Source organism: Thamnophis elegans, chromosome 11, assembly GCF_009769535.1.
Source record: "Thamnophis elegans isolate rThaEle1 chromosome 11, rThaEle1.pri, whole genome shotgun sequence".
Lineage (NCBI taxonomy): Eukaryota > Metazoa > Chordata > Lepidosauria > Squamata > Colubridae > Thamnophis > Thamnophis elegans.
This window is the reverse complement of record NC_045551.1, coordinates 38,477,291-38,736,923: the sequence shown is the minus strand read 5'-3', so window position 1 is coordinate 38,736,923 and position 259,633 is coordinate 38,477,291. Positions and strand designations below refer to the sequence as shown.

At 37.7% G+C, this 259,633-nt stretch overlaps 6 protein-coding genes across 6 annotated transcripts; 4 read left to right on the top strand and 2 right to left on the bottom strand.

Moving 5' to 3' along the window:
* Nucleotides 1–37,142: 37,142 nt before the first annotated feature.
* On the bottom strand, nt 37,143–170,648 carry RASA3 (RAS p21 protein activator 3). Its single transcript, XM_032226728.1, has 24 exons — nt 170,407–170,648; nt 129,178–129,295; nt 121,182–121,285; nt 115,143–115,237; nt 102,312–102,388; nt 83,879–83,959; nt 82,736–82,808; nt 63,983–64,062; nt 61,898–62,002; nt 61,427–61,583; nt 59,064–59,212; nt 56,444–56,558; nt 55,417–55,491; nt 54,542–54,665; nt 49,611–49,717; nt 48,500–48,577; nt 46,583–46,660; nt 45,070–45,143; nt 43,916–44,022; nt 43,631–43,713; nt 42,628–42,836; nt 41,747–41,850; nt 39,784–39,967; nt 37,143–38,602 (listed from the first exon to the last, which is right to left on the bottom strand). The coding sequence occupies exons 1-24, from the start codon at nt 170,459–170,461 to the stop codon at nt 38,554–38,556; spliced, it is 2,481 nt and encodes an 826-aa protein (XP_032082619.1). The 5' UTR covers nt 170,462–170,648; the 3' UTR covers nt 37,143–38,553.
* An 8,875-nt stretch (nt 170,649–179,523) lies between these two features.
* CFAP97D2 (CFAP97 domain containing 2) lies at nt 179,524–187,905 on the top strand. Its single transcript, XM_032226329.1, has 5 exons — nt 179,524–179,616; nt 181,643–181,723; nt 183,468–183,586; nt 185,387–185,579; nt 187,750–187,905. The coding sequence occupies exons 1-5, from the start codon at nt 179,524–179,526 to the stop codon at nt 187,903–187,905; spliced, it is 642 nt and encodes a 213-aa protein (XP_032082220.1).
* Nucleotides 187,906–194,106: 6,201 nt separating this feature from the next.
* Nucleotides 194,107–216,433, top strand: CDC16 (cell division cycle 16). Its single transcript, XM_032226639.1, is given in 19 exon segments — nt 194,107–194,297; nt 198,882–198,936; nt 200,116–200,213; nt 200,713–200,751; nt 201,385–201,525; nt 201,895–202,054; nt 202,344–202,438; nt 203,451–203,584; nt 204,909–204,988; nt 206,800–206,849; nt 209,199–209,272; nt 209,447–209,572; nt 210,407–210,563; nt 211,441–211,481; nt 211,483–211,501; nt 212,770–212,831; nt 214,517–214,652; nt 215,054–215,144; nt 215,707–216,433. Coding segments are annotated over 19 exon segments (1,866 nt in total). The 5' UTR covers nt 194,107–194,249; the 3' UTR covers nt 215,967–216,433.
* Nucleotides 216,434–217,538: 1,105 nt separating this feature from the next.
* On the top strand, nt 217,539–233,857 carry UPF3A (UPF3A regulator of nonsense mediated mRNA decay). Its single transcript, XM_032226249.1, has 10 exons — nt 217,539–217,686; nt 219,327–219,429; nt 222,460–222,566; nt 223,801–223,899; nt 223,992–224,102; nt 226,971–227,026; nt 227,119–227,277; nt 229,085–229,242; nt 232,041–232,279; nt 233,722–233,857. The coding sequence occupies exons 1-10, from the start codon at nt 217,539–217,541 to the stop codon at nt 233,787–233,789; spliced, it is 1,248 nt and encodes a 415-aa protein (XP_032082140.1). The 3' UTR covers nt 233,790–233,857.
* A 2,749-nt stretch (nt 233,858–236,606) lies between these two features.
* Nucleotides 236,607–243,149, bottom strand: LOC116514826 (F-box only protein 36-like). The gene is made up of 4 exons (XM_032226598.1): nt 242,993–243,149; nt 242,471–242,579; nt 237,125–237,297; nt 236,607–236,857 (listed from the first exon to the last, which is right to left on the bottom strand). The coding sequence occupies exons 1-4, from the start codon at nt 243,086–243,088 to the stop codon at nt 236,693–236,695; spliced, it is 543 nt and encodes a 180-aa protein (XP_032082489.1). The 5' UTR covers nt 243,089–243,149; the 3' UTR covers nt 236,607–236,692.
* A 5,108-nt stretch (nt 243,150–248,257) lies between these two features.
* CHAMP1 (chromosome alignment maintaining phosphoprotein 1) lies at nt 248,258–255,002 on the top strand. The gene is made up of 2 exons (XM_032226597.1): nt 248,258–248,447; nt 251,250–255,002. Exon 2 carries the CDS (start codon nt 251,276–251,278, stop codon nt 254,357–254,359), a length of 3,084 nt encoding a protein of 1,027 aa, XP_032082488.1. The 5' UTR covers nt 248,258–248,447; nt 251,250–251,275; the 3' UTR covers nt 254,360–255,002.
* The last annotated feature ends 4,631 nt before the right edge of the window (nt 255,003–259,633 follow it).

Here is a 259,633-nt window from a genome sequence, read left to right as displayed (position 1 = left end):
AAAACCTGTATCTTGATTCTAACCTTTTGGTGCATAGTGGAATCACGTCTTACTAATTAAGTTGATGTTTTTGAAGCCAGTGGTTATAGCACTGAAGCATAGAATTTAGAAATTGTACAAAGCTGCTACTAAAGAGCTTGAGCCAAGTGTGATGATGAGCCAATTTTAAATCTCTCCTGAAATCAAATTGTTGTGGCTCCATGCAGTCTTTCCATAAGAACTTGCTGTACAACGATTAATGTTCTGGTTTTTCCTGTACAACATAGTACTTGAATATGCCTAAATTACTTTGAGGCATTTGGCCTTTTTTATTTACTGACTATCGGAATTCTAGAAGATACTTGTGCCCAGAATATTTTGCTTACTAACTGTACCCAATGTATAAGTCTTTTGGAATTCTCCCTTGCATTAATAGGTAGTTAAAACTGTTTCTGTATTCCTTCAACTTTTTTTTTCTGTGCCACTTCTGGAATTCACTAATCTAAGAGTCCCTGCTGTGTGAAAGCGGGAACAGATTTGATGTTCTCCAGATGTTTTACTCTATACATACACAGTCCTTTATCATTAACTTGGATGGCTCTTAAGGCAAAGGTTCCCCTCACACATATGTGCTAGTTGTTCCCCACTCTAGGGGGCGGGGCTCATCTCCATTACAAAGCCGAGGAGCCAGCGCTGTCCAAAGAAATCTCTGTGGTGATATAGCTGGCATGACTAAATGCCGAAGGTGCGCGGAATGCTGTTAACTTCCCACCAAAGGTGGTTCCTATTTTTCTACTTGTATTTTTACATGCTTTTGAACTGCTAGGTTGGCAGAAGCTGGGACAAGTAACAGGAGCTCACTCCATTATGCAGAGCTAAGGATTCAAACTGCTAACCTTTCTGATCAACATGTTTAGTGTCTTAGCTGCTGATCCAGTTTAAAAAAAGTTTGAACAGGGGTGTCCAAACCTGGCAACTTTAATACTTGTGGATTTTAGCTCCTAGAATTCCCCTGCCAGTCTTAAAGTTGCCAAGTTTGGACACCCCTGGTATAAAACATCTAGAGATGTTCCTAACTCCAGCTATAAAATAACTTTTCAGTTAGTGTCTGTTCACTGTTTTCAAATTGGAACTATTAAAATATTAGGCCATGCACTCTTTTGTAATATAAACATTTTCTTCTATCTATGTCTATGAAGATATTATTTTAAAAACTTCACTGATTGAACTAAATATTTCCATTCTTTTGAAGTACATGTCTAGCTCTATTATATATGTAGCATATCTCTTAAATTTTTAATCAGCTATCTGTATATTTGAACATGTGATCACACATATAATAAATAGACGAAGCCCAACCAAACATAGAATAATTTCTGAAGTGCCAACAAAACTGGAAGATTGTGGAAAAAAACATTACAAGGCATATAAACCATTATATTATATCAGACTAACATTAGCATTGCAAGAGGTCCAAGTAAAGCAGAGTTCCTTATTTTATGCCATACTCTAAATCTTCTGTTTGCAAACAATTCATTAAACCAAAATGTGAATCCATTTAACCGGAATGAAAAAAGTGAGAAAAGAATACAGTTTTGAGCAACATTCCATTTATTTTTCTCCTCGTCCAAGAGCTTCATTATCAGGAAAAACAGCATTGCTCAACATCCACATTATTTCAACAATGATTGTTCCCAGAGGAAATACTTCCAGGCATTTAAATTATATCTGATGTATTACAATCAGATGCTATCAGTTCAGAAATAGGTCCACAAATGCTTGCAAAACAAAAATCCAACAGCTATAAAAAAGGATTTACTGGAAATCTACTTACCATGCTAGTCAGTCAAATAAATAACTATTTGTATGAGAATTTCAATCTACTATAGATATGTGAAATTTAAAGATACAAGATTACTAATACTAGAGCTTGTCTTCTTCACTGAGAAACACACAAAGAAGAGAACAGCAACTGATAGGATCATATTGATCTACCATCAATCCAAGACTCTTCTCTTTATTATGCAAGTTATCATAGCAGCAAAGTTGTCCCAAAGTTGCTTTTTCAAGGGGCAACTGGACTTTCTGGTTTTTCTTTGAAGACGTTTTGCTTCTCATCCAAGAAGCTTCTTCAGCTTTGACTGGATGGTGGGGAATAGAAGGATTTATATTCCTAGCAGACAGCTGGTCATTTGCATTCTTATAGAGCAGTGGTAGTCAACCTGGTCCCTACCGCCCACTAGTGGGCGTTCCAGCTTTCATGCTGGGTGGTAGGGGTTTGCTGTAACTCTGCTTTATAAATTTTATAAAGTAAAGTTACTTCCCTACTTTATAAATCACCATTATTGTGGAACCAGTGGGCAGTTAGAAAATTTTACTACTAACAGAGATACAAAAGTGGGTGGTAGGTATAAAAAGGTTGACTACCTCTGTTATAGAGAGTCATTAAGGCCACTTGGAGGTTTATCTTTAAAGCTTTATTAGCATTTTTCTTTTATGCTTATTGGACAAAGAACCTGAGAAAAAATGGAACTTTGTTGTTGTATGTTGACAGCAACAAAAATGCCTTATACACAAAAATGGAAATATGTTTTAATTCCCACAATGGATGACTGGTTGGAAAATTTGATGGAATTAGCAAAGATATACCGTGTTTCTCTAAAAATATGACCTACCCTGAAAAGAAGCTCTAGCTTGATTTTCATGCCTGTGCCTAATATAAGCCCTACTCCAAAATAAGCCATAGTTAAGCCCCACCCTCCATCTGGTTGTATGAGGTGGGGTGAGGCGCAGGCGTAAGAATGAAGCTAGGGTGGGAATGGGAGGGTGGAGCTGCCCCATGCCCCTCACACCTGCTTTCCTTAGGACCTGTCAGGCCACTGTCCAATTTTTGCAGTCCTCGTGACTAGATGTCACATGGTGCATTACACCAATGCTGCCCCTGGACGTTTCCCCCCTTTGCTAAACTGGGTGTGGGCAGGGCCAGTGCATGACATATCCAGCCCGTGGTTCGGGAGTTTGACAGCCCTGTTGTATCGTGTTAAATAAAATGGTTGACCTAATTCTGACACTCTTCCATAACACTTTGTTCTCCTACTCTAGGTTCCAGATTTTTAGTTCCTAGAGGTAGAGTTCTGTAGAAAAGAACACTGCGGTCTTGGCAATAACTCTGTTTGGCACTAAGTTCTTTCTAAGACAAGCTCTCCAGATATTCTACTCCCCTTTGTACCCCTTTGGAAGAATCACCATTCTAAGATGTGAGAGGAGCAGCAAAAAGGAGTGCTAATTGCGCCAGTGGCATCACTCATGGCAGAATGCCTCAAGCCTTGATATGACAGGGCTGCTGCTTGCAGCAGGATGCCACGAGGCTCATCACACTGGTGCTGCCACTCATGCATTCAATGGCACAATGCGCCATGCAGCCTCCTGCCATGAGCAGCGGCACTGGCGCAATGAGCCTCATGGTATCCTTCCACAAGTGACGGCACTGGTCGGTCGAGCCATGTGTTGTCTGGCTGCGAGCTGCCATGAAAGGCTGCAGAAGTTGGGCAGCAGTATAACAAGTGTCAGGGTATGGGAGGTGTGGCTACAGTGGTCCTAAGGCAGTGATGGCAAACATTTAATGCCCCTCCCAAGCCCTGCCCATGTGCACTTGACACCCCTGCTGCCCAGCACGTGCACGCACTGCTTTTTTGGAGCCTGGGGAAAACAGCTTACCCCATCCCCCCAGAAGCCCTCCAGAGGTGGAAACGGCCCATTTTCCGACTTCTGGTAGGCCTGGTAGGTCTGTTTTTTGCCCTCCCCAGGCTCCAGGGGTTTCTAGGAGCCTGCGGAGGGCAAAAAAGGTCCAACATGCAAACCAGAGTTCAGGAATATTGGACTGTTTTTCTCCCTCCGGAAGCTTCAGGAGGCTTCCCTGAAGTTCCCAAACTTCCGGTTTGTGCGTTGAGTGGTTTTTTTGCACTCTGGAGGCTTCAGGGAAGCCTCCAGGGGGGTGAAAAATGGCTGAAAATCAAGGCTGAAAATCAGCTGCCATGCATGCTGGAGCTGTCAGAGCAATGCCTCGTGTACCCTCAGAAATGGCTCTGTGTGCCACCTCACGGTCCTAAAGTAAGCATGTAAGACATCCTACCACTAAGACCTGGTCTTTATTTTGGGGCTGAAAATAAAATAAAACCGGATCTTATTTTCGGGGAAACACTGTAGCTAAATTACTGCTTTAATGAAAGAAAATAACATGTCCAACTTTACTTCCACTTGGAAACTGCTTATGGATTTTGTGGCTGAGATGAAAAATATATATGAAATTTTGATTTTGGGTTTTGCTGATCAGACAGTTTTCTTGTTATAGAGATGACTAGTCTATATTGCTATGTAAAAGTAAGACACTGATGCTGTAATAACTTAATTCTACTGCACAAAAAAATTGGAAGTCAATGCTTTTCTTTCTTTTTTTCTCCCTTTCTTTTTTCTTCTTCCCTTTTTCCTTCCCTGTTTTCCCTCCATTATCCTTTTCCTTTGTATTTTATATCATGATAAACTTAATTAAAAATGAAAACATAATATTGCTTTATTTACAGTTTTGAAACTGAGTTCAAAAAAAATGCATTGTTCAATTTTTTCCAAAACTAAGAATAATAAATAGTCATAAATAGACATTTCCCAGATAGTAAATCATTTCCCCAATCTGCATTCCATTTCTTAGCTTATAAGAATATTCTTATATATTGTTTTTATACTGATATGGTGGAATATATGCACACAGGTTTGATAGCATATAGAAATCAAGGGCTATTGCCTTTACAGAAAGGAAAGTGGTTTACAATTTATCATGTGGTTTGAAGAGAGAGGGAGAGGAAGAAAAGAAGAGAAGAATTTTTTCATATCTGGGAAAGAAATATTACTAATGTTTGAATTGAATTAAAAATAAGGAGAAATTTCCTGACAGTTAGAACAATTAATCCTTGGAATAATTTACTTCCAGAAGTTGTGGGTGCTCCAACATTGGAGGTTTTTAAAAGAAGAGATTGGGCAACCATTCGTCTGAAATGGTATAATGTTTCCTGCTTGAGCTCAAAGACTTCCAATATTGTTCTGTTGATGAAAGTACAATGACCAATAAAAAGTGTTCATATGATGTGTGTGTGGGGGTGTGGGGGTGTGTGTATGTACACATGTACAAATATATTAATGTTTCCTGAAATCTACTTGGAAACCTCATGAAAAAAACTCATCACCGGCTGCCAAGGAGAAGGGGGAAAAAGATTACAAACTGTTTCTTTTGCTTTCTATGCCAAGTTAATTCTAGAACTTGCAGCGAATTCCAAACATATCCAGAGATAGTGTTGCTATAATTTGGCTTAATGGGAAAGCCAGCTGGAATATTTTTCTTTGGAGAAAATATCAAACAGTTTCAAGAAAAGTTTAAGGCTAAAAACACATCTCTGCTTCTCTGGGAATAATTCGTCATTTGTTTCTAATTAGGCATTCTAAAGTGCCGAAGATTTACATTTAATACAAATTCATTGTTGTTCATTATAGCTTAACTTAATCTAAATATTACTCAGCAATGGATTTGGGGGATTTGCTCCACAGGGCAGTATTTATTTGTGGGATTATACCCCCTTCTTTTTTATAGGAAGTTAATACCTAATGTTCCTGCCATCCATTTTGCTCCACCACAGTCCTGTGAGGGAGACTGGCCTGAGAAAGAATTATTGTTGTAATAACTGTCTATAGAGATTCTGAATCATGCAGGTCATGGTTGTTTTAAAGGTTTTTTTTTCAAAAGGCAACTGAATTTTCTTGGTTCTTGAAGATGTTTCACTTCTCATCCAAGAAGCTTCTTCTGCTGTCTCAATGATTGCTTTGTCCAAAAACTGAGATTCTGGTCTCAACTTATGACCACAGTTGAAACCAGAATCTTTGTTATTGAACAAAATAATCTTAGACTGAGAGAGCTAAAGAAGCTTCTTGGATGAGATATAAAAGAGTTTTCAAAAGAAAAGCCAAGAAAGTCCAGTTGCCTTTTGAAAAAGGACAGTTGGAACAATGATTGTTGCAACGTTAACAAAATGTATGAAATTTTTTAAGGTGCACTGAACATTTATCAATACTTGTCAATCCTCTATTGCAGAGGTGGGATTCAGCCAGTTCTGACAGGTTCTGGAGAACCGGTAGTGGAAATTTTGAGTAGCTCTGAGAACCGGCAAGTAGGCTAGTCCCGCCCGCTGCCTCCCAGCCTCCCAGCCTCCCTTCTTTTGTTGCCCTGAACAGGAGAACGGAGCTGGAAAGCAGGTTAGTGGAGTGGGGAGGGAATGCGGCAGAGGTGGGCTTCAAAGCATCCAGGCGGGTGGGTGGAGCCTCCCGCCACTGCCACTACTGGTTCAGCCAATCCGGGCCGAACTGGGAGCAACCCACCTCTGGCATGGGAATTTTGCAGTCTCCTTCCCCTGCTATGCCAACAAAGCTACCTCCACAAAGCCACGCCCACAGAACCGGTAGTAAAAAAAATTGAATCCCACCACTGCTTTATTGTCTAGCAAATCCTTTCTGAATGACAGTGATATTTCTAAGCCGGGGTAGTTACAGAAGGTTTCAGTGGATAGATTTTGATCTTAGGTAGGATTAAACTATCCTTGCTGAATCCAACAGAAGCTTTGGATTTATTTCCATTTTTCATGTGCAGAACCACAATGTCTTCCCGATTGCTTTCTCACCCAAAAATATTTTCTTTCAGTTGTGTCCAGTTCAAACATTGAATGGTTAATCCTAATTCCTTGGAAACTTCAAATCATCTACTCGGCTATTCTTAAATATTTGTAACTTTATCTTTTTCAGCAATGTGGGTAAATCTGGCAGGAATTCCAGGACAAGACTCTGCTTTAAGGGCCCAAGAATAATGGTACACCAACAGTGTGCAATCCACAAGAAGTCTGCTCAGAAAAAAAAAGTCCAATTCAATTCCCGTAAATTGGAATAAATGTGGTTATTAAGTAAAAAGCTCTATTGGAAAATCACTGGATAAGCCAACACCACTTGGCATGTACTACACAGCTTCACTCCTTTCTAAATGACAGCAAGAAAGAATTCCGTTAAATGTAACTAGGCTTACTTTCAGATTGTTATGCATTGGACGGTGCAGTTACTAATTAACCTTTTTAAAACTAATAAGCCATTTTAAAATTTAAAGCCAATTTCAATGTCATTCACCAACGTAATCCCCCACTACAACAAGGCAATTGAGATAGTTTGTTGTTGATGCAGCAATATCATGTTATGAAGTTGGCAACCTGTATAACTTCTCTCTGACTGCAATAAAGAGAAAAGAATATGCTCTCAGTTGCGAAAGGTTGTCACAGCCAATTTGGCCAGGTTCTTCAGTTCCTGAAAATTGCTTATAAAACCAGATTCTTCAGTTCCTGAAATCAGCTTATAAAACCAGATTCTTCAATTCCTGAAATCATCTTATAAAACCAGATTCTTCAGTTTCTGAAATTAGCTTATAAAGGTGCAGTTAAATATTACCGCATGTTCTACCTAACTTTTAAAGAAGAATATTTAATTACTGTTTTACACATTTTTTTTCCAGTTTATCTTGGATTGTGAAAACGTTACTGTTTTCCAGCCAGTTTGTCCATAATCAACAAAGTCTTAAGATATTCTTTCATTTTTTAAAAGACTTACTAAATTATCAACTGCAGTAATTCACTTAATAATTGTGGGACAAAATTCACTTAACAACTATATTACTTAGCAACAGAAATTTTGGGCTTCAAGGACTATCTGTATTTTTGCTAGTTAATTCTAATGGGTCCATGATTTGTGAATGTATCTTAGAAGAGTGTTTAAGCAGACTAAATGGGAGTTTATTTTAATCCATAGGTGTTACTAATTTATTTCCTAGTTATGCTATTTACATGATAGCTTCCCATACTATATAATATTTGGATTGTTGATGATTAATACATTGCTAGTGTAATTTCTTCAGTGTAATTTCTTATTTAAATTGGTCAGTTGAATTTTGCTTACTTTGGATTCCCAATCCATTAGTTTCCATAATTTCAAAATCTTAGTAGGAAACTGCCAATGCTTATATTTCCATGCTGATTTGAATACATTTCAGACTATTAAAATATTTCAGCCTCTAAAGCCAATTTCCATTTCTTTTTTCTTTGACTCTTAAAAAAACTCATCTACAGAAGTTTAATGTTGTGGTTGGTTGCACCATGAATCCATTTTTCAAATAGTCAGTTCTTTATCATATGAAGTTATTCTGGGGTCATTCTTGTGATACAGTTCCAGTAAGGATTTTTGAGTTTGCCTCAAAACCGGTACAGTGCAACGGGGCTGTGCGTCCACCACATGAATGCACGCAGAAAGCGCATGCGTACTTACTGACTGTGATGCTCCAGCTGCTTGGCGGAGTGTCATGCAGGTGCTGTACACTCCATATGCGTGCTCGGAAGCCCCAAAAACTTCAAGTACAGGTAACGAGCGCAGGCTGGTGGGTGGGCCCTCTGGAGCACCATATTGGAATGGTACCTGGTGCTCCTGACAGGCACTGGTACGCATGTACCGGGGCGTACTGGTCGTAAGGTTCCACCACAAAACTGCGTTCGACTAAACTGCGCTCGACGAAACCGTGTAGCTGACGTCATCAACAGTGCGACAACAGTGCGGAGACAGAAGCACGCTGTAAACGCTAAACCTAAAATTAACCCCTAAACCTAAACCTAAACCTAACCCCCTAAACCTAATCCTAATCCTAAACCTAACCCTAAACCTAACCCTTAACTTAACCCTAAACCTAACCCTAATCCTAACCCTTAACCTAACCCTAAACCTAATCCTAACCCTTAACCTAACCCTAAACCTAACCCTAACCCTTAACCTAACCCTAAAGCTAACCCTAAACCTAACCCTTACCTTAAGTTGAATTGGCTTGCTTTCAAAGCACTATTTAAAGCGCTCTTCTTTCTCCACGCTCACTGTTGTCACCCTGTTGATGACGTCAGCGATGCGGTTTAATTGGGCGCGGCTTAGTCGAGCGCGGTTTTGTCGTGCCACGGGTCGTAATCCACCACTGGTTTGCCACATGATAATCCCTTGCAAGCACCTCTCCTCAAGTGGTTTTAAAATCCTTTCACTTAATTTACAAAATTAAATAGGTTGCTTCATGCTAAATAAATTTAAATGCTTAGATTGCTCCATTGTCAAACTGGTTATTTTTATCTTCTCTTTGCCTAGAGTTTGTATGTCTGTTTTTTAAAAAAATAATAGTTACTTTTAAAAGTGATTTTTATATTTTTTTTATATTGGTCATTTTTTATGTGTGATTTTATCCATTTCTTAGGTCCTGGCCAGAGTTGTCTTTGGTGAGATGGGCAGCTATTTAAATTTCATAAATAAATAAATGAATGAAGATCTAATGCAACGTGACAGCTTTTCCAAATCGCTTACATTATTAATGACTCTGTCTTTTGCTTCTGATGCACAGGATCACAACAACCTGTCTAAATATGAGACATATGGCAACTGTACATAATCTGATGAAGTACACTTGAATGACTACCCTAACCACCACAATCTGGAGTTTGACATTCGGGTCTGAGAAGTGTGAGATGCCCCTGTAAAGAGAAAGGCAGGGTTCCATTGGGATGCTATACAATATACCTAGAATGAAAATAATTCACGCTGTTCTCTCTCTCCAGCTGTTGGTCAATATATGAACAATGTTGTCCATTAAAAGACAGTCTGTACATACATGCCCATTGTTGTATTCCATTTCAGGGTAAGCAGTGCCAAGCAGAATACAAAAAAATGAGTAAGAACTAGCAAGCCAATAAAATTAAAGCATGAGAAATGGGAAAAGAAATACAAATATAAATCTAGGTTACACCAATGCCTTCGAGGTGTCTTTCCATACCCCTCTATTCATGCAAATTGTTAGATCGGGTAAAGGAGGCACAAAAGGCTTCAGTAAACAACAGCTCTTTATTGCAAGTCAAGTAAACATCTGGCTGAGGAATGGTCAGACAGCATCCCCTTTTAAAGGGATCTGTCAGACCTCTTAGCCAATGAGATTCAACCTCTGTTCCCGCCGGAACAGAGGACCTTGGTGGAAACCTCTTGCAGTCTGTCAGCGGTGGGGAATATCTAACACAAATCATCATTACTTCAACCATGACTACATATTGTTGCATTGCTTTTAATTCTTTAAACTTCTCGCTTCTTTTGAGGATCTTATCAGCGTTACTCAACTAGGAGTTTCTTTGTCTACTTTCTTCTCTATCTATGCACTTTCTCATTCTTCTTAAAGGAAAGAAAAGTCTTAGATCTGAACTATTATGCCTAACTCAATGATATTAAGTCTAAAGGAGCCATCCTAAAGATGAAGCAGCAAATCTTGGTCTTAAACTTACAAAGAGAGGGGAGCACAGCCATTATTATGCAATGGCACTCTTTATAATGGATATTTTTCTTACCTAAATAGCGTCTTTATTCTCTTATGCACAACAATGTTTCAGTTAGTGAAACCCAATGCTCTGGTATCTACTGGCTTGGAAGGAAGATTGTCCACATTCAGACTGGACAACTGAAACAGATTTGCACATCTAGCTGAGTTTTCCTTTTTGGCTATTAACTTAGGTTGGGCTGATGAATTTTGTTAGAATTACCTTTTGTTGCGTTTACAGAAAAATCTAGAAGATGTCTAAGTTTTAGTCAATTGTAACTGTCATAAAGTTGTGGATTTAACTCCAGGAACACCCAGCACTTGATCCACCTCTGCACAAATGATTGTAATTTATTCTACTAATTCTTTTGTCTTTCTCCTGCTTTTACTAATTGTGTTGTATTTTTAAGGCTCACCCTTGACTGAAATAAAATAAGATAGACTTATTGAGAAATTCATCAACTCCATTCAATGATAGGTATCTTGATTTTCCCCTCCTTAATCTATTTGGTCTTCCTTCACTTGCTTGTTTTTAATTCAGGAGGAATTTGATGCTACTTTCTCAGGCGGTTTAAGAAAAACTAATTGGTATTTGTGTCATGGCACTGCATAAAGATGTAGCTGACATGTTCTGAAGCACATGTATAACACTAGAAGACTTCAGGTTTCCATCTGCTATTGGACAAAACCTTTTTCTATCCGAGCAATTCAGTTCAGTTCAGTCAGGGTTAATAATTGTCAAGAAATAGCATTTGAGTTGGGGAAAGGGTGTGTGTCTAATGGATATAAATATCATGAAAGACTCCTTAAAACTGTTAATATTCAGATTCTAGGATAATTTGACTTTGAAAGATTCTGCATAATGTAGAACTTGTAAGGTAAGTGGTATACTCTTTCTAGTTCCTACCATTCGACATTTATCTTTAAACATTTAAACATTGTTTTCATATAAAAAGGTGCAATTAGGTCATAAAAAGCTTTATTACAGGTTGGTATTGTTTAACTCTATCTAATAATTAGTTTCTACTTGCAAATTTGCCATCTATTTCAGTTGTAAGCAAAACATCATATAAGTATATTATACCTCCCTGAATGAAAATTGTGTCAGCAAAGGCTGGCTTGATTCCAATTGCTTTGAACATATATTTTAAAAAGTGTTATTTGGATAATTAAACAAATCAGGCCAAAATCATTAGAGCAAAAATTATCATCATATTTGAGAAACATATTAAATTTGTTGACTTGCTGTGATTAAAACTACTTTGGTGCCCAATAACTGACAAATTGGATGATATGTCGATTTATTTCTATGATTTTTTTTGTTCCAAATTCTATTTCTGGGATTTAAATGAATCTCTATATAGTAAAAAATGTGCCAGAATAGGCAAAAAACTGAGAACACATATTTGATAATGTTATGTATATGTGAGAGAAGCAGAATCAGATGAATGGATGCTTCTATACAAGAAGAGTGCGTGCTCTCTCTCTGTCTGTCTGTATCTCTGTCTGTCTGTCTGTCTGTCTGTCTCTCTCTCTCTCTCTCATACACACACACAAACGATACTTCAAGAATTGCAGTCCAGTATCTTATGGAAGCAATGCATGCTATAAACACCTTCTTTTAAGCAGCTCTTGATAGTCAGATTAAATAGAAATAAACAGAGACAACGACGCCTAAATTTATATATCAGACTTCAGATAACTGCAGTTTCCCCCCCTTCTCGCTTTAGTAGAATGAGTATGCAGGCACTTCTTTCTGAGAAACATTATTTTGGACTGTTTAAGATTTATTGCATTTGGGAGGAATTTGCAACATTTGAAGAAAGAATGCCACAATTTGGCATTCATCATGACCCTCCAGAAGATCGCAGGTGCCATCTCAGGATATTATGAAGTCACCAGAGTGTATGGGGATAAATTTTCAACCCATTTTGGAGAAGAAGGATGGTAAAGAGCCTTTGAAAAGTAAACTGCTCCCATGATTCCATTCCTACATCACCAAATACCCCACCAAGCTTAAAATTGTCCCACTAAAATGAAACTGTTTTGCTTCAGAATTCTTGCTGCACAGTCAATGTGTGGTGGATGTGGGCAGAGCATTTATGAGATACAAGTTGCCTCTGCCTGCAAAAAGGGAGGAGGAGATGCGATCAGATTGGAGAATCTGTGGACTTTCAGATGTTGCTATAATTCCCAGGATAATAAAGATGGATTCAGAGATAGAACATGAAAGAACATCATGGGTTAGATCTGGAATGAACCTTATAGAACACTTCGCAAATTGATTGGGATGTCAAAAGGGATAGCCAGGATGAGAACCACAGACACACAATTGAAGTTCAAATTATTTGTTATTTACAAATATTATATATTTGATACCCTTAAAAAAGGGCAGGGCTTTGATCATGTGGCCATGGGTGCAATCTTGACACTTTTAACTCCTCTCTGGTAGATATCCCTGGGAGTTACGGTAAACAGTTCCAAATATATGCAACCATTATAAAAAAACTATTTTCACATATTGAAAACATCTTTTATCAGGTCACTCATATCACATTAATTACAGAAATTAGAAAGGAGGCCATTGATGACGTATGTATAACCTTAATGTTATATGTAAATCCTGAATATATGTAAGCCCCAAATTCGAAAGGAAGAATAAATTACTATTTTCCTCTATTTGTGCTAATAGTGAACTGCTGTGGCCCAGTAGGAGCTGTTGGAGCTGCCACCAGACTCCGACAGCGAGGGGCCCTATGAGTCAGCTCTGGAGGATGTAGAGGACCCTGGACAGGGTTCCGACTCCGAGCGGGGCACAGAGAGTCTGGTTGGCCACCAGGAGGCGCCAGTGGGGAGGAGACAAGGGAGACTGATCTGGACGCTAGCAGTGAGTTGTTCCTGGATGCCTGGCACCGAAGAGCTAATAGGCGTCAGGAACAGTTGCGCAAGTACAGGAGGTAATTGCACTCAGCTGGTGGTCATTAGGCTCCTCTCCAGATTATAAAAAGGACTGCTTGTGCACACACCCCTCTTGTAGAAGTCAACGCAGGAATTAATATTGGAGAACATTATTGTGAGCTTGATAGGCTGGATTGCTGCCAAGCCTTATCTGTGCTGGATTGCTGCCCAAGCTTGTCTGTGCCGGTTTGCTGCCAAGGACCTGTCTGTCTGTTAATTAAATGCTGTAACTTATCTTTGGTTCGGAGTGTGTGTTGGTGTGGGACAAGGGGGGTCAGAACAGTGAACTATATTTTCATTGTGCAAAGATCAAATGCAAGTTTAAATCAGCTTGCGAAAGCTGAAGCCAAGAAAAATACTCCTGTTAATAGATTTCATCAAGTATCAAATTACCTGAAAACTGTTTGGAACGCTTGAGTTCTCCAAAAATATCTATGGATTTTTCTCTTCAGTCCTGACAAAAATGTAAAGTGTGTCACAGATATTAAAGATATTTTTGGTTTGTTACCCAGCTTGAGATCGATCCTACTCAAACCTTAATATAACACTAGCAAACTTGCATCAGCTGTGCCTGACCTTGTGATGCAAATTGTAGAACCAAGGCCAACTTACAATTGTTAAGTTTTTGATTAATTGTGTATCCTTTGGTTGATGTTGACCATTAACAACAACGTTGTAGATGGATTAGCTTCAAGAAGATCCCAATTGGGTCATACAGTCTTCCAAATGTCCCCAACCACAGCTGTATATTTCAGCCCATCCATTTGTAGGGTTGACTTCTTCTCTTTCCTTCCACCCTTCCAGCACTATTTATTTATTATTTATTCAATCTCTATAGCCACCCATCTCAGTTAATTGGTCTGGGCAGCTTACAATTCTATAGACCAATGGTGTCCAACCCCAGTCCATTCCAGCACTGGTCTGTGGCATGCCAGAAACCAGGCCACGCAAACAAGTGAAGCTCCATTTACATGATGAATGCAGCATGTGAAACCATGCCCCCTCCAGTCCGCTGAAAAGCCTCTCTCCACGGAACCAATCCCTGGTGCCCAAAGGTTTGGGGGCCGCTGCTAAAGACTTCTTTAGAGAGCTATTTTTTTATATAATGCGGAGGTGGTATTCAGCAGGTTCTGACCAGTTCTGGAGAACTGATAGTGGAAATTTGGAGAAACGGTAAATACCATCTCTGACTGGCCCCGCCCACATCTATTCTCTGCCTCTCAAGTCCCAGCTGATCGGGAGGAAATGGGGATTTTACAGTATCCTTCCCCTGTCATGCCCACCAAGCCACACTCACCAAGCCATGCCATGCCCACCAAGCCACATTCACAGAACCGGTAATAATTTTTTTTGAATCCCACCACTGGTATAATGTATCCTACTACCATTAGCAAACAGGGATTATCTCCACCCCCAATTTTATCTTCTACCACAAGATGTCTCTGTTGTTTCATTTATAGCGTTGCTAAAGGATTAACAGCAAGCTTTCCCATGAATTATAAAATGATTATAATACATAGAAGCTTGGATAAGTAGTCAATCATTCTGCTCCTCTACTTTTATAATGTCAGCAACAAAAAAATTAATTAATTTTCTGTCAGAAGAAGAAAAAACAGCGTTAACAGTAATTGTGCTATTGAAATGAGGTTGTGAGCTGTGTATGAGATTATAATAGTTTTAACATCCTGCCATTCTTTTCTAAACATCCTGTTAATCACATAGTAAAAATGAGGTTGCTGAAACTTGATTTACCTCATGTCACGAGTTCCTTCCAAACTTCACCAAATTTGTTGAGGATCTATTTAAATCTTCCCCCAATATGGCACTTTAAAAATCAGCATATGGGCAGCATTGGAAGGCAAGCCATAATTTTTCTTTCTCTTTCAGATATTTGACCATTATTTAAACCTTCAAGACTATTCCCAGGCACATGCTTTGTTAGCAAGCATTAAAAAAAACGGCAGTAGCTAAACACAAGCTCTGTGAGTGGCACGGCTGACAACACCCATTATGCGCCACCCAGGTTGAAATAGCAATAGAGTGAAAACCTCTCTTTTATCTCTCACCTGTATCTCAGTCTTTCTCCAAGAATTGCAAGGTGGATCAATGGATTTATCCAAACTCATTTTCACATTTGCTTTGAAAAGGAGGGCAGGTGGGGTATGTTTAAGGCAATGCAGTTGCCTTTTTGATTGGGCAGAAATGTACATCAGTATCTAATTTTCAGCTCTTTCTGCTTGCAAGTACAATGCTCAGATCTGAATCTTGCCTTTGTCTCATCTTTTATTCATTTTAGTGAATAAACTCAGCTGCCTGTTTGGAGAGGGGGCAGTGAAATTAATTGAATTAACATAAATAATATTGTTAATAAAATTAACAATTGTTAATAAAATTGTTAATAAAATTAACAATAGGCTTGAATAGACAAGCCCTCACTGGAAAAAGAATCATGATATTCTACATATCGTAATTCTGAAATGTATATTCAATGAGTTCTCTAGAACTTCTAATATAGTATCATTATAAAGCCTAGACAATAGAATAGTCATACAATCAGGCCTGCTGTCTTAGCCTCTACAGGAAAATGAGAATTTTCTATTATATCTGTAACTATTTCGATACTGGTGCCAAATGAAAGGGCAAAGGCATATGAGCAAATTAATAACAAACATTTTAATATTTTTACTGGAGAGGATTCAAATTCAAATTCAAACCTTTATCATCAGAGTACAACATGTATACAATAAGATTGGCTGAGCCTCCCATCATGCACCCACCACCACCACCCTCCAGCATAATACAACTCACAGTGAAAGACAAAACATCCCTATCCCAGTGAATCTACTAATAAACACCCAGTCCTATTGCGCCATGTGAAATTATTGCATGTCGCGGCAGCCCCGGAAGTCAATCGTACTGAAGGAGTATATTAGTGGTGGGTACTCCCCGGTATGGGCGTACCAGTGCCTGCTGTGAACACTGGGTACTGTTCCAGTACAGTGCTCCGGAGGGCCCACCCACCCACTCACCTTCCTTACCTGTATTTGAGCTCTTTGGCGCTTCCATGCATGGAGCCTACGGTGCCTCCTCGATGCTCCACCGAGCAGCTGGAGCATCACAGTGGTGTCGCAGGCAGTAAGGACGCATGCGCATGCTGAGGGTGTGTGCATGCGTGCTGTGCACGTTCATGTGATGGATACCGGGCCCCAGTGCACCGTACCGGTTGCACTGGAATCCGGAACCCACCACTGGAGTATATGAATCAATATTGGCTATTTGCTTTTGTTATGAATTGCCTATGTTGCTATATAATTGTTACTGATTAAACCAATATTTGCTGTTCGCTTCTGATATGATATACTGCTAGAAATCATTTATTAAGAATTAAGCTTTGTTATTGGCCTCTGATTATATTATTGTATACTGTCAGAAATTAGTTGTTTTCTAGCCTAGCAAATAGTAACCTTAATACTGGATGGCATTACTGCAAATGTTATCTCACTGCTGCCTCTTGCTTCTATTCTTGGCTTTCAAAGCTAGGGACATTTTTGAAAACATAGAAGAAATTGTTACATGGGAATATCAGGCCCCATAGATAAAGGAACCAAAGTAGGGAGTTTTCCTGGCTCATAAATCCTTAACGCATGTTTTGGATATAGTTTTTGTCACCCAGCTTTTGCTATGGCCATAAATAAAAGCTGGTATTTTTGCAAGCCTCGTCTTGAGTCTCACTCTCTTTCGCATTTCAGTGGCTCGGGGAAACTGTTGGAACCTTGCAGTTGTTATTTTTCATTCAGGAGTCTGACAGCCCACAGATAAAAACTGTTCTTCAGCCTGTTTGTGTGGCTGCCTATGCTTCTATATCTCCTTCCAGATGGTAGGAGAATAAAGAAGGGCTGACCAGGGTGTGAGTTGTCCCTGAGGATTTTCCTCACTGTCCTAAGGAAGCAAACCCTAGTGATGTTGTCAGCCCACAATGTTTTTTGCTGTGCTCACTGCCTTCTATAATGTCTTTCTATCCGCAGCTGTCAAGCCAGCATACCACACCGTAATGCAATGAGTGAGGACGCTTTCTATTGTGGACCGCTAAAAGGGGGCCATCAGTTGTTGTTCCTGTTTATTTTTTTTGCAAGGCCCTAAGTGGAGTCTCTGTTGGGCCTTTCTGGGCAATTGCAAAATCTTTCCGCAAAAACCACAATTTTTTTTCGGGCACCGAACCAGTAGAACCCATCCCTATCCAAGATCCCTTCCAATTCTGTAACTCTGTTATTCTATGCTGAAGTTGTCTCTCCAGCTTGAAAATAGATTTTTTTTAATGGTGAGAAATGCTAAGAAAGGATTCCTTGCTTTCTGCTTTCCTCGCAGAAAATGGGACAATTGTAGCTTATTTTACCTTAGGAACAAGAATTTTGAATCACATTTAGCACAATCTGAATTCAAAGATATGCCTTTGGCAATAAATAACCCAATGAAGACTTGCCTGGGGTTTAATTTTTTAAAAATCACAGGGTTTTTTATTTTTGAACTATGGGATACAGTCTTAAAATATGACCTTATACGGGTAGTCCTTGACTAAATAGTTCATTTAGTGACTGTTCAAGGTTACAACAGCACTGAAAAAAGTGACTTAGGACAATGTTTCATACTTATCACTGTTGCAGCATCCCTATGGGCAACATGACCAAAATTTGGATACTTCGCAGCTGGTTCATATTTATGACAATTGCAGTGTCCCAGAATCATGCGATCACCTTATGTGACCTTTTAGCAAGCAAAGTCAACGGTGAGGCCAGATCTATCTAACAACTATGTTACTAACTTAACAACTTCAGTGATTCACTTAACAAGTATGGCAAGAAAGATCATAAAATGGGGCAAAACTCACTTAGCCAATGTCTCACTCAACAACATAAATGTTGGGCTCAATTGTGGTCGTAGGTTGAGGACTACCTGTTCTTTTTCTCTTCCTATTTACCTGCTTTTGTTTCATTGCAGTATTTATTTATTTTTATTTATCTGTTAAATTTATTTGCCACCCACCTATCTTGCCATAGGACTGTTCTGGGTGGTTAAAAAAAAAATCAAAAGCTTTTAAAAAAAGATTTAAAAGCTTTTTTTTTTACACTAATCCAAATCAATCCAGACTATTAAAAAAATATGCAGTATCTTTCAAACAGAGAAATGACCAAATGTCTCCTTGCTTGGGAGAAGAGGCATGTTTCAATCCTGGCATCTCCTTTTTAGCTGAGCGCTGGGCTTTGTGTCTGCTTGGGCCAACATGCTTTTCCACTTCACTATTTGGGGCAAATAATGAGTCTGATTCAACCTAATGGGAACAAGCAAACACACATGCTTCCCCATTACACACCTAGTGTACCTGTGCACAGAATCAATCTTCATAGCTGCTTCCTTGGTTTGCTGCTTTATTAAAAATGCAGCACTTTTTGACAATTCCCCATTGTCATGCTGCCTTTGTTTTTTTTTGGGGGGGGGAATCCATGGATTTGCTCCCCACAATGCAACTTAGCCCCCTCAACAAAGTGGAGAAAACATTGGCCTAGCTCTGTTTTTTGAGTTTTATTCAATGTTCATTCTTCAGCGACCACTTTGTATCCATATTTCCTTTCCAAACCAGTCCTTATATTCTAAAGAGATGGATCATTCTGTTGGGGTAGAGATACGCGGAATAATCAGCAGAGTAGATGACGTATATCACAGCATGCAGGAAACATTAAAAAAACAACAACCAGTGAGACTTCAATTGCATAGTCATAGACACCATCTTGATTTTTGGACCCATCTCCTCACAGATGCCCTACCTGCTTTGGCTCAGCCCCATAGATGAATGAACTGACATTTGAAGCAAGCCCAATACAGATAGTCATTGACTTACAACAATTCATTTAGTGACCATTTGACAGCACTCCAAAAAAAAGCGGCTTATATGACCATTTTTCACACAAAAAATTGCAGCCTGTGATAAAAATTCAGACACTTGACAACTGACTAGTATTTAAGACGATTGCAATCTCCTGGGGTCATACGATCACCTATTGAGTACTTCTGAACAAGCAAAATCAATAGGGAAGCCCGTTTAACTTAACAACTGTGGTAAGAAAGATTGTAAAATCAGTCAAAACTCACTTAATGCTTCTGTTTCACTTAGCAACAGAAAGTTTCTGCTCAATTGTGGACATCGGTTGAGGACTACCTATAATGGGCAAATATATTTGGTGACATAGATAATGTTGCTAAGTGTAATCACCATGTCCTTCTTCCATCCAATATAATCATGTGCTTTTTATTAACCTGTGAAAGGTGGGTAGTGAATGTTAGTGATGGTCTGACACACTTTCCTTTGTCATTGATCTCACACCTGCTATCCTATCCCAGGTTAGACACAAGTGACACACCAATTTAAAAGAAAATATTGCCATGATCAAGCCATCAATGCCCAAAGTACTATGAGACAATCAGCCTCGGGTTGAGCATCCCAAAACAGGAAGTCTGGTGTTATTTAGCAATTAGCAATTTAGCAATTTAATGGGTTTATATGCCGCCCAATCCCAAGGGGGGGGGGACTCAGGACGGCTTACAAGTATGAATAAAATAAAATAACATACAGGGGAAGAACATAAAACAGTACAAACATTTTAAAAACACAACATACATCCGGATTAATTGGGGGTTGACCTGGTTTGAGTCAGCAACCCCAGGCCTGTCGAAACAGCCAGGTTTTGGTGGCTTTTTGGAAGGCCACGAGAGTGAGAAGGGTCCGGATCTCTGTTGGTAACTCGTTCCACAGAGCCGGACCAGCAACAGAAAAGGCTCTCCCCCGAGTGGTCGCCAGTCGGCATTGTCCGGCAGACGGCACCCGGAGGAGGCCTAACCTGTGAGTTCTTATCAGACGTTAGGAGGTGTGTAGCAGGAGACGGTCTCTCAGATATCCAGGTCCAGTGCCATGTAGGGCTTTAAAGGTAATCACCAGCACTTTGTAGCACATCCGGAGACTAATAGGGAGCCAGTGCAGCTCGCAGAGGATAAGTGTAACACGGGTGTACCTAGGTACCCCTGATATCGCTCGTGCGGCTGCATTCTGGACCAGCTGCAGTCTCTGAACATTCTTCAAGGGCAGCCCCATGTAGAGTGCGTTACAGTAGTCGAGCCTTGAGGTGACGAGGGCATGAGTGACCATTTGAAGTGCCTCCCGGTCCAGATAGGGTCGCAACTGGTGCACCAGGCGAACCTGGGCAAAGGCCCCCCTGGTCACAGCTGACAAATGATGTTCTAAAGTCAGCTATGGATCCAGGAGGACACCCAAGTTGCGAGCCCTCTCTGAGGGGTGTAAACTTTCACCCCCCCAGGCTAATAGATGGAAAATCCGGATTATCCTTGGGAGGAAACATCAAAAGCCACTCGGTCTTGTTTGGATTGAGTGCCAACTTGTTCACTCCCATCCAGACCCTAACAGCCTCCAGACACTGGCACATCACTTCCACTGCTTTGCTGAGTTGGCACGGGGTGGACAGATACAGTTGAGTATCATCCGCGTATTGGTGGTACTTGATCCTGTGCCGGCGAATGATCTCACCCAGTGGCTTCATGTAGATGTTAAATAGGAGGGGGGACAGGACCGAACCCTGCGGCACCCCATATTTGAGGGCCTCAGGGTCGACCTCTGCCCACCAACCAACACCGACTGCGACCTGTCAGAGAGGTAAGAGGAGAACCACCGTAAAACGGTGCCTCCCACTCCCACCTCACCCAGTCTTCGCAGAAGGATACCACGGTTGATGGTATCGAAGGCCGCTGAGAGGTCAAGAAGCACCAGGATAGAGGACAATCCTCTATCCTGGGCCCACCAAAGATCATCGGTCAGCGGAACCAAAGCAGTTTTGGTGGAGTAACCAGGTCTGAAACCCGACTGGAAGGGATCGAGATAGTCAGCTTCATCCAAGGACCGTCGGAGTTGAAAGGCCACCACCTTCTCAACAACCTTCCCAACGAAGGGTAGGTTGGAGACTGAATCTAGAGAAGGTTTCTTAAGGAGGGGTCTCACCACCGCATTTAGGTCATTGTCCGCACTTGACAAATTCGGATACTTGTGACTTACTTATTCGTACATTAAATGATGATTTGATGTTACAGTTGAGGATCGCTGTTTGAGGTCTGTGACCAGAAATAAGCATGAATGTTGATGAAAACCTTTTTTGTCTTTCCCCGTCCCACCTCCCATAGCCCCATCCATTCAAGAAAGAATATTAACCGATTTGTAGCTACTCTTGTTTTTCCCTTTTTTTCTTCTGCTTCATCCAGAAAGGAAAACAGCACAGCCAGCTGCTTTGAGGCCTGCAAAAGATAAATATTACCACATTAGACCCTGTGACTACCATGTTTTCCCCAAAATAAGACAAGGTCTTATTTTCTTTGACCCCTGAAATAAGCATTTGGCCTTATTTTCAGGGAGGTCTTATTATTTTTGAGGTGCAGGAGGCAGTGAGCATGGTCACCTCATGGCTGCTGCTGTATTACAATATTTTGGCGGAAAGTATTATTTGGGGGGAGGGATTATTTTAGTCCATGCACTCAAAGGCTCACTTGGGCTTATTATCCGGGGAAGTCTTATTTTCAGGGAAACAGGGTAATTTTGAGGCACAGGCTCTACAGAAATTTCTTTAAATGAAGTTACCATTTTTTTATGTGCATATTATATAAAAGTCCAATGCCTGAGTGGAAAGCTCAAAGGAAATCAAATAAATCAGGACTGCCAGGATTATTATGACATCATTCCAATATTGCCCAATATTATCCTTTGATGTCTATCCACTTTCTCCTCCCCTTTTATGCAATTTATCTACCCCCATCAATGCTAACAGATTCTAATCTATATATGTAAAAACGGCTTTGTGTGTGTATGTTCCAGCATAACTCTGGAATGCCTCAAGCAATTTCAACCAAACTTGGTACACAAATGAGTACTGTGGGGGTAAGACACCCCTAATACCCCTCGGGGTGTGTGTTCTGTTAAGACACAGCCTGTTGTGTCTTAAATGGCTTCTACTGGACTGCTGTAAAATGGCTTCTACCATTTAGCACAATGGAGTTGCCATGGTAACGGATTCATAGTACTCCACAAGGGGCTCCCTCTGGTAAGGGGAAAAATCCAACATTGGAAATTAAGGTTGGTCTGGACATTTTCCTCCTATAAATAAATACCTAGGAAATGCCAGGTTATTGGCTAGTTAAAAATAAAAGTATCAACAGTACACTTTCCACCATAGCTGTAGAAAAGACATCATTGTGAAGAAGGATTTCATTTTAAAAGATTAATGGTTACCTTTTTTTTGCTAATGTTCCTTGTGTTGTAATGTGCCCAGAATTCTATGGAATGAGTCGGGCAGCGTTATAAGTGTGCCAAGAAAATGAATCAAGAAGAAAATAAGGCTGATGACATGGGAGCTCTCCTACTTCTACCCATGAAATATCTTCCAGGAGTTCTCATACCAGAAAATCAGATAAGGCCAATATGCAGGTTTCAGGAAAATAAGGCTACCGTGTCTGCATTGGAAAATCTTGGGAACCATTAGATGGGAGCAAAGAGTGATCGTTTGGAGTTCTGAAATCACCTTCTCGTGACTCCTCAGGAGAGAGAAAGCCGTTTATGTGTTTAGATCTTACCCTTTGAGATGTTATAGTCTGCCTGACTTTAATTTCATCGGGCCTGCCTCTGTTTCTGCACAGCAATTAATTTTTGTAGTGGCTTTTCATAAAATGTTTTTCACACAGAGACAGAGGAAAAAATAGAGAAATGCATACATAGTTTTGGAAGGTTCTTCTTCCTTTTCACGTTGCTTGTCCTCTGCCAAAATATCTTCTGTTTTCTAAGTTAGAGAAATGAGAACAAATAGTCATTTCTTTGTTAAAGACTTCAGGCTACGGCAGTCAAGTTTTTTTCTGGGAACTTCAAAATATTTGCGTCAGGTCATACACAGTGCAGGTGACTTCAGTAAAAAATATTCCTGTTTAAAAATATAAAACATGCTTCATTGCATTGCTAGTTTGGTACAAACAGGGTGTTTAAGATAGACCTTGGTGTAGCTTATGGAAAAGTGCTTTCAGTTCTGCCTGACAGCATTGCAATATTTTTACCTGTAGGACCTGTACACTGCACAAGTCAAAAAGAGGGGTGTGAAAATATTTACAGACCCCTCGCATCCTGGACATAAATTGTTTCAACTCCTACCCTCAAAATAACACTATAGAGCACTGCACACCAAGACAACTAGACACAAGGACAGTTTTTCCCTGAACGCCATTACTTTGTTAAACAAACAATTCCCTCATCACTGTCAAACTATTCACTAAGACTGCATTACTATTAGTCTTCTCATCGTTCCTATCACCCATCTCCTCCCACTTATGACTGCAGGACTGTAACTTTGTTGCTTGTATCCTTATGATTTATATCGATATTGATGGTTTCCTGATTGCTTATTTGTACCCTATGACTATCATTAAGTGTTGTACCTTATGATTCTTGGCGAATATATCTTGCCTTTTTATGTACCCTGGGAGCACATGCACCAAAGACAAATCCTTTTGTGTCCAATCACACTTGGCCAATAAAGAATTCAATTCTATTCTGTATGTGCAGAGACGTTGATGACATTAAAGGCAAAGAGAATGCAATTTGATTTTTAGCTTTAAGATTCACTTTATCAAAAAAAAAAAAAAAGCCATTAGAGCATGTTATACTGTTAATGTGTATAAAGGTATCTGAAGCTGGGTGACTGTAGTTAAAGAAGGTCAAGATGATGGTTATAACCATATAATTGAGCCCTTTTTTCATGTGCAACTTCCCTTTAGACATGGGGCTCTGGCTACCATCTTGACTTTTTATTATTATTTTCCTCCTCTGGATACCCCAAAACTTTTCAGGAAGAAAAGGGAACTTAACTAACCTAGTAAGCAGATTTGATCAGTAAATAATAGAGCTGGGCAGTTTTCACTTAATGGTCATTTTGGGGCAGGCAATTCAGTTACTAAGTGGTGTGGGGCAGTGGTGGGATTCAATTTTTTTTACTACCATTTCTGTGGGCATGGCTTGGTGGGCGTGGCTTGGTGGGCATGGCAAGGGAAGGATATTGTAAAATCTCCATTTCCTCCCCATTCCAGGGGAAGGTTACTGCAAAATCCCCATTTCCTCCCAATCAGCTGGGACTTGGGAGGCAGAGAATAGATGGTGGAGGGCCAGTCAGAGGTGGTATTTACCGTTTTTCTGAACTACTCAAAAATTCTGCTACCTGTTCTCCAGAACTGGTCAGAACCTGCTGAATACCACCTCTGGTGTGGGGTCATTATTATATAAGTGTGACAGGTTTACAACCTCACTTCTGCTACAGTTGTTAAGGCAATATCCAAAACTCTCTCAAAGTGGAAGAACCCCCCCCCCCCAGTGATGCGAATTCAGTTATATATCTTCTATAGGATAAATGTGATGAAAAAGTATTCCCCTTTTAACTTTTACATGAGAAGAAGCAAATGTTCTTCCTAAAGGTAGATCTTCTAATTATTCCTCAATCAAAAAGAAAAAAACAACATGCAGTACAGAACTCAAGCTGTTTATTATATATCTATATATAAATGCCAGTGGGGCTGTGATTTAATAAACTTCCTATGATCTACATGACTAAAAATAAATTTGGTCTAAAAATGGAGACTCATACTGCTCACATTGCCTGTTGTAAAACACAAGGAAATAACTATACCTTTAGCCTAACATTTTATAATGGTTATTTTAGAAAGGATTTTAAAAACTCTTCAACTTTATTTATTGGGTATTAATGTTTTTTCTACTGCAAAGAGAGATTGGGAATAAATATTTAAAAATGTGAATTCTAATTCTAAAATTCTAATTCCATTCAAAATACGTGTGTAGTTCCAGCCCCGCTTCCTTTTGGACTAGGTTCCTAGAAGAGAGGTCTATGAGGTGGAAGGTGATTTTCCATCTTGACTCTTGGCTTCAATACCACAATCAGATGCCCGAAGGTGTGTATCACTTTTTAAAATAAATATCTAATGACTTTAATAAATATTTGGTAGAAGTACTAGAAATGTACCAGCAAATGCTGGCTGGGGAATTCTGAGAGTTGAAGTCCAGACATATTCAAGTTGCCAAGGTTGAGAAACACTGTACTAGAATATGTCTTTCCATGTCTTTGTAGCAAGATCATATGTATAACAAGTTAAAAATCTGTTTCTCTGACTTACTTCTTCAATTCTATCTCTCAGGTCAATTTCCACAAATGATGACAAGTCTTTCTGTAATAGCTAAGATAAAAGAAAATGAAATATAGTTGAAAAGCATCTATGGGTGGAATTACATCTTAAATATAGAGGGGTCTAATGAAAAAGTGGATGCGGTAGCTCAGTGACTAAGATGATGAGCTTGTCGATCAGAAAAGTCAGCAATTCAACGGTTTAAATCCCTAGCATCACGTAACAGAGTGATCTCTTGTTACTTGTCCCAACTTCTGCCAACCTAGCAGTTTGAAAGCATGTAAAAATGCAAGTAGAAAAATAGGGACCACTTGGTGGGAAGGTAACAGTGTTCCATGCACCTTCGGCGTTTAGTCATGCTGGCCACATGACCACGGAGACATCTTCAGACAGCACTGGCTCTTTGGCTTTGAAATGGAGATGAGCACCACTCCTAGAGTCAGGAACGACTATACATGTGTGCAAGGGGAATCTTTACCTTAATGAAAAAGTAAGAGATACTTTTCATAAGGAAAAGCAGTTGTTTTGTTTATAATGTCATTGTTTCATTGTAAAGCAAAGCAATATCAAAGAATTATGTACAACTCAGGTATCTACATAGTTTTTGTTGACCATGTTAAGACTAAGAGAAAAGACTGGAATACACTTTTTAAACCTATTGCCATATGGCTGTACAATTAGGCTGTTCGATACTGGGAGGGAATTAGAAATAGGTTAATCTATTTCAAGTTATCTTTTCAATAAATCCTTGTAATCTCTGTCATTGATGCTCGGAGCAAACTAAAAACAATGTGATTATTCCATGGTGTATCTCAGCTCTGCAAATTCAGAGAAAGCTGTCTTAACAACGACTTCCAGTGCATCTTGCAAATGATTTATGATAAAATGAAGAAATTACTACTGCAGACTGTTGAAGTAGTAATGATTACTTAGAATGTATGAACAAATAAAAGCAGCATGGGAGCAAATGTACACCCTTGATGAGAATAAGGTGTTTTTGCAGCATTGGACCTGAACATCACTGGACGGACGGCATCACTTTGAGCTTATTATACCAGAAAAAAATTCCCACCACCAAATTTTTAAAGAAAAAAAAAACATTCATCACCAGATGTGTTTTAGGTGACTTACTGTGGTCAATATTAGTAAATACAGGTAGTCCTTGACTTATGACCACATTTCAGCCCAAAACGCCTGTTGCTAAGCAAAACAGTTGTTAAGTGAGTTCTACCCCATTTTATGAACTTTCTTGCAACTGTTGTCAAGTAAATTACTGTGGTTGTTAAGTTAGCCACACATTTGTGCAGTAAGTATGGCTTACCCATTGACTTTGCTTGCCAGAATGTTGCAAAACACAACCTTGGGACACTGCAAACATTATAAATACGAGTTAGTTGCCAAACACCTGGACTTTGATTGTGTGACCAACGAATGAGTGAGGATTACTTGTAATTCAACTCAAGAAATCACTCCTGCTCTAAAAATTCATTGCTGTTTTACATCTTTAGAGGTAACTTACATCAATTAGAATAATATAACTTATATTGCCATTTAAACAGCAGGCAGAAACAGGGGCCTGGGGGTTCATGAGAGTTGTTGCTAGCAGTTCACTCTCTTATTTAAATCAGTTCAGATCAGTTAAATGTTATTGAAAATACTGAGTAAAAATGGCTTCCTCTTTTACAGGCCATTATCTATACCAAATCTATCTAATTAAAAGGAGAAAACAATTTATCTTTATTTTATTTTACCACAAGTTGATTTAAAAACCAGAAGGAAACAGATGGCTTCCCTTAATTTGGTGCCCTTCAGAGGAGCCGCCTGTCCCCGGCCAACATGTGCAATAGTGTAATTTAGGGGTGTCCAATCTTAGTATCTTTAAGACTTGTGGACTTCAACTCCCAGAATTCTCCAGCCATGCCATTAGATTGAGGGAGTTTTTCTATAAATTTACTAATTTGAGAAGATTTGGTTTTGCCCATCTCAATCTCCTATCTTTCAAAACAATGAATTTGCTCTGTGTGTGTGTGTGTGTGTGTGTGTGTGTAGAGAATATTGTGAAATTCATTGCTAGGGCAAAATTTTGCTTTTATCTTCCAGAATACAGTACATCTTCTGTTTCAGTTTCTGCCTTCACATTTAAACATAGATTTTCTGAAAAAGCTGCTCAGATATTAGCACTGTTTTCTCTAAAACTACCACAAGCTTGTGACACTGCTTTTTCCTTCTCTGCTTGGTTGTTATTATTTTGTTTGCTTGATTAGTATTTCTAGCTAGCTTTGCCAAAAGACAAGAAGTCTATAATTTGCTTCTGCCACCCTGGGGATGTCAGAGTCCCTGCTTGTCCTGCCACCATGGTGTGTTGCTAGGATAGGCATAGGAAGTGTTGGCAGGAAGTATGGAACTTTGGAATGGGTAGTTATTAAGAGAGTGTCATTGTTTAGAATGTTCTAATTATTGTCTACACTATTTGTGATTAAATTTAGCAAATCTTCTCAACATCTGAGTCCTCCAGGACTGGGAATGCTGGAGGGGGAAGAGAGAAACAAGTATTGTAATGTGCACCCAGATGTTCTCACAAAAGTAATCTATGTCCCTTACTCTTTTTACATAAACATTTTCCAATTTAGCAATTTATTTCATTTCAGTGATGAGGTTATGCTCCACTGGACTCTATTTTCAGATCCTCTCTTTCCCACAGCACTTGATTCTTGAACAGAAACCACATTGGGTAGCCAAAAATCTAACGGTGTAGCCATAGTCTAATTAAAAATAGAACAAAACAAAAAGTCTGAAGTGAGGTACAGCTGAAACCACCCTTATATCTTTTTTTCCTGTGAAACAGTGGGGACCGTACTGCACTCATTATATCAAATCCAGCTGTACTACATCTGCATCAGCATGGATTTGTCCACTCTTTCACTAGCATGAGGAGATGGATTGACAATGCCATTTATTTAGGAGCTGCAGTGGTTTTGCTAGCTCTACTCCCAGCTGCAAAACTCCAGTCACTTTAGAAATCTAACACAGATGAACAACTAATGAGCCACACAATGCATTTAAGGGATATACCATTCCTAGTACAATATATTGCTTAACACAGAAGTGATTTTTAAAAATCCCTGATGTCCAACCTTTTGTTTACTGCTGTCCACTCTAGCAGATGTGGCTTGTCCGTGGCTGATCTCTTTATCTTTGTTAATTTCATACACTTTCTTCTTTATCACTCTCAGACTGAGTGGGAGAAGAAAAAGCAACATTTAATCCCCTTGCATAGGGATTCAACTGAACAACTAAAAATAAATTGGAATTAGATTATTAGATTAGATTAGATTGCTTTTATTTATAGGCCGCCCTTTTCCCTGAGGGGACTCAGGGCGGCTTACAACCTATAGGGAGGGGATATACGTAATGACATATACAGACAATACATAATTAAAAATAGAAGCAACATTCATTCATCATTGATGAATGGGTGGGGACGGATCCCAATCTTTAACCCCAGGCCTGGCGGGATAGCCAGATCTTAAGGGCTGTGCGGAAGGTCTGGAGGGTGGTGAGGGTACGAATCTCCATGGAGAGGTCGTTCCAAAGGGTCAGAGCTACTACTGAAAAGGCTCTCCTCCGCGTAGTTGCCAGTCGGCACTGGCTGGCAGATGGAACTTGGAGGAGGCCTAATCTGTGTGATCTAATCGGTCGTGAGGAGGTAATTGGCAGGAGGCGGTCTCTCAAGTACCCAGATCCACTACCATGAAGGGCTTTATGGGTGGTAAGTAGCACCTTGAAGCGCACCCGGAGATCAACAGGTAGCCAGCGCAGCTCGCGGAGGATAGGTGTTATGTGGGCGAATCGAGGAGCACCCACAATCACTCACGCGGCCGCATTCTGGACTAGCTGAAGTCGCCGGATGCTCTTCAAGGGCAGCCCCATGTAGAGCACGTTGCAGTATTCCAGCCTAGAGGTCACAAGGGCACGAGTGACTGTTGTGAGAGCCTCCCTGTTCAGGTAGGGTCGCAACTGGCGCACCAGGCGAACCTGGGCAAATGCCCCCCTGGTCACAGCCGACAGATGGTGATCAAAGGTCAGCTGTGGGTCCAGGAGGACTCCCAAGTTGCGAACCCTGTCTGAGGGGTATAATATTTGGCCCCCCAGCCTGAGTGATGGAACACTAGCCAAATTATTGGGAGGGAAACACAACAGCCACTCGGTCTTCTCCGGGTTGAGTACAAGCTTGTTAGTCCTCATCCAGTCCCTAACGGCTTCAAGACCCCGGTTCATCATGTCCACCGCTTCATTGAGTTGGCACGGGGCGGACAAATACAACTGCGTATTGTCCGCGTATTGGTGGTATCTTATCCCGTGCCTCCGAATGATCTCGCCCAGCGGTTTCATGTAGATGTTAAATAGTAGGGGGGACAGGACCGACCCCTGCGGCACCCCATATGTTAGGGGCCTAGGGGTCGATCTCTGCCCCCCAATCAACACCGACTGCGACCTGTCCGAGAGGTAGGAGGAGAACCACTGCAAAACAGTGCCTCCCACCCCCACCTCCCGCAGTCGTCGCAGAAGGATACCATGGTCGATGGTATCGAAAGCCGCCGAGAGGTCAAGGAGAACCAAGATGGAGGCATGGCCTCCATCCCTGGCTCTCCAGAGATCATCGGTCAATGCGACCAAAGCGGTTTCTGTGCTGTAACCAGGCCTGAAGCCGGACTGGAATGGGTCAAGGTAACTTGCTTCCTCCAAGGACCGCTGAAGCTGGGAGGCCACCACCTTCTCAACAACCTTCAGAATCCTTCAGAATTCAGAGCAATAGCTTATATTTCATCTTTCTTAATATGTCATTACTAAAGAGTAAATAAATTTTATATAAGGGGATGATGGCAAAAAATTTAAATGGGAATTGCAGCTCTGCGCATATTTAGTTCTGCATGATGGACATAAAAAGGGATCAGCGCTATACCTGTGTTGCTGTGACTGCCATCTTGGCTATTATTATCCTTTGGTGAATGATTATGATTCTATACAGTTCAAGCTAAAACAGAATTGAACCAGGAGAACAGGAGAACAATGCAATAAGATTCAGCAAAACCACCAACATTAAAAGTTCTACCAGGTAAGAGTTGGCGACTGGGGAACTGTGTCATAGCAATTGCTCTTATGGCAGGGAACCTTAGGGAGTAACATTGAAGGACTTCCCACCTGATAGCTATGCTGTTGGGTGCCATGTTCTATCCTCCTATTTCTCCATTTCTATGAAATCACTCAGGATGGTCATCACGGGTTTTAAAGTTGATTGTCACTCATATGCAGAAGATACTCAGATGTGATAATGTCTCAGTAGGGGAAACTGTTCACGTCCCTGAACCAATGTCTGACTTCAGTGATAGAATGGATGGGAACTATTAAACAGAGGCTGGATCTCACTAAATATAATATATTGCAAATATAATGGGGAGATTATCTATAAAAATATGTGTGTGTGTGTGTGTGTGTGTGAGTGAGTGAGTGAGTGTGTGTGTGTGTTCCAGCATAACTCTGGAACGGCTCGAGCAATTTCAACCAAACTTGGTACATAGATGACTTATTCTCTGGAAACAAATACTGTGGGGGTAAGACACCCCTAACATTCCTCAGTGTGTGTATTCTGTTAAGATACAGCCTGTTGTGTCTTAAATGGCTTCTATTGTACTGCTGTAAAATGGCTTCTATTGTGCAGCGCAGTGGAGTTGCCATGATAACAGCTTCACAGCACTCCACAAGGGGGTTCCCTCTGGTAAGGAGGAAAATCCAACATTAGAAACTATTTTTTGTCCGGACATTTTCCCCCTATAAATAAATACCCTGGCAATGCCGGGTTCTGCTTATACTAGTTTGTTATAAATAGGATTGTGTGCTCTCTGAAAAAAATAGTACTGCATTTACAGGTACTCTTATCTCTTACTTTACAATTTTCTTTTTTGTTATAAAAAGTACCTTGTATCTAAAAATAGGTTACATGACCTTCAAGTAAGGTCCTTCAATTGCCCCTGGTATATCTTGGACACGTTCATCACATTTTCTTGGCAAGAGTATGGAAACTGTGTGTGCCATTGCATTCCAGAATGTTTTTGGCTTCTTCACTTTAATTTCTACTTAAGGTCATTTCTATATTTTTACATAAGGTCATTTACATAAAGTATTTGTGGCATTTCCTTGCAGAGATACCTTCTGGTGGAATACAATTGCATTAGGACTCACAATAAAAGCAGACAATAGTTTGGTGCAAAAGAATGTAGGACGCGGTGATTACGGTGGCTGATTCTACAAAAGAGTTCCAATGAGTTCAACTTGCCCTTCAGTAATTCTATTATTGGAACAAAATTGAAAGGTTTGAGCCCCTGTTAGAAAGCCATTCTATTTATCCATGAGTGTATTTGAAATGCAGATCAAAGTCTCTTCTCTGCCCATTTCCTCCCTGTCATGTAAATTTTATCTATCATTATCACATGCCTTTCATTGACATCCTTTTTCTTAAGTTAAAAGTTCCCAAAGATTCCCAATTTTTTTCTTCAAAAGGTCCTTTGAGTGCTTCCCCAATCATTTTGGTTGTCCTCTAATCTTTTTTCCCCTCCTGTAATCAAATACTTCTTTTTCAATTATTGGGAAAAGGTTGGATCACATTTAATACTGAATGCTTTCAAATTTCAAGAGTTCAGGAATCAGTAGTGGTGTTATCAGTAGATAATGAATTATATTTCAATAGCACATTTAGAACAGCTGGTTTGGCACCTGAAAATACAGACCAAATTCTATGTGCATAATAAAGGTTTTTAAATCCACTTGTGGGCTGTCAGCAGCTGACCTCTCCAGCAGCTGAATCAGAATCTGCGGCATGAGAGTCATTTTGCATGATTGTGCTATAATAACCATAGCTTGTTAAACAACACACAAAGCTCAATCGACATGCCAAATTGAACCAAACCAAAGAAATATGCTGCAGCTTAGCCAGTTGATTAGATCCAATCACTGCTGTTTGCAAATTGTGGATTAGGGCTTTATGTGTTTCAAATGCTGTATTAGTCCAGATTGGTTTTTTTCCATATATGTTTTTTTTTAATTGGTATTAGATTTTGTATGCTATCCAGAGTTTGCTGGAGTGGACAGATGTATTTAATGAAAAAATATTATGCAATCTCAGGTGGCGATGATTTGGTAACCCTGGCTAAACAAATTGAGCCTTAACATGAAAGCAAACAATTATAGGCATTGTACAAATCAATAAACTGAAATTAAGCAAACAACATTACTGTAAATCTCATTAGATAACCAATGGAGCTGGCTGAGCTTAGGCTGGGTTATAAGTATATTATTCTTACGCCATTAGATTGATAACATCACTTTTACAGAATTGTGACAATAATATATTGTATGTACAGAATTGTGACAATAATATATTGTATGTAAGGTAGATTAGACAAATTTATTCTAGGTAAACATATTCATAGCTACAGTAGATAGTAGCAGCTAAAAAAGAACTCCCCGATACTTGAGCAACATGACAATTAGAGAAAGAATGAAAGAGAGTTGAAGGCTGTTCTCTTCGAACCCTGCTTCATTGGAACATCTGGAAAATCACAATGAAGAACAGAATGTTGGACCACACATTCAGACTTCTTATATTATTACCAAATTACACTTGCATCTGACTGTTACATAGAAATGCTTTTTACCAGCGAAGATCTTCTTCTGTACTCAGTACTTCTTCTTTACCTGAAATTTCTAGAAAAAGGAAAAGTTACATTAGATTTGTAAACAGAGTCCTGGAATCTCATTTTGTTCCAAAGACTGTCTTTCTCCCCTTGAATTGTAGGGCGGATATCAGAATATGTAAATTAATAATGTCTGCAATGAGTAAGAAGTTATGGCTCTTGTAGCAAAAGGCAGGGAACTACAGTACCTTGCAACCCAAAGGTGCTTTCTTTCAGCACCTTTGGGACAAACATGGCCTGGATGATGAAGAATCTTCATAGACACTTGTTGCAACTAATCTTTCAATTAATTATACTAATGGTAGCACAATGTAGGGTTTTTTCTCCTCTCCAAGCTATCTAGCTGGGTAAGGAAGTCTTTTTCCCCCCATTAAGACTAAAGCTTAATAGAGGCGAGGTTTAAATAACTGTGACAAACTGTTACAAATGTTCTTTCTCAAATATTATTTAATAATGTGATTTCTAAGTTTCTTACCTGCTTTTTGCAAAGTCTTTTCAATTAGACCAGCTAGTTCAGGCTTCAGTGCATGACCACCGAGTCTGACATTCTTACATCTGTGAAGATCAGGGGTTTCTGCAACTCGGTGGGTGCCTGGGGATAGCTTAGTTGCAAAAGTCACACCTTGGAGTCGTTTCCTGTGTGCTACAGCTATAGCCTTTGGCATCTTTTGATTCTTCATGTTAACTGATCATGGAAAATAATGAAGTCCTGTTTAAGTTATGTATTTCCTTAATCTGCCTTGAAAACATGTGGCTTTTTATTCACACTGAATTGTTGCAGTTTCTATGACATCACAAAAGAGACTAAAACAATTGCCACAGTCACCAACATTGCTCAGCTTGAAGATTCTTCTAAATCCGGTATGTACTCAATTTAGGATTTTACTTTAGATTTCAAAATTTGAGGCAGCTTTTAAAAATATAGTTGGTATGATATAGTGATTCAGGAAGTGAGTATTACTCATTTTTAATGACAAAGAACTTTTAGCATTCAATTAAATACGTATCATTGCTAACCAGAGGTGGGTTGCTGCCGTTTCAGCCCGGATCATCCGAACTGGTAGTAGTGGCAGTGGGAGGCTCCGCCCACCCACCTGGACATTTCTGCACATGCACAGAAGCGTTGCGCACAGGAGAGCGTGCCCAAACCGGTAGTAAAAATTGGCAACCCACCACTGTTGATAACTATCTCCAATACCATTACTGATTTTTAAAAATACAATGTAAACTATCTACATAATTTGGGGCTTTGTCATTCAATTCCTTGACTTTTCCATTACTCTACAAAATACATCGTTCCGAATTCAGCTGCTGATACAGAAAACTGTATTCCTTTTCTTTTTTTTAAAGGAGGAAATACTAGGAAAAAATGGAGAAAAAGGAAACAAAAGAAAACAAAAGATGCAAATAAACCCATTTCAGAAGATAAGTCAACTGGAAATAATGCAACAGAAAGGTTGAGAAGGAAACACACACTTTCCCATTTCCAAAAAATTCTTCACATAACTACTTCTGTGATGTTAAGCTATGAACATGTGTAGGTGAAATAGCGCTTTATTTTTGTATTCCTTTCTTATTTTTCAGGCACTTAACATTCTCACAATGGTAAGGTCAAACCTTTTAATTAGGTAGATTTACCTAAGTAATTTTATACTGTACTCTTTTTATCCAATGCAAAAATGGACTATCAAATAATTTAGTTGATTGTATGCCTACAACTGTTTCACAGATTAAATTTAGTTAATCTTTTATTGCATTAATCCTTCGCAGGGGGTGGGTGGGTTAAGATACTGGAAGCTGAACACTTAATTATTTACTTGATTACAGATATTCCTTGACCCAGGACTACAACTGGGACCAGAATTTCTGTTGCTAAGCAAAGCAGTTAAATGAATCTGGCAGTTATTAAGCGAATTCAGTTGCCCTCTTTGACTTTGCTTGTCGGGAGCCATCAGGGAAAGTTGCAAATGGTGATCGTTTGACCCAGGATGTTGTAACTGTTGTAAATACATGCCAGTTGCCAAGTGCCTCAATTTTTTTCATGTGGCGGTGGTGATGCTGTGAAGGCCAAAAGTGCGAGGACCAGTCATAAGTCACTTTTTTTAGTATCTTGTAACTTTGCTAAATTGGTTGCAAGTTGAGAAGTACCTATATTTACAAGCATGACCCCTGATTCTTAAAATATATTATTTCATATTTTCTTCCTTATATTATTAAAGAATTAGAGTGGTGCAATGGCCTAGAGGTGGAGCTCTCGCCTCAGAATCAGGAGACTGAGTTCAATCCTAGGTAAGAGGCAGATATTTCTCTCTTTGGGCACAATGAGACTATATCAGCTGTGAACTCCGCATTGGCAACAGGAAGGGCATTCAGCCAGTAAACAGCTCCATTCAGTTGCCCTGACTCCACCCCGATTCAAGGGATTACGAGGTCATTAAAAGACAAAAAAATATTTTATTAAATAATTACTTCTGAACATTTTTTTTTAAAAAAATGGGATTGTTTTGTTTATAACTGGGCCAATTAACACTAGATTTCATTGATAGCCAAAGCAATACTGCTTCTCTGCTGCTCTATATGGTTTGAAAACAAAAGGAGGCTTTCTCCAAAGTGAATCAGAATTGATGGCTGTTAGTTGATTAATTGATTGGTCAAACAGATAAAGCCAATATCCCTTTGCAGTGCAAACTCTTTGATGAAATGTTGCTGTAGCCACTGTGTATACCTAGCTGAAGAGTCAGCTTCTACCTTTTAAAGAGGTTGTCAATATTGAGTTTGTAATGAATACACATACGCTTTTCAGAAATAAAACACTTTTTAATTGGCAAATAGAACACACATTGCAGGTCATTAGTATTTTGTCAAAAGACTATTAAGTTACAAATAATTTTTTTTAAAAAAAACTGGCAGTTTTGAGCACACGGTGCTGTTTTTCCCTAGCACTTCTGTTGGCAATTGGTAGGTTATAAATTTTCACCTTGTATTTCCTAATGTAGCCCAATGCTAAGAACAAGAACCCTTCAAAATAGACGCTCCAAGAAAGATTTGTCCTTCTCTCCTTTGTATGGATTTGTCTTTGTGGGGGTGGTTTTGCAGACATCACTTTTAATATTAGAATCTAAAGAAGCTTTGCGTCAACTTGAATGTTCATTTATTGTGGTCCAAGAGTAGTCTCAGGTAGCCTGTAACATACGTCACATTACTTTGACTTTTGTCAAAGCCCAACATGCAGTGAATCAGACTCTTAGAAAAGCTATGACATAACCAATCAGCTATATTGGGTTGGATCCAGAGAGTTAGGCATATCTAGGTTAACTGAAATATACAAGGCTTATGATGGTCATAACAAACGTCCTAGCTATCAGAGGAGCTTAAAGTGCAACTAACTTGATCTGGGTCCAAACCATTTTATAATTTTATAGCGCACATACACACACCCACATCAAACACCCCCCTCCCAACAATATTTATTTGCATTCATGAGGTATGCTGCACATTCCCATTTCAACTATTCAGGGGAATCTGTGGAGAGGGGATGTTAAAAGGTCAATATTGTGATTGTGTGGTTGTCATCTTGATTTTTTTTAAAAAAAATATCTTATGCTCTGCATCTACTCATAACATATTAACGAAGTACAACTGTATGATAATGTGATGAAAACAACCCGAACTAAACATATCTTTCATTCTTGAAGCTCTTGAAATACTTCTTGTTTATATGCTTATACATAACAATCAGGTTGTGCGAGGAGAACAGGAAATTCAGCCTCATGCAACATTCAGTATAAAACTTCTATAACTTTCTGTTAAGATCTCTTTACTGATATCTTGCTGCTAACACCTTATCTTGCAACTTTAAGGGAGCATGAAGAGTTAATATTACATTATAGCTTTGCCTTCTTGTCTGTTTCATATGGAATGTTTTCCTACATCAATAATACTTCTATGTAGGTTGTGCAAACCATCTTGTAAAAAATCTTTGTCTCTATTCCTTGCTGAAATGTTTTAGTATGTTGCCGTCAACCTCGCTAGAAAAGAAATAGGTTTTTGTATCAGAGACTATAGCCATTTTTCGCTTTCCAAATTCCCTGAGGAAAAACCTGATGAGGTCACCTACAGTACTACTTATTAAGTCAACTTTTTACTGATTAATTTTATCTCCAATTTTATTGACATCATCATCATCAAATGTCATCAAAAAAGAAGTGTGTGCTCACTTCACTCATTGAGAAATTGCTTACAGTTGATTTTATTTCTTACATGGAAATATTACAGATGTAAGAAATGTATTGCATTTGAAATGGCCCTTAAATAGTAGAAAATCATTAATTCTGATAATCAAACCATTGTTTTTGCAACTACTCTATGAGCATTCCTTTAGTATACATAAGTTGTTTGAATACGTATTTATTCAGGTTTATAACATTTTAAGTTTATAGGAAAAAAATAGAAATTGATTGCCTTTGTGGAAACAATTTTGTATCAAAAAATTCCAGGGAGTACCATTAAATAGTAGACTTTCTTTTTAGAAGCCAGTTCTTCTTAAACCAATAATATGCTGCTAATGCTAATAAAATACCCTGTTGTTCAGTCTTCTTAGGGTCAAGGCAAGCTCCAGTGAGGGGAAATTACATCTATAACCAACTGGGCTTTGCTTCATTAAAAAGCAAATGCTGCAAAGCTTTTCCTAATTGCTCTGTGGCATAATGCAAAGTAGCCCCTAGTCAGCCATCAAAAATTAGAAATCTAGAAAAAGGCTCTCGGCCATGTAAAAGGAGTGTGGAAGTTGTCAATATGAAGTCCACAGGCTTTGATCATTGAACTGATCGGTAGATTCCAAGAAACCAGAGCAACACTTTTAAAAATGCAGAACACATATGATGAAAACCACCTAGAAGGCAGAGTTCCTTCATTAAGGAACACCAGATCTGGTTAACACCAGATGAATAAAGTGCATAGCAACAATTGTAATAGTTCTTGGAGAGAGAGAAAATACTGAGCAAGCCTCAACAAGCTTGTCATTTGATATGTACATCTTGCTACAGGTGGCTTTTCTCTTTCTTCAGTCCTTCAGCTACACCATCTAATAACTTTCTTCAAACTTCAAATGGAATGAGCTGAGATTTCTGACTATTGCCTTATGTAACTTTGAAAGCTCTTATCACCAATGGGATGTTCCCTAGAAAGTGAAAAGGAAGAGGAAAAAGATGAAAGAAAGACCGGCACGTTTATTCTTCATTTTCAGATTAAAAAGAAAAATCCTCCACAAAAATATATTACTTGAAAATTTTGGTACAAATGGTAGGATATTATTGTGAGATGGACATGCCTATACAGTGCATAATTTTATATGATGATTTAAAGATATAAAAATGCATAATGGAAACCCATGGAATATATATAGACATCTTTGTAACCAACATAGATTGTATAGGTTGAAAATGCAGAGATTTAGGGAATAATTACATGATTATCTGAATTAAGATTAGGCAAAATTAGGCTGTAAAGGAAGAACGAGAAAAGACACAGAGTATGTGATTTGCCTGCATAGGAGATGCCTTATTACATTAAAGAAATATGTTGATAGGAAGACTATGTTAGAAAATGACAGTGGCTGTTCTTGTAGTGAATGAGTGAAATGAATAGCTTTGGTTTGAAATTACAATTTACTTTTCTCGGTTAATGTGGCAGAAGAAACAGGCCATTAATCCATCTAACTGAATATGCTGTAAATAAAATACCAGCATCTTCTGGTATTTGGCAACCTTCTCCAGAACAAAATAGCCTGCTATTTCACTGTTTGTCTAGTTTCCTCTGTAAATATCATGAAGTATTGCAAGAGAAAGGGGGGGGGATTGCCCAAGAGTGTGATTTTTATTGCAATATTGCTATGGATATTTACTTTGACAGAATTACTGCTGGGCATAAGAGTAAATTTATACCTTGTAACTTTCAAGGATTTCAGGTAGGAATCTTTGCCAGCCATGCCTGGAACTACCAATAGAAGTGAATACTTTGTTTCCCCGAAAATATGACCACCCAGAAAGTAAATCCTAGCAATGTAATGTAATTAATGTAATGTAATGTAATGCTAGGGAGTTTCAGAAAAACATATTTCTGCTTCATCGACTATGCAAAAGCCTTTGTGTGGATCACAACAAATTGTGGCAAGTTCTTAAAGAGATGGGCATACCAGACCACCTTATTTCTCTCTTGTTGCATTTTATGAGCAACAACTCAACAAAGGCAACAAATCTATCTATTGCAGGCCATTAGCAAACTGAAACTTAACCAACATTCCTTGTTTCAATAGGGAGCCAACTGCTGTTTCAATAGTGCTTGAGAGCATCCCATACTTACTGGCTTCCGTATTTTGTCTTCTTGAACTTATCCCTCTTATACTGGGCGTGTTCCTGTTCTAAGGTTTTAATATTTGCTATAATCTGTTTTAGTGTCTTATAGGTCTCTTGAGGATCATCAATGACAAAAGTTGAATATTCTTCTTGCTCTGGCCCATCATACACTGATTTGCTGCCACAAGCCTCTGTCAAAAGAGATTTCAAAAAAGAAAGATTGATAACTTGTGAGGCTAATAAGGATTACACATGATCAGGATTCAGTTAATGCTGTATCCTGGGAATGACAAGACAATCTTAAGAATAAAATTGAATAAGAGATAATACATCAGAGTAGTTTGACCATACAAAGAAACCCTGTAAGATCAGGTTTTCATTTGACAATCCAGAGGGAGTCAACTTTAAAAGCTTCCAAGCTGGGCATGGAGATAACAGTATTCATAAAGAGACTGCTAATGAGTTTTTATTGACAGTAGCAAGTTGCCTTCCATTACTGATATTAGCTAAAGATTTATTTTACAAGGTATTTGTCCTTTTTATGATCTTCTTATAACACATACACAATACAGTATATATTTCTCTGCTTTTAAAGCTACCTAAGCTGATGGCCATTAATATGAATTCCTGCAGTCTATATCAGCCTTCCTCAACCTGCTGCCCTCTTGTAGGTATTCTGGGAGTTCAAGTCCCACACATTTTGAGGCCATCAGATAGGAGAAAACTGTTTTGTAGGTGGCTTAGATGGAAAACTATGTGTTGCAAAAGCATATATTAGTGTAAAATGTGCAACATGCAATCTAGAACACTGTAGCATCCTATATGTACTTTTGCAGAGCTGAATTATGGCTTACTTGGGGAAGGAAGGTCTTTATCCCACTATTATACTAGAGTTTTTGTTATTCACCTTGTGTGACCTCACCAATACCTCCATTTGGCTAAATTAAAATCTCATAATTTACATTTATAACCTCTTTACCAAATTATAATCTCTTTATCAAATAAGAGATGTGAAGATTCTTTGTTTTAGAACGGGACTGCAAAATGAAAAGCTGTGAGGTTTCATTCTTTCGATAATGGACCTGATCTGCACTGAGGGTAAAACTTCTACCAATTGGAATGGGACAACTTGCCGCAGCCAACTTGCCACTGCCAACTCACCATGGCCAACTTGCCGCAGGACAACTCATTGTGGCACAATTCAATTTAATTATTTAAAATAATTAAAAATTATTTTAATTTTTGTCATTCATATTTCAATTGGTCTCTCTTTTCTTTAATGATTCTATTCCATCATTTCTTCATTATTAGTGTAATTGTTGTGAGTTGGCCACGGCAAGTTGTCTGTGGTGAGTTGGCTATAGTGAGTAGTTGTAGACCCTCCACCGATAGTAGTAGAAGTTATCTTCCCAGTATAAATGGTAGCCACTGTGAAAGGAATGGGTGCAGTCAGAGTGGGGGATCCTGGGCTATTATTTCAAAAATTCTGTCTTGAAGAACCTGATTGATAGCCCCACTCTCTCTGCAACTGTAATTTAAAAATAAGAAAACATTTGGGCAAAAGCTACTCAGATGATTAACTTCCAATCTAATATTGCCATAAGAAAAAAAATACAAGTCCCTAAACACAAAGATCTAAAAGTGTCTTTAGAGGTGGCCCCAGGATCCAGTGTGATCATTAAAATAATGGGGGGGGGGGGGGACTTTGTGTGCAATGTCACAATGCCTGTACAAAAGCAGCAGAGCTTGTGTCATTTTGGTACAAAACTATTTTCCTCATTTGCTCTCCTTGCCCTCCTTTCCCCATTTTGTAAAGAAAGCGACTTACTCAGAATTGGAGAGTAAAGAGAAAGAGAGAAAAGGCTCAGAAATGGAAGAAAAGTCCACTGTTTTTCAAGAAGTCTCTTAAAATTAAATTTTTATTTAAAACGAGTTCTATAAACAAAACAACAACTCATTTCCATACCCACCTTGCATTTTCTCCAGTTTGGTCATATATAGATTGAATAGGGAGTAGATGCGTTCTGTTTCTCTATCCCCATCGATGTCTAATTGTATATTTGCTGGTAGACCCCTACACAATCATTTAAATATTGTCAGGAACTTTTTGAAACACTGTATTTCATTCATGGGTTGAAATGGGTTTTGATGAAGAGAACAAGATTCCACAATAAAATCATTTTCATTACAGATTGATAACACATTTTAATAAACTGTTAATATAGTGATGTATGAGACAAACAAATTCTAAGGAACAAAATAATGGAAGGAGGAGACATTGCAAACAAGAACCATAACATTTGCATAAAGGAAAGAAAGCATTCTACTGCCTGCAGTGCATTTCAGCCAATCAGGCTGAGGTTATTAAATGCGTGAGTAAAAAGCAAAATCTTCACCTGGCACCTGGCTATCTATCTATCTACCTATCTATCTATCCGTATCCGTATCCGTATCCATCCATCCATCATCATGCATCCATCCTTCATCATCCATCAAATTTTTGAAACTGCCCATCTCCCTCACAGAGGGATTCTGGACAGTATACAAGTAAAAAATATATTAAAACATAAAAACAGTTTGTGAAATTTACAATTTAAAAAGGGAAGAACGGATTAAAAATTAATATTAAAATATTAAAAGAATGCATCTTCTAAGCCTGTCTCATATTGAAAAAGTTACTAGGCTTCTAGAAGGAAAACCAGATAGAGAAGAAAAACTAGGGAGTGTTTAATTCATGTTATCAGACCTGCCTGTTTATCCAGAGCATCAGATCTCATTCTTTCATCATCCACAGGGATACGTCTTATCATCAAATATTTAAAGCAAAATTTAAAGCAGGCAGAGTCCTTACCCAGTACAAGGAGTACAACCAGGAGCATTATCTGCTATAGATTTGCAGCACAACCAGTGCCCATTTAGATACGCAGAAGGATGGTAGACAGTGAGCCGTTTCTTGTTACACTGGCTAACTTTGGTGAGGATATCAATCCAGTCCTTGGCCTCAACACAATTATTGGCCTGAATATAGAGCACTCTTTCAGGCTGAATCACTTGGAACATCTTAAAGGGAGAGAGACAAAAACAACTGATTATTAACAGGGAACAATACTTAAAATGTAATGTTTTAGAAAAAAACTTTTAGGAATATGTATGTTTATCATTGGGTTGCTTAGTGGCTAGTTCTCACTCACACGGTGGCCTTGCATCCTTTGATATGAATTGTGTAGCAATTGGCAGACTATAAATTATATTACAAGATACACCTACACATACATGCAATAGACTGGTCTGAGAAACAGTGACCGACCAAAGTCATTCATGGCTAAGATGGGATTTGAACTCACAGTCTCCCAATTTCTACCATGGTGCCTTGACCACTAGACCAAACTGGTTCCTCCAAGAAACAAGTGTATGGTAGGGGGTTGTACTCTGGGGTGGGCTTCAAAATTTTTAGCAACAGGTTCTCTGCCTGGTTGCTGGGTGGGCATGGCCATGGTGGGCATGGCCTAGTCAGCCTCCTGTACCATGGTGTGTGTGGGGGTGTTTTCTCTCTCTGCGCTCTGGAGGCTTTCCTTGAGCCTTCGGGGGGGGGGGGGGATGACCTTCCCAGGCTCCAGAGGCCCTTCCTAAACTTCTTTTGCCTTCCCCAAGCCTCCACACCTGCCCTGCACTTACTTGCATCCAAAACGGTTCGTGTGGGGACTCCTGGAAAGAGCAGAGTGGGCAGGGCCAGCCAGGAGTGGGATTTGGGTGTTCTCTGAACTGCCCAGAATCTTAGCTAGAGGCTCTCCTGAACTCCTGTGAGCCCCCACCAGCCCACCTCTGGTGCTTAATAGTTAAGGAGAAGTACTTACATTTTTCATTTTGAAGGATTCTTCCTCCAACTTTTCTACAGCCAGAATGTTTTCAATTGGAATGCTACATAATGGATGATCACCTAAATGGGGCATAATTACAAGAAAAAATGTTTCAAAACTCCCTGTATATACAAATATATGTATGTGTTCAGGTTAAAAGTGCATTATTCTGTAGCACTTAAATTATTAATCACCGTTTGTGGGTTTGGGTTTTTTGACGAACTTTCTCCTGGAAAATAGTGTATTGATGTTTAAATTAAAAGGGAAACAAAACCTTTGTACCTTTGTTTTTCTGATAGGTAAATTCATGGTTGCTGAGCCGAAACCACCTCTTCTTGAAGTTCTTCATGCCAAATCTTTTCCTGCCTTGTGCCCTTTTGATCATAAACCTATTGTAAGAAAGTCCACAGCAGTTTTACATAAATATGTACTCAGCCTTGTCAGAAATTGTGCTCTTCTTATAAAGCGAGCAATCTTGACAAATCTCTAAAGGCCAGGAAGCTCTGTACTACAGAAATCATGTTCAAACCATAATATAGCTGCATCCTCATCAAAAACTGCACATTTCAGTTAAGGAGGCACTAGAGAGATAACATGTTGATATTTCTTAAACTCAAATATGGATTTTTCTGAACTGCACATCTACCAGGAAAAGGCTTTTCTTTAAGGGAGCACCAACAAGTACAGCAAGTAGACCAACATCTGGTCTACTTTTTCTATACTCATACACATTGATACATTCAGGAACTTGTAGCTGAATAGTCAAAGCCCTTAACCGAGATGCTTAATAAAAGAGGAAATATATTCTATGACAGAAAGCTGCAGCTAAGTGCCATCTGTCTTTACCATCTTATCTCCATGAAATATTATTATTAACTTTCCTTAAAGTTATTTAGCATCTTTAACACAGCAGGCCAAGCAAAGACCAAAATAAAAAATAAAATAAAATAAATCAGAGAACGAAAATACAGTTGCAGAAGTTCATTTTTTGTTAAAAAGGGAAGGTTAGAAAGTCAAATATGTGTCCTTTTTTACAGGCAATGGAAATAATTTTTAAAAGAAAGCAATGAAGTTTGAGATGGCAGGTATATGTCATGGACCTAATTAAAATTAATTGCATTTAGAAGAAGGCATTCTTTTTAACCCCTAGCAAATTATATTTCATGTTTTTGGTATTTGGGAAATATTTCTGATGGGGAAAAAAGATAGTGTTTTCAACAATAATCCAATCTTCTAAAAACTTACAGTAATTATTTGCACTTCTTTTCATTCAATTTTTTTTTTTTTAATTTCCGCACCCAAGCCTTTAACACATATTAGACAGCACAACACTTACACAGAACTTTATAGAACCCTGCTGGACCCATTATAAACAGAAGATGAAACATTTAATCTTACACACTTGGAAAAAAAAAACACTGATGTAATAAGCTCACCCTTCTTTAAGTAGTATTGGTTGTTCTATAATTTTGTGATCTCTCCTTCCGGAGGATGAAATCAAATCTAAGAACTTGGAGCAAACAATGAATAGACATGAAATAAACATTTAACATGGATGTCATCTAATTCTTACTTGTTGGAGCAAGTAAGTTCAAGTTTTAAAACACCGATATATTGGCTAATAAGAAACAGAAAGGAATTAATTCATTCCTCATGTACAAATAACATATGTTAAATATCTTATGCTCAATCATATCATTCGTATGAGTACATTATGTCTATTTCTTCTCCTGAGGCTTAATTTTGATATTTTATTGCAGTTGCGATTGATGTTGGTCTAATGCTTGCTTCTACATTCATTGGAGGATACCTAAATCAGTTTATTTTGACCTGTGCCCCTCAAAACATGTGGGAATCCACCTGTTATAAATTCCAGCCTATATAATAGTTTTTAATCTACATTGGTTTAGAATTAAAAGACCTGCAGTCCAACAGATATGGAGGGCAAAAATTAATTAAAAGTGAATGAAAAGCTTGAGCTTCTTGTCAATGAATTCTGTATAGGTGATGCAGACATTTTGATAAAGAGTATTGTCAAATATATTGTTCACAAATGTTTTACTAATCCAGTCATGGGTTGTAGGCAGTACGCCCCAGTACGGGCATACCGGAGCCTGCCCGGAGCATCGGATACTGTTCCGTTACGGTGCTCCGGAGGGCCCACCTATATGCCCAAGCTCCTTACCTGTCTTTTAAGCCTGCGCGACACACCGCTGAGCAGCTGGAGTGTTGCGGAGGCTTGCAGAAGCGTCGCAGGCAAGTACGACGCAAGTGCGCACCGCACACGGCCATGTGGGTGACGTCGGGCCCGTTCCAACCGTACCGGTTGGAATGGGATCCGGAACCCACCATTGTACTAATCCATATAGCAGATGGCTGATCAGCACGGGAAGGAAAAGGGAAAAAAAAAACATCTAGACAACCTTCCCTATTCCAATGTTCCCCAGAGATATTGGGAGCATAATCTTTAATATATTTCAATGGTGGATAGATGGTTGTTAATTCTGTATTTTATAGCCCCAGTAAATCTAGAAGTAACAGAAAGTTGGTATATAGTCTATAAAGGTTTTTTTTTTATAGCTAAGCTACTGAAATATGAAAAAACCATCCTACCCTTCCTGAACTATCTGAGAATGGTCAAAATGATGACTCTATGGCACTATTTCATACGGTTTATTACAAATCGAAAAATATCTATTGAAGAAAACTTTAAATCAATATTCAGTGGCCAAAAGATTTATTTCCAATATTTTCCCATATTTCCCATTATTATTTTTGCTTCTAATTAATTATTTAAAATAGACATGCATGTAATTCAGTGTTCATAAAATATTGTCATTCATAAATTCAAAAAACATTGATTTTAAAATTAATTAAATAATAAATAATAATTTATGGAACTGGCTGGTATTCCCCCAAAGTGCAGAAAATATTGTTTTTAATACTTACATTTTTTACTGCATCTGCATATTTTTGCTCATTAAAGTAGTCATAAAATATAGCCATATATGATTCCTTGAAACTGGCCTGAAATAAAATCACCATTTTGATTGTGAAACTTGATATCAAAATACAGGGAAAAAATCAGATTCATTAACTCATGGATAAATAATTTTCAATGGTAAAAAAGATTTTAAAAATTCTTCCTGATGGCCTAGATTTTGATTTAATGCTAGAAACAAGTCAGGATTATTAGTTCATAGGACATGTGTCTCACAAACAAACTTTAAGCTCTAGGTGGAAAATGGCTGGCCATACCAATGAATAATCTCTCAGGGTTTTTTGCTGGTTTAGAGAAACTCCTGGATCACAATTCATATATTCTCAAGACCTGCATTATTTTTGCATCCCACTCATTCTTCCCTCCCCACACTGGTAAAAACATGGATTTATACAGATTATACTACAATCAAATAAACATATTCCATATTAGCTTATTCTTATTACTATCTGTTCACAGTTAGCCTTTGTACACATCAGGTTTCTCCCAAGAACTTAGGACGACTTATTGTATCAGTGTAGTACTAGGTGCAGACCCAAACAGTGTGGCTTTTTGCAATTAACAGAGCAGTGGTGGGTTTCGGCCTGGCATCCACCACATGAACGTGCACATGCACACAGCGCGTGCTTGTATCCTTACCTCTTGCGACACCTCCGCGACGCTCCAGCTGCTGGCGGAGCGTTGCGCAGGTGCTGTGTGCTCCGTGCATGAGCGGGGAAGCGCCAAAGAGCTCAAATACAGGAAAGGAGCTCAGCAGGCGGGTCAGCCCTCCGGAGCACTGTACCAGAATGGTACCTGACGCCCCGGGCAGGCACCAGTATGCTCTGCAACCCACCACTGTAACGGAGGGAAAATTTGTCAATGAACCAATTTTCTAAGTAGCATCCAAGATGTTTTGGTACAGCACCCAGTATGGTAATATCCGTGGGACATCACAGCCAGTTTATGCCAGAATCTTTCAATTTTAATTTCAATTTTCAAATCTTGATATTTTGTGATCTTCTCCAATTTTTGGCTCCTATTCTACTATCCCCTGGTATTGCCGCCTCAATTATCCATACTTTCGTTGCAACCAGTTATATCTGGCATATTTTGAGTCAAGATTTTATCAGTCTGTTTTTGGAAACCTCACAATATTTTAACCTGCTAATTTTTTACTTTTGATATTCTATGTTCATTACTGGTACATGATAATTTTTACAGATGTTCCAGTAAGTCATTTTGGTAATTGTATTATGTCATTATTTATTAACAGTTTGTGTGATCTCTTTGCATGAACTGAGTATATGATCTACTGTTTCTTTTGCTTTTTTGCACAATATGCACTTTCAATCATTTGATGGGTTTCAACTGATATTATTTTTCGCCCTTTAAAAACATATATTTTGGTCAATTCAAGATGGTCAACATAGCTAGAAATATTCCTGTTTTGTCTCATGTAGTGCCACTTTAAAGAAGGCTTTAACTAAAAGGTAAAGGTTCCCCTTGCACATATATGCTAGTCGTTCCTGACTCTAGGGGGTGGTGCTCATCTCTGTTTTAAAGCCGAAGAGCCAGCATTGTCCGAAGATGTCTCCGTGGTCATATGGCTGGCATGACTAAACGGTGAAGGCGCATGGAACGCTGTTAACTTCCCACCAAAGATTGTCCCTATTTTTCTAATTGCGTTCTTTACGTGTTTTCGAACTGCTAGGGTTGGCAGAAGCTAGTATAAGTAACGGGAGCTCATTCCGTTATGCAGCGCTAGGGATTCGAACCACTGACCTTTCTGATTGACAAGCTCAGCATCTTATCCACTGAGCCACTGCGTCCCTATAGGCTTTAATTACAGAAATGCAAAAATACTCATAATTCCGGATACTTACAGACTTAGATTTTGATAAACTTCCTAATGTTTGTATGGTTTTAGAGATCAGTGTCAAAGTTCTTGAAGTTTGTGGATCCTATACAAAAGAGAAAACCACCATGTTATAATTTGCTGTGGGAAATCAGAAAAGTTAGCTTCTGGTTTACGTTCATTAAAATGCATTTTCTTATTCTGTATGTAAAGTTTAAGTGAGTAAGTGAGAAGAAAGTTTAAGGACTTTTGTATCTGGCAGGATTCTCCGGCTACTCTGCTTAGTTTAGTAGCTAGTTGTTAAGGACATTTTATTATTTTCCAGTTTGACCAATAAAAATTTAATTTTTTGTTAGGCAGAAAAAACGTAAAGAACAGGATTCTCTTAGTGGCTGCCCCAACATTCCTATTTAGTTTCCTTTGTGAGATCCAACATTGCAGAATTAAGTAAATATGCTATTTACAGGACCAGGGTGAAAATAATTTTGTGTTGAAAAGAATTCAGCCTGGAGAAAAATGCTAATTGCCAATTTGGAAAAATATTTTTTTAAACTAAGAATACAATGGAATATGCACATTTACAAAATTCCATAACTGAATAATTTTTCAAACATTTTTTTTCAGCAGCAACTTGCTGCTGAAAAAATAAGATAAGATATATTTGAATTTTAAAACTAAATTGTTGCATATAAAGAAACAAAATAAATCTTCACATATGCAGATGAACAAGTTAATTCTCCTCATGTGTTAGTTTTCCACCATTTACTTACTTTTCTAAATTTTCACCACTAACCCTTTTTATTTCTACTGCTGGAACAGTGCCTGCCCTTAAGAGTTGTCAATGTCGTGGTAAACATTTCTTGTTCACATTTTATCACCCTTTAGGAATAGCCATATATGAGATTTGATATGAAGTTTCAACACTCATATTAATATCTTGTGTAAGGTACTGCACATTTAAGTATTGCCCATTTCAGCATTTGAATTGTAAAAAAGTGATACAAACTATAACTTGTAACTAGTCAGATAAAGTCTAAAACCCAAACAATGAAAAAGAGCCAACAGTAAATAAGATATAGTGCCTCAAAGGGAAGGACACAATGGGCTCATCATTGACCTCCTGAAACTGAAGTACTTACTGGGTGATGCGGTGTAAGATGAAAAAGGTTTGGAGAAAGAATTGCAGGAGCAAAGAATCTCAGAAAAATAAAGCTGCTTACTGCTGTGTACCTCACATCTGGGTCATCTATGATTTTAAAACAGAATACAAATGATCATGTTGCGATTCTACTCTGAAAAATGTTTCAGACCACCCCAAAAAGGAGAGAGTGATAGATGAAAACACCTCAATCAACCCAAAAATGTTAAGATGCACAATTGTGGGTAAAAACATGGAGGACTATCTTGCAAGTTGCTATCCAAATTCCATTCTGTCAAAATAAAGGGAAAGGTCTGTATATAAGAGATGCTTTTGTTCATGAAACAAGAGTTGAGTATGACAAGAGTAATCTAAAATAAATTTAATACAGTGGGAATGGATAGTTAAGAATTTAGTGGTAAAATAAGAAGTGTCAGGGTCAACAACATGCTTAATGACCATTATTTGAACATATATTCTGATCACATCTGTGGAAATAACTGCAATTCATAATCATCCTCTGCAGCCAAGGATATATAGCTATCATAAGTGAATGCATAATTTAATCTCCAAAATGAAAATATTTAACAGTCTGGATAAAAATAAGGATAATAACAAAACCCAAAACATAAGGGGAAGAACATAATCTTCCTTCTTCAACAGGAGCTTAAAGACATATCAGGTATATTTCAGTTTCAGTGTGATTATGAGATGATTTCTGAATTCCCCGTAATAATCTGGAAACAATTATAAAGCAATTACACATGTATCTACTGACTTCCCACAATCTTTCAGCTGACTTAATTTTTTCAGCTACATTCAGTTTAGAATTTACAATGCTAGTAATATCTTTGAGGGCTTTTATATTCTCTTGAACTTAGTCATCACCTCTCTCTCAATAGCTGCCAAATTGCCTAAGTGGAAGGCAATTGTTGTTAATGTTTATTTATTTGGGTCACTGATGAGCATAAGAACTATAAAACTATTAAACTTTTAAAACTATAAAATTTTATAAGCCTTCCATTCAAAGTGCCATCCTGACAACTATTAAGCTTCTGTCACCAAATTTTATTTCATTTCATTTCATTTTCATTTTATTTGGGTTTATAGGCCGCCCTTTTCCCTGAGGGGACTCAGGGCGGCTTACAATCACCAGGGAGGGGGTGCAAATCAGAATAAACAATATACAAACAAAATAAAGTAATAAAAACACAACTTGCATTCAACATTCAACACTCGGGTGGGGCAAATTAGAGACTCATCCCCAGGCCTGTTGGGAGAGCCAGGTCTTGAGGGCTGCGCGGAAGGCCTGGACGGTGGTGAGGGTGCGTATCTCGACGGGGAGATCGTTCCACAGGGTCGGAGCTGCAACAGAAAAGGCTCTCCTCCGTGTAGTTGCCAGTCGACATTGACTGGCGGATGGGATTCGGAGGAGGCCCAGTCTGTGCGATCTTATCGGTCGGAGGGAGGTAATCGGCAGGAGGCGGTCTCTCAAGTACTCAGATCCACTACCATGAAGGGCTTTAAAGGTGGTCAACAGCACTCTGAAGCGCACCCGGAGATCAACAGGTAGCCAGTGCAGCTCGCGGAGGATGGGTGTTATGTGGGCGAACCGCGGTGCGCCCACTATCACTCGCGCGGCTGCATTCTGAACTAACTGCAGTCGCCGGATGCACTTCAAGGGCAGCCCCATGTAGAGCAGAAATATCCAGCAATAACGTAGTTCAATACTAACATGTCCAACCTTTGGACAAATTTATTCCTCCTTGATTGGTTCCTAATAAAACTCCTTCCAGGGATATCTTTAATATTGTTCACTTACCTTATTTGTTCACTGAACTTTTTTTTACTTCCCTAAGTGCACAGTTATCAGGATGAAAATGAGGAGAACACCAATAGTCATCTACCAATAGTGTTATATTTATTCGAAGTTCAGTATGCTCCCTGAATTTCTTTTTCCAGACCTTTTTTCACCTTTCCCTTTTTCATTATGGAGACCTGGTGGTGCAGTGGTTAGAATGCAGTATTGCAGGCTAACTCTGCCCACAGTCTGGAGTTCCACCCTAATGGGACTCAAAGTTCACTCAGTCTTCTTCATCCTTCCAAGATTGGTAAGATGAGGACCCAGAATGTTGGGGGCAATATGCAGATATTTTAAACAGCCAAGAGTGTAAAGCACTATGGAGCGGTATATAAGTGTAAGTGCTATTGCTATTGCTAATATTATGAATACTAATTCTAATATTAAATATGTAATAAAGTTGAGATTCTACTGTATGAATATGAATATTAATTTTGACCCTGATGGTACTGTTCTGCTAATTAATTTCTAAGCTTTCAAATATAAAATAGACCATAAATCTCATTAAATTTTATACAAAACGTACTATCTAAATAAGGATGTATAAACACACTAGTATAGCTCACAAGTAAGATGTCTATACAAATGAACACATATATCATGAACATAAAAGAGTTGTGGTGGGAGGGAAAAGGAGCTGACGTGACGGTACGACATGCAATCTCGGAGCTCCAAGATCGCAGTTGACACTGGACGGTCCATTTGGACTTAAACCGTCCCGAAGAGACGGTGACAGGGAAGAGTACGTCTTGCTGATCTCAGGGACACCACAAAGTCCCTGATTGATCCAAGAGAATCTCTTCTTGCCGGCGACAATAAGCACAGCCTCAAGCTGCTGAAGTCGGGACAGCTCCGCAATGGGAGGAAAGCGGAAAGAAAAAGTGTGTCCATCTGGTGAGGAAATCTTATTTTTATAAAAGACTGCCCAAAAAAGATTGAAGTTAAATTAAACTGGTAAAGAAAAGGAAATAAGCAGCGAAATTAAGCATTATTGGACAGTGTGTTATCTTTTTTTACTTTATTTTTTTTTTCTATGGATGGAAGTTTTGTAAACATTTTATATTTTTTAAAGTGAAAGTACTGGATTTTCTTCTTCTATTTCTTTTTTACCTATGGATTAAATCTTTTCCTTTATTTCTACAATACTGGTTGGGATGGATTTTTTCTTTTTATTTTGTTTCATTTAATAATTTTGTTTCTTCTAAGCCTGAAACATAAAGATGATATAAAAGGAATACAAAGAGGGTAGTAATCTTAGAGGGAAAAGAAGTTACACTGCTACTTGGAGGTTGGAGTTTGAGACCTGAAAACATTGCTTTTTCTTTTTTCCCTTTGATAATTTTGTCCTTGCACTTCAAAGGCTTCAGCTTGTTTATAGAGAAGAGCATGGGTTGTTTACACAGATGCTCTTTGGATGCTTGTTGGTAGCTGGAAAGAAGTGAAAACAAAGATTTGTTTTTAAACTAGAGTGGCAGTGTTTACTCATTGGAAGGATGGCATGACATCAAAAAGAAACCATAACATTACAACAGATTATGTTTGGAATTCAAAAATTATTAGAAACCACAGAGAGAATTGAGAAGAGAAGGGAAAATATTGAAAATATCAATTGTAATGTGGTAAAACCTGATGGAAAAATGGAAGATATCCAGCAAATGGAAAAAGTGGAGGCTAGAGTCCTAAAAACCTAAGGGAAAAATGAACAAAGAGGCAAGATAATATGGATATTGACAGTGAACTAAGTGTGGTTGGAGATAGAAAGAGTGGAACAAGGAAAGGGAAGATAGATGGAAAGGTGCTTTATTCCAAATTTTAAAGTACAGAAGAAGAAGAAAGAGAAGAATTGATGCACTTAAGGAGAGAAACTTTGATAAAAACACTACTGATAACCAAAGATAAACTGATTAAAGAAGCTGATGGAGGGTTTCGAGATTTTACAAGATATGTAAGAAGCAACCAGTTGCGAAGAGAAGTCCAAAAAAATTTAATTAAGGAAATAACCAGAAGACTAATTCCACAAATGGCAAAAGAAATAGGACTACACTATTACTGGAAAGACACAGGTTGAGATATGAAAATTAATAATAAAACACTAGTTAAATTTAGTTAAAATTAGAGCATTATGTTAAAAATGTAGTGATAATGGATAAAGTTAGATAAATAATTGATAATGATAACAATGTATACATATGAATTGGTTTGATAAGAGGAAATTTGGTATAAATTTTAAATGGTGAAAAAAGGGGGGAAAGTAAGTTAAACTTAGACAAACTATTGTTAAATAAATGACTGAGAATGATAATGATGTAATAATTTGTATTGACATGATAAAAGGAAAATTGGATATAAATTGTAAACAATGATTAAGAAAAGAGGTCTAAAATTTTTGTTATTAAACATAATTAATTTTTATTTTGAATGTGTTATATAAATATAATGTAGCTGGATTGAAAATAGATAAGGGAATGCCATTATGTGGTTTTCTTTTAAATTTTGGAATGTTTGTTATAAAAGGACGTTAAAACAACTATAGTCATATGAAGGATGAGGTATGATGATAGCAATATATATAAATATATTTGATGTAAAATATATAACTTGACATGAATCATAGGTGATGACTGTGGAAGAGATGCACGAAAGTTCTTTGTAACCAATTGACACACTTTCTACAATTTGTAATGGAAGATGATTTTAAGGTGTTTGTGTTTATTCAAAAAAAAAAATAATATAAAAAAAAGAGTTGTGGTGGCACAGTGGTTAGAATGAAGCATTGCAGGCTACTTCTGCTGACTGCCAGCTGCTTGCAATTTGGCAGTTGGAATTTCACCAGGCTCAAAGTTGACTCAGCATTTCATCCTTCCGAGGTCAGTAAAATGAGGACCCAAATTGTTGGGAGCAATATGCTACCTCAGTAAACTGTTTAGAGATGGCTTTAAAAACACTGTGGAGTGGTATATAACTCTAAATGCTATTGCTATGTAGTAAAATGGCTTCACAAGAATGTACAATAGAGAATGTTCCAATTAGTTTAAATGGGGGAGCAAAAAAGATTTTAAGTTCTATATTACCTTGGAAACGTATAGCTGCTGATTCCCTCAATGAAAAAAAGATGTCACACATCACTGTAGGGCAACTGACCCCAGATTTTGTAATAACTGTGAAAATTCGATCTACATACTGCCTAAGATTTTCCTAAAATGAAAATAAAGAACATAAAACATTAATTGCAAAATAATTTCAGACCTTTAAAACATTGAACAAGGTACATTTTAATTAATTTTCATATTAATAGAATTTGATTATTATAAGCAATGCCATTATATTAGTAATTATATTGTATTAAACCATCTTACACTAATACAGGTAGCGGCCCTCCCAAACTCTGTTTTTACTGGCAGAGGGTTGCAGGAGGCCATCCCAGTCGAAAACGGAGCTCGGGAGCCCATTTTCTCTAGAAGAGGTACCACGGGCCACCACAGGTGCCCCTGGCACAAATGACGCCAAACTGGCCACGCCTGCCCCAGCCATGCTCACCCCCCCTCTGAGGTCAAACACAACCCTGATGCGGCCCGCAATGAAATTGAGTTTGACACCCTTGTTCTAGAAGATGAAATAAATGGAGGCTCTGATGGGATTCCATGCCAGGAAAAATGCCTACCTGACATCAAAAACTACTTTTTTCTCTTTTTTTCTTTTTGTGTTGAAATCTGGTAATATAACAAACAATCTTTATGAAACGTGCTAGTTTTCAACATCTGGAAATTGGAATCAGTATCATCCTTAATCTTAATCTGTTGCAGAGAGGAGTAGCAAACTCACATCATAATTACATTTCTATTGAAAACAATGGTTTAAGACCCACCTAGTTTACAGTTGGTAACACATTTCAAGGAGTAATTATTTTCATAGGTAAAAAACTGATTTTCTCGCTTGAACTACCTACCCTATTATTTTCCAAATTTTCAGCATCTTTCAACTTTACAGGATCAATTTCACAAGGTTTATGGAGCTGGCAGATCTGTGAAAAATAACAAAGAAAATACATAATAGATATCAGTGTAATGGATTATTTACCAATAGGATTTGACATGTCTCCATTTCCGAATAGAATTTGCCCTACTCAGTTGTTTTATAGAAATAAATGATCTGAAAACAATATTCTTTCTTGGGTTCAATTTCTTCTTCTTATTTTTTTTCCTTTGCCAATGAGACTAACCATTTTTCCCCTGAGTGAGAAGTTTATAAACCCATTGCAAATCTAATTTCCAATACTGGCTAAAATGTAAATTCCAGTCTTAACTGCGTTTATTGACATTGCTAATGTGGTGCACATGATCATTAAGGAAAATGAAGGAGACAAATATTTAGGCTGTAGAGAAAAAGTTATCATTTGGAAATAAATGGTCTACAAAAAGAAATGCAGTTGTAGTTTTTAAATTTTCTCAAGCATTTTGAAATAATATTTAGTTAGTTAGTTATTCTATATATTTAAATTTATTAGCCACTTAATTCCAATGGACTCCAATGTTATGAATATGCTATCAAAAGAATATTTAATTGCTTTGAATAAGACAAAATATGACTATGACATGGTCTTGCAAACTTTACTGTTTTTTAAAAATAGAATAGATTACTGGCTAGCCATGACATTATCAACTCGGGAAAATGCTGAATCAACTAAAGGAAATATGTGGTTTGCTTATTTCTGTCATTGGAAAAAAGACAAGACAACTGCAATATGGAGATAACAAGTATCTCCATAAATTTAAGAAAAAAACATTTTTTTGTGGATCTAAAAATAGTTATTTACACCAATTGCTTCTTTTGTATGTAGATTGCATTCTTTTTTAGAAACAAATGTTTACTTCTGTAACATACTATTTATATGTTCTTGACTTGGTACATTGTTGATGATCAAACACACAACCATAAAAAGATATTGCACATTCTGTTAATAAAGTTGAGCTCACCTCATCAATAATAGGCTTCAGTGTGACTTGAAGATAATGCTTCCCTGCTAGTTTCATGGTTTCATCAATGCACTTGGAGGTTAATGAGTTTCCTCTGAAAATGGTGTTTGGATCTCTGAAAGCAAACATCTTGTTAATCATTTATTCTTCTTATAATAAACTTTTAATAAAAGAATTGCAGGAGATACAGGAATATAAGGTATATTTAAAGCAGTGGTGAGTTTCAACATTTTTTAGAACCTCTTCTGTAGGTGTGGCCTGCTTTGTGGGAATGGCTTGCCGGCCATGTGACCGGGTGGGAGTGGCTTGCCAGCCATGTGACTGGGTGGGAGTGGCTTGCTGACCATGTGACTGGGTGGGAGTGGCTTGCCAGCCATGTGATTGCGTGGGTGTGGCCAACTTGTAAAATGGGGTGAAACTCACTTAACAACGCTCTTGCTTAGCAACAAAAATGTTGGCTCAGAAACTCTGAGCACACAAGTCTTAAAGCTGTCAAGTTACAAGACCCTTGCACCCCTAACCCTTTAGGGAAAAAAACCCAGGGATGTCCAAACTTGACAGCTTTAAGACTTGTGGTCTTCAACTCCCAGAATTCCTCCTCTCGCTCTTCATCTTGATGATGTGCGGACGGGCGGGGGGAGGGAGCTTGAACAGGTTCTAAACAGCACTGTAGATTTGTGGAACCTCTTCTATAGAAGAGGTTAGAACTGGCAGGAATCCACCCCTGATCTAGAGGCCCATTAAAAAGGACTAATCATAGTGTGAAGACCAATAATGGCTATCAGCCTCAGACTGCTGCAAAGGAAGGATACCATAACTTGCTGGGCACAGATTGCTCCTAGGTAGCCAACCCATTGGCATCTCCATAAAAAGTTTAAAGTTGGTATTGCAAGGCATGAGAAAAACCGATCAGCAACAAACATTTCAGAGATGTCTGGAACATTCCATTTCTTCTCTATGCCATCCTATATTCCTGTACTAGTGGACTTGTTTGAACTAGTACCAGTGTGTGGTGTTCCAGATAAAATTGGAACCAAATAACATCTGGGGTATCACAAAACATCCAACTGAAACAAACATCTTTTCTGGAATAGCTGAATTGGCATGGTCCTAAAAAAAACCGGAATAGTAGTTTGCACATATCTCTAGCACAACACCCATCAGAGCATCAGAGAATCGTGTGGTGCAGAACTCCTCTCCTTGCTGCTCTCTCTGGCATTAAGATCTGCGGGAGAGACCCTCTTGAAATGTCCCCATTGTCAGTGGCTTGCTCAGACTCAAGGAATGGAAGGCACCTTGCAATCTGAGTGTTCTCCAGGCCCTCAGCATTGAAGAAATCCATAAGGAAAAGCTCCTTTGCCAGGCTTACAATGATTACATTACAGTACAGATGGTCTTCAACTTACAACCATTCATTTAGAGACCGTTACAAGGGAACTGAAAAATGTGACTTACAACCATACTTCACACTTACAATCGTTGCAGCATTCCCACAGTCACCTGATCAGAATTTGAGGGCTTGGCAACCAGCATGTATTTAGAAAAGTTGCCGTCTCCTGGGGTCATGTGACTTCCATTTACAACGTTCCCAACTGGCTTCCAATAAGCAAAGTCATTGGGGGAAACTGGATTTGCTTAACAGCCACATGATTCATTTAATTGCCATGATTCACTTAACAACCTTCATAAAAGAATCATAAAACTCTAGACCCAATTGTGGTAGTAAGTCGGGGATTACCTATATTCATTATGTTTTTAATCAGCTGTATCATGTTTTTAAAATTAGCAATTGTAAGGGCTTATTGGAATAGAAAGGCAGGGCAAACAATAAATAAGTAAAATAAACTAGAGTAGCTGTTTTTCTGTTAAGTCTGGTCAGCAAACTCCAGGATTCTTCTAGAAAAGCAGGCAATTGAACAGGTTAATTATTTTAGTGCAGTAGCTGTCTATAAGCTGATAAGTCTATAATTCATAGCAGTAAGACTGAATCTGTAGTGAAGTAAGTGTAGAAGATAAATGAGCTATCCAGGCTTCAAATCTGGCTGCAGAACAAAGAAATACGCAGTGCTGCAGCTTGGTCCAATCCTTCTCTACCAGATTTGCATTCTTTCCTTAATCCATGGATATTGTATATGGTATCAGAATTTCTTCTTATAATAAACATGTGAGGCAAGTTACAAGGTATTTAATGAAATGGGATCTATCCTACTATTGTTCTGTGTGCTCTCTTAGCTAAGTTTTAGGAGAAAATAGTTCCCAGGATATCTTTGTACTACTACTCTCCTTATAAAACTATTCTACTGGTTGGTAAAAATAGCATAAGGAATTTAGCTATGGAGCTTCAGGGGAAAATATTGACCTTGCTTTAAAAAAACATCCTCATCTTTAAACCATTCATCAGCCAAATGTTTAGATGACGCAATTCTGTTCCTGTCTTTATTAACCTCAATCACAACTTTTTGATGCTGAAAATACTTGCTGTGGAGTCCTTATCAATAAATGAATGTGGAAAATCAAAGGCCCATTTGTCCTTATGTATGACACCCCCCCACCCCCCCACCCCAAATCATCATTTGCTACTCGGTACCTCTTTTTACAATACAGGCTTTATTGTACTTACTGAGTCCTTTTTATTTCTGCATTTGCAATTGCACTAATGAAAGGCACAATTTTGCCATAGTGGAGGAAGAGTCGAACCAGAGGTATGGCTGCCTCCTGTTTTTCCCTGCAGACTTCACCCAGTATATGGGCAGTTGATGCTGAAACAGGCTAAACAGAGAAAAGCAAAAAAGTTTAAATGGAGGCATCCCTGAAATAATTTTTAAATGAACTGCCAATTTCTTAAGAGCAGTGTCCATTTACATAGAAACCTATGACACAATGTATTGAGGTCGAATTGTATGTATGTATATCTATCATATTTCTTTCATTAAATGTCAGCTTTTAGTTAAGTGGAATTACAAAAGAAAACTTGTATTTTGGGCACTTATCAATTTAAGACATGCTATCTATAACTACATTTTTTTCCTTATTTTATCCCTGTTTGGATTTGTGAGAGGAAAAGACTTTGAGTTGTTGAGATGCTATATTAAGCCATAATGCACAAATTAACATTATGTGTAACCATTGGTTTTGCAATAAACTGATAAAAATAAATGTTTAATGGAATAAGTTATCCCAGTCTCTGGTATTTTTTGACAAAGTTGCTACAATATGTCAATATGATATTTACACTGCACTCTTCTGGAGGAAAGGAAATTAATATTTCATGAAAGAAAGCTGAGAGCTAGAAGAGATTTTATAGAGATTTAGAGATCATGGGGACAAGTCACTCAAAAGATTACAGGAGAAACCTGGCTCCTTAAGAAGAATACAAAGGAAGCATTGACCCTTGACCTCCCGAAGAAATGGCCAAATCAGGAGAAGCTATGCAGTTGTATTTTCTCAAAGTATAGCAAGAATGCTAAGTAGACTTGACAAAAGGCTACTTGAATGTTAAAACAAAAAACTAGTTTCTGATACAGAAATACAACTCTACCTAACAGGCCGCATGTAGCTTGTATGTTACGCAGTGCTGCACTAAGTCAATTTTTCTCAAAGTTTCTGCAATTGTCAGTCACTAAATTAATGTTCATAAAAATGTGGAGTCCGCCCACTGAAAACAGGAGAAAAACTCCTAATGCTTTTTCTACAATGGGAATTATGTTTTTTGACAAATAAGTTAATGACCATAGTTGTATTTTGGTCTTTTCTATTTCCTCTTAATTTTTCTAAAGATATTTCAGCTATTTTTTTTAACCAAAAGTTTAATCCACAATTCAGTATTTATTTACCCCTTGAATTATTTTTGTTCACATGCAATAATAACAAATCATAACATGAATTTGATCAAGAATGTTCTTGGGTAAAAGTCTCTTAGTCCTAAGAACTTGCTTGAAAATAAATGAAATCCCAGTTTTAGATATCGATTAGCATTTTTTTTAGTTGCTTGTGTTGAGATCACAGATTTACATAGCAAAGAAAAGGAGGAGTAGCAGTCTACCCTGTTTATTTTGCCACTGATGTATTTTGTCATACCAGCTGACTTACAATACATGTGGGTAGATTTCAGCTGACTACCTGAGAGATCTCTGCAAACAGCCAGTATTCTATAACCACTGTTTGAAAATTGCTGCATTAAGTCAAGGATTACCAATTTATCAAGACAGTAGCTCAAGGGTGTCAAATGTGCGATGTCGCATTGTCGTCATATGATGTATTGTGACTTTTCCCTCTTCGCTAAAATGGGGGTGGGAGTGGCCAGTGCATGATGCATCCGGCCCACGGGCCGTGAGTTTGACACCCCTGCAGTAGCTGATCCTAATCCAGTTGTAGCCAACCAGCTATCTTTAGAAGTTATCTGTATGATGTGCTTCCTTCCTCCCATAGTTTCTACTAGCTTACTAATCAGTTGATTAATAGACTAGCAACAAAAAAATTACTGCAGTGAAGTCCTTCATGCAGGATATCAATGGCCTACTGATGAGCCAATGGATAAGCTATTGGAGAAAGTTGGGGAGATTATTATTTTCCCACAGTTTACAGACGGAATACAGAAGCAGGTGGAATAGAGATGAGATACTAACAGGAAAGGGAAAATAGAAAGTTATCGGATGTTCCCTTCTAGGCCCTACTCAAGGAACAATTACAATGCAGAGATAAAATCACTAACTTCTTATTGCTACTAAGTATAGGAATCCAGAGATTAAAAATGATCCTGGTCAAAACTGTTGGCTTCCCACAGCCAAATTATTTTGGGGACACAGTCATCATAAACAAGATCATTTCCTGGACATTTGCTCCAGGGGAGGCAGAAAATGCATATTTCAGCATCTAATTTATCTTATAATTTGTTAATTAGCAAGGAGCCATGTTTGCAGAGAGCTTGAGGACACCAGACCGTTTATTGTAAAATGATAAATATGAGAAGAATGGAAAAATTACCTCAACATCTGCAGACTTTAATAAGAGGTCTCTAAGGGGGTTGTAATGCTCTGGAAGAAAAACATGGTCTTCTGTGTAAACCACATTTAACCGCAAAGAACCTAGGTCATCAGGTTTCAGTGTTTTGTTGCCATTAACTCTGGGCTGCAGGAAATACCTAACAAAGGAGAGAAACATGAAACAGCTTCTAAAATTATATATAGATTGTATTGCATATAGGTGGCCTTTCTTCCCAGTATTATGAAAGAGTCTATAAATCTTTCTTCATGTCTTTTCATTTTTATGTGGCTAAACACATTATGGTTGTGATGACATGTATTTCTGCCTTAAACTAGATTGGGCAGGTAGGAGAAGGATTTTTTTTAAAATACATTAGATAAGAAATCAATTATGACAGGTAGCAAAATTGTTCTGAAACAACTTATAAAGAAATAAAAATAAAGAGCAAAATAGTTTAATAAAATAAAGTACCATGCTTCATAACAGCTAGACTGTCGAAGAAATTTGAGTGGCAGCCTCAACTCTCCCAGAAATTCATCTCCAAACTTCAAGTTGCTTGCATTCCAAAGATCAACTCTGTAAGAGTAAAAGACAGAATGAAGGACAGAAGAAAAAGCCCTTTCTCTTCCTCTTTAATACTTTCATTTCCGTCCTCTCCAAAAAATATAAACTAAAAGTTAACTAATTAACTAACCAACTCCAAGGCAAAAGAGGATGTTTTTAAAGCCCAGATGTCATACCTGGAAGCCATCTTTTACATTTGGGCCTTCAGGCCTGCCACATTTTCCACTGTGGGAAAATGGGAGTGGGGATTATATGGAATATGGGTGATATATAGTCAAAATAACATTCTCTTCTCAGAGAGTCAAGGCCATCTTGCCCTGCACCTGTGATGAGGTGATTGGGAGGAATCTCCAGTTTTGGATGGTGCCTGATTGGATCATGTGATGGACCATGTAGGTGCTGGGCAGGGATGTGAACACTCCTTTGGGTGGGGAAAACCTGGAAACTTTCAGATTCGGGTTTTCCCAGATGTGCCAATATGACATCTCTAATAAAATGGAACTTTGAGGAAACTCAAGCTTTGGGGTCTTCTTTTGTTGGGGGTGTTACTTGGAACCCTGACACCAAGCTGAAGCAAACAGAAGAGTACTGCTATGTTAACTCATTTTAGGTTGACACAGTAGAAAGACTTGAAGCTGGTTTCTATCAACCGAGAAGATCGTTAAAGAAATAATAATCTGATTCCACCATGTGATAAACATATAGAAATTGATTCAGGTATTCCATGTTCCCAACACAATGTTTTGTCTGTGTGTATTTGTTCCCATTTCTTCCTGTTGTTTAAATCTAGAAGCTCAGGTTGTAAGATCGTGTTTCTTGCAGCAATGAGTTCATATTAAATTGATGTGACACACTAGTGAGCTTTAAAAGGAGGGTCATCCTGTTTTCAAAGTATCCAAATGTAGCATTGCTCAACTGATAATCTTGAAGCTGGTCTAATGTTACTTGCAGCAAGCCTATAGCAGGGTTAGGTTTAGAGTTAGACAAACCTTTTGAGCTACCACCATCATTGCAGTAACAAAACCTCACCAGTCCTATTCTTATGCAAAAAGAAAAGAAAGTGCTAGTGTCCTCTGACCATATTTTTCTGTACATGGTGTTTGCTTGAATTTATTTGGTTGTTTGGAAAAAAATGCAGACATTTCTATGATTCAAAGAAACTTTGATTTAATTTTTTTTTTCAAAAGGCACTGAAATCCTTCCAAAATTTCTTCTCAGCCTCTTTGTGATCACTTTTCTGTTATATTTAAAAGTTTCTGTAAATTGTTAAGGTGAAATTACACTGGCAGTAATCAGGCAACTTCCTAATAGCGACTGAGGTTAAATATTACAACAGGGAATGGATTAGATGTGGTAAGTTCTAAATGCGTGCAGGAAAAGAGAATAATTACTGGCATCAGGAGATGGAAGGTGGTATGCAAGAAGCTATCTTCAGAATTGCATGATTCGAAGAAAAATACCAATACTGAATTATTTCAAATAAACTGGAACAGAGCCAGAAGCAAACTCAACTTCCCCAACAGATGGTACTGTAAAAAAAGAGGGGGAACCAGTTTCAAAGGGGAATAAAACACTGGTGTAGAAATGCCCCAACTGTTCAAGGAGGAAAAGCAAAGGTCACGAATAGAAAGGCACTGCTACTTCCATTCATTGCTGATTTTACCAATAATGCAGAAGGTCCCTAACCTTTGCCGCTCGGTGAACCTGCTCCAAAAGGGGAGAGGGGAACTGGGCCATGCGAGTGGCGGGCTGGCATGTGCCCACATCCCTTGCATGAGTGATGGACCGGTGAGCATGCACGCAGCTCAACTTGTGCAAGAGGTAGGCCACTGTGCAAAAGTGCAAGTGTTCATCAGCCTGCTGCTTGTGCAAATTGAGTTGTGGGTGTGTACATTCTGGCCAGCCACTTACACAGCCCAATTCTGAAAAGGCCACAGCTCGGTAGTGGGCCACAACTCAGGGGTTGGAGACTCCTGATATAAAGTATTTTACCTGATTTCCATCTTGTCAACTTCATCAGCATCTTCAATTTCAAAGTGAGATTTCTTGCTATAGCTGCTTGGCCTAGTAATCTAGTGCAAATAAGAATTTTAAAAAATGATCTTATTATTAAGAAAAATCCATTGAACCCTTTATATAAGGAACCTCAGTGCAATTGCACATTCTATTTGATTCGGTTTCGTAACTTTAATTGTATTGAACTGCAACCTCTTTAGATAATGCTTTTATAAGCATACATATGAAGCTGCATCACATATTGCAATGTAACTGATCTATAACTGTTTTAATAAAGATACAGTATATGCAAGCAATTGAAAGAGTCTGTATTTGTATACCACTGACTCATTTAAAATACTAAAAGGATCATTCCTGTAAGCTGATTTGGCAAGTGAGTTTATTTTACTGTACTTTTGTTTATCATTATTCACTTACAAAAAGTACACTATTTTTCAGATGTTTAAAATATTGCAGAAAAAAATCAATTTCATTTAATGGAGAAAAACAAAGAGCATGTTTAGAAAATGAAACAAAAACAAATGTTAGTTATTGCAGAGCATTATGCAACATCCAGCAGATTAATTGCAATTTTCTTAGCTTTTATGTACCCATAATTCTGACATTGCATTTTACTCAGTTTGTGTACAAAGCATATTGATCACTCACACAATCACTTCGAGGCAAGAGTGACCAGAATTTACTTCTGGTAAAGTAAAAAACCAGAACATGACAATGTAAGATTTCTGTTCATGCCTGGTTCATCCATTCCATTCCTCTTTTGTTTCTAATAGGTAGTAAGCATTGCAGGCAGGTCTCAGCAGGATTATTTACAGAGGGAATCTTAACTGGAATATTCCTTCCCTCTCTAACCAATGGCTTATTTAAAACTTGGTGTTTTCTTAAGTCCAATGTGTGTGATATACCATTCTGTCTATTGTATGACTAGTATTTGAAGACAGCAATTGGTATGATAAGAGTATGGATGCCAACCCTCCTCACATTTATCAATTTTGCAGAATTCATTCATTCACCTTGACAATCCCCAAGGTAGGACTGGTATAGCTCCATGTACATCTACTTGTATTACAAATCCTGGTCTTGTACGTTAAATCCTATATTCCAAATCCTTTTCTGTGTTAAATCAAGAATGACATATTTTCAAGTGGCCTGAGGTCAAAATTCTGAAGAACAATGGCAAGAGATATGAGCAAGATTCATGGAAGCATGCAAGCCAAACACCTAAGACATTCGAATGTAAAACAAATATTTCTCTTACATCCTGGATAACATAATGACTGAGAAATCATTATAAGCGATTCCCCCAGCCTTTCCACCCCAAAGATTTATGATTCATGGCTACACAAGATCTGGACCTATGGGAATATGATTCAGATAGCCTAGGGAACATACATCAAATCACCTGATACTGTTTGTTATAACAATGTGGTCCTTTCGTCTGATGTGAAAAACAACCTCCCTCATGGACTCGATCAATTACAAATACTTGAAGATTTTTCTTGGTTAAGAAAAACAGCAGGTAATCAATATCCAAATGGGAACAGGAGGAAACCAACCAAAATTAGTGATTAGAAAGAAATTCAGAAACAAAGTCTTCTAGTGAAGTCATTCCTCCAAATTTTAGTTTCATTTTTAAGGGTTAGGGTTAGCAAGCTTTCTTGATTTGTCCCTCTTCCTCTCATCTAGCTCTCTTCAATTTTATAAGTTACAAAGAGAAGGAAGGAAAACAGTGTTGGTAAATATAGAACAGTGTTTTCTACAAGACTAAATTTTATTCTCTTTGACCTATGACTAGAAGCTTTATAACAAATAAATATACCCAGCATGTTAGCAATGCAAACATCAAGTATATGTGGAAAATTTTGTGCAGAAAGCAAAAAACCTATCTATAAACAGATATTGTGGAGGACTGTTGCTTCACTTGCAAGGACTGTTGCTTCACTTGCAATGTCTTCTATATTCTAACAGTAGCTGATAAACTGGAGCATTTATTTATAGGGGGAAATGTCCAGACCAAATGTAATTTCTAATGTTGGATTTTCCCCTTACCGGAGGGAGCCCCCTTGTGGAATATTGTGAAGCTGTTACTGAGGCAACTCCACTGCGCTGCACAGTAGAAGCCATTTTACAGCAGTACAGTAGAAGCCATTTTAAGCATCACAACTGGCTTTATCTTAACAAAACACACACCTTGAGGGGTTTTAGGGGTGTCTTACCCTCCACAATATTTTTTTCCAGAGAGTAAGTCATCTGTGTACCAAGTTTGGTTGAAATTGCTTGAGGCATTCCAAAGTTATGCTAGAAAACACACACACACACACACACACACACACACAATATAGATATGATGATGATATGGGAATGTGGAACTTGAAAGAAAAGTGTTTGCTGATAATGGAATGTCATGGGACTGGATATTTCTCAATTTCCCAGAGCTCCCAGTAAAAACTTCTCTTTTTAAAAAAGTTCCTGGAAAGATTTGAAAAGACCCAGACCCATTGGAATCAAAATAACTTGGCTTCATCTACTACTAATTTATTATTATCCTCACTATTCAGATCATAGGGTAATATGTTATATTTCTATGTCCAAGGGGAAACCGCTATCGGTCTGCCAATGCTCCAGACAAATTGTAGAGTTGAAGGCAGGAAAACCAACTGCCCTAAGCAACAACTGAAAGGCTTAGATAGAAGGTGAAATGAAGGGAGGAAATAAAGAAAGGGAAGAATTTAGTCTGGCATCCTTCACAGCAAAATAGCCCGAAGGCTCAGTTTCACAGGCTGGCTTTATTGTTTTGGAGAAATGATGACAGGACTGAAGTCAGATGATGGGGCTTATGCTGATGCTTAATTAGCCCCCTGAGAAATCTGGCTCAGTCCTGCAGGAAGTCAAGGGCCAAAGGAGCTCCAGTTTGAGACTCATCCCTCCTTCTGCAATTCTTCTCCTGTATGGCAGATGGCAATTTAAGAAGAAGAAAAAGAACTCACATTATAATGACCACGGCTTAGGTTAATCTGTAATTATGAGTCAGTTTGAACTCATCCTTTTGTGGGCAGATCTAAAATGTAATAACCTTTGGAAGTGATTGCAGGAAGGCTAGAAACACTTTATTTATTCAATAGAGTTACGGACTGGTATAATACATGAATATAATATCCTGCAATGGAACATAAGTATATAGTTTGTGAAACAAAATGGGGTAAACATGTCCCCAAGATACCTTGTCTCACAGTCTTAAAATCTGAGGAAAGAGAAGCAGGTCCACTCTGTATAAATTATATAAATACTCATTTCCCCCTGAAAACTGATATTGAATACATCTTGCCAGACATCTCCAGGGATGGGATTCTACCAGTTCGGCCCAGTTCGGGCAAACTGGTAGCTCCGAAGATCAGCTGAGAGCGAACCTGTTCGCTCTGACCTTCAGGTGAGCCTGCCTGCCCGCCCCTGGGTTATATTCACCTTTATTTCCTTGTTTTTTAGTCCAGCTGATAGGCGAGGCAGAGCTGATTGCTGCACCTCAGCTGTTTCTGCAGCTTTGTTTTAAACCACTATGCGCACACGAAAGGTGTGCAAAGCGCACGCTCGGTGAATTGGTTGTTAGACTGCTTGAGTCACACCACTGGACATATCTGACCTTTCCCATCTGAGTCCAGATACTTTTTTCTGTAAGTGCAGATAGTCCTTGACTTAAAGCCATTCTTTCAGCGATAGGTCAAAGTTAGGACAGTGATAAATGGTCATAGCACCCATGCCCAAAGTTACAGCTGTTGCAATTGCCCTCATGGCAATGGGATCAACATTTGGAAGCTTGGCAGCCCCACTCATTCTCACAACTCCAGGGGTGTTGCAACTACCGCCACCCACTTATCTCCCCACCACCACCTTGATGTCATTTTGACCCTGCTTTCCGTGCCTGAGTTCGCCTTCACTGTCTTCTTGCTCTGTTTGCTGGCAAGGAGTATCTGCCCTGGCTGCTATATTGGCCTGGCTTTGTATTGTGAAAAACAGGGGGAAAGGGCTGCTTTCAGCCTGTTTCTCCTCCTTTTTTGCAACACAAAAAGCCAGCCCAATAAGATTCAAGAGTGTGGTGAAAAAAAGGATGTTTTGGCACACACTGTCCTCATTAAATTACTTTGGTTTGTTTGTTTGTTTGTTTGTTTTCTTTTTGCCATATGAGCCAGCCTCATATGATCCAGAAGCCAGACCTGGCACGCGTCACCATCAGCTGGAGCAAGAAGACAGTAGCAAAGATGAGCTGTGATGGCAGTGTACAGGGCAGCAGGGTGGTGAAGCTGGAGCTTGGAAAGCAGCCCCAGAGCTACACACTGTTTGCCGTCCTGCAAGGCAGGGTGCCGGGTTGTCAGAAGAGCAAAGATGGGAGTAAGATATTGGACAGGGTCCCTCCTGGTATCTTTGTTGTGGCCCGCCAGCGGCCAGCAGAGCTGGCAGCAGATTTGGACAGTGAGGAGGTTGGGGAGGAATATGGGCCAGTCCTGGAGTCTGGGGAAGGCTCTTATGAGGGCTCTGCATCGGAGGCAGAGAGGGTGCCAGAGCCGCATGCCAGTTATCAGCTACTTTCGGAATCAGACAGCAATGAGGCAGACGAATAGCTGGAGCCTGTTCCCAGTGTGTGCATGCGCAGTTATCAGACGGAGGGAACAGCTAAAGAACAGGGGTTGACTTGGGAGTAAGGCCACAGGTGGATGATGAATGGCCCCTCCCAGAAGGAATAAAAGAGAAGCAAAAAGGGAGTGGAGTTGCAGAAGACAATCAGTTCGCTTAATTGGTTCGTGATTCTCTGGGACTCCTTGCCAAGTTTTGCAGATATTGGCCTGTCAGCTCTCCAAACCAGATAAGGTCTGGGACTGTACATCCTCCCTTGAAAGACTTTGCTGGATGTGAATAAGCAGAATTCACAGTAAATTAATAAAAGGGTTTTTTGTTGGAACCAGGAGTTTACTTCATGTTCTTGGGAAGCCCAGATCAGAACATCCTTATCTTGTTGAGGCTCAGGGTCAGGAGGAACCAAGCTTGGAATGGCTTTGGATTTGGGTGCATCCTTGGTTAATGACTGCTAAAATTCATTTAATAACAGCATGAAGACTGCCAGAATTGCAGTCATGTGAAGCAGTCATGTGATATCTCTCCTTATGACATTCTAAATTGAGGATTACCTGAACTTCAAGGACGGAAAAGCAAAAGGATAATATAAAATAGTATCCAGACAGATTAGAAAGCAATCAAATATAACAGGTGTATGTGTACATGTGAATATATATATATACTAACAGATTTGAATCCTTACTTGAAACATTTATGTTTCTAATAATTCCTAACAATTTCCTATCTGCTAAATGAACAACACCATTCAGCTAAAGCCATGACTGTCAGTCTCTATGAAAAAATTAAGGACTGTAGATTGTATTTATCCATTTTGTTTGCCTGTGTTTTTTTACATGCATGTTATTGATTTTGGGAATAAATTGAAAAATGATTTGTTTTCTGAAAATCTCCACTTTGACTTTATTCAGTACATGAAAGTTGGTTTTGATACCCAGAAATGTCACCTTCCTTCCTTCCTTCCTCCAGCCTCGAATATACTTCAGGATGCTTTTCAAACACCTCAGAAGCAGCTGCATATGTAAAGCATAGGAGGAGACCAATTTATCTTTATCAAAATTATCTATAAATCTTTCACCTAACCCAACGAAGACAACAAAAACGTTGAGGTTTTTTTAATTTCTAACCAGGCCATGACACGATATGAAAGTACTCCACCCAGCAATAACCACAATATAATCTCCTCCCGTTAAAAAATCAGAAACTTCTTCCATAGTCAGGTAGCATTATTACTAAATATTTTTAAAATGTATTAGCAGACTGATTAAACTGCATTTTAAAACTGAGTCAGACAAAGAAAATTCAGTTCTGAATACAAACCCAAATAAACAGACATCTATGAGATACATGCATATTCAAACACAGTGCATGGCAAACAATGGAATTAAAACACCAAACCTAGAAACTTTAGTTATGTATTTAACTTAAATGTATCTTGGAATAAGAGTACAGTGACTCAGTGTGCATTACCATGTATGTTGCAATATTGTGTAAAATCTCTCCACCACTTCTAATAGAAATAATTTCACTTTTGAATCTTATGAAGTATAGAGACACCATAGATTCAATTCAATTAGCACTTTAAAATTGTTTATGCCTTCCACATTTTGTTAAAATTTTATCATTTGGAGTCTTTGAAGTGGAAATATAGCCACTGATATACCTGGAGATTGAGTGTCCTAGAGGACGAAGGGGCCTTATTAGATTTGATACATATGTATCCTTCGATGGTCATGATTCATACTGTACCTGTGCATACAGAGCTGATTAAAATTCAACTCAGATGATAGCTGTGTCTGCCCCCATGACTTTTTTATCTTGTTCTCCCATTACCCAACCATAGACATTTGTTTTTTCAGAAAGCTGCATGAAAATGACCATTGACTTACCTGAAGGATCCTTTTGTGGGACTTCTGCGAAGGAGAGTCCAAGCATGGGCTAAATACAGCCAATCTGCCCAGGACTGAATTGAAACTTGAAGCCACACCTCTAGTGCCGGCTATTCTTCAGATTTTCTTCAATGAAGGCATGGACAATGCGTGCTGAGAAGTTCAGGAACAAAGTCAAGGAAGTCAAAACAAGTATCCATAGTTCCACAGAACCATATGACAACTGGCGGAGCAGACCGCCAGGGTGGGGTTGGACTCTCCTTCGCAGCACCCAGAAAAGGACCCTTCAGGTAAGCCAATGGTCATTTTCCTGGGTGCTGCTCTGGAGAGTCCAGGCATGGGACATACCCAAGCTAAATGTCACTAGGGCAGGGAGCGGAAGCGGTATGAATGCCCTGGAGAAACTGCCTCCCAAATGCCTCCTCCACAGAGGTGAATTTGTCCAGTCTGTAGTGTCAAACAAAGGGAGATAAGAAAGTCCACATTGCAGCCTTGCAAATCTCCTCTATCGGTGCCTGGATAGCCCAGGCCGCCATGGTGGCGGCGCTTCTCGTAGAATGAGCGGTGATATGGCATGGCACCGGGATAGATTGAAGAATGTGGGTCGAGCTGATGCAGGCCCGTAGGCAGCGACCGATGGTCTGAGAAGAAACTTTGCGGCCTTGGGAGGCCAGTTGAAACCCAACAAAAAGTGATTCAGAGTGACAGAAGGCAGCCGTGAGTTTGATGTACTTACATATCGCTCTACGATCATCAAGCATATGCCACTTTTTCTCCTTGGGATGTTTGGGGTGTGGACAAAAATCCGGAAGTATGACCTCCTGAGCCCGGTGAGAACAAGAGTTGATTTTGGGTATAAATGCCAGGTCCAAACGGAGGATCACTCTGTCAGGTTGAATCAAACACAAGTCCTCGCAAATTGTCAGAGCTGCAAATTCGGAAATTCGCTGTGCAGACGTGATGGCAATCAAAAAGGCTGTCTTAAATGTCAGATGTTTGAGGCTGGCCGAATGGAGGGACTCAAAGGGCAGGGCAATGAGAGCCCGTAACACTACATTGAGATCCCATGAGGGGTACCTGTGAACAAATGGAGACCTCAGGTTGGTTGCGCCCCATAGGAAACTGCGGATGATGGGAAGAGTGGTCATCTACCATCAAAATCGTGGACAAGGCTGCCACCTGCCGTCTAAGAGTGCTGTGGGCTAGGTCCTGGTCAAGTCCATCTTGTAAGAAGTCCAAGATCTGGGAAATCGTAGCCGTAGTAGCTTCAGCCTTGGGCTCTCTGCACCAGTTGTCGAAGGCCTTCCATGTCACGTCGCATATTCTGGTTGTGGAAGGCCGCTTGGATGCCTGAATGATGTGAATGACCTTGGTGGAAAGGCTACCCCTACTTAGGAGGTCCCTCTCAAGTGCCAGATGGCTAGTTGTAGCCACTGGGGCTCTGGATGTTGAAGCGCCCCCTGGCTGAGAGAGACCTCGTGCTGGGGAATCTGCCAAGGAGGGTTGACAGAGAGTCTCACCAGGTCCTTCTGGACCAGTAGGGAGCCACGAGCAGAATTTCCGCCTCCTCTAACAAAATTTTCCGAATCTTCCTGGGAAGAAGAGGCAACGGGGAGAAGGCCAGGGGTGGGTTTCAACCGGTTCGTGGCGGTCTCCGCGAACCGGTTGTCGGCGAACCCGGAAGTAAGTATCTTCCAGGAATGGCGAAAGGCCCGCCCGCGCTCCTTACCCGGTTTTGACGAGTTCTGCGCTTCCACGCATGCGCAGGACGCATACAGCGCCTGCGCGATCCTCCAGGAACCTGGGGAGATTGTGTTCTCTGGGGAGGTGAACAAGTTGACCAGAGGACAGCCAAACCTCTGAGACAACTGGTGGAACAGGTCCGGGTGCAGGCGCCACTTAGAGTGATTGACCGTGGCCCTGATCAGAAAGTCCGCCTGGATGTTGTGCACCCCGGAGATGTGCTCCGCTTGGATCGAGCACAGGTGTTTTTCTGCCCACCTTCCCAGGTGCTCTGATTCCTCCATCAGGGACCTAGAGCGGGTGCACCCTTGGCGGTTTATGTCACCTTTGTAGCCACATTGTCTGTTAGGATTCTCACGTGACGCCCCTTGATGTGGTCTCGAAAGTGAATGAGTGCGAGCTGCACTGCTCTCAGTTCTAACTAGTTGATGCTGTGGGAATCTGCCCTGCACAATCTGTTTGTGGAGATGAGCACCCCAGCCGAATAGACTGGCATCCGTTATGATGGTGAGACGCTCTTTGAAGAGGGTGCCCTTTGCCAGCACGGGGGACAACCACCACTGGAGAGACTGACGTACCTTCAGAGAGACTCGAACCAGCTGTTGAGAGTTGCTCATATTGGCTCTCTGGTAGGGCAGGAGGAGCCATTGTAGGTGTCACGAATGAAGGCGTGCCCAAGGAACTAATGACAGGCACGAAATCATCTTGCCGAGGAGTTAGCTGCACCACCGATGCCTGTGACGAGTGTAATACCTGCAACACCTGGCTTCTGATGCTTGCCAAGCGCTCTGGAGACAGGGAGACCTGGCAGCTGGTGGTGTCGATGATGGCGTCCAGGTGCTGCAGTCTGGTGGTTGCATGCAGGTGACTCTTTTTTCTGTTGACGGAGAACCCGTGATGTTGGAGGGTTTGCAGAGTGTGCTGCAGATCTTGTACCGCTTGGTGACAATGATTGGATGAGGACATCATCCAGGGAGCAATGCAGGCGCACTGGGTAAGATCTCAGGAAAGCCGCTACTGCAGCAGGGATCTTCATAAAGGTTCCAGGTGCCGAGGACAGGCCGAATGGTAGAGCCCTGTACTGGTAGTGGCGGCCTGCATAAAAGATTCTCAGGAATCTGCAGTGAGCTTTGCGAATGGTGATGTGGAGGTAGGCCTCCTTAAGATCTATGGATGTTAAGAGATCTCCCGGCCTGATGCAATCCAGAATTGACTGAAGGGACTGCATCTTGAACCTCCAGTATGCTATGTGATGATTTAACTTTTTTAGGTCGAGAATCCCCCTCCACCCACAGAGTTCTTTGGGACAAGGAAGAGTATTGAATAAAACCCTGTCCCTTCCTGACCTGGTGGAACCGGTTCTATGGCGTCTATGTCTCTGAGGTGAAGGATCTCCTGTTCCATGAGAGCCTTCTTGACCTGACAGGAGGGGGTTGGACACCGAATGAAGTGTCGGGGAGGTGGAGAAATGAATTCTAATGTTAGACCTATGCGTATCATCTGAAGGACCCACTGGTCCGATGTGATCTGCTCCCATTGGGCGTAGAACAGCTGTAGATGCTCTCCTATGGGAGCCGTCCGCTGGTGGTCACTTTTCCCCACTCACCACCTCAGACAAACAGCCTTAGCACTCTGGTGCAGAGGCACTGAGTGCAAGGGCAAGCAAATCTCAGCAGTCCTTTGATTCTGAAGGAGAATGGTGCAAGCTCCAAGCTCCCAGCACCCACGCAGGCCAATTAATGTGGGGCACGACCACATGGGCCACCAATCTCCGCTACCGCCCTCAGTGTGATAGAGGAGCTCTGAGTAGGCAAACCTGCCAGAAGTCCGGACAGGAAGGCTTCTAGCGGCGACCTGCAAGAGACAGGCAATCAGGCTGCTGTAGGTCAACAAAATGGCGGTCGGAACTTTTACCCTCTCAAAATGGCTGCCACCATGTGTGACCCTCTCAAAATGACTCACCAAGCCTGCTCCAATAATCAGGAAGTAGAAAAGAATCTTTTTGAAGTAAATAGGCAATTAGAGGGTCCAAGCAGTCAATTAGGAATGAAGAGAAACTGGAAGCGTGTCCACTGGGCTTAGCTGAATTGAAAAAATCTGAAGAATAGCCGGCACCAGAGGCGTGGCTTAAAGTTTCAATTCAGTCTGGGGCAGATTGGCTGTATTTAACCCATGCTTGGACTCTCCAGAGCAGCACCCAGGAAAATATACCATACAGCTTCAGTATATTCCAAAATATATTTTTAATTCAGTACTCCTCCATACATCATAAGTATCATATAGATTCATAGTGCGCTGTGCAGGATGAAAAATAAACCCAAGGACTTCTGGCTTAACTACAGTTTTCATATCCTGGTATTTTCCAGGTACATTTCAAACATTTTCATATCCTGGTCTTTTGCTGTTCTGTAATCTATTAGCACTCTCTGACAGTACTTTCTTGACTTGTTCTACAAAATCTTCCTTTTTAATTGCTGTCCAGCATTTTCAGGAAGTATTCCTGCATAACTACTTCCTATTTTTCTCATGTATATATTTCAAGACATTAACTGAGTAGGAGAGGAGTTGAGGATCCAACCCTATTAAGTATTTCTTGCTTCTTCAAGATATTGAAGAAGCAAGTATACCTTCAACACTTCTTCAAGTGTTATCAAGTGTAGATAACACTTTCCTAACACACATCTTTAAAAAACTAATTCTAGCTTTACCAGGACTTCTTTGCTCCTTTTGTCTCTTCTTAGTCATTTGATGTTCCATAAGAAACTAAAAATCTTGGTTTTATTTACAGATTAATTTTACAGGGGAAGGGAGAGTCCAATGTAACTATGGTGAAAAATTTAATATGATTCTTGGGAGGAAACGTATTGCTCTTCTGGAAACTGGATAAAGTCATGTAAGATCTGGAGCATTTACTGCATAGTACACTCTTTTCGACAATAGCATTTATTGTATACTGCTTCACAATGCTTTACAGCCCTCTCTAAGTGGTTCTACAGAGTCAGCATATTGCCCCCAACAATCTGAGATCTTCATTTTACTGACCTCAGAAAGATGGAAGGCCGAATCAATCTTGAGCCTGTGAGAATCGAACTACTGAACTACAATCAGCCAGCAGTCAGCAGAAGTAGCCTGCAATACTACATTCTAACCACTGGCAACCACAGCTCATCAACCATCTCATTAATGACTCTTTTTCCAGAAAGAGGATTTGCAAGATGGTTCTACTCTATGCAATGCTGAAAGTAACTAGAATTGGTCTCAGGACATTTTAATTTGCAGTTTCTTCTGATCATAATTTACATCTTAATATGGCAGAATATGGATTTCTAGTCACATCTCAAAAATGGTAACAGAGAGAATAGAACAAACCAGGTCCCTTGAGCTTCCAAAGGAGGCAGTCTCTTCATATTCTCACTATCAGGCACCCTTGAAGAAAACAGATGAAGGCAATAAAAGTCTGCAGGAATCATTAGGAAAACTTGTTGGATGAGCTCCTGTGGAAACAATCTGGTCCCTTTGTAGTATATCAATGTGCCCCAGGTGACTAAGTCATCAGAAATCATTTTGGGGTGATATATAGCAAAGTTGGAAGGGACCTTGGAGGTCTTCTAGTCCAACCCCCTGCCTAGGCAGGAAACCCTATACCGTTTCAGACAAATGGCTATCCAACATCTTCTTAAAGACTTCCATTGTTGGGGCATTCACAACTTCTGGAGGCAAGCTGTTCCACTGATTAATTGTTCTAACTGTCAGGAAATTTCTCCTCAGTTCTAAGTTGCTTCTCTCCTTGATTAGTTTCCACCCATTGCTTCTTGTTCTACTCTCAGGTGCCTTGGAAAATAGTTTGACTCCCTCTTCTTTGTGGCAACCTCTGGGATATTGGAACACAGGAGGATCATCTGCCACATCAACTCTGGGTTGAGTTCCAGGAAGTTGCCTCTGGGGATGTGGACAAGGCCATCCGAGCTGTAAGTGCCTCCACTTGTATTCTGGACCCGTGTCCCTCCTGGCTGGTGGCTAACAGCAGGGAGGTGACACATGGCTGGATCCAGGCGGTTGTCACCGCCTCCCTTCGGGAGGGGCACTTCCCCGCCGTACTCAAAACGGCGGTGGTGAGACCCCTCCTAAAGAAACCATCGTTAGATCCAGCCATCTTAAACAACTTTCGTCCTGTCTCCAACCTTCCCTTTATCGGGAAGGTTGTTGAGAAGGTGGTGGCCTTTCAGCTTCGACGGGCCTTGGAGGAAGCTAGCTATCTTGACCCCTTCCAGTCCGGCTTCAGACCTGGTTACAGCACAGAAACCGCTTTGGTCGCATTGACCGATGATCTCTGGAGGGCCAGAGATGGAGGCTATGCGTCCATCCTGGTTCTCCTTGACCTCTCAGCGGCTTTCGATACCATCGACCATGGTATCCTTCTGCGACGACTGCGAGAGGTGGGAGTGGGAGGCACTGTTCTGCGGTGGTTCTCCTCCTACCTCTCGGACAGGTCGCAGTCGGTGTTAGTCGGGGGGCAGAGATCGTCCCTGAGGCCCCTAACATGTGGGGTACCCCAGGGTTCGGTCTTATCCCCCCTACTATTTAACATATACATGAAACCGCTGGGCGAGATCATTCGGAGGCACGGGATAAAATACCATCAATATGCGGACGATACGCAATTGTATCTGTCCGCCCCGTGCCAACTCAATGAAGCGGTGGACGTGATGAACCAGGGTCTGGAGGCCGTTAAGGACTGGATGAGTGCTAACAAACTGGTGCTCAACCCGGATAAAACCGAGTGGCTGTTGTGTTTCCCCCCCAATAATTTGGCTAATACACCAACGCTTAGGCTGGGGGGTCAAATTTTATACCCCTCAGATAGGGTCCGCAACTTAGGAGTCCTCCTGGACCCACAGCTGACTTTTGACCACCAGCTGTCAGCTGTGACCAGGGGGGCATTTGCCCAGGTTCGCCTGGTCCGCCAGTTGCGGCCCTACCTAGATCGGGGGGCCCTCACAACAGTCACTCGAGCCCTTGTGATCTCTAGACTGGAATACTGCAATGGGCTCTACATGGGGCTGCCCCTGAAGTGCATCCGGCGACTACAGCTAGTCCAAAATGCAGCCGCGCGAGTGATAGTGGGCGCACCTCGGTTCGCCCACGTTACACCTGTCCTCCGCGAGCTGCACTGGCTGCCTGTTGGTCTCCGGGTGCGCTTCAGGATACTAATGACCACCTTTAAAGCACTCCATGGTAGTGGATCTGGGTACTTGAGAGACCGCCTTCTGCCGATTACCTCCCTAAACCGACCAATTAGATCGCACAGACTAGGCCTCCTCCGAATTCCATCAGCTGGTCAATGCCGACTGGCGACCACACGGAGGAGAGCCTTCTCTGCTGCTGCCCCGACCCTATGGAACGAGCTCCCCATGGAGATCCGCACCCTCACCACGATCCAGACCTTCCGCGCAGCCCTCAAGATCTGGCTCTCCCAGCAGGCCTGGGGATAGGTTCCCAATTACCCGCCCGAGTGTTTGATTGCTGAATGAAAGTTGTGTTTTATCATTTTTCTTTTGTTCACTAATTGTTTGTTCTGACCTTGCACTTCCCCTCCCCTGTGGTTGTAAGCCGCCCTGAGTCCCCTCAGGGAAAAGGGCGGCATATAAATCCCAATAAACCTCAAACCTCAAACCTCAAACACTGCTATCATGTCTCCCCTAGTCCTTCTTTTCATTAAACTAGACATACCCAGTTCCTGCAACCGTTCTTCATATATTTTAGTCTTCAGTCCCCAAATCATCTTTGTTGCTCTTCTCTGCACTCTTTCTAGAGTCTCCACATCTTTTCTACATCGTGGTGACCAAAATAGCAATAGCAGTAATAGCAGTAGACTTATATACCGCTTCATAGGCCTTTCAGGCCTGTCTAAGCGGTTTACAGAGAGTCAGCATATTGCCCCCAACAATCTGGGTCCTCATTTTACCCACCTCGGAAGGATGGAAGGCTGAGTCAACCCTGAGCCGGTGAGATTTGAACCGCTGACCTGCTGATCTAGCAGTAGCCTGCAGTGCTGCATTTAACCACTGCGCCACCTTGGCTCTTGGCTCGTACTCCACTGAATGCAGTACTCCAAGTGTGGCCTTACCAAGGCATTATAAAGTGGTATCAACACTTCACGTGATCTTTATCCATTTATCCCCTCATCCAAATCATTGATGAAGATGTTGAAGAGTACTGGGCCTAAAACAGAGCCTTGGGGTATATTGGGAAACAAAATGTTGGGCAGCCATTAAAAAGGAAGAAGATTTTGTAGAACAAGTCAAGTATGGGAATCAAGATTGTTTTACTTATTATATATTGTGTTTCTTTTCAGTTTGTACCACCAAACGTTTCATGCTCAAAATATTCTGCTGCATTCATACAGGTTTCCTCTGTGATATTATCATTGCCACCTGCATTCATCACCAGCTGCTTCCTTTGTTTCACCTCCTTTCAGTTCTCCTCACTGATACCCAACCACAATGATCCAGAGCCTGTTTCCTTTTTCACCCAGACCTCTTATTGTCTCATTTTTTTCTGCACCCAAAAAGTATACACGCTTCATTTTCTTTTCCAACAGATGAAGAAAATTTAACCACCTTATGAAGGGCTTTTGCTTCTTTCCTCCTCACTGAGAAAGCAAGTCATAGGAAACCCCACCCTGGATTGCTTGTGTCAATGACGTTATTCAATGAAGCTTTTGCAGCACCCCACACAAAGGCACCATAACAGGGCCATAAGGCTAGATGCAGAAATACCACATCACTTGCAGAACTCAACTGTTCTGCCTCTTCCTTCTCTTTATCTCCTGCCTCATTCAAGGAACCATCTCCACCCAATTGTCTTGTGCAGAAGTTCTGACAACTTTCTTCACCCATGCTCAGATCTCCTCTACTTCAGATTGTTGTGTGATGTTCCAGATTTCCAAGCCTCCTATTCCCCACCAATTTACCAGGCCCAATTTTATAGATATGTACAAAGCCAGGTGAAGATCCTCACTACTCAGCAAAGGTGTAGCATAAGTTGTCCTGTATTCAACCCAGGGGCTCTGCCTCCAGATAAAATTTCTTGAGCCCTTTGTTTGAGTATCAGTGAACTTATTTCTTCTTAAACCATTATCCTATCCCATTGTTCACAATAGCAAAGCATTATTAAAATTAATTTATACCTAAAAATATATCTGCAAATTTTATTGCACTATGATTCCACAAAAAAATTGGACAATATCTGCATAGGCAAATGCAAGATTTTAGTTCAATGAGTATGGTTCAGACAAGTTATGTTTGTGTAAGATGGATAGACATTTATTGGTATGCCCTTGAACTCTTTCTTCAGGGTTAAAAAATACTCTAAACTGGCCCTACTCAGAAGTTTTGGTCTGAAACATGACTAAGTATTTAAATAATAGGTGGGATATTTTTTTTTTTGTTAAAGGTCTCATTCTTAAGGTCACACATTGTGGGCACAAGCAATTGCCAGCAAGAGTAAGGCAAGTGATGAGTAAAACCTGAATTCAAGGTGGCATTTATTGTTTCTTTATATACCCTTTTCTCCCTCATTCTTTCATTTTCCAACATCTTTTCCTCCTTTCTCTCCCAAAGAGCTGCCAGTTACAAAAAAGACTGACAGCTCTTAACAGAGAGTCAGTCTTTTGTGGTATGGAAATCTGACCAAAGCTTTAATCCGAGGATGCCAGCTTTAAATTGTGTCTTTGATGGTCTAAGTAACTGTTTATCATTCAACAAGGAGAATCTCATGCAGAAGAGTTTAGACAGAATTGCAATTAAACTCACATTTCAGAATTGAGGCAGCATGAGATCTGGAAAAATCTCATTATAAAACAGGATTTTAACCATGTCATCTAGAAGTCATACTTTTGTTTAAAGTTTCTCAATTATGTTTCATATTTCTACCATACTAATTTTAAATTTTTCATGAAGCAGAGTATTCAGGACACTAATTACACTAATTAATTACATTAAATAATTAATTCTACAGTGAGTAGATACTTCTAGATTCCAAATCAGTAGAGCTCCACTATCTGTTGTCTGGCGCAAGCAAAGTGTAAAATTAGTTGTGTGATTCAATTTTCACAGTGAATACATCACTTTATTCATGAAATCACTGGATAATATTAAGTAGACAATCTGTCTAAACGATGGCATTACTAGGGACCTACACTGCAGGATAATGGTTAGGAAAGTTGAGATGAGTCATACATGGGCAATGTGTTAAAAGTACAGGTAGTTCTCAACTTATGACTGTAATGGAGCCTGCCCATTAGTCATAAACTGTGGGAGTCATAAAATGGGTCCTCATGTGACCAACTCAATTTTACGCCTTTTTTGTAGCATTAAATGAATCATCAGGTTGTTACGTGAATCGGCAATTGTTAAGCAAACCCATTTATCACTATGGGGCATTTTTGCTGGAAACCAGAAATAAATATCTGTTTTCAGCAAACATGTTGCAAGTTATAGTTATGTGATTGTGGGGCACTGCAAAGAGCTATAAACGCAGGCTGGTTGCTGAGTGCCCATGAGACTGGGAGGGGGCAACCATCAGAACTGGGTTGTAAGTACCCAAGGGGAGGCAATCCATCAGCACTTTGAACTGAGACTAAACAAGAAACGGTAAGTCACGGACTACCTTTACTTATTTCCATGAGCTAATATTTAGGCCTGGTGCCTGCAATCATACTGTAACTAGCCTGTCAAACTGGAATTAATCACATGCACAATTTCCATGCATCCTATCATTTCCTAAATATATCCAATACTGGATAGGAACAGCTGAGCCCGTCAGAGGATCTGAGGAGCTGTTGTAATTATTGGCATCCTATTCAATACTGCAGTAAAGTAGAAAAAGCAGCACAGTGTGAGCCCACACTATATCGAACATTAACACGATTGAGCGGGTCCAGAGGTATTTCACGAGAAGAATCCTCCACTTCTCTACTCACAATAGAATCCCCTATGCCACCAGGCTTGAAATTTTGGGCTTGGACAATCTGGAACTGCTCCCCCTGCGGTTCGATCTAAACATAGTACCCAAAATGTCTGCCACAACGTCTTGCCTGTCAACGACTACTTCAGCTTCAACCACAATAATACACGGCCAAACAATCGATACAAACTCAAGGTAAACTACTTCAAACTCGACTGCAGAAAATACGACTTCAGCAACAGAGTGGTCAATGCCTGGAATGCTCTACCCGACTCCATTGTTACAGGCTCAAACCCTGACAGCTTCAAGCTCAAACTGTCTACTGTGAACCTCACTCCATTCTTAAATGGTCTGTAAAGGGGGACGTGCATAAGCGCACCAGTGTGCCTACTGTTCCTGTCTTACTGTACCCATTTATCTGTATTCACTTCCTTTGTTCATGTTTTTGTTCATATCTATACTTGCTATCTTGTACATGTTTGACAAACAAAACAATAAATAAATAACTATCAGTGGCCACGCAGGCATTGAAGATGACAAAGTACTGATACAGGGCTTCATGTCACACACATCAAACTCTTTGCTTCACTACTGCACAGAATACAGCACCAACTGCTGGTGCCGCATAGAAAAAAGAAAAGCACTCAGAGCATTTCCTCCTTTTTTGCTCTAACAATCTGGGCAGGAGCTGGACCAAGGTGGAGGAGAAACAGTGTTTTCCTCAAATCTGGTTGCTGGTACTGACATTTTGGAGAATGATGGCCTGTCAACATGACAATGCTGATGTGGCTGGATCAGTGGTCTGATCCAATATGAAGAATCTCTATATTCAGCAATTTTACTTAGCTACTTACTGCACGCTGCTCCCTGTGAGGATGTCCTTGAGGATCTAGTAAGTTATTTTAGTACGCAAAAATAATGAGACAAAAGAACCTAGAGTGACCAGCATTCAGAACTGAAATAAACTTCTGTTCAAAGTTTGCATTTATCCCTCTCGCGATTGCTATCAAGACAAAAGAAAGTAGAGGGGGAGGGGAGCGAATGTCTTTGGCATTCTCAGGGGAAAGGAAGTTCTTTCTATCCGAAGCAAAGAGACCTTTTGTGTGATAGCATGTTGGCAATCAACCAATGAACTCCAGTTTTGAATCGGTTGCCACTACTGTTTTTAAAGCTTTTTCTATTTCATTTGAGACAACCATCCCATTATTGATTAAAAAAAATAATAGCAGAGGAGCCGTAAAACGCCAGAGTCAAAAAGGAGTCAGCACCAATTCAAAATTGGGTGACTGGTTCAGAAGCCCCAAATGCGGAGTTCAGAAATTCTCTGCAGAAGAACAATATTGCATTCAGCTGGAAAGTACATTTCTGCTCCACCAAAGAGCTGGCTGGCTCCACGATACTTCAGGCTCTATCTTGAGCACTCTCTAAAATCCAGCAGCTGGCACAGCATGGACCTATGGCAGTCAACTACAGCAGAACATTCCTCCCCCACCCCCCCAATACTAACCTCAAAAAAAAATATTTCATCAAACTGTGGATTGTTTGTCTTCTTTTTAACTTTAGTCTTTTTGACTTCAGATCTGCAAGGAAAAAAAGGGCAAGGCAGAAATGTTACCCAAAATAGGACAAGCTGAAAGGGTCAGGCCTGGTGTTAAGAGTTATCTTAGAAGTATGTTTAACAGTGGCTTTTTTGGTTATTTCATTTCCCTAAGCTTCTTGCAGGATGAGACAGGAAGCAGACATTTAGTTTGTCTATATCTCTTAGTGCATTAAAAAAAACAATTAATTGAGGACATACGTACATTCTGCCTTTCCTTTAGAGGTTCAAAGAAACCCTATGAGTTTCTTTTGCTGAGAGTGGATTTGAATTTGCATCTTTCTGGTTCTAGTGATCCAACACTTTCTAAGCTCTCATCAACAGAAAGCGAGCATTTTAATTATCACGTGTTGAGTTTATTTCTCATTTTTGTAAAACCTTATAAAGTGATTTATAAAGAAGATAACTAATTCCATGCTCTTAAAAAGTGTTATAGGTCTTAATCATCCCTTTGAACTATACCCACCCAATAGTGAGTGGACTTCTTAAAATAGAATCACATGATCTGGGGCAACAGCAACAGTTTGATCAATAGATGTTACCCAGTGGTGGGTTGCTCTTACCATCGCTACTGGTATGCTGATAGCAGTCTGTTCGTGCACGCGCCGGGCGTGCGCTGTGCACGCGCCGGACATGCGCTGTGCATGCACCGGACATGCGCTGTGCATGCACCGGACATGCGCTGTGCATGCATGCACAATCCACCGCCCTTGTAACAACCAGCTGCTTTTGGGGGCTCGCACAGACACTGCATGTTGTGCGCGCATGCGCACTTTGCCGTTTCCCATAAAAACAGCTATAGAGTGCAGGCGGGCGGGTGGGCCAAATGAGCCACCGTATCGGTACGCTCTCGGCTGCTCCCGGCCACTACCAGTACAACCGTACCTGCAGCAACCCACCTCTGATGTTACCACACTAAAATTGGATTCTCCATAAATGAAGTAGGAATTTAATATTAAGTCACAAATTCTTAATTTTTACTTATTTCATAGGATTCTTCACTTAACTTTAACCAGATTGGGAAAAAATGAATAAGTAATAAATGTTACTAACCTGTATGGTCCTGCTAATGTAACTGTTGCGTAAGGATCACACTGGCCATTCACAATCGGGAGTCCTTGGCATTCTAGAACTCTAAACAAAAAGACAACTATCACATAAAATATCACAAAAGGTGCTCTTCCAAATTTTTGTTTCACTTCAAAAAAGCAGAATACCACAATACAATAGCAGAGTTGGAAGGGACCTTGGAGGTCGTCTAGTCCAACCCCGTCTAGGCAGGAAACCCTATACCAGTATTGGTGAACCTTTTTTGGCTCATGTGCCATAAATGAGGGGAGTGCAGGGGGAGGTCATGCGTGGGTGTGCCGCACCCATAATGCGCACATGAGATGCCAGCTGACAGGGCAATACCTTGTGTGCCCTGACAAATGGCTCTGCATGCCACCTGTGGCACATGTGCCATAGGTTCGCCATCTCAGCCCTATACCGTTTCAGACAAATGGCTATCCAACATCTTCCAGTGTTGGGGCATTCACAACTTCTGGAGGCAAGCTGTTCCACTGATTAATTGTTCTGTCAGGAAATTTCTAAGTTGCTTCTCTCCTTGATTAGTTTCCACCCATTGCTTCTTGTTCTATCCTCAGGAAATTGCCATATGGATTGACCTTTTGTTATGGAGATGTCTGCAGGTTAAAAAAAATCTCAAAATGGCAGCTTCAATGGTATTGATTGAAGCTCTGCCATGTTTTATGTATGTTCCACATTGACATATATTAAAAACAAAAAGATAGTTGCAGTAATTTGATATGTCTAGTCAGGGGTGGGTTTCTATACTGGTCAGTACCGATTCGCTGTGCTCGCGCACGCACTGGCCATGCATTGCTGGTGCATGCGCAGTTGACTAAATATGGTTCTGCACATGCGTAGAAACATGGCGGCAACAGCATAAGAGATTAGGGAACTGGTTCAGAGGCATGGCCAGCCTGGGTTACTGCTGGTTCTGCGACCCAGGCCACAATTCCACTACTGGTTTGGCTGAACTGGGCCAAACCAAGAGCAATCCACCTCTGGTCTAGTCTAGTAAAAAAGGATTAGGGACAACATGATAGCAGTGTTCCAATATTTTAAGGGCTGCCAAAAAGAAGAGGGGGTGATCTCATTTTTCAAAGCAGATAGAAGATAAGACAAGAAACAAAGGATGGAAATTAATCGAGGAGAAAACCAGCCTAGCACTAAGGAGAAATTTCCTGACAGTGAGAACAATTAACCAATGGAAGGGCTTGCCTTCAGAATTTGTGGATGCTCCAACAATGGAAATTTTAAAGAAGAGATTGGATAGCCACTTTGTCTGGAATGGTATAGGATCTCCTGCTTGAGCAGGAGGTTGGGCTAGAGATCCTCCAAAGTCCCTTCCAACTCTGTTATTCTGTAGCTCTGTAAGCACTGTCAAGACTGACATCTTGTCTTTTTTTACTGTACTTTGCAGATGCCTCTATTTTGTTAAAACTGATTTTTGGTGGGATTATCTAGTTGGATCACAAATGTAACAGAGGTAGAATAATAATCAGATAAAATAAACTTTTATAACCATACTTTAAAAAAAGAGGGAGGGGTTAAGATGTTCTTCAAGATATATGTATTGCAGAATAAAAGACATTAGAGACTTTTTGCACTGTAGTCTTCAGTCAAATGTCACGCGAACAGAGAACCAAATTCAACATGCATTTGGATAGAAAGCCAAAAGAGAATCTCTCTGCACAACCATACAATTATTCATTCATGTGGAAATCTATAAATGGTCACGTAATTAATGTCAACTGTATGGCCCTTAAAAGGGGACAACAATCTATTGGCTTTGAGCTCAAGAAAGGCAAGTTATGAGCTCATTCTTCCCTACCCTAACAATTATGAGGCCCTGGTATTTAATTAAGAAAAGGTTTGTTTGTTTTTCTCTTTCTGTTTTCATGTTTTACTAATCTCTAAAATGTAACTAACATGAAAATCTGATTAAATTAATTTCATCATTTCTTCCTCTCATTAAAGGAACTTTAAAGCTGCACATGGGTTCTTATATTCCACCAAAGATTTAAAATGCAATACACCCAGACAACTATAATATGGATTTCTTTCTTAAGCGTTTTACTTTTTCTGATGCACTTCCTGACTCACTGCATTCCGGGCTCACTCTCTCTGAATAGAGTGGCATTTAAGAAAAACTATTAGGAGGAAGTAAGGGAGGGAGGGAACAGGAGAGAGAGCGTGGGTATCATTCTGTCTTTATTCATGGTGTGGAATTTTCTTTGCAACAGCACTCTGCTCCCATCTCACCTACATGTGAAGCAGCACCACAACTGTAGCATCCTTGCTGGTAGGGAGATGAGAAGATCACTCATGTGCCTCATGGGCGCTACATCAACGCAGAATGAAATCAATAGATTACAGAATCTGGGGAATCAAATAATGGTCTCTCCAGAGACTATCTGGCCACTGTATAATAGGCTCTTCAGCAAATCTCTAATGTTTCCTCACATTAGCAAAAAGAATTCCATCGAAGAAACCAGTTCTGCTTCCCAATCGGACTCGTTTTCTATTAACCCCAAATGTGTTGCAGAACCATCGGGAACTAACGATATTTTATTTGCAAGTTTGTAATAATAAGTAGAACTTGGTGGTCTTTCTTGACTAAACTCTATTAAGTTACAACTGCTACCTCCTAACCCTGATGCAGCCTAAGGTTGATGGCAGTTGAGGTCATTCTCAAAACCATGTTCTTACGTTCTCCTTCTGTCCTTCAATTAAGAGGAAAGTGTATTATCAGTTTTACTGGCCTCACAGCCTGCCTTTATTGTGCTTCAGTAACTAGCCTGGTGATGTTGCTATGCTCATACAATGTTGAGTAGTTTTAGATCAGCAATGATGGGCTTCCAGTCATTCTTTCAACCAGCATCATAGATGAGTGACAAAAGAAACACCAATATCCCCACTATATATCATTGAATGGAATTGGGGGTTGAGGCACTAATTTTTGGAAGGAAAGGGGATTGTTTGACAGGTATATTAACCTTCCATTTCACTGACCATTTTATTCTCCAATTAAACTGCAAGCGACTGGAAGAGCGGATTTGAAATTCAAAGCTGAGACGCCTGAATCAGAGACTTGTCAGTGTTATTAAATCACCAGATCTTTATTTTCTTTCTTACTCCTGAACACAATTTCTCCCAAGAAAATGAGTGGTTTTTGTGTGCTTGTATGTCTCAGGTGCTTTCTCTTTTTTGTTATCTCCCAAATAGCAGGACTCCTGGGTGACAGAGCTATCAATCTCCTGGATAGCAATGTAAAAAGAAAAAGACTAGTTGTCCACTCTCTTTTACAGCCAAATCCAAAATGGCCCTGCAGGCACAACATCCAGAAGCCAGATGAGGAGGAGGCATTTCCTCCATAGTCTAGTTGGGCCAACTGGAATTGTACAGATTCCTTCCCCAATCAGGTCATCTCTGAGCTTTCCCCTGTAATCACCTAGAGGCAAAAGTTGACAACTTTTCTGTTGGAAGAAGATCAAAAATATAATTTCCAAACCAGAACAATAAAGGTTGGTTCTAAGTTGACACTATGGGGATATGTCCCTCAAAAACAGCTAGTCTTCATGCCAAGGTAAGCAAAATGTGAGAATAACAAACTGGAGGAAGCTGTTTTAATGCCTGGCTTTGGCATTAGTCAACTGAGACTACTATTTGACTGCTAGAAACTGAACAGCTGCAGGAAAAGGAAGTATTGCTTCACAGGTAGTTTAGCTCTGACAGAAATCATCATAGGCTGTCCCAAACAGATCCTACCTGGAGAGAAAGAAATCTATTATAAGTTCTGTAGTAATGCTTTTTTATTCCAGTCTTTCCCACCTCCTCTGGAAATACCAGTTTGGAGAACAATATTCTCAAATTTCTTGTGAATCAAGAAAGTCTAGTTCTCCCTCTTTCATCCAATTTCTCAGGCTCTTCTGACCATCTCAGCATTTAAACACAGACTTTACATAGCTCAATTAATTTTTTAGGTTAGGACTTCCAAAAGTCTCTCAGTCACAGTTTCATTAGTTAAAAATCTTCATTACCAACAAGCATGAAACTAAACAAAACAGGTGACTGAACACTGCCAGTGTGAAGGTGCAAGTGGCTCTGATATCCATAGTAGTTCAAACTCATAGCAATTTCCTTCTGCCCTTTCCACAACTTATAGGAACCGGTAATCCTCAAGTTACAAATGTAATGGAGCATGTCAATTACATTTGTAACCCAAGGATTTGTAGGAGTGAATCACATAACTTGAACATGATCACTCCCTGCTTTTGTCCAAGCATTCACTAATCAAATGTGTGGGTCGTTAAGTGCACATGAGGTATCTCAAGGTAGTGAAGGCCAGGGGGGAGCTAGCGGAGGGGCATCACTGCATTCAGCCACCAAACGCCTCCCCCCACCCTTGAGAGACCTTATTTTCTTTTTTCCACCCCTTTGGGTTCCAAGCTGCTTTGGCCTTGCCTTCCCACCCCATCATCAACCACTAATTTACCTTTGGTGCCACATTTGAGAGCCCCACACTTCCCAAACTCACATCTTATGTGGCCTTGGGTGCCGGAGTCCTTGTCTAGCCAGGCAGAGAAGCGCCAAACTGGTCTCTCCCCTTCCCTGCTGAGTGTAGCCCTGCTCAGCCACTTGCTGAAGTGCTGAACCTGCCTGGGTTTCACAAATTGTGCCACCGAGGAGCTGGAGAAGATGCCTGCAATCACCCCACTCCCCTCACTTGCCAAAAGCACTCCTCCAAATTGTAAGCGGGGTCCTAAACAATCCTACTCTCCAGCTCAGTCGTGTTTCACTGCCATCGCGGAGCTGGAGAGCTTGGTGTACCACCCATCTCCCTTTGCTGGCCAAAAGCATTCCTTTGCTAAATTGCAAGAGGGGCTCCTAAACAAACCTGCTTTCCAGCTGTGTTGCATTTCTCTGCCGCCACGGAGATGGAGAGCTTGGTACTCCACCACCCAGCTCCCCTTGCTTTGTTGCACTTGCTCCTGTTTGGACATGAACGGAAAGAAACCACCCAGAGGAAGCTAGCTGCCCAGTCTAGCTTCTAGATCAGAAGGAATGAGGCTTGGCTGGCCCAATTCTTTGTCTCCTCCCTATGGCCTTGCTGCAAGAGCTCCTAAATGGAGTTTTTGCACAGGTGCAGAGAGCAGCAATGCCTTGCAGCTTTATTCCCAGCCCCTCCCTGTAATCTGGAACCAGAGGCAGCCCAGGGAGGGTGGGACGCTGACCTCAAATGTATGGGTGAAGCTGCTCTTTGTGCTTCGTTGCCTTGTGACTATTAGGCAAGCAAATACCAGGTAATCCTGGTTCCTCTCCAAGCAAGAATGGAACAGGGAATACCTTCCTTTGCCTGACCGCTGCTCTTGGCCATGCCACTTAAATAATGGAGCCATCCTTCCTGACAACCAAGCACTTGAAAAGACCATTGTTATGTCTGAAAGCTTCACTGGCTCATTGGAACGATTAACTGATTAATCTTACAGCATCGAATCAAAGTGCTCATACCAGGCATTTTAATCAGGGACTGGAGCTTTTATCTGGGAAATAGTATTAAAGCCCATGACAAATTATAGTAGCCCAAACAACTCTGTCCCCACTTTGGGACAGATTAAAAAGCTTTCCCAGAAGATAAACCTTGGCTTTCTGAAAGTCTACAGAAGTTAGCTCCTAAACAAACCTACTTTCCAGCTCCATCACATTTTTCCTTGCAGCTTAAAATGCTCTTCTTTTGCTGGAGGAATGGAAAAGCCATGTTGCAAACAGAAGAAACGTGCAGAGAAACCAAAAAAAGTTTGTGGAACGGAAAAAAAAAGTCAGACCTTCCAACTGCATACAAAAAACAATAAGATCTTGCGAAGTTGGAAGGTCTGACTGAACTTTTTTTCAATCAATCAGGAAAGGGGAGAGGCCAGCCAGGCATGTCTCCACCTGGCTGGGCAAGGATTCTGCCTGGCTGGGCAACAGCTCCGGCACCCAAGAGAATGGGGCAAGCGTGGGCAGAGCAAAATTCTCAGGCACAGCACCAAAGTAACATATTGCAGCATCTCTGCGGTCAGTTTGTAAGTGCGAACAATCGCCATGATGTTGCAACATATGTAAATTTGGGACCTGGTCGTAAGTACTTTTGCCAGGGATGTCATAACTTTCAACATTCGCTAAGTGAATGTTCATAACTTGAGGACTACCTGTAATTGTCTTGTGCTAGGGGACCTTGAAACTGAGTGGTTGTTGACTGTTTATGTAAGTGAAAACTATGATCTGAGAATCACCGGATATTAGCTTACAAGCCATGATTTATGCCTTTTTCCCATTCAGGAAATAATAATCCTCTATTGTAGCTATTTTATTATCTGAAGCAATATTTGAAGGACACATCCATTATGCTTGAAAAACATGAAGAAATTGTGTCCCTGAAATTTGCATTTGCTGGACAAGTGTTCCTTCACATATGCTTTGAGACAGATACAGGAATGCCTTTCAAATAATCATTGACAAGAAGCAATTCATCCCTAATGGCTTCACAGGAACCAATCTTGTGTTATAAATCATGAAGCGTCTCTCAGAATGATGCTTTGAGTTTGTAAAACACCAGCTGGGATACTTAGTAGAGGAAGCAGAGGGGAAAAACCTGTCAGTTATAATGCTGTCTTAAGACAGAGAGTCAATTCATTAGTAGCTGAATTGTTTTATGAGTCGATTGTGAAAGTGCTCCAAGCTTTTCTTTTCTTTTCTTTAAGAAAAAGACCATTCAGAAAATCCTTCCATTCATATTTGTTACTATAAAAACCCAGATTCCATTTTCTCCAGCGAAGACGTGATCAGAATTTTAATGAATGCTAATGTATAAAGAGATGTCAAAAGAATGACTTTTATGTTTTTTAAAAAGCAACGGAAGATCCGGCATTTCTGTTTATATGTAAAATCTCACGTCATACTTAAAACTCTTTTTGCACAAGTTAATAATTCATGAACAAGGAAGTGATGTTTCCAAATATTTAGAATGAAGGGGCAAAAAAAAGGCTACACAGCAGCTTTAGTCAGCCAGTCTTAAAAACAAGGTAATTGTGTAAGTCTAGAAAGTGAACGTGACATATAAAATGTTAACAAATGAAAATACTAGTTGCATAAGTTAGGTTAAAGATTTCCCATTAAATTAAGATAGCAACCTATTATAATACTGGAAACAAGAGGAGATGTAAAACACTGGAATTTTTAGTGTATGGTTAATAGTAAAGAAATACAAAGAGGACAAAGCAATGTTATAAGAAAATCAAATGATTTGACTTTAGTGTCATTTAATGAAAAACAATACACCTTCAATATCTGTTAAATTTGTTAAAATTTGTTTACCGTAGTTAGTTTTCAAGAATAGTAAGAGAGTAAGAACCCATGGAATATTAAACAGAAGGAATTATTAGAGTCTACTTCCCTAATCCCAATTAAAGCAACTACTGGTATATACTTTTAAACAACCAGTGATATTATAGATCATCCTTAGGGAAACTTACTGAATGTATGAAGAGGAAAGAGGACAAGAAAAAGAGGAACACAATAGACAAACTGTATGATCTGAAGGATTATAACTCATCTATGAAGGATAATAAAGCAATCTCCTAAGCATATCCATGAAGGACTATCCATTTCTTGGTGAGTAAAGAGAGATTATGTGAGAATATAAGGTAGCCACATTCCAGAGAATGCACTCACTGAGCAAATGAACAGAAAAAGTAAACAGTGGAGTTTCTAATAATTTTTTCCTTCAAGTGAACTCTACATATTTGGCTATTTTGGGAGCTTGAAAAGAGAATACAAAACAAAATCTTTATGCTGTAAAATAAAAGAACAGGAGTTTGAGTTGAAATCTGCTATATTTGTTCCTATTTTAGAGCAAACAGGAAAATATAAGCTTGTAGAAGTTCTTGAGGAAAAGTCAAGGACTGGCATTTTGGTGGAAGTAATAATTATCAAATTTGCACCAAATGTGATAGCTAGTAATACCTTAGAAAGAAAAAATAAAATGTATATATCTTAAAAAGTTAGAGAAACTGGCTCAAAGTAAGAGATAAAATTTATCAGAAGCAAGTGCAAATTTCCTCACTTAAGAAATGAACAATAAATGTACACATTTAGAATGGGAGATACTTGGTTCATCAATACTTGTGAACAGAGGTGGGTTGCTGCAGGTTTGCTTCATGCGCACTTTGCGCAGAACATAAAAAAATTACTAGGAGAGAAGGAGAAGCCACGTCATGATGTCACAATGTGCGGTCTCAATACTCCGAGACCGCCGTTGACACTTTTGCTGCTGGATGGTCCATTGAGACCTAAACCGTCCCGCAGAGATGGTGATCATGAACACAAAGCCTTGCTGGTCTCAGGGATATCACAAAATCCCTGATAGACCCAAGGGAAGTGCTTCAAGCTGGCGGTAAACAGGCAGCCCCCAGGCTGATGAAATCAGGACGCTCCGGAAGGAAGGAAGTGAAAAGAGAGAGTGAGTCCATCTGTTGAGGTATTTTTTCTATTTTGCTAAAGACTGCCCAAAGAAATGTTTCTTTAAAGCCAAATTAGATCCTTAAGTAAAAGAACTGAGTGGCGAAAATAATCCTATTTGGATTGCTGTAGAAAGTTTTTTTTTCTTTGTAACTATTTTTTGTAGATTGAAGTGCTCGTAACGTTTTTCATCTCTCCTCTTAAAGTGAACAGATTGATTTTTTTTTCTGCTTCTTGTTGCTTTATTTTTTGACTTCTGGATTAAAACCTTCCTTCTTATTTTAACAATTCTTCCTACTACTTGTTATTAAATCACATTAAAAGAAATCTAAAGAACTTTGTTCCCTATAAGCCAGAGATAAATATTAGAAGGTGAAAATTAACTGCCACTTGGAGGTCAGAGGCTGGGGTTTTTGAAACAACGTATCTCTTTTCTTTCCTTATTTGATTTCACTAACTTTGTGGCTGAAGGGTTTGCAACTTGTTTACAGAAACTGATAAAGAACTAAGGGCACGAATTGTTTTCACAGGTGCCTCTGAGAATTATTTTGGCAGGGGAAGGAAAGAAAGGGGGGAACAGAACCTTTCTCCTTTGAAGAGCATAAAAGAACTTGTGTTCAAGTGAATCTAAAATAAAAAATAAAAGAGGCTTGGAAGGCTAGAGTTTTGGAAACATAAATCAATACTTAGATGAAATTCCAAAATATCTTGGCTGGAATTCAAAATCTATTGGAAGGATATGGGAGAATTGAGAAGTTGGAAAGACTAGTCTTCCTCACAGCAAAAGGTGATGGGGTTGGAGCCCCAAAAATTTAAGGGGAGAATGAAGATATAGAAGATAAAGATAAGACAATAAATGAATTTATTAATGGAGCAAATGTGGGTGAAAGTGGAAAGAAGAGAATATGGAAAAGGGAATTTGACGAATTGGAGCTCTACCCCAGATTCCAGGACACAGAAGGAAAAAAATACTAATGATGATAGACATAAGAAGAGAAATTTTTTCAGAATCAAGATTGACAATTAAAGACAAGCTAATTTTAGTAGCAACTGGTGGGCAACAAGATTATCTGAGAGACCCTTCAAGCAACAAAGTGCAGAGAGAAGTCTATAAAAACCTTATAAAGGAGATAAAAAGAAGACTGATACCACAATTGGCAAGAGAGATAAGACTGCTTTGTTATTGGAAAGATACAGGTTGACAATGAAAGTTGATAATAAAAAATTAGTTGATTTTGGTGATTAATAAGTAGGAATTTTGTAACTCTTAGATTCTTTTAGATTGTTATTTAATCTTTACTAGCTAACAATTAATTAACCATAATAATAATAATGAAATGATAATGGATACAGCATGATGATATATATATGTATTGGCAATTTAGTAAAAGAAATTTGGATATAAATTGTAAATTGTGACTTGGGAAAAAGACCTATAAATTTTATTAACAAATTTTCATTTAGATCTTGTTATAAAGGTGTAAGGTTTTTTGGGAGGGGGCTCTGATGAGAGGAGATGGGGCATAAATAGTAAATGATTTTTAGCCAATTATAATAACAACAAGAAAATGTCAATGGACATTGTTCAACAATATATACATGCTATGGTATTGGCAAAAGTAACTTGGATATAAATCCTAAACAGTGAGTTCAAAGTGCGGAGAGAAGTCTATAAAAACCTTATAAAGGAGATAAAAAGAAGACTTACACCACAATTGGCAATAGAAATAAGACTTTTTGTTACTGGAAAGATATTGGTTGATAATGAAAGTTGCTAATAAAAAATCAGTTGATTTTGGTGATTAATAAGTAGGAATTCTGTAACTCTTGAATTGTTTTAGATTGTTATCAAATGTTTATTCGCTAACAATTAATTAACTATAATAACAATAAGGAAATGATAATGGATACAGCTTAATGATATATACATGTATGGTAATCTAGCAAAAGAAATTTGGATATAAATTGCAAATTGTGACTTGGGAAAAAGACCCATAAAATTTTATTAACAAATTTTTATTTAGATATTGTTATAAAGGCGTAAGGTTTTTCTTTTGGGGGGGGTCTGACGAGAGGAGATGGGACATAAATAGTAAATGATTTTTAGCCAATTATAATAATAACAAGGAAATGTTAATGGTCATTGTTTAACAATATATACATACTATCGTATTGGCAAAATTAAGTTGGATATAAATTTTAATCAGTGAGTTGGGGGGGAAAGGGGGGGAAAGGCTTAGAAACTTTATTAATTGACTTTTATTTAAAAGATGCTATAAAGGTGTAATGTTATTGGAGGAATTTTTGAAATTGCTAATGAATGCCATTATGTGGTTGTGTCTTTAAGTATGAATGATTTGAGGTAAAAGCATGTTCAAATAATTGTAGTCAAATGAGAACTGTGTACATTGATAGTAAGATATACCAAGATTTTTGACTTAAAGTGTATAATCTAATATGAACTATAAGTAATAACTGTGGAAGAAATGCACAAAAGTTATCTGTAACCAATCGACACACTTTATACAAGATGTAATGAAGGATGATTCTTTTTTGTTTTTGTTCAATTAAAATAAAATTAAAAATTAAAAACAATTACTAAAAAAGATGCCGGCAACGGCATCAGCAACCGGGGAATTGGTTTGGGGTGTGGCCAGCCTGGGTCACTGCCGGTTCAGGCGACCAAGGCCAAAATATCACTACCGAACTGGTGCGAACTGGTAGCAACCCACCTCTGCTTGTGAAGAATTTTTATCGAATGTTTACTAGATACAGTATATGAGTTAGCAATAGTTGTAAAAAAGGAAAGTTCAGTTTTAGGCAACAGAATAGCTATTTCCAAATCATGGGAAAGCTAAAAGCGGCCTAGTCAGCACTTTTATAATACCAGAAAGATGTTACATAGAAAGTTAATTCTTGTTTTGCATTGCTCAAGAGTGCAAAATGTGGAATAATGGATTTAACTTACAGGAAGTGAATGTCAAAAATGAATTTCCCAACATAAAAATAGTTTGGTAGTAGAATAAATTATCTGGAAGAGTGGCAGGTTCCCTTTACTGAATGTGTTCAAGTAGAAGTGAGACAGACCATCTGTCAAGGATGTTTAATCTGTAATTCAGTCCTGACAAGGAGCTGGATTCAATGGCCTCTCAAATCCTGATTTTTCCTATGCAAATTGCCATTGTCTGTATGTAGTGTATCTTTTTACTAGCATAATGGTATATTTGAGGAAAGACTAATTTTAATTTTTTGTTTGTCTGTTTATAAAATATAAAATGTACTTTTAAGTTCTCTGTCATAATTTAATGAGATACCTATTCATAGTAGAGAGAATAAAAATTTCCCCACACTGGAAGGAGGATAGAATTCCAACAGCATCAGATTGGGAACGTAAACTTGGAGAATATACAGCAATGGTAAAATTAACAGTATATATTCACAACAGAAGTTAAACCAAATTTAAGCAAAAATAGTTCCCACATATACAGTGCATCACAGCAAACACAAACATTTGCAGGCTTGCTTCCCAGGGGCCCCAAATGTTTATAAATCTTGTAAATTAGCAAAAGCACAAACTGGGAAAAGGTAGAAACTAAGTAGTCCTTTTTTTCTTTTTCCTTCATTTTACTCTTCTTTTTTATTTTTTAATTGCCAAATTTACAAATTCATCTCTTTTTTGCAACATGAACAAATATTAAGTAATAATATAGAAGAGACCTTAATACTAAGTAATCCGCTTAAGACAGAAACCTATATTGTTACAAGAAATATTTTGATACAATCTGCAGGGCTTTTTAATGTTGGATTCAAATTTGAATAAACAAGCTAAATAATTTTATGCTCCTTAACATTGACAATATAAATTAAAATTAATTCTGATATAATAGTTCTATCTTTTTTTATCTTCAGTAGTCTTAAGTTATCTAAACATCAGTGTTAATTATATTTAGACAATACTGTAAAAATACTACTTTATTGAAATAATGTTATGTATTTTGTATATTTCAAAATAATATAATAAAAATATGATAATTTTTAAAACTATGTGGAAACATCGCAGAAATCTATGAAGAGTTTTCAGCCATCAGTATACTGATAGCACCCACCTCTGCTACTCCCTACAGGTTGTCTTCAATGTACAATCACATTTGAGCCCAACATTTCTGTTGCTAAGTAAGAATTTTTTAAAGTGAGGTTTGCCCCATTTTATGACTTTTCTTGCTACATTTGTTAAGTGAATCACTGCAAGTTGTTAAATTAGTAACATGGTTGTTAAGTGAATCTGGTTTCCCCACTGACTTGGCTTGTCAGAAGGTTGCAAAAGGTGATCACATGACCCCAGGACACTGCAACCATCATACATGTGAGTCAGTTGTCAAGCATCCAAATGTAAATCACTTGACCATGGGGATGCTGCAATGGTCATAACTGTGAAAAATAGTAATGTCACTTTTTTCAGTGCCATTGTAACTTAGTTCACTAAACTAACTGTTGTAAGTTGAGGACCACCTGTACTTGCTAACTCCAAGGTAGCAATCATTACTCTTCAATATTGCCTAATCTCAGTAAAGGGCTAGATGAGGGCTAAGAAGCTGAAATGAAATGTAGACAAAACAGAATGTTGTTGGTACTGTAAAAGCTAGAGACTAGGGTGAAGTTTGCGCTAGATAGAAGAGTCCTTGACTGGAAAAATCAGGATTGCAAACTGGGAGCATTCCTGGGCCCTCAGCAATCACCACATCGCATTGTTGCAATGAGGAATGTGTTTGTGCAACCACAGTACACGAATGAGTTACCTAGTTTGGTAATGAAATGTCTGCAAGAAAATATTTAAGCTCAGAGAAAACCTAAGACCCCACATTCCCCAAAACTTTGTGTAGGTTTGTAAAGTTGAAAAGGGATTTAAAAAAATAAAATAAAGTCATAAGCATAGGATAAACATGAACATTATATGAGAAGTGCCCTGGCAGTAGATTGGAGCCAGAGATAAGACATAAACAGAGAAGGGAAGCCTAGAAATATAAAACTAGTACATTTTTTGCATTTTCATCTGTATTGCCTTATACAACAGGGTTAATTTTGGAGTGTGTTCATTTTCTATTGCTTCCAATTTCTTTCTTTGTCCTTCATAATGGTTTCCATTTGGAAGACATGTTTCCTTTCCAAGAAAATGTAGACAGATATACCATATCTCTTTTTTAGATAAATCTCCCATCTCCACTAAGGCTCTTTTTCACTGTTAAAGTGATAAGTGCATGGGAATTTCCGGTATCTATTAGTTTGTTCAAGCAACAAGTTAATTATTTAGGCCAAAATGTATGCTATTTTGAGGCAGAGAAAGGAAGAATACATAGACATATGAGTTGCAACTCAGTATTTTGTTTCAACTCATTTCATACTTAATAAAATATGTTTTGTCCCTGAAATTATTCAGTGCTAATCATCCCTTTCTGATAAGGTTTTGTGAAAATTGCTTATATCCATCTCTATATAACACTGCATCCTAAAAAGGTAGCAGCAAATGTGCGAGAATTCAATTGCTCATAGCAACTGTATTTTGGGAGCGCAAGTAACTGCTTAATATGGATTGATACCATTATTCTAACTTAATTCCATATTTTTTATCACAAAGGACCCAGATTCTCCAGCTATTTCTCAGGTAATAGGACACATACCTAGGTTTTGGTAAAGCATGATTGAACCACAAATGCATCTGTTAACTTGCCCAGTACCGAGTGTCATGAATAGATAGAATCTAGCTTTTCTTTAACAGAAAATCTCTTCCCGATAATCCCATTTATACTATACCACAGGTGAATATGAAATTGTATATTTAACATTTATATTTAACAGTCATTAGAAAGATGAATTTGTCCTCCAAATAATTTCTGATTTTCTTGATAGACTAAAGACATCCTTGATAGAATATCTTTTTAATTTACTCTCCCCAAGGAGGCTAACTTTCAATTACCCTTCAATTACATTTTCTGTAATGAATGACAATTATATACTGAATATTAAGAATATTAACTGTATTAATAAATAATTAGGTTAACTGCATTGATTTTTTTTATGAATTCTAATTCTGTAAATGATGTCTCATTTTTCCTACATTCCTTATTTCCTTTAAAAAAAACCCCTCATTTTTACATGTAGAGATTTAACTTCATTGATTTAATATGGAATTTATTATTAAAACTTTTTCATATCCAAGACAGCAAGGTTATTATATTATTTATTTATTTATTGTTTCTATTCTGTTGTGATGTATTGATTCTCCATTATACAGTTACAAGGTGAGATTCAGGAATCTGAAAATTTCTGGGTGTTGGCTAGTGGATTCCAAGCCATGTTTCTCTCTGTTTTTTCTAGGGCTGGGATGTAGGAGAATAACTTGATGTACAGGTTAGAAATTCATCTTAGTAATACATATCCTGGCCTTTTCTGAATGTACATATGCAGGAAAATGGGATATGCTATTGTAGCATTGTTGTACTGCCATCATTTTGCAACATAAAATTCTTCAGTTATTTTCTCTGTCTTTTCCTCATGAACTGCTATATGTATAAAAATATTCCTAAGAAATATTTCATCTAAAGTGATATGAATGAAGAGGGGAATGTTCATTCACACCAGCAAGGACACTGAGTATGCATATATAGAGAAATCCACCCACAAACCCATCTTGCAAGTACATATACCCCAAAACCACAAACCCAACTTGCAAATAAATGTAAAGAAATGCTACACACGTACTGTCAATCATCTAAGGAACATACATGTTGGACTTAAATGAATTAACATAATATACTATAAAAATGGGAAGGAGAAATAGGAAAGATGCAAGAAACAGTGGGAAACCCAAAGAACATTGTTACTTCCATATCACCATTTCTCCTCCCTCGTCTCTAAAAGATTTGTAAACCAGTGCTCCAGACTTCAATACTGTGACAATAGCAATAGCATATAGACTTATATACTGCTTCATAGTGCTTTACAGCCCTCTCTAAGAGGTTTAGAGTCAGCATATTGCCCCTAATAATCTGGGACAATAATTATTCTTCATAGGTTTGTTAGTTCAGTGCAAACAGTTACCATTTAGGGAGGATGGGAAATACCCAAATTTATCAGACCACTACCTTAATACTACTTTGTTGTGCTTCAAAGATCTGAAACAATCAACTTCTATGGGATGTGATTAGCTGGAGCTCAGGAGCCAGGATGGACAGGTTCCTGTCACAATTGACCTGGAAAAATTGATTCATTTGTTGAACCCAGAGAATGAGATGAGAGTACACGAGTACTGTATGTCTCTATGACTGTACTAGTACCAAGGCAGTATGTGGAAATCTTAACCATGCCTGGGTTTGCATAATGGTTAATGCTAGTTAGAGGAACTTGCTCCCAGTGGAAAGGAAAACATCAATGCGTGTAGCATTTCTCTATCTTGTACATAAAGTTAAGGGACTGGAAACAATACATCCACACTGGCCAAAAACAATTTAGTCCAAATACAAAACAGACCTGGCAAAGTACCATATAGAGATAGAGAAATAAATATCTCAGTAACTAGTGAGACATTTGCTCCCCTCTCAAACTGATACATTTTTGGACAGAAAATGAAGCCACACAGTGTTTGTTCTCAGCAGTGGTTGAAAAAAAAAAGCTTGCATCAAAATATCTATGTTGATGAAAATAAAAGACTCTAGAAATCAACCATTGTGTGGCCATTCAACATGTTGCCTATGGTTTATTTTACATGTGTGCCCAGTTTAAGTAAAGCTTTATACACTTTACACCTTACACTTCAAGGCTTCCAAACTTCCCTACTGGGTTTGCTTCCCAGGTTTTTCTTTCTATCTGTTATTTGAACTAGATTTTCACATCCATTCTAGATACCGAGCCATTTCATTCATGATAAAAAAGAAGCGCACAAATACAAAAATGTCAAAAGTAGGAGAAAAAGGAAGGGTGTGTGACATCAACAGCAACTGTGGTTTCTACTAGTTGATATCTTTATAAAATGTCATCTGATCACTGTAACTTAGTTTTCATGAATGTCAGGATTAAGTGATGCCTCCTGAAGAGAATAGAGTCTCTTCTACGCATCCAATGTGTCTACTTAAAGAGGACTATGATCTGCCTGCTAAATTTTCTCACTAGTCTTAAAATGGAGATTAAAACGGAGATATAAGATATAATAACAAAGCAGAAAGATATTGATAACGAAATTACACAATGGCATGTAACGTTAAAAAAAAAACCTTACACAGTATACGCCAATAAATACAACCTTGCCTAATTTTGTGCCCTCCAGACTGGTATAATTCCAAAGGCCAATTTTGGCATCCGAGCCAGCAATGAAGACAATTATAGTCCACCTCAACTTGGAGAACAAGCAGATTGTGAAAGGCAACTCTCAGACACAATGAACTTCTCCTTGGATTATCTTAAGACAGAGCAACACTTAACGGAACACTTTGTAGTTCTTAAAATCATAATGAGGGGGAACACTCCACTGCAATTCTGACCATACTTTAGAACAAACTGTACCATAGCTCTTCTCAGATGATTTTATAGCCTGATTGAGAAATGTAATTCTTATCAGAATTACTGCTGACATCACCAAAACTGCTACAATCTATGCCTTTTATTTAACAGAAGAATAGTAACAGAAGTTTTGGTTCATGTAAGAAAAGCTGATAGCCTGGCTTATTTCCCCATCAGCATTTCCTGATTTTCCAGAGAGAGTCAAGTTATGAGTTTCTAGGAAAGATACTTATCTTCTGATGTTCCTGGGAAATTCAGAACGTATATACAATGTAGATATCTCTAACCAAAAATAACATTATCAGAGATCTCATATGAGTTTACTATTCCAACTTATACTTAAGAAATGAAAAAAAGAACATTTTTTTTTCAAAATCATGTGTCTTTTTTTAAAAATAGTCTATTTTTTATTGACTGCATAGTTTGGTGTCTTGCATTCAAAAACATGAATAACATTAATAGCTTTAAAAAACACCTCCAAACCCAGAAAGAAGGAAAGATCATTCACAGATTTATCCCTGCTAAAATAAGAAAAGCTATCTGAAGTAAAAGTTGTTAATTATTAGATTTGTTGATCACTTATTGAATAGAACAATGCCTTTTCCTAAACTAAGCAATGAGTTTGCTTTTTAGAACTTCCATTAAAGAATTACACCCATTTTGTCACACTTAGATTGTTGGTGATTACACTTCAAATCCATATTGTTCAAATTCAGTTTTCAGAATAAAGGAAGAGGTTTTTTAAAAAAAGAGTATAGGAAAAGGAAACAGAAGTACTTCTATCCTCTTTTAGTTCTCTCTTCCTTCACTGCCCAAATGGATTACCCAATAGCCCTAAAGAAAGGCTGTGGCAAAAAAAAATTAAAAATCTTCCTTTATTTGTTTCCTAAGTTGGTAGCATATGGCAATTATTATGCTATGTAATACCACTATGCTGTTTATGCTGCAGAACAGATTATGTGCTGGTTAACATGCCAATTAAAGGATGTAATTCTGCTGCAGCTTGTAAAATGTAGGCTTCATCCAAAGCAAGTTTACTTTTTTAAAAAAATATTAACTGAAAAGACATATTCCTATTATATATATAATGTGATTTATGTAGACCTGGGATCCCCAAAAAATATTTCTGGCTACTCATTCAAGTGGATATTTTCCACTCACTCCATCAGATTAATAGTTTTTGAACCATTCAAAAAGATGGTTTCTCATATTCATGAAAAAACTAGTTGACAATCCTGCTTGAATTTTGAAACTGTACTTTTGCCAAATTATTTGAAAGGTATATTCCTTTGGTATATATTAGGATACATATTCACGGTTATTGAAACATTAGTGTGGATAAATATTATCAAATATCAGGGATACCTACCGTGTAGCAAGTTTATGGCAAGTCACACCAGTATCAGTTATGACTTCACTTAGCCTCAATTCTAGATGGACTTTTCCCTGAAAAGTAAAATTGCAAAAAAAATAAGACTATATGTATACAAATGTGATTGATAAAAAATACAAAAATATTGAGGTTATTGATGGATAATATGAAATCTTGCAATCCAGCATCAATCAGCCTATCAAATAAATAATGAAAGGAGGGAAATCAACAGAGATATAGTTTCAAGACAAATAATCATGCTACTTCAGTTCAACAGTTTAAATAAAAAAATGTGATTATATATGCCTCTAAATTGCTGTAAATTAAATATGTATTAAATGTTTACATATATATACTGTAAATTAATTATAAATTATTAAATATATGCCTCTAAATTGCCCATAAAGAATTAAGAATAAATGACACTCATGTTCATGATCAGGAAACGCCCATAATCCATACTAAGCCAATTATCATCTCAAGCAAACAAATTAAACATCCAGAAACAGAGCACAAAGAATAGACTTTAAAAATTTGATTTTATATCTCCAAAAATGGAAAACAACTACAGCATGTGCTTATTTCTTCTTCCCTGCAAAATCCCAGACAGTGTTTGATGCAATATAATATTGCTTCTCTGCACAACCTAGACCAGAGCCTAATCTGCATGACTAGAAATTCTCCATCCAAGAACATTGTCATCTACGGACATATTGGGGAGTTTTATCTATGTTCTCTGATGAAAACTTTTTGGAAATTTTCCCCTAACATTAAGTACATAATGTACATTGTGAGAGCAGTTTCTAAAGGTAGTTTATCTCAGAGAAATGGATAGCATATTTTCTATGTTTTTCAGCCTGGAAAAAAGTCTATTTGGTTACCTATAAAAGAGTTTATTTCACAACTTCCATCCCCCGTATGTTATGAAACGCTATCATGTATATATGAGTTTACCGTTGATTTAGCAAAATCCTTTGTGAGACCCGACAGGAATAAAAACCGCAGCATGAAAATGTCAAGCACTAGGGGAAAACTACGAAACTAGCCATCAAAATAAATTTTCAAAAGCCTACTAACAGTCATCAAGCATGAGACATGATGGTACAGAATATTAAAAAGCACTTTTTTCAAAACACCTTCCTTTTCAAAATAAGAAAAGGGAAGTACTATTATTACTCATATATAACAATTATAAATAGGCCTGCATTCAAGATTTTAAACAGCTGGGCTAAACAGATTTCAGTTTTAGTAGATTTTAAATGCACCTTTTTTTCTCCAAAAGTCACAAGCAGCCAGCAACACCTATCTGACTTTAACTCATCTTAGAAAAGCTAAACTGGGTCAAACATAGTTAGGAGATGGATCAGAAATTACTGTACTGGGAAATCCCAAAACACTTAAATTGAAAAACAAATATTTTGGAAGCAGACAGTGAACAATTTGGAATACAACATAGATACAACCATCTAGTCAATGGAACTCAAGTTTTATTCAAGTGTGACTTTACTTATTTTTTCAAAACAGGTAGCTTTTTAAAAAAATTAAAACTTCTCAAAAAAAATAATATAATCCAGACATATGTGAAAAGGGAGTGGGGGTTTATTGGAAGTTCTTTGGGATTATAGTCTTGTAAACTGCATAGAATCACTGTGAGTTGAGCCATATACATTTTGTTAATAAATAATAAAATAAAATAAATCAGATATTGCTAATTAGAAAACAATATTTCCCATCAAAATAACAACTAGATGCCATGTCCCACATTTAGGAAACTCTGATGTCCATCATGCTGCATCTTCTCCATCTCTATCATCAATTGTTGCCAATAACTTGGGAAGATGAAGAAATGCAGAATATCAGGAATAAGGAATCTGTATTTGGTTGTTGTTATCTGTTAAGCATAAACTTTTCTCCTTGTACAGAAATGTCTGAAGGGTTGTCAAAAAAGTAAAGATGGTATCTGCAATAGGACAATTGAAGTTCCATCATGTTTTTAGGTGCCCCACAGCTGCCGTCTTGAGTTTGACAATCTCCTCTGGACATTCCTTGTATAAATAAATGTAATTACAAGGAAGATAAAAGGATAAATGCAATGCTTTCCCATCTCCATTCCATCTCTGTGGGGGTAGAAGGGCAGCACTTTTCACCAGAGACCTTTTTGTGAAGACTATCTGCACGCAGCCCTCAGTTATGACCATAATTGGGACCAGAATTTCCATCATTAAACAAATGGTCTTCAGACAAGCATTTCATGATTGCACTACTTAAAGGAAAGTGAGATGGGCAGATGGATTGAGTTCAAGTACATGATGAAGTTGTAAATGTGGGTGGGCTGCCAAGAGTCCAAATTTTGATCACGTGGTAATTGGGATACTGCAATGGCTGTAACTTTGAGGAACAACGTACACAACTATTTCCTTTACTTTTTCCCTATGTACACCTGCCGTAAAAGAATAATGCAAAAATAATATTTGGAGAGAGGATTCAACTTTAACATAATCTGAATCTTTGTGCTTCTGCAGACTGCTAGCAATGCTATGTTGAGAGGACAATTGCAAACAATTACTCAGGCATTTCAAGGGTTCAAAACATTATTACACTTTTAAAAAGTAATCTACGCTATAACCTTCTGAGATGGATATGGTAGACATTTCACTTTCAAAAACATGCTATTTTCCCATGTGTCCGTTTCCAGAATGAAAGAAGAACAAGAAATGCAATTGGAGCCTTGCTTTTGGTTGTGCACATCATTATTGCAGGGTGAAATACTTCAGGATTCCATGTTAATTCCAGAACATGCCAAGTAAACTGGATTTTTTGAGAGTTAAGCTTCCAGAACAATTGTAATTTGGGGTGTTCTGGAAGTGGTCCAATCCTAAAACAGCCAGGGGTTCAACTTTAGTTAAAAGCCATTTTAAGTAAGCCTGTGAATCGCAGCCTAAATAGCTTCACCCCCCACTGTCCCTGCCTGGCTTCCCTACTGCTTTCCACGTGGCCCGCAACTCTGCCATACTTCCCTGTCTTCCCCGCAGCTTTCCTGGCGGTCCTTGTTGCCAGGCCCGCTGCTCACGCTCACCTAGAGAACCTTGCCCTGGCCTCAAACTACACCCTCCCCCCCCCCAGGCTGAAGCAATTTACCCAGTCTGCGGCCTGCCACACTTGGCCGAAGGGCCAGGGGGGAAGCACTGGGGGGGGGGGAAGCGCTGAAGCAATTTGGTTCATGAGCACATGGGTAAGGGGTGGGGGCAGGGGTGTCATGAACACATTGCATTAGGGATGCAGGCGCACATGCATGTTGCTCCATGTGCACGCTTATTTTTGGCACACAACAACAAAAAGCTATTACTGCACTAAACCAATGCTGAAAAAGACGTCAACCAATAATTATTTCAAAATGGTTGATTAACTGAACTTACTTGCCCTTTGCCCAACAACATTATGGTTTTAGCAAACCAGTATATTCTGCCCCTTGAAATTGACCGTTTGTTGATCTTTTGAAGAAATTTGGTGCCAACAAGGCAGCTGACAGTGGAGATTAACTGGCTAGGCTTCTTTGAATTACTGTTAAAACCACTGTGTCAAATCTTGCTTAAGGGGATGTTTTATTGTAGCTTAAGAGGCCTGAAACCAGACTAGTGAGTCATGACCATGACAATGTGAGGTTCTTGTAAGCACATGTTCTGTGCTGTCTGAAAAAAAAAAATCAAATGAATTGGGGGAAAAGATTGAAAGTAAAAGGAACAACATTACGAGGTCAGATAAACTCTGCTGGAGGCCGGAAATTTTAGTTTTTATTTCATTGAGGCAAAACAACAAGCGGAAATGAATGAGACGAGGGCAATTTAGTGATTACACGGTTAATTAAATGATCTCAAAGAGAATATACTCCTTGGATTTAAAAAAAAGATGCCAACTTTTGACTTAACTTGCTTATCTACTTGCTAGTATTATATCCCATATTTTCTTAAGGAGCTCAAGCAACACACACACCCCTTAATACTGTGACACATATGCTTCTTAAAGAGTGATGGCCCATAGTTACCGAGAAAGCTTCCATGCATCTCCTTTGTCTTGCTCCAATTCCCTAATTTCTGAACTAGAGTGTAATTGCTGCCATAAATCACCAGCATAAAACACTCAAGATTTCTCATTCTGAAAGAATATAATTAAGTCTGAATATACTAGGTAGTTTATTTCTGCAATACATTTCCCCCCCTCCCCTCAAAACTTTAAGTTTGGTGCTTCTTTTATGGGGCAGAGGGAGAAAGGGTGTATGTACACTTTGCATTGTGATGCTAATCCTGCTTCCCTGCCTTTAATTTTCTAATCTATTTACTAAAATAAGGCATCTATTAAATTAGTAACCTACCACTGACATACCTCGCTGTCTCTCTCCTCTCTTGTAAATTTAAATAGATTTAATTTGCTAGTCATTTATTCAATTTGCAATGCACAGTTTCATTCAAAGGCCATAGAAGCAATTAAAGTGGGTCACTGGCTGCTTTATCTCACACAGGAAAAATGTGAAGACTCCAATATTGATTTGCAAGGCAAACTGTTCCAGTGCATTCAGATGAAGCTGCATGTGTTTGTGTTGTAAACTCTGTCAAAGTACATTTCTGGAACTTTACTAAACAACAAAAATATTTTCAGACTTCCTCACTCTAATCACATGATTGGCTACTAATATAAATTTGTCCACAGCTGCTTGGATTGGATAGAATCCACTGTAAGTACACAGGAATACATTAGCATACTGAACCAAACTGAATAGGTTCAAAAACAGGAGCAGAGCATTCTAATTAATTTCAGTTAGTAGGTTTGAATGCTGCAAAGGTTCAAGGGTTCCTAAGCACAGCATGTTTATAATGTAACAATTTTTTACAGTTGAACAGGCATGCAATATTTTTTTTATTTCTTTAGGAATAGAGAAACAAGAGCTGCAAAAAAAAAACCCCAATTGTTTATTAGAGGAAATAGTCACACCCTTTTGTTTCCTGGGTGGGGAGAGGCTTGCCTGCAAATAGTGTTTTTTCACTTTCACATGGTCTGTGTGTGGTTACACTTCAGCAGCACCTTTTCTGAACTCAGTAAATGATTAATTCTTCTGTTTGCTATACTCGATACATGCAAATCAGTTGAGCAAGCATTGTTAAAGCAGCTACTGAATTATAGCCATGCTATTATTGATTCCTAACTTAAACTTTCAGCCTGTGATCTGAAACTCATCCCATGAAAATGGACTATCTTATGCTCTACTCTTACCATAAAAATGAGAATATATATTATTCAATCAAAAATATAATCCAAACATGATAGTGCCCAGTTGCTATCCAACTTCTAAAACTGTAGAACATTATTTTGGTGTATCTTAAAAGAATCCAATAATTAAAAAACCTAAAACTTAATCTGATAGTTTAAAAAAAGGAAGTGGCCTCATTGGAAATTATAATTTTCTCCTTGATTACTGTGATTCTCTGAAAATATCAAGTTACCTTACAATTATGACAATGGAAATTAAATTGTCTTAGATTATTCATTCCTGGGAGGATATTCTTGAAATCAAATTAAATCATCGGGTTTGAGAGTATGGTTGTACCATTTGTATAAACAGATCTAATTCCAGAGGTGCCCAGATGATATAAAAGTATATGCAGTGACTCTATGCCAGGTTACAGATTATTGTAGCCAGATGACCAATTCAAAAAAAGATTTTTTAAAAATTCTCTTCCAAACACTGAGAAGCATGTCCTCCTCCACATTTTAGCAAATTCTGGAATTAACCTCAACATTCAGACCTGGAGACAAAAAGGGTGAAGACCAGAAGAAGAGACATATTTTGGAATCCAGATCTGTTCAGTCTCCAGGAAGGGCTGATCAGAAGGGCGATGCCTGCAGCATTGCACCTAATAAAATGTGAGCACTGGAATTGTATACAATAACTTTCAGTTTCACCCATTGCTTTTATCAGTGAAAAGTCTATTTTGTGCTCTACCCACATCCTCCCTGCCAGTAATTAAATATGCAGGTGTCTGTTATGAACTATTCACAGCAGGAAATTTCATTTTGTGGGAAAGAAGCTAGATCTTTCGAGATTCAAGCCTTTGGGATCTGCATTTCTCATTTTATCAATAAATCAATCTGGACTTCATCATATCCTTAATTCATTTTTAATTCTATTTATATATTATGACTTCAGTATTATGAAAGTACAGATGATGCATACTTAAGATTTTATGAATCCTTTATATATCATGAATATCCCATAGTAGAGAAAGAAGCATAGAGGTTTTTATATGATTATACTCTACTCCAGGCTTGTCAAAGGGGTGGCCTGCAGGCCAGATGTGTCATGCACAGGCCATACCACCCAGCTCCGCAAAGTCAAAAAAAGTCACGATACGTCACAACGCATCACATGACGTGATCGAGTTTGATATCCTGCTGAAAAACTTGGCATTTTTTAGAAATGTCTCCCATCTCTCAGGTCTTCCAATATCTGGTCCAGATCTGCATCATCTTAGAATGAGCTCTAAACTGAACTGAGAGTCCATGTTAGTAAGAATGGCCATCAAAAGAATAGAACATTTGCAGGCAAAGGATAACTTTACAACTGAGTGGAAGAATTGTCTTTGTAAAACTATTTAATGTTAAAAGAAATCTTTCTTATTCATGTCAGAAGTGCCAACAGTATAACATGTAAAGCATCCATTAAATCTAGTTCAACTTCTGGTGACCATATGGATACATCCATACACTTTTCTTATCAACACTATGGAAATGATTGGTACTGCTCTCTTATAGGATGTTTTTCTTTACTTCCTACTCCAATCAATAGATCCATGGATTCTAATGGTTTTCCATCCAAGTACAAACTAGGTCCATGCTTGATTTTTTTTAAAGTTCAGTCAAGTAACATAAGTAATTTTTATCATTAATGATTAAGAACAGCCTCACTTTGGATAATTTAATGGTAATCTCACCGTTTCCAGCACTGAAATAGCCTCCTCTGTCACAGTAAGTTGGGAGGTAGTTTATTATGTTTTCAACACTAAAGATATTGTTCTTTTTTCAGATCTTTTAATATTACAAAGTTAACTATGACAGAATGCAAAGGAGACTTCAAATTCCTTTTAACTATTTTATATAGTTGCTCTCTGTAAATTATTGCAAATTGTACAATGCATTGCTTAAACCTCTACTTTTAGATTAAATATTTTAGAGATATTTTAAAATGATTTCAAAGCTACAGGGAAAGCTATAGGGAAATCTATAAATTTTCAGACTAAATATAAATACATGATAACATACACATAAAATATGTATTTATCAACATTTTTACACTGTACAAGGTCAAAATTGTCCTTTCAATTCACAACATAGAGATAAAACCATAAAATACCAGAATATAACATAATGCAAACCACTTGAAGTAAATATTTTTAATCAAGCTGCAAACATAAAGAAGCTGACTTTTACAAAGCAAAAATAGAGGAAGTGATAAACTGCATAAAAATACACTAGCATTTATAATTAGCATTTAAAATCCATGTCCTAAATAAGTACTTTTCTTTTGTAATGTACTGCAAAAATAGAAGGAGTTATGATATAAATAATCTCCAAGAAAGCAAGTCCCTCATCTGCTTGTGTATCAACAATATAGTGAGTATTGGCAACACATAAAGGCCATATAAATATTGACTCACTTCACAAGACAAAAGATGTTTCTCATGTCTCACAGGAAATAAATACTATGAACATTGTGTTTGTTTTCAGCTCCTGCTGTTATATTAGCTAAGTTCATGTCCAATTTAACATGTATCAATAGCGATTACATATGCTGCTGCAAAAAAAGATGAGGGGGCTATTTTGATGTATCAGAACATTAGCATTTTATAAAGCAACTTAAGTAAAATTAAAATTATTCCAAGGATATTCTGATTTAAGTTCTAACATTGCAATAGACAAACAAATTAAAATTTAAAAAAAATTAAAAAAAACAACAGGAGACTAGGAAAGAAAGGGAGAAATGCTTTTTTCTAGTTCCATATGCGGAAGGCATAGACATTTTGGTGAGGTATTGACATTTAGTACTGTAAGGTGCCCCAGACCACTCCTGAGTGAAGGAGTAGAACATCTGGCAACTGGCAGTTGGAATAGAGTCCTTTTCAGGTGGGGAGGGAGAGCAAGTGTCTTAACTCTTTTGCCTCAGAGCGTGTTAATATAAGACAACTGGCACTTGGAACAGAGTTCTTTTCAGGTGAGGAGGGGGAGTAGAAGTCCATAGCATCAGAGCGTGTTAATACTGTATAAGAAATGCTAATGATCTGATGGTCATTTTGAAAATTCCTTTCTTAGTGAGCACCTAGAAGCCAAGGGGAACATACGTGCCAAATCTCAAGTTTGTAGGCTTTATGGTTCTGGAAATTTCATGATAAGTGTGTGGTATTTGGCTTTTTTATATATAGATATAATATATTTAATATACAGGTAGTCCTCGACATACAACATTTCATTTAGTGATAGTATGAAATTACAACGTCACTGAAAAAAATGACTTATGATCATGTTTCACACTTACAACCACTGCGGCACCCCCATAGTCAGATGCTTGGCAACTGACTGATATTCATGACAATTGCAGTATCATATAATCCCCTTTTGAGGGCTTCTGACAAGCAAAGTCAATGGGAAATCCATTCATGTAACAACCATATTACTAAGTTGACAACAGCAAAAATTCACTTAACAATTGTGGCAACAAAAAGGTGCCCCACAAAATGACATCCGTGCTCTTAACAAATGCCTCAGCAACAGAAATTTTGGGCCCAATTGTGGACTACCTGTCATATATCATGTTAAAATTTTAGATCTTGTGGGGCAGCATTACTAGCTGTCCAGGGCTGCATGTGACTCACAAGTTTGACATGCCTGATCTAAACTAAATTGTGAAATTCTGATTGTAAAATCAAAAATGAAATTTAAAAAATCAGTTTCAGACAATCCATTCCTCTTAAAATATGCCAAATAATTTGGGGGGGAAATCCAATTACCAGTTAGCTGATCTAAAGTATCCTTACTAGCCATAAATATTTTAAAAAAGGACCAGCAATTTTGAGACATGGATTAACCTAAAATTTATATTATTCCATGACCTTATTGTGTGGCTAAGCCTCAACTTTTTGTATCCCAATCTCTTCCAAAAATACCTTGCAGCTGTTAATGCTGGAAATACAGTAGAAATTTCACCAAATAAGATTGGGAAGATATGTAAACCATGGCTTCCACAATTATTTCAAGGCACTTAATTATAGCTCCACTCTGTATCAAATGACCAGGAAGGAGAGGGTCTTAGAATAGAGAACGTAGCAATATTCTAAGAAATTCTCCCTTTCATACAGATGCACTAGATATTTTTTTTAAAACCTTGGCAGAACCCTTGGCATGACCTAAGCCATTTTTAACTCAATCCTTCTTTAACAGAAGGATTTAATAGGATTAAACAGAAAGATTTAACAGGTTATCCTCCTAGATCAAATTCTGTTCTGTTCAAGTTTAGAGAGTTACCATGCTGGCTGATAGATAATCCTGAATATATCTATATAATTTATCTCCACCATTCCATTAGCCGGAAAAGAATAAAGAAGACCAAGCCTCTTCCAAGATACTAAGGGCATGTAAAGGTTTGTTGACTTGATCATTTGGATTTTAACAGCTAAAAACCCTGGATATCTGTTACAATCTTGTAATTATTATTTTTTCATTTAATTTAAATCTTTTCCCAAGGACTCAAAATATCAGGTTTAATAAAAAATAATTAGTATCTATAAAGATGATAATTTTCTTGGGTAATTATTCTAGGAAATTTCAAATATTAAATTAAGGTACATTTTTAACACATTTCAATAAACACATTAGCGTATGAAGGATGTATGTGAGTAACAGTAATTCACCAAACTATTACACTAAACCAGAAAATTTTGGTATACAACGTAATTATCAATTACACATAAAGTATCACTACCATATAATCTGTTCATCCACATAAAGCATTTTATGATCCAAATGTTATTTGATTGCTTATTTAGACATGCCAGTGGACCCCATATTAAATTAAAAGACATCTTGGAAGCATTTTGATAGATGAAGAATTACTTTTAGTTAAGTTTAGTAAGTGAATTAGAATTGCATATTTTAATCCAGTTAGCTACAAAAGAAGCAGACATTTGGGCAACATTTGATCCCCAAATGTGAATTGCATCATATCAAAGTCATCCCTTGAGACCATGAGGGGCAATTAATTTTCTCAAGGGCCTGAGAAACTGGGACAGTTGTGGAGGGCCAAGCCAATGTAACCTGAATTGATTTCTTTAAAGTCTGTCACCTAAACTCTTCAAGTTGTTCCAGGCAAGCGGAGAGCAGGCACAAATAGCACTTTCTCTCCTCGTCCTCCAGCAAGCCCCAGCCAAAGAGAGCTAGACCAACTCAGCTTCTCTTGCCCCCTGAAGCACACTAATCTACATTTGATTTCTAATTTCCAGTTGACCTCATGAAGCCCAAATAGGAATAACCAAATAAATGGATATGGCACTGATCTCCTCAAAACTAGCATTGCTGTTTTATTTTGCCTCCTGAATTGATACCTAAAATATTTATTAGTAAGCTAATAAGTAATTAGTAAACTAATAATTCACAGACTGTAAGGATGTGGTCTTATAGATTTTAGGTAAATAAATACATTTGAAGGTTGCTAATATTTTATGAATCCATACAATCAAAGCTAATATCATCACTAGTTTGTATACTTTTAAACAAAAAGTTCGAGGAATCCCAATTCATTAAAGGAAGCTGGAAAAACTTTATTCAAAAAGCATTATTATAAATCTCTAACAGAAGATAAAAAAACTAGTATAACCCTACTTAATCAAACAATCACCAGGAACATTTTTCAGGTTTTAATGGATTTCATAATGTGCATTATTTCCAAAAAGATGCAGTTTGATAAACAGCTTGGTTTGTTTTTTTTAAAAAGGAGTCCAGTACTCTAGTAGAACTTTTCAACACGTTATTAAAAGGTATAATGTTTTGTAAAACTACAGCAATGATAATGTGGGTCAAGCATGTTTGAATACAATGCGAGTATCTAATGAATAAATTACACTATATTATTATATTTTGCACCACTGCGCCACTCAATATACCACTCACTGCACCACATTATCTTAATGCTGGTAGTTATTTTGGTGCCACTGTAGTTTGCTGAGGATACACTGGAAATTCTAAGAAATAATTAGAAACAAGAGTGATAAGGAATGGTAACAAAATGTACTCTTGCTGTGGAAGATTTATAAACTGACTTTATTTTTCTAACATAAGCTTATAACATTTTCCATATATAAATATTAGATTTATCTGGAACAATATTAAGATCTAATAAAGTATCTAAAAATGGAATAAGCTATCCAACCATAATTATTTGATCCATAGCTAAATTAGTAGTTGAATACTTAAAAGTATTCAAAACACTTAGGATAAGTTATTGTTTTGATCACTAATATTTTTGTTTCACTACAAGGCTACTACATGCCTAACAGATTGTAAATTCTAGAACTTTCTCAAATCGAATAGTATGGAAAAAATCATTGTATTTTAAATTTTCCAATTTAACAAGCATTTCCCTGCTTCTGGAAGGATAGCAAAGTCCTTTTATGTGCAATTAAACTATCAAAATGAAGGTAAGTGAAAAAACTGTACATAGAAAAACTGGAATTTAAATAACTCAAAGGAAAAAAGAGAAAGGTTTTAATGTAAGAGAAAAACTTTAAAGAACTTAGTTGTTTGTGTGGTCTTTGGTATAGAAAGTTTGCATATCTCTTATTAACAAGTCAATGGTTAAGGAGTTTAGAGAATATTAAATCTGTTCAATTTAAGATGAGGTTAATTCTGTAATTATGATATTTTCATGTTTGATGCATACCTCAAAAACGTTCTAAAAGGATTAACTGTCAGTTTCAGTACGCTTGAAATGTAAAGAGGAGAGGGGGCATTAAAACATATAATATGGTCTTTCTGTATTACTGTTCTTTGAAAATATATTTAAAAATCCACTGTGCCTTGACATAGCTAAAATTATGAAATAATGGTTTGTTTAAAAAACTGTTACATAAACAAGGACCTAAGTGTTAATTTTTTCAGTTTTATCTTTTGTGACATTGTAGATTATATCATAATTTTCCATTATGTCAAGACTAGGTATCTCTATCTTCTACCTAGATATGGGCACAATAATGTTTCCAAACATATCCAGACAATTTAATTTAATTTAAGACTCCCACATATTCAGTGAGACAAAGGTGATTTTGGAGTGTCTATTCTCCTCCAGAATAAGCAGATTTGTCTAACATCTACATGAATGTGTCTCAGTGATCACTAGGTGATCAATTGATAACCTTATCAAGTAAACTCCAAACATTATTCTATGTCAGACAGAATATCAGTTATAAGCAGTAGTTCCTATTTAACAAAAGTTAAACAAATTATCTGAGACTTCATAATATTTCCTCTTTCCACTTGGAAGGAAATGTAGTGGTTTCCACTGATACTAATGCCAAGTTAACATAGTATGTTATTACAACACAGCAACTTTTTATAAAATTAACTTCTTGGGATACATGTACAGATGTGATTATCCAGGCACTGACTGAAACATCCCCCATGCCGTTACACTGATCTATAATATATTTTCAAAAATAAGGGGATCCAAGAACATTTCTCTATCAATTGTGACAGCCACCATAATTATAAAGACCATGGAAGAGACAATCTTACCTGCACTTCTGAATCAGCATCAACATGTTGCAATTGAAACCAAGTGTCTCGGTTATGATATTTCTGCAAATCTTCCTTCAAAATTGCTACTTTTCCTGTAAATAGATTAAATTGAATGCTTCGCGATGAATATAAAATATTGCTATATCACAGCCTTCCTTACTTTGGGATATACAGTATTACAACTGCAATTCCCTTAATTCCAAGCAAAAGTCCATGTTGGCTGGAAATTCCAAAAATTAAAATCCCAACATGCTCTCAAGGTTACAAATTGGGGAAGTTACAATATATATTTTAGGTAAAACAATATGTAAAATGACTTTGTTTAAAAAATGATTTCTGCAGAGTAGAAAAATACATGCTTTAGATACTGACTGTTCAAGCATTGTTGAAAGAGCAATTATGAAATCAATGAAGTGTACTAATAATACTATACATCAAGTTCTTCATTTTGGAGAAAAGCTTATAACATCAGTAGTTAGCTCTCTGAATCCAAATATTTAATCTCTAACAAGGGTTCTTCAGATGGGATTAGAGACAGCTTTTATCTAGAATAATTACATCAAAATTTAACTGCATCGGAAAAACTTTCTATACAAAATGAAAGTTTCAAGCACATTAAAAATTATTTCAAACACTTGACTTAGTATTAATTATATAAAAATGAACTTCACCTTTATAAGTTTTCTATAGATTACTCATATGATCACAAGACCCAAATCATCTAAGAAATTTTATCAAGTACTTGGAAAAAGGTTTGTTTGACAAGTATATGTGGGGCACATTATTCCAGTTGCTTACAATGCTCTGAATTTTCTCTCAGCCTGAAAGCTCTTTTTGTCAAATAATAGACTCTCTAAAAACAGTATGGGAAGGGAGGTTGCAGTAACAAAAGCAAATTGGAAGATCTGAGAGGCTGCCTTGCACAGCTTTCACACAACAGGATAATTAATACTATGACAAAAAGTAAATTGTAAATCCTAGTCAATAACATATTTTCCCATTGGGCACTATTCTTGCTATACATAGCAACATCTTGTTGATCGAAGGATGTAGCTTCACTCTATGTAAACATTTCGCTTAAGAAATTCTCATGACTGAATTCTGGATTTATATTTGCTACATAAATGAAAACTTTGGCTTCTCATCTGTCCTCCTAGTTTGTAAATTAGGCCAGAAATAATTGTGCATCTGTCACATGAAGGGTACCCAGTATAAGACTCTTTTATTCTTTCAGATAAGTGCTAAATGATCAGATGATGTAGCATGTTTCCTGTTTTTAACTGAAGGTCACAGAGGCTGAACTGTTCGTTGCACAGTTGCTAAGAATTCTCTTGTTAATCTATTTTCTAAGTTCCCAGCATTTGGCCTAAAGCATTTTCAAAGCCTCTTTTAAATATCTCATAGTTAAATCAACCCAGTCTCCTAGAAGTTGGCTTCAACTCTTGATACATTCATGGATAGGGTCACACAGTTTATTGGCCACTGTACAATTTCCAAGATGTTTTTCATCGTCTCAATCTAGCCTACATTCTTGGTACTCTCCGGAAGCTTCTCATCCAAATATCATCCAAGCTGAACCCCATTTAGCTTCCGAGCACCAACCAGTTCAGACAGGCAATGTCTAAATAGTCCATTAAATTCTTTTTTGAATGATTTTATCATATTAAAAAGAAAACATTTCAATACTTTCCTAAATAGTGTCCTGAAGTTAGTAAAGTTGCTTGTCAGAATGAACATGACAGTACCCCGTTTCCCTGAAAATAAGACCTCCCTGGATAATAAGTCCAATTGGGCTTTTGAGCGCATACGCTAAAATAAGCCCTCCCCGAAAATACTGCAACATAGCAGCAGCCATCAGGTGACCACGCTCTCTTCCTCCTACACCTCAAAAATAATAAGACCTCTCTCAAAATAAGGCCAAGTGCTTATTTCAGGGATCACGGTACAGATCATATTATTTTATATAACAGGCTTTGCAAAGGCCTAAACATAAAAGCACTGAGGTCAATTCATATTAAATACATTAAAATACTTCAGAGAAGATGTATTATAGGCATAGCCTATACAACCTCGACTTACAGCCATTTGTTTAGTTCAGGGCCATTTCATTGGCCCTGAAAAAAGTGACTTATGTCTGCTTTCACAGTTACAGCCGTTGCAGATCCTGGAGGTCACGTTATCAAAATACAGACCCTTGGCAACTGGTATGTATTTAAGACAGTTGAAATCCCCCTGTATCATGTGATTTACCTTTGTGACCTTCTGACAAGCAAAGTCAATAGGGAAGCCAGATTTACTTAACAACCGTGTTACTAACTTAACAACTAGAGCGATTCACTTAATAACTGTGGCAAGAAAGGTCATAAAGTGGGGCAAAACTCCCTTAACAACTGTTTTGCTTAGCAACCAAATTTTTGGGCTCGATTGTAAGTGGAAGACTTTATATTGGTAATTGTGGGGTCCTAATTAGACATCTGTGCATGGAGAATCACTTTGCAGGACTGAATTCCAGTGGAATATCCCATCAGGCAAGGAAAGAAGCCATTTTCAAGATTTCAGCCCTTCTATAAACCCTTCCCAATGTTTCATGGGATTCCTCATCTTTCTAAGTAGATGTAAATGAAGCTGCCTCCCATTTCCTTGGGAAGAAAACCCAAAAAGTAGATATTGTGGAGGATTAGTCTCACTAGCAGAAGAAAATTGATTACCAACCTTCATTATTTATAACCACCTTTCCCAATCCAGTGAGCTGGATTATATCCAGCTATATTACATTTTGAATATAGCTGATCAGATAAGGCTGATTTAAAACTTACGTACAAAATTTAGAATATGAAATGTATTATTATGGTTAGTTGCACAGTCAGCCAGATGTTTCGACTAGATTTGGCATTTTTATCCATCTATCAAGTCCTTCGCAAAGGCCTGGGATGAGCAGATCTTGTTGTTGGATGATAATAAAGGACTGTATCATTGCGGGATGTAAGCTGTTCCAAGTAAAGCTGCCTTTTGCAATTGACTATGGGGATTTGGGAGGCAGCAGTTCAACTTACTTCCTAACTAATAGATTTTGGGTTGGCTTAGTGTGAGCTAGCTCCCCTACCTATACATTCTTTGGATCCAACAAAAGACACCCCAAAGTACAGATGGACAGTTTTGGATCCAGATTACAAATAGATTTTTGTTGTTGCTATTGTGAATACGCAGGTGCCTCCTTTGTTGCACTTGGATACCATTATATTTTTCCATGCTCTGCACAAAAGGGCATTTACTCTGGTATAAATGGATAACCTGCCTTCAATGGTTATAACACAGAGATATAATAATATCTCTTATCAAGATTGTTGTTCCAGGGGTTCAAACACTGAAGTTGTGCCTGTGGCAAGTGTATGCCTAAATTGCCCTCCATTTCATGCCTGCTGTTTATTGAATCATTTGTTGGCAAACTCTGCCAATTAACTCAGTCTCTATTAGATAAATTTGTTGAAGCACAGAGGAAGGTCAAGAGACATTTAGTTATATAAATGGATGTAAGCAGCACCCTAAAAGTTTGGGATTCTATTTATTATCATAAATCCTGACTTTATTAAGTCACATACAGTACTGGCCTCAGGTTGGCAGAAAAATTTCAATCCATCCATTCATCCTGGATGATAGTGCCTTATATGGAAGGAAAACATATAGGTATATGGGCAAAATGTTTATCTTATCTGGGATTGCCATGGTGACTGACTTTGCATTATGCAAGCCTGTTACATCAAAACAAAAATAGAGACAGAGGGAGAGGAAATGGGCAGCTTAGTGTCAATCAGGCAGCCCAGAACAGCCATGGATCCTACAACAATTTCAATCCTTAATAAATATATAGACAGAGAAGACAGTCTTACATTTCATAGATAAAGATAAAAACCCTTTAGAAAGTTTTTGTAAACAAAGTCCGGTAACACAACTTTGCAATACAAACATATAAAATTGAATATGTGTGATAAAAAATTACGACCCAGGAAGCAGCTTTTTGTTTCCTCTCTTTGTTTTTTTTCTTTTGAACACACACTGTTCTTTTCTTGTTATACTGTTTTGTTTGTAATGCACACTGCCCAGAATCTTGATGGGATCTGGCAGTCTTATAAATTTGACAAATAAATACATTCTCCACTCAAGCATTTCTTTGGTTTCTTTCTGAATCTCAATATGTAAATATGTATATCCTAGTGTTGCTATTTGTTAAGATTATCCCATACAGCTAAACTTTTTAAGATTAAAAAGCACTTTGATATTAAAACATTTGCATTTAACCAGAGAAGAATACAAGGTAGCCAAGTGTTATCCAACAGGTCTCTAGATTTTTTCTAACTCCAGAAGTGAAATATAGTATAGCATCCACAGTAAAGTGACCTAATTACATCAATGTTGCCACCACATCCCGGTCTCTTAACTTATACACAGGTATCAGAGGTGGTATTCAGCAGGTTCTGACCAGTACTGGAGAACCCGGTAGCGGAAATTTTGAGTAGTTATAGCTTGCCCCGTCCCCATCTATTCTCTGCCTGCAGAGTCCCAGCTCATCAGGAGGAAATGGGGATTTTGCAGTAATCTTCCCTTGGAGTGGGGAGAGAATGGAGATTTTACAGTATCCTTCCCCTGTAGTGGGGTGGGAAGTGAGATTTTACAGTATCTTCCCCTGCCATGCCCACCAAGCCACACCATGCCCACCAAGCCATGCCCACAAAACCGGTAGTAAATTTTTTTGAATCCCACCACTGATAGGTATATACACTGCAGCATTTGCACGTTTTCAGCTTTTGCAGCACATACTTTGATGAAATCAGGTATGAGTTGATCCCCTAAAGAAGATCCATGGAAACATGAGAAATTTGCAGGGGATACTTGACTATCCTTCAGTAGTTCAGTTAGGCTGAGACCAATGTTCAATCTCACCAAGAAAAAAGACTGGGCTAAATTGTATATTATGCTTTCTCACCTTAATAAAAACCTATTTCTTTATACCTATGTGCTATCTTGGCAGATTTGCAGAAGCCAGTAAAAACCTAACAAAACATGTTCTGAATTGTAAGAAGCTTTAGGAAATTAGAGAAATACTACATTCCAGACCATACAACTGTGCAGAAATATTTTAAATGAATCCTTTTTTTCTCTTTTCATCATTTCCCTACCCTCACTTTTTTTTCTTTTGCCCGAACTCAATGTTTTCCTTATTGCTACAATGCTTTGAGAATCCCTAGCAGCACCTCTGCTGAAGAAGGAAACATCCTAATCCTTGGCGGGGGGGGGGGGGGGGTGTTTGCCTCCAAAACGTCCTCTTGACTCACTCCTTTTGTTTCCTGCTTGCCTGCCTCCTTTTGTAATTGTGATTTAATTTCATCTGTCTGTGTCAGAAATGCTTATAAATCTTCTTTGGACTTTGGGCTATTTCTCAACCACTCAAATTTAATATTTTACACACTTTGCACTAGCAATCTGAGCATCAAAGACTGCCAAGGCACATCAAAGAAAGAAGGGAGGGTGGGAGGGAGGATCTCCAAAAATTTTAAAACTTTGTTTCTTCATATGTTCAAAACATCATCAAAACAGAATTTAACCTGCAATTCAAGTGAAATATTCTAACTAAAACTAAACCAAAGTTTAAATGAGTAGATTCATTCAGCAATAATCGGGATAGATGAATCTTTTTATCTATTAGTTCACAGCATGTTCAGATTAATTGCTTTATTTTTTTCAAAACAGAGATACTTTTTGAAAAGCTTATTTCATCTCACTTAGAAATACGACTTGAACAGATTTTTATTTTGAAGGAATTTTATCCTCTTTATTGTTACTGTATATAGTTATTTAAGAACATAACCATAACTCAACCATGATGAATAGTATGTTGAAATGTTTAGGCTACATTTAAAGAAAAAAATACATGATTTTTTAAAATTCAGTACTGTTGTTGACAAATGTGTGAACATACAGAGCTTCTCCAGCTACAAAAATAATTAAGACTTAAAATTGAACTAACATATAAACACATACCAATGATTGAATCCCTGCGGAAAACATCTCTATCGAAAATGTAAAATGACAGATGTCGAAAACTCCGTGGAATTTCACAGTAAAAGTCTTCTCCATAAAAAGGGCTATGTAAAACAAAAATAAAACACTTTAGTACAATTGTTAGAAGCTGGAAATCAATTACTGTCAACTTTCCCATTAAAGCTTTTACCTGGCACCTTAATTGCCTTATAGGCTGCCACTGCTTAAAGCTAGCAAACTTATATTGTTTCAAAACTTAATATATCACATCTTCCAAATTGCTTTGGAAGTTGGATCATTTCTTTATATAGCTTGACTCTTGAAAATGAAAGCCCAAAACTGCCTTTTCAATGATTAATATAATTGAGTATACAGCCGTATTTTTGCAGTGTTGCAAAACCTAAAAGAACATTGTATTGCAGTATCATTTTATATATTCATAATTAAAGTATTATACCAGACAGCAGGTTTTGCACTTTTCTAGAAAAAGAAAAAGGAAATGCTTATATACAAATTAAGAAAATTTGGCAATTCTCACATTTCAGACTATGTATATATAGTGACCTAGATACATCAAACTTCTTTTCCTTTGTTATGGAATAAATTGCCATAAAGTAATTATAAGTACCACCCATTTTATGGAGACATTCTTTTCAACATAATTGTTTAAGACTATTCTATTGTTCAATAAACAGTCTGAGTGTCATAAAAAAATAGGCAGTAGTCGACAAGTTATATGCCTTCCATGTACAAGCAATTGGAAGATGTTATTAGAAACATCTTAAAATAATACCTGCATATTCCTTTTTCACACATTCTTTTTTAATTCTCTTGTTAGGGTAGGATATGTCCTTCAGCTGCCAGGATAACACCTCTCCTACTTTCTCTTAACAATCTATGGGCACAGCTGAAATCATTATGCTGCAAACAACAGCCTTTCTTCTGTCCTGCTAAACACAGTTAGGACTCTAACTCTCAATTAGTATGGACAACCAGACGCTCCACATTCAGAAGGCCGATATTTCTACTGCACAGAATATTTACTCTAAGGGTACTTAAAGTGCCCCTACAATTGATGTTTTTCATCCCCAAACATTTCAGAGGTGGTATTCAGCCAGTTCTGACAGGTTCTGGGGAACTGGGAGCGGAAATTTTGAGTAGTTTGGAGAACCAGCAAATAGGCTGGCCCCGCCCCTGCTGCCTCCCAGCTGATCTTCTTTTGTTGCCCTGTACAGGAGAACAGAGCTGGGAAGCAGGTTAGTGGGGTGGGGAGGGAATGGAGATTTTGTAGCAACCTTTCCCCAGGAGTGGAGAGGGAATGAGGATTTTGCAGTATTCTTCCCCTGCCACGCCCACAAACCATGCCATGCCCACTAAGCCACACCCACAGAACAGCTAGTAAAAAAAATTGGATCCCACCACTGATTTCAGGGTTTATATTTAAAATGAGCAAGAAAATATAGAATAGAATCCAATGGAGAACAAGCTGGAGAAGTACGATTTGAAATATCAGTTTTCAGTACAAGGTTTCATGCTTGAACATATTTGGAATCCTGAACCAACTATTTCATTTGTATTTGTTGTCTGATCTGACTAACTGGAACTATGTCACTCATTTGGTGGGTGTCTTTCCCCAACTAGGAATTAATATTATTCAGCACAAGGCAAAAAAAATAATTTTATAATTCAGAAGAGCTCTTGAACAATTTCTTCTCTTCCAGACTACTTAAAATGCTAGTCTCTCCTACAGAATGCAAGTTAATACTGTAGCAACTGTTGTGAGCCTACACCTTTAATGGACTTATCTGTATCTATGATTTTCCTAATTAGCAATGAAGCTCTAAATAAGGAAAATTTAATTTCAATTAATTTGTTCTATGTTGGAAGATGGCAAACTCAAAGGGAAAAAATCATACACAATTGTTGGGAGTGCCTATTTTTTGGGGGGAAAAGTCTTACTGTTATAGAATTTCTGAAAGAGTACATATGGGAAGGTTGTGACATTCCCACCAGTTGTCACATAGGCAACAAAGTCATGTTATCCAGTGATTTCAGAACAACTTCTAGAAGCAGCACTTTCTATTTCTATTTGTCTAAAGAAAAATAATGCTAGAAGAATGCAGCCAAATGGACACTGGGAAGACCTTCAAGAACAATATATTCTTTGTAAGAGAAAGCTGACCCTCAGTGCGTCTTTCTCACTAAAACAAGTACCTCTTGAACTATCAAATTATTATAACATCATTTTAGAGCAGTACAGATCACAGATCTAAAATATCAAAACAAACACCGACAGATGCAAACAGAAAATATTTTAAGCTAGTTTCAAAGCAAGGGAAATATTTAGTGAAGGAATTGAATGAAAACATGCAAAAAATAAAACCAAAATTTAGAACCATACCCATACCACTTTGGAGCCTACTAAAAGCTGAGCAAAGAGGGAATTGATCTGTTTTCTTTATGTAGAGAATTCATAACAAGATGTTTTACACAGAATAAACCAGTGGTGGGTTTCAAAAATTGTTGGAACCTACTCCTTTGTGGGAGTGGCTTGCCACCCATGTGACCGGATATGAAATTATGAATTAGTACTTAGGTCGGTCCAAGTAGCTATTCAGAAGTTAGTGGTTAAAAGCAATTGTAAAGCAAGATATGGAATTAAATCCAGAAATATTTTGTTTGCTATTTGAAAGGGAGTATAATATATATTTAATTTTACACATGTTAGCAGCTGCTGGAATTGTGTTTGCACAACAGTGGAAAAACAGAGATATGTAAATGAATAAATATTACAATGTGCAGGAATAAATAAATTGACAATTAAAATCAAGAAGGCTTTGAATACTTTTTCATGTGGGATTAGTTTTAGCAATTGCCAACTAAGGGAAACAGAAATTAGAAATCCAAAAGTATGAAAGAAAACACCAATTATGTAAGGAAAGGTCCCTAAAATGTATAAGGAAATATTACTAGATCATTATTAATGCGTAGATAACTGTGGGACATTACACACCCACCAGTGGTGGGTTTCAAAAAATTTTGGAACCTCTTCTGTAGGTGTGGCCTGCTTTCCGGGTCCACTGTTAGAACCTCTTCTAACTGGTTCGGTAGATTTGACGAACCGATTCTACCGAATAGGTGCGAACTGGTAGGAACCCACCTCTGGAATAAACCCACCACGCTCACTTTTTCATGATAATGGGACCTATAGGACTGTGATGGCAAACCTATGGCACGCATGCCACAGGCAGCACATGGAGCCATACCTGCCAGCATGCAAGCCATCAGCACTGGTTTTTGGCCTTCTGGGGGGCCAGGAGAGGCCATTTTCACCCTCCCCAAGCTTCAGGAAAGCCTCCGGAGCCTGGAGATGGTGAAAAACAGGCCAAATGGCCTATCGGAAGTTTGGAAATGATCCAGGGAGGGCAAAAACGGCTTCCCCTGGCCCTCCAGAGGAAATATCAATATCAGCTTGGAGGCGAGCAGTGAGGCGTATGTGGGTGGGGAGTGTGGGAGTAGGTTATGCATGCATGCACATGTGGGGGTACGCTTTGCATTATGGGTGCTGGCCCATGCGCGTGCTATTGCACATGTGCGCTCACATTTTTGACTCCCTATAACAAAAAGGTTAGCCATCACTGGTTTAGAAGAATCTTTGAATGTCACAAATTACACATAAATGTATGTGTAATAAATATAAGAAAGTTCATGATTTGAGATTTACTACGAATTTCAATGAATTGTTGAATGCCTAAAATACATCTGTATTTAAAATCAGATTAAAAATTGATTACATATATTTACACTGAAACTATTAAGTAAATATCTATAAATTAACTTCCCCAAATCCTTTCCTAACTTGAAAGTGTCAATTACTAGACTCATTCACAAAACCTGACTAAACTATGGCTGAGAAAGAGTAAAATCAATGTATTTTAAGATCCAGCTTTATGGCCAATAGGCCACATTAGTTCTCTGGACTCATTCTTAATTGTAAGATATGTCAGGTGCATACTCTCACCCAGTTTTTAGATGAATTCCATATCCAAGGCTGTAATTCTTTTTAGTTTTTTCCTTATATTCTTTTACATCAAAAATGAAGATTTGGGTAAGAGAAAGTAATAAGCATGTAGTTTTAACAATTGGCATTCATAATTATATTTTTTCATAATTTAACTTTTAGCTCTGCAAGATATTGAATTTTATTATAATGTAAAAACTATAAGCAGTTAACTTCATACCCTTTATTAGCTTGGAATGAAATTTGATCATTTTAATAATGCTTTGGAGCAGTGGTGGGATTCAAATAATTTAACAACAGGTTCTCTGCCCTAATGATTTCCTCCAACAACCAGTTCACCAAACTGTTCAGAAAGTTAACAACCGGTTCTCCCGAAGTGGTGCGAACTGGCTGAATCCCACCACTGCTTTGGAGGCTTTCTTCCTCAATTATATTATCTTATAACTGAAGTCTCTTGGATAGCATTAGACAAATTTAAGAATTAAAAATATTGTTTCATTTCTCAAACTGGAAGAATTATGAATGCAGAATTACACTGCAACCTTTACAGCAACTAATAATAAGAGATCCCAAACTGAATGTCTCCCATGTGGCTTTTAAATAAATTTTAAAAAGAAGGTAATAAAAAATGCCACAGCAAATGTTATATTCCATAGCAGGAATTTACATCACAAAGTTAAAACAGAGAGAAACCAAATATGCATATGAAATGTATAACATGCAATGTACAAATAATTAGTAAATCATATGCAAAAGTTTAGGTTCCCTTAGTCAAATTGCATGTTTCAATGGATTCTTAAATGAGTAGAAACTGAAACAGCTTCCACATGGTACAAAGTTAAATGCATCCTTCTGCAAATATAAATGCCCCCTTGTTTTTTTGCTGTGCAATTTGTTTACAGATTCAAAGTAAGAAATGTGGCAGATGTAAAAATTGGACTCCCTTCCAGGCAGTATTTTGTAAGGCCTACTTTGATAGAGATAAATGTTTCTAAGCATTTCCTGAATCCAACTTTAAAAACCTTTCTATTTAAGCTTTGCAATTTTTGCCCTATTCTTCTTTGCCAAAGTCTTCTAGCTCAGAAAGATTCTTAGGTCTACTTGCATGCAGTGCAGTTTGAGGAGCCCTCCCCACTGAAAGTTCTTTGTATGCATTTGATTCTACCAGGATTGCCAGCAAGTATAGTCAATGGCTGGTCTCAGACAATGTACAGATGAAGATAATAAAGATGTGATACTACTTATTTATGTAAAAATAACAATAACTCAATAAGAATAATTCCATTTCTTTTGTTCATATCAAAACAAATGTTGGAATTTTTTAAAATCAAAATTTTCCATTTAAATTAAATTTAAATGCTTTCAATGCTATTTAGATGTTACATAGCATGCAACTTTTTAAATTAGAAAGTTTAGAGGTGAACATTGGTAGGACCAATAAGTAATACCTGAGACACTTCAGGAACCTAATAGGAAAAAAAACCTGCTGAAATCTAAAAGGTTTTATCTCCTTTCTCCCTTAAAAGGAGCTTAGAAAAAAAGCAATCTCTTCCCAATCTACTTTACCAGCCAACAGCTACCTTTAGCAGGGCATAAGACTCAAAAAGCAGAAAATGGAAGAAAAAGCAATGGCGGCTATGCTAGGGAACCTTCCTGTCAGCCTCAAGGAGCCTCAGCTCTGCTGGACTGAGCCGGATAATGGCAGCTATGTCAGTCAGACCAGGGAGCCTGCTTGTCAGCTTCAAGGGGCCTCAGCCGCTGGACTGAGCTCGATAATGACGGCTATGCCGGTTGGACTGGAGAGCCTGTCTGAAAGTTCGCTTTCCTTGTGAATACTGAAGGAAGCCGATTGCTTTCCTCTGTTGTCAAGTGAGAATCCAAGGAAGGGAAATTCTGTCTATCTTTGCTCTTTAGTTTTGAAGTTGGAACTAAGTTATAAGCGTCTTTTGAGCTGAAGACTGAGTCAAAACTGGGAACACAAAAAATTGACAGACTCAGTCTAATGATCAGCAAGGCAGAGTTAACTATTCCTTGGATTCTCCTCAGCACACTGGAGAAAAAAACTGATGTCTAACTGCCTGACTGGTATTGAATCAACTGTGGTTCAGAAAGGAGCATAATAAGGATTAGTAGTCTATTCATGTGGAGATATATTCAAGAATTAAGATAAAACTCGTTCAAGCTGTTGCTGCTGCTACATTCAAATGTTTCTCTAAAGAGAAAAAAGCTTGAGGTGGGACTGCTGCCCAGTCTCTGTAATGCTGGAAGAACTTTGTTTTGTTCTATAATTATTAGTGAACTGCTTCTATTTGGGAGGGGGGATATATTTGAGGGAGGGGAGGATAGTGTACATAATCTGCCATACTTCTAACTTTACAAAGTGTGTGTCTGGGAGATGGAATATTCCCAGCCTCTGAACACATTCCATATGAATGTCATAATGATATTGTAAGAGAAAAAAAATTAAATCTAATGTGATGCCAAAATGTTAGATATAAGGCATTGTGTATGCAACATTATGCTTTATATGTATATAAAGAATCCATCAATTCACTTTGATTCACAAGAATCCTTCAAAAACCAAGAATTCATATTTTTAAACGTCTATGTCAGAAAAGGATCAAAAAATAAAGAAAACAAACACATTCAGCCTTAAGTTGTATATGTTGTTTAAGATGATGTGTCAACTGATGTGATAAAAAAAATTGTGTTCATATTTTATGTTGTAAGGTTTCATCATGTATCTGCATTGGATGTTCACTTTCACATACTGAACAGAGATGGTATTCTGCATGGTTGGCCCCGGTTCATGCGAACCAGTAATGGCGGCGGAGGTAGGCTCCACCCACCCACTCAGACGTCATCCCAGAAGGTTCTGCACATGCACAGAAGTGCTCTGTGCACACAAAGCGTGTGCATGCACGCACACGCTCCCAGTTCCGAACCTGTAGTGAAGATGAGCGCATTTTATGCCTGGTACTGAAGTACTTCTTTAAACTACCTTGTTCTTCATCCCTATGCCTAATGAAACACACACAAAAAAAAAACAAATTTCAGCAGCAAATGTTTGGGGCTGCAGACTTTAAAGATGCTGTTTTGGCAGGAGGTCCAGAATTACTTGCAACCAGTTAAGTAAAAAGTAAAGTAGAAACTTGTGCTGCTGTTTGAACCTTCCATGTTCTTCCACAGTAAGACATGTGACAATTCTGCTATAGTGGAAAACTGCATATTCATATAATTATTTCCTGGATATAATATTCAGCAGTGCAGCCAGATGTTACCAAATGTATATATTAATTTAAAGATTCTGTCTTTCTGTTCAAGGCCCGCTTCCTAAAAGCAGGAAAGGGTCTTTTTCTGTATTCTGTTTCCAAATCCCTACTCTCTTGAAACTTAGGAAATCTGTAAAGATGCAGCCCTTTTTGTTAGTATTAGACAAATTTAAAACATAATTCTTACTTGGCCACTTTCTATCCATACATTAATGGCCCTCTCCTACCCATGTTTTCATGGCAATATGCACCCTAATTTCATGTATGGAAGAAGGTTGTGTTACCCTCACAGACCCTCTTCCCCACAACCATCTTCAGCCACAGCAGGTGATTCTAGGCCAATCACCTTCTATCTGCCCAGCCTACCACATAGGGATGTAATTGTAGGGAAATACTGGAGGAAGGAATGACATTTTGTATATTACCATAAGCTCCTGAGCAAAGGCAATGTACATACATCGAATATACTAAAACAAAAACTAATCATAACAGAGTATTTCATTGTTTTAACATTTGGAGGAATAAGGTTGCTAGGGAACTGTTGATTTTATTGAGCATTCTGCATTATGTTTGTGCTTGTGTGTGTGTGTGTGTATAACAAATTGCTTGATGACAGTTCTCACTTCACAAAACAGAGTATTGTGCCTAAAATAAATTAACATACAAATGCTGAAATAATAATTTAAATTCAGTGAAATATTACCATAGTGATTTCTCCACTATTTTGGTCCTGAAAACTTCTTCCTGGTCCAAGTTTACTGTACAGTAACAATCCCGCATTTTGTTTGGCCCTGGATACGTAGGAAGATTCTTAGCTTCCCCTAAAGATAAAAAAGAAGATATTGAGTGCTGATACAGCTGAGAGATATTCATCTCATAAACTGATATTTCAACTGAATATATCCTAACATGTGCAATATGCTTTGCTCAAGTTGGAGTATACATTTAAAAGGTGCTTTTAAAACTAAGATATGAAACTAAGATATCATCCTGCTGGCCATAGAGCAAACAAACTATTTGCTAACCATGTTTGATGGACATCTTCACATGATGTCGCCTCCATATTATCCCCAGCCCAGAGCCAGCCTTAGTTGTTCCAATTGTCATGATTTCCTTCTTCTCCCAACACAAAAATTCCCATGCAGACAATCTCGGATACCTCAAGGTGAACTATATGAAAACAGCTGCCAGCTCAGTTCCAATTAGCCCATCAAAAGACACATGGAAGTGTCACCTTCTCATCCACTCCTGGGCCTTGTGTCTCCATAGCCATTTCAGTTTGGCTGCAAATGAGACTAGACATGTGGTCTTTCCCCCTTAAATTCTCAGAACCATCAACCAAAAATCCTGCTATTTGGTGGTAGTGGTGGATATAATATGTGTGTGGGTGTACAGTACATGGTTTGTACTGAGAAGATGTTAAATTAGGAGATGTATGTGAGTCACACATACTATACATGAAAAGTGGGGTGGGGATGGGAGTGAGAAGAGGAAAATTGGCTAAATGCTCTGGTTTATACTTTGTGCTTTATATTTCAAATTAGCTCTTCCAATCACTTTGACTAATTTTGGGAAGAGAGGTTGGTTCACCTTCTATTTAGGACTTTGGTTGTTCTATGAAATGATTTTACAGATGCTATAAAAATCAAGAAATTACAGATTACTGCAGATTTCTGATAATATCATCTACGAAATCATTGAATCCCAATAATTAGTAGAAAAACTGATCAAAAAAATCATTTGTTGAGACTATGTGGAACCACTATCTGCATAATGTTATGCCTGATGCTAGCATGAAACTGCAATAAGGAAGATGACAAATTATGGAATGATCTATCATTCTTTTTGGTACATCTGCCAAAAATGTGGACATAAAAATGTGGACATAATATCTTAAGAAAAAAATGGAATATAGGTTTCAAGTTTCTCAGAACTAAGCAAAACTATTCAGTGGACTCAATTGCTCCCAATGTCATAGATTGAATCCCCAGAAAACAAAGGTTTAATTTACACCTACACTCCCTTCATATAAAAAAAACAAAGATTTGGGATGGATATCATAAATAGAATACACAGATCCAGTATCTGAACTACTCTTGTCAATTGTTTTAATAATCATTAATTTAAAGCTACCATTTGGCAGAAATTTCATAAAGACACAACTAACAAGCTGGATACAACTTTAATTTAATCAGCTTTCTCACACAAGAGGTTGGCAGGCAAAGCGCACATTATGAATAGGTCAGTTGACAATTGAGGGTTTCAGCTATTAAATCACTGTGCAGATGGCTCGGCATGATAGGGTTTAAAAACTTAGCAGAGATTTTCTTTACCTTTAATAGTGAGAGAGATGTGGCTGTAACTACACACATCAGTACACATTCATTTTGGATTTTTAGTATTTAGAAATAAATCAAGAGAAATAATCCAAAGGAAAGTTTAATCACCCTTCCTTAAAAATTGAAGCTTAGTTTTATTGTGCAAATTGATTATATTTTTCTGCATAGACCTATTTATTGGATTCCACAACAGAAAACAGCTGGGATTGAATGTTATATTGAAAGGGATAAAGTGCTATTATGATTTGAATTATGCGTGCAAGTACTTTAATTTGTCAGACTTTTTTGATCATGGCCATTTTTGGATTTCAGTCTTTGCAGTCTTTGACAATTATCTCATTTAGGACTGAGGCTATTCACAACAGCAGAATTTCAAACTACACTGCTTCAAAAGATACTATTTCATACCTTGTTTCTGATCACCTTAATCATGATAATTTGCAAGCATGGACAGAAATTTACCTTCTGATCCTTTCTACAAAAGAACTACTAGCAGCATCCTGCCAAAATCCATGAAATTCTCCTTCTTCCCTCCCATCCCCACCAATTTGACAATGGGGGAATGATTTTTAATAAGTCTTGAAAGCTTGAACAATATATGCCTCATAAACGTACAAAATGTTCCTTTTGTCTTATCTAAGTAATTATCTCTATTGGAACACAAATTATGCTGGCCATTCAAGCAATCTTTCCTCCATACTTTTTTTATTTTAATCTCTCATCATCTTTGCCTTAAAAAACTGACAAAAGACATAAAGGCCTACATTCTTCTTTTCTGTGCATTATAAGGTTGGACCAAGAAATAGAATTCCAACTTATTCTTTCCCTTATATGACATTTTGGGATTTGCACCCTCTTCCTCTCAACTGTAAAAATTACAGAACTGCAATCTTGATGTTTACTTCAAATAGATGTTCTTGTTAGAAAGTGGAACATCCTAATTAGATGCATAGCATTAAAGTCTGTAAAAGTCTTCCCAGTTCATGTTCTCAGTTTATTTTCAGAAACATGCATGCTATTTTTACATATACATATAAATAAAACATTCTATTACCATGAATGATTCTGATTTCAGGTTTAAGTATTTTTTTACAGATAGTCATTTTCTGTTATTTAAGTCTTGGTGCAACAGAATGAATAGCAACAATATTTTCTTCATATGTATCTCACTAGATTTGATGTGGTGTCTGTCATATTTTTTTACCATTTGATGGGAGATGGGGGGTGGGGAATGACTGAAGCATAGAAGATTCAGAGACTATACTCAACATACTTTAGCACGGATATAAATTTCCAGGAGTGTCCGGGAGATTTTATAGCTTCTGCCAAGCTGAAGAATATTACAGAAAGACTTGTCCACTGACAGAGGTCTACTCTTACTGTAAGTCTCTTGAGACATTCCTGAAGAAAGCTCACTGGCTTTGTATTTATCACTGACAATGAGGAAGGACAAGCATTTGGCTATCTATAAGGAACAAATGGTGTAGACCTTCAACCCATGCATTCCAGAACTCGGTACTTCTCTTGACCTAGCAGCAACTACATCTAACAGAACCAGTTATTTTTCGTTCCACAAATATTGTTAGAAGGGAAGCTTTTTAAAAAGGGGAATCTGGTAGAAGAACTTTCTTACTTCCTGTCTACTCAGCGTACACTGGCAACATTAAGGAAGTCCTTAATTCTTCCTCCATGGAATGACTCTACTTACTTCAATAAGATTGTTATATTTATATTCGGTTTTACTATTTACTTTTCTGCTTTTCTATTAGAACATAATAGAGAAAAAGGAGAAATGCAGACCATTACTCTGTTCCCACAGCAGTCAACCAGTGAATACCCAGGCAGTGAATGAGCACTGCATCCCTTTATTTGTGCACATACAGCCACCAGTATTTGCGTCATATTAATCTGATATGGGGGGAATCTTACAGTAATTATTGTGACTAACAGCTGTTGATAGCTTTATCCTTCATTTTTTTTAGTCTCATTGAAAGTCATTGAAGTTGCTTGTCATCACTTTATCTTATGGTAACAACCAGCACAATCTATGTACCATATGAAGAATTATTTCCTTTATCCATTCTGAATTTTCCACTTTTTTCAGGTTGCAGCATTATGAGGTACAGAAAAAAGGTTCCCATCCATTTTCTTAAGGCAACATGTGACTTTAGATGACTCTATGTGACTATTTTCGAAGCCCCAACTTTCAAATCTTACAAACTTTCACAACAGTAGAGTTGTTCCAACCTGTTGATGGTTTGGGGCATTCTTCTCTGCTCCTTCTCTAACTCCATGATAATCTTTTATACATCCTCCACCATACCCAGCAGCTAGAAGGCCAGATCATTCTTATCAGAAAATTGAACTCATCATTTACAGAGGCTCTTCTCTCTTTCCCTTCCTTTGTTTTTTTCTCCCGCTTTTGTCAGTGATAGATTACAGCTCTCCCTCCCATCCTTTTTTCTTCTCTTTTAAATTCCCTTGCCATTCATCTGCAAAAATTGCCCTTAGTGTTACAAGTTGCTCCACACTTATAAATGTTAACCTTTAAATACAAAGATACCAAATAACTTATCTCTCCTAGAAATCACAGAGACATTTTTTCTGTTAATTTCCTTAAATCATTTTAAGGCTTCTAGTCATCAATTTGGGATAGGATATTCTATTAAAGTCAAATATACACCACATTAAGTCCTTTTGGAAGAAAGAAAAACCTATCTATCTACTTCCTCTGCAATGACTCACTAGGCACAATTTTTCTAACTGCTATCATATTCCACTGGTGTTCTCTTCCCCATTCCCCAAATTTAAAAAGCCTCACATGTTTAGCTTTTCCTTTAAAGAAACAGAACCCAAATCATAAATCATACAAACTCTGTTCATGGGTTTTACAATAGCACATCATCTTTCATGAAACCTAAAATCACAACTTTCTCTAGATCTGGTTCATACTCCAAATATAACATGACAAAGCTGTTACAACACTGATTACTTTATTTCCAATTTCATCCTAACCTTCATTTTTCTTCACTGCTTATTTTGTACAAAGTAATAGTTATTGTATTCCCAAGACCTTGCACCTTAAACTGCAGGTAAATTCAAACTTCACTGCTTTCCTTCATTTTCAACTTTCCAACCATTATTTAGATTTTTATTGTATTGTTTAAATGTTAAAATAGCAATATACTTTTTAATATTGTTTTTGCTTTTCTTATGTCAATCTTATGTATGTTATGTCACAACTGTTTATTTTCTTGCTATGGGTCTGACTCATAAATGTGGATTCCCCTAATGCTGCTTATGAATTATATTGTTACCTTCTGCATTTGTCTATGCCTTTCCTAATCTAAAGCATGCATTTATTTACAGTTTTTATTACAGTGAATTGAGTCTTCTAATTTTTTCTTTCAATTTCTTTTTTAGTTACTTCAATATTTAAAAATATTAAAGGTTTCCTTTTAAAATGAAGTGTAATTATAAGGAGCTAAAATTAATTTAGAAGTCTGATGGAATGTAATTCAGCTAATTTTTTATAATGTCAATAAAACACACAAAACAAAAACTTGAACCAAATTGTAGAGTTGAACTATTTTCCATCTGTAATCAGTTTTAAAAATACGTTAATTATCTTTACTCAGATGAGAGAAACAAATCTTTTATCTCATCCTATCATGCATGATGTCCTCTCAAAGCAGTGGGCTTCAGGCATCCTAAACTGGCCTATTTTTATATTAACAAAGCTGGCAATTAATTTTAGGAGAGAAAAAGAAATCAATAGAAGTCAATCTAAACAGATTTGTTCCATTTTCAGCTGATTTTGTCATTTAATTTGGTATTTCTGAATCCAACTGTTCCAAATGGAATGGGACAACTATGTATCCTGTAGTACAGGTAGTCAGCCCTCAACTGAAAACCATTCATTTAGCAATCATCTGAAGTTACAAGAGCATTGAAGAAGGCTTATGACTAGCCCTTGCATTCAACCACCATATGGTCATGTGATCAAACTTTGGGTGTTTGGTAACCAACAAGTATTTATGATGGTTGCAGCATCCCAGGGAAATGTGATCACCATTGGCAACTTTCCCAGCCAGTTTCAAGCAAAGTCAATGGAGGGAACTGGAATCACATAATGACTGCATGAGTCACTCAACAAGTCCAGTGATTCACTTTATAACCATGGTAAAAAAAAGATTGTAAAATTGTGTGTGACTCATTTAACAACCGCCTTGCTTAGCAATAGAATTTCTTATGCCAATTGTGATCATAGGTCAACAACTACATGCATAATATTATGTTTGTACTGTATCTTAAACTTCTATTTTCCTTCAAAACTTTAACCCCAAATAGGTTTTGCAACATCAATGAAAAAACAGCTTTTCTTCTCTACTCTTAAATCTAGTCTGAGTCAATATGACAATTCTGATTTTATGTGTTTATTGTTTAAATTTTCTTTACCATCAAAAGCACACAAGAGTACACACAACACTAATATATTCATATATTACTGGAACATTAGTGCTCAATATAAAATTGGGTATAGTACTGTAACAGATCTCAGACATTCTTTAGAGCAATGTTTGTGCTAAAATATCAGTTTGCTATGCTAAAGAATAATTAAAAATATATGGAGGTAGGTCCATCAGACATGTAACTAATAAACCAACTAAAGTTACTGATAATTATCTGCTAACATTTGTTCTGTTTTGTTTAAAGAACTGAAAGCAAAATACAAAGCAGTATTTTAAATTATGAAGAACAATACAAAATAACTTCTGAAATCTTGTAATTGCTTACTCAAAAAATATACTTGATTAAATGGGATTTATTAACTTGCTTTTAGCTATGCTAATTTATATTCAGTTTAAATAAGCTAACTTGTTTCACTGTTCTGAAAGGAAGCTGTCAAAGAAGCAAAATGGGGGCTGCCAGCAATCCTTTTCACTAGCAGGTTATCAGAAAAATGATAAACTGGTTTTGTCAAAGGTGCAAACTGGTCATTGAAGATGGCCTCCAAATGTAGGCAGTGGCTTACCATTACTCCCCTCAGCATATAGACTTGTAGCTGATGTCACTTCTCCAAATAACTATCCACTGTTATGTTCTTTCGCTTCCAGATGAATACAGCCAGATATCAAACTATCACTGTCCCTTTCAGGAATTATTGAGTCTTATATATACTTTATCTCTTTAGAAACTTCAGAATGGGTTTGTCTGATCTGTGACCAAATAACAAACAATACTGATAGTGATTATACAATCCAACACCTTTCTAGACCAAGAATTTAATTTCTTTCTGGTGAGAATTTTAGGATGCTCAAATTATAATCTGAATTCAAGGTTTTCTTGTTCTATTTTCTCTGTTCGTGACCTGAATTAAAGCACTGAAATAATGTACCTACAATATCTAGCAAGTACAGTCCTCACTGAAGAAAGTTGCTTTGTTGTGAGGATAAAAAAACATAACCCCATGGATCAGATATCTTTGTATCATTCCTATTTCTTAGGAGTTGTCCATAAAATATATTAAACAAAGCTTAACCCAGTGTTTCTCAACCTTGGCCACTTGAAGATGTCCGGACTTCAACTCCCAGAATTCCCCAGCCATGCTTACATGCCTATTTCTTACATGCATTATGGCTATAATCTACTATTTTGATCATGTTCATCTTATTTCAGCTTTTTAAAATCAAAGATGTTCTGAGAATCTAAAAAAAATGGAGTTCTTAAGGCGTTTAAAAAGCTGTAAGCAAGCTCATGTTAAGCAGTAAAGCGTATTACTGGCAAAATACCAGATTATTTAAAGAGAATTCATCTTCTCCCATCTTCACCCAAAGACGCAGAAGCTATTTCAAACTGAAAAGTAAACTGGAATATTCAAGAGTATTCACTAATCAAGCTTTATTTGAGAGCCAGATAAGAATTTTTACAGGCTCTCTTGTTTATTTCGATAGTAAGAGGTTGTGTGGTCAAAGGCCTACTTTAATTACAGTGTTTCTTCAGATAACCAGCAGCCAACTGCTTTGTCAAACTAGTGTATGTAATCAGGATAAAATCAGATTACGTTGACCCAGTAAAATATGTTATTTTAGGAGTAAGAACAAAAAATAAAATAAATAGGAAACATCCAAAAGTCTAAGTAATCATGTTTGACTTATGACCAGTCTTGGAGTTTGGGAAAGCTCTCATACAATTTATTCCTCTAGTTCTTGTTCAGAGATGGATGCTATGGAAAGCAAAAATAATCACACAACAGCAATGTACTCTAATGTTCCTTAATCACCATAATCAAATCCTTAGAACACACCCTGCTATCTTGCTTAACTAAGTCCTCTTTACAAGTAGGCCGATTGACAAACAATACTGGACTATATCTGTGCACATTTTTTTCAATGTACCACTTGAATATAAAATCAGGTGAGGCAGGATACCAAAGGAGATTTTTGTGGGAGACTAGATCCAAAAATTATTTTGCACAACCTTCTTCCAGAAAAAAAACTTGCTTACAAGAACAAATTAGATTTAAAGAACTGCTCCCACCAAATTAATTTCAACCAATATCTCAGGCAACTGCACATGCAAGCAGTTATAGAAGGAAATCCTATTTCAAGTCTCCATAAAGCATTGGCTATAAATCAGGGGGTCTCGATTAGATTCTCATAAATCTAGACTGAAATACTAGATGTAGGAACACTACATCTTTGTAAGGATAGAATTGCATGCCATAGTTTGTATTAAGGTTGCACATTCAGATTTTTTTCCCTTTAAAGAAATTCTTCATATAGACAGACACATGTGTGCATTGTACATAGGCTGAATAAGAATCACCAAGATACATGTTAATTTGCATCAATAGCCAAACATACACTTGATAAGAAAATGACAACAGGACACTTTTTCAGGAATAACACCCACTGAATAAAAAGAGAATTTCTTCCACATAGGCAAGCATAAAATAAGAGATTCATTTTCTGTCAGGCAAGAAAGACCAGGACCACTTAAACAGATGTATTGCTTATGCCTATGTACAGGAATATTTCCAATTAATGATTAGGCTACTAAAAGTTACATAAAGATCAACGGAATTCACAATGAGTAGGACTTAGGGAACACGGTGGCTCAGTGGCTAAGATGCTGAGCTTGTCAATCAGAAAGGTCAGCAGTTCAAATCCCTAGTGCCACGTAACGGAGTGAGTTCCCATTACTTGTCCCAACTCCTGCCAACCTAGCAGTTCAAAAGCATGTAAAAATCAAGTAGAAAAATAGGGACCACCTTTGGTGGGAAGGTAACAGCGCTCGGTGTGCCCTCGGCATTCAGTCATGCTAGCCACATGACCACAGAGAACGTCTTTGGACAGTGCTGTCTCTTCGGCTTTGAAACGGAGATCAGCACTGCCCCCTAGAGTCGGGAATGACTAGTACATATGTGGAAGGGGAACCTTTACTTTTACCTTAGGACTCAGTACATTTGTGGCTACATAGGGATTCTTCTTTAAGCCCATCCCCAAGCTGCCACTCCTTCTCCTACATTTTCCCCTTAATTTAAAAATATTAGAAATCAGTAATTAAAACTTATAAAGTGTAACATTTATAAAACATTATTTTTATTAGAGGAGTTTTAAAAGTCGATATAAATATAAAGCAAATATAAATATAAATTTTTTAAAAAAGATTAAAGTTGATATAAATATACAAATGCATGTTGTTTGTTTCAGAAAAAAATATTATCATGAAAAGGGACTAAAAATCATGATTCTTATGTTCCTTAAAAATGAGCAGTCTTTTTCATTTTACAATAGAAGGCAAACAAAATAAAGCACATACTGTAAATTAGGACCAAACATCTGCTATGTGATTTGTGGTACAAAAATTTCAAAACAGTGACTAATTTGAACTTTTAAGAGGGAAAAAAAAACACCATGGTATAAATCTAGATCTGAAAATCAAGTCAAACCAAATCCAAGTCATCATCCAATACACTGAAGATGATAAAAATCTGATTCTAGCTAATTTTGATTCACAAACATTCTTCAAGAAGTTCTCCTTCAATGTCATAAAGTGAGGAAATAAATTTTGAGTTATATGAATATAGGCATAGAGAATTTCAATCCAGATGGTAGGTTAACTTTAATATCATTGATCTCATTGTATGTCTTGTTAATTTTAATGAGGTAGCAAAGAGGTTGAAATGCATAAAACTGGATTAATAAAAAAGGTTTTAAAAAATAAATTTAAACTTGAACTTGCATAAAATTTGAGACATAATTTGATTAAACATTTTATTCAGGTCAGACACTGAGGTTTGTTTTTCCACATCCAATCAACGCAGCTCTAGCAGTATATACAAAGCTATTGAGAAGCAAATGAGTAAACAATTAAGCATCCTCAGAGTTAAGTTGTTTTGCTTCTCTCTTTTTTATTGATTCTTCTAATATTGTATCCTCTCCCCCAAAGTGCTTCATGATCATCTTTACAATTTTACATCTTAACAAAGGAAGAATTACTTTGCAGTTACTGGGAATGAAATTTTGGAAGATTTAGGTCCATGATGGCAAACCTATGGCACATGGAGCCATATTTGCCAGCACAGGAGCCCTTAGATTGCCTTCTGGAGGGTTTTCACCCTCCCCAGGCGTCAGGAAAGCCGCTGGAGCCTAGAGAGGGGGAAAAACAGGCTCAACAGGCCAATGAGAAAGCCTCTGGAGGCTGGGGAGGGTGAAAACTCTTTCCCCCCCATGGGGGGGCGCATGTGCGGGGGGTTGTGCATGCATAAGCAGGTGGGTGTGCGTGTGATAGAGCGCACAAACACAATTTTGGCACACCTTTAGAAAAAGGTTAGCCATCACTGATTTAGGTATTATCTCCCAAGCCTATCACATCTTGTGCGTGCACAAATGCTCTACCTGAACATGTGTGCAGAATTATCCACTCACTTTTACCAATCCCCATTCTAATGTAACTCAATATTGTTATTTCCCATATTACATATGAAACAGAAAGTACTTCTTAAGTCTAACTCATAAGATTGAATGCAAAATAATCACATTCAAGGTTTTCCATTTTCCAAGTTCGGTAACTTAAATAGCTGTGTAATAACTTGATAATAATATTTATGTCAGCTGGCCACATGAAGTCAGTAATGCTGGCTAGAAACATTTTTGTTTTTGTGTTCACTGCCGAGCCAAGTCCAGTAAAGATTTCTATTGAACCCCTCAGCGTGGTCTCTTTCTTTGCTGGCCAAACTCGGAATGGTGACAATTTAACTTTGTAGCCTAAAGGATGTTTTGTTTAACCAATCTAGGTTAGGTTAGGTTAAAGTTGTTAGGAAGTGAGTTCAGTTCCATCTTTCCTTATTTTTCAGAAGTCCTTCAAGATTTGAATTCAGCATCAGGCCCTGGGGTAATCTCAGCTGACTAGAGAACTCTTAAGGTAGATCTACTGCTAATCAAATCTCTTGTGTGTGGTGTTTTTTTCAATTTTTTAAAATATGACTGTGTTTGGCATGCCTATTGCTGTACACCTTTTTGCTGAATGGCACTCAAGAGTCACTTCTTGTGAGATATGCAGCCATATAAATTTAATAAATAAGGTTGGACTATTGTCCTTGCTGGTTCATTTTAAGTGAAATCTCAACAGTCACTTTTCTCTTTATTTTGCCCATGTATGACTCTGCAGAAGGGCTAGGTTGAATTTTGTCACGTTACTGGTACAGTATTAGCCCTTCAAGATGGGCCAGATCAAGAAACAGGAAGACTAGAACTACACATTATTGAAGTAGGCTCTAATAACAAACCCTTGCAAATCTGTCTGTGTTTTCCCTTCGCTCCCTCTTATACCCAGGAAAGGTGTGTGGGGGGGTAGTCTGAATATGTTTGTAGCACTCCTCCCCCACTTCCCTGGACTTAACACATGTTTCTTCTGCACCTGGTATTTCCTAAATGGCCACTGGATTCCTTCCCCAAGGTCATTTCCCTGACTCTCTACAAAATGTTATTTTAACTGATGTAATTTACCATTGCTTGATTATATTCATTGTATTGCAAACAACTGCACCGCTTGCCAGGAACATGCAAAAAAATAAACTTGACCATAAAAACCGCACAAACAAATAGCTGACTTCAATAAACAAGCCCATTACATTGTCTTGGGTGATATTCTGATGAGGTGTTTTTAAGCTGTGGTTTTTGTAATCTCTCTTGAGGCCATCTCAACAACATTTCAGGTAAGTGTTTAAATATGAAGAAGTGGCTCTGTTGGCCAATCCATTCCTGCTTTGGGAAAGAAATGGTTTGAAAAAGAAAGGATACTGAAAGCATTTGAATGACACTTGAAATACCCACAAATATTTGAAACACACTGTTACAGCCTTTATGAGAGTTTGCAGCAATCCAACCAGCACACAAGTAAATAATTCAGCAGGATTCATCTATATAATAAACTTCTTTATATACAATACCATACAGCAGAAGCTAGAACCAGAACTCAGAATTCAGAAGTACAGAATCAATAACCACAGGAGTTACAGAATCACAGAAGCACTCCAGTGGTGGGATTCAAAATTTTTACTACTGGTCCTGTGGGCATGGCTTAGTGGGTGTGCCAGGGAAGGATATGGTAAAATCTCAATTCCCATCTCCCTCCAGGGAAAGGATACTGTAAAATCTCCATTCCCTCTCCACTTCTGGGAAAGGTTGATGCAAAATCCCCATTCCCTCCCGATCAGTTGGGACTCGGAGGCAGACAATAGATGGGGGCGTCAGAGGTGGTATTTACCGGTTCTCCAAACTACTCAAAAATTCGCCAGAACTGGTCAGAACCTGCTGAATGCCACCTCTGAAGCACTCATATAAATACAGATCAATGAACCTAAGCCATGCCCAGGCTTCAAGCTGTCTGCTTCACCAAACAGTCCCCATTGGCTGACCTGTTACCATGTCTATTTCAATTCATAAACCCTTATATACTGACAGCCTTTTCCTAGTGGAAAATGGGAATACACACTTTGTATCTGGACTATGGTGGCTCCAGAGGGGGCAAAGGAACTAAGTTAGCGCTGGACATTCAAATTACAATTCTGCTCAGATGCTTAGCAAATATAAAATGACACTCAACAATACAAGATAAATTGCAAACTGGAATAAAAAGTTTTTAAAAATGAATTATATGAAAATAATGTTGTATGATGTGTATCTTCCACTTTCAGCCTCTGGTGGACTTTAAATCTAACAAGCAACAAACAAACAAATCAAGTTGCTGACTTGAAGAACATTGTTATTTACATGGTATAAGAAAGCACATAGCAAAAGCCATATTCTTGTCTTTCTTCTCTGCTCTGGGGCCATTCTTTTTTTTTAATCCTATGTATATAAATGTACATGACTAATTACTTTACATACTATTTAAGTCATTAAAATTATATGTATATCTTTCATTAATATGGCTACTTTCAAGTTATATGTTATTTATTCCGCTTCTTTTTATTTTAATTGACAAATATAAATTTGCAGACAGAACTTGAAAAACAGATTGGCATGAAAAGCAGCTGTGTTTAAAAATAAGGTATGATTTAGACTTAATTGTATTCAGAGTATATCCTCTGAAACAAATAGGACTGAATTCCTACTGCTTTCAATAGATGTACTACATAACTACAGCTGGATCCAATCCATTATGCATAGCTTGTTCATGGTGTTTACTGCTATTTTAGTCAAAATATACAATGAAAGCAATGGGGTACAGTTTGACTTCCAAATGAAAGCCAAGTGGGTCACCAGCAAGACATCCATATCTTCCCTGCTAAGAAGTTGGTGAGGAGCTGTTACTTTTTTAGAAATATATCTGCACTAAGTGAAAGCTACTTGTTTAAAGTTCCAGAACATCAAACATCAAAATTATATTTTGCCAACTTAAAGACAAATTCATACTTCGGAATATAACTGTAACAAGCACATGGTCTGCATAACCAAGGAAAGCTGCAATTTAGTTTATTTTAAAAGGATTGCTAAATATAGACTACAGTAAGGCATAAACAGCTCTGTGTCACAAAGAAAAGATCAGCCATTAGCAAGCTAAGACTATGGTGGTTCTTATATTTTTAAAAAGGATCTGGAACACTGAAGCCTGAACTTCACCAACTAACATCACTCAAACTCCCTTCTAGATGTGACAGCATGTGCCAAGGTACTTCTATCAAATTACTTCTAATAAAGTGTAATTTTATTTATATTCAATTCAGTATTGTACTGAATACCTACATTTTTCCAATTATATTACACACATACACATGCACCAAATATTCCAGTTAAACCGCTTATGATGAAACCCTCATGGACTGTGCTTACTATTTTTGCAGATTGTCCCTAGAGAAGAAAGAAGGTACAATAACCGGAGCAAACTGGATGTAAGTACTTTCTATCTCTAATAAAACGACTCTAAATAATCCATTTTAAAAAGGTGCATAACAATTTAGGTAAATGAATTTCATAAACTAGACACATGCTTGAACAGATTTAGAAGTGCTGGTTTTCACTGTACGGTTTTCACTTTACTAGGGAGAGAAGAAGAGAGGGACAGAGAGGGAGGGAGAAGGGAGGGATGACAAAGGCTTGAAACAACATCAGATTCTATCATGTAGAACAGGGATGTCAAGCTCACGACCTGTGGGCCAGATATATCATGCTCTGGCCATACCTACCCCCATTTTAGTGAAGGGGGGAGTCACAATACGTCCTGTGACAACATGATGATCTGAGTTTGACACCCTGATGTAGAATCATACTAGGGAAAAGGACTAAAATCTGGAAAGAGAGAATTAACAGGCAAACTCTCCCAATATATTTTACGTGAAAACCAATGAACTACTATTTAATTTTTCCGCATCTTTTTATAACCAAGCAACCCGAAACATCCAGTAAATAGGATGTCACAAACACTACATTAATATTGTAGGAAAATTTTGACTAGCTTGATTTCAGAAATCATGACCAATATATTTATCTGTATTTATTATTCTGTGGATGGTTCCTTAAAGTAGACCACAAACGTATGTTTTGTGTTATCTCATGAGGGTACTTTTTACATTTTTGAATTTGGTATAGTTTGCGGGGAACAATAATTCATCACTGAAAGTTGGGAGACTGTAAAAGTGTCACAAAATAGAACAGATGGATTTGATTTAAATCACCTCGATTTAAATCACGTCAATTTAAATCACAATTTAAAACACTAGTAAAAAGGCTTGATTTAAATCAACTTGATTTAAATCATAATTTTTAAAGAGCAACTGTCATCTCTGTCCCGCAGCAGCTCCTCCTCTGACCCAGTGTTGACTCACCAACAGTCCTAATATTGCAGAATATACAACCTCATGCTACACAACTAAGCTCCATTTCATACTGAATAAACTAAATTATGAATGTATCTTAAATAGAAAACTATCTAACTATCTTTAGATAGATTTTTACTCCAAAAGCATTTTATTAAAATAAATAAAATTTGATAAACATTTTTTTTAAAATCTGATTTAAATTTAAAAGATTTGATTTAAATAAAACAAAATCATCAATTTTTATCCATCCTGCTACCATTTTATTGGTAGGCCTCAACTTACGCCCATAATTGAGTCCACAATTTCAGTCATAATTCATGATGGTTTTGTGGCTCACCACATGGCTGTGCCAATTTTATGTTCTTTTTTGTGGCAGTCATAAAGCAAACAATTCAATCATTAAGTGAATCCATTGTTCACAATGGGGGTTTTTTTTTTGCCAGAAACTGGAAATAAATGCCATCAATCATAATCATGTGACCATAGGATGTTGCAAAGAACTGTAAATGTGGGTCAGCTGCTGAGCACCCAAAATGCAGCCACCTAACCTTTGGGGGGGGGGGGTCAGCCATTGAAACTTCAAATCTGGTTTTAAGTCCTTTTTTCAGGAGCTATCACAACTTCAAACAGTTGCTAAGAGACTAGTCATAAATCAAGCATTACCTGTACTTTGTCAGTCATTCATTGATCTGGCCTAATATTACTGCTAGAAAGTAACTACTATCTAGGGCCATGATGGTGAACCTATGGCACACATGCCACAGGTGGCATGTGGAGCCATTTGTTAGGGCACGCAAGGTGCTGCCTTGTCAGCTTCAGCGCGCATGCGAGTGCTGGCAAGCTGACTTTGGCCTTCTTTTGAGGCCATTTTTCACTTCCCGGAGGCTTCCTTGAAACCTCCAGAGCACGAAAAACTGGCCCTATGGGCAAACCAGAACTTCAGGAATGGACTTCCGGTTTGCTTGTAGGGCCGATTTTCGGCCTCCGGAGCATTCAGGGGCCTTCAGAAGGCTTTCCTGAAGGCTCCGGAGGGCAAAAAAAACGATCCTATGAGCAAACTGGAAGTGACTAATATAATAACTTGACATACAACCATTCTTTTAGAGATTGCTCAAAGTTATAACAGCACTGAAAAAAATGACACAGCCACTGAAGCATCCCGATGATCACCTAATAAAAAATCGGGCACTAGGCAACTGCATGTTTTATGATGGTTCCAGTATCCTGGGGTCATGGGATCATTATGTGTGGCCTTCCCAGCTAGCTTCCAGAAGGCAAAGTCAATGGCGGAATCCAATTTGCTTAACCACCATATGATTCCCAAAACACCCAACGGCAGTGTTTCGCTTACCCACCATTATGAAAAAAGATTGTAAAATTGGGCACAACTCACTTAACAGCCACCTTATTTAACAACTGAAGTTCTGGCCCCGATTGTGATTGTAAGTTGAAGTCTACCTGTAGGAAAAAGGAATTCTTTCTAGAATAGAGAGGTTGAAATAAGGAAGTGCTGAAAACTAAGTAAAAAAAGGAAGTGACATAAAAGTGTCTTATCCACAGAATAGAGATAACTCTTTTTTATCTGTCACATACTAACTATGGTTTCCTTTTTTCTATTTCATATTTATACGACTACTTCCAAATTTACTTTCCAAAGACCAACATTTCAAATTAGTTTAAATTGGGCAGTGCACAGCGCCACCCAAATAATTTTGTAGCCAAGCATTCATTTCAACCTGTAATTTCCCAACACAGTATCATATTTGCTCTTGACAATTTGCAGCTGAGTTCAGTTTAGACAAAGATCAGCACAGCCTTAGGCTGTTTGCAGGCTGATAAATCAAGACTTTTGCTGCCTGCCTGCAACTAAAAAAGGGACTATAAAACACCTGGCAGGCCACCATACATAGTTGGTGTTCTATATTTGTCCTAAAGGGTTACAATTTGTGCACCAGCTCAACTCTCTTCCACTTCCATTTTTATAACACTATTTAGAAACAAAAAAAAGTTGCATTAATCTCCTGAGAGGTATGATGTTCTGCATACCACACAGTGGTATGAATTGAAAAGGACCTACGTTTTAAATCTTAACTGTAAAAAAAAGAAAAGAAAAGCAAATTAAGAGAATGCCACCAATGCCTGATTCTTCAACGACGTTTCAAATTTCTGACCTTCATTCTAGCTGTGAAATAGGATTGGATTTTGTGACTTGCCAGACAGATTGTGCAATACACTCATGACCTCAAGTGAGCCTCATCAGTTCCAGAGATACTAAGTTCTTCCATGGCTCCCGATCAAGAGCTAAACATGAATCACCACTTCCTCTATTTATGGCAGAAGAAACATTAACACAAGCCGGGCAGTGGCATTTAGCACCTCTAAGTTTCATTTCCACATTACAGTACTCTCTCAATTTCTTACTATGCACTATTCAGTTTAGCAAATGATGAAAAATGCTGCTAATGAAGTGAGCACATTACTTTGTCAGGATTTTGAAGAGACTTGTGCCCAAAAAAACATTTTTCAAACACATAGTCTCCCCAAAACAGGGAATTTAAGACAGCAAAATATTGTTATACAGGGGTTTTCTTGCACGCCAAAGGCTGCGATTTAAAATCCATAATCAAAAGGTTTTTTTGTAATTGCTTTTATTAAAAGTTCATAAGCCTATACGTCCCTCATCTCATAAATATTACACTGCTATAAAATACATAAGCATTTTCAAGCCTACATACTTATTAATGAATCAGCTCATTAAACACAGCTGAACATATATTTAATAAAGTTGGGTTGCCCTTGGGATTCCCAACATAGTATCCTCATGTGTCATTAATTTGTTAGATATCGGGATACTTGATTGCCATGCCATGCTCTCTGAATTTTTACATTAGTTTTTAAAAGAAACTGACTTTTAAGAATGGAAAGCATCAGTCTCTAGTAGCTTCTTCATTTCCAAAAATAGCTCTAAACCCAAATGTGTAGTATAAACTATTTTAGAAATAAAAAGAGGCAGTCCAATGGCTTGTTTAAAAAATATGCATGCCTTCGCAGAAAAAACACCGCGAATTAAGGTAGCAAATGAGTGAAAGGGGCACCTTGTAAAGTCCACTAAACTCTAAATGCACCAAGGAATCCCAATATGTGGAGATATCTACTCTACTTCATAACTTGATATCCCTCTTCTACCATATGCATTCATAATGCTCTCAGTTCAACTGGAAAGGCATTCCCAAAATACTTACAGAAAACTGCTTGCTATTTACAAGATCTTTATAGTTTATTTAACACAGTCATGCTAATAAAATTGCCTTTTAGGTCCAACAATTGAAAATGCACTGAGTATATCTTAGTATTACTTGACTGTTCTCACATCTTAAAGCAGCAACCGAACATTTTAACATGTTAATTCTAAAAGGTTTAGAGTGATGTAATAAATTTTTAGAGGGCACTTGATTGCACCACAGTTCCTATACTGTCGCTGGAACATTACATGTATCATATTTCCTGAGAATATAAATATTATTCATTTTTACTTTTTAAAAAAATTATATGTGGATTGTTCAACATTTGCACACTGTGTTGCACAGTGTGTTTAAAAAGGACCTTTTCATGCAGTGCTGTAAAGACTGAGTTTCCTCTTTCAACCTCACTCCCCAATCTTCCTGAACTTTTGCCAGAGCCTCTAGTATCAGCTCACTTTGGACTGGATAACTAAAAGAGATACACTTATGAAGGTCAGAAGTGCAGCAGAACGCTCTTGGGGTTGGCACAGATAAAACTATTGCATTCTTAAGAAAATCACTGGAAACTACAAGTAGCCCGTGAGAGCCTGTGAAGTCAACTCCATTACATCCACCTACACTCAGTGAGAAAGGAAATGATGACCAACTAAAAGAATTTCATGGATTCAAGATGTAGTCTTAACACCAGCTCTGAAGTGCAAGCTGGAAATTTATTACCAAGGCCACTGCTCTGCTATACACTTTCTTAAGGAGGTTTTTAAAAGTGTTTTTAGTTTTTACAGAAACCATAATATGTATTAACATTCATATTAATCTGATATTAGTTATTCAATACTCAATTCTGGACAAACAAAACCTGACTATTTAAAGCAGCCACTACTTTTTTTCAGGCTTGCTCAGAGGCTTTAATAAAGAGAGGCTGCTTTAATTAATACAGAGGATTTCTGCTCATGTGAGGTCCAAACCATTTATTCAGAATCATTTGCAAAGCAATCACAGCCCTAACATGTTTAGGAGATCAAAGTCTGACATACAGAAAATGCAATAGCTACAGCAGAGGTGTGCAATTTTGTAAGTTATGTAAGCAAGCAAACAAGAAATCCCTTACTCTACTATGCTGGATTGGTTTTGACAGAGATAGATGGTAGGAATACCTAGCAGGAAAATGTAGAAAACAAACTGACTGGATATAAATAATAAAATAAAAATGGATTTGTACTAGTGCACTAGTGAATGTGAAAAATATAGGCATGCATGCTTCTAATAAGTCATGTAATTTATCTTCTCATCAGGGATTTACCAAGGATGTACTCAGCAACACCCTATTGATCAAAGAATATATAGATGTCTGCTCAAGATTCCTTTTGATGCTCTACCCTGATTCCATTTCATTTTTGTAGTATTTTGTAAGTTAAATTTGTTAGCATTTTATATGACAGGTCCTTAAAAATGGTGTTGATTTTAATTCAAGCAATTTATATTTTTATGTTAGCATGTGATGATACATAAGGGCTGCACAGTGGCTCAGTAGTTAAGATGCTGGGTTTGCCAGCTGGAAAGTTGGCAGTCTAGGTTCGAGACCTGAGCTCCATGCGATGGGATGAACTGCCGTCCTCACCCCAGCTCCTGCCAAACTAGCAGTTTGAAAACATATAAATGCAAGTAGATAGATAGGTACCACTTTGTTGGGAAGCTAACAGCACTCCATGACATCATGCTGGCCACATGACTGCGGAGATGTCTTTGGACAGTACTGACTCATGGTTCAGAGGGAAAGTATTTTTGAAAATCCAGTACTACTATTTGGTGCTGAAACTTTTTTTTCTATGCACTTCCCTACACAGTTACATGCATCCTATTTACATAGTACACTTGAGTTTTGAAAGCTTTCTTTCCAACAGGAATGTACATGCATAAAGCAGATATTTCAAGGACACACTTATATTAATCAAAGCAAATTATGAAATTAACTTGAAAATTTCAACATCAAACAGCCTGGCTCCAGAGCAAAGTGAATTAAACTTGAAGGCTTATGAGCCGCAATATAAACACAAGTGTACTTTCAATTAATTTACACCACAGAAACTACAATGGTTTTTGAGTAGTCATAAATGACCAATTCCAGTGACTTGGGAAATGAACAGAAGATAAATCAATGTAGCAATCAATAAATATTCCAGAATGTTAATCAGAAGTGAACAACCTGGGCCTCTAGCAGTCCACACAATGTATGCACTTATTTTTTTTGCAGAGCTGGGAACCTTCTTCAACCATAATCTCCGAAAACCTGCTGAAACATTTCCTGCCTTTTTTCAGATGGGAAGACAAGAAATCTGAAACTTTAAGCCCTAGAACAACATTATCATAGTTTGAAAACAAACAAAGGAAGATGACGTAAAATGTCGGGGGGGGGGGAAGTATGACCCACAAGGTTCCATCCACTTTCATCCTCCTCCTCCTTCCTCTTCCAGTCCTTGCCCTCCAGGAGAGAGGGGTCTGTCCCTAGGCATTCTCCCCAGACAGCTCCCACTCCTCATGTAATCCATTAGTGAGGTCATTTTTAAACAAAGTAGTCTTGTAATTAGATAAAACCTCCAATTCATGACATGGCTCACAGGGTTTGGCTGTAATGTTATATTCTTTGTCCTGTGGTTCTCAAGCTGACCAGCTTAAGAGGATGGCCAACACTTTAAAAAAAATTGTGTCAGGCATGGAAGGGATTTTTGAATATTAAAATCCTCACGAAATGGTTTTTCCATGGATACCTATTCTTAGCAGAAGGAATTTGGGTTCTATAGACCACCACCAATATTTTATTATTGTAGAATGTTGTTTTGAAATAAACATTTTAGCTTTGTACTGTCTAATTGTTTCACCCAATAGAACTTGATCCATTCAAATCCACTGTTATATCAAAAATGTTCAAGAAATTTCTGTTACTTGGTTTCAGTAAAGTACTCTATGATGAATTTTGTGGATTAGGTTTGTAAGACAACTGAAATGGACATAATGCTCAATTTTTACATAAGGTAACCGCAGACACCTTTTATCACTTGGGAAAAGTATTATTGGATAGTGGCATTCCACAGGTCACCAATACACAATTCAGAATTCATATACATCTCCACCATCTGTCCCACCATAATCTGTAGAAATAGTCTATCAACAATGGAATGACTATATAAGTGTATACTATGCACTCAATGGGCTGCAGTGTTTTTATCCACTTTATTTTACAAAGTTGCAAGATTCCATCTTGGATATATAAATTAAACCAGTGGTGTGTTCCTACCGGTTCGGCTGAACCGGTTGTAGCGTGGCGGCCTGGGTCACTAGAACCAGCAGCGATCCAGACCTACCATGCCCCTGAACCGATTCTCCCATCTTCTTTTTTGCATGTGTAAGCGCAGAGCAATTTTAGTTGTACTGCGTGCATGCTCGGTACACCCTTAAGCGAACCAGTAGTAGTCTCTGCCGGAACCCACCACTGGATGAAACATTGTATATAATTTCTGCCAGACTGAAATACTTTGTTTTATTTGAAAACAAAGTATTGCACCCATTCATTTATCATTTTAAGGAGTCATGATACCATGATATTATGCCTTAATATAATAAACACAATGGAGTTGAGTTTACATTATGCACAAGGATATTTGTGCTGCTATCTTCTAGTGCTAAATGGATCTTTCATAAAAAATGAACACATAAAGTAAGAATAAGAGAGACACACAGTGTATTGAAGGCCAAGTATTATCATCACAGTATGCCCAAAACATCCCACTTTGGAATCTAATGCTTGCAACTGCTGGCAAGAATGTCACAGCTATAGCTTTTCATACAGGCAGTACATAATTCATAACACTATTTCATTTCGGAACATTATTCAAAGAGAAAAAAAAAAGATTAGGCAACAGACATTAACCAAAAGGAATTATAAATATAACAAAAAGAAACATAGCTAAAGCATGTTTACATTAACACATTTATTACATTTATATATTGCTACAAATCAACATATAAATGCATCTTGGCAGTTAATACAGTATGGTATTATTAATTAATTCTGTATTAATGCTGTTAATACAGAAAAATAAAATAAATTCAGCATAAAAACAAAACAATAAAACAACAGCTCCAGAACAAAACTATTGAAAACACAAGTCTCATTACAATGCCTTCCAAAACAGTTCTGTTTTTAGTATCTTCCTGAATGCAATCAGGGAGGAACCTGGTTCCCACAGAGAGGATGTTCCCCAAAACCATGACCGATACCAAAATGCTACACTGCTCCTGGCCTTTGTTTCTGTTACCTTTCAGAAGTGAGGTAGTAGGAGCAGTTTCTCTCTAAATGACCAAACAGATCTGGTTGGAGCAAGCTTCCTTTTGGGAACCAGACGCCAACCCCCATGCAAATCAAACCAACATTTTACTAATTTCCCCCTTCCTTTTTATCTATGCAATCAATGTATCTTCATATATTTATTTTGCAATGCAATCACTTTTCATTCTTTTTATGATCATGTCCTCTCAGCAAATTTTTGTACTGAACACTCATTTTTGTATTCCATTCATCTATTCATCCTTGACCCAATATTTTCTTGTTTTACAACAAGCCCTTGAATAAATCATTCTTACTGCATTCAGTTCAGTATTACATTTTCTCTTAATCCTAACCCTAACCTGAGACAGTCTGTGTAGTGGTTAAGTCATTAGACTAGAATGCAGGAGACTGTGAGTTCAAATCCCATATTAGCCATGGGATCTCATCTGGGTTCCCATCTGGATGACTGGGTCAGTTGCTCGCTCGCTCGCTCTCAGCTCCACCCACTCCACAGGATTGTTATTGTGGGAAAAATAGGAAGATGAAGGTGTGTTGGATATGTTCGCTGCCTGAAGTTATTTGTAAATATAATAAATAAACAGAAAATAAAATACTCAACAAGCATTTTAATTTAACAAATTGAGCAGGAGAATATTCTTCACTTGTGTATCTTAAAATACTTCCATGTATTTTCCCATATTTAGTAAAACTGTACCATAAATTAATAAATTAATCTACATGCTCCAAATTACAACCCATTACATGAAGCTTCTCATCATTCATTCCATTCTCCCTATCAAATATAACTATTTTTCTCTAAAAGGAAACAAAAAATATTCTAATCATTAGGCAAAGACATACAATTCACACACACACACACACACACACACACACACACACACACACCATTTAAGTTGTAGGTGTACTTTATAAGCATACATCATCCTTATTTTAACATTTATTTATATCATTTAAACTTAGAGTTTTATTTTTTTCAACATTTTCATAGCATTTGAGACTTCCTTTTCATCATTTTATCCTTGGAGACTAACATTTATAGCATTTGTTTCAATTCCACTTTGGACATGTCACAATCATTCCCTTATCTTTAAAATAAACAGTATATTTCAGTAAGTTTCTTCTTATTTCCCACTATCTATTCACTCACATAATAGAAGAGTTTTTCCTCAATGATCACATTCATTTATAATGTTGCACAATTCTGTCATATTACATACACTTGCATTTTTTAATGAATCAAAAGAGTTATACTTGAAATAGAGGGCCAAGGACCGAGTTATAAACGGCTTTGTTAATATGACATACCAAAAAGTATGAAGAATTCACTAAATATTTTATCAGTTAATGCATCCTATTTTTGCTTTTTTCTAGCTTGCCTCTAATGAAGCTCTGCTGATGCCTTACCTCCCACAAGCAAGAAATGGCAGATCTTCCACCTAAATTAATGAAAAGCAGCATCCTTTCCCAATGTACCTGGAACAATTCTCTACCTACCCCTGAGATACTGTTTCCCTGAGATACTGAGATAGAGTTTCTAGCTATCCCAACATGACTTAGAACAAGCTGTAGCTTTTGAGCAAATCTCTCCTTGTGCAACAGGAATTTAGCTTCTTCAGCTGGATCTCTAATATGCATGTCTCTCTTAATCTCAATGATTGTGTAATTGCTTGCATTCCTTTCCCAAGTCTAATTTTGCACAAGTGTTTCACAAACCTCTTGGCATTATGCCCGTGTCTCGTTTACTCTTTCCTTCCTAACTGAAAATCATGGCAATATGATTTCTTGAGTACTGTATAACGTTTTCATTACAAAAACCACCAGCGTGGCTTTCCGATTCCTCACATGCATCCCAAAGATTTTATTTATTTATTTTATTTTGTCAAGCATGTATTAGACAACATATATGTGTATAAACATGATTTTGGATACATGAAATGGAAACGAATAAAAAGAAACATTAGGACAGGGACGGTAGACACCTTGGTGTGCTTATGCATGCCCTTTACAGACCTCTTAGGAATGGGGTGAGGTCAACAGTAGACAGTCTAAGGATAAAGTTATGGGGGTTTGGGGAAGAAACCACAGAGTCAGGAAGTGCATTCCAGGCACTGATCACTCTGTTGCTGAAGTCGTGTTTTCTGCAGTTGAGTTTGGAGTGGTTTACCTTAAGTTTGTATATATTGTGTGCTTGTGTATTGTTGTGGTTGAAGTTGAAGTAGTGATTGACAGGTAAGACATTGTAATGGATAATTTTATGTACTATGCTTAGGTCAGACTGAAGGCAGCGTAGTTCTAAATTGTCTAAGCCCAAAATTTCAAGTCTGGTGGCATAAGGTATTCTGTTGCGAGCAGAGGATACTCCAAAGAATCCCTTGTTTTTTAACTAAATTTCTTTTCTATGTTGGTCATTCCTGATCCAGTAAAAGGAGTACTTACATTCAATTGCTGACACAGCAGAGACTTCTGGAATTAAAGAGATTGAAACTTTTCTAAAGGCCTTTCCCTATTGCTGAAATGAAATCTTTTATGACAGTTTTTTTTTAACTTGGCAACTGTGTGGTCTTCCAACTCCCAGGAAGCTAGCTGGGAATTCTGGGAGTTGAAGTCCATACATCTTAAAGTTGCCAAGTTTGAAAAGTACTGCTCTATAACCATCTGTGAATTTGCTAATTCCTAAAAGGTAAAGGTAAAGGTTCCCCTCACATATATGTGCTAGTCGTTCCCAACTCTAGGGGGTGGTGCTCATCTGTTTCAAAACCAACGAGCCAGCGCTGTCCGAAGACATTCTCCGTGATCATGTGGCCAGCAGGACTAAATGCTGGAGGCTCATGGAACGCTGGTACCTTCCACCAAAGGTGGTTCCTATTTTTTCTACTTGCATTTTTACATGCTTTCGAACTGCTAAATTGGCAGAAGCTGGGACAAGTAATGGGAGCTCACTCCGTTACATGGCACTAGGGATTTGAACTGCCGACCTTTCTGATTGACAAACTCAACAGCCACTGAGCTGCCGCATCACCGCTAATTCCTATCTTACCCCTAATTGCCTTTGATCCCCATCATGCAATCACATGACTTCCCTCAAGAAAGAAGGTCACAAAGCCTAACAGGTTGCACATACTTTTGCCCAATAAGGGTAAAAAAGATTATTTTTACACCAGTGCAGCTAAGGATGATCTAAGCCCGACTCAGCCATGGGTTTGGGGCAAAATGAAGGCAACAAACAACACAATGAAGCAAAAAGATGCTGCGAATGTGCTTTTGTGCGATGGTGAGATAAAAATGGGGAAAGGTCCTAAAATGAAATGAAGGGGTTAAATCTGCATATTGTTAATCTGCAAAGGGACCCTAATGAAAGAGGCCATTTGTGGACATTCTTCCTCACTTGATCTCTACGTCTAAGCTATAAAAGTTCTCTATGCGGCCTATGATGCTATGTGGGAATGACCTTGGGAGACAGAAGGAAGAGCTGCAGCATGATTCTATTAGTGTAATCTTACAATAAAAGTATAATTAGTACTCATGGTTGGTGCTTCCTGTCTGGACTACCTCAGAGAGCTGACATCAAAATTATCTCTCCCTTCCCTTATTTTTATTCTCTTGAAAACAAGGCAGAGTCCCTTCCTCAACCCCGCCTCTTTTGGACTCGGATTTTGTTCATCAGACTTGTCTAGGTTGCGGCTCTTCTTCCTGTCTCCCAAGGTCATTCACACTCACCATTACAGGGCTTTTACACCTCTTTTGCTGCATAGAGAGCAATCTGAACTCTTTCCTACAGATGCACACAGCATGCTGCCGGGACTTAAGAAGCATTCACATTACAATGGGCCCTGGGCCCTATCACCCAAATCATGCAAGTGATTTGCCTTGTTATCACACAAATGCTTTCATCTAAAAAGTTGCTTGCACTGAACTGATGGCTGGACTAAATGACCTCTAAAGCCCCCATGATCCTATTTTAGTGGGAGCACAGCAGTGGTGGGTTATGACCGGTACACCCTGGTACGTGCCTGCCGAGAGCACCAGGTACCGTTCCGGGACAGTGCTCTGGAGGGCCCACCTGCCCACCTGTGCTCCTTACCGGTATTTGAGCTGTTCGGGGCTTTTGCGCATGTGCACGGAGCATACGGAGCCTGTGCAATGCTCTACCAAGCAGCTGGAGCATCACGGAGGTGGTAAGTACACATGTGCATGCTGTGCACATGTGTGCGCATGCTGCACGTGTTCATGTTGTGGACACCTGGCCCCATTGTACCGTACTGGTTGCAACAGAATCCTGAATCCACCACTGGAGCACAGCCTCCAACTGAAGAAAAAAAATGAAAAAGGAAAGATTTCCAAGTGGCAGTTTTCAATGGCAGAAGGGAATTGTATTCTTACATACTTGCAGGGGAAGAGCAGACTAGATAAGTACTTCCCTAGACATCACTCAACCTCTGAAGCATTGGGAATAAATACATAAGCAAATTGTGTCATGCGTTGCACCCTACCACCCAGTAAGAGCTGCCATCATAAGCAATAGCTAAAAGCAACTCTTGACTTGTATGTAAGTACATTGCATAGATTTGCATTAGCAGCAACGGAGACTTCTGGCAGTATTCAGCCTCTCTCATAGTTGTTGCTGGCAAAACACAATCTCTTCATAACTCAAGTGCAATCCTGAAAAAAAATAACCAATGCTAACCAGAAGCAACAGCCTTGTAAATGCATCTTTCATGCTGCAAAGCTGATTATAATTGGTAATACCAGTGCCCAGAGAAGTCTTTCACAGTCAGGTGTTCATTGAGTCTATTGGGAGTACAATACCCAGAATTTCCCGCAAGTGAATCCAAAATCCTACAAAATCTGACAGCTTGGGAAGGAAAGCACAGACAAATATTAAACTTCACAAATCATCATTCTATGGTCTCCGAACTAGTTTTCTCTGTTCCTATGCTATAAATTAAACATACTGAAATATATACCCCCCAATCCATTTAGGAGCTTCTGATTAATTGTAACAAAATATATATTAAATTACCTACCTTTAAGAGCAATTTAGAAACATCCAATGTGTCTTATTGATGGCATTTGTTTACAACTTGCTACTGAACAAAGGTATCTGCCATGCCAACTTATCAAACACATTTTTTCATACAGTTAAGTTTTATTGTCAGCTGAGATTTATTTGATTCCGATGTCAAGTAAAACATTTTGTTGCACATTCTATGAGAAAGTGTCAGCTTTGTAACAACTAACTTGGGGTAAGTCTGCTAGGTAAAATTAAAGGCCAGCAAACAATAATTATGCATTACAGACCTTACAGGTCACCTACTCCCACAAAACAAAATTATACTGCCGAGAAACCAAATGGAAAGTTAAGACATCTTTGTAATACTATGGTAATTATACCTGTTTCTATGATTTCAAAAACTGCGTTCTCAGAGATGAGGAGAGAGTAAAAAAGAATGAGGAAAGGGCTAGATCTGTTTCTTGTCAAAGTAGAATTCTATTATTTGGGGCAACAATTTTTACTCAGGAGAAAGAACAGTTACAACTTCAGTTGAAAAGACCCTTTCACATCTAAGCAAAGGCTTAACTCTTGTTGCAATGACACAACATTTATGGTCTTTCCAACCACAACCATTCTAAACAGACAGTTCCAACCAGAGATGCCTCCAAATTATATGTAAAGCAGCTCTTTCACTCCGTACTCTAGGAATGTCATCAATGTCCATTAAGTTAGACCCCAAACTCCATAGCTATATTTATATATTCCAGCTACAATCAAAACCCACAAATTACATATGGACTCACTTTGCAGCAATTGTTTCTTTTTAATTATCTGTTTATCCCTCAAGTCACTCCCTGATGATGTCCTTGGTTTTCTGACCTCCCTATTTTATCCTCTCAGAAAAACTATGTGCTAAGTTAGACTTAGTGAATTAAACCCAACTTTTTAAAATTCCACTCGAAAATCTTGCAATTCCATTTGCTCCCAGTTATATGGGATTATTACTTCAGGTTAAGTGGTACTTAAGGCCATACCTTGAACTGAAGAAACAAGATAGAAAGAGTATTGACTCTTTTGAAATTTGGTAGAGAAAATTCTTGAGACTATCATTAACTGCCAAAAAAGGAAACAAACAAATCAACGTAAAATTCTCATCTGAGATACAAATGACCAGGCTCAAATTATTCTACTTTAGAAACGTGTGAATATTCAGTGCTTTATCCATGCTCTATCTTGTTGGTTTGTAGTCTGCATTTTGCCTGGATGCACACCTTATGTGTCCAATCACACAATAAAGGCCAATAAAGAATTATATTCTATTCTATAAACATTTCTGTTTGGAGAGTAAGAGGTAGTTTCCTTCTCTGCCTTGGACTTCAATTCGTGGCTTGTTACTTATCTCTGACCTTCATTTGCTTAATTTTCTGGCCTACAGATTAAGAGGGACTATGATTTCTCTCCTGTCTTGCACTTACTCCTGAGCAGCTGAGTTCACATTTGCCATGATAGTTATTTGTGAAAGTATGCAAATCCTTGCAATATTAATCTGAACAGCTGGAAACCTAGGTGATAATAGGTTTGGAATGCATCTTCTAAGCTGCCCTTCACGCTGTTCTCTTTCATGCTACTCTCCTTTTATACAAAAGCACCAGTTCAACAGGATTACACAACAGCATTGTTTCATGGCACAGAAAATCGAAGAAAAACCAAGTATCACTCCTAATTATCTCCTTTTATAGTATGGGAATACAAAGGATGATAACTAAGTACAACAATCTAATTCATTTAGGATATTGTGTAGGTTTTTTTAAACACAATCATATAATTGTACACAAACATGCATATGTGTGCATGCACACATACACACAGTCTCTCTCTTACATATGCGCCAACAGTCCCTCTTCACATATAGACCATACTGTACATATTTGGGACAAAAATACAGGAAGTAGGCATCTTCATTCCCTACCCTACCTCATTCCCTACAAGCGCCAGAGGTGGCACACAGAGCCCTCTGTGTGGGCACGGACACTGTTGCCAGCTGCTCTTCTGGGTTCTGTCACATGCATGCGCACCGGCCAGCTGCTGTCTTCCAGGTTCCTGCACGCACATGCAAGACCAGCTGGCCAGCGCGTACATGCATGCCAGAACCCAGAAGAGAGCAACTGGCCAATGCACATGTGTGCCACACCAGCTGCCCGATGGGCATGTGCACAATAAAACCTGGAAGAGCAACTGGCCATCACATGCATGTGTGCTGGCCAGCTGCTTTCTTTAGGGTTCCTGTGCGCGCATGCAAGACCAACTACTCTCTTCTGTGTTCTGGTGCTCCAGGGCATACATGCACACTCCAGTTTCGGCACTCGGTGCCGAAAAGGTTAGCCATCACTGCCCTACCCTATACACATATCTTTCAGCAGCTGGAAAGAAGACCTTACTGGTGCACGGGAAACAATACAGCATTGGATCTCTACTTTACTATTAGTTTCACAAACAGAACTATGGCAGTATAAATTATGCACACATCACACATGACAGGAGGTTCTGTTCTTCACTGATTTTCTTTTCATTACTACTAGAGGTTTGCCGTACCACTTGCCTCTCTCTATGCCAACCTAAAGAGCTCTTCCATCTAAGGACTATGTCAGAGGTAGAGGAGAATTTAGGATGGATTAGCAGCTAGAAAGCAGAAACGTAAAGCGAACTAGAGAGGATATACACAGTAAATGAGCTGTCAGGCAGGGGGATTACGAACTGGTGGGTTGCAGAGTGTTTGCTAGCTGCATAGATAGTTGAGTGTCTGGGCAGGAGTTACACCAAGAAGGCTGATGTGTAAAGCATAGGACCAAAGTATGAAGAACTATCTCACACTGTTGAGGAGCAGCTTTAGAAGTAGCACAAATGCTGCCACATATTTTGGAACTAATATTTCTAAATATGGAGGCTCCTCAGTGAGAGCTATTTACTAGTAACCATTTTTAAAAATAGAAACACAAGTATACTCTTGATTTAATAGAGCCCTGTTTAACAGAGTTGATATGCAACAAATCAAAATTTCCATCTGTATATCTTCTTTGAAATAACTGGCATGTCCAATGCATCTCCATGAGTCAGTTCAATTACATTTGTTAAATTGTGTTATTTGCAGAATTATATCATTCAGCAAATAAGGTAAATTGCCAGTTAATAACATTTTCAAATGTAATGCTCATTAGTCTATCAAAAAGTAAAAGGTATTATTACTTGTATATTTATGTTTAATTCCAGGGTAACATTCATCATTCCTCCAAAACGTATGTTTGGAGATCAAGCATTCAGATGAAATGGCCATTAAGAAATCACAATGTTTTCCTTTTCCAAGTTAGTACACTTTCAGCTTCTTGGAAGTGTAGAAATTAATTTCCCAAGATATCTCTAGGACACAAAGGTGCCCTATCTTGTACAGGAACTCCCTGCATCTAGCACACTCTTGGATATCAACGTAATCACAATCAGGGATACCTTAATGTATCTGTGATAAAATGTAATTTATAGATCATAAAATAAAAACTGTAAAGATCTCTGTAGTGGTGCTTCTTAAACTTTTGAAGAAGACATTGTTTTAAATGAAGAACATCAACATCTATAAAAGTACATTGAAATAAACTTATTGAATCCTTCACGTTTTAAACACTGGTTATAACCATTATACGGCATGCATATGAAGTATAGCATGCAGAGATGGCATGAGATTTGTCAAACAAAGATCTAAAGTCAGTGCAGCATTCAGCCTATTTCAATATTTGATTTTGGGTGTAGCAAGTACTGAAAAAGCCACTTTCAGGAAGTAATGAAAGAATACTTAATATGTATTAATGTATATTATGTTGTTGAGTAGAAGAAGGACTCCCATAAGTAGTTATCTGATACATGGCATACACTGTTTCTTTACAGACTTTAGAATAAGCTACTCCTGAAATATCAGAGCCACTTAATTATACAAGTTCCCAGTCTTGTATCAACTGTTATTCTTCCATGAAATGACAAGCAGGGAGAATTGAGCAAAAATCTTTCTTTCAGCAGCAAATATGTAAAGGCAAACTGTGCCAACAAAAAGGGACCTCTTTAATCCAAAATACTTCTGAATGGTCCAGAGTGCCCTTTGCTTTCAGTCCATTTCAAATAGGTTTACTTCTAAGGAGAAATTAAGCAGATGGCAATGAATAAATCTGGTGTTATTCTACTAGGGGTATTGAGAGGGGGGGAGAGGTCTGTGTAACTTCTACTCCAGTGTTGACTCCTTGTGACTGCCAGGATTAACCCCTGCAGTTTTCTTGGCAACATTTTTGGAAGTGGTTTGTTACTGCTTTCTTCTTCCTATGATTAAGAGAGAAAAACTGGTCCAAAGTCACGCAGCTTGCTTTGTGTCCAAGGTGGGACTACCCCGTGTTTCCCCGAAAATAAGACCCTGTCTTATATACATATATTTGCCACCAAAAAAGGCACCGGGTCTTATTTTCGGGGAGGAGGGTTGTCCACTGACTCATCTCACTTGTACGTGTCGCCCCCGGTCTCTTTTTCGCTATCAGAGGCCTTCAGCAACTTGTTCATCCGGCAAAGCCAGCAAGCCTTTCCTGAAGGCCTCTCTAACTGATAACGGATAGATCCGGAACTCTGTTATCGGCTACAGAGGCCTTCAGGTAAGCCATGCCAGCAAAAGAAATGGGCCGAGGTGTGAGAGGCCTGGCTGCAACTATCTGAAGGTAAGTAGTAGGACAGCTCCATCACCCTCATACCCACCCAAGCTTAATTTTTACCTGTGCACCCTGGAGTGAGTAGGTCTTAATTAGGGCTTATTTTGGGGTAGGGTTTATATTGGGCGTACATGTAAAAATCAAGCTAGGACTTACTTTCTGAGTAGGTTGCATTTTCAGGGAAACATGGTAGATTTCAATGATCTCTCCGTTTCTTGTCGGGTGCCTTTTCTACTGCACCAGATGGCTTTTATTCTACTATTTATCCATATAATAATAGCATTATAATAGCAAATAGCATTATTTTGTTATCTTTGTTGAAGGATCAATTTCATATCCTTCCAAACTGATACAAAATAGTCTCCATTCCTTCTCTATACTATTTTTAGTATATTGTTATAGAAGCCATGGGCTTTGGGAGCGTCAGCTATTACAAGGAAAGCTAGTATTAATCTTCTGTTACATCTCCTGGTGCTAACAGCAAGAGGAAATTATGTAGCATGCACATTGCACAAGCTGTTTTTTTTTAAATATCCAACACTGAGAGATTCTATAAGCAAATTTTGTTTTAAAATGCTAGGATTCTGACACACTCAGGTCTTGGACTTCATAATTTTCCTCACAAAAATTGAAAAATATAGTATACTGACTAGGATACACATATAAGATGTAGCCCTGAGATAGCCTCAATGCGTGGAGAAACAGTTTTTCCTTAAGCAATTTCATTATTGCAACAATCTGAGGGTAAATTAAAAGCAATTGGTTCAATATTATAACAGAATAACAAAGTTGGAAGGGACTTTGAAGGTCATCTAGTCCAACCCCCTATTCAAGCAGGAGAACCTATACCACTTCAGACAAATGGTTGTCCAATCTTGTCTTACAACCCCCCAGTGACAGAGCAACCACAGTTTCTGAAGGCAATCTGTTCCACTGATTAACTGCTCTAGATGTCAGGAAATTTATCCTTATTTCTACCTTGTGGGTAATATTTAGAAATGAAGTTGTGATTTCTAACTGATGGTGATGATTCCACCAGACATTCAATGGCTGTGGGTAGTACACAACAATCAATAAAGAAGTTAGAATAAAATTGGTAAAAGATAAACGCTGCAATTTTCCTTGGTTATTATTTTTTTACGTTTATATATATATTTATTTAAAACAAAGGTACAGTTTCAAAAGAGATATTAGTAAGTAAACAAAGACAATTCCTGAAATTATACAATTGATAGTTGATGTACCTACAAATTGCTGGAAGAATAAAATCTGATCTTAAAAATTGAGAGGGACATTAAGAAAAACGTCACAATTTGTCATGTTCATACACAATCCAGACCACTGTTAGGGCATATATATATCTTAGATGTTATACAGCAACAGAACCAATTAAAACATATATGATAATATAATTCAGGGGTGAAATTCAGCAAGTTCTGACAGATTCTGGAAAACCGGTAGCAGAATTTTGAGTAGTTTGGAGAAGTGGCAAATACCACTTCTGGCTGGCCCCAGAGTGGGGTGGGAATGGAGATTTTGCAATATCCTTCCCCCAGGAGTGGGGTGGGAATTGAGATTTTGCAGTATCCTTCCCCTGCGATGCCCACAGAACTGGTAGTAAAAAAAAAATTTGAATTTCATCACTGGTATAATTGTGTATATTGATATAATCTTTGTCACTTTAAAATGATTTATGGTAAGTCACCTAAATCTCAACAATATGTCAGATTCATGATCTGAAGAATAATTACCAACTTATAGAAGACCCAATTCTCCTATACAAATAGGAATCAGACAAATACCTTTTAATGAATATCCAGATCAAATATATGTGCATGAATAAATGTGGAGAAAATAAAAAATCAACAATTTCAAAGATATTCTTCAAAGAAGATTGATATTAGTACAAATATAACATTTGTTGACTACAACACATATAATGTATAATATGCCACCATCAAAAGCAACTGATTCCATTTCTACTATATTACATATGTGGTGGCGCAATGGTTAGGATGCAGTATTGCAGGCTAACTCTGAGGACAGCCAGGAGTTTGATCCTGATCGTCTCAAGGTTGACTCAGCCTTTCATCCTTTTGAGGTTGGTAAATTGGGAACCCAGACTGTTGGGGCAGAATGTTGACTCTGTAAACTGCTCAGAAAGTGCTGTAAAGCAGTATGGAGTGATATTTAAATGCTATTGCTGTTCGGAATGGTGTGTGTGTGGGTGGGTGTGGGTGTGTGCATGCGCGCGCACGTGTTTGTTTGTGTGTGGGGGGGGCATGCGCACATTAACTCTCTATTCAATGGAAAAGCATTTCATATATGCTTATGAGATGGTATCTGGGTTATCTCCTATGAGTCTTAAAAACAAGAAGTGAGAAACCTGTTCTTCCAATTCTAAAATGTGTAAAGGTATGTGTGGGGAGGAGAATAGCGCCCAAAAGGCACATACATAAAGTTGTTAAAGTGTTAATTAAATTAAAAACTACTCAGGAGTTTTACAGCATCTTTAGGACTAGGTAATGCACTTTTGACTGCGGATACTTTCAGTACATAAGATCTTATTTGAAATGCACAAAATGTGAGATGTTGGGTAATGTATGCATCGAATATACAGTATAATGTAACACACATAATCTTAAGCATTCTGTTTTTAAAGAGTTCAGAATATTTAGTATACTTAGATACCTTTATAAAAGCCTAATGGCTACATAATATTATACCAACACACTACTGAGGACAAACCACATACTGGACCTAAAATTGTCTGTTGGCAAATCATGATCAAAGTTTGTTTGTGTTCCATAAAAAGCTTGTCTAAACTTGCATCAAAGTTTATTTATTTATTTATTATTATTTATTTATTAAATTTTGTATGCTGCCCACTCTCAAAGAGACTCAGGGCGGCTTACAGTAAAAGGGGCCACACAGTTTGCATCCTATGGGAACTTTGAGAAACAATGTATGTTGCCTTTTGTTCCTTGAAGAAAACTGAGAATAAAAATCATATTATGTTTTTCAATGTGCAACAATTCAAATAATGGGCTATAAAAAAACTGCAGACCATGGAATTATGAATATAACCAAATTATGCAAATATGCCACTCTATGCTGGTACAGGATAAATGATGAAAGAGAAAAGCAGGCACTGAAGGAGTCAAAAAAAGAGAGTGATGAATACCAAGTATGTATTTAGCCCAACATGAAGAACAAACTATTCCTTTTTCAAGGGCATTCATGGTAGTTTTACAGAGCACACCCATCAATTAGTCCAAGGCCATTTCAGATATTCCCTTTAAAAGGAATACATTTTCAAAAACATGTCAGACCAAATAAAAGCTCATTTACAGATGCTTAGATTCCATCTGCCTCTTTTGTTTAGTACAGGCAACATATTGTCCTCAAGCCACTTTTTTATTTTCATCAGTTAGCTTCAGTTTTATTGCTGAAATTCCCATCAACATACATTGGCCTCTGGGGTTTGAACATCAAAGTATCTTTATAGTAAGTCACCCACATAAAAAACTGCATCCCTAATTAATTTCAGTGATATGCCTTGTCTGAAAAAGCAATAAAAATGCACATATACACACACCATATCCCACCCCTAGAAAGGTGTCATCTTAGCATTATGTGCAAACCAGGTCAAGGCTACTTCAACAAACCATAGCTTTAAAAACCTAAGATTGGATTAGGTGTGACTGTTACACTCCATCAGCCTTTTTATAATCTGTTTCATTAACCAGAGTTCACAGTGTAACAAACACTGACTTATTCACTTACGCACTATTCATTATGTAGACCACAACTTAGCACAGGCTTATCATCCCCACAACAAAATTTTAAATGAGATATTTCAACCCTTGAAACTTTAACAATTAGAAAGGGGAAAGATGCCCACTTCCCATACCAATCATGATAAATGTTGCAATAAAGCCCACAAACAGAATTAAGCCAACCTTCTCTTCCTATCCGATTTCAGTGGGATGGAGGAAGAGGGAAATAATTATCTGTCAGTTACAGTACCGCATCATATTTTCATGGTGCTTTTTCCACTGGTAATTCCTGCCCCCTTTTGCACTGCTGCAGCTAGAAAATGTTCCCGTAATAACAACCTGCCACTGGTCCAGCAATCATTTGTAAATTGGCTGCTAAGACTGACTAGAACTTATGAAGGACTAACAATGTAGCTGCAGGTCCAAGTCCAGAGATAACAAGACAGTGAGAAACAACTGATGTGCTTATATGGTTATAACCAGTGGACAGACTCTTGTCAAACTAAAGTTATAACCTTCTAACCTATTAGATATATCCTGAGAGATTCTAAGGTGTAGCTACCCTGACCCTCTTCCCCCTCCCATATCCAGTTTCGGACTGTGCAGTCTCTTCATCCGGGCCTTTTTCTGGGAAAGTTCTGTGTTACCAAAAAGTCTTCCTCTTTGCTCCTGCAGGTGCACATTCCATCACATTAGCCAATGAATGAACAGCTATGAATGAATGAAAATATAATATAATATATAAAATATATTATAGCCGTGATGTCGAACCTGTGGCACACAGAGTCCTCTCTGCGGGCATACGAGCCATCACCCCAGCTCAGTTCCGCCGTACATGCATGCTCCCACTAATTTTCGGGTCTCTGCTGTGCATGCGTAGAGGCAGGGTGTATGTGAAGGGGTTGCATGTGACTGTGTGGGAGGGTGGGAGGGTGGGAGGGGTTTGCAAAGATGCACAGAGATGGGGCACACATGGGGGCATGCATGCGTGGGAGGATGGGATACAAATGGGAAGTTGCACACACATGAACGCACATGCATGTGGGCAGGAGGCACGGGAGGAGTGATCACATTGCATTATGGGTGTGCATGCACACACTTTCAGCACTCGGCACCAAAAAGGTTAACCATCACTGTACTATATTACACTATATTATACACACATTACTGAATTGATAAAAATTTTCAAAAGCTCAATGATGCTAAATTGAACTTTAAAAAAACCTTTTGTATTTATTTTAATGTTAACACAGTACCTCTTAAATTCATTTACTTGCCAATTTTTGTAAAGAAACAGATGCATAATTTCCATCTTAGGTCAACATGGAATAAGGGCAACATGGCAAAAGGAAGTTCCCATTCTTTTGTCTCCAGCTGCAACTCCCTGAACACAAAATAAAAAGTCTATCCTGAGGATTGCGGGAACCTCAGGAAAAACCCAGGATATGAGTCAGGAGTAACTATGAGAAGGGAAAAACTGGAAATTGCCATTTACACAGTACAAAGAAGCAATTGCTGAGTTAACTTGTTTATAGCGTATTTTTTAAATAATAAAATTAAGACACATAAATCCTTTTTCTTTTTTTTTCCTATTTTGCTTCAATAAAAAATAATTACAGTATATAAATGAAGCAAATTATGAAAGAGGTCTTTTTTTAAAAAGGAGCAAAGGAAAACGTATCTCAGGATAGAAAAAATAGAGCAATCATATGAACCAGTCCTCTAGATTTTTTTTAATCACTCCTGGAATATAATGCACCTTTTTAAAAAGCTTTTTAATAAAGATCTTACTATTTAACAGCAAGAGGGAGGGGGGGGAGGAAGCGGTTTTTGCCAGGATCATCACAAGGGTGAAAAGGATTACATTTCACTTATCCATGTGCTGTTGTCCTAATGAATATTTTTCAGTGCTATTAATATTGGCATCCAACTGTAATTATGCATTTCAATTTGTCTAGTTTAGGCCCAAACTGCTTTAAAACAGGATAAGACAATATTTTGATGCCCGAAGACTATATTTAATTATTGGGATGGGAAGATGAGAGCTAGGTTTTAGGAGGTAAGACTATTTTACATACAGATATCCTTTTGAGTTCTTGTAGGTGGTTTGGGTTTGTTTTAAAACTAAGTGGAGCCTATGTAAAAGTGCACACTCCAGGGCTTGGCCTAGCTGCTTTCCATTACTAGAGAGCAAATAATGTTTGGAGGCCAGTCAGAGTGACATCTGAGGCTCTCCCCACTCTTCTTTTAAAATAAGAACGCCAGTGACAAATGAAGTAAGAGGATTGGGCAGTTTGATGAGTAGCTAGAAGTATAAGAATACAAATTATATGTTTTGTATGCAGCTCTTTCTGTACTGTTACTCTATGAACTGACCCAAGATTTCTGAATTGAGATAGGAAGAGTCTGAACATTAAAGGAAAATGGCTATATTTAATTAATCTTCATTGGACTTGGCCTTCAAATTCTAGTAAGACTACATGCTTTTATTCATTTTCATTCATTCCATTTGTACAGTGCCAAATCAACTCCAGATACAGTGTTTTGCCATAAAGATCAACAATAAAAACATCCACAGAACAAAATCCAAATTTATTGTGAGGCTGATACTTTACTCCTCGGTAAAGTTCTTTTGACACTTCATTGAGCAGACCCATTCATAAAAAGTATTTTACACAATAAAGTCTTCCTTTCTTTGAGGAATGTAGTGCAAATCCTGAATTATTATACTGGATTATCCACATTCTGATGATATGCACTTAACATCCCAGCACATGCATATATCCAATATATTTGAGTGCAATTCTTATATTGTCTCCCTTAAGCATTTTCTGAACAAAAATATAAAGGTTGTGGAAAGAATTTGAAGTATGATGTGAGGGGGGGTGCAAAGTATATTAGCACCCTTTCTTAAAACGCTAATGTAGCTGCATCTAGAAGGCTTGCACAGTTACTATAAAAGCTATGCCACTTCTGTGCATTTCTGTGTGCATGTACAACTGATCTGCTTCCCTGGAAGTTCTGCTGGAAGGACTATGTGTTTCATGTAATATAGCCATAGATACCATCACACCAGCCACATGAATCCTTCAGAGGACACATTGGTTTAATGCCACTAATGCAGGTGTTTCACTTATATTAGCACACTTTATGAAATATCCTTTTCAAATATTTTGCCCAGCCCTAGTAAATAGATACTTTCTAACCATAAGTTAAGCACTGTGGTTAGGTGAACCAAACACAATCATCCCACTAGATTTAGTTTGTTGTTGAGTACAGTGTTTGACCTCTAATGTACAGTCAGATCAATACCAGCAAATTTTTATCTACAGCCATGACATACTTACTTTTTAATGAAGTAGTTTGGAAGTGATTCACAACAGTCAAAATAATGACACATCCTTCAAGCAAATTAAATTACTGTGTGTGACAGGCACGCAAATTACATGGCGTGCTGTGAAGAGTTAGTAGCAGACTGAAGGATTATCAATTTGGAATATAGGGAAAGTTGTTATACTAACACTACTGATTTTAAATTCCTTTTTTCAGAATCTGTGTATGCACTAAGCCAATCTTAGTATACTGTTTGCCTAAGTACATTCCTTCAATGATATTGATGGAAGTTTTTCAACAAATTACAGGCAGTAATTCAAAACTGTCATTATCTAAAAGTATATACTTTTTTAATCTTGCAAAATCATCTCAAAAAGTTTTAGAGGACTAGAGCAATTGGCAGCAGCTTAAGCAAAAAGCATATGTAGCATGGGGTAAAAATGAGTATGTTTGTTATTACCCCATCATGTCCCAAAATATATGAAATATAAGTCCATTATGTGGTTTTTTAGCAACCAATTTAAAGAACAAAACACTTAAGGGCTCTTCTCAAAACCAAATATTTGCTTTGCAAAATATCCTACTGTAGCCATGTAAGTATTTACTGATTAAACACATATAGTTTGATTAAACTTAGTGTGATTTACAACTGGATTAGACATACATAGTGCCAAGTTAGAAAGTTCCAGGTCTAGATTTTTTTTAAAAAAAAAACCTTAAAGGATTAAAGAGGAACAAAAAACTGGTATTTCATCATGAAAATACTGTGCCAACAGGAAATGGCAATGAGATTGGCAGCCTCTGAAGAATTATGGGATGCAGGAATGCAAAAGGAACCCATAAGCAGTGGTGTAGTTATAAGATCATATTGGATACTAGACATACAGCATCAGTTATCAAAAAAACAGGACAAACTGTTCCTTCTTTCCTTCACAGGATTCTCTTGGGAGAAAAATATGACAGAAGCAAACGAGGTACACATGAGAAATAACAAATGAAAGATAATGGTCCTTTGAACATCTCTCAAAATTTTGTGAATGAAGTGGCAGGATGGTACAATGCAAGTCCCACACACATCACCATTGGTGGCAGAAAGCATGAAAGGGCTGCACTGAGATGCCACGAAAAGAAAGCATTCACCCCCCACCCCACCCCCCAAAAAAAGGATCACCAAGGAGTTGTGGAAATGATATTGAGTGAACTGCATCTCAGCTGTCAAAAATGAACCTGCGGAGTCTTCGAGCAGAGCTTTGTCAAACTTGATCATCGGAAGCCGCAACTAACTAACTACATATTAACAATCCACTTAGAGATCTTAGGAGGAGAAACTCGTTTCGAAGCGCCTGGCTTCAGCCAAGAACCCCGGATTGGGAGCAGCAAGTGCTGGGAAGTCACACTTCGCACGGCAATCCCGGCAGGTTTTCTGCTGGGCAAAAGGGCGATTTTTTCCCCCCTGCTCGATGCTAACTGGCAAGTCACCCTCTCTTCCCGGATTTCTCTCTCCCGCCCGCTCCTGCTTCGCAGCATCCTCACTTCCCTTGGCCGCCACCATCCTCCCGCAGCACGCCCTTCCCGCCGCCGCCGTCCTTGGACCGAGGCTCAAAAAGCAGCAAAGCCCGGGCGAAGCGACGCTTCGGGCCCGCCCCGCGCAGCCGAGAAAAGGCGGCGGGTTCTTTCTCCGGCCAACGACTTCGGCGAACGGCAGGGGAGGCTTAGGAAACCTCCCGCGGAAGGTCCGCTTCTGCCTCCCGGGGCTGGCAAGACCGTCCCCGACGAACATGGCAGGAGGCTCGCCCCGCGCTCCCTTTGTTGCTCTGCCGCCTCTTTCCCCCGCACTGTACCTATTTTGATCCGGACGCTCTGAAACACCCGGAGCCCCTCTTCTTCCACCGCCATGCTTGCAGCCGCGACGGAGAGCAAGCCCGGCTCCGCTGGGCTGAGAGGTGGAGGTGGGGGGGGGGGGAGAGAGAGGCGCCGCCGGGCAAGTGCAATGCGCCACGCGCCCCGAACTAGAGGGGGAAAAGACGCACGACCGCCCCCACTTCGCCCCCGCTGGGGAAGACGAGCGAGCACATCTCCAGCAACGGCCGTCCCCGCCCCCCGCCCTCTTATTGGCTGACAGCAGGCCGGGTGGCCCTCCCTATTGGGCGTGTCCAGGCGGCCCGCTCCCCATTGGAGGAGAGGAGAAGAAACAGGGAGAGATCTTGTCGCGCAAACCAAACAGCTGGAGGGAGCGGACGAGTTTGCGAACAGCTCTGATAGACACCGGAGGAAACGGCTTTGGCGGCAATGCCTTGACCGGCGGCCTGCCTTGCCATCTGTCGCGGCTGCAGCCTTCAAACCGCTTCCTCGTCTACGCGGCTCCTTTATATTTAAGGAAGCATCCCGAATTAGAAGCGCGCTTTTATCCCGCGGGGTGGTGCGCGAATATCTTTCAGAGCCACTTTGTTACTGTATCGCTTAAAGGAAAAAAAAATAGGCATATGCGTTTAGTGATGCACTGGAACTCTCTCTCCAGATTTGTGCTCAAAAATTGACTTCTCTCCTACAAAGACCCACACTTGTCCTCTTCCTCCCTTCGGAAGTTCATGTTAACAGCAGAATAGTCAGAGCATCTCTGGAGTCTTCCTGGGTACCAGATATAAACGACAACCAAACTGGTTGCCTTGTTTGAAAAGGACCTGAAACACCCCCCCCCCCGTGCTTGTTTTAATTGCTTAAAGAGTTAAATACTGCAGAGGACCACAGAGCGTAAGTGGTATACTACTGATAACTCCTTTCTTTACAAAGTTTGATTGAGTGTTTTTAAATTTTATTCTCAGTATGGCCTGTATGATGACCCTCTAGTCTTTTATTTGTTATATTGAAAATGTCTTACACTCCACACTAAGTTGTGATTTAACATCCTAAACCAAAAACAAATCACATTATAATTTAGTCCGATGCCTCAGCCTTGCTTATTTTGTGATGCCCTCTGTTTAAAATCCTTATAAAAGGACTTACTCATAAACTAGACTTGAATATGCTTACTCTACCTTTACAAATTTTAGTATGGTCTCACCATGAAAAATGCTATAATTAAAAACATCTACCTTAACTGTATTTTTACTAACTTTTTTTAATAGCCACCAACATTTGTTACAATTAAGCAAACACCGTATTCATCTCACGGGTCATTTGCATAAAACATTGAGGCACACACTTATTCTGGTAAACAATGCTTATCCACCCACCCACCCCAAAAATAAGATAACATTTTCTTTTTTAAAAAAAGACTTTTAAATTGTGTGTTGTGTTAAATTAGCATTAGCATTAGAAAATAAAGTGAAAAAATCTGATTTTTTTTCTTCTTTTTCTGTACATTTTTCTTCGTAGAAGTCTACCTTAGATTCAAGGTCATTTTCCTTTCTGGTAAAATAGAGCTTTTAAAATCATGTACCAATAGATAAAGCAATTCAAGCAATCAGCAATTTTAAAACATGAATGATTCATATAGCTGACATTGGCTGACTTCTGCTAGGTGTACACTGGATGAAAATACAGGGTTGTTGTTACACAATATCCTGGGAATTCTAACTCTTCCAGCTTCTCAATTCAAATAAACCAGATTACCCAGCAAAGTTGTTTGCCAGTGATTAAGCAAGAGCGGGTAATTAATAACATACGCAGCAGTTATCAACCAGATTCTATCCTCTCTTCACAACTAGAGGAGAGATCTCACCATCATCATGTGAGATAGGTGGCAAACAAATTTAATGAATAAAATAAACTTTATATTGGGATTACCTCCAGGATGTATCAGAAAATGACTTATCCAAAGGTGCTGTTGTCTGTGGATTGCCTATCCTGCTTAAGGTGGTGCATAACAAAAAAAGGATCTAGTGCCAGCAAATTTTAATTTAACTATATCTTCAATTATTTTCTAAAATCCTGTCCTGCTGGGACAAATGATAAAATTTTGTTTTACACATCAGGTTATATTATGGTGTGTCTAATCATAATTTATTGGATAAACCACAATGTCTGCCTTCTCAAGAGGTAAAGTTATGGTTTATAAATCATGCATCTATCAAACCCAAGTAGGTTAGTAGAAAGTGTGGATTTAGCCAGAGTAAATACACAGAAAGCGTTTAACATTTGTATTGTGGGGATGGGGAATGAGATTGTAATCTTGTTCGTTTATTAAAGCAAAGAAATGGGCGGGAAATAATCAAATATTTTGGAGCTACAGCAATAAAATAAACTGTTGCAATGTCATCAGCACAATACGCGCTTAAAAAATAAATGTGAAGATTGTCATAATCATGCAGCCAACATTTTTAAAGCAACCATTAATATACTTGCCTGGCCATTGTCCAGAACCTGGTAACAGAGCCTGAGATCACATCTTGCTAACCCAACAACCAATAGGTAACATCCCCAGAGATGATATTAAAAGGAAACTCTAAAAATGGAACAAAGCTTCCTGTAAAGGCAGTTTAATGTAGACCAGTGTTCCTATCTCATTTTCCTTCTATAGATGAGACTGTACTCCTGCTAGTGGAATCATTTGATATTTGTCCTCTAGGAGCACTGAAAATAAAATGGTGAAAAGTGCTAATCTGGAGGCTCTTCTACTGTTATTTGAGGTAAGGAAAAAGAATAGCTAATTTCCCTAGGTACACCCCAACTGGTTTGCATCCCAATGTCACCCACATGCTTCCTTAGTAAGAGTTTGTTCTCACCCAGTATGACAATCTAGGCATATGCCCTAAAATACTGCAGCAGTTGCCTTCTCCCACATCCATCTAGCTAATTAGTAATATCTTCCCAATAGTCAATATTGCTGTCTTCCTTACATTCAAAGACACCAGAGTGAGGGTTCAGGAAACAGTTTTAATGATGAAGTCCTTTTATTGGGAAGTCATACTAACTATACATTAAGCTACAATATAATTTTTTCTGCCAAGATGTGATGTCTACTAAATTCAAATGTAAAGATTTCTAATAAAATTATTCAATTGTTCTGGATCAATCAGATTCAGGATATATTTCAAAAAGAAGTTATAAGCAATGGAGAGCCAGTATTGTCTAGTGGTTAATACATCAGAGTACAAACTAGGGAGTTTATAAGTACTAGTCTTGCCTTAGCCACAAAGACAGCTTGGACCAACCACTCTCTCTTAGCCCACAATGTCAAGCTTGGGCCCCAAGACAGTTGGTCAATTCATTGCAACCAATAGATCAATACTTAGTTGATCTGAAATAAAGTGGACCCTCTACTTGTGAGAAAATAAAAGAAGAAGAAAAATAAAGCAACTGCAGCAGGAAATAGAGGAGAGAAAAGCTATTTGTTCTAAGAAGGCATGATTGGGTATCTTTTTTTTAAAGGAAAACATTTAAGAAAAACAAGAAATTTCGGTATGAACTCATTCAACAGATCAAGCATTGTCTAACATAAAATTTACTTATTGGCCCCTATTTAGGAGGCAACATAAACTAAAAGAGTTTGTTTATCTCTGCACCATTCTCTATTCTAGAAACAATTAGATGATTAAGTCAAATAATTTAGATGGCACCCTAAAGGGATTGTTTCATTGTTATTTACAATCTTAGAACTTTGTGTGTTCAAATTATATGGGATTCTAAAGCCTAAATTAGACAACAATGAGCATTCTACAAAGTACTGTTTTCTTCTGTGACTCATTCCTATCAGGCAGAAACCACTTCCTTTCAATGAACTACTGTACATGAGAGGTTTCCCTTGAGAGGAAGTAAAGAGATTTTGTAATTACAGTACCTTAACATAATGGCAACAGCTAAAAAACCAGTTCACACTTAATTGAACTAGTACACATTTCCAGGTATTAAGACTTTTTTAACTTAATTGAACTAGTACACATTTCCAGCTATTAGACCTTTTTAACCAAACAACCAACATGTCCAAAAGGTACTTTTTTCAAGAGGCAACTGGACTTTTTGTTTTTTCTTTGAAGACACAAAAAAGTAAATGACCATCTGTCTTCAAGGAGTATAAATCCTTCCATTCCTTATGGTCCAGTCAGAGCTGAAGAAGCTTCTTGAATGAGAAGCAAAACATCTTCAATGAAAAATCAGAAAATCCAGTTGCCTTTTAAAAAAAGCACCTTTGGGTCAACCATGACATGGATGACTGAGAATCTCTATAGACAAACAACCATCATGGAATGTTAGATAATTGCATACACACAGATTGAAATTGCATACATATAGATTGAAATAAAGCATGGACATTGGTAATTTTTCTCTCACTATTGTTTCCAAGAGGATTCCCACATCCTCATATCACTTCTATCTCCATTGTGTTACAGAGGCAATGCATTTCTTCCATCTACTGGTAAATTGCAAATCTGTTTTTATTTGGAATATTCTTCTTTATGTCATTTTAGGAGATCTAAGTGAATATATATGATACAAAGAAGCAAACTAAAAAGGTGTACAACTTTTCCTGTATTTCCTGTGTTCACATAACATGATAAACTGTGGTTAACTCTGATTTGCTAATGCAACATACATTTTATAAAACCATAAACTCAATAGTACTTGGCACTCCCTCTGTAGTCTGAAACCATCCTTAAAGTGAATGAAGCAATTTCAAAAATTAGCTTCTGAATTTACACCAATTTTTCCTATTCAAGTGCCAAAGGGAATGTATTGAGTCTTTCCCGCCTTAAATTTCCTCCAAAATAGACAACAGATCCCATCCAGTGTAGTGCCATCAATGTTTGCTTAATCAAACAAGAATAATATTACAGCATAAAGTCAAGTCTACATTGACCTGTATTTCTCGAGCCAAACTGTGGAAAAATATGGAAACTTCTTTGATCAGTCAGTGTTTATTAACCTCTCATTTGGCCCTTCCATGAGGTACTTCTGAAAGCACTACTCAGCCCTCAAGGTCATTTATCAAGCAACGTGCCAACTATTAGGGTGCCAATTAAGACTGACCTTTGCACTGCTCCTGTTCAGCTTCTTCATAAAGGCAATACCCAGGCCATCTAGATTTTCATGTATACATGATACATGATTGTCAGAAAACACATTGCCAACTTGTTTTATACCAACAGTGAAGTAATTGTCTGGAAATTCCATATACACCTGTAAAAAGCATTGAAGGCATTTGCTCAATATTGTAAAGAAAATAATGTGTAAATAAACTACCATAAAATCAAAACCACTTTTGGGAGGTTTTGCTTTTGCTTGTTGGAGTATGAATAGGAAGAAAACTCAGCAGTATCCACGCTTCATATACCTGGTGGCTAGGTTCCAGGTCTGTGGCTTTAAAAAGATCTGTGATGGCTAATATTAATGATTTGTTTAATAAATCAAAATTGGCTAGGTTCATCATATGTGAAGCACAAACAGATGTACCACATTATGGACTGAGCCTGAGGTAATGTTCAAACTCACCCATGGAAAAAAAAACCTCTTACACAATTACAATTACAAACATTTACAATCAGAAGTCAGAAATTGTGGCTCAGATCCTGCTTTCAGCTTGCTAACATGGGATCCTGAAGGCTACCCAGAGGAGGTGAAGACAAAAAGGTTAATCTTTTGTTCCTCCCCCCCACCCCAATTAGGAGAGAAATGGAAAGTTAAAAAAAATCAAAATTCCACTCTCTATCAAAAATAGAGATGGTGCAACATATAAATATGCACATTTCTGCATTACATGTAAATACAAAAATGGAATGAACATGCAAGAAATTAATGGTTATTTTGAATATCAGAATTTGAACATGAATGAAACGGTAGCTCTGTTAAGAGAATACCACCAGGCTCAGAAGCCAATTCTGGCTCGTGAACTGCTGGCCATTCCTTTGTTCAGGGAATCTAATGGCTGCACATTACAGGTGCTAAGAATCCAACGAGGGGAGGAGGGGGTGGGAAGAGAGAGTTGAGGGTATTAACTATCCTTTTGAAGATATAAACTGTGAATCTGGTCTTTCAGATGTGGAATGTTATTAGCTAGAATAAGTAAGCTCTAATGTAAGACACTGTTCTAAATATGCTGTAATGCACTGTCTATTTCTTGTCTATTCATCACATCAAATCCACCATTAATGTTCTGAGAAACAAGAGAGAAAGAGCAAGGAGAAAAAAACAAAACATCAGCCTCAGCATTCTTGACAGGCATTTAATCTCTTCCTATAAAGCATTCTCATTCCACCAGACAGATGCAATAAATAAACTGAAGACACATGGCCAGGAATGCCATCCTGTGCTACAGGCCAGATCTAAAACAGAACGGAAATATCCCCCCAAGTGTGTGGAGAGAAGAGGAGGAGGAAGAGGCAGAACTTGGCAAGTTATGAAAATGATTGCCCAGAGACAAAACTGAAATGGAATCTGATCCCAATCTAGAAACTCAGAATTTAATAATTAGGGTAATGGTTGGAATATCAAATTAGGCCTGAAAAAATAAAAAATAACATCTATCTAATAGTAAAAATAATATCTACAGCAAGGTAGACTTCTGCTGTTTTACCAGTGAATTCATGCTAGTTCTTATAGCTGGGTTTTACATATTATTCATAGTTTAATGGGTAAATCTCATAACTATTTGGGTCTACAGAACATTTTAAGTCATACTCTATTTTTAAAGCAGAATGGCTTGTTTGCTATGTACAACATAACTAAACTATATAATGACTTAATACAACATGGGAACCCTATTCTATAGAGCTGACAAAATAGGAATCACTAATTTTCAGGCTAGAAAGGACTTTTTAATAAACATATTCCTTTTGCTCATGCTCAGAGAAAACTCCAATTATCAATTAATTCAGAAAAGTGGGAGGAATAAGCCATGAGTTTATGTTCAGAGCATAGATAAATAGAGACTCTGAAAACTTTGCTCTACCCAGAGCAACCATTGTGTTTTGTTATGGCTTCTTTTCTGATCTGCCATAAATATTTTAACCTACCTGAATCATGTCAGAGAACCTTCTCAGTAGTTGGATTCTGAGTAAATGGTTAAGGCTATGGGAAGTTATGATTTACCACAAGCCTAGTGTGAAGTCTCGTGCTCTTAGCCTAAAATACCTCAAAGAACTGCTGCAGATAAAGCAAAAGTAACAGGAAAAGTATATACTACTTCTTAGAAAGGAACGAGATAACCATTTGTGAATAATATTCAATATATTTTAAAAATATCATATCTTTGCCTGTCCCAATATTGGCATATTTGTTTTTCAAAGACATACTGTATGCACAGGTGAGTGGTTTTCCAGATATTATTATGGCAAGAAATACGTGTATGTTGTAACAGAAAATAAATGTTTCTTCTGGGTACTTACTTTTCATAATTATTTGCAATAAGTCTGGATCAACACTCAACAGCTTCAAACTCTCTGGACCCTAATATAAATAAGACGTATTGTGATTTAAAGGTAAATGAAGATGAAAGTTTCTGGTTCTAACATCAATAGTTTCTGACACTGAGACCATTTTCTTGCAGAACATGAGGAAATCTGATATAAATTGTTTTAGAAAATAGAGTATACCTTTATAGTGCTATACCATTACATATATAGTTCTCATTGCTATCTATTTTTCTTCCGTTCAATCATGCCTGATTCTCATTGACTGCCTGGACAAGTCCTTGCAGTTTTCTTGGCAAGGTTTTTCATAAGTAGTTTGCCATTGCTTGCTTCCTAGTGAAAAGAAACTAGTCAAAAGTCATCCAGATGGCTTTGTGCCTAGAACTCATAGGTTTCTGGTTTCTAGTTTGATGTCTTAACTACCACATCAACCTAGCTCTCACTTACGTTGCTATTCAGCAGAGGTGGGTTCCTACCAGTTCGCACCTATTCGGTAGAACCGATTCGTCAAATCTACTGAACCGGTTAGAAGAGGTTCCACCAGTGGACCCGGAAAGCAGACCACACCTACAGAAGAGGTTCCAATTTTTTTTGAAACCCACCACTGGTCCTTGGATATGATTATTCTACACTACCATGCTCATATTTGTAAAACTCAGTGCCTCTGTGAAAGGTAAGGATGACTACTGCGTTTGTGGTGCAATCAGAACATTGCGTGTGTTGAAGTTGTTTTAACGCAAATCAAAGATGCCTTTTAAAAAACAAGTTTATATCATATTCTTATGCATGCCAATGCTGTGTGTGAGGTAATTTAAGGTGGTTCTGACAAGTGTCGTCGGAATCTTCATATCCGGTCACATGGGCGGCAAGACACTCCCATCCAGTCACATGGGTGGCAAGCCACTCCCACAAAGGAGGCCACACCCACAGAGTAGGTTCGAACAATTTTTGAAACCCACCACTGCTATTCAGATACATTAAAAGTAACATATGACAATGATATGCATTTGTATCTGATTTCATGATAAAGACTAAGAAGATAAGAGTTTTATTTGTGCATATTCATATTTGTCTACAGTGTTATCAAATGTATTATTACCTGTTTTGCTCCTTTTCTTTAAATTTGGACTGCTAACAGGGGTGAGTTGCTGCCAGCATGCGCAGAACATTAAAATAGAACTAAAGAACATGCTGGCAATGGCATGGGCAACCGGGGAACCGGTTCGGGGGCTTAGCCAGCCTGTCATCCCTACCAGTTTGGCAACCCAGTCACAATTTCCACTACCAGTTTGCCAGAACCCGTGCCAACCAGTAGCAACCCACCTCTGACTGCTAAGCAAGATCGCAGAAATGCAATCATTCCACTGATCAACATAATCTAAGATATTGTTTGGATCTTTGTACTTACTTCTTAGCACTTGTCATTTCCCCCACTTAGTGTTTAAAATGTTACCACCAGCTATTCAATTTTTGCTACAGTGATGCCATGACAACTCTCACGTGACCTGCTGCAAACACACCACTGTTGTTAGAGCTTTGCTCAAGAAGGTTCCAGCTGATGACTCATACTCCTTGAAGGACTCCAGATTTAGATATATTTTAGGCTGTTTTAAGATGCATCGTGCCTACCAGCCAATTCTGCCGTGTGGCAATAAATACCTTCAGCAGAAGTGGGACAAAACTACTTACGAAGAGCATAAGAGAAAGGTAATCATAACTTTTTGATAACTTAAAAGCCATATGTACAAAGATAAACTTGTTGAAAGGAATAACTTTGTGGTCTGCCAAGGATAGGATCTGTTAGCCACCTCTTACCTTCCTGTTTATAGGTATTCTCTGCATGCCGTTCTTCTCAACTTTATATTTTAAACTAAATATAATTTTAGTACTCAAAATGTAGGTATAAAATCCCTTCCAAACTTAAAATACTTAGGGTAATACTTTTTTTTTAACCCTAAGTAAAATGTAACATTTCCCAAAGTATGACTACTTTTTGTAACTTTGAATGGTCACTAAATGAACTATTGTAAGTCAAGGACTACCTGTATTCAACATTGGGCTGCAACATTGGGGACCACAGGCTTAGAGAAAATTCATAATCAATGTGTTGATCTGTTACCTTCTGATAAAGGTGCTCTTTCATGACATTACAGTATAATTCATCTTGATTCTACAGCATTTAACTAATTATTTCTTAAGACTGATTATAGTTCTACTTTATCATTATTCTGTTCTTATTTAGGTCTTAGGCCTTTTAAGGTAAACGATAAATAGGCATCCTATAAATATACTGTTCTGGAGTGTGTCTTGTAAGAACAAATATAAAAACTAGCTTTATGTCGATAATGAGCTACAAGATAGAAAATGGTTATACCTGTAGAGGACATAAAGGATCAAAGAGGAATAAATAGGTGCTAGATAGGGCATGAAATAGAGAGTGACCATTGTAAGTGGAAGAGACTGGGATATTGAGTGAGCTAGAAATATGATGATGATGATGATGATGATGATGATGATGAAGAAGAAGAAGAAGAAGAGGAAGAGGAAGAGGAAGAGGAGGAAGAAGAAGAAGAAGAAGAAGAAGAAGAAGAAGAAGAAGAAGAAGAAGAAGAAGAAGAAGAAGAAGAAGAAGAAGAAGAAGAAATTTCATGTATCTGTATGCAAAGTTCATCTCAGTTCAAACCCATTACATTGTAATCCTATGAGTAGAATCCTGGGATTAAGAGCCACTAAACAAGTATGACTTACTTCTGAGTAAACATGTGTAGAACTGTGTTAGTCAGATGTCACTGTTTTGAGACATCTTTCTGTAGGAAAATTTTCCAGAAACAATGAATAAATGTATGAATGAGTGAACATGTAATTTAGCTGGGAGTATGGTGCACTGAATTGTAAAAAGATATATATGTACAGGATTATGTTACTATGTTATGTTATATTACTGTATTGTGTTCAAAGCCCTCACAATGTTTCGATACGAGTAGTCCTCACTTAACAACTGTAATTGGAGCCAGAATTTCTGTCCCTATGTAATTTGTTTTGTGACTGCATTGTTTAGCAATGGCAATTGCCATCGTCAAGCAAGGATTGCAGGTTGTTAACTGAGGACTTTCTCATGACTTCCTGTCAGCCTCCAAAAAGCACAATCAATAGGACAACAAAGCATGCCCGTCACAAGAAATACCGGTAATTGATAAAATAAATACTGGTAATTGATCTGAAGAGGCCCAATGCTATTGTATCTACTTTTAAATAGCAGAGAATAATGTATACTTCCAGAAAGCCACATCAATTTTAACAGCATCTGTACAAGTATAGTCTGTAAATGTAACACCACAAACAGTGTATATCTTCTGTACTATTTGCTGTTTGCTGCAAGGAGGCAAATTGCTAGGAGGCAGAGGCAGTTTTTTCCCCTTGTTTTCCTCCCAAAAAGTTAGGTGCATCTTATATTTTGGAGCATCTTATAACTCGAAAAATATGGTAAGTGAGGAATATCTGTAATCCTGCCACACCATTAGAATTCTAATTGCAATAGAGAGAGAAAAAGTGAAGAAATAATTGTTGCTTACTAAGAGCCAATGGGTTCTACTTCAGGTATTAAACAAATTTGGGAGTTTCCAAAGCTAAACATCAAACTTAAAGTAAGAGCCTTATTGATTCATTCATTCCAAGTGAAAATTAAAAACAAAAATTAAACACAAAATTAAACACATTTTTTAACCTGCTGCAGATCCTAAGAGCCAAGCCTGTGGTAGACACATCTGCTCCTCCAACATATGGACATCTTCACTTGAAATTAAGAAAACTTAAGGTATGCTGCAATTTATACTTTTCTGTAGCAAAACCAGAGACAAGAGGGCTTAAAAGATCATGAGGTGCCCCACTATAATATAAACATTTATGAACTACAATCAAGATATTTTTTATTGTGTCTTTTTAAAATTTTTATATTTAAATGTCAGCCTTGCAAGATTTCAATGAGACAAGAAATACATCCAGGAGTACTAGCTGTATCTTCATTGCAAGGTTACATTAATACAACCTTGCAAGACTGAAAGTTCTCTCATCTCTCATTTTCACTGTCCTGAAAACTAGGTTTATCATAATTTTGTATAGGCAAACTATCTTTCAAGCCCTTACGATATTTTCTCTTTACTCCCAAGATCATCCCCATATACCATTACCTCAGAAAAACGCCCTGTTTTATACCATTTGAAGATATCTTAAAAATACAAATCTAGCAAAAACTAAGAGGTGAATTACTTAAGAAGAAATTTTCAAGATACTTCTTTTGCTAGCTGATGTGAATAGTGCATGGCCTTGATCTAATCTGGATATAGGAATTGAGTGGAACTGCACTAGGTCAAACTACAGTGGAGGTTGTCCATAGTAATTTTCAAATACACATGGCTCCGAATCTCATTTTTTTGAACACTTCAGGTTAACATGTGATTTGATTGGTTTTGGCTTTGTGTAAGGTATGTAGTATGAATCTAGCCATTGTTTATGAACTGTGCCATTTGGCTTGGTGTTTTCTGTGAAATACACCAAGCAAAATATAGATCTGTCATGGGTAAAAGAATAGTGTTGATACAGATACTGAGTCAGAAAGAAATACAAGTAGTCCTCAACTTAAAACCACAATTGAGACCAAAATGTATATTGTTAAGTGCAAAATTTGTTAAGTGAGTTTTGCTTTATTTTATGACTTTCCGCACCACATTTATTAAGTGATTCACTGCAGTTGTTAAGTTAGTAACATGGTTGTTAAGTGAATCTAGTTTCCTCATTCACTTTACTTGTCAGAAGTTCGCAAAAGGGGATCACATGACTCCGGGACACTGCAACCGTCATAAATGTGAGACAATTGTCAAGCATCTGGATCAGGGGTGGGTTCCTGCCAGTTCTAACCTCTTCTATAGAAGAGGTTCCACAAATCTACAGTGCCGTTTAGAACCGGTTCCAGCTCCCTCCCCCTGCCTGTCCCCACATCATCAAGATGAAGAGCAAGAGGAGAAATTCTGGGAGTTGAAGTCCACAAGACTTAAAGCTGTCAAGCTTGAACACCCCTGGGTTTTTTTCTAAAGGGTTAGGGGTGCAAGGGTCTTGTAACTTGACAACTTTAAGACTTACGTGCTTCAAATGCCAGAGTTTCTGAACCAAAATTTTGGTTGCTAAGCAAGAGCATTGTTAAGTGAGTTTCACCACAGTTTACAAGTTGGCTACGCCCACACAGTCACATGGCTGGCAAGCCACTCCCACCCGGTCATATGGCTGGCAAGCCACTTCTACCCGATCACATGGCCAGCAAGCCACTGCCACAAATCAGGCCACACCTACAGAAGAGGTTCTAAAAAATTTTGAAACCCACCACTGATCTGAATGCAAATCATGTGATCAGGGGATGCTGCAATGGCCATAAGTGTGAAAAATGGTCATAAGTCACTTTTTTCAGTGCCATTGTATAGGTAGTGTTAATGGGGAGGGGGGGGGAGGAAAATATTAATTGGATATAAACATAATGTATTAAAATATTCTTTTTTTAATGCCTGAAGCTTGATACGGACCGCTTGTCTACAATAGAACGAGATAACCATTTGTTACTAAAGAAGATATCTTACATCATGAAGACGGAAGGAAGAGTAGATAATAAAAATGAATATGTAACCAAAAGGTAAGGTTCAGAGTAAAAATGATGAACAATTATATAGCTGTAATAACTGTAATATTATTCTACTTGGGGCCCTTCTGCCTTCCGGCTGTTGTCTCCGTAGTCCATGGTTACTAGACATGTATACTTTCAAAAAAAATGTTATGTGGCTTACAAAGTTAAGAGATCAAATAGGAATGAGATCTAAAACATTTTCCCAGATTTGATTTCCTAATTTCTGCTACATAAATTGTTAAAATGGTGTGGGGTGAGAATTGGGTTAGTGGATGTAACATTTACTTGAGTTGTAGAGGACCATTTATCTGAGCTATAACTTGCATCATTTCATCATTTTTGCTGAAGATTTCATCCCAGCTTCCAAATAACTTAATAAATATTGCAGATGTTGGGAAACTGCCAACCAGACTGCTGGAGGAGGAGGAGGTTACAAGTGGGGAATTAGCCTTGAGTCCCTGTGCAGCTACAAGAAGCATAAGCCTGCTTCCCCTCTCCTCCCCTTGCCCGGATCCATAAAACCTTATCTACTTGTTCATGGGGAAGGCAAAGAATCTGGGTGATTCTTGTAATATAAGTAGAAATCAATGAAGTTGCTGAGTTAAGCTATTCATGAATGGCTCTGATTGCTTGCGGTTCATAGCAGAGAACTTATTACTCCATTTATTTGGTGCCAGGGGAAAAAAAGAGAACTCCAGCTTTTATTGGACTAATAAAAAAAGTCCAGCCAAAAAAACCAAAAACAAAACACAGGATAGTTCAGGAGAAAAAACTAAAATATTTCTACTAAGTTTCAAACTGCTAACTTCCTGTGTACTATATTATAACCCCTATGCTATTGAGACATTACTGCAAGTTTAACAATACTATAATTACAGATTAGGGATATTAGGGAGCTAAACCAGAGAAAATGAAAAAATACATTCTAATGTTAAAACTGGTTGCTATGGACTATATAGGAGTGCAATAGCTCAGCAGTTAAAGATACTGATCTTATCACTGAAAAGCTGACAGCCCAGGGGTCCAAGACTTGATTCTGTGTGGCAGGCTGAGCTCCTGTTACTTGCTCCAGCTCCTGTCTACTTAACATTTCAAAATAATGCAAATGAGAATAGTTAAATAGGTATCACTTATAAGGCAACAGCTTTCCTTGTCCCCCAATATATAGTCACGCTAGCCACATGAGCATAGACGTCTCTTCAAATAATGCTGACTCGCTTGATTAAGAAATGGAAATGAGCACCACCCTGTAGGATCAGACACTACTGGACAGGAGAAACATTTGCCTTTATGTACTGTATGCATGTATATGCATTTTGATCTTCTAGCTATGCACACTTACGTTTTTGAAAAAGAATAAATAATACAAATAAGAACTATTTTGGTGATAACTACCAGCCTAATTAAGGAGACACTGTCATGCAATACACATAACTAGATCAGTTAAAGTTCATAATATTAAAATCTGGGAAGGTTCCTTCTAAGCAGTTCAGTTCAATAGCACAAGATAAAGTTTTAATATTTAAATCACGGGGGGGGGGATGCTTTTCAGTCCTTGCTAATTTGCAGTATTTTAGATGTTTTACACTAGAACTTCCATCATCCAGAGCCATTGTGAAAGATAAACAGCAATGTGACAGTAACAGAAGAGAACCGTGAATTTAAGTTAACTGAAGGTGCTTAGTGTAGAGCAGTAAGAAGAAATTATTTTCATTTGCCTTTCTGAAGATAGGACAGAATGCATTTCACTTTTGATGCTTGAATGATTAATTTATTATACAGAGCTCTCCCTCCTCCCTCTGCTTTTAGTTTAAACAGAGAAAAACGAGAGCAAGAATTATTCAAAATAAACCATGAAAATTGTGCCATTCTGGAAAGAATTGCAAAGTGTAAATCTCGGTACAGTATCCAGAAATGGAGCGAAGATTGGCAAAAGACTAAAAACTACATGAGCAGTATTACAAGATATCCTCAAAGCCCTTGTGAGTTGCAGATTCAAAAGGTAATTACTGCTGCTAATTATATACATACCACACATTTCTGTTGGTCTCTGTGTATCTCTAGGTCTTCTGTTGCTAAGCTGTACCTCTTGCAGTTTTTAGGGCAGAAGAAACTTGTGTTAATGAAAACCTGGAAAATTCCATAGTTGCTTCAATAACTTGAATAGCATTTGCTAAACCCATGATAGTTCAGGTAGTTCAGTGGATTGTAATGGCAACTCACTTTGTTTATAAGAGATGGATTTAAAAGATGCTAGGAAACATAAAGTATGAATAAACGGGATATAAAAAACTGCTAACATGAAGATTAAATGAATTTAATCTGTGACTCTATTTTGGTTTATTTAATTACTATTAAATATCAATGTAATATCAATTTAAGGGATACAGTGGCTCAGTGGCTAAGACGCTGAGCTTGTTGATCAGAAAGGTCAGCAGTTCAGCAATTTAAATCCTTAACACCATGTAACTGAGTGAGCTCCCATTACTTGTCCCAGCTTCTGCAGTTCAAAACCATGTAAAAATGCAAGTAGAAAAAATAGAGACCATGTTAAGTGAGAAGGTAACAATGTTCTGTGCGCCTTTGGCGTTTGGTCATGCCGGCCACATGACCACAGAGACAGCTTCAGACAGCACTGGCTCTCCAGATTTGAAATGAAGATGAGCACCGCCCCCTAGAGTCAGGAACGACTAGCATATATGTGCGAGGGGAACCCTTACCTTTACCAATGTAATGGTTTCGTGAAAAACTTAGCTAAGAGAATTCAATATGCAAGGATACAACCAGAAATGGATTTGGATTTGGAATGGATTTCTTGTGGAGACCCTTAAACTCTGAATAATGAGATATTTGGTTCTGAAGGAAATCACTAATCATTTCTGTGTTGTGGGATTCAAGGAGTCCCGAATTAATTTTTCCTGCCTGCAGCATTGATCCACCTACTGTGAAAGTGAATATTTTAACTACCTCTTATTTTATTTTAATAAGAAGAAAACTGTGGCAGTTACCTATCAGATGATTACTTTCATATGGGCAATATGAATGAAAATGAGGCAGACATTCCTGCTAGAGGAGAGGATGGAGTGGATGATTTTTAAAGCAGGGGAAAAAACACCCATAGGAGAAAAGAAGTAAAATACCAATGAGGAAAAAAAGGGAAGACATTTCAGTTACATAGGACCAATGAACAAACAATCCTTGTATTGGCCATATTTTGCATTATATGCATATGAAAATAATTGTTGCTTCACAGTATTATTTTTTGTAATTCAAAGGTAATGATTGATCCTTTTGAGACTCTCATTAAGGGAACATTTCAAATCAGTTCAAACTGATGGGCATGGTGTCAAGATTTGGAATGAATCCACTGACTGGTCATGTGAAGCTCTATACATAAAATTTTTTGCACATGCATACATTTCACTAAGCTTAAGAGTATGGGAGTTCCAAGTTTTGTAAATAGAAAATTAATCAATGTTTTTATATAAAATATTATTTGTCTTTTTTTCTTTCTGTCCAAAATAACATATCACTAGCACTGAAATTATGCAATCCACTTACTTTTCCCATCCCTCTAAGGTCAGATTTTATGTATCCAAGTAATACCTAAAATCCTGGTCTGCTTTAAAGATCAACAAAAGCAATTCTTAGATGTTAGAAGCATGGGAAGGCACTTTCCTTCAAAAGATAAAAAGGACTTTTATCTTCATGCAACAAATATCTTGAAGGGAATAAATGTGAAGTTGCAATGCTTTCTCTGCTTTACATTAATCCAAAATCTCAAACCATTTCTAAAGCAAACATTCCTGAGTCAAGGGTCTGAAACCTTTGCAAGAAAACAGAGAGAATGTAAGTAATTCCCAAATCTGTAAATACCAACACATTCGGTTGAATTGTAGTTCAATTAAAATAAATTAAACAGCATTGGGACAAGGTCTCAACAACCAGAAAGGCAACCAGAAAAGGACCAATATTGTCAAATCTTGCAGCTGTTATAGTTGTAATAGAATTTGTATTAAAATAAGCAAGGTAATCAAATTAAAATAATTGAATAGTTAACTTTTGAAAAATTTGCAAAGATATTTGAAAATCCATCTTTTTGTTTTAAGAAAATAAAGCTATTTTAAACTACTCATTTATCCACTACTCATTTACCACTTATCATCACACAGGGACAACATAAGAAAATGTATAAAAAAAGACTGAAAGATAACAAACTGAAAGTTGAACATCTGACAGATAAGCAAGAACAAGCAGTAGAACTAATCCACCAAGACAAAGAAGTGAGTGAGGATCATCAAGGAGAAAATCCAATAGAAAAGGCTTAATTTTAATTCTTGCATTGGCAGTTCAGACAATGGACATTACACGCTTGAATTCTTGATGTATGGATATAATTACTGGGAAATTACTATAGTTATAAATATTAAATATGTCTCATAGATGAATAATGTTCACACCAGTTATTAAGTATGAACGTATTAGCAAGCTAATTAGGCTGGCCATCCTAAGTCATTCACATTAATGATAATTAATTTACAAGAGCACTACTTAAAGCTGAATATTATGTCAGAGTCAGAATCTTCTTTTCTAAAACAAATGTAACACAATATTAATAAAAACTACAACAGACTGGCTGGCTGACTGATAGATATTTAAGGCTGTGCTAAAGTGTGTTAATAACAGAAATCTCTTATGTGAATTATACTCTCAGTATGCTAATATATTAAATAAACAATAGCTCATTAATAAAACAATTTTGATGATCAGTCATATTTTTTACATCTTCTAGTGGCCTTTCTTTAAAAGTATTCTGAATTATACTGTCAGAACGGTGAGATTCAGAAATGTGCCATTTTTGTGCTACTCGTGATGCAATCCAATGCTTTACTTGTATGAAATATGAATTAAAAAAAATAAACTCCTGGTGATTTCATAGATAGTACATCTATGTAGTTTTCTTGATAACAGTGTAGAATTTTAATGTATAGACCTGGAATTCCCAGGGAGTTTCTTATTTTAAAATTAACTTTACCTTTTCAAAATCACCACTGCCATCTACCTGGATGCACAGGATTAAATACATATTGTATGCAGTTAAACATACTGTATATGAAGTATTTATCTGGTTAAATAAAATGGATGCAGATTTAATTACAAAGTAGATTGTGATTTCAACTCTATAAATAATTCTATATCTACTCAACAGAGTAGTAGCAAAATCATCATGTTATAATATGAAATTTTAAACACTTGTGGTTTTTAGGTTCTGCATCAACAATTAGAATTAACACTGGATTCTTTTATCACATTCAAGTAGGTGTCAAAAATATATATCAATGTATTGGTCCCATTTCTCTGAAAACATGTCAGGAGTTTTAGCACATTCCTAGTCTGATTTGTGCAACACATATAGTATACAATTGCAATAGTGTGTGTTCCTTTTATCAGTGCACATTGTAAACAATTGGCAACTTGAAATCTCATTACTTTTATATGTAAATATACTTGATCATTGCCTAGGAAATGGAATCATAGGCTAAGATCTATTTATAGCTCAACAAATAAAAGTGTTGAAGTACCTTCTATTAAGGAACAAAGAACAAGTAAATTACAAACACATCATAAAATGAAATGACAGTTGGCAAACTGTAATCCTTCTTCCTGAATAAACATACTTTGATCAGCAGTGTTGGGTTCTTAAATGAGATTAAAGAGCATTCGATGGATCATGTGTCTTTCCCCTCACTTAAGGAAAACCACACACATGAATAGATTTACAATGCTGACAGTAGGCTCTTGGTCTAAGATCCAAAATATACAGAAGCAGAAATTCCAACCAGGGTTTTATGTCATTAAAACAAAAAATCTAAGTTGAAACCTAAAGGAGAAAGCTACATAAGTAGCTACATAAGTAAACTCTCCAATACTTCAGTCATCATTAAAATAGACTTTCCGTAATAAGCTGATTGTTTGTTTTAAAAAAGAATATTTTACTTTCCAAACACCTTCTGTGTGAGAGTAGGTGGTTGGTTGTTTAATAAGCTGATTGTTTGTTTTAAAAAAGAATATTTTACTTTCCAAACAGCTTCTGTGTGGGAGTAGGTGGTTGGTTGTTTGCAGTCATAGATTTATCTTTAGATAAAAATTACAACGGTGTACCTGAAATCAATTTAACATGGACAAATATCATAAAAGGCAAAGTTAAACCACCAGATTTCATTTTTGTCTGTGCATTGCTTAGATTCAATGCTTTCTCTTAGCAAATGAGATAGCACAATTTTGTTAACCTTTTCCCAGAAATTTCACTAGTTGAATTTGTTGGAAGAAATGTCCTTCTGGATTCAGTTCCAAGTGGGGAAAAGACACTAGAAACATGGAGACTGCTTGTAAAGATGGTGTACAGGGTCACATGGCTTGAGCTCCTGAACAGAAAAAGGAATTACATGCTTCAAATGTTGGGTGAAGAAGAAAAGAGGCTGAGATGCTGAAAGTTCCTGGTTTTATGCCTTATACAATAGCAGAGTTGGAAGGGACCTTGGAGGTCTTCTAGTCAAACCTCCTGCCTAGGCAGGAAATCCTATACCGTTTCAGACAGTATCTTTCTGGTCTTTGATATTGATCTTGTATTCTGATTGGTTGTCAGACTCCCATAGGTCCATGCATGGGTATCTGTAGGCTGTGCTTTGAGTCAAAGTTTGGTTGCCTTGCTGGCTGATGTAATTTTCCTAGGTGCCTTGTGGTGAGTTTCTGTAGAAAGCTAATACAACTTTTGTTATGTAGTGTAGACTAGCTCAGGCTTTAATGGCTCGTTGAGAAAGGTGGGGGATGGCAGTAAGCTGCAAGGAGATGCTTTGTCTTTAAAAACATGCTTCTCCTGTTTCACACGCAGGGAGATATAATATTCTGCCTTTTTAATATTTCCCAGGATATTTCATTTTTCTAGGAGAGGGATGGGTTTTAACTTCCTACAAATTCTTCAATTAAAAAACAACAACGACCTTAATGTCTTGATTAGGATCATCCCAACCATTTGCTAATATAGAAAGAAATTCAGCTCTGCACACCAGGCATGGTATAAAAGATAACTCAGTAAAACATGTGCAACTGTCTATTTCTAAGCACACATATATACAAACCCCTGGTAAGGGATATAATTAAAATTCCCTTCCATGACCATTGAGAATAGGATAGAATGCCTTTCTGATGTGAAGGCCCTTCTATAAAGACCAGGAACACTTCTACAAAAATATTTAAGAGAAGGTATAAGATATACTGCCAAATGGTGATATACAGTTTAAATCTGCTTTTTGTAAATCTAAACCAAACACCTTCTTCTTAACCTCAGCAATGGCTTTCTGCACGGAAGATGAATCAAGTGAGGATTAACAGTCCATAGTAAGTCAGGCCAGTGACTATCTTTGCTGGAGAAGGTGTGTTTATCAGAATGAGAGGGACAGGGTTAGGGTTAGGAAACTGTGCCCAGTGGCACTGTCAGCCTCTGTTTTGGTTACTTGCTTATGGCTGCTTTGCTACTCTTGCTTACTGTTGGCTGCCATAGGAACGGGGGGAGGGCATGGTATTGGGGAAGGGAATAATATTGTACTGGAGGAGTTTTGTTCTCACCATCTTCTGCGCATGCTGGTGGCTGATGTTTGGATTTGGTCAAGGCCAACGGTCTCACATACCAACTTGATGAGTCTGTTTGAAGATGCACCCCACATGACACCTTAAGGAGTTGCAGATTGGACACTGGGTTGGGGAATTGGGGGGAGGGTGCTGGGTAAACGTTTGATATGTATATGTTTCTGCCTTTCTGGCTCAGATCTTGCTCTCCTTTTAGTTGCTTTCACTTCATATCCAGTAAAAGTACTTTATCTCTATTAACATGGAGTTGAGGTTTTTCTTTCTTGGATATTGAAGGAGGCATAGCCAAACATTTTAAAGCCTTTAAAGAAGAAGGCAGGTAGAGTCTGGGCCAATCTGACCCCTGGAGGTACGATATTCCACAGAAAGAGATCTGGCCATCACATGGAAGCAACAGATACCTCCACCAACTCCAAATCACATTGCCCCTGCTCTGACAGGAAAAAATCAGACCTGGCATTAAATCACTGATGCTTGTTGGACTCGGGATGAACAGGAACAGGCTCATGCCTGTCATGGTAGCCATGAATTTCTGAACTGTCTCTTATCTCACTTCCATGGAAGTCAGATTGAAGTCCCCCAGAACCATAAGAAACTAAGAAACTCTATCATCAATTCGTTTATGGAGACAAGGAGTTTGTGCAGGGAGGTTGCTGTACCACAAGGTTACTACAACAGCTGATCCCTGTTCGTGGCTTATTGAATATGTTACACAGCATGCTGAAATCATGAACCATAGTTCTGGTTCACATAAGGCACTAATCCTAAACCAAACCATATTAAGAATTAACATGAAGTTTGAAACAAGTTTTATAAATCGGAGTGATTTGGTTGCCTGTTCCTGTGACCACCTCCATTTTCTAACTGTTCTTTCCTAAACTGTTCTTTAAAAATCAAAGTGACACATCAGCAATATAACATCATTTATTAATTGCACGGTACCTAATTTGTTACATTCATATATTTTATGTTCTAGAATATCAGAATTCACCAAAATCTATTGAGTAGCAATATAATTATTCTCTTGAAATATGCAGGCAGCAATTACATATATAAATTAGGTATTTAGTCCTTCATCCTCAAATATAGCTTTGTAATTCCAAAACATATGGTTCCATTACTACTTCACTTTTAGACTTCAGCAAAATTTAAATAAATCAAATGCTCTGTTATTTGTTTTCCTTAAAATATATCATCATGTTGTTTGTTAGTGATTTTTTGTATCTCTCCATTAGGTTACTTTGAGCTTTTCCTGGCGATAAAAAATTGGAACACACATTTAAACTTCAATGAAGCCTAAACTACATGGAATGCTATTAAAATGATGGCTAATTAGTAAACATAAACATAATGGTTTAAATTATTCTTTTTGTAGTCTGTGGCAACAGTCCAATACTAGCCCTGTTCTATATATGTTAACCCAAGCCCATATTCAGGGGAAAAACTGTTGCACACACAGCTAGTATAGATTTAGTTACAAACATATAAACTCTCTTCACCAACAATCAAAATACCTCATTCAGTTTTGGAGAAACATAGTGACTTGTAGGGAGGAGAATGGGAAAATAAAGAAAGCAGGGGGGAAAGCATATATAGGAGGGTATTGAAATGCATGAGGCTTTGAGAGACTAAACTGTGCTTGGAGTGGGGCAGAATGGAAAGAGAACACACATATTCATCTACAGGTTCTGAGCTGCCAGTAAGTGATGCATGTAGTTCTCTGAGCTAACAATGTTATCCAGAAATGATTTATGATTTCTTGCCATGTTATAGCACCATCATGTGGCTATGTGCTTCCTTCATGAAAAAAGACTGACTTCACATTTTAGTACTATTCCTCCTATTAAAGTAATACTTCCAACTTTCACATCAGTATTTTCTAGAATTATATTATTATAGAATTCCTCTATTACATATTAATTAATTTAATTAATTAATTGATTAATTACTTTAATTCTAGCTATTTTAAGACACGCTAACTGATCATATCTAAATAGTATCAACATTATATTTGCACATACTGTACTTTTTTCTTAAATTTATAAGAAAACTGGAAGAAAAAACACTTCCCAGTGTTAGTGAACATTGGGTATAAAAGCACTAGTTGATGGGAAGTAGCATTTCAATTTCTGGTCATCCACAAATAGAAATGACAATTCAGTACCCAATCCAGTGGATTATTGTTGTTTCAATTATTCAATAATTTTGTGAATAAGAGACGTGGTGTGTCAGTTAAGATTTTGGACTTGATCTGGTGTGACCCAAATTCAAGCCCATGAAGTTTACTAAGTGGCTTGGGGCAGTCAAATGCAACCTTACAGGAATAAAACAGGGTAAGAAGTCCTATGTATTTCTATCTGAAAACTCGGCTGTAAATTTAATACTTAACTTGTATTGTAATTGTTGAAATTCCGTTATTGGTTGCTGATGGTTTACCCTGCCTAGTGATGTCCCCCAATTAAGAGGTAAGTTACACTGAATACAAACAGGAGTTATTTCTGTTTTTGCATTACTCAATTACTTTTTCTATAAGAAAAAAATACCAAATACCACATTAATGTATAAAAAGTAATAATTCTGGAACCCACCGATGTAGTTCAAATTAGGAAGAAAAAGTCTGCTGCCTCTTCAATTTATTTCCCTTCTATAAATGATTAAATATGACGAACAACAACAACAACAACACTACACATTCCTAAGTAAAGCCTCGGTACTTCATCCTCTATAGGTCGGACATCCTCGGAACACCAAGCGCAGAGGCCGCGTTTCCGGCGACACAACGGTGCAACTGAGAACGGCACACAGAACCATACTGGGGGGAGCGTAATTACTGACGGACTCGTGAAGCCATGGCGAGAGGAACGCGTTGAATGCGGAGGGGGCGGGGTCTTAAGTTTCGGAAGCGGCTCACTCGGGGTCAGGAAGGCAGCGGTAGTTGCGAGGCGTCCGGCAGCGCCGTGGGGGGCTCCAGGGAACGGGCTAGCCTGCTCACCCGGTTCCTCCCGCGGTCGGGCACGGAAGGGGCATGAATCTGGAGCGCCTGAGGAAGCGGGTGCGGCAATACATCGACCAGGTGAGGCTTCCGAGGTAGCATCCCTTTGCCTGCCGCTGCCTCTGCTTCTCGGTCTCCGGTCCTGAGGCTGGGGCTGCTTATCGCGTGGACGTGGTGTGGGAAATGGGGCGAGTGGGACCGTTCCCGGGCGTGGGTCGCGGGGTTTAGGGAATTTTCAAAGCCCCAAGGAGCTGCGGGTGAGTTTCTGCCTTCCCTCTCTCTGACACTTGCCGCGTCCCAAAGTTGCTTCCTCGTCCCTGGTTAATTGGAACGAGCAGCAAAGGGCTGAGGCAACAGCTCCGGGAGAAGGAATGAATGTGCCTTTGACTGCATAAAAATGCCATGGTTTGCTACTATCTGGCCTTAATTTTTATTTATTGTGTGATTGATTGATTGATTGATTAATGCCTCCAGGTCATTTTTTGAATCCTAGGGGGATTTGAATTGATCTCCCCATCTGTTCTTCCCTTGGTTGAAAAAAACATGGTGGGGACTGAGGATAGCTATGCCTGTTACTGTCTTCCTGGATCTAAACTATGTTGAATTATCATTATTTCAGTACAGGTTCATTGGAAAAAATGTCTTCTGCATAGCTCGGTATAGGGATGAATATGGTATACATGTTACTAGAGAGGCTTAGTTTTAAATTCCTTTGCAGGTAGTCCTCAACTTGCCAACCAAAATTGAGCTCAAAATTTCCGTTGCTGAGCAAGACAGTTGCTAAGTGAGTTTTGCCCCATTTTACGACCTTTCTTGCCATAGTTGTTAAGTCTATTACTGCAGTTGTTAAGTTAGTAATTACAGTTATTAAGTGAATCTGGCTTGCCCCATTGACTTTGCCTGTCAGAAGGTTGTAAAAGGTTGCACAGAACACTACAACTGTCATAAATACAGGCTAATTGCCAGCACCTGAATTTTGACCACATGGTCATGAGGATGCTGCAAAGGTCATGTGAAAAATGGTCATAAGTCACTTTTCAGTGCTGTTTTTAATTTTTAACTGTCACTAAACAAATGCTTTTTTTTTTTTTTTACTTTTGCCTTTATTTGTATGCCGCCCTTTTCCCTAAGGGGACTCAGGGCGGCTCACAATTCAAAAGGGAGGGGGAAACAACAAACAATAAACAATACAGCATATTAAAAGAGAAAAACGCAACAATCACACAATTCGAGTGGGGCTATAATCTTAGCCCCAGGCCAGCCGGGACAGCCAGATCTTTACAGCAGCGCGGAAGGATTGGAGGGTGGTGAGGGTCCGAATCTCCACGGGGAGTTCGTTCCAAAGGGACGGAGCAGCCACCGAGAAGGCCCTCCTCCGGGTAGTTGCCAGTTTGCACTGGCTAGAAGATGAGATTCGGAGGAGGCCTAATCGATGCGATCGAATCGGTCTGGTGGAGGTAATTGGCAGTAGGCGGTCTCTCAAGTACCCAGGCCCACTACCATGAAGGGCTTTATAGGTGATAAGTAGCACCTTGAAGCGCACCCGGAGATCAACAGGTAGCCAGCGCAGCTCGCGGAGGATAGGTGTTACGTGGGTGAACTGAGGTGCACCCACTATCACTCCCGCGGCCGCGTTCTGGACTAGCTGGAGTCGCCGAATGCTCTTCAAGGGCAGCCCCATGTAGAGCACATTGCAATATTCCAGCCTAGAGGTCACAAGGGCACGAGTGACTGTTGTGAGGGCCTCCCGGTTCAGGTAGGGACGCAACTGGTGTACCAGGCGAACCTGGGCAAATGCCCCCCTGGTCACAGCTGACAAATGGTGTTCGAAGGTCAGCTGTGGGTCCAGGAGGACTCCCAAGTTGCGAACCCTGTCTGAGGGGCATATAATTTGACCCCCCAGCCTGAGAGATGGAGTACTTGGCCAATTTTTGGGAGGGAAACACAGCAGCCACTCGGTCTTTTCTGGATTGAGCACAAGCTTGTTGACCCCCATCCAGTCTTTAACAGCATCCAGCCCCTGGCTCATCACATCCATCGCTTCGTTGAGTTGGGCGGACAGATACAATTGAGTATCGTCCGCATATTGATGGTACTTTATCCCATGCCGTCGAATGATCTCACCCAGCGGTTTCATGTAGATGTTGAAAAGAAGGGGGGACAGGACCGAACCCTGAGGCACCCCACACGTTAGGGGCCTAGGGGTCGATCTCTGCTCCCCAACTAACACCGACTGCGACCTGTCCGAGAGGTAAGAGGAGAACCACTGTAAAACAGCGCCTCCCACCCCCACCTCCCGCAGTCGTCGCAGAAGGATACCATGGTCGATGGTATCGAAAGCCGCCGAGAGGTCAAGGAGCACTAGGATGGAGGTGTGGCCTCCATCCCTGGCTCTCCAGAGATCATCGGTCAACGCGACCAAAGCGGTTTCTGTGCTGCAGCCAGGTCTGAAGCCAGACTGGAACGGATCGAGATAGCTGGCTTCCTCCAAGGACCGCTGGAGCTGAAAGGCCACCACCTTCTCAACAACCTTCCCCACAAAGGGGAGGTTGGAGACTGGACGATAGTTATTTAAAACAGCTGGATCCAAGGATGGTTTCTTCAGGAGGGGTCTCACCACCGCCGTCTTTAAAGCGGGGGGAAAGATCCCCTCCCGAAGTGAGGCGGCAACAACCGCCTGGATCCAGCCTCGTGTCACCTCCCTGCTGTTTACAACCAGCCAGGAAAGGCACGGGTCCAGCACACATGTGGAGGCACCTACAGCTCTCATGGCCTTGTCCACATCCTCAGGGGCAACAGCCTGAAACTCAATCCAGCGATGACTTACCAGATCATCCCTTAGTGCCTCGGCTGGTACTGCGGGATTGGAGTCCAGGTCCGCCCGGAGCCGAGCAACCTTGTCTGCGAGAAATTGGACGTAGTCCTCAGCCCTGCCCTGCAGCGGATCGCCCGTATCCCTCCTATTTAGGAGGGAACGGGTTATCCTAAACAGGGCGGCTGGGCGCGACTCAGCAGACGCAACCAGAGAGGCAATGTGTGTTTTCTTAGCCGTCCTGATTGCCCGAACGTAATCTCTGGTGCAGGTTGTCAAAAATGCTCGGCTCGATTCGGATTTGCTGGACCTCCATAGGTGCTCTAGGCGTCTCCTTCGGTGCTTCATCTCCCGGAGTTCCTCAGTAAACCAAGGAGCCTTCCGGGATCCACTGCCTCGGAGCGGCCATAGAGGCGCAATCCGGTTAAGAGACTCCGCCGCTGCCAGATCCCAGGCAGCAACCAGAGTCTCCGCCGAACTGCGGGCGAGAGTATCAGGAATAACCCCAAGCTCCGTCTGGAACCCCGAAGGGTCCATAAGTCGCCTGGGGCGGGACCACCTGGTCGGTTCCTCCTCCCTACAGTGGGGGTTTGGTCTCCGAAAGTCAAGCCTCAATAGGTAGTGGTCTGACCATGACAGGGGCAAGATCTCGCTACCCCTCAGACCAAGATCACAATTCCACTGCTCCGAGAGGAATACGAGGTCAAGCGTGTGACCCGCTGAGTGGGTTGGTCCTCGGATTACTTGGGTCAAGCCCATGGTTGTCATGGAAGCCATGAACTCCTGCGCTCCATCAGAGTGTTCACCGAGCGAAGGCAGATTGAAATCCCCCAGAACCATAAGTTTGGGGAACTCAACTGCCAGCTCGGCTATCGACTCGAGGAGCGAGGGGAGGGCTGTTGCAACGCAGTTAGGAGGCAGGTACGTTAGCAGCAGACCCACTTGACCCTTGAGGTCCAACTTCACCAGCAGGGACTCACACCCGACAAGCTCCGGAGCAGGGATCCTACGAGGTGCTAGAGACTCTCGGATAACAATAGCCACACCCCCACCCCTTCCCTGAGCTCTCGGCTGATGGTGCACCTGAAAACCCTCTGGGCACATCTCTACGAGGGGGACTCCTCCCTCCGGGCCCAGCCAGGTCTCAGTAATACATGCCAGGTCTGCCCTCTCGTCTAAAATCAAGTCCCGAACGAGAGGAGCTTTATGAACTACAGACCTGGCATTTAGCGCCAGCAGCCTGAGGCCAGGGTCCTGATTACTCACACCACCTGGCCTTGGAGTGGGACTCATAGGGCCGGAAGGAGGGATCTCTGTGACGTAGCGAGCCCTCCTTCCCCGGTAATGGCCTGCCCTAAAGTCCCCGCCATATCTTCCCCTCCCTGTTAAGACCGTAATGCTCCGTCCCACTCCCGTGTCCGTAGTCCCACCAACCACCCCTATAGCCCCCGCGTTCCCCGACAAGCCCTTCGGATCAGTCATCCTCTCACATAAACACAGTCACTCGTCCATGCATTCCCCACATAGGTCAGTTAAAAACACAGAAAATACAACAATAATGCAATTAAAAAAGTGGGTACAATCATCAATCAAACATACCAGTCATACTACACTCAGCATATCAGGTCAATGCTTGTAGATTGAGGACTACCTGTATTTTCATGAAAATTACTTGATAATCTTTAGCCCTATCAAAATTTCTCAACTTAACCCAGGTTACTGCAAAAATGAGATGCAGAATGGAGTGGTGAATTCTGTATAGAACTCACTGATTGGAAGATAAGAATATAATAAATATATATATATATGTATATTTTCTAACAATAAATTGTAACTTTATTTCCTAAAAACAGCAACAGTATCAAAGTGCTCTATTTTGGGCAGATAAAGTAGCATCATTGTCCCATGGTAAGTTTCATATTTTATTTTATATGTATATGTGTTTTTAAAAATTACTTTGTATTTTCATTTTCATTTTCCCTTACTATATATTGTATTTTTATGAGTTGGCTATTTTAACTGGGAAAGTTGAGAATTGATGAGCTATACAGATAGTCCTCACAAATAATTTTAAATTATGACAGTACTAAAAAGTAATTTTATGGTCTATTTATGATCTTCATAGCATCCCTCAGTCATGTGAACACCATTACAATCCATATATGTTGTCCTATGCCTGGCCTGTGGTGTTTTTTTTTTCCTTTATCTTTTCTCCTCTTGCAGAGCAGAGAAATTGGAGAGAAAAGAGATTGCAAGAAAATAAGCTGTTTACTCTTCTACACATCAAAAGCAATGTGGTTGTATTTGCAGCCTGGGGTGCTAAGAGATTTCAAGGGAGTAAACTGTTAGTTCTTCTACACATTGAAAGCAATGTGATTGTGCTGGCAATGGGAAAAGGTCAGGCAAGGAGAGATTGTTGACAGAACTAGCTTTCTTTTTTTTAATCCCCTCCCCCAGAGTGGAGAGATTGGAGAAAGAGAACTGTAAGATATTTGCGTAATTTAGCTGCCACTCTTGGCCTCAGGCTGAGGCATGATTACATTGCTTTTGATGTGTACAAGACAGTAAGCTGACTTTGACCATTCCAAGAGGTGAGGGAATGGTTAGGAGGCAAACAACAGGTGGGATGTCTCTTACCAACTGGAAAGCTCAGTTGCAATCATGTGATTTCCCATTTAGTGAATGCCTTACTTAGCTGTGCAATTGTTTGTCACATGTAGGGTTGTTAAGTGAGCACTACCTGTGTAATAAACGTTCTTGGTTTTCAGGAGTTAGCTCTCTTGTTACTATATTATATAGACTCAGTATAGTTGTTTTGTGAGGATGCCCTGATTTTTGATACTTAGTTCACACTGAGTACCTACTTTGCTTTCATATGGTTGCAATGTTTATGCAGATGCATGTGAATTTCAATGCTAAGATGAGTTCAATTTATAAATGAGCTCAATTTGTACATGTTAGAAATGTTGTGAATAAAATAATCAGTCTGCATTGTATTGTAAATTAATAGTAGAATGCAAATAAAGTACAACTGATAAGCTATGTGTAATATTATTTTTTTTGATATGCCTGTGTGATTATTTTTAGAAGATCCACAGGACATTTATTGGTTGGCTCAATGTCTTTACCTTACATCACAGTATCACAGGGCAGCACATGCTCTTAGGTCAAGAAAATTAGATAAGGTAAGTGACCACAGGCATACTATAATACTTCATTTTTTTAAAAAATTACTTTATAGCATGTGTAAGAACCTTTTTTTCTTGGTTAGAATATATTTGCTAGGAGCAATGTGTTAAAAGCCTGATGCCAGCAACAGAAAAGCTGCAGATAAAAATTAGTTCAGCCACACCACCGCTTATGCAAATGCTATCACTTTTATTTCTTTTTCTCTTTCCCATGGACATCTCTTCCATTGGGCTAGAATTTTGCATTTGGTAAAAAGTTTCTCATTTATAGAGTGCATACAGGATTCTTTTGGTATTTTGCTTAAAGCCAGAAAAGATTCCTATAAGTGCAAAACAGATAGTTCAGTTAAGTTACAGAAAAAAATTATAAAATAGAATGAATGTAGAACTGGATAAATTGAATAAATAAGAGATACAAAGGGCATATTGAGCATCAAGACCTCTTAATACTGTTCATCTTCAACTGAAAACTAATTTGAATTTCTGTTTTCTTTAGTTACATGAAGCATGTCAATACCTAGCAGCTAGATGTCATGTAAGTATTTAGTGACAACACATTTCTAATAAATTGCCAATGAGAATCAAAAAATTAAAAAAATCACAAATTAAAAATTTGATTTTTGTCTATCTTCTAATTTTAAAGAAGCTACGTTCAGATGATACTTTAAACATTATAATTTCTTAATCTTTTAAGTATCAACAACATTAAATTAATATAAATATTTTATATGAACTATTTTGTTTATTTTGTTTATGTATTTATTACACTTGGTTGCTACCCATCCTGCCACAAGGCAACTCAATTGTAGCTATGTGAGTTGGTGTAGAACCATGAGAATAAATAGCTATCCAGTTTATTTCTGAAGGTGTTAATTTTTAGAAGAAAATAGAGAAATTGGGAATGGAATTAAAAAGCATGGATAAGATAATTAGAATTCAAAGAATGGAACAAGTGAATGGAAATTGAAGCATTGTATAGATTATGAAACAGAGGAGGTAAGACATAAATCTAGTATAATGGAGGGTGGATAGATATATGAAGGTAGAGTTGTCTTTAAACATATAATTGTGGTGTATGTGGTGTATGTGAATTGGTTAAGCAATATTTTATTTTCTACACACTGCTGCTTCAGTGATAAATGTTCATACTCTGAGTTTCTCTGTGTAGTATGCTGCAAAGGAATATCAGCAGGCTCTTGATATACTTGACATGGAAGAACCAATCAACAAAAGATTGTTTGAAAAATACTTGAAGGATGAAAGTGCAGTGAAAGACTGTTCTAATGACTGGGAAATTTCACAAACGTCAGTAAGTGTTACTTGGGAGTAAGCTTTGGAGAGTTATTGGAAGATCTAACTTTAGCTAGATAAAAATAAAGTATTTTAGGAATATCCACATAGACCCATACTTTATTCATAATCCTAACCCTAACTTCAGTCTGATGTCCTCTAAAAAAGCCTTTCCCAACAAAACTGGAAGGTCCTAAGAGGGGAGGAAGCAATTTTACAGTATAATGATACAATTTAAATAGACAACAAACCAATTTATAGAGCTTTATATAAAATAATTCTGTTGAAAGACACATGTTATTAAAAAGTATTTCTCAGATGTAATTTGAGCTCAACTTCTAATTGAAAACCTGGATTTAGTCTCTTGATTTTAACCCTTTCTTATTAGATCAAGAGTTCGATTTGCCTTTTGAGAGGGAAGATCTATGATGCTCTTGATAACAGAACTCTGGCAACGTTCAGCTACAAAGAGGCTTTGAAACTTGATGTTTACTGCTTTGAAGCATTTGACCTTTTAACTTCACACCATATGTTAACAGCAGAAGAAGGTTTGGATAATATTTTTCTTCACATAATTAAAAAAAAATATTTCTACAATATATTGTATGTAGAATCCATTAGTTAGCATATTCAAACTAGCTTCACTAATCTTTTTACAAGATGTAGGTTTTAGGACATTGCTGAGCACTAGGAGAAAGATTTGCCAATTGTTGCTATTTTTTTCTGTCCTTAAACAAATTGTTGAAATCTAGTGACACCTAAAACCCTACGATATGAAAAAATAGGAATATTTGGATCCTATACCATTTTTAAATATCTACTTCATTTTATTTTCAGAAAAGGAACTACTTGAATCTCTACCTCTTAGAAAACAGTGTACGGAAGAAGAACAAGTATTACTGCATTTTCTGTTTGAGAACAAATTGAAAAAGGTAATCTTTTAAAAATAAATATAATAGGTAATTCTTGACTTATGACTTGTTTAATGAATGTTCAGTTACCAGATCTTGGAAATAATGCTTTACAGCCCATAGTGACTCAGCCTGTGGTGAAAGCTGATAGGAAAAATGAAGATTTCAATCTTTATTAATTTATTATATTTGCATCTAGCTATCAGAGACTCTTAGTCGTTAACAGAATAGAAAGAAACACAGTAAGCATAAAAAGAAATAATAGTGATTCAAAATTATAACTCCTCAAAAATCAGTGTTATCCAGGGCTTGGCTCATCTATTGCCAGTGGATAGGAAAAGTATTCCCTTGGCCATAGCAAGGGTTTATTTAGGCAGAGGCCAATATGGGTGGAAGTGCAAAAAGTAAACAAAGCTGGGAATTCAAAGGCAGATTTCCTTTCCTCTAATAGTTTTTTTTTTCCTAGAACAGTCTAGCACACAGGGGCTTAAGAGAAACAAGACCCTCAGTTTTTAGCAAACGATATGGTTGATACAGAATGGGCATGAGTAAAGAGCAATAGCAATATCACTTAGACTTATATACCGCTTCATGGTGCTTTTACAGCCCTCTCTAAGTGGTTTACAGAGTCAGCATATTGCCCCCAACAATCTGGGTCCTCATTTTGCCTACCTCGGAAGGATGGAAGGCTGAGTCAACCTTGAGCTTTGAACTGCCGAACTGCAGCTAGCAGTCAGCTGAAGTAGCCTGCAGTAGTGCACTCTAACCACCGTGCCACCGTGTTGCAGAGACATACTAAATTATACTTTGAATATTTGAACTGTCGAAAGGATAAAATGTGTTGAGTAAGTCCATCTCAGTAAACATATCCATTGATTTTTGAAAATGTATTTTATCTTACTAAGCAAATGTTTCTAGAGGAAACAGGCTTTTTGAACTAAGGTGATAATATGAAAAGGATCCGTTTTCTAAAGTTTTACTATTCTTCTGTGGTGCTATTTGTTTCTCAACTGAAATTTCTTCTGCTTTTCAGTACAATAAACCTAGTGAAACACTGATTCCTGAATCTGTAGATGGTCTTCAAGATAATCTCGATGTAGTAGTATCTCTAGCAGAAAGGCATTATTATAACTGTGATTTTAAAATGTGCTACAAACTTACTTCTGTGTAAGTATTTTCATTTGTAATAATAGAATTTTCTTGTGATCATTCTTACATATTTTAGCATCCTTGTGAAATAATTGTTTATCCTGTTTATTAAAGTGATTGAAAGCTTATCTGTTTTAGTTTATAAACATAAAGCAATTATGTGCTTATATTCCTTGCCATGTTGGATTCAGTTAAGGATTTGTAATGCAGTACAGTAAGGGATTGTCATGCAAAGAATTAGAGTAAGTGAAGATGCCCTTTCCTCAGCTTCTGGTCTTCTGGTCTTGGAAAGGAACTTCACCCATGGAGAGCTCTATGAGGATAAGGCCACTTTGGGGAATGTTAGAAGGTCCTGAGGGAAAATGCTATGAAGATAAGCTACCAACATTTTTCTAGTAGCAGGAACTTGGCCTGTGGCATTCTGGAACTGGAAAAGGAACACTGTTTTCTCTTTTAAGCAACAATATTGATGAAATAGTTCTATAGGGGCACAAAATCATCTCTAATCCATCTTTTCATACTTTTTATACTTTTGAGACTTAAGTTGTTCTTAAGATGTTTGACCCACTTAATCTTCTTTCAGTCTTAAATGCTGCCATTATGCTAACAAAGAAAAGCAGCCTCTGCATAAGCATCTTGGCAGCTGGCAGTCCTAAACTGGAGCCTCAACTAACAAACAAGCAATTATTAATTGCTCCTTTATCAAGATATGTTGAAATTTCAGCCCTATAAGGTACGCCAGATTAAGAAAACAATTTCATATAGGCCAAGACTACTTTATTGTAATGGCTATGCTAACAGAATTTTGCATTTTCCCCTCTCTCACTTTTTCTCCATGTGAACTAAGGAGGGTCTTTTCAAGAAGTTTAATTAGTTTCTTGGCTTGCACCCAAGCCCTGTTCTCATGGCGATTGCCTTGGTAGTTGCTCTTCCTCTTGTCCTTCATGGCCATTCTCTGTAGCCTCTACATGAATTTACCTCCAGTTTAACTACAACCGTTTTAGCACTGTATTCCTAAACTGGATTCCCAGTTCAAGAACAGTGGGATTCTAAGGGTAAAGCGCTCCATTTCTCATTTATACTGCTGTAAATGAGCATACCAGTCACAGGAATTTTTCTTTAGATAAATGTAAACATGGCTTTCCAAGATTTCATAACTATAGAATCTCTATTCCTGACTAAGGAATTAAGGGAATTTGAGTGAAACTGATTATTTGGGTTTGTGTGTTTTAAGAAACTGCAGTCCTTTAGGGTTTCCACTCTGAAGATCAATAATAATGTTTTGGTTGTACTTGAAGTGACTTTCTAAAAAGTATAAGATCTTATTTGGGCTTATTTGTAGAGTAATGGAAAAGGATCCATTCCATGCCAGTTGTTTACCTGTACATATTGGGACGCTTGTGGAGCTGAATAAAGCAAATGGTGAGAAATTGTTTTATGCATGTTGAAAATGAGCAGATTACTTCTAAAGGTTCCAGGCTTTTCCTTTGTTTTTACTTTCCTGATGTTGATTTTATTGTGACTCATGAACAGGCACTTTGTATCTAAAAATACAAATAATTTGTTACTGAGAATAAAATGGAAGGGGAGGAAGGGGTTTTCAGAGGGGAAGGTGATGTAATTGAATGTAACAGGAAGAAGGGGCTGCACTGTAGAGGAATAAGAGACAACTCAGTCCAGATATTTTGTTTGAAAGAAAGAGACAGCACCTCCCTAATTGTTATCAGAGTATATGGTATATGCAGATAATGGAGGCCTGCCAGGCTTAGTCTGGCAATATTCTTGTCTATAGATAGAGAAACAATAAAGAATTCAGCTTTGAAAAATCATCACTTGTCATTCTTAGATTTAGATCCTGACAGCTGCCAGACTGTAAGCATCTTGGCTTGACCCATGCCTGGAACTAGGCTTGGGAGGTTAGCAGCAATTATAGCTACAAAACTAGCAACCACACCAAGACAGCACCTAGTTTCCACAAATGCAAGGACTTTTGGAGAAAGACGGGGACTGCATGACACCTTTCAAGACTTTTAATTGCTGAACCCCAAAAACTTTTTTATGGGACTCAGCCAACCCTTAAGGATATCATGAAGTTAAATTTGCTTCACCAGGACAACAGCCTACAGGGACTGCTCAGCTGATGACTACCAGTTCAGCAACCAAAGTTATGATGATACCAAATAAGGGGAACTTATGGCTGGTCCTTGATATTGCAGCTGTTACAGCATCTCTGTGGCCATGTGATTGCAATTCAGATGCTTGGCAACTGGCTTATATTTAAAAGATGCAGTGCCCTGCAGACACATGATCAACATTAACAGCCTTCTCTTCTGGCTTCCCACAAGCAAAATCAATGGGAAGTCAGCAGGAGATTGCAAACCCCTCTGGTAAGTCAGTCCCACTCCTGCCACTTTTTCTACTGAGGAGCCCCTGGGCAGCAAGATGAGTGGGGCCTGGGTGGGCAGGCAATATGTGCTTCATCATCCACCTCTTCATTGTACCTCAGCCAATGGGCTGATAAGAGGCTCTGTTTCCTTTCTGTTTGTGATGCAATGATTTCCATATTTAATGAATAATATTAACCGAAGAGTTTGCTTGTAAGATTTAATTATTTTTTTCAAACATGGATAAATCATTGCACCATACTTTTGGGTCTGCATTACAAACTTTTTAAAAAATATTCCTTTTACAAATAAAAAATGATTGTGTGTTTTATAATTTATAATATGTAACTAAAATGAGTCAATATTGTATCTAATTTTACAGTATTTAATTCAACATTTTCTAGGTAAGCATGTAAGCATTTCAGTGCAAATCATGAAGACATTGTAACGTTGATTCATTTGTGCTGGGGGGAAAAACAAGACTTAAGAAGTTGGTAGAGATGAGACCTATTCAGACACTTGTTTCTAACACAAAAGTTGGCATCTTATAAAAAGGAAATTGGAAGTTGATCCAGTAAATGAAAATTATACCTATACTACTGTTTAATTAATATGTAGCTCACATGTTATCCTGTTAATTAGATAAAATAACTGATGTCTGTATGTTTTTGAAACTCAAAAAGGAGATTTGGAAATTAGATTTCATAGTGTAACTTTCTACCACTTGTTCTGGTCATTTTGTTATTTTTAATTATTATTATTTTTTAGTCTGGTTTCTTTTCAGTTTACATACTGATATAATTGTGTTTCATGTAAATTGTGCTGAACATATTCATTCTATTTTTCTAGAACTTTTCTATCTCTCTCATAAACTGGTGGATTTGTATCCAAATAATCCTGTAAGTTATATATTTCTTATTTTTAACAACACTGCTATAAGTTAAACAAAGGACCATTAGTATGTACATAGTAAAATACCCGATTTGATATGTCTAAGTGAGGATTTTAAAGCTGATTCGTACATAAACACTCAAAAAAGTGTTCAATATAAACATTCCATTTCAGACACAATTTCTGTGAGAAGATTGCAATAAATCTTTGAATTTGATCAATCTTCCATGATGAGGGTCAGCTGTATTATAATTGTGAAGGTGCATATTGGAATAATATTCTTTTTTGTAAAGTAGGAAGGCACACAGGCCTTGGACACTTGCCATGTAGAGACTTTCTGAGGAAATGTAGAACTTGGCATTAGATTCTCTAGTCAAAGTTATCAGGGAGATTTCTGATTCTGGAGAATTAAACATTTATCTCTGATACTTATTCAGGCTTTGGAGCAGGACTTTGCTCCATTCCATTGTTGTATGAAAGTTTGTGGTTGCAGAATGGTGAGATGATGACAAATTTTCATTAGTTAATCAGATGCTGCAGATTTTTTTTCCTAGAGGACATTGTTAATAAAAATGTACATAATATAATAATGTAATGCTGAGAAGATCAAAAAAAGAAAGTGAAAATTGTTTATGTTTTGTTTTTTATTCAAACATGTAAAAAAGCAATTATGTTCCCAAGGCCTCTGAAAAATTCTGAGGCAACACAGAATGGAATGCTAGCATAGCTAGGATTCTGATAGTATATTCTTATTTAAACTACAGTTACCAATATTAACATGTTTAATGAGAATGCATCAGAAAGAAAGGGGTTATGTTATTTACCATCATACTGTCTTAAATACATACAATACATAATGTTACCGTGTTTCCCCGAAAATAAGACATGCCCTGCTAATAAGCCCAATCGAGCTATTCAGAGCATGCGCCATAATCCCTCCCCTGAAAATAAGCCCGCCCCAACTATTTAAGCGCATGCGCAACCGGTCTCCGCCATTACCACTGTACCACCTACCGGTACAGCTTGCGGGGCAAAAAGAGGGCTCGCCACAAAAACAGCGGCAGGCAAAGCAAAGTGCTTCCACCTCCTGCCCTTCCCTCCTACGCAAAAAAAAGCCCGACGCAAAAACTGTGGCAGGTGAAGCAAAGTGCTTCCACCACCCCCCTTCCCTCCTGCTCAAAAAGAGCCTGCCACAAAAACAGTGGCCGACCAGCAATGTGATCACCCCCTCCCGCCTGTTCCTTATTGTGCAAAAAAACACCGCCCACTCCAATGGTAAAGGTAGCCTGCCTGGTTCCCTTCCCCACCGTCCCTTTAGCGAGGGGTGGCAGGTGGGGAGGAGAGAAGCGAGGCGTGCCTCTTACCTTTCCAGCTCCGTCGCGTTCCTCGCCCTTTCGCCCATTGCATCCCCTTGTAAAAAAAACCTAATGAGTTCAACTTGCGAGGTTTTTTTTACAAGGGAATTCAATGGGCAAAAGGGCGAGGAACGCGATGGAGCTGGAAAGGTAAGAGGCGCACCTCGCTTCTCCCCCCCACCTGCCACTTCTTGTTAAAGGGACGGCGTGGAAGGGAACCAGGCAGGCTGCCTTTACCATTGAGGCGAGGTGAGCGGTGTTGGGCCGCAAGGCGCACCTCTTACCTTTCCAGCTCTGTCGCATTCCTTGCCATTGTGTTCAGAGAAGCCCCTGGTAAAAAAAAACAACCTTCTTGCGATTTCAAGATGTTTGATTGAACTCCCGAGAAGGAGTTTTTTTTTACCAGCCGCTTCCCTGAGCACAATGGCGAGGAACCCGACGAAGCTGGAAAGGTAAAAGGCGCGCCTTGCTTCTCATCTGCCCCAGAAAATAATAAGCCTCCCCTATAATAAGCCCAAGGCCATATTTCGTGGGGCAAAAGAAAATAAGACCCTGTCTTATTTTCAGGAAAACACGGTATCAGAATCCATTCTTTCTGCTTGCCAACTAAAAGAATATTTTCTCAGCAACAAAATGCTGTGGATTCAGCACTGCGAAAATAAGGAATTGTCTCAAACAAAAGCAAATTTTCAAGAAAGTGTACAGAAAAAAAACCCACTGGCAATTACGTATGTATTTGTCAGAACAAGGCTATCAAAGCAACAATTTTGGACAGTTTACTACAAATAAATTACAATAAAATCAATAAAACATTAAAATATTGATAAAACATGACAAATGCAATGGAGGACTACAGCATAAACATGTGCATATATGCCTTTTAAAGATACAGAATAACACCTGCATTTATATACTATAGTATTAGATTCATGAACTGTTACCTTTTCTAATTTATATTACTGTAATAATCTACCCTGTATTTAATTTAATTTTTGGTTTTAGGTCTCTTGGTTTGCTGTAGGATGCTATTATCTCATGGTTGGCCATAAAAATGAGCATGCCAGAAGATACCTCAGGTAAGTTTTACTTCCTGAGAATTTCAAGCTAAGGAATATGTTTGTCATTTCTTTTAAAAGAACCTATGTTTTGAAATATAGCATTTATATTAAGAATTATTTATTAAATATTTATAAAATTGGAAGTTTTATAAGCTGTTGTTTTAGAAAATTGTGGGTTTTTTTCTGTTTCAGTAAAGCCACTACACTAGAGAGAACATATGGGCCAGCATGGATAGCATATGGACACTCATTTGCAGTTGAGAGTGAGCACGATCAGGCCATGGCTGCATATTTCACAGCAGCCCAGTTGATGAAGGGGTATGTCACAATTCCAATTCCCAGGGAATATGAATGCAAGTTCCAATCTGGATTGGTCACCAGGACCAGAAGTTTACTCTTCTGAGTTTTTGGACTCATACTGGAGCCCATCCTCAGGGAGCTTCTTTCTATTGGAATATGTGCTTTGGACTATTCTATGAGTCATATGTATGTGCTATTTTCCTATTGGTTGATTGGCGTGTTGATGGTGAGGATTGGCTGTTGTTTCCTTGTGCTGCCAAGGCCTTGGCTCCTAGTACCTGATAAGCTGATGGTAAATCAGCACTCCTGTTGACTAACAAGGGGCCAATTTCCCAGGCTTCCAAAATTTCCCTGGCTCTCTTTGTAACTGCACAGCCAACAATTTTAGTACCTGTGAAATTGAATGTATGTCCTCGTTCATTGCAATGTGAGGCTACCAATGAGTTGGGTCTACTCATCCGACTGCTCACTTGCAATGCACACATTCAGATCTTGGAACTACATTTTATGCATTACCCATATATTTGCCTTCATTTGTAGTATCAATGCAATTTAATGGTAATTTGAGGGAACATTCATATTTAATGAAAAATGGAATTAAAACAGTTTAGCATTTACACTAGGATACATATTAGCCTTGTGTAACAGAACTTTGTAACTGTATTTCATGAACTGGTGAATGGAATATGTTTTGGGAGGAGATATACTTTATAATATGGTTCTGTAATCTGCTTGTAAGATGTATGCTTTCATAAAAACAAGAACATTGACAGTGTTTTGATTGTTTTGTGTTGTAGCTGAAAAGTAAATGCATTTTTCTCCCTTTTATCTTGAATATCTTTGTTTTTGCAGTTGCCATTTGCCAATGTTGTACATTGGACTAGAATATGGATTGACTAACAATTCAAAATTAGCTGAACGCTTCTTCAGCCAAGCTTTAAGTATTGCACCCGAGGATCCTTTTGTTATGCATGAAGTTGGGGTCGTAGCATTTCAGAATGGGGAGTAAGTATTTTTTGTGACAGTTTGTATGCATGAAAGCATAGTGCTGTTTACTGCATATTATTCTACATATGGATTAAATTAAATTACAATAGTAGCATTTATTACTGCTATTATAATTATTAAACTTAATAAAAAGCACAAAATATGTGCTGACAGAGAGCAATGACCTTTTTTCTTTCCCTTACTATAAATATTATTTTTAAAAACTGAGAATTATTTTGTTCAACTTTAAGTAAATATATTCTTTACTAACCCCTCCCCTCCACAATTTCACAAATTGCTGACTTTAGAAAAGCATGTAAATGTGTCTGCTTTTAAAAAAAGATCCTTTTAGTGTTGCATTCTTAATTCATTTTTGTCTCCAAAGTATTTAACATAATTAAAAACAAAAGAAAGAAAATCAAAGATATTTATTTCATATGCATTGAAGATATCACAGTGGACAGATTTTGTGCTTAAGACACCATCATATTTAATGTATCAGCGATTCATATACACTTTTCTTTTGAGAAATAGAAACTGGTCTTCATTAGCCATAATCTTTTCATAAATTCCCAAGGCAATTACAAAAACAAAGGAATAAGAAAGTCTGTTAGCATTTTTGATGATCAACCATCTTGTCTTGCTGGACATTGACTCCAGCATCTTGGTCTTCTTTCCTGCTCATAATTAAAAAATAGCCTAATTAAGTCTGTGATTATTACATTTTCACTGGCAACTTGGAATACGAACAATGATAGAATGGATTAATACCTAATTATTTCTGATAAAATATAAATAATTGAGACATCATATTGTTTATGCACAAAATAAAATATCCTTTCATTATATATTTTTTTAAAAAAATTGAAAAGACCTAAACATCTTTTATTTTCTTTCAGCTGGAAACTTCAGAAAAGTGGTTTCTTGAAGCACTAGAAAGATCAAGCTATTGGAAGTGAGGTATTTAGTCATATATATACATACACTAACATACATACATACATACATACATACATACATACATACATACATACAGATATATATTACTAATATGTTCGCTACAAGCTAGTGGATGAAGACTTCAGAGTGCATATACGTACATGGTCTTGTAAGTATTGTGTCAATTCATATAAGGCTTCACATGTGATAAACCAGCACCTTGAATTGACCCTGGAAGCCTGTAAGTAGCCAGTGAAACTACCAAAGAACAGCATAATGTTACCAAATTTACTTTTTCCTATTAGTAGCCAACTCTCTGAATTTAATATCAACTGCAGTTTCCAATTCATTTTTAAGGATAGAGTATGTTGCATGAAGTGACAATGGCATGAATCACATTCAGATGGGTTTTCTACATCAAAAATCTCTACAATTTGCATATCCATCAAAGCTGGGCAAATGCCCTGGTCACTCCCTCAATCTGCTACTGGAGAAAGCAACCATACATACTGGAAGATCCCCCAAATTAGTGATCTGCTTCTTTAAAGCTGATGTAACCCGGTCCAGAGCTGAACTAGGGACTCCTATCAAGACAGATTTATTACCTACAATTATCCACTCCATTATCAGAATTAATCTGAGCTTGTTATGACTTATCTAGTCCTCATGACATCAAGACACATAGGTTAGAATCTCCACAGTATGTCTGGCTAGCCAAAGAGTGATAATGTACAATTGAGTATCAGCAACATATCTGAACCAAAACCAACAAATGATTCCTACAGCAGTTTTCCTCATCCATATTGCAATATAGGGCTGACATAGCTGCAGATCCCAATATTTGTACAAATGGGAACAATCATGATCTTTATAACTTTTATTAATTCACTGTTTAAATTTTCGTTAGCCAGTATTGCCTTTTTCCAGATAATAATATGCTCAAAAGAACTGCCTAATGCTGCATAGTAAACCTCTCAATAAATCTAACCAGAACATATAAAGTAGGGGGTTGATTGCTATTCAGTGGGAAAATATCCATCAAGAAACCAAATATTTTGGCTCCTGTTATACATTACTGAGAAAGAATTTATAATGAATTCTTTATTCATTTATAATACGTTGTATACTGTGGCATTTTAAAAGGGTGTCATAGCATTAAATCTAATCCATTTGAAGATTTCCTTATACGCACATGTACACTCTCTGACATAATAATATAAGCAATCTTATTTAAGTGGGGGCTTTCCTCAGAATGATATTTCTTTATATATGATGTTCTTTTGCTACAGGTGACTGTAGATAAATGGGAACCTTTATTAAATAACCTGGGTCATGTGTGCAGAAAACTGAAGTAAGTATGTGCATGTGGAGTAGTTATTATGTTTATTTATGTTAGTCCCAGTTGTATAACTTATGAAAATCTTAGCACTGTATAGCACTTGCTATACTTGCTGTATAGACTGGAAAAATCATCCCAGAAGGTGAAGGAAAAGTATTCTTGTATTATAAGAGCTGGTGTGGTATAATGGTGAAGTGTTGTGTGTTTATTATTTTTGTTATTTAGTTATTTGTTTCCTGTTGGACTTTGACTAGAGAAACGTTCTATCTACCTATCTACCTACAGTCTATACTCCTGTTAAAAGGCCAGTTCTTGATATGTAAAACAGTCAGACCAAGATACTGTATATCACTTTTTTTGATATTTTTCCACCTTTAATATAACATATAAGCTGTACAATACAATTGGAAAACAAAACCAAATCTTATTTGGGGGAATATAATAAACATGGTTGCATAAGTGTGCCCACCCTTAAACTAATAAACTTTCAATTGGATTAAGGTCTGGGCTCTGGCTTGGCCATTCCAAAAATTTGATCTTCTGGTAGAGCCAATGTTTTTGTTGATTTGGAGGTGTGTTTTGGGCCATTGTCATGTTGAAAGGTGAAATTCCTCTTCATCTTCAGCATTTAGCAGAGACCTGAAGAATTTATTCAAAATTGACTGATATTTGGAATTATTTATAATTCACTCACCTTGGTTAAAGCCCCAGGTTCCAGCTGAAGAAAAGCAGCTCCCAAAACATAATGTGCCACTGCCATGCTTCACTGGATATGGCATACTTTTTGGTGATGATCAATGTTGTTTATGTTTCTAAAAATGCCATTTGGAATTATTGGCCAAAAATTCAGAACATAGCCTAATTTCTCACATGCTTTCATCAGACCTGATATAGATTTTTTGCAAGATGTAGCAGAGCTGAATGTTTTTTTCTGTAAGAAAAGGCTTTCCATCTTGCCACCCTAACTTCACAGTCAGACATGACGATTGTCACATGTAGTACCACAATCAGTATTTGCCAAAAAATTCCTACAGCTTCTTTACATTATGCTGTAGGCTCTTAGTAACTTCTTGTACCAATTTTTTCTTGTTTTTCATCAATTATGAATGAACATCTAGGTACTTAATAATGTTCCTGTTGCACCATATTTTTTCCACTTGATGACTGTCTTCACTGTGTTTCATAGTTTATCCAATGCCTTGGAAATTGTTTTGTACCCTACCCCTGGCTGATACCTTCCAACAATGAGATTCCTTTGATGCTAAGCTCTTTGCAGACCACAGTTTTTCCTGTGAGGGGCACTGAGTAAATGTCAGAAAAATCTTACTAGAACAGCTGAACTTTGTATGGGCTTGTTCAGAGTCACTTTGATAGCAAGAATCTACTAACTACTATTTAACATCAGTTTGAATGTGATTGGTTCATTCTGAATATAGTAACATCTCTATAAGAGGATGTACACACTTATGATTGCATATCCACTACCTATCAAATTTATATGCTATCTACCTCACTATCAAGTGACTCTGAGTAATATTTCTGTATTCCATACAGCCCAGCTTATTATTGAGGGTGGAAAAATGTATGTATGTATGTATGTATGTATGTGTATATGTATGACAGAAATACTACCAGATCTTGCTAATTATGTATTGTAGTAATTTTGTCAAATGCATTATTTATCTTTATTTTAAAAGGAAATATGAAGAAGCTCTTGAATACCATCGTCAAGCTCTGGTCTTGATCCCTCAAAATGCTTCCACATATTCTGCAATTGGATACATACATAGTCTGATGGGAAACTTTGAAAGTGCAATTGATTATTTTCATACAGTATGTGTATATTTTATTTAGTATACATTTATTTGTTCAAGCAAAATGTGCAGTAAGAATCACACTTCAAAGCATAGGACATCAAATGTTGAGGATTGTCACCACTCTCTACATATTTCTCTTCGAGCCCCATCAACATTATATTAACATTCCATTTGTATTCAACATTCTGCTTAGTTCACTTGAGTTGTTTTGGTGGGAGAAATGAATTCTCACTGTAGGATATTTCTAAAGACCCTGGTCTGTGACAAATCACGTGAAGAATTCTTCCTAACATGCTGATACCTCTCCCTTGTATGTTATTGATATTATTTTGACTACAAAGAGCAATCATTTAGAGAATTTTAATCTGTTAAAGATAGTTAAAAAGTTGGATTTATTTGTTTGTCCTTTTAAAACAGGCCCTTGGTCTAAGGAGGGATGACACATTTTCAGTTACTATGCTTGGACATTGCATAGAAATGTATATTGGAGATTCTGAAGCCTACATTGGTAAGTGTTATTTTAGTACTGTCCTCATATTTTTTCATATCTTCCCACACTGGCTGTGGTGGTTACCTTAACATACATTTATGATATGTAGTTATTTAGCATAATGAATGGTTGACCATGCGACATCATCATCATCATGTGAAGAGAAAATATATTTTAATATATACTATGTTTATAATTGCTGTGAAGAATATCACATGCAATATCACTTGTTGATACTTTTTTCTTTTCTATTTTTCTTTAACTTTTCTCCAACTTTTCTCCTTTTGCACTTTTTGCTTTCTGTTTTATTTTTACTTTCTTGCTGTCTTTTAGTGTTATATTTTACCTTCTTTAAAGTTTTAACAAACATTACACTTGCAGAAATTTATTTTAATATGAACCAAGTTGGTTCCTTCACAACCAAAGTTTATCAGCAGTTTACCAGTTGCTCAATCAGTTTATAACACACACAACAGTCTTCTGAAACCCCACATGGAACAAAAAAGAATAATCAGACAGTGAAAAACATGTGAAACAGGTCTTAATTATATGAAAAATTGACCTAAGCAATTTATTTTAGGGACTGCAATTAAGGATAAACTCAGATGCTATGATTTTGATGTGCATACTATGAAGACATTGAAGAACATTATCTCCCCTGCATGGGGTGCATTGGAATTTGATATAGAAAGGCAAACTACAGAAGAAAGCAATATGGCATTGGAAACACCTCAACGAAAAAGCACAGAAGACCCTCCTACATTAGATGAAACCTTTGAAATTGAAATGAATGAAAGTGACATGATGTTAGAAACATCCATGTCAGACCATAGTACATGACCTTAAAATATTGGTGCAGATTCATCAGTGTGCAGAATCATTAAGTAATTTGTCATTTATCCCTTTTGAATTTATTGTTTTATATAACCATGTATACTATGTGACCATCAGAGAACTGTCCAAGATAGTGTATTTTGTTTATATCAATTTTATTCAAAATAATGTATTTTTAACTTTCACTGCATTGTGGGACTGCTATTTAGACAGTGAATGCACAAGCAAAAAAATCAAATTGGATTTCAATATATATGTTTCTGTACCCATGAACTGATAAATTGCTGCTTGCCTTTTTCCATCTTAATTATGTATCAGAATGTCCTGAAAAAAGTAATTTTGATATTATATTTTATTCTTTATTCAGAATTTTTTTTGTTTAACCTCTTTGATAATTGTTAAAAAATTATCAACTGAATTCATTTTTTTTTCAATGAATTGTAGGCAACTCGTTTTTACTGTGATAGTAAATGTGTTGTCCATCTAATATTTGTCACTTTCCTTCAATTTTATGGTTTTCTTGATTATCTCCCTTACCCTGGACAGATTAGTGACTACATAATTCATGTATTTTTGCAACAATCTAAGCAATTACTAAAGTTCAGAGATGGAGCAGGGTTGTAAGTACTGAGTATCAGTGAAGGGGCAAAACAGTTTGGCAGAACCATTAAAAAAACTCAGAAGTCAAACAGGTGGTTAAAAATTTCAGAGAAAGGATAGAAGAGGAAGGGGGGGGGGGGGTTCTTGGTTATTTCTGCAGTAACACAGCAAGTTTCCTAGCAAGGCTAGGACTGTTATTATAAAACATTCTGTTGTTTCAGGGCCAGTTCACATAAATAAAGATTCCATTGAAAGCTGTAATATAAATACTGTTCAGCCAGATCCAAATGCTCCGAGTTCTGGCCACACAAGAATTGCATAATAGTTCTGAAATTTAATTTCAACTGTCCCATAGCCATAGTCAAAGAGGGTAGCTTACCGTTCAATTGTTTTCCTGATGTTGACTGTATTTAATACCATTCTTCATAAAAACAGGGGGGGGGGGGGCAAGATCTGCAGATGGGCTATCGCAAGGGGAAAAAATGGGACGGAACAGGTGGGTTTGCAATACATTATTTTGTGATTCTTTCCTAGACTCAATCAAACGTGCATACATCCTGAAAATGGGGGTGGAAGAAAACCAAAAAGCACTATCGCCTCGAGTTTTTCTAACCCGGGGTACAAACTGCGAGGAGGCTATATCTAGAAATCTCGATCGTGCCATACATTATGAACACCTGTTGGGTTACCGGGCGCTTAGAACAAATGGAGCCAATTTCGTAGCCGTGGAAGGCGGCCGGCTCAGCCCACCCGAGACGCCGCTTTCCCGACTGAGAGCCCGGGCGCTGCGAGCCACCCCTTAGCAACCCCAACCCCTTACCCGATCCCCTAGCTCTCGCGAGACCCTCTTGGGCACGGGGGCTGCTCTCGCGATGTTTCCCGGCAAAGGTTGGCGGTTGGAAGAGGAGCGAAAGGACTGAAGCTTTAAAGCGGCCGAGGACCGAAGGGTCGCAAGGCTCGGCCAATAGAGCCGGAGTCATGGAGGCTCCGCTCCAGCGAGAATCCCCGCGTCGCGTGTCAGAGACGCCGTCGTCCTCCCCGGGGCCGCCGCCCCCGCCGCCCCCGCCTTCCAACCTGGGGCTGCCGCCGGGCAAGCAACAACGGGAAGAAAAAAGAGCGGCGCTGAGTAAAGTGAGAGGCCGGCGGGCGAAGGGAGGGGCTGCCCTCCAGCACCAAGGACAGCGAGCTCGAGGAAGGAGTGGCGGCGGCATGGGGGGGGAAATGGGCGGAGCTACCGCACCTGGAGCGCTTAAGGGGCCTTCGCGAGGGACAAAGCGGGGAAGGGACGGAGTGGGGTGGTCGCACGAGACCGCGCCCGGGACATGCGGAGGGGACGGAGCGATGCTGAAAGGGGCAGTTGGGCTTCGGTCCTCTAGTCTGGGTCCATCCAGCTGCCTCCTGGCCAGGAAACACCGTCTGCTTTGTAAAGGAGAATATTTGTAGCTCAGGGTTGCCATGAGGGGTCCTTGGTGCTCTCTGAGCCTGCTTGTTTTCTTGCAGACATTTCACTACCCAAAACTAGGTGACATCATCAGTACTAGCACTGATAGTCCCAAAGATGCTTTTTTCTTTTCTTTTTTTTAAATTATTATTAGACATATTTCAACATTTACACCACATTTCCACTCTTCATAGTGTTCCAGTATCAGTATCACTCATATTTACATCGTGGTTATTTCATTTTTCTTTCTTTCTAGTTATATACATTGCTATTCTATATATTGTATAATTATTCATATATGTACACAGTACCTTTTAGCTATAACTTGTAGCAATATTCCAAAGGTGCTTTTTTCAAAAGGCAACTGGACTTTCTGGTTTTTCTTTGAAGGCGTTTCGCTTCTCATCCAAAAAGCTTCTTCAGTTCTTGGATGAGCGGGAGAGATCAAACTGCAGAGCTTGGAGAGCTGAAGAAGCTTCTTGGATGAGCGAAATGTCTTCAAAGAAAAAACAGAAAGTCCAGTTGCCTCTTGAAAAAAGCACCTTTGGGACAACCATGACCTGGATGACTGAGAAACTCCATAGACATTTAGCACTGATAGTGTTATCTAGTTTGAGTAATGAAACATCTGCAAGAAAACAAGCAAGCTCAGAGAGCACCAGGGACGGTCTGCTTTGTCTGCCTGAAGCAAATAGGACCCTTCTTTCAAATCCTCATGAGGACAGAAGCAATCAGTGCAGCCCTCTCATCCTAATCATCATCCTTGTTCTTTACATCATGTACCACCAGAACGCTAAAATGGGAAAACAGGTGGCCATCCAAGTGGGATTAATGCAGCACCACCTACTTCAAGGCAGAACTGTCAGGAATGGGGGAGGCTGAGAGACAACCCCAGGGCCCAAAGTTGTAGCTGAATGGCCTGTGGACAGCAGTGGGTTTCTCAAGAATATTATATAAAATAGGAATATTTCTAATGGGAAGTGTTTTTTTTAAAAATGTAGATAGCAGTAATAGCAGTAGACTTATATACTGCTTCATAGGGCTTTCAGCCCTCTCTAAGCGGTTTACAGAGAGTCAGCATATTGCCCCCAACAATCTGGGTCCTCATTTTACCCACCTCGGAAGGATGGAAGGCTGAGTCAACCCTGAGCCGGTGAGATTTGAACCGCTGAACTGCTGATCTAGCAGTAGCCTGCAGTGCTGCATTTAACCACTGCGCCACCTCGGCTCTTAGATCAGCAACAGTATGATTGTTATGAGTACACTGCAGGCACTGGCATAAGGAAAACTGTTGTAACCCGGTTTACCTGTATTATTTGCGGTAGTGATTCGCCGGCTTCCTCCTAACTTTACTAAGGAGCAGCTAGAAGAACAACTCCATCCACTTCCAGCTCATGATTATTTTGAATTTTGTTCCTCTGATCCCAGGTGAGCATTTGTATAAACAAGACAATATTTATTTCATGTTGTCTGTTGCTACCATGTTTCCCCCGAAAATACAACGCCTGCCACATTTTTCATGTGGGCAAAAATATAAGCCCACCCCCAAAAATAAGCCCCCTGACAACCCCCCTCTGGCCAGGCAGAGCAGCGCTCACCGACCTAGCGATATCCCGAAGGCACCAAGCTGCGGGAGCCGGGGGAAGGCGCTCATGTTGCTAGTGCCTTCGGGATACCGCTAGTTGGGGAGTCGTGTTCTGCCTGGCCGGAGGGGGGAGTTGCCAGGTGGCTGCTCCCTTGCGAACTGGCTCCCGAAGAGCCGGGCACAGCCTCAGGGGCGAAGTTCTCCCTGCAGGCCTCCGGCTCGAAGCTGAAAAAGAAGTTATGCTCGGAGCATGGCGGCGGCCTGGCCCTGCATGGAGAACTGGGCCAGGGCATGATGAGGCTGGGAGGCATATTTGCTGGGGGCGGAACAGGTGCTCGCACAACCCTCCTCTCCAGCCAGGCAGAGCTCCATGCACTGACCTAGGAGGTATCCCGAATGTGCCAAGCCGCGGGAGCTGGGGAGCGAGCAGAGCACCAGGTGGCTTGGCGCCTTAGGGATACCCCCTAGGTCAGTGAATGGTGCTCTGCCTGGCTGGAGAGGGGGTTTGCTGGGCGGCTGCTCATGACCATGGTCACCTCATGGCTGCTTCGCCCCTGAGGCTGTGCCTGGCTTCGGGAGCCAGTTTGCAAGGGAGCAGCTGCCCGGCAACCCCAAAACAATAAGCCCTCCCCCTATAATAAGCCCAAGGCCATATTTCGTGGGGCAAAAGAAAATAAGACCCTGTCTTGTTTTTGGGGAAACACGGTGTTAACATAGATTACATTTTAGTATAAAATGTTCCTAATACAAAGGATGTATAAAAGAAGTCTACTGTTTGTAAGGAAATACAATATCTAATTCTTCATATTATAACAGCAGCCAGGATAATGTATGCCCAGAATTGGAAAAACAAGACAATTCCAAAGAAGATGAGATGATAAGAAAAATTTTAGAATATGCAGAGATGGACAAACTAATTAAAGAAATACAAGGAAGGGAAGAGTCGGAATATTATTTAACATGGAACAAATGGTATAATCGTTAGAAGTTAGAAATAAAAGTTGGGATATATAAAATAATGAAATTTCAGAAATGTTGAGTAGCCAACGATAGTAGGTATACAATGTACAATATATGCAAAATGATATTTTGATATAAACAGTTAAATATAAATAAACATGGAATAGTATTCATAAATAAGTAAAGAACAAAGGGATCACAAATGAGAGACATGAATGTTTAGTGGGGGGAACACCAATTGTAAAAATATATAGACACGGAACTGCTGTATGATGGAATTTTGTCTTGTCTGCTTTTGTTGTTGTTTTAATCCATGTTTTGTGTTGTTTATGTGTTTAAAATTAAAAAAATTAAAAATTAAAATGTACTGTTCATTAATGGCATATTTAATGCTATTCATTATGTACAGAATGTGCTGCTGTAATTATGGCACTAGAACTCAAATCAATGAAATTGATTTGTGGGAGATTTGCAGCAGGGAGCAGGAATCATATAGGGTTTGGATGTATTAGGAGTATTCTCTCATGCATATTTCAGATATTAAAATTTACTTTTTCTAACTAAAAATAGTTTAAGAATGGAGAACATTTGACCATTCTACCCAGATTGAGTGGATCTTCTAAGAGATTCATTCATTCATTCATTTTCACCTTTATTATTTTTTGCAATTAACTTAAAGTGGCAAACATATCCGATACATCTTCCTCCACTTATTTTCCCCACAACAACAACCCTGTGAGGTGAGTTGGGCTGAGAGAGAGTGATGAGCCCAAGGTCATCTAGCTGGCTTTCATGGCTAAGGTGGCACTAGACCCTTAATTTCTATGCTGTTTCTTTAGCCACCAGATCAAACAAGTTCTCACACATATCTTCTTATGTGAAGAGTTGCATAAATAATAAATAAATAAATGTAAATCATATTATATATTACTACTGCATTCTCTAATGAGACTATCAGGCTGTTTATGGCCATTTCAGAGACTGGAATGTAATTTTTTTAGTCTGGATTGTTAATGGATCATTGTTCTGTGTTGTGTTCCTCAAAAAGTAATTGAAACATTCATGGTATAGAGAAAACTTCGTAATATCAAATAGAACAGCTACTCTGCTTACAGCATTCTGGTTGTTTGATTCTGTCATCATGAGGATCATGATTATTAGTGCAAAATAGATTGAATTTTGCCAATGTATAACTTTTTCCTATATTACCATAAGTGTATTAAAGTGTGCAAGATTGTGAAAGACAATAAAAAGAAAGGGGAAAGGGGGAAAACACAGGCTTTTTAAAATCTAGATATAAAATCTTAAAATGCTTGTTTATTGTAGCATTGTATAACATTATCACTATCATATACCTGCAGTGATATACCGCAGTAGGCCATAGTATGATTTCCTTATTTTGGCATACAGTATTGTGGCTTTAGAGCATAATTTATAATTTAATATGTTGCACAAAATTAAGCAGCTGCAATGTATTAATAAACAAAAGTTAAATCAAACTTTAGTATAAAATGTAACTAGGAAACTGGAGTTCATTGTGAACGAGTATCAAAAAGAAGTTTTAATTTTCATCACTTGATCTATTGATCTCTTTGAATGGAAGGCCTAACCTGATCTAACTTGCCTCCATTGTTTCCCAGGCCCTTTTTGCTCAATTTATTGCAGCCAAAGTAGAATAAAGTTATAGTGGCTTTCAAACCTTGAAGGTGAAGTCTGTGAAAAGTAGGTTGGTTGAATAATAGCACATTTGCATAGAGGTTAATGATTATTAAGAATCCATTACCCATAGCGTTTCTGATGGCCTGTCTTTTCATTAAATATATAGATATAATGGTTGCTTTCTTTGAGACATATTTGTATAAATTTCCTTTTAGAAGTTACATACAAGTAACTGAAATTCACTCTTGTTGCAGTCTTTATCCCCATCTCTACTCAAGAGCATATATTAATTTTAGAAATCCCGATGACATCCTTCTTTTTAGAGATCGCTTTGATGGCTATGTCTTCATTGACAATAAAGGTAATTCATAAATTATTCATAAAGGATCCATAAAAATGTATGGAACACAATAGACCCCCAAATTTATGTTGCTAAGTGAGAAATTTGTTGTGAGTTTTGCCCCATTTTATGACTTTTCTTGCCGCACTTGTTAAGTGCAGTTGTTAAATTAGTAACAAGATTGTCAATGAATCTGGCTTCCCCCCTGACCTTTTTTGTCAGAAGGTTGCACACTGCAACCATCATAAATATGAACCAGTTGTAAAGCATCTAAATGTAAATCTGAAATGATGGGGATGCTGCAACAGTCATAAGTGGGAAAAATGGTCATAAGTCACTTTTTTCAGTGCTGTTGTAACTTCAAATGGTCACTAAATGAATTATTGTAAGTAGAGGACTACCTGGATCCACAATGGATCTCATTGATGACCGACTGAATTCTTGAAAGCAAAATTCTATTTAAAAGTGTTTGGTTTTTTGTTACATTCTTTTCCAACATGTAAAGCTTTGTCTGTATGACTGAAAGTGAGCTCAAGTGAAGTGTATATTTAAGTTATATATATATAACTTAAAGTCTGGCCTGGCCTGGCTGATAAGGAGTCGAGCTCTGTAGCTCAATGGTTAACACATCTGCCTAACAGGCAATAGAGCACAGGTTCGATTCCCAGCAAGGGTATGGCTAGCTGATGAGAGCTAAATAGCTTGAAATAGATCTATACTAGTCTCCCTTTATTTATTTATCAGCACATATTTATATTGAGAGAGAGAGAGAGAGAGAGAGATTGATTTAAGATATATATATATCTTAAATAAAAGTTAGTGCTTTTGTGGTGGATTGCTACAAAGATATTCATTGTCATCAACTGCTTTGTACTGTACTTTGAGAGGAAACTACCTAGACTACCAGAAGCTAATCTAAATTCAACAATAGAAAAATCATTTCAGAAAAGGGTAATGACAAACTATGGTATTTCTATATGGTTGCTTTAAAAAAAGACCTTCCTGAAGTCATTTGAGTAAAGCTTAACTTGAAGGAAACTCCTTTGAAGCAATATGAAGTAGATCCTGATGTGATCAGTGGATAGAAGTTTGCTCTTGTGTACTGATTTCCTTTACTGGTTTGATGCTATGTGTAATAAGCTTGAGTCAGATAAAATATGATGAATAATTTTGATTCTAACATTTGTTCTCAAAAGAACTTCAGTTTTAAAATTAATTGTCCTTTATAATTCTGTTCCTTTGTGATTCTTTAAAGGTCTGGAATATCCTGCCGTTGTTGAATTTGCACCATTCCAAAAGATTTCTAAAAAGAAACTAAAGAAGAAAGATGCAAAATCTGGAAGCATAGAAGATGGTACAATTTTTTGTTGGTAGTAAAACTTGCTTATTGTAAGTTAAGATGAGCTTCTTTTGCAATACTTTGCTTTCTATATTTTTCTTTCACAGACCCAGAATATAGAAAATTTTTAGAAAGTTATTGTGCTGAAGAAGAAAAAATATGTGCCAACCCTGAAACTCTTCTGGGAGAAATTGAAGCAAAAACAAGAGAACTCATTGGTTTGTCAAGCTATTTTTTTCCATTCACTAATTAAAAGTTTTTTCTAAATAGGTGTTCATGTTTTACCTTGCTTATTAAACCTCTTAAGTCATATGAAAAATTATGATCATGGCAGCTTTTATTTCTTTTCTTCTATTGAATTAAAAAAAACTTGCACATGTTTTCTAAAGGACATTGTAGTAAATTCAGACAACACATTGATGAATTTGGGGAATTATCCATAGAAATATTTTATGGCTAGTCTAGGAAATACATAAAATAGTATTTAAATTCTGAATGAATCTAATAGCAAGACACCTAAATACACATACGTTTTACAAATTGAATGTTCAACAACCACTGTAATTTTGTTTTTGATATTTGAATAAATGTCACCAGTTACGTAGGTGACACAGGTGCCTACAATTTTGTTGTAGTATTTCAATGTTATCTTCCATTTTTGTATACATGTTGAGAAAAGAAAAAGAACATTAACTTGAAGTCAACCCATAATTAAAATAAGTTAGGGAAAAAATTAAGAATAGGCTTTGGAGAAAAAAATGACTCCAACATGAAATTTGTCATTTTATTAGATAGCGGTTGTTTTATATATGTTCAGTTGCTAAGTCAAGGAATTAATAATCTATTTTTTTTTGCATTTTATGACTTTTCATATTTGTAGAAAAAGCTAGCTAGATTATATGAAGGTCCCAAACATTACTTGCCATGACCCCTTAAAATTTAGTTTATCTGACATTTAATTTAGTTTATCTGACATTCTTCCCCCATTTTTACAAAATGAATAATTTCATTTTGCCTAGGAATGGACAAGAAATAGATATACCACTTTTAACAATTGAATTATAGTCTATGTATCAAATAATATGACCACGAACCTGGCAGCTTTATAAAATAATATTTTTCATTGCTGCTAATAAAACAAAGCATTGAAATATTTTTAAATGAAAAGGATGAGTTTACTTCAATTTGCATAATTTCTGAAATCTGAGTTATATTTTATTTGGCTAGCCAGCCTCACTTCTTGTACCACTTTTATTTTTATGGTAACTATGTTTTATTGTGATTAGATCTCTTTATAGCAATTACTACAGAATAATCTGATCATTTTGTCAACTTATCTGGACAGAGTGGACGTAAATTTTAACAGAGATCCAGCTTTGGGTGCACATGTTGTGCAGCTTTTGCACCTAAAGCTGGAAGCTAGTAAAATTATACTTTGCTCTTTTCTGTCTACATTGCTTTAACAAGCTGACAGTCCTTTCAGTTAGGCAGAGCAAGTTCTGATCTAGAATCAGTAACCTAGCTATGGATGTGCAAACCAAATGGATTCTCCATGCAAAGCTGGAATCCAGTTTCAGATGAGCAAAATCTGTGGGATTGCGTGTGCAAGCTCTCATTGAAATCTCAGCAATGACTTGCCTCAAAGCTAGCTTCCTCCATACATTGAATGGAGGATATGAAGTACTTTTCAAAAGATATAGAACTGTCCCCCAACTATAGATTATTAATTTTTCATTTCCCCAAACCAAAATGGCTGTGATTCCTTTTACCATCCTTTTGAGTCATCAGCTCTTTTAAGATTGTTCCCTATCCTCATGTTATTTACATTTGTGGACTGATATTTATCAAGTTGCCAACATATGTTGATGGATGCATGTAGAGCCCTCACTGTAGAGATATTGATTTTGAGCAAAGTCCTATTGTCTTGTTTATCACTATTTAGTAGTGAACTAAAATATGAAACTTCAATGCCCTGCATCCCTCTAACTTTACAATAACACTCATGGAAGGGAAAGATTGTGAATAGGATGTTGGGATAAGCAAACACTAGCTTATTGGAGGCAGGGTGGAGGCAGGAAGCAAATTGGAGCCCATCAGGTTGTGTTAGTGTTTTAGATAAGTGCCTGCCCAAACAAGGCAGAAACAGGTTCTGGCATTGATCATATTCTGCATGTGCAATCCAACCCTCCACACCATTTGCAACTACAGTCAAATGTGCTTGTGACCCCAATCCACCTGGGTTATTTTTTTAAAAAAAAAACTTGATTATTTATATTTTTTTATGTTAAGGTATATGCTTTGAGTTTTTAGGAAAGAATTATAAAATAATAGGCTATTGTTTTAACCTGAAGTCTCTAAAAGGCAGTCATCTACACATTAACATCGGTACCATTAATAACTATCTTTTTGTGATCTCTTAACTTTGAAATGGAACTTTGTCCACACTAATATATAAAATTATAATGAATTGATATAGAAATAATTCCCAGGTTTCTCCATGGCTGCATTTGATTGTTATTATAAATCTGCCAAAGAATCCTTCCTTATTTTTTCCATTGAAGTAACATACTTCAATGGAAATATGAGTAACATACACAAGTGATTTTTTTTCTATATTGTACTCAGCAATTGTTATTAATGTTAAGAATAGCTATCAGTAGCTATGGCGTACTGTTACAGAAATTTTAAGCATACATTTTGTACAAATGTGCACTTTAATCATTTAAAAATAAATAAAAGTTACAAGGTATAAAAATCTAATCCATCAGATCAAAGGTGAAATAAATGTTTTTTTGTACTCTAATTATTGAAAATAACAAGGAGAAGTATTTGTTGGGAAAAATAAATCTTGTTAGTGAGACTTCTATATTGGTGTTGCAACTATGAGGCTTACTTTATTGCTTTTTAAACTCCTTAGCAATATGATAAATTGGAGTATAGACAAATATTTCTTTAGTAGCCCATGGACTAAATGAAATATTACTAATTATGTCTTATTAATTATCTTGTTAAAACTTAAATGTTAACAAATATAAAACATGCTTATTTTAGGAATGGAACACTACATCACATTTTTTGTGTTTTAGCTAGAAGAACCACCCCACTTTTGGAATATATTAAAAATAGAAAATTAGAAAAACAGGTATGTTAGCATTTTGAACTACAGCTTAAATATTGACTTCAGTTTTTTGTAATAGTAATATAAATGAATACTAACTTTTTCCAATATTTAAGAGAATTCGAGAAGAGAAAAGGGAAGAAAGAAGGAGGAGAGAATCAGAAAAAAAACGGCTAAGAGAAGATGAGAAACGGAAACGCCGAGAGGAAGAAAGACGCAAAAGAAAAGAAGCTGAGAAACAAAAGAAGATTGCTGAAAAAGAAATAAGGATTAAGGTAATGCAGAAAATGAAAAAAAATATTTTTCAGTATGTTTTCAGTGCTTTAATGATACTAAGCTTTCAGATTAATTCATGTTTTTTGTGAAACATTTTTTAAAATGATAAACAAAAGTATACAATATTTCCCTTGCAAAGAAAAAGGTTTCTGTTTCAAAGAAAATTTGTAAATTTTGTTATGGAGAGCCAGAAATAACATTTATCTTTAAAACTGAAGTTATTTCCTCCATATGCAAGATAATTGTGAAGGGAAACCCTTTCCTTCACTACACTGCCAGATGTAAAAATTACTCCTAGGAAACTCAGCACCTCTGATTCATTTGAAGGTCCTATATAGAATACTTGATGTCATTAATATATTGTTAACTTTCTACAAATCATAATGGTTTGTTGAGAATTCAGTAGGATTTGGAACAGCAAGTATCACAGGGCTGTTTTAGCTTGTAAGATAAACTTATTTCAGTGCATTCTTACAACCTCTCTTATCCTTCCTGCTATCTATTCCTCCTGAATGAGGATGAGACATTGGAGTTTTATTAGAAGAGTCCCATTACTCAAGGCTGAGTTGCATTCTAAGATAAATTAATTTAAGCTCATGTGAGGAGGGGATTTCCAACTTTGCTTTCCCTTCATCTCAAATGTTTCATTAGGGGCATTTCAGGTGACAATGGTGGAAAAGTGGCAACTGGAACATTTCAATTACTTTTAAAAAGTCATTCATCCTAGCTTTCAAGGTATTGTTAACTATTGTGACTCAGCAGATGTCTGCTGTGAGTCTTTTTGGGATACAAGATTCATTATGCAGCTGGGGCTTGTAGAGGCAGGTTTGGAGATAAAAGGACGGATGCTGCCACGCCCTAGTCTCAGGAGTCAACGTTCCTTCATGCGTGCCTTGGTTTGTACAACATTGTTTGATCATCAGTCGTGGTTTATGTAAGATTCACTTGGATAAGTGCTCTGTATGTCTGTAACCCTGATTCATAGAGACTTTGGAAGAAGTGTTTAGCTTTCGTTTTGTTCAAATTGAGTTGCCGTAAGAAAGATTTGTTTTCATTATGTTATCTGGTCAAAGACTTGTATTTATGTTATTTTTGGGCTCGAAGCCAGTTTGAACTGTGAACTGATAAAGAAAAGTTCCTTTGAAGTTTAATTGTCTGCCGTTTGTTAAGAGCCATGAAGGGGGGGACAGAACAGTTAACATAAATAAAATGGATCCTAGAGGACAAACTATAGAGTATATATTAGATGAGCTTGGTAGTGAGATCCAGATGAATCTTAATTTTACCAATTTAAATCCATTGTTTCCAGAAATCCATGGAATTGGCTATCAGAGGGAATAGTGAGGAACAATTAAATTAACAGTTACTTACATCTGGCCTACAGTAGAGCTGTTTTCCTTGTATGGAGACTATTTGGCAAATAATACTAAATAGTGGCAACATAACAAAGAACTAATTTCACTAAAAGCAATGAATAAAACTCAGTTTTATATGTGTTTATACAATGGTGGGTTTCCATTTTTTTTACTACCGGTTCGCTCGTGCAGGCGATGTTTCTGCATATGCGCAGAAGCATCCGGGCGGTTGGGTGGAGCCTCCTGCCGCCACCACTACCAGTTCGCCTGATCCGGGCAGAACCGGGAACAACCTACTTCTGTGTTTATAAGAAACACATGAAAAAGATCAGTAAAAACACTCAGATGGTATAAGAAATTCTGTCCCCCACCCCCATCTCAATTATTGTTCACTGCCTTGTTATCTACTTGATAAATATAATAACTACATGTATATTAAAATATTCTTTAGCTTCTTAAGAAACCTGAAAAGGGAGATGAACAGACTACAGAAAAGCACAGAGAAAAAGAAAAAGGTGATATTGAAGACAATAAATGGGAGAAATCACCAGCACATGGGAGTTTAAAATCCAAGCCATTGGAAGTTCCTCTAAAGGAACTTAAGGAAAAGTGAGTATTTCTTTATTGGACACTTTTGATCACTTCTTTGAGGTCTTGTTAATTATTTTAATCATGTGGAATTAAATTTTTAAAACTGCACAGCAATACATTAATTTAACTCTTACAGTAAATCATTTTGTTGGAGTTCTTGTATGGTGAGTGGCAGTGATGAAGCTATCTTATGCTAACTTTTATTTTCCTGGCCCAGATGATAGAAATGTAAAGCTACAATTCTCATTTCATGATTGTAGAATATTTGATAACTTATATGTCAGTTTGCAGACTGATTACAATGAAGAAACATGAACATGAGAAAACATGGTTCATTTTTTAAAAAAAGATTTGGCATTTAATGCTTCAACTATCAAGTCTGTAGCAGAGCTAAAGAAAGAAAGTAAAGCTGTTGCCACTTTATGGAGTTGATTCAATTACACTTTGGCAGTCCAATAATCATTCAAGAATCATTCCACTAGACTAGACTTATCAGAGAGAAAGAGAGAGAGAGAGAGAGAGAGAGAGAGAGAGAGAGAAAAGATGGAGACTGGCTGGCTGGATAGATGATGAGAGGTGCTAAGATTTTTACAGTATTAAGCGTCAGTGCCTGAACATGTGTTCCCTTTCTCATTTATTTTTTTCTGTCATTTATTTTATACTTGAAGGCAGAAATATTTTTTATTGATCTTTAAACTGTAAGAGAAACTTTTTCAGCTAAAGCATGGGGTATAATTTCTTTAAATAAGCTTAGTTAACTGATCTCAGTCATTGGCCTGATTGCTGTAAAGCACTTGTAGACATTAAAATTCACAATCTGAATGTAGTGTCTTGAATTTTTTCCCTTCTAGAACATTTCTTCTCTTTTTCAAATTTTTGCATAGGTACGAAGCAGAAGCTGTATTCCACTATACTGAAGTACAGTGGTATAGCATTCTTTCTATTTTGGCAATTTGGGGGAAGTGAGAAAGCAAAGTGTTTTATTTTATTTTTAGCATTCTTTCCAGGAAATGATAGTACAGATAAGGCAGATGAACATACATACATACATACATACATACATACAAACAAACAAACAAACAAACAAACAAACAAATAAATGCTGGTGTTGTTGTATTCAGGTCTTTTGAGATTGAGATTGTCTTGGAAACGTTTCACTCGTCACCTTCAGGTTGGGTTTGGGGCTTAAAGTGTGATCGGAGTGGCAAGCCCGAAACCCAGCCTGAAGATGGCGAGTGAGACCTCGCTGAAAGGTTGCCAAGACAATCTCAATCTTATACGGGGAAAAACCCAAATACAAGACCACTGTATCTACACCCATGAAAATCTACAAAAACAATGTATGTGAGAAACCAAGCATGTTTATTCATGCTATATCTTTTGTTAGAATATGGCTCCAGTATACTACCCATAGATGTATGCAAAAAGGTCACCTTCTCCTTCTTTAACATACAATGTAGAAGGGCAAGTAGATGTATACAGTTTAGGGGCTGCATGTTCATTATTTCTGCTGCTTCTTATTATGTCCTGTTCTGTCTGTCCAAACCAGTCCTTAACTACTTTTTTTTGTTTTTAAAGAATCTTTCAATCTTTAACAGCCATCTGGTGCATCTGGACTGTAGATTTTCTCCTATTTGTAATCAAACATGGGATTGTGACAAGCTAACAGGAAGCATGGAGGACATGACCAGTTTTATATAACTAAGAATGTCATTTTCTGTACATAATTTAATTAATGTTGAAAGAACTCATTTTTCACTGAGATAAAAATACAGCTATTGAGGAAATATCTAATGTGTGGTTATTAAAATTCTGTAATGAAAATGCCAAATCTTAACCCATTTCAAGCAAAAACACTCTTCTTAAGAAAAAGAAATAAATGTAACAATCACATTTCTGTATCTCAAAACTGTTTAACTAGCTCCTCCACATTTAAAATATATTTGCACATTCTATTAGAAAAATATATCATACTTCTATATAGGTATATTTTATTTATTGGTTTACTTTTAAAAAAAACTAGATTAATTTACCCTTTTAAATTGCCAGTTATCTTTATATACTATTGCTGAGCCTCCTTACTATCTGATTCAGTAAAGTGTCCTTTTTTCTGACAACTTATAGTGGGACATTATCTTAATTAGGAATGAATGTAATTAGAATGTAAAACTTTGGGTTTTTCAGAATCATTATTTGACATTGATTAAAAAAGATGCTCATTATTTACTAAAAAGTTGGATGACTCTAGCAAAAATATTGCTTGATCATGGGAATTTTGGTATATTACCCATTAGACTACCACAATTTCTTTTGCTTTTTCTATCAGTTCCATAGCTTTTAATATCAGAAGATTAGAAAGATTTTTTTAAAAAAAATTATTACAAAAAAGATTTAATCAAATGCTTAATTCTGGAATGAGCATTTACATTATACATCTTTTGCTTTTATCATTTCCTTTTTCAACTGAATGCAAAATATAAAATTAAATGCAAGCAAGCCTCCTTTTATTATTACTATTTATTAAATTCATATGCTGCTCAACATGGGGTTCAAGGTGTCTTTGAGCAGCCATGTAATAAAATATACAACTATAAATATAATTATAAATATAAAAAGAGTTTCAAATGACAAAAGATTACAACAAACTAAAAGAAAATAACACAGGTTTGGAGTTGAAAGGTGGTGGTGCCTTCTCTGTTATTGTACCAGCCAGCTCCAGCCAACAACTTCTCCTTTTGTGGCATCACTAATTATAATATAACCAAACTTACATTCACTTGATTAATTGTTCAAGTTTACTCACCTTTAAAACACAGATCACAAAATGACAGTGATAAAGAACAAAGAGATTCAGAGAGAAGATTTCGTGAAAAAGAACCTGAGAGGCAAAGGTATCGGTTGGAAGATGGCCGAAAGCACAGAACTCACTATGAATTTGACAAATATGTGAGACGGAATGAAGATGAACCGAAGTGGGAGAAAGGGTACAACCAAGACCGAGGAAAGAAAGTGAACTACAACTACAGCTTCACTGTGGACACAGTAGACAAACTGGGTAAAGAGGACAAGTGTGATGACATGGCATCCAAAAAGGAGCGCATAAGAAATAAGGTTCTTTTATTCATTTAGGATAATCTTTCATTAGTAAAATTACATCAGGGGCACAGAGGATTTGCTTTTGACATCTCAGCATGAAACGTTTAACAATTACATTAAAATAACATTTTAAAAAAATCCAAATTTTATAAACCAAAGCAGTTAAGTTACCCTTGCTGCTTATTTACGTGGCCCTATTTAAAATAAAATTATTGGAAAACTTTTTTCTTATAAATTTTTTTCTTCCTAAAAGAAAAAAAAAACATATTCACCTGCTATACACAACTGAGTGCCTGCTGTCTTAATGAAAACTTATCAGGACCTAATCCACTCCAAAAAAAATGCTGATCTTACATTCTAATATGCTATTACTAAAAAGCCTATTAGCCACAGTAGTCTAATAATACTGGTGCTGATGAATAGCAAAGAGCACAAAGCAATTTCATGGGAGTGCCAGGGCAAGTTATCCCTTTAAAAAAAAGGCAGAGATTTCTTTTTCGGAAACGTTTTAAAAGAACACTTACTCCGTAAGAACCTTATTGTTGATACTACTGTTTTTAGAAGATCAGTAATTTCTGATATGGCACTTTATTTGGTATGCAGCTGCAACAAAAAGAATGCCTTGTCCTGATGATGTAGCAGCAAGGACAGTACTATCCATTGTGGATCATGCAAACTTTGTCAGTTGCAACCTGATTATAATGAGTTAATTTATCAGAAATGTGAAGCTTTGCTTTAAACATGTTTTTTGAGAAGCATATCTAACTGATTCCAAGAAGTACATTCCCAACTCAAGTGTCTTCTAAGTTGTGGATTAAACACACCATTGGTTATAGGATTACATCGGAGTTATCGTTTTTCTCCTCCGTTCCATTATGAAGACTCTTCAGCACGGAGGAAAAGGCTGCAAGATGATACATTTCTGTAGCACTCTTATATCCCGATCTCCATGCTTATTAGCCAGACAGGCCAATGTTAGATTAGCTTGCAAATGTTAACTGTGTGTGCCAGAAACTATTAAGTCTGTTTTGTTTGAATATTATTATGTTCATATTTGTATGAATTTAACTAGCAATTGTTTTAATGAGCATGAGTGGGGACATTATCCATGCGTTAGTTTTGTGCCATTTGTCCTACCACTTTTTTCTCAGATTGTTTTCTCCAGAATCTTTTTAGTTTGCTTGAATACTTGCCTCTCAGTGAAAGAAAGGAAGGAGAAAGAGGGAGGGGGGAGGAGAGGTGGGAGAGAGTGAGAGTGAGTAGTTCTTATTAAATATAAGTAATAGCAGAAAGATTTCTTTATATATTCATTCACCTAGACTGCATTGAGATCCACAGTGCAATTAAATAGTTTTCTCAGAGCTTTTATATTCTTTCTTTATTCTTTTTTTTCTTGCACAGGATCGCCCAGCCATGCAGCTGTACCAACCAGGAATTCGCATTCGAACACATATGGGACCTACAAGTAGGTTCTATGACTGTGCTGAAAAAACTTCTCAAGAAGTTTGTGACAGAAGGTATGAGGCAGACAACTCAGCTGGTGGTAGTTCTGAGAAGAATGAAGATGTAGAATAAGATGGACATTCAGCTTTAAGATTTAGTGCCCTACAGAGAACTGAATGTTCTTAGAACTTGGCCGGAATTGCCAAGAAAATTCTAGTAGGCAATCTCATTCCTTTTTAAAGTTTTCTGTACGGAGTCTGGACTCATGAAACATCACATAAAGTAAATATGAATGTGATTTTTTTTAAAAAAGGAAAGGATTTGTCAGCCTTGAAATCAAATTAAAGCTGGTTCTCTTCTCTTCTTTTTCCGTGAATGAGAATAGTATGCTGTCGGCACATGAGGAAAAAATATGATTTCAAAATGTCTATGGATACATACATGGTCTTTGTATGTATTTGTGCTAGGATAAATTTCATACACATTACTAACTTCTGACATATTCAAATGTGCATCTCTGCATAATGGAAGTTGTTTTTCTACATAAACAAAGGGTGTTTTGATTTGAGACATAGGGAAGTGATTTTGAGGCAATATAGTTGAAAATTATGCTAGATTTTAGAAGGTAGAGTTTGGAAGTTCTAGTAACCCCAAACATATTTTAAATTGCTGTGTTTTGTATAAAACTTTTGAGAAATTGCTGCATCTGCTAAACAAAAGGAATATTTAAGATATTTATTTCCAGACATTTTCACTGAAACGTATTTACTATCTTCTACAAATTACATTAACTATTCAATTGCACTCCCAAAGGTGCTTTTCAAATGTCTCCATAGACATTTTCACACTCCCAGGTGTGTATGTACATACAAAAAAGTGGTGTACAAAATATAAGTATATTTATATCTGTGGGTGAGAGAAAGAAATTACAATATCTTAGATTTGGTCCTGTCAGTAGTTTTGTCCTGATATGTAATAATTACAACAACTGCACCTTTTAATAAGAATCATCAATATGTTTATAATTAATGCAATATTTGCATCATTATTGTAGGACAGTTCTTAATCCGGTATAGGATCATGATTAAAAGATAACATTTACAGAAAGAGGTTGATGAAGTTTCTGGTAGTTTGCAAGGACATAATGGCACAACATTCATGTGATTAAAATAGCTGCTTAAGGCTAATTTCTTTCAGGATCTTCACCCCTGCCCTCCCACCTCATACATTCACCAAGAGAACATCAACAACCTAAGCAAAATAGCTTTCAATGGGGAGTATGTGGACAAGGGAAGGGTCAGCACTAGCTTCTAGCCATTCTTTATAGGGCTTCAGAGAAAACAGAGTTGTGATATATGGGCCTACCCTATCACATTTAGTCTCTTTTCAGTTTCATAAAATGTTGGGTAAGTATCAATCTATTTTTAACTTTCTTAAACAGTATTTACCTTTCATTTTATTACCTGAAAAAAGGCTGATTCAAGTCTGAATATTTAATGCAACATTGGCCTTTCATGAAATGACATTTTAAAAACCTTTTGCCTTTTTTCAATATGTGGGTTTATTATTTGTTTTTTGTACGTAAATATTTCATGAAATATATTTTTACATGGCATTGATGGAACTATTTTGAGTTATAAGTAGATTATACAGCAGAATGCACCATACCTGTCACAGGTTCCCTCTGTTCATTATGCTATTAGAAAACATTGTGATGAGATATATCTTCTCATTTTTTGTGAAAAAAATTATATATGTCATAAGGGCAAGTCATAAAGTCAATAATGTTGATAATGTTAACTATTTTTAACGTGTTTTGATTTTTTTTATTACTGTATTATCACCATTTGTTTTAATGTAAATAAAATACATTTTTTTGTTAATTTCAGTCATTAAACTGAAATCTAGTCATCCAAATATTGGCTTTTGTTTTTTTAACTTCTGGTGCAGAAATGTGTATGAAAAATAATTTATAGGATCGATGAACATATCCATTGGCTGTTTATATAATTTCTTATTTTTTGAATAGCTGTTCTTCTCTTTTCTAACTGGGGGAGATGATACAACTATTGTATCTTGAGTTGCCCTTTGGTGCATAATGTTTCTGTTTAAAGAATTCATCATATTTATATATTTTAAATATATTAATTATAAGCTTTTGAAGAGTCATCCTCATTTAACTGGGAAAATCATTTCTCATTTAACTGGAAACTAAACACAATAGGTTATCTGGACACCCTTTAGATTGTATGAAACCGCATCTCCCAGAATTCCAAGGTAACCAGCCAAACAATGAAAATTCTAAGTTATAATATAGGCATCTGCAAAGAGAAATTGATGTATTCTGAGCATACACAGTAGAAGAATAAAGAAGAAATATTGGACAAAAATTTGGAAAGGGGTGCAAGAAATGACAGAACAAATAAAATACAAACCTGAACTCTTTCTGCTGGGAATAATCAAAGGGAAATATACAAAGAAAATTAAGTACATATTAACACATCTGCTGACCACAGCTAGAATAGCATTTGCCCAATGCTGGAAACAAAATAAAATCCCCTCGGATAAATTAGTGATACCAAAAATTTTGGATTGTGCAGAGATAGACAAATTAACACTGAAATTAAAAGACAAAGAAGAGTCGGAATATTATGAAATTTGGAACAATTGGTACAAATGGCTGCAAAACAAGAATAAAATTAGTTAAGCCAAAAAAGCGAAATAATATTTACATGTACAGGTATGATGACATAATAATGTTGATATAATGACTGTAAGGTGTTGTAGAAGGAAAAAATATTTTTTTTTAAAAAAAGAAGAAGAATAAAGAAGAAAGGGGCAGAAGTCAGAGATGCTATGAAACATTTATAGTCCAGTAATGTTATGCAATCTGAATAGTACAGCCTTTATTAAAAAGAAGATATGATTTTTAGAAGAATGTGGTGTTCCTTCTCTGCATCTTTGTCAGATAGCCTTTTCTTTGATGAAAATTCCTTTCCTTTTCATAAGCTGGAAATTTGGCTGACTGTAGATCAAGAGTAAATTTATCTTGCAGTTTTTTTATTCTTTCCCAAAATTCATCAGTGTTACACAGCTGAAAGATAAATATCTACAATGCTTATTATGTTCTGAGTAAATCAAATTATCATCTTAATCAAAATAGATGTTTATACCCTAAGCTCCATTGCATTAATTCTTAATTTTTTGATATATTTCAAAGCTAAGTGTTTTCTTTGTACATGATAGTATGTTAGTTGACTTATAACAACTGTACCACATTATATAAATTACTGTATAGGCTCTATTATGGCAATTATTTAAAACAGCAAATCTATTTTGAAATAACAATGAAAGTTATTACCTTCTGAAACTTTTTGCAGGTTTTTGACAACTGTTCAATATCTTCCAGATTAAGAAATGACATGATATGAACAATCAAATTTTCAGGCAACCGAACTAGGAAATCATAGTGTCCTTGACACAAGTTGAGAGTGTACTTCAGCATGCTTTCCCCAAAAATGCTTTGAACTCGCTCTGAATGAAATAAATAGAGGGAGAGGGACTTTTAGCACATGTGCTGCAACAATAAACATTACTAAGGGTGTGTATTATGATTATAGCAATATAGCACAAATTCATACTCTAATAATAAAGGTCATTACAAAAACTGATGATCTCATAAATTGTGGAGTTGGTTGCTAAATGAAACTACAACTGTCCTGCATCATTTTTTCCAATTTTGATATGTTAGCCTTCCTAATTAAATATCTTCAACTGAGAAGAAATAATTTGGAAAAAGAAGCTACAAAGAATGAAAAGAGAATACTAAAAGAAGATGGAAGGCAGCAATAAAATTTGGTTACATTTACTAAAGAGTAAGATTCACAAAACACAATGTTGTTTCTTTTTGAATGGAAAGGGTTGCTTTGCTTGGAATGATTGGAATTATTGTTATTTGACACATCTGAACAGTTTGAGATTACCTGATACGATATAAAATAAATCCTATTATTGGGGGGGAGGGATGAGAACTCTGGAGGGACTAGGGTATATATAATACTTGATTTAAGACTGCTTTTAGTAGAGTTAGCAGAGCTGAATTTTATCAGTTTTATTTGATGTCTCAGTTGTGTGTTACAATTCGCATGAAGAAATCTTGGTGTGTCACTTCAAAGAGAAAGCAACTTACATCATATTGTAATTACATAATATCAAACAGGATTATGATTTTAAATGGAGGGATAAATGTTGGAGACCTGGAAAATTACGTTTACAAAAGCAATTGTTTGTAAGAATTTTATTTTTACATAAAGTGTTAATTGTTTATATTCAATTGGTTTTCTGAGTAGATGAGATAGAATCTACCTTTTCTATGTCTTATCTGTGTTTTACCAATACTTGGTAAAAAGTGGTATGAAAGATGACAAAGTAGGTTCACCCTTTATTATAAATATTCTAATAAATCTATGATTTATCTTGGGAAAGAAATCTAAAATATATTTCGTTATGTGTACATACCACAACTATTTCAAGCAGATATTGAGGTGGCAACCTATATTTTTAAACAGATTTTTGGCATCTAGTCAAATCACTGATATTTTTATTGATAGTTTTAGTATGGATATGGTTATTCAATAGGGCATTTTTATGTCAACCCTTTATTGTATACGGACCAGAGTAGAATAAAATATTAGTGATATAAAAGTTAAATAAAAACAAACATGCCAGATTGTCAAGCTTCACTTAAATTGATATAAACTAGAAGGCTTGAAGGCAAAGCAAGGACATAGCTCTTGATAATAAAGTTTGATTTCAGATACTAGAAAAGCCATTAATAACCTAGAAAATTACCTGCTGAAAACTATAAGACTCAACCCATTTATATACAGTGGGTGAACTTTGCTTTTCACCAGCATTTATAGTCAACGTCTTATATTAATAACATCTTAAGATGATCAGCTAGATCAGACTTGTGCAGTATTCTGCTGCCAGACTGACTATTCAAATGTTGGGAAGATTATAACATGAACACAACAGAGCTCTTACTGTGTTCCAAATACTATTATATTGAAAGGCATAATACTGGAGATACAATATGGATATAGATAGCAGCTACTGAAAGCCCTGTTTTACATTAATTGTCTAATCCCATTTTAAAGCCACCAATATTGATAGCCTTTACTAGAATAAAAAAATCATGGTAGAGGACATATGATCACCATTGAGGTCAAAATTTTGGTTGCTAAATGAATTTTGCCCCATTTATGATCTTTCTTGCCACAGTTGTTAAATGAACCACTGCTGTTATGTTAGTAACACAGTTGTTAAGTGAATATGGATTCCCATTGGCTTTACTTTTTAGAAGTTCACAAAAGATTATCACATACCCCAGGACACTGCAGCCATCATAAATATGAGTCAGTTGCCAAGCAACTGTTTGTTGTTTGAATTTGTTGTCTATGTGATTGCACCAGTGACACTAAAACCAATTTCATTGTATTTATTTTGTACACTGACAAGGCTATACTATAAGCATCTGAATTTTGATCATGTGACCATGGGGATGCTGCAGTAATTGTAAGTGAGAAAAACTGCCATAAGTCACTTTTTTCAGTGCTGTTGTAACTTTGTTGAGATTGTTGGGGACAATATGTAAATAATGCTTACATTGTAAAACACCCAGAAAGCACTGTAAAGCGCTATGGTGTGGTATATAAGCTTAAATGCTATTGCTATTGAACAGTGATTAAACAAACTGTTGTAAGTTGAGGTCTACTTGCATTAGAAGAAAACTTGAAAGTCTTCTAGTCCAACACCTTGTCCAATATAGAAATCCTATTCTGGATAAATGTCAGCCTTTATGTCAATCTGATGCAATTTCCAAAGGTTAATTAGCCACCATGTAGAAAATTTCTTTTATTTGTCTTGAATCGCCTGCTATTCCATTTTTTGGATAACCTTATCACTTAGTATTTTAAGAGAGTATTCATAGTACAGATGTGCAAAACACATCCTTTCAGGGGCAGAACTTCCTGTTGAGCTCTAAAATGTTCCATTCTTCAGGACATTGCTGTACTCATATCCTCCGTTCATACTAACTAAGTAGCATTCCCAGGCTTCTAAAGAAGTTGCCATAGTTTATGTATGCTTAGGTGTATCTGGAAATCATTCCTCACAAATTAACGACCTCTTCCATTAAAGTCTAGAGGAAACTTGAATGTTTGTGAACCACTGAAATAATATATATGCCCTGAAATAGTATGAGATAAAGTTATGTAATAACATACTATGGAAAAGCCATGTGCCCCCAGTGATATCTCTATGTTTTATAATCTGTGGTCATCAGTGTACAAGTCAATTGCTTCACCCCATTTGTCATTTGCCATCAGATGGTTTAATACAATGATTTGCTTGCAGAACACAAGTTGTTGTTGGAAATTATGTTCCTGTAAATCTGTCAAACAACAAAACCTATTTATTTATTCAAATATTATTTAGATATATATACCAAATTCAGATATCTTAGTACCAAAACCACCCAAGATATAGTAACATATACATAAGAAAGCGTATTAGCACTACATAAAAAGCAAAGTGCCATGATCTTGATGAAAGATAATGCTAACTCTGGATTGCCTGGGTACTTCATATGAAAGTTTTCTTCTTGTCCTTGGATAATTATGACTAAAGCATTTATTGTACATAAGTGATACAGACATACATACATCAGTACTTTGCACTCTTGAGAGTTGTTAAAGTTTCAAATATAAATGAATTTGTGCTGAAGTATAATTATAATATTTATCATGAAAGATTCAAGACTTTGCTTCAGTATATGTACTTAGGTTATTTGGAATGATGAACAGATTTCTCTATAGTAACCATCCCCATGCAGGGCAGCACTAGTCATTAAGTACATAAGAAAAACAAACAGCTGATTCTATACAAGGAATGAATAAGTGCCCCAGAAACAAAAAGATTTAAAAAATTAAATGAACTCCATGGAAAGAATCAAATAACTGCTTGCTTCATTAGATTCAAGTAGTTCTCTGGAAGAAATAAGGCTTGCTAATATGTGTGTGTGTGTGTGTGTGTGTGTGTGTGTGTGTGGTTAGTGCCACAACCCCTGGTATGCCCAGAGCGAACTGCTTCCATTCTCTGTCTATCGGCTCGTCACAAGAGACCATCATGACAGAAACCCAATATTTTTTTTTACTGTTGCCTTTGTTACATTTGTGTTGTATTTGTGCTGATAAATAAATAAAGGGAGACTAGTATAGATCTATTTCAAGCTATTTAGCTCTCCTCAGCTAGCCATACCCTTACTGGGATTCGAACCTGTGCTGTATTACATCTTAGGCAGATGTGTTAACCACTAAGCCACAAGGTTCTCCTCCTTATCAGCTGAGCCAGGGAAGTAGGTATGTATTTAGTGTCACAACCCCTGGTATGCCCAGACATGGGAGAAAGCTAACTGCTTCCATTCTCTGTCTATCGGCTCGTCACAAGAGACCATCACGACAGAAACCCAATATTTTTTTTTTACTGTTGCCTTTGTTACATTTGTGTTGTATTTGTGCTGATAAATAATATTGGGTTTCTGTCGTGATGGTCTCTTGTGACAAGCCGATAGACAGAGAATGGAAGCAGTTGGCTTCCTCCCATGTCTGGGCATACCAAGGGTTGTGACACTAAATACATACCTACTTCCCTGGCTTAGCTGATAAGGAGGAGAACCTTGTGGCTTAGAGGTTAACACATCTGCCTAAGATGTAATACAGCACAGTTCGAATCCCAGTAAGGGTATGGCTAGCTGATGAGAGCTAAATAGCTTGAAATAGATCTACACTAGTCTCCCTATATTTATTTATCAGCACAAAAACAACACACACACACACACACACACACACACACACACACACACACACACACATATATATATATATATATATATATATATATATATATATATAAAATTTAATAAGATTTATATGGTGGCCATCTTGCTATAATGGCTTTGCATAGCTAATAACAGATGAAAACATTCTATCTATACACTACTGAAATTCCTTTAACTGGGCAAAACAGTACATTGTAGGACAACAAATTTTGAACCTAGGTAGTTCACATGGGCTAACTTACAAAATGTTTCCAAAATCCAGGATCTGTACACCGAAGGAAATGAAAGGAAATGAAATTTGGGAGTTGTGGCTGCTTTAATGCTGCTGGGTCGCTACTGTTTCTTACACTACTAAACTAAAACATGAGACCCAGATTTGCAAATTATATAAAACAGCTTCAAAAGAAATGAGGATGTTATAAGAAGTGAGAAGAATAAGAGATAAGTAGAAATAGTATGCAAAAAATAGATCTTTGTAAGTTCAGATGCTATACTTTATGGAAAAGATGAGTCATGCTGGTAAATACCATTTACATTTAAGGTAAAATTTCTTTGAGTGATTCATATGGGAACATATACGGTACCTTTGGCTTCTGCAGCAATCCTAGCGCAACAGAGATCAAATCTCTGCTGCAAACAATAACATTAACAAACAATAGCAAAGAACCAGTCCAATCTATTGGCTAAAAGCCAGGAAACTGAGTTCTAATTTCATTTAAATTGAGTGAATTGCAGTATGACCATGTGTGCAAACGTGTATAGAGAAATAAAGAGAGGTACACAATTATTTTCCTGCTTAATACTTGCTATGTAATTGTTCATCCAATAGAAAATCTCTGTGCGTCTTCTTCAATTCCTTTGGAAAAATCTTTTCTTGATTAGGTCGGTAAGTAATGTGCCATGATCTCCAGATAACCTACACCATTGGGAATTTAAAAAGAGTACATTAAGTTAGTATCCCTTTCCTATTTTGTCAAAAATCTAAACACAAAGCAAGAAATCGAGAACATCATTTGCAATCATTTGTGTTTAAATTACATTGTGTAGGAAAACAGTAGAATGACACACAAATGCTGTCATTTGTTTTTGAGTCCATGACTACAACCACACCACCAGATTTATATATAGACACATAACAGGGCATATCTGTCAGAATGGCTGTTTGGAACTACTATCTCTTTTACCTGAGATTTTGGTCTCTTAACTGACTTAACAGATGCTTGACTACACAGAAAATCAAAAAGCGCAGCTTTCTCATATCTCCACTTTTTTCTTCAAATATACAGTAACAGTTCTAATTTCAGAATAGTGAGATCTATGCCATTTTACCTCAGTTTTTGTGATGGTGAAGTAGTGAAAATCTTTCTGTGGAGCGGGAGCCTGAATTTGAATTTCACAAAGTTTCTCCTGCAGTAGTGAAGACATTCTGTGTCCCAAAGTTGCTTCTACGCCTTCTGTAGAGCTTGAACTCAGCCTATTTTATATGCTCAAGAAATAAATGGCTGGATTGTGTTTACATTACTGAGACCTGTTTCTTTACCTAAGGAGGGTTCTGGTGAATGTTTTCATCACCAGTTGGGCAATAGTAAAAAACAAAAAAGAAAAGCTCTGAGTCTGTTTAATGTTTGAATTTTGGGGAGGGGAATTTAAATAACACCATGCAATATAGTAATTCATTCCTTCCTTCCTATCTTTGAGTCAATCTTGATTCCTGATGACCTGGACTTGTTAGTTTTCTTGGCATGTGGATTGCCATTGCCTGATTCCTTGGCTGCGAAACAGTGTTTTGCTCCAGGTTACCCAGTTCTAGCTAAAATGTATGTATTTATCACATTTGTAAGCCAACCACTCAAAGTGACTCTGGGTATGTACAATTTCAAAACATAAGTTAGACAACAATCAGGAGATTGCAAACATTTAACAAAAATAAATAAACATTGAACCCACCATGTTTTAGCCCAATGTCTATGGAAGAGCCAGTTCTTCAAAATGTATCTAAAAGATCCATTTCATTGGACAAAGATTTACCAAATGTAATGCTGAACACAGTTAAAGCAAGCAAGCAGAAAGTTTAACCAGGGAAAGTTTAAAACCAATCCCCTTCACTGGCCATAGTCCAGTAACAAAATGGGTACCTTTAGTGGATGTAACGGTCACAAGCTATTAAAACACTTTAGCAACTGTAGCTATTCCTAGAGGATGCTGTTGACAGTCATTCCAAAACAGCATCAGAATAAGCCTAGATAATGTATTGTGCATTTTAATAATGTCTAGAAGTGTGTTTTAATTTGGCACTTTTAATATTTGCATTTATTTGCTTTCTAGTTTCATTTTCTGTTATTAGCCATTTTAAGGACCTTTTTTGGCAGGAAAGGTTAAATACAAAACTACTAATAACAATAATGGTTCTTTTCTTACCAGACATCATATACAGGTAGTCTTTGACTTATGACCACAACTGAGTCCGCAATTCTGGTCATGAGTTATGATGGTCATAGACCACCATGTGACTGCACATAATTTTATGAGATTTTTTTGGGGTGGTTGTTAAACTGCATTCATTAAGCAAACCTTGTTCTTTTGCAGAGACCAGAAACAAAAATGTAAATTGTGGTCATGCAAGCACAAGTCACTGCAAACAGCCATAAATGCAGTTACGGTACCAAGGGTAGGGTATGGATGTCAGAACTTTGAACTTAGGTTATATGTAGTTTTTGGGGGAGGCAAACCAGTCATATGTTGAGGACTATCTGTAGTCATACTTTTCATCAATGACTAGTTAAGATCAGGTCTCAGAAGGTGGCAATGGCAAACCACATTTGAAAAACCTTGCCAAGAATCTTGTCCAAGCAATCTCCAAGAATTGTGGAGGGAAAAATAAACTGCTTATTTAAAGAACTCAGTACAATATGAGATTCCCAGTTACAGTAAGATACAACTCAAACCTTGAAAATTAAAATGGCAACTTGCAGACCAAATTAGCATTTGCTAAACAAACTTGCCCAAACTTGCCATTGAGTTCATGGACTCTTTCTTCCAATTAAACTTTTGACATACTTAATTGCATGTAGTTGATGGCTTCCATTGAAATCAACAGCAGTTTGAAATATTTAACCTTGGCTCAATCACATCAATAGTTCTCTTTTATGTTGCTGTACTTAAGATTAGAAATATTTTCTAGAATGGTTTTGGATAAATACCAGGAAGACTCACCTTCAGCTCCACCCCCAGCCATGGAAACTCACTGAGAATTTGGGCTAGTCACTCTCATGCTAACCATTGTCATAGGGAGGTGGTTTCAGAAAAAAATGAACAATGAAAATCTTTGAACATTACCTTGAACTTCAGAATACACAAATAGATTTTTTTTTCTTCCATTCAATCATGTCCAATTTTTGGAGATTGCTAAGACAAGGCCCTTGGTAGGATTTTTCAAAAGTGGACTGAGAGAAAGTGACCAGCATAAGATCATCTGACTGGCTTTGTGTTCAAGGAAGGACTAGAACTCATGGTCTTCCAGTTACACTAATTCTTTCTCTTATATGGAATAATCACTTATGGGCTTTAATAAGAGAGCCTAGGTCTAGTGATTAAGGCACCTGGTTAGAAAGCAAAGGCCCATAGATTCAAGTCCTGCCTTGGCCATGAAAGGCAGCTGGGTGACCTTGGGCCAGGCACACACTCTCAGCCCAATTCACCTTACAGGATTGTTGTGGGGAAAATAGGAAGAGGAAAGAGTGTTGGGTATGTTTGCTGCTTTGAATTAATTTGTAAAAATAATACAGGTGAGATATAAATAAAATAAGTCATAGCATATTTTTAAAAGGAACTTAAATAATTCTCAAGTCCAGACATATATGTGACTTCTGCACTTTGAATATTGTTGTTTACACTGACACATGCTTTCTTTTCTTTCAATGTTTTATCTAAGTAAAAGAGAAAAAAAGATCTCTTAATAGGTTTATCTAATTTCTCAGACCAATCTGTACAGTACTTAACTTCTAATAGTTTACTATTGATTGTAAAGTTGTCAGCCACTAGAGGTCAGCAGAATATGCTTTAGTCCAGTGTTTTTCAACCACTGTGTGCGGTGACATAGTGTAAGGCAGTGTTTTTCAACCACTGTGCCGCGGCACACTAGTGTGCCGTGACATAGTGTAAGGTGTGCTGTGGGAAAAACACCTTATATATAGTCAATATAGGCACAGAGTTAATTTTTTTAAACATTTTCTAATGGTGGTGTGCCTCGTGATTTTTTTCATGAAAAAAGTGTGCCTTTGCACAAAAAAGGTTGAAAAACACTGGTGTAAGGTGTGCCGTGTGCCGTGTGCCGTGGGAAAAACACTTTATATATAGTCAATATAGGCACAGAGTTACATTTTTTTAACATTTTCTAATGGTGGTGTGCCTCATGATTTTTTTTCATGAAAAAAGTGTGCCTTTGCACAAAAAAGGTTGAAAAACACTGCTTTAGTCGACAAAAAATACCCTGGATAACCCTCTTTACCTAAAGGAAAAGGAAAACCAAATTAACCATAGTAACTGTGGCCATACCAGTTTTATGAGCCTTGGAAAATACAACTTTAGGTTTTTACTTTAAGTTGAACTTTTACAACTTGCAAAATGATTTTACATTTTGGAGCCTCGGTTTCTTTCAACCACTAGGTAATACTGCATAATTTGATTCAAAACACACTGAGGAGTTGCTTGTGTTTTCAGAACATGAACTTTTTCTTTATTCCAGATTTGAAATTGTGTTTCTATGTAACAATTAGTCCTTATTCAGAATTCTGAGATTATCTTTTAAATAATCTTGAGTGATACATGAAACCAGGTTTTCTTTCCTCTTCCCTGAATTTTTTCCCCTTGCAATTCAGTCCTACATGGATTGTCTTCATACATTTATACTAATCCATTTGCTAAGGATTTTTTTTTTAAAAACCCTCAATTTGCAGGTCCAAAAGTGATGAGCTTCTGAACTAATTGGGTATGGAACTCATTGTCATTGTTCATACAACGAAGGCCAGCTTTGATACAGGTAGTCCTCAATTTATGACCATTCATTGACTGACCATTGAAAGTTATGACAGCACTAAAAGTGACTTATGACCAGTCCTAATTATCACCATCACAGCACCTCTGACATGACATGATCAAAATTTGGGTTCTTGGCAATGGTTGCAGCCTCCTGCAGTGATGTGATTACCATTTGCAATTTTCGCAGTGGGTTTCTGACAAAGTCAATAGAGAAAGCCAGATTTACTTAACAACCACAGCAAAAATGTTAATATAATCAGGCATGGTCACTTGAAGGCTCACTTGATTCCATCCAACCTCTTGATAATCAGGGACTACCTGCATACAATTTCCAGTATTTGCATAATATGCTTGCTAATTCATTTGCTACAAGTCACAATTTTGGATTCATATATCAAACTAAACAAACTAATTTTTCTAAGCATGAGCCACACTTGCACTCTAAATATGTTGCATTTGTAAAACTGCATGAGGTTGCAGTTGAATAGTTAAAGAGATGGGACAAAATCCCTAGCTTTAATTTTAAAACATGTTTAAACTCCCCCCCCCCATTATCATGTTAATTATTTTAATAATGGCAAGTTGTAGAAGCACCCTGGTGGTAAGCCAAAGTCAAATCTTCATTGTGTAAAATTATTTTGTGTGAAGTTACCAAAGCCTAGTGACATATGAAACACTAAAATGTATTGTGGTATATAAACTTTAATGTGCTTTTAAACATTAATTAACACCTCATTCATACATATACAATTTGAAAATAGAGAGCCAATTAAATAGTGAATTCACCTGTTCAATGAAATGTTAAGTGCCTTGCTTGGTGCATGGCAAGTCTTGTTTAGGATATTGGGATTCAAATGTATCCAGCTCATGAGGAGTTTCATCAATAATCCACCAGAAAAGCTTATTCTTCATTTTCTCTAGTTGTTTTTTAAAAGCTTCTAAGCTGATGGCCATTAGCATGACGGTATTCACACAAGGTGCTCAGTACGATTCTTAAATACTTCATAAACCCAATGCTCAGGGTCCCCAAAATACTTATTTTTATTTTATTTATTTGTCAAACATTTACAAGATAATGGTATCAGAATATGGGTATGAATGAAATGGAGATGAATAAATGGGCACAGTACGACAGAGATGGTAGGCATATGCACGCCCCTTACAGACCTCTTAGGAATGGGATGAGGTCAATAGGACAGTTTAAGGTTAAAGTTATGAGGATTTGAAGATGTAACAACAGTCAGTTAGTGCATTCCAGGCATTGACCACTCTGTTGCTGAAGTCGTATTTTCTGCAATCGACTTTGATTGCAGAAAATCAATACTGACCCTCCCCCCCTCCTTGAGCCTAACAACCCACAGGCTGATCTGGCACGCTTCGGGGTTTCTCACGTCACGCGACCCCGCGGCCACCCACCTACCCACCCACCCATCAAAAAAGCGCGCGAGCCGCTTCGCCCTCAGGGGGCGCCGTCCTCTTTTGCCTGGCGCCTGCGCCAAGCTTCACAGCGGAGGAGGGGCTATTTCCAAGCCGCCGCCGTTGAGGAAAAATCAAGTGGGCGACACTAGCCAATCAAAAACCGGTTCTTCGGTGGCGTCAGGCCTCTTTTTCTTTGTCCCATCCACTGCGGTGGCCCCCCGCTCCCCGCCCCAATCTCCGTGCTCTGTAGACTCTGTCGCCATTGTCGAGAGGCTGTTCGGTCAGAGCGTCTCTCTCTCCTCCCTCCGTAAACGGTCGTTTTCTCCTGGTAGGTATATTGCCCTTCGCTTTGCCTGACAACGGGAGGGAGGGAGGGAGGGAGGGTTACTCTTCGGAGGGAAAAGGAACCGGGAAGGGCGCCTCTGCGAGGCTCGGGCTCAGCGTCGCTCTGGAGTCTCCCTCTTTTCCACCCTCCCCCGTCCCGCCCCTCCCTGCTCCGCTTTTCGCGTTCCCACCACGCCAGGTTTGTCCCTTCCGCTTTTCCGTCCGGAGCGCGTTCTGCGCCCAACTGCCCAGTTTCAGGCGTTTTTGCCTCACGTTTTCACTATGGGAGTCGCGGGAGTGCTGCCCCCCCCCCCCGCTACCTCCATGCAGGGCCGTATCGGATCCCTGCCAGAATTCAGTCTTGAGCTTAAATTTAACCGGACGGCGCGATTGATCGATTTCTGGGGGCGACGGAAAAGAGAAATGGTGTCAGATTACAGCATGTTTTCTTGCATCCAGCCAATACAAACCTTTTCTGGGTTTGGGGAGCTCTCCAGGTGCGCCAGACCTCAGCTCCCCTCTAGCGTATCTGGAGGGCACAAGGATGCAGGCAGCGTTTAAAACATTGTTCTCAACCGTGGCAACTTGAAGGTGTCCGGACTTCAGCTCCCAGAATTCCCCAGCCAGCGAATGCTGCCTGGGGAATTCTGGGAGTTGAAGTCCGGACACCTTCAAGTTGTCAAGGTTGGGAAACACTGCTTTAAACTGTCATGCATATATGATCAATTGTATTTTAAATTGCTCTTAATGCGAAGTCACACATCTTTTAGGATTAGTTTGCATACAGCAAATATTTAAAATATTTTAAAGTAAAATATTGCATGCCTTTCTACTATTCTCAACATTTTGCCTCTCCATAAACCCCTTAGGGGGAAAAATAGATTTATCCCACTGTTTCAAAACATTGTAATTATATTTTAAAGGCCAGCCATAAGGCATATGTGGTTAAAATGTGGTTAAAATATTGTCTGGGGTTTTACAGCTCATAATCTGAGACAGTTTATTTGATTTTCCTGAGCACTCAGAAATTGAGTTGCAGATCAATTAACCAATCCGCAAGGAAGGAGAAATGTTTGGAGCACTGAACCCTGCCATTTCTAAACCTGTTGAGCCAATGTGTGGGACTTAATTTGATGTGCCAAAATAGCATAGATTTATTGGAAACATTATCAGGTACCAGGTATTTGAGTATTCGTCTACTACTACCAGCAATTCCTGTCCAATTGTCCTCTGCGCATAATGCAGCCTCACATATTTAAACAATTTATATGCTGTTTCTCAAGATGGCTGCATTATTTTATTGCTTATGATAACATTCAAGATACTACAATTAAGCATTTTAAAATTTAAGTCACAGCAAAAAAGTAAACTGAATGATAGTGTCTAAATACAGGATTTTTAAAAAAATCTAAAAGATGTTTAGCTGAGCAGGTTTTTTTTATTACAGATAGTCTTCAACTTATGACCATAAATGAACCTGGCAATTATGGTATTAAGTCATGATGGTCATAAAATGTGACTCCAACCCACCTTTATGACTTTTTTGTGGTGGCAAATGCTTAAGTCGTTAGGCAAACCTATATGGGCTATTTTTTGCTGGAAACTAAGTAAACACTAGTTTTCTGCAAAACCATTATAAATAGCAATCAAGTACTTAAAGTACTCATTACAGTTGTTCTCTGTAAACTAGACTGTTAAATGCTTTAATCTCTAAATGGTTGAACTGTGTAAAGGAAACGGTATTTCTTCTGCAAAGCAGAACACAGAATTCAAAAGCTTTTGACCATTTTGATATTAGGTGTGGGTGTGAGTGATGTCATGTTGGCCATGTCCACTCAGTCACATGCTTTCCCCCACCTAACCACGCCTACCAAACCAGTAGCGAAAATTTTGAATCCCATCGCTGTATAGTATAATAAAATGCATTGTATATAATTGCAGAAAATAATTTAGGTATTTTGGATTATTTTTAACATAGCATCAGTAGACTTCTATTTGTGCAATCCAACACTCTGTTTTTCCCTTCCATCTCCATTATGCCTCCTGAATCTGCTAAGTTGTGCTAATAAGCACTATGGTATCCATTCTAATAGAGTTGGATAAGTTTGAAGCAATATAAACATTAAATAAATAATCTGTCTTTTAGTTATAATTGCCAATTTTGAAATAAGGTCTCAACATGTTTCACTATTTTAAATAGAATATAATACTTTGAAATACGTTTGGTATTGAGCACAAGTTGCAAACATAAAATGAGTTGTTATATATTCTTCCATCTGGGGTTTGTTTATGGAACATTCAATCAGGCTGCTTATATGACCCCCTCCAAAAATAGTATAAAGTACATCGACAGGCAAATTGAGAACAACACTATAAATCTAATTCACAACCCACATATTTAAATCAATGGATAAAGAAGAATCTATTAATAATAGCTCCTTTCTTTTTCTTTTAGAGACTAGAACTGGTTAGGTGTTCTTTATACAATGTTTGCTTTTTAGTCTTTCTGCAACCAAGTGAGCCATGTGGAGCTGGTAAAAACAGCTTGAATTCATAAGTATGTTGATGCTTCTGTAAACAGTGAAGAGATTTTATATTAAAACTTTGTATAAAGAATGAAAGGTTGACAATATTAACATGCTCTTCTCTGTTGGGTTGTGGCAGTATAACATTTAATTTTTTTTCTTTGGGTAAGCTGCCATTCAAAAATCAATTATATTTTAACAATAATTGAGCAATCATTTAAGAGTTGAATTATATTTCAACAATTTATGAACTAATTTTTTAAAAAAACCTTTTATTTCAGGTATAGTGCAGTTTGCGGTTTGGAACATGTGTAGTGTTATGCAAGCTGACAGTAGAAAAATGGACATGTTGAAGATTTTGCATAAAACAACAGAACGCCTAGAATGCGATCACTGTAATTTCAGAGGCTCTGACTATGAGAATATACAAATTCATATGGGTACAATTCACCCTGAGTTCTGTGATGAAATGGATACTGCAGGATTAGGGAAACTTATATTTTACCAGAAAAGTGCAAAGTTATTTCACTGCCACAAATGCTTTTTTACCAGCAAAATGTACTGTAATGTCTATTATCATATCACGGCACAACACTCATTGTCAGACAAACAGAAGGAAAACCAGAAAGGTGTGTTGGAAACTGAATCCCTCAAAAAGCCTATCTTTGTGGAACCTCAAAAGCCTTCTCAGTCTCCTGAAACACAAAAACGCACTGTGTCTCCCGATTCTCAAAAGCCTGCTCCTCCTGAACTGCCAAAGTCTGATGTGGGACTACATTCTAAGATACAGAAGCCTACTTCATCAACAACCATAGAACATCAAAAGTTTGCTTCAGTTGCATGTTTGGAGGCACAAAAACCTGCTCCTGTTGCACCAGAACTTCCAAATCCTGTTTCACTTGTGTCCTCAGAAACACTGAAACCCCCCATTTCCGTCACTCCAGAACCACTGAAGCCTGCTTCAGTAGATATTGCAGAGATACCAAAATCTCTCCCTGCTTTATTATTAGAGCAACAGAAACCTATGACACCTACATACATTGAAACTCAAAAAACCCTCCCTGTTGTAGAATCAGAAAAATCCGCTTCCTTTATATCATCAGAACCACAGAAACCCATTCCACCTGTATCGCCAGAGGCCCAAAAGTCTGCCCAGCCTGCATCTCCACCTGTGGTTATGTCTGAAACACAGAAATTTGCTCCAGCTGTGTCTCCAGAGCCTCGTAGACACTCTCCAAATGTGTCTCCAGAGCCCCGCAAGCACTCACCAGCTGTATCTCCAGAGCCCCGCAGGCACTCACCAGCTGTATCTCCAGAGCCCCGCAGGCACTCACCGGCTGTATCTCCAGAACTTAAGAAGCCTATTGCTGGTCTATCCACAGACGCTCGTAGGCATATTTCTCAAATGAGGAGGCCTCCTTCAGCACTTTCACCCGAACCACGTAAACCTGACCCTCCACTGTCTCCAGATCCCTGGAGACCTGTTCCAGAAACCTGGCGATCTGTTGGTAGTATTTCACATGATCAGCAGAAATCTATCACTATTTCACCTTGGTCCCCCAAACCTCAGACATCAATATCACTTGAGCCCAGGAAACCTGCTTCAGAACCCCGAAGGCCTGGAAATATGATGTCCTCAGAATCTCAGAAGTTTATGCCGGATACTTGGAAATCTACCCCTATGCCTGAATCTCCAAAATCTAGTCTTGCTTCCTCAGAACCCTGGAAACCCATTTCTTCTGTTTATCCTGAAGGTTGGAAACCTGTTTTGTCTCCTGACACATGGAGGCCGTCACCATCCATAGCACCACCGGCTCCTCCTCCAATGCCTGCAGAACTGAGGAAACCTGGCCCCCCTATGTCACCTGATATTTGGAAACAGCCCTTCTTTTCTGAGCAACGTAAGCCTACCCCTTCTATGTCTTCTGATCCTTGGAAATTTTCCTCCGAGTCCAGAAAATCACCTTTCTTCCCAGAGCCTCAAAAGCCGACTACTTTTGTTTCTTCTGAGTTGCAGAAACGTGCTTTGTTTCCTGAATCCCGAAAACGGGCCCTATTTCCTGAATCCAAAAAATCTGTACCTCCTGTTTCCACAGACATGCAAAAACGTTCCTTCTTCCATGAAGCTCACATACCTTTTCCTGAAACCCCCAAACCGGTTGTATTTTCAGAATCTCATAGACCAACTCCTGTCTCCCCAGATGTCCCAAAACATTCCTTCTTCCCAGATTCTCAGAAACATGCGGTTGTTTCTCCTGAAATCCAGGAGCATGCTCCCTTCTCAGACTCTCAGAAGTCACCTAGTCTCTCACATGAATTGTTGAAGTCTCCTGCAGTTTCTCCTGAAATCCAGAAACATGGTACCTTTGCTGAACTGCAGAAGCCATCTCCTGATTCCCTCGAGAAACAAAGTTTCTTTGCAGAACCCCCAAAACATTCACTTTCACCTGAAGTCCAGAAATCAATTTCTTCAGATCAGAAGCCAGTACAGAATACAGATACCCACAAACCAGTTGAAGCAACAGGCATGGAAGTTCACAAAACTATCAATGATTTCAGTCCACCTGCTGCACCTGTTTTTTCAGACCTGCAGACTCTTAATGAATCCAGTAATAAAGATTTCTTCACTGAGCATCCAGAAGGAGAAAATCCATTCAGTAGTTTGTTACTTCCAAAACAACAGCCCATACAACCCAAGGAACCTGCAGAAGAAATATATACCTGTCCAAAGAAAAAAGCCAAGAAAGAAAATCCTGAGATTTCTAATACAGAGTTTAATAGTAATGAAAGTGGAAATACTGAGATGGAAACATCAGACATAAAGGAACAGGAATCCAACAGTGATCAGGAACAATTTGATACAGAGTCTCCTGACCAAAATAAAGAAACTAAAATTGATGCTACTCCTACTCCGCCTCAGTGTGTGTTGCAGTTTACAGAAGAGAAGGAAGCTTTCATCTCAGAAGAAGAGATAGCAAAATATATGAAGCGTGGCAAAGGGAAATACTATTGTAAAATCTGTTGCTGCCGGGCTATGAAAAAGGGAGCTGTTTTGCACCATTTGGTTAATAAACATAATGTGCATAGCCCATACAAATGTGATGTGTGTGGAAAGGCATTTCTTTTGGAATCTCACCTTAAGAATCATGTTGCTTCTCATAGTCAGAGTTTGCTTAAATGTCCACGTTGCAATTTTGAGTCCAATTTCCCTAGAGGGTTTAAGAAACATCTAACCCATTGCCAAAGCCGCCATAGTGAAGAAGTAAAAAAACAGTTGGATATTGCTTCTGAGCCACCTAATCAGAGCCAGCAGAATGAAGAAGCTGGTAATGTGCCAGAGGAGAATGCTGAACCATCAAAAGAATTCCTTAATGAACTGCAAACTGAATGAAGTTGGTTTTGAAAATTCAGAAATCTCCAAATACATTGCATTGGCAATGTAGACACTGATGTTGAATTTCAGTGTATAAAACTATGACAGCATACAGTAAACTTGATGGCAACAATTTGATGCATCGTTAAATGCATTTAAGCTACTAATTAATTAAACAATTTTGTGTTTGCTTAACTGTATTGCAATGTAACCTTTATAATTACTTTACCAAAATAGCAGCACTACTGCCAAATTAATAAGCTTGTTCTGGATTGCACAGAATGTCATTTTTAAGACAGAAAGGAATAAAAATGGAAAATATTCAGCTAGAAAAGTGAAATTCTAGCAATTTATCGAACCAAATCCAATTTTGTATTTTGAAAAGCCTGAAACAAGAGGATCACCAAATGAGATCACAAACCTTGCATGAACTTTGCCTGCAGTTTATGTTATGATTTATCATATGTACTTGAGTTCCCATTTCAGTGAATTGCTTGCTTAGGTTATTAAAATAGGTAAGATTTTTCTCACTGTATTTGAAACACAATCTGTGTGAAATAACTAAAATACCATCAATGTATTGAAAGTGTATATGTGTTGTCTTGCTTTTAAGGAATGTTTTCCATTAACAATAAAAAATAATTTTATGTATTTGAAATTATTCAACTGTATGTGTAGATGATGTTTCATCAACAGCCCAAGGGCTGACACCAGAATCGTTTACAGTAACACAGGGCTGCTTGATTAAAATTCAGATTCTATACCACATTCAGTTATACTACAGAGCTCCATTTTCTAAATAAGTGTACAATTTCAATATAAATGATGTCAGATGCAGCAGCAAGATACAATTCAAGTACTGTATATATTGTCCTGTATGCTTTGTACAAAGCTGCTGGCTTCTTCAATATGTTTTTTTTTAGGGGGGTGGGTTTGGAGTTTCTTGGCTGATGTACTTTGAGATGAGAAAACATTACATCACAGTTTTCTATACTTCCGTGCTTGGTGTTGCTCTTGGATACATGGGAGTTAAATCCAAACATACTTTTTTTTTTACTAATAGAGGCAGACATATTTAGTTTTTACATTACAGCTTTATAGGCAAAAAATAAAACCAAAGATACTCTGCTAGTGTAAAATATATAAGAATTCATTATGGCATAAGATGAACTCAAGAATTTGCAAAATCGTGCTAGTGATCAGCCTTTCATTCATTAGGGATTGTATTCTGTCACTTCAAAATCAGAATATATTTTTTTAATAGAGATCATAACATTCTGTATATGTTGACGCAGTCAAAGACTATATGCAGCTATAAGATTAAAGCCTAAAGATTATGTAACTGTACTTGTACCTAGAGTTACTTAGGTAACAGCATCACTAGGCTTTGAACAATAATTGGATTAAAAAAATAATGCAGGAATAATCTCAGCTTTCATAGCATTACCATATTTGTTCCCATGCTTTTTCTCTAGAACTTGCAAATATTTTAAACTAAAAATCATTTCAGAAGTCTGTGTCATGTTTCACTGAGTTAAGATATGAAAGAAATTGGGTTTAGGATTTACATAATGAGAATAAAGTAATTGTACGAATTCTCAATGTTTTTTAAAAAGCTACATTGATTGGCTTTTAAGAATTATTTTTGTGAAGGAATTTGGCTCTTAGATATTTTACCCTGCCCAGAGCCACCTCATCGGTTAGATGGATAGAGTAAAAAATATAAATATATATAAATATTTATATAAATATAAAGTTATATAAAAGTGATAATTTACTTATAATGTTTGCTACAAATATCTTTAATTCTAGATATCCATGATATGTAGTTTTTGGCTTGCATCACAGCTAAGTAGTTTGTTTCCTAATTAATACAAAATAGATAAATACTTAAAATAACTAAATTTTAAAATATTTAAAATATCTAGATGACACATTGACTAAATAATGTGATTTGTTTGGTTTTGATTTAGTGTATTGTGGAACTTTACTACTGAAATTTGTAAACCACATGCAGTATATTAGCTGTTCTATGTAACTGATTTGCTTCGACTCAATAACAATTACTGTTTGTTCTTTTAATAGTGTTTTGTGTATAACAGTTGGCTGGATCCACATTGTCCTACTTTATAAATAGTTTACAAATCATAATAGCTGAGAATATAATAAGCAGGCAAACTAAATACGCTATGGCTTATTACGAATACAACCAATTAATCATGACTTATTGCAATGATTGAAACTAACTTTATAACTACCAGAAAATAGAGCAAGCCAACTACACAAAACAATGGCTGCACTGTGGTTATTTGATAGTTTTACAAAGAACTAAAGGTTTCCCCTGTAATGTTTGCTGTTGTAGTAATTCTGTAGTAACAATTTAGACAGACAGTGAAACATTCAGATATTTGAATCTTAATACACCTGATAAAAATATATTTACAATATTAAGAATATTCAACCAGAGGGCATGACCAAGTCATAACTTTTTTCAACATAGAAAGCCAATCCTTTTTAAATACTTGCTGAGGAGTCCAATATCACTCCAAATTAGTTTCATCTTAAGATCATGAGAAACAACATTTTTAAAAGTCAGGCCATTGACTTAGGGGAATCAGATATCCTAAGTATTCCAAATTTCATGTACATTTTTAACATATAAGAGCCTTCATTTGTTAAAATTAAATTGTTAATTTAGCTTCTAAAAACCTTTAACAGAATCAGGAATTTCTGTGACCACCAGCAACATATGTTATGGGAAATTAACAAATACGTTGAACGTATTGTCATTCCACAACTTTAAACATTATATTCTTTTTGTAACCTCTCAAAAGTCTTAAAGTAGGCTGATCTATGCAGGTAAAATTATTTCAATCCAGATTTTTCAAAAGAAATACCCTCTTGCCCTCCATTTCAAATGATTGTCTGAAAGTCAGTTTCTCATCAGAAAAATCTCAAACTTCAGAACTTTGATTTTTTCAGAAAATCCAACTGAAACCATGTCAGGATTTCAAAGTTCCAAATCTCCAGAAAACTACAGCAATTATTTTCTTAGTTCAAAAAGGGCCTAACCATTTCATAAAAACTATCAATAGCTTGTTAGTTTGTCTAAAATATCTAAATTAAAATTACATGGACTGAAAAAAATATACCAACTGTGAAGCTATATTTGTTTTCACATTTATTCTCCATAAGCTCATGAATATTTTCAGTCATCAGTTAATAGGCTTTATATACAGTAATTTAAAATGGATTACCAATTATTTTAGAAAATCTAAACAATTAGAATGTTTTATATTTATACATACAGTACACACACACACACATACACAGTATATTATACCATTCTGTTGGAATCTACAAAAATGTAACAAGTTTTTGACATCTAACATGCATAACATATAAAATCACCTTGGTTGAATAAATACCGTGTTTCCCCGAAAATAAGAACTTTGTCTTATTTTCTTTTGACCCCTGAAATAAGCAGTTGGCCTTATTTTCAGGGAGGTCTTATTATTTTTGAGGTGCAGGAGGTGGCAAGCGTGATAACCTCATGGCTGCTGCTGTGTTGCAGTATTTTCGGGGATGGCTTATTTTGGGGGCAGGGCTTATTTTAATTGGGCTTGTTATCTGGGGAGGTCTTATTTTCAGGGAAACGGTAAGATTTTTAGTGCTACAATTCATATAGCACATCAGTTCTCTATTTGGCATTTAAATAGTTTTATTCTTGAACAGAATCCAAAAGACTTATCAGAATGTCAAATTTTGTTGCAAAGGAATGCGTAGGCAGGCAATGCCAGAACACTTAAGAATGTTCACCAGTGGCCACTTCTGTTTGTAAAAGTATTCTCTAAAGCACTCAGGAATCCTTTATTCTAAATAAAATCGGCTTAAATTTTATGGAACAGTAAGTGCTGCTAAACAATGAATATAAATGGAATGTTTTAATATTTAGCTACTGAGCAAGCTATGTAACTTTTACTTTCAGTCCATATATTGTTTGCAATGAAGCATTAATTCAGATGTAATGTTTCTGACTGCCTTTATATAACACTACTCCTTTTTTACTATGACTAACGTGGCTTTAGGAAAAGATTGGAGTTACTTGAGTTGCCAAACAGAAGGAATGGATGACCGTAATCTCTTGTACATCTCCTATTTTTATCAGCAGATAAAACCTGGATTTCAGGACATTGTGAGGAAAGTAATGATACCAAATTACTCAAAGGACCAATTGGCACCTACCTATGCAGAGTGTTTTAATGAAAAGGTCTGATGGATTTTTAATAGTTATATAATAAACAAGTTCTCTGCCTACTACAGGTAATTCTCAACCTACGAGTGAGATCAGAATTTCTTTTTCTTAAGCAAGGTGGTTGTTAAGTGAGTTGCACCCAGTTTTGTGACCTTTTTGCCATGGTTGTTAAGTGAATCACTGCAGTTGTTAAATGCACCCTGAGGTCTTCAAGTGAATCCTGCTTTCACCATTAACTTTGCTTGCCAGGAGCTGACTGCAAAGTTGTTAATGGCCACATACCCCGGGATGCTACAATCATTGTAAATACATGCTGGATGCCAAGCAACTAAATTTCGATCATATGACCATGAGGATTTTGCAGCAGTTGTGTGAGGACTGGTTGTAAGTCACATTTTTAGTGCCGTTGTAACATTGAATGGTCACTAAATGAATGTTGTAAGTCAAGAACTACCTGTAATGTACCTCGGAAGGTATATTGATAACCATATATAAAGGATTGTTCTAGGGTTAGTTCTTTCATAGCTGCAGAATTATTTTAAGCCTGTTCACATATTAAAATCTCAACATTTAAAACAAAAATAAGATACATATTAATAGTAAAAACATCAAAACTTGCTGAGAATTGGCAGGAAGATTGTAATCTTTCTTTAATAGCCATACCGAGTCTCAATTAAACTAAAAACTACGGTATTCTAAACAACCAATTTTAAGAATATAATTTAGAATAGTCATAGATGTAGGCGTATGTCTAACAAGAGTGTTTCATAGTTCTGGGATCAACAAAGAAAAGATCCTATTTCTTGCTCTTGACACGAGACAATTTTTTCAAGATTCCAGTGGTTCATATAGTAGATCATTATGCAAATGAAACTTTCAGGTATTACATGTCTACAAATAATAATACTTTTCTTTCATAGAACTGCATCACTGGGAGATAGATAGATGATAATGATTCCCCTCTGCCATAAATTTCTTCCTTTTTCTTTCTTCTCATATCTCATCTTATCTTTAATCCTTTTTTTATAAATAACTCA

Coding starts and splice junctions, on each gene's coding strand:
- RASA3 (XM_032226728.1), bottom strand. CDS start 170,461: ATGGCGGTGGAAGAAGAGGGGCTCCGGGTGTTTCAGAGCGTCCGGATC. Junction 82,809..83,878: donor ACATTAGCAGGACCATACAG/GTTAGTAACATT, acceptor TTTTCCTTGCAG/ATCTGAAGTCAAAAAGACTA. Junction 46,661..48,499: donor GTTTATCAAAATCTAAGTCT/GTAAGTATCCGG, acceptor ATTTTATTTCAG/GCCAGTTTCAAGGAATCATA.
- CFAP97D2 (XM_032226329.1), top strand. CDS start 179,524: ATGCATCGTGCCTACCAGCCAATTCTGCCGTGTGGCAATAAATACCTT. Junction 179,617..181,642: donor ACGAAGAGCATAAGAGAAAG/GTAATCATAACT, acceptor AACCTGCTGCAG/ATCCTAAGAGCCAAGCCTGT. Junction 185,580..187,749: donor GTGAGTTGCAGATTCAAAAG/GTAATTACTGCT, acceptor ATCATCACACAG/GGACAACATAAGAAAATGTA.
- UPF3A (XM_032226249.1), top strand. CDS start 217,539: ATGGAGGCTCCGCTCCAGCGAGAATCCCCGCGTCGCGTGTCAGAGACG. Junction 217,687..219,326: donor AGAAAAAAGAGCGGCGCTGA/GTAAAGTGAGAG, acceptor TATTTGCGGTAG/TGATTCGCCGGCTTCCTCCT. Junction 232,280..233,721: donor GGACACAGTAGACAAACTGG/GTAAAGAGGACA, acceptor TTTCTTGCACAG/GATCGCCCAGCCATGCAGCT.
- LOC116514826 (XM_032226598.1), bottom strand. CDS start 243,088: ATGTCTTCACTACTGCAGGAGAAACTTTGTGAAATTCAAATTCAGGCT. Junction 242,580..242,992: donor TCACCATCACAAAAACTGAG/GTAAAATGGCAT, acceptor CCAATGGTGTAG/GTTATCTGGAGATCATGGCA. Junction 237,298..242,470: donor ATTGGATGAACAATTACATA/GCAAGTATTAAG, acceptor TATTTCATTCAG/AGCGAGTTCAAAGCATTTTT.
- CHAMP1 (XM_032226597.1), top strand. CDS start 251,276: ATGTGTAGTGTTATGCAAGCTGACAGTAGAAAAATGGACATGTTGAAG.